This window comes from Petromyzon marinus, chromosome 49, assembly GCF_048934315.1.
Source record: "Petromyzon marinus isolate PM22_M1 ecotype Great Lakes invasive population chromosome 49, UKy_Petmar_22M1.pri1.0, whole genome shotgun sequence".
Lineage (NCBI taxonomy): Eukaryota > Metazoa > Chordata > Hyperoartia > Petromyzontiformes > Petromyzontidae > Petromyzon > Petromyzon marinus.
The window spans coordinates 2,027,936-2,316,293 of NC_133715.1; the positions used below are offsets into that span (position 1 = coordinate 2,027,936).

At 44.9% G+C, this 288,358-nt stretch overlaps 1 protein-coding gene, 2 long non-coding RNA genes and 54 other non-coding genes across 62 annotated transcripts; 4 read left to right on the forward strand and 53 right to left on the reverse strand.

Moving 5' to 3' along the window:
• Positions 1-19,288: 19,288 nt before the first annotated feature.
• TRNAD-AUC (transfer RNA aspartic acid (anticodon AUC)) lies at positions 19,289-19,360 on the reverse strand. The gene has a single exon. It is a non-coding gene; the product is annotated as a tRNA-Asp (tRNA).
• A 1,424-nt stretch (positions 19,361-20,784) lies between these two features.
• TRNAD-GUC (transfer RNA aspartic acid (anticodon GUC)) lies at positions 20,785-20,856 on the reverse strand. The gene has a single exon. It is a non-coding gene; the product is annotated as a tRNA-Asp (tRNA).
• A 1,587-nt stretch (positions 20,857-22,443) lies between these two features.
• TRNAD-GUC (transfer RNA aspartic acid (anticodon GUC)) lies at positions 22,444-22,515 on the reverse strand. The gene has a single exon. It is a non-coding gene; the product is annotated as a tRNA-Asp (tRNA).
• A 1,424-nt stretch (positions 22,516-23,939) lies between these two features.
• Positions 23,940-24,011, reverse strand: TRNAD-GUC (transfer RNA aspartic acid (anticodon GUC)). The gene has a single exon. It is a non-coding gene; the product is annotated as a tRNA-Asp (tRNA).
• Positions 24,012-27,067: 3,056 nt separating this feature from the next.
• On the reverse strand, positions 27,068-27,139 carry TRNAD-GUC (transfer RNA aspartic acid (anticodon GUC)). The gene has a single exon. It is a non-coding gene; the product is annotated as a tRNA-Asp (tRNA).
• A 1,421-nt stretch (positions 27,140-28,560) lies between these two features.
• TRNAD-GUC (transfer RNA aspartic acid (anticodon GUC)) lies at positions 28,561-28,632 on the reverse strand. The gene has a single exon. It is a non-coding gene; the product is annotated as a tRNA-Asp (tRNA).
• Positions 28,633-30,114: 1,482 nt separating this feature from the next.
• Positions 30,115-30,186, reverse strand: TRNAD-GUC (transfer RNA aspartic acid (anticodon GUC)). The gene has a single exon. It is a non-coding gene; the product is annotated as a tRNA-Asp (tRNA).
• Positions 30,187-31,678: 1,492 nt separating this feature from the next.
• TRNAD-GUC (transfer RNA aspartic acid (anticodon GUC)) lies at positions 31,679-31,750 on the reverse strand. The gene has a single exon. It is a non-coding gene; the product is annotated as a tRNA-Asp (tRNA).
• A 1,422-nt stretch (positions 31,751-33,172) lies between these two features.
• TRNAD-GUC (transfer RNA aspartic acid (anticodon GUC)) lies at positions 33,173-33,244 on the reverse strand. Its single transcript has one exon. It is a non-coding gene; the product is annotated as a tRNA-Asp (tRNA).
• Positions 33,245-34,726: 1,482 nt separating this feature from the next.
• TRNAD-GUC (transfer RNA aspartic acid (anticodon GUC)) lies at positions 34,727-34,798 on the reverse strand. The gene has a single exon. It is a non-coding gene; the product is annotated as a tRNA-Asp (tRNA).
• Positions 34,799-36,224: 1,426 nt separating this feature from the next.
• On the reverse strand, positions 36,225-36,296 carry TRNAD-GUC (transfer RNA aspartic acid (anticodon GUC)). Its single transcript has one exon. It is a non-coding gene; the product is annotated as a tRNA-Asp (tRNA).
• A 1,424-nt stretch (positions 36,297-37,720) lies between these two features.
• Positions 37,721-37,792, reverse strand: TRNAD-GUC (transfer RNA aspartic acid (anticodon GUC)). Its single transcript has one exon. It is a non-coding gene; the product is annotated as a tRNA-Asp (tRNA).
• A 1,492-nt stretch (positions 37,793-39,284) lies between these two features.
• Positions 39,285-39,356, reverse strand: TRNAD-GUC (transfer RNA aspartic acid (anticodon GUC)). Its single transcript has one exon. It is a non-coding gene; the product is annotated as a tRNA-Asp (tRNA).
• A 1,424-nt stretch (positions 39,357-40,780) lies between these two features.
• Positions 40,781-40,852, reverse strand: TRNAD-GUC (transfer RNA aspartic acid (anticodon GUC)). Its single transcript has one exon. It is a non-coding gene; the product is annotated as a tRNA-Asp (tRNA).
• A 1,496-nt stretch (positions 40,853-42,348) lies between these two features.
• TRNAD-GUC (transfer RNA aspartic acid (anticodon GUC)) lies at positions 42,349-42,420 on the reverse strand. The gene has a single exon. It is a non-coding gene; the product is annotated as a tRNA-Asp (tRNA).
• Positions 42,421-43,844: 1,424 nt separating this feature from the next.
• Positions 43,845-43,916, reverse strand: TRNAD-GUC (transfer RNA aspartic acid (anticodon GUC)). The gene has a single exon. It is a non-coding gene; the product is annotated as a tRNA-Asp (tRNA).
• Positions 43,917-45,408: 1,492 nt separating this feature from the next.
• On the reverse strand, positions 45,409-45,480 carry TRNAD-GUC (transfer RNA aspartic acid (anticodon GUC)). Its single transcript has one exon. It is a non-coding gene; the product is annotated as a tRNA-Asp (tRNA).
• A 1,493-nt stretch (positions 45,481-46,973) lies between these two features.
• Positions 46,974-47,045, reverse strand: TRNAD-GUC (transfer RNA aspartic acid (anticodon GUC)). The gene has a single exon. It is a non-coding gene; the product is annotated as a tRNA-Asp (tRNA).
• A 1,424-nt stretch (positions 47,046-48,469) lies between these two features.
• Positions 48,470-48,541, reverse strand: TRNAD-GUC (transfer RNA aspartic acid (anticodon GUC)). The gene has a single exon. It is a non-coding gene; the product is annotated as a tRNA-Asp (tRNA).
• Positions 48,542-49,965: 1,424 nt separating this feature from the next.
• TRNAD-GUC (transfer RNA aspartic acid (anticodon GUC)) lies at positions 49,966-50,037 on the reverse strand. The gene has a single exon. It is a non-coding gene; the product is annotated as a tRNA-Asp (tRNA).
• Positions 50,038-51,532: 1,495 nt separating this feature from the next.
• TRNAD-GUC (transfer RNA aspartic acid (anticodon GUC)) lies at positions 51,533-51,604 on the reverse strand. The gene has a single exon. It is a non-coding gene; the product is annotated as a tRNA-Asp (tRNA).
• Positions 51,605-54,524: 2,920 nt separating this feature from the next.
• On the reverse strand, positions 54,525-54,596 carry TRNAD-GUC (transfer RNA aspartic acid (anticodon GUC)). Its single transcript has one exon. It is a non-coding gene; the product is annotated as a tRNA-Asp (tRNA).
• A 1,496-nt stretch (positions 54,597-56,092) lies between these two features.
• Positions 56,093-56,164, reverse strand: TRNAD-GUC (transfer RNA aspartic acid (anticodon GUC)). Its single transcript has one exon. It is a non-coding gene; the product is annotated as a tRNA-Asp (tRNA).
• A 1,428-nt stretch (positions 56,165-57,592) lies between these two features.
• TRNAD-GUC (transfer RNA aspartic acid (anticodon GUC)) lies at positions 57,593-57,664 on the reverse strand. The gene has a single exon. It is a non-coding gene; the product is annotated as a tRNA-Asp (tRNA).
• A 1,422-nt stretch (positions 57,665-59,086) lies between these two features.
• Positions 59,087-59,158, reverse strand: TRNAD-GUC (transfer RNA aspartic acid (anticodon GUC)). The gene has a single exon. It is a non-coding gene; the product is annotated as a tRNA-Asp (tRNA).
• Positions 59,159-60,648: 1,490 nt separating this feature from the next.
• On the reverse strand, positions 60,649-60,720 carry TRNAD-GUC (transfer RNA aspartic acid (anticodon GUC)). The gene has a single exon. It is a non-coding gene; the product is annotated as a tRNA-Asp (tRNA).
• A 1,492-nt stretch (positions 60,721-62,212) lies between these two features.
• On the reverse strand, positions 62,213-62,284 carry TRNAD-GUC (transfer RNA aspartic acid (anticodon GUC)). The gene has a single exon. It is a non-coding gene; the product is annotated as a tRNA-Asp (tRNA).
• Positions 62,285-63,771: 1,487 nt separating this feature from the next.
• On the reverse strand, positions 63,772-63,843 carry TRNAD-GUC (transfer RNA aspartic acid (anticodon GUC)). Its single transcript has one exon. It is a non-coding gene; the product is annotated as a tRNA-Asp (tRNA).
• Positions 63,844-65,269: 1,426 nt separating this feature from the next.
• TRNAD-GUC (transfer RNA aspartic acid (anticodon GUC)) lies at positions 65,270-65,341 on the reverse strand. Its single transcript has one exon. It is a non-coding gene; the product is annotated as a tRNA-Asp (tRNA).
• Positions 65,342-66,763: 1,422 nt separating this feature from the next.
• On the reverse strand, positions 66,764-66,835 carry TRNAD-GUC (transfer RNA aspartic acid (anticodon GUC)). The gene has a single exon. It is a non-coding gene; the product is annotated as a tRNA-Asp (tRNA).
• Positions 66,836-68,327: 1,492 nt separating this feature from the next.
• TRNAD-GUC (transfer RNA aspartic acid (anticodon GUC)) lies at positions 68,328-68,399 on the reverse strand. Its single transcript has one exon. It is a non-coding gene; the product is annotated as a tRNA-Asp (tRNA).
• A 1,487-nt stretch (positions 68,400-69,886) lies between these two features.
• Positions 69,887-69,958, reverse strand: TRNAD-GUC (transfer RNA aspartic acid (anticodon GUC)). Its single transcript has one exon. It is a non-coding gene; the product is annotated as a tRNA-Asp (tRNA).
• A 1,426-nt stretch (positions 69,959-71,384) lies between these two features.
• On the reverse strand, positions 71,385-71,456 carry TRNAD-GUC (transfer RNA aspartic acid (anticodon GUC)). The gene has a single exon. It is a non-coding gene; the product is annotated as a tRNA-Asp (tRNA).
• A 1,424-nt stretch (positions 71,457-72,880) lies between these two features.
• On the reverse strand, positions 72,881-72,952 carry TRNAD-GUC (transfer RNA aspartic acid (anticodon GUC)). The gene has a single exon. It is a non-coding gene; the product is annotated as a tRNA-Asp (tRNA).
• Positions 72,953-74,444: 1,492 nt separating this feature from the next.
• TRNAD-GUC (transfer RNA aspartic acid (anticodon GUC)) lies at positions 74,445-74,516 on the reverse strand. Its single transcript has one exon. It is a non-coding gene; the product is annotated as a tRNA-Asp (tRNA).
• A 4,620-nt stretch (positions 74,517-79,136) lies between these two features.
• On the reverse strand, positions 79,137-79,208 carry TRNAD-GUC (transfer RNA aspartic acid (anticodon GUC)). The gene has a single exon. It is a non-coding gene; the product is annotated as a tRNA-Asp (tRNA).
• A 2,981-nt stretch (positions 79,209-82,189) lies between these two features.
• TRNAD-GUC (transfer RNA aspartic acid (anticodon GUC)) lies at positions 82,190-82,261 on the reverse strand. Its single transcript has one exon. It is a non-coding gene; the product is annotated as a tRNA-Asp (tRNA).
• A 1,491-nt stretch (positions 82,262-83,752) lies between these two features.
• Positions 83,753-83,824, reverse strand: TRNAD-GUC (transfer RNA aspartic acid (anticodon GUC)). Its single transcript has one exon. It is a non-coding gene; the product is annotated as a tRNA-Asp (tRNA).
• Positions 83,825-85,249: 1,425 nt separating this feature from the next.
• On the reverse strand, positions 85,250-85,321 carry TRNAD-GUC (transfer RNA aspartic acid (anticodon GUC)). The gene has a single exon. It is a non-coding gene; the product is annotated as a tRNA-Asp (tRNA).
• A 1,425-nt stretch (positions 85,322-86,746) lies between these two features.
• TRNAD-GUC (transfer RNA aspartic acid (anticodon GUC)) lies at positions 86,747-86,818 on the reverse strand. Its single transcript has one exon. It is a non-coding gene; the product is annotated as a tRNA-Asp (tRNA).
• Positions 86,819-88,311: 1,493 nt separating this feature from the next.
• Positions 88,312-88,383, reverse strand: TRNAD-GUC (transfer RNA aspartic acid (anticodon GUC)). The gene has a single exon. It is a non-coding gene; the product is annotated as a tRNA-Asp (tRNA).
• Positions 88,384-91,371: 2,988 nt separating this feature from the next.
• TRNAD-GUC (transfer RNA aspartic acid (anticodon GUC)) lies at positions 91,372-91,443 on the reverse strand. Its single transcript has one exon. It is a non-coding gene; the product is annotated as a tRNA-Asp (tRNA).
• A 1,492-nt stretch (positions 91,444-92,935) lies between these two features.
• Positions 92,936-93,007, reverse strand: TRNAD-GUC (transfer RNA aspartic acid (anticodon GUC)). The gene has a single exon. It is a non-coding gene; the product is annotated as a tRNA-Asp (tRNA).
• A 1,492-nt stretch (positions 93,008-94,499) lies between these two features.
• TRNAD-GUC (transfer RNA aspartic acid (anticodon GUC)) lies at positions 94,500-94,571 on the reverse strand. Its single transcript has one exon. It is a non-coding gene; the product is annotated as a tRNA-Asp (tRNA).
• A 1,413-nt stretch (positions 94,572-95,984) lies between these two features.
• TRNAD-GUC (transfer RNA aspartic acid (anticodon GUC)) lies at positions 95,985-96,056 on the reverse strand. Its single transcript has one exon. It is a non-coding gene; the product is annotated as a tRNA-Asp (tRNA).
• Positions 96,057-97,548: 1,492 nt separating this feature from the next.
• On the reverse strand, positions 97,549-97,620 carry TRNAD-GUC (transfer RNA aspartic acid (anticodon GUC)). The gene has a single exon. It is a non-coding gene; the product is annotated as a tRNA-Asp (tRNA).
• Positions 97,621-99,110: 1,490 nt separating this feature from the next.
• On the reverse strand, positions 99,111-99,182 carry TRNAD-GUC (transfer RNA aspartic acid (anticodon GUC)). Its single transcript has one exon. It is a non-coding gene; the product is annotated as a tRNA-Asp (tRNA).
• A 1,490-nt stretch (positions 99,183-100,672) lies between these two features.
• Positions 100,673-100,744, reverse strand: TRNAD-GUC (transfer RNA aspartic acid (anticodon GUC)). Its single transcript has one exon. It is a non-coding gene; the product is annotated as a tRNA-Asp (tRNA).
• A 1,523-nt stretch (positions 100,745-102,267) lies between these two features.
• On the reverse strand, positions 102,268-102,339 carry TRNAD-GUC (transfer RNA aspartic acid (anticodon GUC)). Its single transcript has one exon. It is a non-coding gene; the product is annotated as a tRNA-Asp (tRNA).
• A 1,523-nt stretch (positions 102,340-103,862) lies between these two features.
• TRNAD-GUC (transfer RNA aspartic acid (anticodon GUC)) lies at positions 103,863-103,934 on the reverse strand. Its single transcript has one exon. It is a non-coding gene; the product is annotated as a tRNA-Asp (tRNA).
• A 1,514-nt stretch (positions 103,935-105,448) lies between these two features.
• TRNAD-GUC (transfer RNA aspartic acid (anticodon GUC)) lies at positions 105,449-105,520 on the reverse strand. The gene has a single exon. It is a non-coding gene; the product is annotated as a tRNA-Asp (tRNA).
• Positions 105,521-105,859: 339 nt separating this feature from the next.
• Positions 105,860-105,931, reverse strand: TRNAD-GUC (transfer RNA aspartic acid (anticodon GUC)). The gene has a single exon. It is a non-coding gene; the product is annotated as a tRNA-Asp (tRNA).
• Positions 105,932-106,160: 229 nt separating this feature from the next.
• On the forward strand, positions 106,161-106,232 carry TRNAD-GUC (transfer RNA aspartic acid (anticodon GUC)). Its single transcript has one exon. It is a non-coding gene; the product is annotated as a tRNA-Asp (tRNA).
• A 20,583-nt stretch (positions 106,233-126,815) lies between these two features.
• On the forward strand, positions 126,816-126,887 carry TRNAD-GUC (transfer RNA aspartic acid (anticodon GUC)). The gene has a single exon. It is a non-coding gene; the product is annotated as a tRNA-Asp (tRNA).
• Positions 126,888-163,301: 36,414 nt separating this feature from the next.
• Positions 163,302-228,965, forward strand: LOC116952962 (uncharacterized). 6 transcript variants are annotated; one of them, XM_076074577.1, is made up of 21 exons: positions 163,302-165,426; positions 186,420-186,515; positions 187,704-187,856; positions 191,042-191,569; positions 194,261-194,371; positions 197,900-198,515; positions 200,435-200,518; positions 201,698-202,240; positions 203,808-204,030; positions 205,320-205,441; positions 206,320-206,414; positions 212,814-213,020; positions 213,473-213,677; positions 217,391-217,511; positions 218,590-218,678; positions 218,919-219,006; positions 219,532-219,663; positions 220,146-220,227; positions 222,105-223,254; positions 223,760-223,890; positions 226,569-228,965. In XM_076074577.1, the coding sequence occupies exons 1-21, from the start codon at positions 164,362-164,364 to the stop codon at positions 228,732-228,734; spliced, it is 8,007 nt and encodes a 2,668-aa protein (XP_075930692.1). In that variant the 5' UTR covers positions 163,302-164,361; the 3' UTR covers positions 228,735-228,965. The 6 variants fall into 6 exon arrangements, with proteins under 6 accessions (XP_075930692.1, XP_075930694.1, XP_075930691.1 ...); XM_076074576.1 differs by having other exon boundaries at positions 163,303-165,426; positions 203,805-204,030; XM_032972720.2 differs by having other exon boundaries at positions 163,303-165,426; positions 200,438-200,518; positions 203,805-204,030.
• A 22,297-nt stretch (positions 228,966-251,262) lies between these two features.
• On the reverse strand, positions 251,263-254,176 carry LOC142931113 (uncharacterized). Its single transcript, XR_012947125.1, has 3 exons — positions 253,999-254,176; positions 253,523-253,576; positions 251,263-251,532 (listed from the first exon to the last, which is right to left on the reverse strand). It is a non-coding gene; the product is annotated as an uncharacterized LOC142931113 (long non-coding RNA).
• Positions 254,177-275,952: 21,776 nt separating this feature from the next.
• On the forward strand, positions 275,953-284,022 carry LOC142931114 (uncharacterized). Its single transcript, XR_012947126.1, has 2 exons — positions 275,953-276,300; positions 278,236-284,022. It is a non-coding gene; the product is annotated as an uncharacterized LOC142931114 (long non-coding RNA).
• Positions 284,023-288,358: the final 4,336 nt, after the last annotated feature.

Consider the following 288,358-nt stretch of genomic DNA (forward strand, 5'->3'; position numbering starts at 1 on the left):
ACCCATTACTATAGAGACCCCATAGACTCACATAGTGACCCATTACCATAGAGACCCCATAGACTCACATAGTGACCCATTACTATAGAGATCCCATAGACTCACAAAGTGACCCATTACTATAGAGACCCCATATACTCACATAGTGACCCATTACCATAGAGACCCCATAGACTCACATAGTGACCCATTACCATAGAGATCCCATAGACTCACATAGTGACCCATTACCATAGAGACTCCATAGACTCATATAGTGACCCATTACCATAGAGTCCCCATAGACTCACATAGTGACCCATTACTATAGAGACTCCATAGACTCACATAGTGACCCATTACCATAGAGACCCCACAGACTCACATAGTGACCCATTACTATAGAGACTCCATAGACTCACCTAGTGACCCATTACTATAGAGACCCAATAGACTCACAAAGTGACCCATTACTATAGAGACCCTATAGACTCACATAGTGACCCATTACTATAGAGACCCCATAGACTCACAAAGCGACCCATTACTATAGAGACCCCATAGACTCACATAGTGACCCATTACTATAGAGACCCCATAGACTCACAAAGGGACCCATTACTATAGAGACCCCATAGACTCACAAAGTGACCCATTACTATAGAGACCCTATAGATTCACATAGTGACCCATTACTATAGAGACTCCATAGACTCACAAAGCGACCCATTACTATAGAGACCCCATAGACTCACATAGTAACCCATTACTATAGAGACCCCATAGACTCACAAAGGGACCCATTACTATAGAGACCCCATCGACTCACAAAGTGACCCATTACTATAGAGATCCCATAGACTCACATAGTGACCCATTACTATAGAGACCCGATAGACTCACATAGTGACCCATTACCATAGAGACCCCATAGACTCACATAGTGACCTATTACTAGAGAGATCCCATAGACTCACATAGTGACCCATTACTATAGAGACCCCATAGACTCACATAGTGACCCATTACTATAGAGATCCCATAGACTCACAAAGTGACCCATTACTATAGAGACCCCATATACTCACATAGTGACCCATTACCATAGAGACCCCATAGACTCACATAGTGACCCATTACTATAGAGATCCCATAGACTCACATAGTGACCCATTACTATAGAGATCCCATAGACTCACATCGTGACCCATTACTATAGAGACCCCATAGACTCACATAGTGACCCATTACCATAGAGACCCCATAGACTCACATAGTGACCCATTACTATAGAGACTCCATAGACTCACCTAGTGACCCATTACTATAGAGACCCCATAGACTCACAAAGTGACCCATTACTATAGAGACCCCATAGACTCACATAGTGACCCATTACTATAGAGACCCCATAGACTCACATAGTGACCCATTACTATAGAGACTCCATAGACTCACCTAGTGACCCATTACTATAGAGACCCCATAGACTCACAAAGTGACCCATTACTATAGAGACCCCATAGACTCACATAGTGACCCATTACTATAGAGACCCCATAGACTCACATAGTGACCTATTACTATAGAGACCCCAAAGACTCACACAGTGACCCATTACTATACAGACCCCATAGACTCAAATAGTGACCCATTACTATAGAGACCCCATAGACTCACAAAGCGACCCATTACTATAGAGACCCTATAGACTCACAAAGCGACCCATTACTATAGAGACCCCATAGACTCACATAGTGACCCATTACTATAGAGACCCTATAGACTCACATAGTGACCCATTACTATAGAGACCCCATAGACTCACATAGTGACCCATTACTATAGAGATCCCATAGACTCACATAGTGACCCATTACTATAGAGACCCCATAGACTCACAAAGCGACCCATTACTATAGAGACCCCATAGACTCACATAGTGACCCATTACTATAGAGACCCCATAGACTCACAAAGCGACCCATTACTATAGAGACCCATAGACTCACATAGTGACCCATTACTATAGAGATCCCATAGACTCACAAAGCGACCCATTACTATAGAGAACCCATGGAGTTTGCATGTCTCTCTCCCCATGGTCGCATGGATCTTTCTCAGAGTTCTCCAGTGTTTTCCCTCCACATTTAGAATCAACATCACGCGTTTAGAGTCTTTGGCTGCTATAAATGTCCACACGATGACAAGTCATTTCGTTGAGCTATGATTTGTGGCGAGGTTGCTTCTGAAAAGGAACTACACAGCTCAGTGGGCCTTGTTTACCTGGTAAAATGAAAATAAAAAGTCTAGTTTAGGGGTGGTGTGGAGGTGAGAGTCACGCTTGGGCACGTGCTCGCCTCGTGACAGCGTCGCCGCCCGTGGAATAGTTCGAGTCTCCTGCTATTATGGAAACAAAGACAAAAATCCCCCGCCCGTATAGCAGTAACAGACTGTTGGGGCAAGTGCTGTTAGCGAATAGCACCTATGAAGGCCGACACGGTACATTAGCAGGTGTAGCCAGCACCACGCACGACCGCCTAATTGCTGCACGACCACTCCCTGCAATTTTGGACACAGACAAAGGTCCTCCGTATAGCCTTAAACTAAACATCCCTCCACCGTGGTGCCTTAACAGGCTGTCGTTGTGGGCAAGTGCTGTTAGCAAGCACCTATGAAGGCCGGCACGGCACACAGATATGCATCACCTTAAAAAAAAATCATAACTTTTGTTCCAGTGACACAATTTTGAGAGAGGGGAGCAGCCCAGACGCCCACGCCGCAGGCTCCACCCGCAACGATCGCCCCACTCAGGAATGCCCCGCCTCGACCGCTCCTTGGCACCCCCCCCCCCCCCCCGGTCACCATCATGGCTGACTGACTCCAAGGCCGCGCAAGCCTCCGAGACAATTTCGCAATGGATCTGGCAAAACTCGAGGCTTGATTCACGAAGTGAATAATATCACCCAGCAGACCGTCACGACGCACCCCTGTCACTCTACGTTTTCAACAGAGTAAAAGTATTCCGCAAAACATGGCTGTTTCCCCCCCCCCCCTTTTTCTGGCAACAAAACTGACACCTTTTGACAAGGAATCATGTGGTCAGAATGCAAACAAAAAAACAGATAATGTATGCATTGTCCTTGAAATTGATTGGTCCACACCAGAGACAGCTTTCCTTAGAGCCTAGTCTCATATGGCGTTTAACCAGATGACGCCAAAAGGCACACAACTCAAAGACAACGCACTGTCAGAGTAAATGCTTACCCCGAGCCCTCATTACGGTAGGCGATGCACTTCGACTGACACCACGAGTACAGCTGTAGTGGGTTCTCACTTGAGAGACACACAAATTCAGTAGGCAACACGTTTATTCTACGACCACAATGGGGTAACTAAACAAGCCAGGTCGGTCGGCACACTGCCTGACCCACGATGCCGAGCACGAAGACCGGAGACCGAGGAGAAGACGTAGTACGGCGGGTTCCATTCCAGCAGACAGCCCCGATGGGACCCCGGGACCTGCCTTTTATGCCCCCCAGTGACCTGGCTCCACCCTAGGCCACGCCCCCTTCTGGAACATCCCAGAAGATTCTGGGCCCTACACCACATGTCCTTTCTGTCACCTTTGGCCCACATCCTTAACCTGTCCTATCTCGTGCCCTTGCCAGCCAATTGGGCTACTATGTCCTCAAATGCCCCCGACTCTGCCAGCCCCCAGAACCATGCTCCCCTAGAGACCTCTTCCATGACATGGTGTACTCTGCTGGCAGAGAGGGCTACGACACACGGTGCCATAGTGACCCATTATATGTCGCTACACAGGTGTCCCTCGCTCTATGCGGGTCCGTTGTGTGCCATGTCGCCCTATATACAGGGTACGTCAAGCAAATGTTAACACTTATGTGTAGTGTATGGAAGTACTGAGGCGCGCACACACTATTTGTGGAGGCAACGCACTTAATAAAACAACAGAACCAAGTGATCAGTGAGTTAAGTGTGGCTATACTGTTCTAGACTGTTCACTGTGTGTGTGTGAGTTAGCTATCAAACGGGTCGGTAGCACACTTGCTACAGACCCACGATTCCCAGCTAAATCTACACGACGACGACAAGCACAGCAAAGATCAGAGTCCTCTTAAGTTGATCCCCAAAACGAGCCAAGTCCCAAACTTGATTTGATCTCTCATTCCAAATCTCTCATTGACATGCTAATTTATCTACCCCCCCACTCCGTTTCTCTCTGCCCCCCCCCCTCTCACTATTTAAGGCCTCGACACAGAGGCGTTGTTTCTCTGTGTGCCTATGTGCGTGTCTCTCTCTGTGTGTCTGTTTTATCTCTGTGTTTCCGTGTTTTGTCTCTCTCTCTCAAATTTAGCAATCTTTGGAAGAACGTAATCAACCAGGTAGGGTGTTGACTGTTATGTTAGCCGACTCTCTGTGTTGCATTGCATTATATTTCGGAGTCTACTAGGTTTGTTTACTCTTTCATTTGTACCTGATGATGATTGCTTGTGTTGCAATCGAAACGTCGTATGCTATTATTTTATTTATTTTATTTCTACGTGGCTTTACCGAAAGAACCAAAGAGTGAGCCACGTGCCCTCGGCGCTCCCACTTTTATCCCCTGGCCACCGCCTCGCGCCGCCCTCGGCCACGCCCCCTCCTGTATCCAGACCGGAGCTTCCCGCTCCTGGTCACGTGACCGCCAGTCCTCCAATGGAGGCTCCCGGCGCTCAGCGTGGCTGGCGCAACAGCGTAGAGACCACTTTGTGTGTCTCCATATATATGGAGTGTTCACATTTTTTTGAAGCAACCTGTATATGCGGCTAACCTATTTGTACACAAAATTCGCGTTATTATGCGGTTTAACTTTACTCGACATGCGGTTATGCGGTCGGATGTGGGACAGTGTATTGTGTGTGTGTACTGTGTGTGTGTACTGTGTGTGTGTACTGTGTATACTCTGTGTACTGTGTGTGTGTGTACTGTGTATACTCAGTGTACTGTGTGTGTGTGTACTGTGTATACTCTGTGTACTGTGTTTGTACGGTGTATACTCTGTGTACTGCGTGTGTGTACTGTGTATACTCTGTGTACTGTGTGTACGGTGTATACTCTGTGTACTGTGTGTGTACTGTGTGTGTACTGTGTATACTCTGTGTACTGTGTGTGTACTGTGTGTGTGTGTACTGTGTATACTCTGTGTACTGTGTGTGTGTGTACGGTGTATACTCTGTGTACTGTGTGTGTGTACTGTGTATACTCTGTGTACTGTGTGTGTGTACTGTGTATACTCTGTGTACTGTTTGTGTGTGTACTGTGTATACTCTGTGTACTGTGTGTGTGTACGGTGTATACTCTGTGTACTGTGTGTGTGTACTGTGTGTGTGTACTGTGTTTACTCTGTGTACTGTGTGTACTGTGTATACTCTGTGTACTGTGTGTGTTTACTGTGTATACTCTGTGTACTGTGTGTGTGTGTACGGTGTATACTCTGTGTACTGTGTGTGTACGGTGTATACTCTGTGTACTGTGTGTGTGTACTGTGTATACTCTGTGTACTGTGTGTGTGTGTACGGTGTATACTCTGTGTACTGTGTGTGTGTACGGTGTATACTCTGTGTACTGTGTGTGTGTACTGTGTATACTCTGTGTACTGTGTGTGTGTACTGTGTGTGTGTAGTACTGTGTGTGTACTGTGTCTACTCTGTGTACTGTGTGTGTGTACGGTGTATACTCTGTGTACTGTGTGTGTGTGCGGTGTATACTCTGTGTACTGTGTGTGTGTACTGTGTGTGTGTGCGGTGTATACTCTGTGTACTGTGTGTGTGTGTACGGTGTATACTCTTTGTACAGTGTGTGTGTATTGTGTGTGTTTGTGCGTACGGTGTATACTCTGTGTACTGTGTGTGTACTGTGTATACTCTGTGTACTGTGTGTGTGTACTGTGTATACTCTTTGTACTGTGTGTGTGTACGGTGTATACTCTGTGTACTGTGTGTGTGTACGGTGTATACTCTGTGTACTGTGTGTACTGTGTATACTCTGTGTACTGTGTGTGTATTGTATATACTCTGTGTACTGTGTGTGTGTACTGTGTGTGTGTACTGTGTATACTCTTTGTACTGTGTGTGTGTACTGTGTATACTCTGTGTACTGTGTGTGTGTACGGTGTATACTCTGTGTACTGTGTGTGTACGGTGTATACTCTGTGTACTGTGTGTGTGTATTGTATATACTCTGTGCACTGTGTGTGTGTACTGTGTGTGTGTACTGTGTATACTATGTGTACTGTGTGTGTGTACGGTGTATACTCTGTGTACTGTGTGTGTATTGTGTATACTCTGTGTACTGTGTGTGTGTACTGTGTGTGTACGGTGTTTACTCTGTGTACTGTGTGTGTACGGTGTATACTCTGTGTACTGTGTGTGTGTACTGTGTATACTCTGTGTACTGTGTGTGTGTACTGTGTATACTCTGTGTACTGTTTGTGTGTGTACGGTGTATACTCTGTGTACTGTGTGTGTGTGTGCTGTGTGTGTGTGCGGTGTATACTCTGTGTACTGTGTGTGTGTGTACGGTGTATACTCTGTGTACTGTGTGTGTGTACGATGTATACTCTGTGTACTGTGTGTGTGTACGGTGTATACTCTGTGTACTGTGTGTGCGCGGTGTATACTCTGTGTACTGTGTGTGTGCGGTGTATACTCTGTGTACTGTGTGTGTGTGTACTGTGTGTGTGTGCGGTGTATACTCTGTGTACTGTGTGTGTGTACTCTGTGTGTGTGTGTACGGTGTATACTCTGTGTACTGTGTGTGTGTACTGTGTATACTCTGTGTACTGTGTGTGTGTACTGTGTATACTCTGTGTACTGTTTGTGTGTGTACTGTGTATACTCTGTGTACTGTGTGTGTGTGTACGGTGTATACTCTGTGTACTGTGTGTGTGTACTGTGTGTGTACGGTGTTTACTCTGTGTAATGTGTGTGTGTGTGTACTGTGTATACTCTGTGTACGGTGTGTGTTTACTGTGTATACTCTGTGTACTGTGTGTGTGTGTGTACGGTGTATACTCTGTGTACTGTGTGTGTACGGTGTATACTCTGTGTACTGTGTGTGTGTACTGTGTATACTCTGTGTACTGTGTATGTGTGTGTACGGTGTATACTCTGTGTACTGTGTGTGTGTACGGTGTATACTCTGTGTACTGTGTGTGTGTACTGTGTATACTCTGTGTACTGTGTGTGTGTACTGTGTGTGTGTAGTACTGTGTGTGTGTACTGTGTCTACTCTGTGTACTGTGTGTGTGTACGGTGTATACTCTGTGTACTGTGTGTGTGCGGTGTATACTCTGTGTACTGTGTGTGTGTGTGTGTACGGTGTATACTCTTTGTACAGTGTGTGTGTATTGTGTGTGTGCGGTGTATACTCTGTGTACTGTGTGTGTGTGTGTACGGTGTATACTCTGTGTACTGTGTGTGTGTACGGTGTATACTCTGTGTACTGTGTGTGTGTATTGTATATACTCTGTGTACTGTGTGTGTGTACGGTGTATACTCTGTGTACTGTTTGTGTGTGTACTGTGTATACTCTGTGTACTGTGTGTGTACTGTGTATACTCTGTGTACTGTGTGTGTGTACGGTGTATACTCTGTGTACTGTGTGTGTGTACTGTGTGTGTGTACGGTGTATACTCTGTGTACTGTGTGTGTGTACTGTGTATACTCTGTGTACTGTGTGTGTGTACTGTGTGTGTGTGTACTGTGTATACTCTGTGTAGTGTGTGTGTGTACGGTGTATACTCTGTGTACTGTGTGTGTGTACGGTGTATACTCTGTGTACTGTGTGTGTACTGTGTATACTCTGTGTACTGTGTGTGTGTACTGTGTGTGTGTACTGTGTCTACTTTGTGTACTGTGTGTGTACTGTGTGTGTGTACTGTGTATACTCTGTGTACTGTGTGTGTGTAAGGTGTATACTCTGTGTACTGTGTGTGTGTACGGTGTATACTCTGTGTACTGTGTGTGTGTACTGTGTATACTCTGTGTACTGTGTGTGTGTACTGTGTGTGTGTACTGTGTATACTCTGTGTACTGTGTGTGTGTACTGTGTGTGTGTGTGTACTGTGTGTGTACTGTGTATACTCTGTGTACTGTGTGTGTGTGTACGGTGTATACTCTGTGTACTGTGTGTGTACTGTGTATACTCTGTGTACTTTGTGTGTATTGTGTGTTTGTGCGTACGGTGTATTCTCTGTGTACTGTGTGTGTGTACTGTGTGTGTGTACTGTGTGTGTGTACTGTGTATACTGTGTACTGTGTGTGTGTACTGTGTGTGTGTGCGTACGGTGTATACTCTGTGTACTGTGTGTGTGCTCGGCAGACAGCTGCCCTCACACACAATAATACACAAATCCCCCATATAGCCTTTAACACAATGGGGTGGGTGGCTAGCACCACGCCCAGCCGCCTTTGTCTCCCCAGTGGCGACGACTTTTTATTTTATTTGACCAGGTAAGGCCCACTGAGCTATCTAGCTCTGTTTTTCAGAAGCGACCTGGCCACAAATGATCGCTCAACGAAGGTGCTTTTCACGTGGAAATGTATAGCAGGAGCCAAATACCCTGAAGGGATGTTTCTAAATGTGGAGAGCAAAGCCGAAGGACCCGGGGATAACATGCACAATCCAAATACACAGGAGTCTGGGTTGAGGATCGAACCCACGACCAGGTGAGGTCGTAACATATCGCCACTGCAGCGGCCTGCGATGTCTGTACACGCGTTTAGAAACATCGCACCAGGTACTCATTTGAGGCTGAGTCGATCTCGGGGAGGTCGAGAACCGGTTCAAGATAATCGTCACCGGTGTTGGGGGCCGTCCATTAATGACGTCACGCACCTGGGGGGGGGGGGGGTCAGACATTTGTGACGATGTGTGACGAGGGGGGGGGGTGAGAAATGTGACGTCACATCAAAATGCGCAACTTTAAATAAATATAGACAACACGTTCTACTTAATTAAATAGACTTTTAAATAAATGTTTTCTCCTACAACATCAGAGTGCAGCGCCACATTAAATTCGCACTACAATGACAATAGTTTAAAGCGATTTGAAGTTTTTTTGGGTTGGGGGGGGGGGCAGAGCTTTGTGACGTCATATTTGAGGGGGGTCTAACTTTTTGTGACGCCGTGTGACGATGGGGCGGGGGTGGGGTCAAAAATCGTCCAAAATCGCGTGACGTCATTTATGGACGGCCCCTTGGTGGCCGTGAGCGGGAATCGAACTCGGGTCGCCGGGTTCGCAGCGTAGCGCAGCGCTAATCATTGCACCACCGCTCTACATACACAGGGATACCCAAAGACCCCCCGGTACAGCCTTCACTGACTATTTGGGCAAGTGCTGCTAGCGAGTAGCACCTATGAAGGCCGGTACGGCACACGAGGGGGTGGGTGGCCAGCACCACGCCCGGCCGCCTTTGTCTCCCCAGTGGCGATGCCTGCGCGCCGCACCAGGTACTCATTTGATAGGTACACAGAGACACACTAAGATAAACACGCACACACGTATATATATACAGCACAGAGAATACACAGCGTGGCGTGTGTTGTATTGTGTGCGCTGCTCGGCAGGCAGCTGTCTCGTGTGTGCACCCTTTTGTCGGAACGTACCTGCAGCACGCAGTGAGGGAAAGTTGTAACGCGAGACAACAGCTCCATCCGCCTCGCTGTGGCTGAATTCGGAGCCGAATGTCATCAGCACCGGGGAGAGAGGCTGCTGCTGCTGCCGCCCCTTTGCTCTGCAATGGAAAACCCAGAGACAGCTGTCACGGTCATCACGATCCTTACTCTACTCGGAGCGCCAAGAGCGCATCTGGTTTTCATGTATGTAATTAAATAATACCAAGATAATCTGTATCGTGAGGTATGAAACAAATATATCGTCTAGGAAATATAAAATATGAAAGACAGAGCGATGTTAAATGAGCCGGGGTCAGTCTTCTGTACTTGTTACACCTTTTCAGTGTAGCTATTAACTACCTCGCCTGATGTACAGGAGGTCCTGGGTTCGATCACGACCCCGACCCTGACACCTACTGCTGTATATTTGGAGTTTGCGTGTCCCTCTCTCTCCCCCCGTGGTCGCGTCGATTTTTCTCCGGATCCTTCGGTTTTCCACTCCACATTTAGAGTATTTGGCTGCTATACGATTCCACATGGTGACAAGCAACTCCATTGAGCTATCACGTGACTAGGTGGCTTCTGAAAAAGAGCTACATAGCTCAATGGGCTTTACTTGGGGGGCCGTCCATAAATGACGTCACGCACCTAGGGGGGGTGTCAGACATTTGTGATGATGTGTGACGAGGGGGGAGGGGGGTTGAGAATGTGACGTCACATCAAAATAAGCAACTTTAAATAAATATAGACGACACGTTCTACTTAATTAAATATACTTTTCAATAAATGTTTTCTCCTACAACATCAGAGTGCAGCGCCACATTAAATACGCACTACAATGACAATAGTTTAAAGCAATTTGAAGCATGTTTTATTTGGGGGGGGGGCAGAGCTTTGTGACGTCATATTTGAGGGGGAGGGGTCTGACTTTTTGTGACGTCGTGTGACGAAGGGGGGGGGGGTCAAAAATCGTCAAAAATCGCGGAGGTGAGCGGTGAGTCCGTGCGTGGCCCACCCATTATTTTATTATTCAACATTTCCGTCCGCGCCTCTTTCCTGCACTGCGCACTTGTCTCAGTCACAGTGTTGGTAAGCCCACAAGCTCTAACCCCTAGTGGCCACAATGAGTAAGCCCACAAGCTAACCCCTAGTAGCCACAATGAGTAAGCCCACAAGCTAACCCCTAGTAGCCACAATGAGTAAGCCCACAAGCTCTAACCCCTAGTGGCCACAATGAGTAAGCCCACAAGCTAACCCCTAGTAGCCACAATGAGTAAGCCCACAAGCTAACCCCTAGTAGCCACAATGAGTAAGCCCACAAGCTCTAACCCCTAGTAGCCACAATGAGTAAGCCCACAAGCTCTAACCCCCTAGTAGCCACAATGAGTAAACCCACAAGCTCTAACCCCTAGTGGCCACAATGAGTAAGCCCACAAGCTAACCCCTAGTAGCCACAATGAGTAAGCCCACAAGCTAACCCCTAGTAGCCACAATGAGTAAGCCCACAAGCTAACCCCTAGTAGCCACAATGAGTAAGCCCACAAGCTAACCCCTAGCCAGAATGGGTAACAAACAAACGTCGCTGGAGAGCTTCTTTGATAAGGGGGAAAGACCCAATGATGAACCCCCCCCCCCCATCCGTGAAAAAAATTGTCTTCCATGAAACCGGTCCCTGGTGCCAAAAAGGTTGGGGACCGCTGCTTTAGAGGGTTTCGGTCTACACCCGAAGCTAGCATCGCTGTGGTTTAGATTATGGTGGGGCCCCTGTTTCACGCGACGCCCCAAATGACCGTGTGCGGAATATAACAAAGACTGCGGGGGCCGACGTCCCCCCCACCACCCTTGCTGGGCAGGTGGGGCGAAGCGTTTGCCCCCTCCACTCCCTCCTCCACTCCTCCCTCCGCCGCGCCGTACGGTCCCCGCCGGGCCCCCGCCGACCGGGTGACCGCCCCCGCCCGCGTTAGCGCCCCTTCTAAGGGAGATAGCTGATTGGCTGGCTTACCGCCACACGGGGTTACTCCACACACGCTAATGCTACAACGAGCACGCGCGCGCCCCTGCCGGCGATCAATTTAACACAGGCGCGAGCGTCGGCGAACGGTTTAACTCACCCCGCCCCCCGCGGCTGCACGGGCGCATGAGCGTCGGTAGCCGTTTATGTTTTTAATACAGGCGCACCTCACACACACACACTCAAATTACCAACACCACGCCGAGGTTTCACCCAAACACACAGAATTCACACTGCACCGATACTCTGTACTAAAGTTTATTAACAGCGCAAATACACCCTACCTGGGGGGAATATTTCGTGAGGAGAGATTAGCCTAACTCTACCTATGAACCCAGTCACTCAAACGTCCTACCACGTACCTCCTAGCTGTGCTCACGGCGTCGCACGGACGCTGTGAGAGTCGGAGGGAGAAGGACGAGAGAAAACTTCACCCATCATTGCCTCGTAGCAGCACTCGCTGGCATCACACGGTTGCTGCGAGCGGCTCGAGGAGGCAGGACGGCAGGGAGTGGGTCTTGACGGCCCGGAGGTTGAAGACAAGAGACCAAAATCGTTCCGGGCTACTCTTTTTATTCCCTTAATTTCAAAGGCCCAGGGTGCCATTGTACCGCGCGGCCAATCGTGTGCTTACCTGTGGTTACCGCCCCCCCTGTTACCGTGTCCTCCCTCGAGTGCTGCACGGCGGCGGCGGCCACCCATTGTCCCTCGTTGCCCATTGTCTGGAAGGACTCTTGCGCTTTTGCTTGCTTAATATTCTGCCCTCTGTCCTCCCCCCAATGTTGTGAGTAACTCACTGCGGTTGGCCCAGGGAACCTTTTCTGTCTGCACCCATGCAATTGTAATAAAAGACTTCCACGACGATGCTTGTCAGAGTGCTTCTTTAATTAACGGTAGTACGGCACAGCTCCGCTCCCTCCCCCTCCGGGTGATTCCCTATTCTCAACACCGTAGACGAGGCGTCCCTCTCCAAGCACCCCCACAGCTCACTCCACTCTCCCGGCCTCGCCACTGACTGACGGCGTGCCGGAAGGAGAGGTGAGCTCCGTTGGAGGATCCGCCACGTGGCCCGTGGCGAGGAGGGCATGAGCAGCGATGCCGTCCGGAACCCAGGCTTCCCCACTGACCTCGAGCCCTGCCCTGATCTTCCTTATATCCCTCCCGGCGAAGCTAAGCTCCGCCTCTAGCCACGCCCCCTTGTGGAACCCTCCCGATGATTACAGAACCTCTCTGTGCGACTCAGCCCGTCCTCTCTGGCCCAGATATTATCCCCCCTTCGGATTGGATGCTGATTACGTAATGGTGCCTGTACCCATTACCCTCTGGCATGCCCCGGATGGCGCTCTCTCATTACACAATTTTAAACCAATTTTAGGGGTATCGCAATGCAACCTGCCCTGCGAGGGTCGGCCAATCTCCTGGCACCGGAAAACCGTGGGACTTTCCCTCTAGAGGCCCCAGATTAAAACCCGATGTGTCAGGCAATCCCCCGCCAGGACACTCCGTGGGTGCAAGTGCTGCGTGTGTGCGTGTGCTCAGGGTGGGGGGTAGTGGACAATCGCGGCGCTTGCGGAGTTGCTCCGCAGTCGTGGCACCACATAGCCCCCCGAGGTGCCCGTCCCCGTCCCGGACTGACTGGAGCACCTCGCCTGGGTCGCTCCAACCAGGTAACGCCACGGAGTCCGTGGGACTCGCCCCGGCCCTTGTTGCCAGTTTCGTGGGGGGTGGTGGCTGGGTTCTCCCATCCACGCCGCCATCTGGGACCACTGGTGAAAGTTCTCGTGGGCCTGTAGACATCTGGCGGCCCATCAGGACGTCTGTTCGTCTTCGTCAATCAACGGCAAGATAACCCCCATCTCCCGTGCCAGCCCCAGCATCCTTTCCATTACCAGAGAGTCGAGGGCCTTCGGGTCCACCCCATCATGAGCTCTTCTGTGGGCATTTCTAGTCTCACACTTTAAGCACAACACTGGGCGATACATTTATGTAATGTTCTACGTAGCTACACATAACCAACCCTTCTACACAACCCCATCGTTGGCGTCCAACTACATAGCTGTCTGAGTAGCGAAGCGACGGCGACGATGAGGGCCTTGCAGAAGATCGGCCACGTGGCCAGACGACGAAGATAAATAACGGTGAGCAACGACGCACCCAGGACCCAGGACCCGCAACAGCACCGAACCTGTTTCGGTCCCAGTTATATCCACCCCGGCGCGGTCAAGCCCCGCCTCCGGCCACGCCCCCTTCCAGAACCTTCGAGCAGGTTCCTGGAGCTTTCCGACTGACTCCACCTTTCATCTTTACCCCAGATACGCCCCCCTCATAATTAGACATTATGTAACATGTCCATAACCGCGATTACCCCTTCAGGCCGACAGGTGACACCCTGTCATTAAACTAGTAAAGTGTGTTGGAGATTAAACCCACAACATTTATACCACTTGTGAGCCAATCAGGTGTGGAGGCCAGGAGGGAGCGGGGTGGAATTAATACATGTAAATTACAATGGATAGCCATTACCGGTTGAGTTATTAATAGGGTAATCAACATACATTATGTATGCGCATTATGAATGCACATCATGTTTGTACATCCTGCTGTTTTTGGGTGCAAGATATCACAATACCTGTTGTCTGCTCACAGTTAATGACCATCGACGTATGGTAGCATTAACCCTAATAATGGTAATGTCACCTGAGGCTCTGAATTGATGCTGAAAATTAAAGATGAAACATTCCGCTACATTACCAGCACTCCTCGGGTTACGAAACGAATTCGTTCCTGAGACCCGTTCGTAAGTTCAACCACAGTAATGCACTATATTAAAATGCCTATACGGTCATTGTTATAAAATGGGTTTCGGTTCAACAAAAAAGGGAAGCATTGAGTCCTGACGCTAGTTCGTCGTCGGAAGAGGGGCATTGAGTCACCACAATTGCACAAAGGCAAAGATCCCCCACATAGCCTTAACGGACTGTTGGGGTAAGTGCTGTTAGTTACCAGCTCATATTAAGGCTGGCACGGCACACGAGGGTGTGAGTGGCCAGCGCCACGTCCGGCTGCCTTTGTCTCCCCACTGGCATTGTTTACACACCGCACCGGCAACAAGGGCCGGGTGAGTCTCGCGGACTCCGCGGCGCTACCTCGTGGGGGCGGCCCAAGCGAGGTGCTCCAGTCAACCCGGGACAGGGACGGACACCTCGGGGGGCTATGTCGTGCCACTGCGGCGGAGCAACTCGGCCGGTACTACCCTCTCCTCGCACCCCCCCCCCCCCACGAACGCACGCACGCCCCACTAAACACTCGCATGCACCCCCGTAGGGTCTCGAGGAGGGATCACCTGGTACGATGGGGTTTCACCCGAGGACCCCACTAGCAGGGACAGTCTATGGTTTCCCCGAACGAGGAAATTGGCTGAGCCCCCCAGACCGGATTGCATGGCGGCCCCCCCAAAAAGGGGGCATAGAGCTTTACAGGCCGGCCGCGATGAAGCATACACAACACGGGGGGATGGCACCTTCAGCCAGCACCCAGCGGCAGGGTAAACAGTGGGGTGGGAGGCTAAAGCCCCTAGGCAGATAAAAGTTGATTTAATTTGGAGGGAGCGAGGGGATTATCGGTGAGTCAACGGCGAGGAACGCAGGTACATAGACAATGGGAAGGGGGGGGGGGTTACGCGACCCCCCCCCCCGCCCCCCCCCCCCAACGGCCAGAGCGCTCAAAACGGCCGCAAAGAGGATTCAATTGGATGCGCAGGATGACGTCATATGACCCGGGGGTTAAGGGGCTTTGGGGACATAAGGGGGCCGGGAGGGGCGGATTGGATCAGAGTTCTCCTGGAGCAGTGGGAGAGAATACCAGCCGCCCTCAGCGTCCGTGGGACGCCTGCAGGATGTAGCTGAAAACGATTGCAGAGGCAAAGTCTCCGAGGCGGGCATCTTCCCCAACCCCCATCGTGCAGCTGAATAGGTACGGGGGAGGGGGGCAATTCAGCCCAGCTCGCAGTCAGCTTGGAGGATAGACGCACTCTGCGACGGCGAGGTGATAGGAGGTCAGCGCTGTCTGAAGGGTGCTGGCTGAAGGGGGCCATAAACAGGGGTCCCCTATTCGCTCCGGGAAATACATCTTAGCACAGACTGACGTTTGCCGCGTGGTGCATGTGTGCGTGTGAAGAGCGGTGGGACAGCAATCGGCGTACGACGGTGTGTGGGTGACTATAAATCAGTGTGGGTGTGACGCGCGCGCATATTAAAATATCAACGACTGCCCGCGCCGGCGCGTGTCTGTGCTCGCACCGCAGTGTTAACGGGGAGACGCGCGCGAGTGTCACGTGTGTCTGTGCGTGCACCGCAGTGTTAACGGGGAGACGCGCGCGAGTGTCACGTGTGTCTGTGCGTGCACCGCAGTGTTAACGGGGAGACGCGCGCGAGTGTCACGTGTGTCTGTGCGTGCACCGCAGTGTTAACGGGGAGACGCGCGCGAGTGTCACGTGTGTCTGTGCGTGCACCGCAGTGTTAACGGGGAGACGCGCGCGAGTGTCACGTGTGTCTGTGCGTGCACCGCAGTGTTAACGGGGAGACGCGCGCGAGTGTCACGTGTGTCTGTGCGTGCACCGCAGTGTTAACGGGGAGACGCGCGCGAGTGTCACGTGTGTCTGTGCGTGCACCGCAGTGTTAACGGGGAGACGCGCGCGAGTGTCACGTGTGTCTGTGCGTGCACCGCAGTGTTAACGGGGAGACGCGCGCGAGTGTCACGTGGAGAAAACGCGTGGGTAGGGGGGGGGCCGCGCGAGCGACGATTAATTTATTAATATCCGGACCGCGAGGGAGCGGTCGCCTTGTTGACACAACGGCTTAGTGCAAATTATTAACGAAACCCCACGCAGCGGCGAGTCAAACAAATACGTAGTCCACGCGGTTAGGACGCCCGAGGAGGGGGTGGAGGTGATTGACCCCCCCCCCAATGGCGGGTGGGGGGGAGGGCATCGGCCCCCCACCTAATGGGGAGTGAAGGGGGGGGCATGAGCCCCCACCAAGTAGACGTGCCCCCCCCCCCGCTCATGGTGAGGGAGGGGGAGATTAGCCCCCACCTAATGGGGAGTGGGGAGGGGGGCATTAGCCCCCACATACTCATTTGAGGCCGAGTCGACCTAGTGGAGGTCCAGGTCCCATTCAAGCAAGACATTATAGTAATCCAACCAGTAAGGAACAGCACTAGATTTGGGTAATATTAGGTACGGGAGCTTCAAATGTCAAACTGGGGTGTAGGATAACAAACACGTTTCTGACCTCACACTCCCGTACATGGCCATAATAAAACCAGAAAAAAGTGAATGCACTTGATGGGGAGAGCTCAAAAACATAATCTCTGTCTTACCACAATTTAATTTAAGAAAGTTTATATGCATCCACGACTTGACCTCAGCAAGACAACGTGATAGAGTACGGAAACTACAACTTTGGTGTCAGTCATAGACTTAAGATAAATCTGTAAGTCGTGAGTATAAAAGTGTAAATTTAAGCCATGAAAGCGAAAAATTGTGACCAAGCGGTAGCAAATACAGGCTGAACAACAAAGGGCCCAAACTAGAGCCCCGCGCAACCCCTGAGGACACTAAGCCGTGATCAGGTGAGCAGTCGCCCAATGAGACAGACTGCTCTTTGTTGTATGGCATGAGCCAACAGATAGCAGCAGTCCCTGAGATGTCCACAGAAGTCTCAAGACGATTTAACAACGTAAACGTATCAACAGTATCAGAAGCAGCACTAAGATCCAGCACTACCACGATGGCCGATGCACCAGAATCGGCAATAAGTAAATCATTTATAACGTAAACAAATCAACAATAGTATACCCATCACATAATCACATGTAATAAAGTGAGATTACATGATTATGTGGTGGGTATAAAACTGACAGGTAGTTTGAGATCCACTGCTTATTTAATGATTGGTGGAAATCATGTGACAGAAGTGAACAGCAAGCCTTCATTAATAATATTAACGTGAGTGGAAGAAATATAATTAAAAAAGATTGTAAAAAAACAAGCTCTCCCAGACGGAGAATTGAACCCCGGTCTCCCGCGTGACAGGCGGGGATACTAACCACTATACTATCGAGGAATGGCTGCGAGCTTTGTCAAAATGTAAGGCACTTCTGCAGCTATCTGGAACGCTCTCCCATGAGATATTGAACCCTAATAATGCTAATGTCACTTGGGTCTCTAAATAAATGTTGAAAATTAAAGATAAAACATTCCGTTACATTACCGGCACTCCTCTGATACGAAACTAATTCGTTCCTGAGACCCGTTCGTAATTTGGACCACAGTAAAGCACTATATTAAAATGCCCGTACGGTCATTGTTATAAAATGTGTTTCCGTTCAACAAAAAAGGGAAGCATTGTAAAAAATTGTACATTTGCATGTTACACTGTATAGAAAACACTTTTCTTTTCACTTACATTGAGTCCTGATGCAAGTTCGTCGTCGGAAGAGGGGCATTGAGTCACCACAATTGCACAAAGGCAAAGATCCCCCGCATAGCCTTAACGGACTGTTGGGGCAAGTGCTGTAAGTTACCAGCTCATATTAAGGCCGGCACGGCACGCGAGGGTGTGAGTGGCCAGCGCCACGCCCGGCTGCCTTTGTCTCCCCACTAGCATTGTTTGCACACCGCGCCAAGTCCTCATTTGAGGCCGAGTCGACCTAGTGGAGGTCCAGGTCCCATTCAAGCAAGGCATTATAGTAATCCAACTGGTAAGGAACAGCACTAGATTTGGGTAATATTAGGTACGGGAGCTTCAAATGTCAAACTGGGGTGTAGGATAACACCCACGTTTCTGACCTCACACTCCCGTACATGGCCATAATAAAACAAGAAAAAAAGTGAATGCACTTGATGGGGAGAGCTCAAAAACATAATCTCTGTCTTACCACAACTTAATTTAAGAAAGTTTAGATGCATCCACGACTTGACCTCAGCAAGACAACGTGATATAGTACGGAAACTACAACTTTGGTGTCAGTCATAGTCTTAAGATAAATCGGTGAATCGTGAGTATAAAAGTGCAGATTTAAGCCATGAAGACGAATAATTGTGGCCAAGCGGTGGAAATAGAGGGTGAACAACAGAGGGCCCAATCTAGAGCCCCGAGGAACCCCTGAGGACACTAAGCCGCGATCAGGTGAGCAGTCGCCCATTGAGTAAGACTGCTCTTTGTTGTATGGCATGAGCCAACAGATAGCAGCCGTCCCTGAGATGTCCACAGAAGTCTCAAGACGATTTAACAACGTAAACGTATCAACAGTATCAGAAGCAGCACTAAGATCCAGAACTACCAAGATGGCCAATGCACCAGAATCGGCAATAAGTATATCATTTATAACGTAATCAAATCAAAAATAGTATACCCATCATATAATCACATGCAATAAAGTGAGATTACGTGATTATGTGCTGGGTATAAAACTGACAGGTATTTTGAGATACACTGCTTATTTAATGATTGGTGGAAATCATGTGACAGAAGTGAACAACAAGCCTTCATAAATAATATTAACGTAAGTGGAAAAAAATATAATTTACAAAACGAATGTTGAAAAAAACCTGCTCTCCCCGACGGGGAATTGAACCCCGGTCTCCCGCGTGACAGGCGGGGATACTAACCACTATACTATCGAGGAATGGCTGTAATAAAGCTAATGTCACTTGGGGCTCTAAATAAATGTTGAAAATTAAAGATAAAACATTCCGTTACATTACCGGCACTCCTCTGATTACGAAACTGATTCGTTCCTGAGACCCGTTCGTAATTTGGACCACAGAAAAGCACTATATTAAAATGCCCGTACGGTCATTGTTATAAAATGTGTTTCCGTTCAACAAAAAAGGGAAGCATTGTAAAAAATTGTACATTTGCATGTTACACTGTATAGAAAACACTTTTCTTTTCACTTACATTGAGTCCTGATGCTAGTTCGTCGTCGGAAGAGGGGCATTGAGTCACCACAATTGCACAAAGGCAAAGATCCCCCGCATAGCCTTAACGGACTGTTGGGGCAAGTGCTGTTAGTTAGCAGCTCATATTAAGGCCGGCACGGCACACGAGGTTGTGAGTGGCCAGCGCCACGCCCGGCTGCCTTTGTCTCCCCACTGGCATTGTTTGCACACCGCGCCAGGTCCTCATTTGAGGCCGAGTCGACCTAGTGGAGGTCCAGGTCCCATTCAAGCAAGACATTATAGTAATCCAACCAGTAAGGAACAGCACTAGATTTGGGTAATATTAGGTACGGGAGTTTCAAATGTCAAACTGGGGTGTAGGATAACAAACACGTTTCTGACCTCACACTCCCGTACATGGCCATAATAAAACCAGAAAAAAGTGAATGCACTTGATGGGGAGAGCTCAAAAACATAATCTCTGTCTTACCACAACTTAATTTAAGAAAGTTTAGATGCATCCACGACTTGACCTCAGCAAGACAACGTGATAGAGTACGGAAACTACAACTTTGGTATCAGTCATAGTCTTAAGATACATCTGTAAGTGGTGAGTATAAAAGTGTAAATTTAAGCCATGAAGGCGAAAAATTGTGACCAAGCGGTAGCAAATACATGCTGAACAACAGAGGGCCCAAACTAGAGCCCCGCGCAACCCCAGAGGACACTAAGCCACGATCAGGTGAGAAGTCGCCCATTGAGACAGACTGTTCTTTGTTGTATGGCATGAGCCAACAGATAGCAGCAGTCCTTGAGATGACCACAGAAATCTCAAGACGATTTAACAACGTAAACGTATCAACAGTATCAGAAGCAGCACTAAGATCCAGAACTACCAAGATGGCCAATGCACCAGAATCGGCAATAAGTAAATTATGTATAACGTAATCAAATCAACAATAGTATACCCATCATATAATCACATGTAATAAAGTGAGATTACGTGATTATGTGCTGGGTATAACACTGACAGGTATTTTGAGATCCACTGCATATTTAATGATGGGTGGAAATCATGTGACAGAAGTGAACAACAAGCCTTCATAAATAATATTAACGTAAGTGGAAAAAAATATGATTTACAAAACGAATGTTGAAAAAACCTGCTCTCCCCGACGGGGAATTGAACCCCGGTCTCCCGCGTGACAGGCGGGGATACTAACCACTATACTATCGAGGAATGGCTGCGACCTTTGGCAAAAAGTAAGGCACTTCTGCAGCTATCTGGAACGCTCTCCCTTAAGATATTGAACCCTAATAATGCTAATGTCACTTGGGGCTCTAAGTAAATGTTGAAAATTAAAGATAAAACATTCCGTTACATTACCGGCACTCCTCTGATTACGAAACTAATTCGTTCCTGAGATCCGTTCGTAATTTGGACCACAGAAAAGCACTATATTAAAATGCCCGTACGGTCATTGTTATAAAATGTGTTTCCGTTCAACAAAAAAGGGAAGCATTGTAAAAAATTGTACATTTGCATGTTACACTGTATAGAAAACACTTTTCTCTTCACTTACATTGAGTCCTGATGCTAGTTCGTCGTCGGAAGAGGGGCATTGAGTCACCATAATTGCACAAAGGCAAAGATCCCCCGCATAGCCTTAACGGACTGTTGGGGCAAGTGCTGTAAGTTACCAGCTCATATTAAGGCCGGCACGGCACACGAGGGGGTGAGTGGCCAGCGCCACGCCCGGCTGCCTTTGTCTCCCCACTAGCATTGTTTGCACACCGCGCCAGGTCCTCATTTGAGGCCGAGTCGACCTAGTGGAGGTCCAGGTCCCATTCAAGCAAGGCATTATAGCAATCCAACCAGTAAGTAATAGCACTAGATTTGGGTAATAGTACGTACGTCAGCTTAAAATGTCAAACTGGGGTGTAGGATAACACCCACGTTTCTAACCTCACACTCCCGTACATGGCCATAATAAAACCAGAAAAAAGTGAATGCACTTGATGGGGAGAGCTCAAAAACATAATCTCTGTCTTACCACAACTTAATTTACGAAAGTTTAGATGCATCCACGACTTGACCTCAGCAAGACAACGTGATATAGTACGGAAACTACAACTTTGGTGTCAGTCATAGTCTTAAGATAAATCTGTGAATCGTGAGTATAAAAGTGTAGATTCAAGCCATGAAGACGAATAATTGTGGCCAAGCGGTAGGAAATAGAGGCTGAACAACAGAGGGCCCAAACTAGAGCCCCGAGCAACCCCTGAGGACACTAAGCCGTGATCAGGTGAGCAGTCGCCCATTGAGTCAGACTGCTCTTTGTTGTATGGCATGAGCCAACAGATAGCAGCAGTCCCTGAGATGTCCACAGAAGTCTCAAGACGATTTAACAACGTAAACGTATAAACAGTATCAGAAGCAGCACTAAGATCCAGAACTACCAAGATGGCCAATGCATCAGAATCGGCAATAAGTAAATTATGATGACCGTTTGAGTTATGGTCGAAACGTCGTGAGAATTTTTTTATTGTTTTATATATATTTTGTTATTTTGTTGTTTCTCTTCAACGTGACTTTACCGAAAAAACTAAGAATATAATAGTATACCCATCATATAATCACATGTAATAAAGTGAGATTACGTGATTACGTGCTGGGTATAAAACTGACAGGTGTTTTGAGATCCACTGCTTATTTAATGATTGGTGGAAATCATGTGACAGAAGTGAACAACAAGCCTTCATAAATAATATTAACGTAAGTGGAAAAAAATATAATTTACAAAACGAATGTTGAAAAAAACCTGCTCTCCCCGACGGGGAATTGAACCCCGGTCTCCCGCGTGACAGGCGGGGATACTAACCACTATACTATCGAGGAATGGCTGTAATAAAGCTAATGTCACTTGGGGCTCTAAATAAATGTTGAAAATTAAAGATAAAACATTCCGTTACATTACCGGCACTCCTCTGATTACGAAACTGATTCGTTCCTGAGACCCGTTCGTAATTTGGACCACAGAAAAGCACTATATTAAAATGCCCGTACGGTCATTGTTATAAAATGTGTTTCCGTTCAACAAAAAAGGGAAGCATTGTAAAAAATTGTACATTTGCATGTTACACTGTATAGAAAACACTTTTCTTTTCACTTACATTGAGTCCTGATGCTAGTTCGTCGTCGGAAGAGGGGCATTGAGTCACCACAATTGCACAAAGGCAAAGATCCCCCTCATAGCCTTAACGGACTGTTGGGGCAAGTGCTGTTAGTTAGCAGCTCATATTAAGGCCGGCACGGCACACGAGGTTGTGAGTGGCCAGCGCCACGCCCGGCTGCCTTTGTCTCCCCACTGGCATTGTTTGCACACCGCGCCAGGTCCTCATTTGAGGCCGAGTCGACCTAGTGGAGGTCCAGGTCCCATTCAAGCAAGACATTATAGTAATCCAACCAGTAAGGAACAGCACTAGATTTGGGTAATATTAGGTACGGGAGTTTCAAATGTCAAACTGGGGTGTAGGATAACAAACACGTTTCTGACCTCACACTCCCGTACATGGCCATAATAAAACCAGAAAAAAGTGAATGCACTTGATGGGGAGAGCTCAAAAACATAATCTCTGTCTTACCACAACTTAATTTAAGAAAGTTTAGATGCATCCACGACTTGACCTCAGCAAGACAACGTGATAGAGTACGGAAACTACAACTTTGGTATCAGTCATAGTCTTAAGATACATCTGTAAGTGGTGAGTATAAAAGTGTAAATTTAAGCCATGAAGGCGAAAAATTGTGACCAAGCTGTAGCAAATACATGCTGAACAACAGAGGGCCCAAACTAGAGCCCCGCGCAACCCCAGAGGACACTAAGCCACGATCAGGTGAGAAGTCGCCCATTGAGACAGACTGTTCTTTGTTGTATGGCATGAGCCAACAGATAGCAGCAGTCCTTGAGATGACCACAGAAATCTCAAGACGATTTAACAACGTAAACGTATCAACAGTATCAGAAGCAGCACTAAGATCCAGAACTACCAAGATGGCCAATGCACCAGAATCGGCAATAAGTAAATTATGTATAACGTAATCAAATCAACAATAGTATACCCATCATATAATCACATGTAATAAAGTGAGATTACGTGATTATGTGCTGGGTATAACACTGACAGGTATTTTGAGATCCACTGCATATTTAATGATGGGTGGAAATCATGTGACAGAAGTGAACAACAAGCCTTCATAAATAATATTAACGTAAGTGGAAAAAAATATGATTTACAAAACGAATGTTGAAAAAACCTGCTCTCCCCGACGGGGAATTGAACCCCGGTCTCCCGCGTGACAGGCGGGGATACTAACCACTATACTATCGAGGAATGGCTGCGACCTTTGGCAAAAAGTAAGGCACTTCTGCAGCTATCTGGAACGCTCTCCCTTAAGATATTGAACCCTAATAATGCTAATGTCACTTGGGGCTCTAAGTAAATGTTGAAAATTAAAGATAAAACATTCCGTTACATTACCGGCACTCCTCTGATTACGAAACTAATTCGTTCCTGAGATCCGTTCGTAATTTGGACCACAGAAAAGCACTATATTAAAATGCCCGTACGGTCATTGTTATAAAATGTGTTTCCGTTCAACAAAAAAGGGAAGCATTGTAAAAAATTGTACATTTGCATGTTACACTGTATAGAAAACACTTTTCTCTTCACTTACATTGAGTCCTGATGCTAGTTCGTCGTCGGAAGAGGGGCATTGAGTCACCATAATTGCACAAAGGCAAAGATCCCCCGCATAGCCTTAACGGACTGTTGGGGCAAGTGCTGTAAGTTACCAGCTCATATTAAGGCCGGCACGGCACACGAGGGGGTGAGTGGCCAGCGCCACGCCCGGCTGCCTTTGTCTCCCCACTAGCATTGTTTGCACACCGCGCCAGGTCCTCATTTGAGGCCGAGTCGACCTAGTGGAGGTCCAGGTCCCATTCAAGCAAGGCATTATAGCAATCCAACCAGTAAGGAATAGCACTAGATTTGGGTAATAGTACGTACGTCAGCTTAAAATGTCAACCTGGGGTGTAGGATAACACCCACGTTTCTAACCTCACACTCCCGTACATGGCCATAATAAAACCAGAAAAAAGTGAATGCACTTGATGGGGAGAGCTCAAAAACATAATCTCTGTCTTACCACAACTTAATTTACGAAAGTTTAGATGCATCCACGACTTGACCTCAGCAAGACAACGTGATATAGTACGGAAACTACAACTTTGGTGTCAGTCATAGTCTTAAGATAAATCTGTGAATCGTGAGTATAAAAGTGTAGATTCAAGCCATGAAGACGAATAATTGTGGCCAAGCGGTAGGAAATAGAGGCTGAACAACAGAGGGCCCAAACTAGAGCCCCGAGCAACCCCAGAGGACACTAAGCCGTGATCAGGTGAGCAGTCGCCCATTGAGTCAGACTGCTCTTTGTTGTATGGCATGAGCCAACAGATAGCAGCAGTCCCTGAGATGTCCACAGAAGTCTCAAGACGATTTAACAACGTAAACGTATAAACAGTAACAGAAGCAGCACTAAGATCCAGAACTACCAAGATGGCCAATGCACCAGAATCGGCAATAAGTAAATTATGTATAACGTAATCAAATCAACAATAGTATACCCATCATATAATCACATGTAATAAAGTGAGATTATGTGATTATGTGCTGGGTATAAAACTGACAGGTGTTTTGAGATCCACTGCTTATTTAATGATTGGTGGAAATCATGTGACAGAAGTGAACAACAAGCCTTCATAAATAATATTAACGTAAGTGGAAAAAAATAGAATTTACAAAACGAATGTTGAAAAAACCTGCTCTCCCCGACGGGGAATTGAACCCCGGTCTCCCGCGTGACAGGCGGGGATACTAACCACTATACTATCGAGTAATGGCTGCGACCTTTGGCAAAAAGTAAGGCACTTATGCAGCTATCTGGAACGCTCTCCCTTAAGATATTGAACCCTAATAATGCTAATGTCACTTGGGGCTCTAAGTAAATGTTGAAAATTAAAGATAAAACATTCCGTTACATTACCGGCACTCCTCTGATTACGAAACTAATTCGTTCCTGAGATCCGTTCGTAATTTGGACCACAGAAAAGCACTATATTAAAATGCCCGTACGGTCATTGTTATAAAATGTGTTTCCGTTCAACAAAAAAGGGAAGCATTGTAAAAAATTGTACATTTGCATGTTACACTGTATAGAAAACACTTTTCTCTTCACTTACATTGAGTCCTGATGCTAGTTCGTCGTCGGAAGAGGGGCATTGAGTCACCATAATTGCACAAAGGCAAAGATCCCCCGCATAGCCTTAACGGACTGTTGGGGCAAGTGCTGTAAGTTACCAGCTCATATTAAGGCCGGCACGGCACACGAGGGGGTGAGTTGCCAGCGCCACGCCCGGCTGCCTTTGTCTCCCCACTAGCATTGTTTGCACACCGCGCCAGGTCCTCATTTGAGGCCGAGTCGACCTAGTGGAGGTCCAGGTCCCATTCAAGCAAGGCATTATAGCAATCCAACCAGTAAGGAATAGCACTAGATTTGGGTAATAGTACGTACGTCAGCTTAAAATGTCAAACTGGGGTGTAGGATAACACCCACGTTTCTAACCTCACACTCCCGTACATGGCCATAATAAAACCAGAAAAAAGTGAATGCACTTGATGGGGAGAGCTCAAAAACATAATCTCTGTCTTACCACAACTTAATTTACGAAAGTTTAGATGCATCCACGACTTGACCTCAGCAAGACAACGTGATATAGTAGGGAAACTACAACTTTGGTGTCAGTCATAGTCTTAAGATAAATCTGTGAATCGTGAGTATAAAAGTGTTGATTCAAGCCATGAAGACGAATAATTGTGGCCAAGCGGTAGGAAATAGATGCTGAACAACAGAGGGCCCAAACTAGAGCCCCGAGCAACCCCTGAGGACACTAAGCCGTGATCAGGTGAGCAGTCGCCCATTGAGTCAGACTGCTCTTTGTTGTATGGCATGAGCCAACAGATAGCAGCAGTCCCTGAGATGTCCACAGAAGTCTCAAGACGATTTAACAACGTAAACGTATAAACAGTATCAGAAGCAGCACTAAGATCCAGAACTACCAAGATAGCCAATGCATCAGAATGGGCAATAAGTAAATTATGTATAACGTAATCAAATCAACAATAGTATACCCATCATATAATCACATGTAATAAAGTGAGATTACGTGATTATGTGCTGGGTATAAAACTGACAGGTGTTTTGAGATCCACTGCTTATTTAATGATTGGTGGAAATCATGTGACAGAAGTGAACAACAAGCCTTCATAAATAATATTAACGTAAGTGGAAAAAAATATAATTTACAAATCGAATGTTGAAAAAACCTGCTCTCCCCGACGGGGAATTGAACCCCGGTCTCCCGCGTGACAGGCGGGGATACTAACCACTATACTATCGAGGAATGGCTGTAACAAAGCTAATGTCACTTGGGGCTCTAAATAAATGTTGAAAATTAAAGATAAAACATTCCGTTACATTACCAGCACTCCTCTGATTACGAAACTGATTCGTTCCTGAGACCCGTTCGTAATTTGGACCACAGAAAAGCACTATATTAAAATGCCCGTACGGTCATTGTTATAAAATGTGTTTCCGTTCAACAAAAAAGGGAAGCATTGTAAAAAATTGTACATTTGCATGTTACACTGTATAGAAAACACTTTTCTTTTCACGTACATTGAGTCCTGATGCTAGTTCGTCGTCGGAAGAGGGGCATTGAGTCACCACAATTGCACAAAGGCAAAGATCCCCGCATAGCCTTAACGGACTGTTGGGGCAAGTGCTGTTAGTTAGCAGCTCATATTAAGGCCGGCACGGCACACGAGGTTGTGAGTGGCCAGCGCCACGCCCGGCTGCCTTTGTCTCCCCACTGGCATTGTTTGCACACCGCACCAGGTCCTCATTTGAGGCCGAGTCGACCTAGTGGAGGTCCAGGTCCCATTCAAGCAAGACATTATAGTAATCCAACCAGTAAGGAACAGCACTAGATTTGGGTAATATTAGGTACGGGAGTTGCAAATGTCAAACTGGGGTGTAGGATAACAAACACGTTTCTGACCTCACACTCCCGTACATGGCCATAATAAAACCAGAAAAAAGTGAATGCACTTGATGGGGAGAGCTCAAAAACATAATCTCTGTCTTACCACAACTTAATTTAAGAAAGTTTAGATGCATCCACGACTTGACCTCAGCAAGACAACGTGATAGAGTACGGAAACTACAACTTTGATATCAGTCATAGTCTTAAGATACATCTGTAAGTGGTGAGTATAAAAGTGTAAATTTAAGCCATGAAGGCGAAAAATTGTGACCAAGCGGTAGCAAATACATGCTGAACAACAGAGGGCCCAAACTAGAGCCCCGCGCAACCCCAGAGGACACTAAGCCACGATCAGGTGAACAGTCGCCCATTGAGACAGACTGCTCTTTGTTGTATGGCATGTGCCAACAGATAGCAGCAGTCCTTGAGATGACCACAGAAATCTCAAGACGATTTAACAACGTAAACGTATCAACAGTATCAGAAGCAGCACTAAGATCCAGAAGTACCAAGATGGCCAATGCACCAGATTCGACAATAAGTAAATAATGTATAACGTAATCAAATCAACAATAGTATACCCATCATATAATCACATGTAATAAAGTGAGATTACGTGATTATGTGCTGGGTATAAAACTCAAAGATATTGAGATCCACTGCTTATTTAATGATTGGTGGAAATCATGTGACAGAAGTGAACAGCAAGCCTTCATAATATTAACGTACGTGGAAAAAAGAAAATATAATTTACAAAACGAATGTTGAAAAAACCTGCTCTCCCCGACGGGGAATTGAACCCCGGTCTCCCGCGTGACAGGCGGGGATACTAACCACTATACTATCGAGGAATAGCTGCGAGCTTTGTCAAAAAGTAAGGCACTTCTGCAGCTATCTGGACCGCTCTCCCTTAAGAAATTGAACCCTAATAATGCTAATGTCACTTGGGGCTCTAAATAAATGTTGAAAATTGAAGATAAAACATTCCGTTACATTACCGGCACTCCTCTGATTACGAAACTAATTCGTTCCTGAGACCCGTTCGTAATTTGGACCACAGTAATGCACTATATTAAAATGCCCGTACGGTCATTGTTATAAAATGTGTTTCCGTTCAACAAAAAAGGGAAGCATTGTAAAAAATTTGTACATTTGCATGTTACACTGTATAGAAACCACTTTTCTTTTCATTTACATTGAGTCCTGATGCTAGTTCGTCGTCGGAAGAGGGGCATTGAGTCACCACAATTGCACAAAGGCAAAGATCCCCCGCATAGCCTTAACGGACTGTTGGGGCAAGTGAAGCTCATATTAAGGCCGGCACGGCACACGAGGGTGTGAGTGGCCAGCGCCACGCCCGGCTGCCTTTGTCTCCCCACTGGCATTGTTTGCACACCGCGCCAGGTCCTCAATTGAGGCCGAGTCGACCTAGTGGAGGTCCAGGTCCCATTCAAGCAAGGCATTATAGTAATCCAACCAGTAAGGAACAGCACTAGATTTGGGTAATATTAGGTGCGGGAGCTTCAAATGTCAAACTGGGGTGTAGGACAACACCCACGTTTCTGACCTCACACTCCCGTACATGGCCATAATAAAACCAGAAAAAAGTTAATGCACTTGATGGGGAGAGCTCAAAAACATAATCTCTGTCTTACCACAACTTAATTTACGAAAGTTTAGATGCATCCACGACTTGACCTCAGCAAGACAACGTGATATAGTAGGGAAACTACAACTTTGGTGTCAGTCATAGTCTTAAGATAAATCTGTGAATCGTGAGTATAAAAGTGTTGATTCAAGCCATGAAGACGAATAATTGTGGCCAAGCGGTAGGAAATAGATGCTGAACAACAGAGGGCCCAAACTAGAGCCCCGAGCAACCCCTGAGGACACTAAGCCGTGATCAGGTGAGCAGTCGCCCATTGAGACAGACTGCTCTTTGTTGTATGGCATGAGCCAACAGATAGCAGCAGTCCCTGAGATGTCCACAGAAGTCTCAAGACGATTTAACAACGTAAACGTATCAACAGTATCAGAAGCAGCACTAAGATCCAGAACTACCAAGATAGCCAATGCACCAGAATCGGCAATAAGTGAATTATGTATAACGTAATCAAATCAACAATAGTATACCCATCATATAATCACATGTAATAAAGTGAGATTACGTGATTATGTGCTGGGTATAAAACTGACAGGTATTTTGAGATCCACTGCTTATTTAATGATTGGTGGAAATCATGTTACAGAAGTGAACAACAAGCCTTCATAAATAATATGAACGTAAGTGGAAAAAAATATAATTTACAAAACGAATGTTGAAAAAACCTGCTCTCCCCGACGGGGAATTGAACCCCGGTCTCCCGCGTGACAGGCGGGGATACTAACCACTATACTATCGAGGAATGGCTGCGACCTTTGGCAAAAAGTAAGGCACTTCTGCAGCTATCTGGAACGCTCTCCCTTAAGATATTGAACCCTAATAATGCTAATGTCACTTGGGGCTCTAAGTAAATGTTGAAAATTAAAGATAAAACATTCCGTTACATTACCGGCACTCCTCTGATTACGAAACTAATTCGTTCCTGAGATCCGTTCGTAATTTGGACCACAGAAAAGCACTATATTAAAATGCCCGTACGGTCATTGTTATAAAATGTGTTTCCGTTCAACAAAAAAGGGAAGCATTGTAAAAAATTGTACATTTGCATGTTACACTGTATAGAAAACACTTTTCTCTTCACTTACATTGAGTCCTGATGCTAGTTCGTCGTCGGAAGAGGGGCATTGAGTCACCATAATTGCACAAAGGCAAAGATCCCCCGCATAGCCTTAACGGACTGTTGGGGCAAGTGCTGTAAGTTACCAGCTCATATTAAGGCCGGCACGGCACACGAGGGGGTGAGTTGCCAGCGCCACGCCCGGCTGCCTTTGTCTCCCCACTAGCATTGTTTGCACACCGCGCCAGGTCCTCATTTGAGGCCGAGTCGACCTAGTGGAGGTCCAGGTCCCATTCAAGCAAGGCATTATAGCAATCCAACCAGTAAGGAATAGCACTAGATTTGGGTAATAGTACGTACGTCAGCTTAAAATGTCAAACTGGGGTGTAGGATAACACCCACGTTTCTAACCTCACACTCCCGTACATGGCCATAATAAAACCAGAAAAAAGTGAATGCACTTGATGGGGAGAGCTCAAAAACATAATCTCTGTCTTACCACAACTTAATTTACGAAAGTTTAGATGCATCCACGACTTGACCTCAGCAAGACAACGTGATATAGTAGGGAAACTACAACTTTGGTGTCAGTCATAGTCTTAAGATAAATCTGTGAATCGTGAGTATAAAAGTGTTGATTCAAGCCATGAAGACGAATAATTGTGGCCAAGCGGTAGGAAATAGATGCTGAACAACAGAGGGCCCAAACTAGAGCCCCGAGCAACCCCTGAGGACACTAAGCCGCGATCAGGTGAGCAGTCGCCCATTGAGTCAGACAGCTCTTTGTTGTATGGCATGAGCCAACAGATAGCAGCAGTCCCTGAGATGTCCACAGAAGTCTCAAGACGATTTAACAACGTAAACGTATAAACAGTATCAGAAGCAGCACTAAGATCCAGAACTACCAAGATAGCCAATGCATCAGAATCGGCAATAAGTAAATTATGTATAACGTAATCAAATCAACAATAGTATACCCATCATATAATCACATGTAATAAAGTGAGATTACGTGATTATGTGCTGGGTATAAAACTGACAGGTGTTTTGAGATCCACTGCTTATTTAATGATTGGTGGAAATCATGTGACAGAAGTGAACAACAAGCCTTCATAAATAATATTAACGTAAGTGGAAAAAAATATAATTTACAAATCGAATGTTGAAAAAACCTGCTCTCCCCGACGGGGAATTGAACCCCGGTCTCCCGCGTGACAGGCGGGGATACTAACCACTATACTATCGAGGAATGGCTGTAACAAAGCTAATGTCACTTGGGGCTCTAAATAAATGTTGAAAATTAAAGATAAAACATTCCGTTACATTACCGGCACTCCTCTGATTACGAAACTGATTCGTTCCTGAGACCCGTTCGTAATTTGGACCACAGAAAAGCACTATATTAAAATGCCCGTACGGTCATTGTTATAAAATGTGTTTCCGTTCAACAAAAAAGGGAAGCATTGTAAAAAATTGTACATTTGCATGTTACACTGTATAGAAAACACTTTTCTTTTCACGTACATTGAGTCCTGATGCTAGTTCGTCGTCGGAAGAGGGGCATTGAGTCACCACAATTGCACAAAGGCAAAGATCCCCCGCATAGCCTTAACGGACTGTTGGGGCAAGTGCTGTTAGTTAGCAGCTCATATTAAGGCCGGCACGGCACACGAGGTTGTGAGTGGCCAGCGCCACGCCCGGCTGCCTTTGTCTCCCCACTGGCATTGTTTGCACACCGCACCAGGTCCTCATTTGAGGCCGAGTCGACCTAGTGGAGGTCCAGGTCCCATTCAAGCAAGACATTATAGTAATCCAACCAGTAAGGAACAGCACTAGATTTGGGTAATATTAGGTACGGGAGTTGCAAATGTCAAACTGGGGTGTAGGATAACAAACACGTTTCTGACCTCACACTCCCGTACATGGCCATAATAAAACCAGAAAAAAGTGAATGCACTTGATGGGGAGAGCTCAAAAACATAATCTCTGTCTTACCACAACTTAATTTAAGAAAGTTTAGATGCATCCACGACTTGACCTCAGCAAGACAACGTGATAGAGTACGGAAACTACAACTTTGATATCAGTCATAGTCTTAAGATACATCTGTAAGTGGTGAGTATAAAAGTGTAAATTTAAGCCATGAAGGCGAAAAATTGTGACCAAGCGGTAGCAAATACATGCTGAACAACAGAGGGCCCAAACTAGAGCCCCGCGCAACCCCAGAGGACACTAAGCCACGATCAGGTGAACAGTCGCCCATTGAGACAGACTGCTCTTTGTTGTATGGCATGTGCCAACAGATAGCAGCAGTCCTTGAGATGACCACAGAAATCTCAAGACGATTTAACAACGTAAACGTATCAACAGTATCAGAAGCAGCACTAAGATCCAGAAGTACCAAGATGGCCAATGCACCAGATTCGACAATAAGTAAATAATGTATAACGTAATCAAATCAACAATAGTATACCCATCATATAATCACATGTAATAAAGTGAGATTACGTGATTATGTGCTGGGTATAAAACTCAAAGATATTGAGATCCACTGCTTATTTAATGATTGGTGGAAATCATGTGACAGAAGTGAACAGCAAGCCTTCATAATATTAACGTACGTGGAAAAAAGAAAATATAATTTACAAAACGAATGTTGAAAAAACCTGCTCTCCCCGACGGGGAATTGAACCCCGGTCTCCCGCGTGACAGGCGGGGATACTAACCACTATACTATCGAGGAATAGCTGCGAGCTTTGTCAAAAAGTAAGGCACTTCTGCAGCTATCTGGACCGCTCTCCCTTAAGAAATTGAACCCTAATAATGCTAATGTCACTTGGGGCTCTAAATAAATGTTGAAAATTGAAGATAAAACATTCCGTTACATTACCGGCACTCCTCTGATTACGAAACTAATTCGTTCCTGAGACCCGTTCGTAATTTGGACCACAGTAATGCACTATATTAAAATGCCCGTACGGTCATTGTTATAAAATGTGTTTCCGTTCAACAAAAAAGGGAAGCATTGTAAAAAATTTGTACATTTGCATGTTACACTGTATAGAAACCACTTTTCTTTTCATTTACATTGAGTCCTGATGCTAGTTCGTCGTCGGAAGAGGGGCATTGAGTCACCACAATTGCACAAAGGCAAAGATCCCCCGCATAGCCTTAACGGACTGTTGGGGCAAGTGAAGCTCATATTAAGGCCGGCACGGCACACGAGGGTGTGAGTGGCCAGCGCCACGCCCGGCTGCCTTTGTCTCCCCACTGGCATTGTTTGCACACCGCGCCAGGTCCTCAATTGAGGCCGAGTCGACCTAGTGGAGGTCCAGGTCCCATTCAAGCAAGGCATTATAGTAATCCAACCAGTAAGGAACAGCACTAGATTTGGGTAATATTAGGTGCGGGAGCTTCAAATGTCAAACTGGGGTGTAGGACAACACCCACGTTTCTGACCTCACACTCCCGTACATGGCCATAATAAAACCAGAAAAAAGTTAATGCACTTGATGGGGAGAGCTCAAAAACATAATCTCTGTCTTACCACAACTTAATTTACGAAAGTTTAGATGCATCCACGACTTGACCTCAGCAAGACAACGTGATATAGTAGGGAAACTACAACTTTGGTGTCAGTCATAGTCTTAAGATAAATCTGTGAATCGTGAGTATAAAAGTGTTGATTCAAGCCATGAAGACGAATAATTGTGGCCAAGCGGTAGGAAATAGATGCTGAACAACAGAGGGCCCAAACTAGAGCCCCGAGCAACCCCTGAGGACACTAAGCCGTGATCAGGTGAGCAGTCGCCCATTGAGACAGACTGCTCTTTGTTGTATGGCATGAGCCAACAGATAGCAGCAGTCCCTGAGATGTCCACAGAAGTCTCAAGACGATTTAACAACGTAAACGTATCAACAGTATCAGAAGCAGCACTAAGATCCAGAACTACCAAGATAGCCAATGCACCAGAATCGGCAATAAGTGAATTATGTATAACGTAATCAAATCAACAATAGTATACCCATCATATAATCACATGTAATAAAGTGAGATTACGTGATTATGTGCTGGGTATAAAACTGACAGGTATTTTGAGATCCACTGCTTATTTAATGATTGGTGGAAATCATGTTACAGAAGTGAACAACAAGCCTTCATAAATAATATGAACGTAAGTGGAAAAAAATATAATTTACAAAACGAATGTTGAAAAAACCTGCTCTCCCCGACGGGGAATTGAACCCCGGTCTCCCGCGTGACAGGCGGGGATACTAACCACTATACTATCGAGGAATGGCTGTAATAATGCTAACGTCACTTGGGGCTCTAAATAAATGTTGAAAATTAAAGATAAAACATTCCGTTACATTACCGGCACTCCTCTGATTACGAAACTAATTCGTTCCTGAGACCCGTTCGTAATTTGGACCACAGTAAAGCACTATATTAAAATGCCCGTACGGTCATTGTTATAAAATGTGTTTCCGTTCAACAAAAAAGGGAAGCATTGTAAAAAAAATTGTACATTTGCATGTTACACTGAATAGAAAACACTTTTCTTTTCACTGACATTGAGTCCTAATGCTAGTTCGTCGTCGGAAGAGGGGCATTGAGTCACCACAATTGCACAAAGGCAAAGATCCCCAGCATAGCCTTAACGGACTGTTGGGGCAAGTGCTGTAAGTTACCAGCTCATATTAAGGCCGGCACGGCACACACGGGGGTGAGTGGCCAGCGCCACGCCCGGCTGCCTTTGTCTCCCCACTAGCATTGTTTGCACACTGCGCCAGGTCCTCATTTGAGGCCGAGTCGACCTAGTGGAGGTCCAGGTCCCATTCAAGCAAGACATTATAGTAATCCAACCGGTAAGGAACAGCACTAGATTTGGGTAATATTAGGTACGGGAGCTTCAAATGTCAAACTGGGGTGTAGGAAAACACCCACGTTTCTAACTTCACACTCCCGTACATGGCCATAGTAAAACCAGAAAAAAGTGAATGCACTTGATGGGGAGAGCTCAAAAACATAATCTCTGTCTTACCACAACTTAATTTACGAAAGTTTAGATGCATCCACGACTTGACCTCAGCAAGACAACGTGATATAGTACGGAAACTACAACTTTGGTGTCAGTCATAGTCTTAAGATAAATCTGTGAATCGTGAGTATAAAAGTGTAGATTCAAGCCATGAAGACGAATAATTGTGGCCAAGCGGTAGGAAATAGAGGCTGAACAACAGAGGGCCCAAACTAGAGCCCCGAGCAACCCCTGAGGACACTAAGCCGTGATCAGGTGAGCAGTCGCCCATTGAGTCAGACTGCTCTTTGTTGTATGGCATGAGCCAACAGATAGCAGCAGTCCCTGAGATGTCCACAGAAGTCTCAAGACGATTTAACAACGTAAACGTATAAACAGTATCAGAAGCAGCACTAAGATCCAGAACTACCAAGATGGCCAATGCATCAGAATCGGCAATAAGTAAATTATGTATAACGTAATCATATCAACAATAGTATACCCATCATATAATCACATGTAATAAAGTGAGATTATGTGATTATGTGCTGGGTATAAAACTGACAGGTGTTTTGAGATCCGCTGCTTATTTAATGATTGGTGGAAATCATGTGACAGAAGTGAACAACAAGCCTTCATAAATAATATTAACGTAAGTGGAAAAAAATATATTTTACAAAACGAATGTTGAAAAAATCTGTTCTCCCCGACGGGGAATTGAACCCCGGTCTCCCGCGTGACAGGCGGGGATACTAACCACTATACTATCGAGGAATGGCTGTAATAAAGCTAATGTCACTTGGGGCTCTAAATAAATGTTGAAAATTAAAGATAAAACATTCCGTTACATTACCGGCACTCCTCTGATTACGAAACTGATTCGTTCCTGAGACCCGTTCGTAATTTGGACCACAGAAAAGCACTATATTAAAATGCCCGTACGGTCATTGTTATAAAATGTGTTTCCGTTCAACAAAAAAGGGAAGCATTGTAAAAAATTGTACATTTGCATGTTACACTGTATAGAAAACACTTTTCTTTTCACTTACATTGAGTCCTGATGCTAGTTCGTCGTCGGAAGAGGGGCATTGAGTCACCACAATTGCACAAAGGCAAAGATCCCCCGCATAGCCTTAACGGACTGTTGGGGCAAGTGCTGTTAGTTAGCAGCTCATATTAAGGCCGGCACGGCACACGAGGTTGTGAGTGGCCAGCGCCACGCCCGGCTGCCTTTGTCTCCCCACTGGCATTGTTTGCACACCGCACCAGGTCCTCATTTGAGGCCGAGTCGACCTAGTGGAGGTCCAGGTCCCATTCAAGCAAGACATTATAGTAATCCAACCAGTAAGGAACAGCACTAGATTTGGGTAGTATTAGGTACGGGAGTTTCAAATGTCAAACTGGGGTGTAGGATAACAAACACGTTTCTGACCTCACACTCCCGTACATGGCCATAATAAAACCAGAAAAAAGTGAATGCACTTGATGGGGAGAGCTCAAAAACATAATCTCTGTCTTACCACAACTTAATTTAAGAAAGTTTAGATGCATCCACGACTTGACCTCAGCAAGACAACGTGATAGAGTACGGAAACTACAACTTTGGTATCAGTCATAGTCTTAAGATACATCTGTAAGTGGTGAGTATAAAAGTGTAAATTTAAGCCATGAAGGCGAAAAATTGTGACCAAGCGGTAGCAAATACATGCTGAACAACAGAGGGCCCAAACTAGAGCCCCGCGCAACCCCAGAGGACACTAAGCCACGATCAGGTGAGAAGTCGCCCATTGAGACAGACTGTTCTTTGTTGTATGGCATGAGCCAACAGATAGCAGCAGTCCTTGAGATGACCACAGAAATCTCAAGACGATTTAACAACGTAAACGTATCAACAGTATCAGAAGCAGCACTAAGATCCAGAACTACCAAGATGGCCAATGCACCAGAATCGGCAATAAGTAAATTATGTATAACGTAATCAAATCAACAATAGTATACCCATCATATAATCACATGTAATAAAGTGAGATTACGTGATTATGTGCTGGGTATAACACTGACAGGTATTTTGAGATCCACTGCATATTTAATGATTGGTGGAAATCATGTGACAGAAGTGAACAACAAGCCTTCATAAATAATATTAACGTAAGTGGAAAACAATATAATTTACAAAACGAATGTTGAAAAAACCTGCTCTCCCCGACGGGGAATTGAACCCCGGTCTCCCGCGTGACAGGCGGGGATACTAACCACTATACTATCGAGGAATGGCTGCGACCTTTGGCAAAAAGTAAGGCACTTCTGCAGCTATCTGGAACGCTCTCCCTTAAGATATTGAACCCTAATAATGCTAATGTCACTTGGGGCTCTAAGTAAATGTTGAAAATTAAAGATAAAACATTCCGTTACATTACCGGCACTCCTCTGATTACGAAACTAATTCGTTCCTGAGATCCGTTCGTAATTTGGACCACAGAAAAGCACTATATTAAAATGCCCGTACGGTCATTGTTATAAAATGTGTTTCCGTTCAACAAAAAAGGGAAGCATTGTAAAAAATTGTACATTTGCATGTTACACTGTATAGAAAACACTTTTCTCTTCACTTACATTGAGTCCTGATGCTAGTTCGTCGTCGGAAGAGGGGCATTGAGTCACCATAATTGCACAAAGGCAAAGATCCCCCGCATAGCCATAACGGACTGTTGGGGCAAGTGCTGTAAGTTACCAGCTCATATTAAGGCCGGCACGGCACACGAGGGGGTGAGTGGCCAGCGCCACGCCCGGCTGCCTTTGTCTCCCCACTAGCATTGTTTGCACACCGCGCCAGGTCCTCATTTGAGGCCGAGTCGACCTAGTGGAGGTCCAGGTCCCATTCAAGCAAGGCATTATAGCAATCCAACCAGTAAGGAATAGCACTAGATTTGGGTAATAGTACGTACGTCAGCTTCAAATGTCAAACTGGGGTGTAGGATAACACCAACGTTTCTAACCTCACACTCCCGTACATGGCCATAATAAAACCAGAAAAAAGTGAATGCACTTGATGGGGAGAGCTCAAAAACATAATCTCTGTCTTACCACAACTTAATTTACGAAAGTTTAGATGCATCCACGACTTGACCTCAGCAAGACAACGTGATATAGTACGGAAACTACAACTTTGGTGTCAGTCATAGTCTTAAGATAAATCTGTGAATCGTGAGTATAAAAGTGTAGATTCAAGCCATGAAGACGAATAATTGTGGCCAAGCGGTAGAAAATACAGGCTGAACAACAGAGGGCCCAAACTAGAGCCCCGAGCAACCCCTGAGAAAATTAAGCCGTGATCAGGTGAGCAGTCGCCCATTGAGTCAGACTACTCTTTGTTGTATGGCATGAGCCAACAGATAGCAGCAGTCCCTGAGATGTCCACAGAAGTCTCAAGACGATTTAACAACGTAAACGTATAAACAGTATCAGAAGCAGCACTAAGATCCAGAACTACCAAGATGGCCAATGCATCAGAATCGGCAATAAGTAAATTATGTATAACGTAATCAAATCAACAATAGTATACCCATCATATAATCACATGTAATAAAGTGAGATTACGTGATTATGTGCTGGGTATAAAACTGACAGGTGTTTTGAGATCCACTGCTTATTTAATGATTGGTGGAAATCATGTGACAGAAGTGAACAACAAGCCTTCATAAATAATATTAACGTAAGTGGAAAAAAATATATTTTACAAAACGAATGTTGAAAAAACCTGTTCTCCCCGACGGGGAATTGAACCCCGGTCTCCCGCGTGACAGGCGGGGATACTAACCACTATACTATCGCGGAATGGCTGTAATAAAGCTAATGTCACTTGGGGCTCTAAATAAATGTTGAAAATTAAAGATAAAACATTCCGTTACATTACCGGCACTCCTCTGATTACGAAACTGATTCGTTCCTGAGACCCGTTCGTAATTTGGACCACAGAAGAGCACTATATTAAAATGCCCGTACGGTCATTGTTATAAAATGTGTTTCCGTTCAACAAAAAAGGGAAGCATTGTAAAAAATTGTACATTTGCATGTTACACTGTATAGAAAACACTTTTCTTTTCACTTACATTGAGTCCTGATGCTAGTTCGTCGTCGGAAGAGGGGCATTGAGTCACCACAATTGCACAAAGGCAAAGATCCCCCGCATAGCCTTAACGGACTGTTGGGGCAAGTGCTGTTAGTTAGCAGCTCATATTAAGGCCGGCACGGCACACGAGGTTGTGAGTGGCCAGCGCCACGCCCGGCTGCCTTTGTCTCCCCACTGGCATTGTTTGCACACCGCACCAGGTCCTCATTTGAGGCCGAGTCGACCTAGTGGAGGTCCAGGTCCCATTCAAGCAAGACATTATAGTAATCCAACCAGTAAGGAACAGCACTAGATTTGGGTAATATTAGGTACGGGAGTTTCAAATGTCAAACTGGGGTGTAGGATAACAAACACGTTTCTGACCTCACACTCCCGTACATGGCCATAATAAAACCAGAAAAAAGTGAATGCACTTGATGGGGAGAGCTCAAAAACATAATCTCTGTCTTACCACAACTTAATTTAAGAAAGTTTAGATGCATCCACGACTTGACCTCAGCAAGACAACGTGATAGAGTACGGAAACTACAACTTTGGTATCAGTCATAGTCTTAAGATACATCTGTAAGTGGTGAGTATAAAAGTGTAAATTTAAGCCATGAAGGCGAAAAATTGTGACCAAGCGGTAGCAAATACATGCTGAACAACAGAGGGCCCAAACTAGAGCCCCGCGCAACCCCAGAGGACACTAAGCCACGATCAGGTGAGAAGTCGCCCATTGAGACAGACTGTTCTTTGTTGTATGGCATGAGCCAACAGATAGCAGCAGTCATTGAGATGACCACAGAAATCTCAAGACGATTTAACAACGTAAACGTATCAACAGTATCAGAAGCAGCACTAAGATCCAGAACTACCAAGATGGCCAATGCACCAGAATCGGCAATAAGTAAATTATGTATAACGTAATCAAATCAACAATAGTATACCCATCATATAATCACATGTAATAAAGTGAGATTACGTGATTATGTGCTGGGTATAACACTGACAGGTATTTTGAGATCCACTGCTTATTTAATGATTGGTGGAAATCATGTGACAGAAGTGAACAACAAGCCTTCATAAATAATATTAACGTAAGTGGAAAAAAATATAATTCACAAAACGAATGTTGAAAAAACCTGCTCTCCCCGACGGGGAATTGAACCCCGGTCTCCCGCGTGACAGGCGGGGATACTAACCACTATACTATCGAGGAATGGCTGCGACCGTTGGCAAAAAGTTAGGCACTTCTGCAGCTATCTGGAACGCCCTCCCTTGAGATATTGAACCCTAATAATGCTAATGTCACTTGGGGCTCTAAGTAAATGTTGAAAATTAAAGATAAAATATTCCGTTACATTACCGGCACTCCTCTGATTACGAAACTAATTCGTTCCTGAGATCCGTTCGTAATTTGGACCACAGAAAAGCACTATATTAAAATGCCCGTACGGTCATTGTTATAAAATGTGTTTCCGTTCAACAAAAAAGGGAAGCATTGTAAAAAATTGTACATTTGCATGTAACACTGTATAGAAAACACTTTTCTCTTCACTTACATTGAGTCCCGATGCTAGTTCGTCGTCGGAAGAGGGGCATAGAGTCACCATAATTGCACAAAGGCAAAGATCCCCCGCATAGCCTTAACGGACTGTTGGGGCAAGTGCTGTTAGTTAGCAGCTCATATTAAGGCCGGCACGGCACACGAGGGTGTGAGTGGCCAGCGCCACGCCCGGCTGCCTTTGTCTCCCCACTGGCATTGTTTGCACACCGCGCCAGGTCCTCATTTGAGGCCGAGTCGACCTAGTGGAGGTCCAGGTCCCATTCAAGCAAGACATTATAGTAATCCAACCAGTAAGGAACAGCACTAGATTTGGGTAATATTAGGTACGGGAGCTTCAAATGTCAAACTGGGGTGTAGAATAACACCCACGTTTCTGACCTCACACTCCCGTACATGGCCATAATAAAACCAGAAAAAAGTGAATGCACTTGATGGGGAGTGCTCAAAAACATAATCTCTGTCTTACCACAACTTAATTTAAGAAAGTTTAGATGGATCCACGACTTGACCTCAGCAAGACAACGTGATAGAGTACGGAAACTGCAACTTTGGTGTCAGTCATAGTCTTAAGATAAATCTGTAAGTCGTGAGTATAAAAGTGTAAATTTAAGCCATGAAGGCGAAAAATTGTGACCAAGCGGTAGCAAATACATGCTGAACAGCAGAGGGCCCAAACTAGAGCCCCGCGCAACCCCAGAGGACACTAAGCCACGATCAGGTGAGCAGTCGCCCATTGAGACAGACTGTTCTTTGTTGTATGGCATGAGCCAACAGATAGCAGCAGTCCCTGAGATGTCCACAGAAGTTTCAAGACCATTTAACAACGTAAACGTATCAACAGAATCAGAAGCAGCACTAAGATCCAGAACTACCAAGATGGCCAATGCACCAGAATCGGCAATAAGTAAATTATGTATATAACGTAATCAAATCAACAATAGTATACCCATCATATAATCACATGTAATAAAGTGAGATCACGTGATTATGTGCTGGGTATAAAACTGACAGGTGTTTTGAGATCCACTGCTTATTTAATGATTGGTGGAAATCATGTTACAGAAGTGAACAACAAGCCTTCATAAATAATATGAACGTAAGTGGAAAAAAATATATAATTTTAAAAACGAATGTTGAAAAAACCTGCTCTCCCCGACGGGGAATTGAACCCCGGTCTCCCGCGTGACAGGCGGGGATACTAACCACTATACTATCGAGGAATGGCTGTAATAATGCTAATGTCACTTGGGGCTCTAAATAAATGTTGAAAATTAAAGATAAAACATTCCGTTACATTACCGGCACTCCTCTGATTACGAAACTGATTCGTTCCTGAGACCCGTTCGTAATTTGGACCACAGAAAAGCACTATATTAAAATGCCCGTACGGTCATTGTTATAAAATGTGTTTCCGTTCAACAAAAAAGGGAAGCATTGTAAAAAATTGTACATTTGCATGTTACACTGTATAGAAAACACTTTTCTCTTCACTTACATTGAGTCCTGATGCTAGTTCGTCGTCGGAAGAGGGGCATTGAGTCACCACAATTGCACAAAGGCAAAGATCCCCTGCATAGCCTTAACGGACTGTTGGGGCAAGTGCTGTTAGTTAGCAGCTCATATTAAGGCCGGGACGGCACACGAGGGTGTGAGTGGCCAGCGCCACGCCCGGCTGCCTTTGTCTCCCCACTGGCATTGTTTGCACACCGCGCCAGGTCCTCATTTGAGGCCGAGTCGACCTAGTGGAGGTCCAGGTCCCATTCAAGCAAGGCATTATAGTAATCCAACCAGTAAGGAACAGCACTAGATTTGGGTAATATTAGGTACGGGAGCTTCAAATGTCAAACTGGGGTGTAGAATAACACCCACGTTTCTGACCTCACACTCCCGTACATGGCCATAATAAAACCAGAAAAAAGTGAATGCACTTGATGGGGAGAGCTCAAAAACATAATCTCTGTCTTACCACAACTTAATTTAAGAAAGTTTAGATGGATCCACGACTTGACCTCAGCAAGACAACGTGATAGAGTACGGAAACTGCAACTTTGGTGTCAGTCATAGTCTTAAGATAAATCTGTAAGTCGTGAGTATAAAAGTGTAAATTTAAGCCATGAAGGCGAAAAATTGTGACCAAGCGGTAGCAAATACAGGCTGAACAACAGAGGGCCCAAACTAGAGCCCCGAGCAACCCCAGAGGACACTAAGCCACGATCAGGTGAGCAGTCGCCCATTGAGACAGACTGCTCTTTGTTGTATGGCATGAGCCAACAGATAGCAGCAGTCCCTGAGATGTCCACAGAAGTCTCAAGACGATTTAACAACGTAAACGTATCAACAGTATCAGAAGCAGCACTAAGATCCAGAACTACCAAGATGGCCAATGCACCATAATCGGCAATAAGTGAATTATGTATAACGTAATCAAATCAACAATAGTATACCCATCATATAATCACATGTAATAAAGTGAGATTACGTGATTATGTGCTGGGTATAACACTGACAGGTATTTTGAGATCCACTGCTTATTTAATGATTGGTGGAAATCATGTGACAGAAGTGAACAACAAGCCTTCATAAATAATATTAACGTAAGTGGAAAAAAATATAATTCACAAAACGAATGTTGAAAAAACCTGCTCTCCCCGACGGGGAATTGAACCCCGGTCTCCCGCGTGACAGGCGGGGATACTAACCACTATACTATCGAGGAATGGCTGCGACCGTTGGCAAAAAGTTAGGCACTTCTGCAGCTATCTGGAACGCCCTCCCTTGAGATATTGAACCCTAATAATGCTAATGTCACTTGGGGCTCTAAATAAATGTTGAAAATTAAAGATAAAACATTCCGTTACATTACCGGCACTCCTCTGATTACGAAACTGATTCGTTCCTGAGACCCGTTCGTAATTTGGACCACAGAAAAGCACTATATTAAAATGCCCGTACGGTCATTGTTATAAAATGTGTTTCCGTTCAACAAAAAAGGGAAGCATTGTAAAAAATTGTACATTTGCATGTTACACTGTATAGAAAACACTTTTCTTTTCACTTACATTGAGTCCTGATGCTAGTTCGTCGTCGGAAGAGGGGCATTGAGTCACCACAATTGCACAAAGGCAAAGATCCCCTGCATAGCCTTAACGGACTGTTGGGGCAAGTGCTGTTAGTTAGCAGCTCATATTAAGGCCGGGACGGCACACGAGGGTGTGAGTGGCCAGCGCCACGCCCGGCTGCCTTTGTCTCCCCACTGGCATTGTTTGCACACCGCGCCAGGTCCTCATTTGAGGCCGAGTCGACCTAGTGGAGGTCCAGGTCCCATTCAAGCAAGGCATTATAGTAATCCAACCAGTAAGGAACAGCACTAGATTTGGGTAATATTAGGTACGGGAGCTTCAAATGTCAAACTGGGGTGTAGAATAACACCCACGTTTCTGACCTCACACTCCCGTACATGGCCATAATAAAACCAGAAAAAAGTGAATGCACTTGATGGGGAGAGCTCAAAAACATAATCTCTGTCTTACCACAACTTAATTTAAGAAAGTTTAGATGGATCCACGACTTGACCTCAGCAAGACAACGTGATAGAGTACGGAAACTGCAACTTTGGTGTCAGTCATAGTCTTAAGATAAATCTGTAAGTCGTGAGTATAAAAGTGTAAATTTAAGCCATGAAGGCGAAAAATTGTGACCAAGCGGTAGCAAATACAGGCTGAACAACAGAGGGCCCAAACTAGAGCCCCGAGCAACCCCAGAGGACACTAAGCCACGATCAGGTGAGCAGTCGCCCATTGAGACAGACTGCTCTTTGTTGTATGGCATGAGCCAACAGATAGCAGCAGTCCCTGAGATGTCCACAGAAGTCTCAAGACGATTTAACAACGTAAACGTATCAACAGTATCAGAAGCAGCACTAAGATCCAGAACTACCAAGATGGCCAATGCACCATAATCGGCAATAAGTGAATTATGTATAACGTAATCAAATCAACAATAGTATACCCATCATATAATCACATGTAATAAAGTGAGATTACGTGATTATGTGCTGGGTATAACACTGACAGGTATTTTGAGATCCACTGCTTATTTAATGATTGGTGGAAATCATGTGACAGAAGTGAACAACAAGCCTTCATAAATAATATTAACGTAAGTGGAAAAAAATATAATTCACAAAACGAATGTTGAAAAAACCTGCTCTCCCCGACGGGGAATTGAACCCCGGTCTCCCGCGTGACAGGCGGGGATACTAACCACTATACTATCGAGGAATGGCTGCGACCGTTGGCAAAAAGTTAGGCACTTCTGCAGCTATCTGGAACGCCCTCCCTTGAGATATTGAACCCTAATAATGCTAATGTCACTTGGGGCTCTAAATAAATGTTGAAAATTAAAGATAAAACATTCCGTTACATTACCGGCACTCCTCTGATTACGAAACTGATTCGTTCCTGAGACCCGTTCGTAATTTGGACCACAGAAAAGCACTATATTAAAATGCCCGTACGGTCATTGTTATAAAATGTGTTTCCGTTCAACAAAAAAGGGAAGCATTGTAAAAAATTGTACATTTGCATGTTACACTGTATAGAAAACACTTTTCTTTTCACTTACATTGAGTCCTGATGCTAGTTCGTCGTCGGAAGAGGGGCATTGAGTCACCACAATTGCACAAAGGCAAAGATCCCCTGCATAGCCTTAACGGACTGTTGGGGCAAGTGCTGTTAGTTAGCAGCTCATATTAAGGCCGGCACGGCACACGAGGGTGTGAGTGGCCAGCGCCACACCCGGCTGCCTTTGTCTCCCCACTGGCATTGTTTGCACACCGCGCCAGGTCCTCATTTGAGGCCGAGTCGACCTAGTGGAGGTCCAGGTCCCATTCAAGCAAGGCATTATAGTAATCCAACCAGTAAGGAACAGCACTAGATTTGGGTAATATTAGGTACGGGAGCTTCAAATGTCAAACTGGGGTGTAGAATAACACCCACGTTTCTGACCTCACACTCCCGTACATGGCCATAATAAAACCAGAAAAAAGTGAATGCACTTGATGGGGAGAGCTCAAAAACATAATCTCTGTCTTACCACAACTTAATTTAAGAAAGTTTAGATGGATCCACGACTTGACCTCAGCAAGACAACGTGATAGAGTACGGAAACTGCAACTTTGGTGTCAGTCATAGTCTTAAGATAAATCTGTAAGTCGTGAGTATAAAAGTGTAAATTTAAGCCATGAAGGCGAAAAATTGTGACCAAGCGGTAGCAAATACAGGCTGAACAACAGAGGGCCCAAACTAGAGCCCCGAGCAACCCCAGAGGACACTAAGCCACGATCAGGTGAGCAGTCGCCCATTGAGACAGACTGCTCTTTGTTGTATGGCATGAGCCAACAGATAGCAGCAGTCCCTGAGATGTCCACAGAAGTCTCAAGACGATTTAACAACGTAAACGTATCAACAGTATCAGAAGCAGCACTAAGATCCAGAACTACCAAGATGGCCAATGCACCATAATCGGCAATAAGTGAATTATGTATAACGTAATCAAATCAACAATAGTATACCCATCATATAATCACATGTAATAAAGTGAGATTACGTGATTATGTGCTGGGTATAACACTGACAGGTATTTTGAGATCCACTGCTTATTTAATGATTGGTGGAAATCATGTGACAGAAGTGAACAACAAGCCTTCATAAATAATATGAACGTAAGTGGAAAAAAATATATAATTTTAAAACGAATGCTGAAAAATCCTGCTCTCCCCGACGGGGAATTGAACCCCGGTCTCCCGCGTGACAGGCGGGGATTCTATCCACTATACTATCGAGGAATGGCTGTAATAATGCTAATGTCACTTGGGGCTCTAAATAAATGTTGAAAATTAAAGATAAAACATTCCGTTACATTACCGGCACTCCTCTGATTACGAAACTGATTCGTTCCTGAGACCCGTTCGTAATTTGGACCACAGAAAAGCACTATATTAAAATGCCCGTACGGTCATTGTTATAAAATGTGTTTCCGTTCAACAAAAAAGGGAAGCATTTTAAAAAATTGTACATTTGCATGTTACACTGTATAGAAAACACTTTTCTCTTCACTTACATTGAGTCCTGATGCTAGTTCGTCGTCGGAAGAGGGGCATTGAGTCACCACAATTGCACAAAGGCAAAGATCCCCTGCATAGCCTTAACGGACTGTTGGGGCAAGTGCTGTTAGTTAGCAGCTCATATTAAGGCCGGCACGGCACACGAGGGTGTGAGTGGCCAGCGCCACGCCCGGCTGCCTTTGTCTCCCCACTGGCATTGTTTGCACACCGCGCCAGGTCCTCATTTGAGGCCGAGTCGACCTAGTGGAGGTCCAGGTCCCATTCAAGCAAGGCATTATAGTAATCCAACCAGTAAGGAACAGCACTAGATTTGGGTAATATTAGGTACGGGAGCTTCAAATGTCAAACTGGGGTGTAGAATAACACCCACGTTTCTGACCTCACACTCCCGTACATGGACATAATAAAACCAGAAAAAAGTGAATGCACTTGATGGGGAGAGCTCAAAAACATAATCTCTGTCTTACCACAACTTAATTTAAGAAAGTTTAGATGGATCCACGACTTGACCTCAGCAAGACAACGTGATAGAGTACGGAAACTGCAACTTTGGTGTCAGTCATAGTCTTAAGATAAATCTGTAAGTCGTGAGTATAAAAGTGTAAATTTAAGCCATGAAGGCGAAAAATTGTGACCAAGCGGTAGCAAATACAGGCTGAACAACAGAGGGCCCAAACTAGAGCCCCGAGCAACCCCAGAGGACACTAAGCCACGATCAGGTGAGCAGTCGCCCATTGAGACAGACTGCTCTTTGTTGTATGGCATGAGCCAACAGATAGCAGCAGTCCCTGAGATGTCCACAGAAGTCTCAAGACGATTTAACAACGTAAACGTATCAACAGTATCAGAAGCAGCACTAAGATCCAGAACTACCAAGATGGCCAATGCACCATAATCGGCAATAAGTGAATTATGTATAACGTAATCAAATCAACAATAGTATACCCATCATATAATCACATGTAATAAAGTGAGATTACGTGATTATGTGCTGGGTATAACACTGACAGGTATTTTGAGATCCACTGCTTATTTAATGATTGGTGGAAATCATGTGACAGAAGTGAACAACAAGCCTTCATAAATAATATTAACGTAAGTGGAAAAAAATATAATTCACAAAACGAATGTTGAAAAAACCTGCTCTCCCCGACGGGGAATTGAACCACGGTCTCCCGCGTGACAGGCGGGGATACTAACCACTATACTATCGAGGAATGGCTGTAATAATGCTAATGTCACTTGGGGCTCTAAATAAATGTTGAAAATTAAAGATAAAACATTCCGTTACATTACCGGCACTCCTCTGATTACGAAACTGATTCGTTCCTGAGACCCGTTCGTAATTTGGACCACAGAAAAGCACTATATTAAAATGCCCGTACGGTCATTGTTATAAAATGTGTTTCCGTTCAACAAAAAAGGGAAGCATTGTAAAAAATTGTACATTTGCATGTTACACTGTATAGAAAACACTTTTCTCTTCACTTACATTGAGTCCTGATGCTAGTTCGTCGTCGGAAGAGGGGCATTGAGTCACCACAATTGCACAAAGGCAAAGATCCCCTGCATAGCCTTAACGGACTGTTGGGGCAAGTGCTGTTAGTTAGCAGCTCATATTAAGGCCGGGACGGCACACGAGGGTGTGAGTGGCCAGCGCCACGCCCGGCTGCCTTTGTCTCCCCACTGGCATTGTTTGCACACCGCGCCAGGTCCTCATTTGAGGCCGAGTCGACCTAGTGGAGGTCCAGGTCCCATTCAAGCAAGGCATTATAGTAATCCAACCAGTAAGGAACAGCACTAGATTTGGGTAATATTAGGTACGGGAGCTTCAAATGTCAAACTGGGGTGTAGAATAACACCCACGTTTCTGACCTCACACTCCCGTACATGGCCATAATAAAACCAGAAAAAAGTGAATGCACTTGATGGGGAGAGCTCAAAAACATAATCTCTGTCTTACCACAACTTAATTTAAGAAAGTTTAGATGGATCCACGACTTGACCTCAGCAAGACAACGTGATAGAGTACGGAAACTGCAACTTTGGTGTCAGTCATAGTCTTAAGATAAATCTGTAAGTCGTGAGTATAAAAGTGTAAATTTAAGCCATGAAGGCGAAAAATTGTGACCAAGCGGTAGCAAATACAGGCTGAACAACAGAGGGCCCAAACTAGAGCCCCGAGCAACCCCAGAGGACACTAAGCCACGATCAGGTGAGCAGTCGCCCATTGAGACAGACTGCTCTTTGTTGTATGGCATGAGCCAACAGATAGCAGCAGTCCCTGAGATGTCCACAGAAGTCTCAAGACGATTTAACAACGTAAACGTATCAACAGTATCAGAAGCAGCACTAAGATCCAGAACTACCAAGATGGCCAATGCACCATAATCGGCAATAAGTGAATTATGTATAACGTAATCAAATCAACAATAGTATACCCATCATATAATCACATGTAATAAAGTGAGATTACGTGATTATGTGCTGGGTATAACACTGACAGGTATTTTGAGATCCACTGCTTATTTAATGATTGCTGGAAATCATGTGACAGAAGTGAACAACAAGCCTTCATAAATAATATTAACGTAAGTGGAAAAAAATATAATTCACAAAACGAATGTTGAAAAAACCTGCTCTCCCCGACGGGGAATTGAACCCCGGTCTCCCGCGTGACAGGCGGGGATACTAACCACTATACTATCGAGGAATGGCTGCGACCGTTGGCAAAAAGTTAGGCACTTCTGCAGCTATCTGGAACGCCCCCCCTTGAGATATTGAACCCTAATAATGCTAATGTCACTTGGGGCTCTAAGTAAATGTTGAAAATTAAAGATAAAATATTCCGTTACATTACCGGCACTCCTCTGATTACGAAACTAATTCGTTCCTGAGATCCGTTCGTAATTTGGACCACAGAAAAGCACTATATTAAAATGCCCGTACGGTCATTGTTATAAAATGTGTTTCCGTTCAACAAAAAAGGGAAGCATTGTAAAAAATTGTACATTTGCATGTAACACTGTATAGAAAACACTTTTCTCTTCACTTACATTGAGTCCCGATGCTAGTTCGTCGTCGGAAGAGGGGCATTGAGTCACCATAATTGCACAAAGGCAAAGATCCCCCGCATAGCCTTAACGGACTGTTGGGGCAAGTGCTGTTAGTTAGCAGCTCATATTAAGGCCGGCACGGCACACGAGGGTGTGAGTGGCCAGCGCCACGCCCGGCTGCCTTTGTCTCCCCACTGGCATTGTTTGCACACCGCGCCAGGTCCTCATTTGAGGCCGAGTCGACCTAGTGGAGGTCCAGGTCTCATTCAAGCAAGACATTATAGTAATCCAACCAGTAAGGAACAGCACTAGATTTGGGTAATATTAGGTACGGGAGCTTCAAATGTCAAACTGGGGTGTAGAATAACACCCACGTTTCTGACCTCACACTCCCGTACATGGCCATAATAAAACCAGAAAAAAGTGAATGCACTTGATGGGGAGTGCTCAAAAACATAATCTCTGTCTTACCACAACTTAATTTAAGAAAGTTTAGATGGATCCACGACTTGACCTCAGCAAGACAACGTGATAGAGTACGGAAACTGCAACTTTGGTGTCAGTCATAGTCTTAAGATAAATCTGTAAGTCGTGAGTATAAAAGTGTAAATTTAAGCCATGAAGGCGAAAAATTGTGACCAAGCGGTAGCAAATACATGCTGAACAGCAGAGGGCCCAAACTAGAGCCCCGCGCAACCCCAGAGGACACTAAGCCACGATCAGGTGAGCAGTCGCCCATTGAGACAGACTGTTCTTTGTTGTATGGCATGAGCCAACAGATAGCAGCAGTCCCTGAGATGTCCACAGAAGTCTCAAGACGATTTAACAACGTAAACGTATCAACAGAATCAGAAGCAGCACTAAGATCCAGAACTACCAAGATGGCCAATGCACCAGAATCGGCAATAAGTAAATTATGTATATAACGTAATCAAATCAACAATAGTATACCCATCATATAATCACATGTAATAAAGTGAGATTACGTGATTATGTGCTGGGTATAACACTGACAGGTATTTTGAGATCCACTGCTTATTTAATGATTGGTGGAAATCATGTGACAGAAGTGAACAACAAGCCTTCATAAATAATATGAACGTAAGTGGAAAAAAATATATAATTTTAAAACGAATGTTGAAAAAACCTGCTCTCCCCGACGGGGAATTGAACCCCGGTCTCCCGCGTGACAGGCGGGGATTCTATCCACTATACTATCGAGGAATGGCTGTAATAATGCTAATGTCACTTGGGGCTCTAAATAAATGTTGAAAATTAAAGATAAAACATTCCGTTACATTACCGGCACTCCTCTGATTACGAAACTGATTCGTTCCTGAGACCCGTTCGTAATTTGGACCACAGAAAAGCACTATATTAAAATGCCCGTACGGTCATTGTTATAAAATGTGTTTCCGTTCAACAAAAAAGGGAAGCATTGTAAAAAATTGTACATTTGCATGTTACACTGTATAGAAAACACTTTTCTCTTCACTTACATTGAGTCCTGATGCTAGTTCGTCGTCGGAAGAGGGGCATTGAGTCACCACAATTGCACAAAGGCAAAGATCCCCTGCATAGCCTTAACGGACTGTTGGGGCAAGTGCTGTTAGTTAGCAGCTCATATTAAGGCCGGCACGGCACACGAGGGTGTGAGTGGCCAGCGCCACGCCCGGCTGCCTTTGTCTCCCCACTGGCATTGTTTGCACACCGCGCCAGGTCCTCATTTGAGGCCGAGTCGACCTAGTGGAGGTCCAGGTCCCATTCAAGCAAGGCATTATAGTAATCCAACCAGTAAGGAACAGCACTAGATTTGGGTAATATTAGGTACGGGAGCTTCAAATGTCAAACTGGGGTGTAGAATAACACCCACGTTTCTGACCTCACACTCCCGTACATGGACATAATAAAACCAGAAAAAAGTGAATGCACTTGATGGGGAGAGCTCAAAAACATAATCTCTGTCTTACCACAACTTAATTTAAGAAAGTTTAGATGGATCCACGACTTGACCTCAGCAAGACAACGTGATAGAGTACGGAAACTGCAACTTTGGTGTCAGTCATAGTCTTAAGATAAATCTGTAAGTCGTGAGTATAAAAGTGTAAATTTAAGCCATGAAGGCGAAAAATTGTGACCAAGCGGTAGCAAATACAGGCTGAACAACAGAGGGCCCAAACTAGAGCCCCGAGCAACCCCAGAGGACACTAAGCCACGATCAGGTGAGCAGTCGCCCATTGAGACAGACTGCTCTTTGTTGTATGGCATGAGCCAACAGATAGCAGCAGTCCCTGAGATGTCCACAGAAGTCTCAAGACGATTTAACAACGTAAACGTATCAACAGTATCAGAAGCAGCACTAAGATCCAGAACTACCAAGATGGCCAATGCACCATAATCGGCAATAAGTGAATTATGTATAACGTAATCAAATCAACAATAGTATACCCATCATATAATCACATGTAATAAAGTGAGATTACGTGATTATGTGCTGGGTATAACACTGACAGGTATTTTGAGATCCACTGCTTATTTAATGATTGGTGGAAATCATGTGACAGAAGTGAACAACAAGCCTTCATAAATAATATTAACGTAAGTGGAAAAAAATATAATTCACAAAACGAATGTTGAAAAAACCTGCTCTCCCCGACGGGGAATTGAACCACGGTCTCCCGCATGACAGGCGGGGATACTAACCACTATACTATCGAGGAATTGCTGTAATAATGCTAATGTCACTTGGGGCTCTAAATAAATGTTGAAAATTAAAGATAAAACATTCCGTTACATTACCGGCACTCCTCTGATTACGAAACTGATTCGTTCCTGAGACCCGTTCGTAATTTGGACCACAGAAAAGCACTATATTAAAATGCCCGTACGGTCATTGTTATAAAATGTGTTTCCGTTCAACAAAAAAGGGAAGCATTGTAAAAAATTGTACATTTGCATGTTACACTGTATAGAAAACACTTTTCTCTTCACTTACATTGAGTCCTGATGCTAGTTCGTCGTCGGAAGAGGGGCATTGAGTCACCACAATTGCACAAAGGCAAAGATCCCCTGCATAGCCTTAACGGACTGTTGGGGCAAGTGCTGTTAGTTAGCAGCTCATATTAAGGCCGGGACGGCACACGAGGGTGTGAGTGGCCAGCGCCACGCCCGGCTGCCTTTGTCTCCCCACTGGCATTGTTTGCACACCGCGCCAGGTCCTCATTTGAGGCCGAGTCGACCTAGTGGAGGTCCAGGTCCCATTCAAGCAAGGCATTATAGTAATCCAACCAGTAAGAAACAGCACTAGATTTGGGTAATATTAGGTACGGGAGCTTCAAATGTCAAACTGGGGTGTAGAATAACACCCACGTTTCTGACCTCACACTCCCGTACATGGCCATAATAAAACCAGAAAAAAGTGAATGCACTTGATGGGGAGAGCTCAAAAACATAATCTCTGTCTTACCACAACTTAATTTAAGAAAGTTTAGATGGATCCACGACTTGACCTCAGCAAGACAACGTGATAGAGTACGGAAACTGCAACTTTGGTGTCAGTCATAGTCTTAAGATAAATCTGTAAGTCGTGAGTATAAAAGTGTAAATTTAAGCCATGAAGGCGAAAAATTGTGACCAAGCGGTAGCAAATACAGGCTGAACAACAGAGGGCCCAAACTAGAGCCCCGAGCAACCCCAGAGGACACTAAGCCACGATCAGGTGAGCAGTCGCCCATTGAGACAGACTGCTCTTTGTTGTATGGCATGAGCCAACAGATAGCAGCAGTCCCTGAGATGTCCACAGAAGTCTCAAGACGATTTAACAACGTAAACGTATCAACAGTATCAGAAGCAGCACTAAGATCCAGAACTACCAAGATGGCCAATGCACCATAATCGGCAATAAGTGAATTATGTATAACGTAATCAAATCAACAATAGTATACCCATCATATAATCACATGTAATAAAGTGAGATTACGTGATTATGTGCTGGGTATAACACTGACAGGTATTTTGAGATCCACTGCTTATTTAATGATTGCTGGAAATCATGTGACAGAAGTGAACAACAAGCCTTCATAAATAATATTAACGTAAGTGGAAAAAAATATAATTCACAAAACGAATGTTGAAAAAACCTGCTCTCCCCGACGGGGAATTGAACCCCGGTCTCCCGCGTGACAGGCGGGGATACTAACCACTATACTATCGAGGAATGGCTGCGACCGTTGGCAAAAAGTTAGGCACTTCTGCAGCTATCTGGAACGCCCCCCCTTGAGATATTGAACCCTAATAATGCTAATGTCACTTGGGGCTCTAAGTAAATGTTGAAAATTAAAGATAAAATATTCCGTTACATTACCGGCACTCCTCTGATTACGAAACTAATTCGTTCCTGAGATCCGTTCGTAATTTGGACCACAGAAAAGCACTATATTAAAATGCCCGTACGGTCATTGTTATAAAATGTGTTTCCGTTCAACAAAAAAGGGAAGCATTGTAAAAAATTGTACATTTGCATGTAACACTGTATAGAAAACACTTTTCTCTTCACTTACATTGAGTCCCGATGCTAGTTCGTCGTCGGAAGAGGGGCATTGAGTCACCATAATTGCACAAAGGCAAAGATCCCCCGCATAGCCTTAACGGACTGTTGGGGCAAGTGCTGTTAGTTAGCAGCTCATATTAAGGCCGGCACGGCACACGAGGGTGTGAGTGGCCAGCGCCACGCCCGGCTGCCTTTGTCTCCCCACTGGCATTGTTTGCACACCGCGCCAGGTCCTCATTTGAGGCCGAGTCGACCTAGTGGAGGTCCAGGTCTCATTCAAGCAAGACATTATAGTAATCCAACCAGTAAGGAACAGCACTAGATTTGGGTAATATTAGGTACGGGAGCTTCAAATGTCAAACTGGGGTGTAGAATAACACCCACGTTTCTGACCTCACACTCCCGTACATGGCCATAATAAAACCAGAAAAAAGTGAATGCACTTGATGGGGAGTGCTCAAAAACATAATCTCTGTCTTACCACAACTTAATTTAAGAAAGTTTAGATGGATCCACGACTTGACCTCAGCAAGACAACGTGATAGAGTACGGAAACTGCAACTTTGGTGTCAGTCATAGTCTTAAGATAAATCTGTAAGTCGTGAGTATAAAAGTGTAAATTTAAGCCATGAAGGCGAAAAATTGTGACCAAGCGGTAGCAAATACATGCTGAACAGCAGAGGGCCCAAACTAGAGCCCCGCGCAACCCCAGAGGACACTAAGCCACGATCAGGTGAGCAGTCGCCCATTGAGACAGACTGTTCTTTGTTGTATGGCATGAGCCAACAGATAGCAGCAGTCCCTGAGATGTCCACAGAAGTCTCAAGACGATTTAACAACGTAAACGTATCAACAGAATCAGAAGCAGCACTAAGATCCAGAACTACCAAGATGGCCAATGCACCAGAATCGGCAATAAGTAAATTATGTATATAACGTAATCAAATCAACAATAGTATACCCATCATATAATCACATGTAATAAAGTGAGATCACGTGATTATGTGCTGGGTATAAAACTGACAGGTGTTTTGAGATCCACTGCTTATTTAATGATTGGTGGAAATCATGTTACAGAAGTGAACAACAAGCCTTCATAAATAATATGAACGTAAGTGGAAAAAAATATATAATTTTAAAAACGAATGTTGAAAAAACCTGCTCTCCCCGACGGGGAATTGAACCCCGGTCTCCCGCGTGACAGGCGGGGATACTAACCACTATACTATCGAGGAATGGCTGTAATAATGCTAATGTCACTTGGGGCTCTAAATAAATGTTGAAAATTAAAGATAAAACATTCCGTTACATTACCGGCACTCCTCTGATTACGAAACTGATTCGTTCCTGAGACCCGTTCGTAATTTGGACCACAGAAAAGCACTATATTAAAATGCCCGTACGGTCATTGTTATAAAATGTGTTTCCGTTCAACAAAAAAGGGAAGCATTGTAAAAAATTGTACATTTGCATGTAACACTGTATAGAAAACACTTTTCTCTTCACTTACATTGAGTCCCGATGCGAGTTCGTCGTCGGAAGAGGGGCATTGAGTCACCATAATTGCACAAAGGCAAAGATCCCCCGCATAGCCTTAACGGACTGTTGGGGCAAGTGCTGTTAGTTAGCAGCTCATATTAAGGCCGGCACGGCACACGAGGGTGTGAGTGGCCAGCGCCACGCCCGGTTGCCTTTGTCTCCCCACTGGCATTGTTTGCACACCGCGCCAGGTCCTCATTTGAGGCCGAGTCGACCTAGTGGAGGTCCAGGTCCCATTCAAGCAAGACATTATAGTAATCCAACCAGTAAGGAACAGCACTAGATTTGGGTAATATTAGGTACGGGAGCTTCAAATGTCAAACTGGGGTGTAGAATAACACCCACGTTTCTGACCTCACACTCCCGTACATGGCCATAATAAAACCAGAAAAAAGTGAATGCACTTGATGGGGAGTGCTCAAAAACATAATCTCTGTCTTACCACAACTTAATTTAAGAAAGTTTAGATGGATCCACGACTTGACCTCAGCAAGACAACGTGATAGAGTACGGAAACTGCAACTTTGGTGTCAGTCATAGTCTTAAGATAAATCTGTAAGTCGTGAGTATAAAAGTGTAAATTTAAGCCATGAAGGCGAAAAATTGTGACCAAGCGGTAGCAAATACATGCTGAACAGCAGAGGGCCCAAACTAGAGCCCCGCGCAACCCCAGAGGACACTAAGCCACGATCAGGTGAGAAGTCGCCCATTGAGTCAGACTGCTCTTTGTTGTATGGCATGAGCCAACAGATAGCAGCAGTCCCTGAGATGTCCACAGAAGTCTCAAGACGATTTAACAACGTAAACGTATCAACAGAATTAGAAGCAGCACTAAGATCCAGAACTACCAAGATGGCCAATGCACCAGAATCGGCAATAAGTAAATTATGTATATAACGTAATCAAATCAACAATAGTATACCCATCATATAATCACATGTAATAAAGTGAGATCACGTGATTATGTGCTGGGTATAAAACTGACAGGTGTTTTGAGATCCACTGCTTATTTAATGATTGGTGGAAATCATGTTACAGAAGTGAACAACAAGCCTTCATAAATAATATGAACGTAAGTGGAAAAAAATATATAATTTTAAAAACGAATGTTGAAAAAACCTGCTCTCCCCGACGGGGAATTGAACCCCGGTCTCCCGCGTGACAGGCGGGGATACTAACCACTATACTATCGAGGAATGGCTGTAATAATGCTAATGTCACTTGGGGCTCTAAATAAATGTTGAAAATTAAAGATAAAACATTCCGTTACATTACCGGCACTCCTCTGATTACGAAACTGATTCGTTCCTGAGACCCGTTCGTAATTTGGACCACAGAAAAGCTCTATATTAAAATGCCCGTACGGTCATTGTTATAAAATGTGTTTCCGTTCAACAAAAAAGGGAAGCATTGTAAAAAATTGTACATTTGCATGTTACACTGTATAGAAACCACTTTTCTTTTCATTTACATTGAGTCCTGATGCTAGTTCGTCGTCGGAAGAGGGGCATTGAGTCACCACAATTGCACAAAGGCAAAGATCCCCTGCATAGCCTTAACGGACTGTTGGGGCAAGTGCTGTTAGTTAGCAGCTCATATTAAGGCCGGCACGGCACACGAGGGTGTGAGTGGCCAGCGCCACGCCCGGCTGCCTTTGTCTCCCCACTGGCATTGTTTGCACACCGCGCCAGGTCCTCATTTGAGGCCGAGTCGACCTAGTGGAGGTCCAGGTCCCATTCAAGCAAGACTTCATAGTAATCCAACCAGAAAGGAACAGCACTAGATTTGGGTAATATTAGGTACGGGAGCTTCAAATGTCAAACTGGGGTGTAGGATAACACCCACGTTTCTGACCTCACACTCCCGTACATGGCCATAATAAAACCAGAAAAAAGTGAATGCACTTGATGGGGAGAGCTCAAAAACATAATCTCTGTCTTACCACAACTTAATTTACGAAAGTTTAGATGCATCCACGTCTTGACCTCAGCAAGACAACGTGATATAGTACGGAAACTACAACTTTGGTGTCAGTCATAGTCTTAAGATAAATCTGTGAATCGTGAGTATAAAAGTGTAGATTCAAGCCATGAAGACGAATAATTTTGGCCAAGCGGTAGGAAATAGATGCTGAACAACAGAGGGCCCAAACTAGAGCCCCGAGCAACCCCTGAGGACACTAAGCCGTGATCAGGTGAGCAGTCGCCCATTGAGTCAGACTGCTCTTTGTTGTATGGCATGAGCCAACAGATAGCAGCAGTCCTTGAGATGACCACAGAAGTCTCAAGACGATTTAACAACGTAAACGTATAAAAAGTATCAGAAGCAGCACTAAGATCCAGAACTACCAAGATGGCCAATGCACCAGAATTGGCAATAAGTAAATTATGTATAACGTAATCAAATCAACAATAGTATACCCATCATATAATCACATGTAATAAAGTGAGATTACGTGATTATGTGCTGGGTATAAAACTGAAAGATATTGAGATCCACTGCTTATTTAATGATTGGTGGAAATCATGTGACAGAAGTGAACAGCAAGCCTTCATAATATTAACGTACGTGGAAAAAAGAAAATATAATTTTAAAAACGAATGTTGAAAAAACCTGCTCTCCCCGACGGGGAATTGAACCCCGGTCTCCCGCGTGACAGGCGGGGATACTAACCACTATACTATCGAGGAATGGCTGCGAGCGTTGGCAAAATGTAAGGCACTTCTGCAGCTATCTGGAACGCTCTCCCTTGAGATATTGAACCCTAATAATACTAATGTCACTTGGGGCTCTAAATAAATGTTGAAAATTAAAGATAAAACATTCCGTTACATTACCGGCACTCCTCTGATTACGAAACTGATTCGTTCCTGAGACCCGTTCGTAATTTGGACCACAGAAAAGCTCTATATTAAAATGCCCGTACGGTCATTGTTATAAAATGTGTTTCCGTTCAACAAAAAAGGGAAGCATTGTAAAAAATTGTACATTTGCATGTTACACTGTATAGAAACCACTTTTCTTTTCATTTACATTGAGTCCTGATGCTAGTTCGTCGTCGGAAGAGGGGCATTGAGTCACCACAATTGCACAAAGGCAAAGATCCCCTGCATAGCCTTAACGGACTGTTGGGGCAAGTGCTGTTAGTTAGCAGCTCATATTAAGGCCGGCACGGCACACGAGGGTGTGAGTGGCCAGCGCCACGCCCGGCTGCCTTTGTCTCCCCACTGGCATTGTTTGCACACCGCGCCAGGTCCTCATTTGAGGCCGAGTCGACCTAGTGGAGGTCCAGGTCCCATTCAAGCAAGACTTTATAGTAATCCAACCAGAAAGGAACAGCACTAGATTTGGGTAATATTAGGTACGGGAGCTTCAAATGTCAAACTGGGGTGTAGGATAACACCCACGTTTCTGACCTCACACTCCCGTACATGGCCATAATAAAACCAGAAAAAAGTGAATGCACTTGATGGGGAGAGCTCAAAAACATAATCTCTGTCTTACCACAACTTAATTTAAGAAAGTTTAGATGCATCCACGACTTGACCTCAGCAAGACAACGTGATAGAGTACGGAAACTACAACTTTGGTATCAGTCAGAGTCTTAAGATAAATCTGTAAGTCGTGAGTATAATAGTGTAAATTTAAGCCATGAAGGCGAAAAATTGTGACCAAGCGGTAGCAAATACATGCTGAACAACAGAGGGCCCAAACTAGAGCCCCGCGCAACCCCAGAGGACACTAAGCCACGATCAAGTGAACAGTCGCCCATTGAGACAGACTGCTCTTTGTTGTATGGCATGTGCCAACAGATAGCAGCAGTCCTTGAGATGACCACAGAAATCTCAAGACGATTTAACAACGTAAACGTATCAACAGTATCAGAAGCAGCACTAAGATCCAGAAGTACCAAGATGGCCAATGCACCAGATTCGACAATAAGTAAATAATGTATAACGTAATCAAATCAACAATAGTATACCCATCATATAATCACATGTAATAAAGTGAGATTACGTGATTATGTGCTGGGTATAACACTGACAGGTATTTGAGATCCACTGCTTATCTAATGATTGGTGGAAATCATGTGACAGAAGTGAACAACAAGCCTTCATAAATAATATTAACGTAAGTGGAAAAAATATAATTTACAAAACGAATGTTGAAAAAACCTGCTCTCCCCGACGGGGAATTGAACCCCGGTCTCCCGCGTGACAGGCGGGGATACTAACCACTATACTATCGAGGAATGGCTGCGACCGTTGGCAAAAAGTAAGGCACTTCTGCAGCTATCTGGAACGCTCTCCCTTAAGATCTTGAACCCTAATAATGCTAATGTCACTTGGGGCTCTAAATAAATGTTGAAAATTGAAGATAAAACATTCCGTTACATTACCGGCACTCCTCTGATTACGAAACTAATTCGTTCCTGAGACCCGTTCGTAATTTGGACCACAGTAAAGCACTATATTAAAATGCCCATACGGGCATTGTTATAAAATGTGTTTCCGTTCAACAAAAAATGGAAGCATTGTAAAAAATTGTACATTTGCATGTTACACTGTATAGAAAACACTTTTCTTTTCATTTACATTGAGTCCTGATGCTAGTTCGTCGTCGGAAGAGGGGCATTGAGTCACCACAATTGCACAAAGGCAAAGATCCCCCGCATAGCCTTAACGGACTGTTGGGGCAAGTGCTCTTAGTTACCAGCTCATATTAAGGCCGGCACGGCACACGAGGGTGTGAGTGGCCAGCGCCACGCCCGGCTGCCTTTGTCTCCCCACTGGCATTGTTTGCACACCGCGCCAGGTCCTCATTTGAGGCCGAGTCGACCTAGTGGAGGTCCAGGTCCCATTCAAGCAAGGCATTATAGTAATCCAACCAGGAAGGAACAGCACTAGATTTGGGAAATATTAGGTACGGGAGCTTCAAATGTCAAACTGGGGTGTAGGATAACAAACACGTTTCTGACCTCACACTCCCGTACATGGCCATAATAAAACCAGAAAAAAGTGAATGCACTTGATGGGGAGAGCTCAAAAACATAATCTCTGTCTTACCACAACTTAATTTAAGAAAGTTTAGATGCATCCACGACTTGACCTCAGAAAGACAACGTGATATAGTACGGAAACTACAACTTTGATGTCAGTCATAGTCTTAAGATAAATCGGTGAATCGTGAGTATAAAAGTGCAGATTTAAGCCATGAAGACGAATAATTGTGGCCAAGCGGTGGAAATAGAGGGTGAACAACAGAGGGCCCAAACTAGAGCCCCGAGCAACCCCTGAGGACACTAAGCCGCGATCAGGTGAGCAGTCGCCCATTGAGACAGACTGCTCTTTGTTGTATGGCATGAGCCAACAGATAGCAGCAGTCCCTGAGATGTACACAGAAGTCTCAAGACGATTTAACAACGTAAACGTATCAACAGTATCAGAAGCAGCACTAAGATCCAGAACTACCAAGATGGCCAATGCACCAGAATCGGCAATAAGTAAATTATGTATAACGTAATCAAATCAACAATAGTATACCCATCATATAATCACATGTAATAAAGTGAGATTACGTGATTATGTGCTGGGTATAAAACTGACAGGTGTTTTGAGATCCACTACTTATTTAATGATTGGTGCAAATCATGTGACAGAAGTGAACAACAAGCCTTCATAAATAATATTAACGTACGTGGAAAAAAATATAATTTAAAAAACGAATGTTGAAAAAAACCTGCACTCCCCGACGGGGAATTGAACCCCGGTCTCCCGCGTGACAGGCGGGGATACTAACCACTATACTATCGAGGAATGGATGCGGGTTTTGGCAAAATGTAAGGCACTTCTGCAGCTACCTGGAAGGCTCTCCCTCAAGATATTGAACCCTAATAATACTAACGTCACTTGGGGCTCTAAATAAATGTTGAAAAGTAAACATAAAACATTCCGTTACATTACCGGCACTCCTCTGATTACGAATGTAATTCGTTCCTGATACCCGTTCGTAATTTGGACCACAGTAAAGCACTATATTAAAATGCCCATACGGTCATTGTTATAAAATGTGTTTCCGTTCAACAAAAAATGGAAGCATTGTAAAAAATTGTACATTTGCATGTTACACTGTATAGAAAACACTTTTCTTTTCACTTACATTGAGTCCTGATGCTAGTTCGTCGTCGGAAGAGGGGCATTGAGTCACCACAATTGCACAAAGGCAAAGATCCCCCGCATAGCCTTAACGGACTGTTGGGGCAAGTGCTGTTAGTTACCAGCTCATTTTAAGGAAGGCACGGCACACGAGGGTGTGAGTGGCCAGCGCCACGCCCGGCTGCCTTTGTCTCCCCACTGGCATTGTTTGCACACCGCGCCAGGTCCTCATTTGAGGCCGAGTCGACCTAGTGGAGGTCCAGGTCCCATTCAAGCAAGACATTATAGTAATCCAACCAGTAAGGAACAGCACTAGATTTGGGTAATATTAGGTACGGGAGCTTCAAATGTCAAACTGGGGTGTAGGATAACACCCACGTTTCTGACCTCACACTCCCGTACATGGCCATAATAAAACCAGAAAAAAGTGAATGCACTTGATGGGGAGAGCTCAAAAACATAATCTCTGTCTTACCACAACTTAATTTAAGAAAGTTTAGATGCATCCACGACTTGACCTCAGCAAGACAACGTGATAGAGTACCGAAACTACAAGTTTGGTATCAGTCATAGTCTTAAGATAAATCTGTGAGTCGTGAGTATAAAAGTGTCAATTTAAGCCATGAAGGCGAAAAATTGTGACCAAGCGGTAGCAAATACAGGCTGAACAACAGAGGGCCCAAACTAGAGCCCCGAGCAACCCCAGAGGACACTAAGCCGCGATCAGGTGAGCAGTCGCCCATTGAGACAGACTGCTCTTTGTTGTATGGCATGAGCCAACAGATAGCAGCAGTCCCTGAGATGTCCACAGACGTCTCAAGACGATTTAACAACGTAAACGTATCAACAGAATCAGAAGCAGCACTAAGATCCAGAACTACCAAGATGGCCAATGCACCAGAATCGGCAATAAGTATATCATTTATAACGTAATCAAATCAAAAATAGTATACCCATCATATAATCACATGCAATAAAGTGAGATTACGTGATTATGTGCTGGGTATAAAACTGACAAGTATTTTGAGATACACTGCTTATTTAATGATTGGTGGAAATCATGTGACAGAAGTGAACAACAAGCCTTCATAATATTAACGTACGTGGAAAAAATATAATTTAAAAAACGAATGTTGAAAGAACCTGCTCTCCCCGACGGGGAATTGAACCACGGTCTCCCGCGTGACAGGCGGGGATACTAACCACTATACTATCGAGGAATGGCTGTACTAATGCTAATGTTACTTGGGACTCTAAATAAATGTTGAAAATTAAAGATAAAACATTCCGTTACATTACCGGCACTCCTCTGATTACGAAACTAATTCGTTCCTGAGACCCGTTCGTAATTTGGACCACAGTAAAGCACTATATTAAAATGCCCGTACGGTCATTGTTATAAAATGTGTTTCCGTTCAACAAAAAAGGGAAGCATTGTAAAAAAATTTGTACATTTGCATGTTACACTGAATAGAAAACACTTTTCTTTTCACTGACATTGAGTCCTAATGCTAGTTCGTCGTCGGAAGAGGGGCATTGAGTCACCACAATTGCACAAAGGCAAAGATCCCCCGCATAGCCTTAACGGACTGTTGGGGCAAGTGCTGTAAGTTACCAGCTCATATTAAGGCCGGCACGGCACACACGGGGGTGAGTGGCCAGCGCCACGCCCGGCTGCCTTTGTCTCCCCACTAGCATTGTTTGCACACCGCACCAGGTCCTCATTTGAGGCCGAGTCGACCTAGTGGAGGTCCAGGTCCCATTCAAGCAAGACATTATAGTAATCCAACCGGTAAGGAACAGCACTAGATTTGGGTAATATTAGGTACGGGAGCTTCAAATGTCAAACTGGGGTGTAGGAAAACACCCACGTTTCTAACCTCACACTCCCGTACATGGCCATAGTAAAACCAGAAAAAAGTGAATGCACTTGATGGGGAGAGCTCAAAAACATAATCTCTGTCTTACCACAACTTAATTTACGAAAGTTTAGATGCATCCACGACTTGACCTCAGCAAGACAACGTGATATAGTACGGAAACTACAACTTTGGTGTCAGTCATAGTCTTAAGATAAATCTGTGAATCGTGAGTATAAAAGTGTAGATTCAAGCCATGAAGACGAATAATTGTGGCCAAGCGGTAGGAAATAGAGGCTGAACAACAGAGGGCCCAAACTAGAGCCCCGAGCAACCCCTGAGAAAATTAAGCCGTGATCAGGTGAGCAGTCGCCCATTGAGTCAGACTGCTCTTTGTTGTATGGCATGAGCCAACAGATAGCAGCAGTCCCTGAGATGTCCACAGAAGTCTCAAGACGATTTAACAACGTAAACGTATAAACAGTATCAGAAGCAGCACTAAGATCCAGAACTACCAAGATGGCCAATGCATCAGAATCGGCAATAAGTAAATTATGTATAACGTAATCAAATCAACAATAGTATACCCATCATATAATCACATGTAATAAAGTGAGATTACGTGATTATGTGCTGGGTATAAAACTGACAGGTGTTTTGAGATCCACTGCTTATTTAATGATTGGTGGAAATCATGTGACAGAAGTGAACAACAAGCCTTCATAAATAATATTAACGTAAGTGGAAGAAAATATAATTTACAAAACGAATGTTGAAATAACCTGCTCTCCCCGACGGGGAATTGAACCCCGGTCTCCCGCGTGACAGGCGGGGATACTAACCACTATACTATCGAGGAATGGCTATAATAAAGCTAATGTCACTTGGGGCTCTAAATAAATGTTGAAAATTAAAGATAAAACATTCCGTTACATTACCGGCACTCCTCTGATTACGAAACTGATTCGTTCCTGAGACCCGTTCGTAATTTGGACCACAGAAAAGCACTATATTAAAATGCCCGTACGGTCATTGTTATAAAATGTGTTTCCGTTCAACAAAAAAGGGAAGCATTGTAAAAAATTGTACATTTGCATGTTACACTGTATAGAAACCACTTTTCTTTTCATTTACATTGAGTCCTGATGCTAGTTCGTCGTCGGAAGAGGGGCATTGAGTCACCACAATTGCACAAAGGCAAAGATCCCCTGCATAGCCTTAACGGACTGTTGGGGCAAGTGCTGTTAGTTAGCAGCTCATATTAAGGCCGGCACGGCACACGAGGGTGTGAGTGGCCAGCGCCACGCCCGGCTGCCTTTGTCTCCCCACTGGCATTGTTTGCACACCGCGCCAGGTCCTCATTTGAGGCCGAGTCGACCTAGTGGAGGTCCAGGTCCCATTCAAGCAAGACTTCATAGTAATCCAACCAGAAAGGAACAGCACTAGATTTGGGTAATATTAGGTACGGGAGCTTCAAATGTCAAACTGGGGTGTAGGATAACACCCACGTTTCTGACCTCACACTCCCGTACATGGCCATAATAAAACCAGAAAAAAGTGAATGCACTTGATGGGGAGAGCTCAAAAACATAATCTCTGTCTTACCACAACTTAATTTAAGAAAGTTTAGATGCATCCACGACTTGACCTCAGCAAGACAACGTGATAGAGTACGGAAACTACAACTTTGGTATCAGTCAGAGTCTTAAGATACATCTGTAAGTCGTGAGTATAAAAGTGTAAATTTAAGCCATGAAGGCGAAAAATTGTGACCAAGCGGTAGCAAATACATGCTGAACAACAGAGGGCCCAAACTAGAGCCCCGCGCAACCCCAGAGGACACTAAGCCACGATCAAGTGAACAGTCGCCCATTGAGACAGACTGCTCTTTGTTGTATGGCATGTGCCAACAGATAGCAGCAGTCCTTGAGATGACCACAGAAATCTCAAGACGATTTAACAACGTAAACGTATCAACAGTATCAGAAGCAGCACTAAGATCCAGAAGTACCAAGATGGCCAATGCACCAGATTCGACAATAAGTAAATAATGTATAACGTAATCAAATCAACAATAGTATACCCATCATATAATCACATGTAATAAAGTGAGATTACGTGATTATGTGCTGGGTATAACACTGACAGGTATTTGAGATCCACTGCTTATCTAATGATTGGTGGAAATCATGTGACAGAAGTGAACAACAAGCCTTCATAAATAATATTAACGTAAGTGGAAAAAATATAATTTACAAAACGAATGTTGAAAAAACCTGCTCTCCCCGACGGGGAATTGAACCCCGGTCTCCCGCGTGACAGGCGGGGATACTAACCACTATACTATCGAGGAATGGCTGCGACCGTTGGCAAAAAGTAAGGCACTTCTGCAGCTATCTGGAACGCTCTCCCTTAAGATCTTGAACACTAATAATGCTAATGTCACTTGGGGCTCTAAATAAATGTTGAAAATTGAAGATAAAACATTCCGTTACATTACCGGCACTCCTCTGATTACGAAACTAATTCGTTCCTGAGACCCGTTCGTAATTTGGACCACAGTAAAGCACTATATTAAAATGCCCATACGGGCATTGTTATAAAATGTGTTTCCGTTCAACAAAAAATGGAAGCATTGTAAAAAATTGTACATTTGCATGTTACACTGTATAGAAAACACTTTTCTTTTCATTTACATTGAGTCCTGATGCTAGTTCGTCGTCGGAAGAGGGGCATTGAGTCACCACAATTGCACAAAGGCAAAGATCCCCCGCATAGCCTTAACGGACTGTTGGGGCAAGTGCTCTTAGTTACCAGCTCATATTAAGGCCGGCACGGCACACGAGGGTGTGAGTGGCCAGCGCCACGCCCGGCTGCCTTTGTCTCCCCACTGGCATTGTTTGCACACCGCGCCAGGTCCTCATTTGAGGCCGAGTCGACCTAGTGGAGGTCCAGGTCCCATTCAAGCAAGGCATTATAGTAATCCAACCAGGAAGGAACAGCACTAGATTTGGGAAATATTAGGTACGGGAGCTTCAAATGTCAAACTGGGGTGTAGGATAACAAACACGTTTCTGACCTCACACTCCCGTACATGGCCATAATAAAACCAGAAAAAAGTGAATGCACTTGATGGGGAGAGCTCAAAAACATAATCTCTGTCTTACCACAACTTAATTTAAGAAAGTTTAGATGCATCCACGACTTGACCTCAGAAAGACAACGTGATATAGTACGGAAACTACAACTTTGATGTCAGTCATAGTCTTAAGATAAATCGGTGAATCGTGAGTATAAAAGTGCAGATTTAAGCCATGAAGACGAATAATTGTGGCCAAGCGGTGGAAATAGAGGGTGAACAACAGAGGGCCCAAACTAGAGCCCCGAGCAACCCCTGAGGACACTAAGCCGCGATCAGGTGAGCAGTCGCCCATTGAGACAGACTGCTCTTTGTTGTATGGCATGAGCCAACAGATAGCAGCAGTCCTTGAGATGACCACAGAAGTCTCAAGACGATTTAACAACGTAAACGTATCAACAGTATCAGAAGCAGCACTAAGATCCAGAACTACCAAGATGGCCAATGCACCAGAATCGGCAATAAGTAAATTATGTATAACGTAATCAAATCAACAATAGTATACCCATCATATAATCACATGTAATAAAGTGAGATTACGTGATTATGTGCTGGGTATAAAACTGACAGGTGTTTTGAGATCCACTACTTATTTAATGATTGGTGCAAATCATGTGACAGAAGTGAACAACAAGCCTTCATAAATAATATTAACGTACGTGGAAAAAAATATAATTTAAAAAACGAATGTTGAAAAAAACCTGCACTCCCCGACGGGGAATTGAACCCCGGTCTCCCGCGTGACAGGCGGGGATACTAACCACTATACTATCGAGGAATGGATGCGGGTTTTGGCAAAATGTAAGGCACTTCTGCAGCTACCTGGAAGGCTCTCCCTCAAGATATTGAACCCTAATAATACTAACCTCACTTGGGGCTCTAAATAAATGTTGAAAAGTAAACATAAAACATTCCGTTACATTACCGGCACTCCTCTGATTACGAATGTAATTCGTTCCTGAGACCCGTTCGTAATTTGGACCACAGTAAAGCACTATATTAAAATGCCCATACGGTCATTGTTATAAAATGTGTTTCCGTTCAACAAAAAATGGAAGCATTGTAAAAAATTGTACATTTGCATGTTACACTGTATAGAAAACACTTTTCTTTTCACTTACATTGAGTCCTGATGCTAGTTCGTCGTCGGAAGAGGGGCATTGAGTCACCACAATTGCACAAAGGCAAAGATCCCCCGCATAGCCTTAACGGACTGTTGGGGCAAGTGCTGTTAGTTACCAGCTCATTTTAAGGAAGGCACGGCACACGAGGGTGTGAGTGGCCAGCGCCACGCCCGGCTGCCTTTGTCTCCCCACTGGCATTGTTTGCACACCGCGCCAGGTCCTCATTTGAGGCCGAGTCGACCTAGTGGAGGTCCAGGTCCCATTCAAGCAAGACATTATAGTAATCCAACCAGTAAGGAACAGCACTAGATTTGGGTAATATTAGGTACGGGAGCTTCAAATGTCAAACTGGGGTGTAGGATAACACCCACGTTTCTGACCTCACACTCCCGTACATGGCCATAATAAAACCAGAAAAAAGTGAATGCACTTGATGGGGAGAGCTCAAAAACATAATCTCTGTCTTACCACAACTTAATTTAAGAAAGTTTAGATGCATCCACGACTTGACCTCAGCAAGACAACGTGATAGAGTACCGAAACTACAAGTTTGGTATCAGTCATAGTCTTAAGATAAATCTGTGAGTCGTGAGTATAAAAGTGTCAATTTAAGCCATGAAGGCGAAAAATTGTGACCAAGCGGTAGCAAATACAGGCTGAACAACAGAGGGCCCAAACTAGAGCCCCGAGCAACCCCAGAGGACACTAAGCCGCGATCAGGTGAGCAGTCGCCCATTGAGACAGACTGCTCTTTGTTGTATGGCATGAGCCAACAGATAGCAGCAGTCCCTGAGATGTCCACAGACGTCTCAAGACGATTTAACAACGTAAACGTATAAACAGAATCAGAAGCAGCACTAAGATCCAGAACTACCAAGATGGCCAATGCACCAGAATCGGCAATAAGTATATCATTTATAACGTAATCAAATCAAAAATAGTATACCCATCATATAATCACATGCAATAAAGTGAGATTACGTGATTATGTGCTGGGTATAAAACTGACAAGTATTTTGAGATACACTGCTTATTTAATGATTGGTGGAAATCATGTGACAGAAGTGAACAACAAGCCTTCATAATATTAACGTACGTGGAAAAAATATAATTTAAAAAACGAATGTTGAAAGAACCTGCTCTCCCCGACGGGGAATTGAACCACGGTCTCCCGCGTGACAGGCGGGGATACTAACCACTATACTATCGAGGAATGGCTGTACTAATGCTAATGTTACTTGGGACTCTAAATAAATGTTGAAAATTAAAGATAAAACATTCCGTTACATTACCGGCACTCCTCTGATTACGAAACTAATTCGTTCCTGAGACCCGTTCGTAATTTGGACCACAGTAAAGCACTATATTAAAATGCCCGTACGGTCATTGTTATAAAATGTGTTTCCGTTCAACAAAAAAGGGAAGCATTGTAAAAAAATTTGTACATTTGCATGTTACACTGAATAGAAAACACTTTTCTTTTCACTGACATTGAGTCCTAATGCTAGTTCGTCGTCGGAAGAGGGGCATTGAGTCACCACAATTGCACAAAGGCAAAGATCCCCCGCATAGCCTTAACGGACTGTTGGGGCAAGTGCTGTAAGTTACCAGCTCATATTAAGGCCGGCACGGCACACACGGGGGTGAGTGGCCAGCGCCACGCCCGGCTGCCTTTGTCTCCCCACTAGCATTGTTTGCACACCGCACCAGGTCCTCATTTGAGGCCGAGTCGACCTAGTGGAGGTCCAGGTCCCATTCAAGCAAGACATTATAGTAATCCAACCGGTAAGGAACAGCACTAGATTTGGGTAATATTAGGTACGGGAGCTTCAAATGTCAAACTGGGGTGTAGGAAAACACCCACGTTTCTAACCTCACACTCCCGTACATGGCCATAGTAAAACCAGAAAAAAGTGAATGCACTTGATGGGGAGAGCTCAAAAACATAATCTCTGTCTTACCACAACTTAATTTACGAAAGTTTAGATGCATCCACGACTTGACCTCAGCAAGACAACGTGATATAGTACGGAAACTACAACTTTGGTGTCAGTCATAGTCTTAAGATAAATCTGTGAATCGTGAGTATAAAAGTGTAGATTCAAGCCATGAAGACGAATAATTGTGGCCAAGCGGTAGGAAATAGAGGCTGAACAACAGAGGGCCCAAACTAGAGCCCCGAGCAACCCCTGAGAAAATTAAGCCGTGATCAGGTGAGCAGTCGCCCATTGAGTCAGACTGCTCTTTGTTGTATGGCATGAGCCAACAGATAGCAGCAGTCCCTGAGATGTCCACAGAAGTCTCAAGACGATTTAACAACGTAAACGTATAAACAGTATCAGAAGCAGCACTAAGATCCAGAACTACCAAGATGGCCAATGCATCAGAATCGGCAATAAGTAAATTATGTATAACGTAATCAAATCAACAATAGTATACCCATCATATAATCACATGTAATAAAGTGAGATTACGTGATTATGTGCTGGGTATAAAACTGACAGGTGTTTTGAGATCCACTGCTTATTTAATGATTGGTGGAAATCATGTGACAGAAGTGAACAACAAGCCTTCATAAATAATATTAACGTAAGTGGAAGAAAATATAATTTACAAAACGAATGTTGAAATAACCTGCTCTCCCCGACGGGGAATTGAACCCCGGTCTCCCGCGTGACAGGCGGGGATACTAACCACTATACTATCGAGGAATGGCTATAATAAAGCTAATGTCACTTGGGGCTCTAAATAAATGTTGAAAATTAAAGATAAAACATTCCGTTACATTACCGGCACTCCTCTGATTACGAAACTGATTCGTTCCTGAGACCCGTTCGTAATTTGGACCACAGTAAAGCACTATATTAAAATGCCCGTACAGTCATTGTTATAAAATGTGTTTCCGTTCAACAAAAAAGGGAAGCATTGTAAAAAAATTGTACATTTGCATGTTACACTGTATAGAAACCACTTTTCTTTTCACTTACATTGAGTCCTGATGCTAGTTCGTCGTCGGAAGAGGGGCATTGAGTCACCACAATTGCACAAAGGCAAAAATCCCCCACATAGCCTTAACGGACTGTTGGGGCAAGTGCTTTTAGTTACCAGCTCATTTTAAGGCCGGCACGGCACACGAGGGTGTGAGTGGCCAGCGCCACGCCCGGCTGCCTTTGTCTCCCCACTGGCATTGTTTGCACACCGCGCCAGGTCCTCATTTGAGGCCGAGTCGACCTAGTGGAGGTCCAGGTCCCATTCAAGCAAGGCATTATAGTAATCCAACCAGTAAGGAATAGCACTAGATTTGGGTAATAGTACGTACGTCAGCTTAAAATGTCAAACTGGGGTGTAGGATAAAACCCACGTTTCTGACCTCACACTCGCGTACATGGCCATAATAAAACCAGAAAAAGTGAATGCACTTGATGGGGAGAGCTCAAAAACATAATCTCTGTCTTACCACAACTTAATTTACGAAAGTTTAGATGGATCCACGACTTGACCTCAGCAAGACAACGTGATATAGTACGGAAACTACAACTTTGGTGTCAGTCATAGTCTTAAGATAAATCTGTGAATCGTGAGTATAAAAGTGCAGATTTAAGCCATGAAGACGAATAATTGTGGCCAAGCGGTAGGAAATAGAGGCTGAACAACAGAGGGCCCAAACTAGAGCCCCGAGCAACCCCTGAGGACACTAAGCCGCGATCAGGTGAGCAGTCGACCATTGAGACAGACTGCTCTTTGTTGTATGGCATGAGCCAACAGATAGCAGCAGTCCCTGAGATGTCCACAGAAGTCTCAAGACGATTTAACAACGTAAACGTATCAACAGTATCAGAAGCAGCACTAAGATCCAGAACTACCAAGATGGCCAATGCACCAGAATCGGCAATAAGCAAATTATGTATAACGTAATCAAATCAACAAGAGTATACCCATCATATAATCGCATGCAATAAAGTGAGATGACGTAATTATGTGCTGGGTATAAAACTGACAGGTATTTTGAGATCCACTGCCTATTTAATGATTGGTGGAAATCATGTGACAGAAGTGAACAGCAAGCCTTCATAAATAATATTAACGTACGTGGAAAAAAATGTAATTTAAAAAACGAATGTTGAAAAAACCTGCTCTCCCCGACGGGGAATTGAACCCCGGTCTCCCGCGTGACAGGCGGGGATACTAACCACTATACTATCGAGGAATGGTTGCGAGCTTTGGCAAAATGTAAGGCACTTCTGCAGCTATCTGGAACGTTCTCCCTTAAGATATTGAACCCTAATAATGCTAATGTCACTTGGGGCTCTAAATAAATGTTGAAAATTAAAGATAAAACATTCCGTTACATTACCGGCACTCCTCTGATTACGAAACGAATTCGTTCCTGAGACCCGTTCGTAATTTGGACCACAGTAAAGCACTATATTAAAATGCCCGTACGGTCATTGTTATAAAATGTGTTTAAGTTCAACAAAAAAGGGAAGCATTGTAAAAAATTGTACATTTGCATGTTACACTGTATAGAAACCACTTTTCTTTTCACTTACATTGAGTCCTGATGCTAGTTCGTCGTCGGAAGAGGGGCATTGAGTCACCACAATTGCACAAAGGCAAAAATCCCCCGCATAGCCTTAACGGACTGTTGGGGCAAGTGCTGTTAGTTACCAGCTCATTTTAAGGCCGGCACGGCACACGAGGGTGTGAGTGGCCAGCGCCACGCCCGGCTGCCTTTGTCTCCCCACTAGCATTGTTTGCACACCGCGCCAGCTCCTCATTTGAGGCCGAGTCGACCTAGTGGAGGTCCAGGTCCCATTCAAGCAAGGCATTATAGTAATCCAACCAGTAAGGAATAGCACTAGATTTGGGTAATAGTACGTACGTCAGCTTAAAATGTCAAACTGGGGTGTAGGATAACACCCACGTTTCTGACCTCACACTCGCGTACATGGCCATAATAAAACCAGAAAAAAGTGAATGCACTTGATGGGGAGAGCTCAAAAACATAATCTCTGTCTTACCACAACTTAATTTAAGAAAGTTTAGATGCATCCACGACTTGACCTCAGCAAGACAACGTGATATAGTACGGAAACTACAACTTTGGTGTCAGTCATAGTCTTAAGATAAATCTGTGAATCGTGAGTATAAAAGTGTAGATTTAAGCCATGAAGACGAATAATTGTGGCCAAGCGGTAGGAAATAGAGGCTGAACAACAGAGGGCCCAAACTAGAGCCCCGAGCAACCCCTGAGGACACTAAGCCGCGATCAGGTGAGCAGTCGACCATTGAGACAGACTGCTCTTTGTTGTATGGCATGAGCCAACAGATAGCAGCAGTCCCTGAGATGTCCACAGAAGTCTCAAGACGATTTAACAACGTAAACGTATCAACAGTATCAGAAGCAGCACTAAGATCCAGAACTACCAAGATGGCCAATGCACCAGAATCGGCAATAAGCAAATTATGTATAACGTAATCAAATCAACAAGAGTATACCCATCATATAATCGCATGCAATAAAGTGAGATGACGTAATTATGTGCTGGGTATAAAACTGACAGGTATTTTGAGATCCACTGCCTATTTAATGATTGGTGGAAATCATGTGACAGAAGTGAACAGCAAGCCTTCATAAATAATATTAACGTACGTGGAAAAAAATGTAATTTAAAAAACGAATGTTGAAAAAACCTGCTCTCCCCGACGGGGAATTGAACCCCGGTCTCCCGCGTGACAGGCGGGGATACTAACCACTATACTATCGAGGAATGGTTGCGAGCTTTGGCAAAATGTAAGGCACTTCTGCAGCTATCTGGAACGTTCTCCCTTAAGATATTGAACCCTAATAATGCTAATGTCACTTGGGGCTCTAAATAAATGTTGAAAATTAAAGATAAAACATTCCGTTATATTACCGGCACTCCTCTGATTACGAAACGAATTCGTTCCTGAGACCCGTTCGTAATTTGGACCACAGTAAAGCACTATATTAAAATGCCCGTACGGTCATTGTTATAAAATGTGTTTCCGTTCAACAAAAAAGGGAAGCATTGTAAAAAATTGTACATTTGCATGTTACACTGTATAGAAACCACTTTTCTTTTCACTTACATTGAGTCCTGATGCTAGTTCGTCGTCGGATGAGGGGCATTGAGTCACCACAATTGCACAAAGGCAAAAATCCCCCGCATAGCCTTAACGGACTGTTGGGGCAATTGCTTTTAGTTACCAGCTCATTTTAAAGCCGGCACGGCACACGAGGGTGTGAGTGGCCAGCGCCACGCCCGGCTGCCTTTGTCTCCCCACTGGCATTGTTTGCACACCGCGCCAGGTCCTCATTTGAGGCCGAGTCGACCTAGTGGAGGTCCAGGTCCCATTCAAGCAAGGCATTATAGTAATCCAACCAGTAAGGAATAGCACTAGATTTGGGTAATAGTACGTACGTCAGCTTAAAATGTCAAACTGGGGTGTAGGATAACACCCACGTTTCTGACCTCACACTCGCGTACATGGCCATAATAAAACCAGAAAAAAGTGAATGCACTTGATGGGGAGAGCTCAAAAACATAATCTCTGTCTTACCACAACTTAATTTAAGAAAGTTTAGATGCATCCACGACTTGACCTCAGCAAGACAACGTGATATAGTACGGAAACTACAACTTTGGTGTCAGTCATAGTCTTAAGATAAATCTGTGAATCGTGAGTATAAAAGTGTAGATTTAAGCCACGAAGACGAATAATTGTGACCAAGCGGTAGGAAATAGAGGCTGACCAACAGAGGGCCCAAACTAGAGCCCCGCGCAACCCCAGAGGACACTAAGCCACGATCAGGTGAGCAGTCGCCCATTGAGACAGACTGCTCTTTGTTGTATGGCATGAGCCAACAGATAGCAGCAGTCCCTGAGATGTCCACAGAAGTCTCATGACGATTTAACAACGTAAACGTATCAACAGTATCAGAAGCAGCACTAAGATCCAGAACTACCAAGATGGCCAATGCACCAGAATCGGCAATAAGTAAATCATTTATAACGTAATCAAATCAACAATAGTATACCCATCATATAATCACATGTAATAAAGTGAGATTACATGATCATGTGCTGTGTATAAAACTGACAGGTATTTTGAGATCCACTGCCTATTTAATGATTGGTGGAAATCATGTGACAGAAGTGAACAGCAAGCCTTCATAAATAATATTAACGTACGTGGAAAAAAATGTAATTTAAAAAAGGAATGTTGAAAAAACCTTCTCTCCCCGACGGCGAATTGAACCCCGGTCTCCCGCGTGACAGGCGGGGATACTAACCACTATACTATCGAGGAATGGCTGCTAGCTTTGGCAAAATGTAAGGCACTTCTGCAGCTATCTGGAACGCTCTCCCTTAAGATATTGAACCCTAATAATGCGAATGTCACTTGGGGCTCTAAATAAATGTTGAAAATTAAAGATAAAACATTCTGTTACATTACCGGCACTTCTCTGATTACGAAACGAATTCGTTCCTGAGACCCGTTCGTAATTTGGACCACAGTAAAGCACTATATTAAAATGCCCGTACGGTCATTGTTATAAAATGTGTTTAAGTTCAACAAAAAAGGGAAGCATTGTAAAAAAAATTACATTTGCATGTTACACTGTATAGAAACCACTTTTCTTTTCACTTACATTGAGTCCTGATGCTAGTTCGTCGTCGGAAGAGGGGCATTGAGTCACCACAATTGCACAAAGGCAAAAATCCCCCGCATAGCCTTAACGGACTGTTGGGGCAAGTGCTGTTAGTTACCAGCTCATTTTAAGGCCGGCACGGCACACGAGGGTGTGAGTGGCCAGCGCCACGCCCGGCTGCCTTTGTCTCCCCACTAGCATTGTTTGCACACCGCGCCAGCTCCTCATTTGAGGCCGAGTCGACCTAGTGGAGGTCCAGGTCCCATTCAAGCAAGGCATTATAGTAATCCAACCAGTAAGGAATAGCACTAGATTTGGGTAATAGTACGTACGTCAGCTTAAAATGTCAAACTGGGGTGTAGGATAACACCCACGTTTCTGACCTCACACTCGCGTACATGGCCATAATAAAACCAGAAAAAAGTGAATGCACTTGATGGGGAGAGCTCAAAAACATAATCTCTGTCTTACCACAACTTAATTTAAGAAAGTTTAGATGCATCCACGACTTGACCTCAGCAAGACAACGTGATATAGTACGGAAACTACAACTTTGGTGTCAGTCATAGTCTTAAGATAAATCTGTGAATCGTGAGTATAAAAGTGTAGATTTAAGCCACGAAGACGAATAATTGTGACCAAGCGGTAGGAAATAGAGGCTGAACAACAGAGGGCCCAAACTAGAGCCCCGCGCAACCCCAGAGGACACTAAGCCACGATCAGGTGAGCAGTCGCCCATTGAGACAGACTGCTCTTTGTTGTATGGCATGAGCCAACAGATAGCAGCAGTCCCTGAGATGTCCACAGAAGTCTCATGACGATTTAACAACGTAAACGTATCAACAGTATCAGAAGCAGCACTAAGATCCAGAACTACCAAGATGGCCAATGCACCAGAATCGGCAATAAGTAAATCATTTATAACGTAATCAAATCAACAATAGTATACCCATCATATAATCACATGTAATAAAGTGAGATTACATGATCATGTGCTGTGTATAAAACTGACAGGTATTTTGAGATCCACTGCCTATTTAATGATTGGTGGAAATCATGTGACAGAAGTGAACAGCAAGCCTTCATAAATAATATTAACGTACGTGGAAAAAAATGTAATTTAAAAAAGGAATGTTGAAAAAACCTTCTCTCCCCGACGGCGAATTGAACCCCGGTCTCCCGCGTGACAGGCGGGGATACTAACCACTATACTATCGAGGAATGGCTGCTAGCTTTGGCAAAATGTAAGGCACTTCTGCAGCTATCTGGAACGCTCTCCCTTAAGATATTGAACCCTAATAATGCGAATGTCACTTGGGGCTCTAAATAAATGTTGAAAATTAAAGATAAAACATTCTGTTACATTACCGGCACTTCTCTGATTACGAAACGAATTCGTTCCTGAGACCCGTTCGTAATTTGGACCACAGTAAAGCACTATATTAAAATGCCCGTACGGTCATTGTTATAAAATGTGTTTAAGTTCAACAAAAAAGGGAAGCATTGTAAAAAAAATTACATTTGCATGTTACACTGTATAGAAACCACTTTTCTTTTCACTTACATTGAGTCCTGATGCTAGTTCGTCGTCGGAAGAGGGGCATTGAGTCACCACAATTGCACAAAGGCAAAAATCCCCCGCATAGCCTTAACGGACTGTTGGGGCAAGTGCTGTTAGTTACCAGCTCATTTTAAGGCCGGCACGGCACACGAGGGTGTGAGTGGCCAGCGCCACGCCCGGCTGCCTTTGTCTCCCCACTAGCATTGTTTGCACACCGCGCCAGCTCCTCATTTGAGGCCGAGTCGACCTAGTGGAGGTCCAGGTCCCATTCAAGCAAGGCATTATAGTAATCCAACCAGTAAGGAATAGCACTAGATTTGGGTAATAGTACGTACGTCAGCTTAAAATGTCAAACTGGGGTGTAGGATAACACCCACGTTTCTGACCTCACACTCGCGTACATGGCCATAATAAAACCAGAAAAAAGTGAATGCACTTGATGGGGAGAGCTCAAAAACATAATCTCTGTCTTACCACAACTTAATTTAAGAAAGTTTAGATGCATCCACGACTTGACCTCAGCAAGACAACGTGATATAGTACGGAAACTACAACTTTGGTGTCAGTCATAGTCTTAAGATAAATCTGTGAATCGTGAGTATAAAAGTGTAGATTTAAGCCATGAAGACGAATAATTGTGACCAAGCGGTAGGAAATAGAGGCTGAACAACAGAGGGCCCAAACTAGAGCCCCGAGCAACCCCTGAGGACACTAAGCCGTGATCAGGTGAGCAGTCGCCCATTGAGTCAGACTGCTCTTTGTTGTATGGCATGAGCCAACAGATAGCAGCAGTCCCTGAGATGTCCACAGAAGTCTCATGACGATTTAACAACGTAAACGTATCAACAGTATCAGAAGCAGCACTAAGATCCAGAACTACCAAGATGGCCAATGCACCAGAATCGGCAATAAGTAAATCATTTATAACGTAATCAAATCAACAATAGTATACCCATCATATAATCACATGTAATAAAGTGAGATTACATGATCATGTGCTGTGTATAAAACTGACAGGTATTTTGAGATCCACTGCCTATTTAATGATTGGTGGAAATCATGTGACAGAAGTGAACAGCAAGCCTTCATAAATAATATTAACGTACGTGGAAAAAAATGTAATTTAAAAAAGGAATGTTGAAAAAACCTTCTCTCCCCGACGGGGAATTGAACCCCGGTCTCCCGCGTGACAGGCGGGGATACTAACCACTATACTATCGAGGAATGGCTGCTAGCTTTGGCAAAATGTAAGGCACTTCTGCAGCTATCTGGAACGCTCTCCCTTAAGATATTGAACCCTAATAATGCGAATGTCACTTGGGGCTCTAAATAAATGTTGAAAATTAAAGATAAAACATTCTGTTACATTACCGGCACTTCTCTGATTACGAAACGAATTCGTTCCTGAGACCCGTTCGTAATTTGGACCACAGTAAAGCACTATATTAAAATGCCCGTACGGTCATTGTTATAAAATGTGTTTAAGTTCAACAAAAAAGGGAAGCATTGTAAAAAAAATTACATTTGCATGTTACACTGTATAGAAACCACTTTTCTTTTCACTTACATTGAGTCCTGATGCTAGTTCGTCGTCGGAAGAGGGGCATTGAGTCACCACAATTGCACAAAGGCAAAAATCCCCCGCATAGCCTTAACGGACTGTTGGGGCAAGTGCTGTTAGTTACCAGCTCATTTTAAGGCCGGCACGGCACACGAGGGTGTGAGTGGCCAGCGCCACGCCCGGCTGCCTTTGTCTCCCCACTAGCATTGTTTGCACACCGCGCCAGCTCCTCATTTGAGGCCGAGTCGACCTAGTGGAGGTCCAGGTCCCATTCAAGCAAGGCATTATAGTAATCCAACCAGTAAGGAATAGCACTAGATTTGGGTAATAGTACGTACGTCAGCTTAAAATGTCAAACTGGGGTGTAGGATAACACCCACGTTTCTGACCTCACACTCGCGTACATGGCCATAATAAAACCAGAAAAAAGTGAATGCACTTGATGGGGAGAGCTCAAAAACATAATCTCTGTCTTACCACAACTTAATTTAAGAAAGTTTAGATGCATCCACGACTTGACCTCAGCAAGACAACGTGATATAGTACGGAAACTACAACTTTGGTGTCAGTCATAGTCTTAAGATAAATCTGTGAATCGTGAGTATAAAAGTGTAGATTTAAGCCATGAAGACGAATAATTGTGACCAAGCGGTAGGAAATAGAGGCTGAACAACAGAGGGCCCAAACTAGAGCCCCGAGCAACCCCTGAGGACACTAAGCCGTGATCAGGTGAGCAGTCGCCCATTGAGTCAGACTGCTCTTTGTTGTATGGCATGAGCCAACAGATAGCAGCAGTCCCTGAGATGTCCACAGAAGTCTCATGACGATTTAACAACGTAAACGTATCAACAGTATCAGAAGCAGCACTAAGATCCAGAACTACCAAGATGGCCAATGCACCAGAATCGGCAATAAGTAAATCATTTATAACGTAATCAAATCAACAATAGTATACCCATCATATAATCACATGTAATAAAGTGAGATTACATGATCATGTGCTGTGTATAAAACTGACAGGTATTTTGAGATCCACTGCCTATTTAATGATTGGTGGAAATCATGTGACAGAAGTGAACAGCAAGCCTTCATAAATAATATTAACGTACGTGGAAAAAAAGGCGGGGATACTAACCACTATACTATCGAGGAATGGCTGCTAGCTTTGGCAAAATGTAAGGCACTTCTGCAGCTATCTGGAACGCTCTCCCTTAAGATATTGAACCCTAATAATGCTAATGTCACTTGGGGCTCTAAATAAATGTTGAAAATTAAAGATAAAACATTCCGTTACATTACCGGCACTCCTCTGATTACGAAACTAATTCGTTCCTGAGACCCGTTCGTAATTTGGACCACAGTAAAGCACTATATTAAAATGCCCGTACGGTCATTGTTATAAAATGTGTTTCCGTTCAACAAACAAGGGAAGCATTGTAAAAAATTGTGCATTTGCATGTTACACTGTATAGAAACCACTTTTCTTTTCACTTACATTGAGTCCTGATGCTAGTTCGTCGTCGGAAGAGGGGCATTGAGTCACCACAATTGCACAAAGGCAAAAATCCCCCGCATAGCCTTAACGGACTGTTGGGGCAAGTGCTGTTAGTTACCAGCTCATTTTAAGGCCGGCACGGCACACGAGGGTGTGAGTGGCCAGCGCCACGCCCGGCTGCCTTTGTCTCCCCACTAGCATTGTTTGCACACCGCGCCAGGTCCTCATTTGAGGCCGAGTCGACCTAGTGGAGGTCCAGGTCCCATTCAAGCAAGGCATTATAGTAATCCAACCAGTAAGGAATAGCACTAGATTTGGGTAATAGTACGTACGTCAGCTTAAAATGTCAAACTGGGGTGTAGGATAACACCCACGTTTCTGACCTCACACTCGCGTACATGGCCATAATAAAACCAGAAAAAAGTGAATGCACTTGATGGGGAGAGCTCAAAAACATAATCTCTGTCTTACCACAACTTAATTTAAGAAAGTTTAGATGCATCCACGACTTGACCTCAGCAAGACAACGTGATATAGTACGGAAACTACAACTTTGGTGTCAGTCATAGTCTTAAGATAAATCTGTGAATCGTGAGTATAAAAGTGTAGATTTAAGCCATGAAGACGAATAATTGTGACCAAGCGGTAGGAAATAGAGGCTGACCAACAGAGGGTCCAAACTAGAGCCCCGAGCAACCCCTGAGGACACTAAGCCGTGATCAGGTGAGCAGTCGCCCATTGAGTCAGACTGCTCTTTGTTGTATGGCATGAGCCAACAGATAGCAGCAGTCCCTGAGATGTCCACAGAAGTCTCAAGACGATTTAACAACGTAAACGTATAAACAGTATCAGAAGCAGCACTAAGATCCAGAACTACCAAGATGGCCAATGCATCAGAATCGGCAATAAGTAAATTATGTATAACGTAATCAAATCAACAATAGTATACCCATCATATAATCACATGTAATAAAGTGAGATTATGTGATTATGTGCTGGGTATAAAACTGACAGGTGTTTTGAGATCCGCTGCTTATTTAATGATTGGTGGAAATCATGTGACAGAAGTGAACAACAAGCCTTCATAAATAATATTAACGTAAGTGGAAAAAAATATAATTTACAAAACGAATGTTGAAAAAACCTGCTCTCCCCGACGGGGAATTGAACCCCGGTCTCCCGCGTGACAGGCGGGGATACTAACCACTATACTATCGAGGAATGGCTGCGACCTTTGGCAAAAAGTAAGGCACTTCTGCAGCTATCTGGAACGCTCTCCCTTAAGATATTGAACCCTAATAATGCTAATGTCACTTGGGGCTCTAAGTAAATGTTGAAAATTAAAGATAAAACATTCCGTTACATTACCGGCACTCCTCTGATTACGAAACTAATTCGTTCCTGAGATCCGTTCGTAATTTCGACCACAGAAAAGCACTATATTAAAATGCCCGTACGGTCATTGTTATAAAATGTGTTTCCGTTCAACAAAAAAGGGAAGCATTGTAAAAAATTGTACATTTGCATGTTACACTGTATAGAAAACACTTTTCTCTTCACTTACATTGAGTCCTGATGCTAGTTCGTCGTCGGAAGAGGGGCATTGAGTCACCATAATTGCACAAAGGCAAAGATCCCCCGCATAGCCTTAACGGACTGTTGGGGCAAGTGCTGTAAGTTACCAGCTCATATTAAGGCCGGCACGGCACACGAGGGGGTGAGTGGCCAGCGCCACGCCCGGCTGCCTTTGTCTCCCCACTAGCATTGTTTGCACACCGCGCCAGGTCCTCATTTGAGGCCGAGTCGACCTAGTGGAGGTCCAGGTCCAATTCAAGCAAGGCATTTTAGCAATCCAACCAGTAAGGAATAGCACTAGATTTGGGTAATAGTACATACGTCAGCTTAAAATGTCAAACTGGGGTGTAGGATAACACCCACGTTTCTAACCTCACACTCCCGTACATGGCCATAATAAAACCAGAAAAAAGTGAATGCACTTGATGGGGAGAGCTCAAAAACATAATCTCTGTCTTACCACAACTTAATTTACGAAAGTTTAGATGCATCCACGACTTGACCTCAGCAAGACAACGTGATATAGTACGGAAACTACAACTTTGGTGTCAGTCATAGTCTTAAGATAAATCTGTGAATCGTGAGTATAAAAGTGTAGATTCAAGCCATGAAGACGAATAATTGTGGCCAAGCGGTAGGAAATAGAGGCTGAACAACAGAGGGCCCAAACTAGAGCCCCGAGCAACCCCTGAGGACACTAAGCCGTGATCAGGTGAGCAGTCGCCCATTGAGTCAGACTGCTCTTTGTTGTATGGCATGAGCCAACAGATAGCAGCAGTCCCTGAGATGTCCACAGAAGTCTCAAGACGATTTAACAACGTAAACGTATCAACAGTATCAGAAGCAGCACTAAGATCCAGAACTACGAAGATGGCCAATGCACCACAATCGGCAATAAGTAAATTATGTATAACGTAATCAAATAAAAATAGTATACCCATCATATAATCACATGCAATAAAGTGAGGTGACGTAATTATGTGCTGGGTATAAAACTGACAGGTGTTTTGAGATCCACTGCTTATTTAATGATTGGTGGAAATCATCTGACAGAAGTGAACAACAAGCCTTCATAAATAATATTAACGTAAGTGGAAAAAAATATAATTTACAAAACGAATGTTGAAAAAACCTGCTCTCCTCGACGGGGAATTGAACCCCGGTCTCCCACGTGACAGGCGGGGATACTAACCACTATACTATCGAGGAATGGCTGTAATAATGCTAATGTCACTTGGGGCTCTAAATAAATGTTGAAAATTAAAGATAAAACATTCCGTTACATTACCGGCACTCCTCTGATTACGAAACTGATTCGTTCCTTAGACCCGTTCGTAATTTGGACCACAGAAAAGCACTATATTAAAATGCCCGTACGGTCATTGTTATAAAATGTGTTTCCGTTCAACAAAAAAGGGAAGCATTGTAAAAAAATTGTACATTTGCATGTTACACTGTATAGAAAACACTTTTCTTTTCACTTACATTGAGTCCTGATGCCAGTTCGTCGTCGGAAGAGGGGCATTGAGTCACCACAATAGCACAAAGGCAAAGATCCCCCGCATAGCCTTAACGGACTGTTGGGGCAAGTGCTGTTAGTTAGCAGCTCATATTAAGGCCGGCACGGCACACGAGGTTGTGAGTGGCCAGCGCCACGCCCGGCTGCCTTTGTCTCCCCACTGGCATTGTTTGCACACCGCACCAGGTCCTCATTTGAGGCCGAGTCGACCTAGTGGAGGTCCAGGTCCCATTCAAGCAAGACATTATAGTAATCCAACCAGTAAGGAACAGCACTAGATTTGGGTAATATTAGGTACGGGAGCTTCAAATGTCAAACTGGGGTGTAGGATAACAAACACGTTTCTGACCTCACACTCCCGTACATGGCCATAATAAAACCAGAAAAAAGTGAATGCACTTGATGGGGAGAGCTCAAAAACATAATCTCTGTCTTACCACAACTTAATTTAAGAAAGTTTAGATGGATCCACGACTTGACCTCAGCAAGACAACGTGATAGAGTACGGAAACTACAACTTTGGTGTCAGTCATAGTCTTAAGATAAATCTGTGAGTCGTGAGTATAAAAGTGTAAATTTAAGCCATGAAGGCGAAAAATTGTGACCAAGCGGTAGCAAATACATGCTGAACAACAGAGGGCCCAAACTAGAGCCCCGCGCAACCCCAGAGGACACTAAGCCACGATCAGGTGAGCAGTCGCCCATTGTTACAGACTGTTCTTTGTTGTATGGCATGAGCCAACAGATAGCAGCAGTCCTTGAGATGACCACAGAAATCTCAAGACGATTTAACAACGTAAACGTATAAACAGTATCAGAAGCAGCACTAAGATCCAGAACTACCAAGATGGCCAATGCATCAGAATCGGCAATAAGTAAATTATGTATAACGTAATCAAATCAACAATAGTATACCCATCATATAATCACATGTAATAAAGTGAGATTACGTGATTATGTGCTGGGTATAAAACTGACAGGTGTTTTGAGATCCACTGCTTATTTAATGATTGGTGGAAATCATGTGACAGAAGTGAACAACAAGCCTTCATAAATAATATTAACGTAAGTGGAAAAAAATATCATTTACAAAACGAATGTTGAAAAAACCAGCTCTCCCCGACGGGGAATTGAACCCCGGTCTCCCGCGTGACAGGCGGGGATACTAACCACTATACTATCGAGGAATGGCTGTAATAATGCTAATGTCACTTGGGGCTCTAAATAAATGTTGAAAATTAAAGATAAAACATTCCGTTACATTACCGGCACTCCTCTGATTACGAAACTGATTCGTTCCTTAGACCCGTTCGTAATTTGGACCACAGAAAAGCACTATATTAAAATGCCCGTACGGTCATTGTTATAAAATGTGTTTCCGTTCAACAAAAAAGGGAAGCATTGTAAAAAAATTGTACATTTGCATGTTACACTGTATAGAAAACACTTTTCTTTTCACTTACATTGAGTCCTGATGCCAGTTCGTCGTCGGAAGAGGGGCATTGAGTCACAACAATAGCACAAAGGCAAAGATCCCCCGCATAGCCTTAACGGACTGTTGGGGCAAGTGCTGTTAGTTAGCAGCTCATATTAAGGCCGGCACGGCACACGAGGTTGTGAGTGGCCAGCGCCACGCCCGGCTGCCTTTGTCTCCCCACTGGCATTGTTTGCACACCGCACCAGGTCCTCATTTGAGGCCGAGTCGACCTAGTGGAGGTCCAGGTCCCATTCAAGCAAGACATTATAGTAATCCAACCAGTAAGGAACAGCACTAGATTTGGGTAATATTAGGTACGGGAGCTTCAAATGTCAAACTGGGGTGTAGGATAACAAACACGTTTCTGACCTCACACTCCCGTACATGGCCATAATAAAACCAGAAAAAAGTGAATGCACTTGATGGGGAGAGCTCAAAAACATAATCTCTGTCTTACCACAACTTAATTTAAGAAAGTTTAGATGGATCCACGACTTGACCTCAGCAAGACAACGTGATAGAGTACGGAAACTACAACTTTGGTGTCAGTCATAGTCTTAAGATAAATCTGTGAGTCGTGAGTATAAAAGTGTAAATTTAAGCCATGAAGGCGAAAAATTGTGACCAAGCGGTAGCAAATACATGCTGAACAACAGAGGGCCCAAACTAGAGCCCCGCGCAACCCCAGAGGACACTAAGCCACGATCAGGTGAGCAGTCGCCCATTGTTACAGACTGTTCTTTGTTGTATGGCATGAGCCAACAGATAGCAGCAGTCCTTGAGATGACCACAGAAATCTCAAGACGATTTAACAACGTAAACGTATAAACAGTATCAGAAGCAGCACTAAGATCCAGAACTACCAAGATGGCCAATGCATCAGAATCGGCAATAAGTAAATTATGTATAACGTAATCAAATCAACAATAGTATACCCATCATATAATCACATGTAATAAAGTGAGATTACGTGATTATGTGCTGGGTATAAAACTGACAGGTGTTTTGAGATCCACTGCTTATTTAATGATTGGTGGAAATCATGTGACAGAAGTGAACAACAAGCCTTCATAAATAATATTAACGTAAGTGGAAAAAAATATCATTTACAAAACGAATGTTGAAAAAACCAGCTCTCCCCGACGGGGAATTGAACCCCGGTCTCCCGCGTGACAGGCGGGGATACTAACCACTATACTATCGAGGAATGGCTGCGACCTTTGGCAAAAAGTAAGGCACTTCTGCAGCTATCTGGAACGCTCTCCCTTAAGATATTGAACCCTAATAATACTAATGTCACTTGGGGCTCTAAGTAAATGTTGAAAATTAAAGATAAAACATTCCGTTACATTACCGGCACTCCTCTGATTACGAAACTAATTCGTTCCTGAGATCCGTTCGTAATTTGGACCACAGAAAAGCACTATATTAAAATGCCCGTATGGTCATTGTTATAAAATGTGTTTCCGTTCAACAAAAAAGGGAAGCATTGTAAAAAATTGTACATTTGCATGTTACACTGTATAGAAAACACTTTTCTCTTCACTTACATTGAGTCCTGATGCTAGTTCGTCGTCGGAAGAGGGGCATTGAGTCACCATAATTGCACAAAGGCAAAGATCCCCCCGCATAGCCTTAACGGACTGTTGGGGCAAGTGCTGCAAGTTACCAGCTCATATTAAGGCCGGCACAGCACACGAGGGGGTGAGTGGCCAGCGCCACGCCCGGCTGCCTTTGTCTCCCCACTAGCATTGTTTGCACACCGCGCCAGGTCCTCATTTGAGGCCGAGTCGACCTAGTGGAGGTCCAGGTCCCATTCAAGCAAGGCATTATAGTAATCCAACCAGTAAGGAACAGCACTAGATTTGGGTAATATTAGGTACGGGAGCTTCAAATGTCAAACTGGGGTGTAGGATAACACCCACGTTTCTGACCTCACACTCCCGTACATGGCCATAATAAAACCAGAAAAAAGTGAATGCACTTGATGGGGAGAGCTCAAAAACATAATCTCTGTCTTACCACAACTTAATTTACGAAAGTTTAGATGCATCCACGACTTGACCTCAGCAAGACAACGTGATATAGTACGGAAACTACAACTTTGGTGTCAGTCATAGTCTTAAGATAAATCTGTGAATCGTGAGTATAAAAGTGTAGATTCAAGCCATGAAGACGAATAATTGTGGCCAAGCGGTAGGAAATAGAGGCTGAACAACAGAGGGCCCAAACTAGAGCCCCGCGCAACCCCAGAGGACACTAAGCCACAATCAGGTGAGCAGTCGCCCACTGTTACATACTGTTCTTTGTTGTATGGCATGAGCCAACAGATAGCAGCAGTCATTGAGATGACTACAGAAATCTCAAGACGATTTAACAACGTAAACGTATCAACAGTATCAGAAGCAGCACTAAGATCCAGAACTACCAAGATGGCCAATGCACCAGAATCGGCAATAAGTAAATTATGTATAACGTAATCAAATCAACAATAGTATACCCGTCATGTAATCACATGTAATAAAGTGAGATTACGTGATTATGTGCTGGGTATAAAACTGACAGGTGTTTTGAGATCCACTGCTTATTTAATGATTGGTGGAAATCATGTGACAGAAGTGAACAACAAGCCTTCATAAATAATATTAACGTAAGTGGAAAAAAATATAATTTACAAAACGAATGTTGAAAAAACCTGCTCTCCCCGACGGGGAATTGAACCCCGGTCTCCCGCGTGACAGGCGGGGATACTAACCACTATACTATCGAGGAATGGCTGTAATAATGCTAATGTCACTTGGGGCTCTAAATAAATGTTGAAAATTAAAGATAAAACATTCCGTTACATTACCGGCACTCCTCTGATTACGAAACTGATTCGTTCCTGAGACCCGTTCGTAATTTGGACCACAGAAAAGCACTATATTAAAATGCCCGTACGGTCATTGTTATAAAATGTGTTTCCGTTCAACAAAAAAGGGAAGCATTGTAAAAAAATTGTACATTTGCATGTTACACTGTATAGAAAACACTTTTCTTTTCACTTACATTGAGTCCTGATGCCAGTTCGTCGTCGGAAGAGGGGCATTGAGTCACCACAATAGCACAAAGGCAAAGATCCCCCGCATAGCCTTAACGGACTGTTGGGGCAAGTGCTGTTAGTTAGCAGCTCATATTAAGGCCGGCACGGCACACGAGGTTGTGAGTGGCCAGCGCCACGCCCGGCTGCCTTTGTCTCCCCACTGGCATTGTTTGCACACCGCACCAGGTCCTCATTTGTGGCCGAGTCGACCTAGTGGAGGTCCAGGTCCCATTCAAGCAAGACATTATAGTAATCCAACCAGTAAGGAACAGCACTAGATTTGGGTAATATTAGGTACGGGAGCTTCAAATGTCAAACTGGGGTGTAGGATAACAAACACGTTTCTGACCTCACACTCCCGTACATGGCCATAATAAAACCAGAAAAAAGTGAATGCACTTGATGGGGAGAGCTCAAAAACATAATCTCTGTCTTACCACAACTTAATTTAAGAAAGTTTAGATGCATCCACGACTTGACCTCAGCAAGACAGCGTGATAGAGTACGGAAACTACAACTTTGGTATCAGTCAGAGTCTTAAGATAAATCTGTAAGTCGTGAGAATAAAAGTGTAAATTTAAGCCATGAAGGCGAAAAATTGTGACCAAGCGGTAGCAAATACATGCTGAACAACAGAGGGCCCAAACTAGAGCCCCGCGCAACCCCAGAGGACACTAAGCCACGATCAGGTGAACAGTCGCCCATTGAGACAGACTGCTCTTTGTTGTATGGCATGAGCCAACAGATAGCAGCAGTCCTTGAGATGACCACAGAAATCTCAAGACGATTTAACAACGTAAACGTATCAACAGTATCAGAAGCAGCACTAAGATCCAGAAGTACCAAGATGGCCAATGCACCAGATTCGACAATAATTAAATAATGTATAACGTAATCAAATCAACAATAGTATACCCATCATATAATCACATGTAATAAAGTGAGATTACGTGATTATGTGCTGGGTATAACACTGACAGGTATTTTGAGATCCACTGCTTATCTAATGATTGGTGGAAATCATGTGACAGAAGTGAACAACAAGCCTTCATAAATAATATTAACGTAAGTGGAAAAAAATATAATTCACAAAACGAATGTTGAAAAAACCTGCTCTCCCGGACGGGGAATTGAACCCAGGTCTCCCGCGTGACAGGCGGGGATACTAACCACTATACTATCGAGGAATGGCTGCGACCGTTGGCAAAAAGTAAGGCACTTCTGCAGCTATCTGGAACGCTCTCCCTTAAGATATTGAACCCTAATAATGCTAATGTCACTTGGGGCTCTAAGTAAATGTTGAAAATTAAAGATAAAACATTCCGTTACATTACCGGCACTCCTCTGATTACGAAACTGATTCGTTCCTGAGACCCGTTCGTAATTTGGACCACAGAAAAGCACTATATTAAAATTCCCGTACGGTCATTGTTATAAAATGTGTTTCCGTTCAACAAAAAAGGGAAGCATTGTAAAAAATTGTACATTTGCATGTTACACTGTATAGAAAACACTTTTCTTTTCACTTACATTGAGTCCTGATGCTAGTTCGTCGTCGGAAGAGGGGCATTGAGTCACCACAATTGCACAAAGGCAAAGATCCCCCGCATAGCCTTAACGGACTGTTGGGGCAAGTGCTGTTAGTTACCAGCTCATTTTTAGGAAGGCACGGCACACGAGGGTGTGAGTGGCCAGCGCCACGCCCGGCTGCCTTTGTCTCCCCACTGGCATTGTTTGCACACCGCGCCAGGTCCTCATTTGTGTCCGAGTCGACCTAGTGGAGATCCAGGTCCCATTCAAGCAAGACTTTATAGTAATCCAACCAGAAAGGAACAGCACTAGATTTGGGTAATATTAGGTACGGGAGCTTCAAATGTCAAACTGGGGTGTAGGATAACACCCACGTTTCTGACCTCACACTCCCGTACATGGCCATAATAAAACCAGAAAAAAGTGAATGCACTTGATGGGGAGAGCTCAAAAACATAATCTCTGTCTTACCACAACTTAATTTAAGAAAGTTTAGATGCATCCACGACTTGACCTCAGCAAGACAGCGTGATAGAGTACGGAAACTACAACTTTGGTATTAGTCAGAGTCTTAAGATAAATCTGTAAGTCGTGAGTATAAAAGTGTAAATTTAAGCCATGAAGGCGAAAAATTGTGACCAAGCGGTAGCAAATACATGCTGAACAACAGAGGGCCCAAACTAGAGCCCCGCGCAACCCCAGAGGACACTAAGCCACGATCAGGTGAACAGTCGCCCATTGAGACAGACTGTTCTTTGTTGTATGGCATGAGCCAACAGATAGCAGCAGTCCTTGAGATGACCACAGAAATCTCAAGACGATTTAACAACGTAAACGTATCAACAGTATCAGAAGCAGCACTAAGATCCAGAAGTACCAAGATGGCCAATGCACCAGATTCGACAATAAGTAAATAATGTATAACGTAATCAAATCAACAATAGTATACCCATCATATAATCACATGTAATAAAGTGAGATTACGTGATTATGTGCTGGGTATAACACTGACAGGTATTTTGAGATCCACTGCTTATCTAATGATTGGTGGAAATCATGTGACAGAAGTGAACAACAAGCCTTCATAAATAATATTAACGTAAGTGGAAAAAATATAATTTACAAAACGAATGTTGCAAAAACCTGCTCTCCCCGACGGGGAATTGAACCCCGGTCTCCCGCGTGACAGGCGGGGATACTAACCACTATACTATCGAGGAATGGCTGCGACCTTTGGCAAAAAGTAAGGCACTTCTGCAGCTATCTGGAACGCTCTCCCTTGAGATATTGAACCCTAATAATGCTAATGTCACTTGGGGCTGTAAGTAAATGTTGAAAATTAAAGATAAAACATTCCGTTACATTACCGGCACTCCTCTGATTACGAAACTAATTCGTTCCTGAGATCCGTTCGTAATTTGGACCACAGAAAAGCACTATATTAAAATGCCCGTACGGTCATTGTTATAAAATGTGTTTCCGTTCAACAAAAAAGGGAAGCATTGTAAAAAATTGTACATTTGCATGTTACACTGTATAGAAAACACTTTTCTCTTCACTTACATTGAGTCCTGATGCTAGTTCGTCGTCGGAAGAGGGGCATTGAGTCACCACAATTGCACAAAGGCAAAGATCCCCCGCATAGCCTTAACGGACTGTTGGGGCAAGTGCTGTTAGTTAGCAGCTCATATTAAGGCCGGCACGGCACACGAGGTTGTGAGTGGCCAGCGCCACGCCCGGCTGCCTTTGTCTCCCCACTGGCATTGTTTGCACACCGCGCCAGGTCCTCATTTGAGGCCGAGTCGACCTAGTGGAGGTCCAGGTCCCATTCAAGCAAGACTTTATAGTAATCCAACCAGTAAGGAACAGCACTAGATTTGGGTAATATTAGGTACGGGAGCTTCAAATGTCAAACTGGGGTGTAGGATAACACCCACGTTTCTGACCTCACACTCCCGTACATGGCCATAATAAAACCAGAAAAAAGTGAATGCACTTGATGGGGAGAGCTCAAAAACATAATCTCTGTCTTACCACAACTTAATTTACGAAAGTTTAGATGCATCCACGACTTGACCTCAGTAAGACAACGTGATATAGTACGGAAACTACAACTTTGGTGTCAGTCATAGTCTTAAGATAAATCTGTGAATCGTGAGTATAAAAATGTAGATTCAAGCCATGAAGACGAATAATTGTGGCCAAGCGGTAGGAAATAGAGGCTGAACAACAGAGGGCCCAAACTAGAGCCCCGAGCAACCCCTGAGGACACTAAGCCGTGATCAGGTGAGCAGTCGCCCATTGAGTCAGACTGCTCTTTGTTGTATGGCATGAGCCAACAGATAGCAGCAGTCCCTGAGATGTCCACAGAAGTCTCAAGACGATTTAACAACGTAAACGTATAAACAGTATCAGAAGCAGCACTAAGATCCAGAACTACAAAGATGGCCAATGCATCAGAATCGGCAATAAGTAAATTATGTATAACGTAATCAAATCAACAATAGTATGCCCATCATATAATCACATGTAATAAAGTGAGATTACGTGATTATGTGCTGGCTATAAAACTGACAGGTGTTTTGAGATCCACTGCTTATTTAATGATTGGTGGAAATCATGTGACAGAAGTGAACAACAAGCCTTCATAAATAATATTAACGTAAGTGGAAAAAAATATAATTCACAAAACGAATGTTGAAAAAACCTGCTCTCCCCGACGGGGAATTGAACCCCGGTCTCCCGCGTGACAGGCGGGGATACTAACCACTATACTATCGAGGAATGGCTGCGACCTTTGGCAAAAAGTAAGGCACTTCTGCAGCTATCTGGAACGCTCTCCCTTGAGATATTGAACCCTAATAATGCTAATGTCACTTGGGGCTGTAAGTAAATGTTGAAAATTAAAGATAAAACATTCCGTTACATTACCGGCACTCCTCTGATTACGAAACTAATTCGTTCCTGAGATCCGTTCGTAATTTGGACCACAGAAAAGCACTATATTAAAATGCCCGTACGGTCATTGTTATAAAATGTGTTTCCGTTCAACAAAAAAGGGAAGCATTGTAAAAAATTGTACATTTGCATGTTACACTGTATAGAAAACACTTTTCTCTTCACTTACATTGAGTCCTGATGCTAGTTCGTCGTCGGAAGAGGGGCATTGAGTCACCACAATTGCACAAAGGCAAAGATCCCCCGCATAGCCTTAACGGACTGTTGGGGCAAGTGCTGTTAGTTAGCAGCTCATATTAAGGCCGGCACGGCACACGAGGTTGTGAGTGGCCAGCGCCACGCCCGGCTGCCTTTGTCTCCCCACTGGCATTGTTTGCACACCGCGCCAGGTCCTCATTTGAGGCCGAGTCGACCTAGTGGAGGTCCAGGTCCCATTCAAGCAAGACTTTATAGTAATCCAACCAGTAAGGAACAGCACTAGATTTGGGTAATATTAGGTACGGGAGCTTCAAATGTCAAACTGGGGTGTAGGATAACACCCACGTTTCTGACCTCACACTCCCGTACATGGCCATAATAAAACCAGAAAAAAGTGAATGCACTTGATGGGGAGAGCTCAAAAACATAATCTCTGTCTTACCACAACTTAATTTACGAAAGTTTAGATGCATCCACGACTTGACCTCAGTAAGACAACGTGATATAGTACGGAAACTACAACTTTGGTGTCAGTCATAGTCTTAAGATAAATCTGTGAATCGTGAGTATAAAAGTGTAGATTCAAGCCATGAAGACGAATAATTGTGGCCAAGCGGTAGGAAATAGAGGCTGAACAACAGAGGGCCCAAACTAGAGCCCCGAGCAACCCCTGAGGACACTAAGCCGTGATCAGGTGAGCAGTCGCCCATTGAGTCAGACTGCTCTTTGTTGTATGGCATGAGCCAACAGATAGCAGCAGTCCCTGAGATGTCCACAGAAGTCTCAAGACGATTTAACAACGTAAACGTATAAACAGTATCAGAAGCAGCACTAAGATCCAGAACTACAAAGATGGCCAATGCATCAGAATCGGCAATAAGTAAATTATGTATAACGTAATCAAATCAACAATAGTATGCCCATCATATAATCACATGTAATAAAGTGAGATTACGTGATTATGTGCTGGCTATAAAACTGACAGGTGTTTTGAGATCCACTGCTTATTTAATGATTGGTGGAAATCATGTGACAGAAGTGAACAACAAGCCTTCATAAATAATATTAACGTAAGTGGAAAAAAATATAATTCACAAAACGAATGTTGAAAAAACCTGCTCTCCCCGACGGGGAATTGAACCCCGGTCTCCCGCGTGACAGGCGGGGATACTAACCACTATACTATCGAGGAATGGCTGTAATATAGCTAATGTCACTTGGGGCTCTAAATAAATGTTGAAAATTAAAGATAAAACATTCCGTTACATTACCGGCACTCCTCTGATTACGAAACTGATTCGTTCCTGAGACCCGTTCGTAATTTGGACCACAGAAAAGCACTATATTAAAATGCCCGTACGGTCATTGTTATAAAATGTGTTTCCGTTCAACAAAAAAGGGAAGCATTGTAAAAAATTGTACATTTGCATGTTACACTGTATAGAAAACACTTTTCTTTTCACTTACATTGAGTCCTGATGCTAGTTCGTCGTCGGAAGAGGGGCATTGAGTCACCACAATTGCACAAAGGCAAAGATCCCCCGCATAGCCTTAACGGACTGTTGGGGCAAGTGCAGCTCATATTAAGGCCGGCACGGCACACGAGGTTGTGAGTGGCCAGCGCCACGCCCGGCTGCCTTTGTCTCCCCACTGGCATTGTTTGCACACCGCACCAGGTCCTCATTTGAGGCCGAGTCGACCTAGTGGAGGTCCAGGTCCCATTCAAGCAAGGCATTATAGTAATACAACCAGTAAGGAACAGCACTAGATTTGGGTAATATTAGGTACGGGAGCTTCAAATGTCAAACTGGGGTGTAGGACAACACCCACGTTTCTGACCTCACACTCCCGTACATGGCCATAATAAAACCAGAAAAAAGTGAATGCACTTGATGGGGAGAGCTCAAAAACATAATCTCTGTCTTACCACAACTTAATTTACGAAAGTTTAGATGCATCCACGACTTGACCTCAGCAAGACAACGTGATATAGTAGGGAAACTACAACTTTGGTGTCAGTCATAGTCTTAAGATAAATCTGTGAATCGTGAGTATAAAAGTGTTGATTCAAGCCATGAAGACGAATAATTGTGGCCAAGCGGTAGGAAATAGATGCTGAACAACAGAGGGCCCAAACTAGAGCCCCGAGCAACCCCTGAGGACACTAAGCCGTGATCAGGTGAGCAGTCGCCCATTGAGTCAGACTGTTGTTTGTTGTATGGCATGAGCCAACAGATAGCAGCAGTCCCTGAGATGTCCACAGAAGTCTCAAGACGATTTAACAACGTAAACGTATCAACAGTATCAGAAGCAGCACTAAGATCCAGAACTACCAAGATGGCCAATGCACCAGAATCGGCAATAAGTGAATTATGTATAACGTAATCAAATCAACAATAGTATACCCATCATATAATCACATGTAATAAAGTGAGATTACGTGATTATGTGCTGGGTATAAAACTGACAGGTATTTTGAGATCCACTGCTTATTTAATGATTGGTGGAAATCATGTGACAGAAGTGAACAACAAGCCTTCATAAATAATATTAACGTAAGTGGAAAAAAATATAATTTTAAAAACGAATGTTGAAAAAACCTGCTCTCCCCGACGGGGAATTGAACCCCGGTCTCCCGCGTGACAGGCGGGGATACTAACCACTATACTATCGAGGAATGGCTGCGAGATTTGGCAAAATGTAAGGCACTTCTGCAGCTATCCCGAACGCTCTCCCTTAAGATATTGAACCCTAATAATGCTAATGTCACTTGGGACTCTAAGTAAATGTTGAAAATTAAAGATAAAACATTGCGTTACATTACCGGCACTCCTCTGATTACGAAACTAATTCGTTCCTGAGATCCGTTCGTAATTTGGACCACAGAAAAGCACTATATTAAAATGCCCGTACGGTCATTGTTATAAAATGTGTTTCCGTTCAACAAAAAAGGGAAGCATTGTAAAAAATTGTACATTTGCCTGTTACACTGTATAGAAAACACTTTTCTCTTCACTTACATTGAGTCCTGATGCTAGTTCGTCGTCGGAAGAGGGGCATTGACTCACCACAATTGCACAAAGGCAAAGATCCCCCGCATAGCCTTAACGGACTGTTGGGGCAAGTGCTGTTAGTTAGCAGCTCATATTAAGGCCGGCACGGCACACGAGGGTGTGAGTGGCCAGCGCCACGCCCGGCTGCCTTTGTCTCCCCACTGGCATTGTTTGCACACCGCGCCAGGTCCTCATTTGAGGCCGAGTCGACCTAGTGGAGGTCCAGGTCCCATTCAAGCAAGACATTATAGTAATCCAACCAGTAAGGAACAGCACTAGATTTGGGTAATATTAGGTACGGGAGCTTCAAATGTCAAACTGGGGTGTAGGATAACACCCACTTTTCTGACCTCACACTCCCGTACATGGCCATAATAAAACCAGAAAAAAGTGAATGCACTTGATGGGGAGAGCTCAAAAACATAATCTCTGTTTTACCACAACTTAATTTAAGAAAGTTTAGATGCATCCACGACTTGACCTCAGGAAGACAACGTGATAGAGTACGGAAACTACAACTTTGGTATCAGTCATAGTCTTAAGATAAATCTGTAAGTCGTGAGTATAAAAGTGTAAATTTAAGCCATGAAGGCGAAAAATTGTGACCAAGCGGTAGCAAATACATGCTGAACAACAGAGGGCCCAAACTAGAGCCCCGAGCAACCCCTGAGGACACAAAGCCGTGATCAGGTGAGCAGTCGCCCATTGAGTCAGACTGCTCTTTGTTGTATGGCATGAGCCAACAGATAGCAGCAGTCCCTGAGATGTCCACAGAAGTCTCAAGACGATTTAACAACGTAAACGTATCAACAGTATCAGAAGCAGCACTAAGATCCAGAACTACCAAGATGGCCAATGCACCAGAATCGGCAATAAGTGAATTATGTATAACGTAATCAAATCAACAATAGTATACCCATCATATAATCACATGTAATAAAGTGAGATTACGTGATTATGTGCTGGGTATAAAACTGACAGGTATTTTGAGATCCACTGCTTATTTAATGATTGGTGGAAATCATGTGACAGAAGTGAACAACAAGCCTTCATAAATAATATTAACGTAAGTGGAAAAAAATATAATTTACAAAACAAATGTTGAAAAAACCTGCTCTCCCCGACGGGGAATTGAACCCCGGTCTCCCGCGTGACAGGCGGGGATACTAACCACTATACTATCGAGGAATGGCTGCGAGATTTGGCAAAATGTAAGGCACTTCTGCAGCTATCCCGAACGCTCTCCCTTAAGATATTGAACCCTAATAATGCTAATGTCACTTGGGACTCTAAGTAAATGTTGAAAATTAAAGATAAAACATTGCGTTACATTACCGGCACTCCTCTGATTACGAAACTAATTCGTTCCTGAGATCCGTTCGTAATTTGGACCACAGAAAAGCACTATATTAAAATGCCCGTACGGTCATTGTTATAAAATGTGTTTCCGTTCAACAAAAAAGGGAAGCATTGTAAAAAATTGTACATTTGCCTGTTACACTGTATAGAAAACACTTTTCTCTTCACTTACATTGAGTCCTGATGCTAGTTCGTCGTCGGAAGAGGGGCATTGACTCACCACAATTGCACAAAGGCAAAGATCCCCCGCATAGCCTTAACGGACTGTTGGGGCAAGTGCTGTTAGTTAGCAGCTCATATTAAGGCCGGCACGGCACACGAGGGTGTGAGTGGCCAGCGCCACGCCCGGCTGCCTTTGTCTCCCCACTGGCATTGTTTGCACACCGCGCCAGGTCCTCATTTGAGGCCGAGTCGACCTAGTGGAGGTCCAGGTCCCATTCAAGCAAGACATTATAGTAATCCAACCAGTAAGGAACAGCACTAGATTTGGGTAATATTAGGTACGGGAGCTTCAAATGTCAAACTGGGGTGTAGGATAACACCCACTTTTCTGACCTCACACTCCCGTACATGGCCATAATAAAACCAGAAAAAAGTGAATGCACTTGATGGAGAGCTCAAAAACATAATCTCTGTCTTACCACAACTTAATTTAAGAAAGTTTAGATGCATCCACGACTTGACCTCAGCAAGACAACGTGATATAGTAGGGAAACTACAACTTTGGTGTCAGTCATAGTCTTAAGATAAATCTGTGAATCGTGAGTATAAAAGTGTTGATTCAAGCCATGAAGACGAATAATTGTGGCCAAGCGGTAGGAAATAGATGCTGAACAACAGAGGGCCCAAACTAGAGCCCCGAGCAACCCCTGAGGACACAAAGCCGTGATCAGGTGAGCAGTCGCCCATTGAGTCAGACTGCTCTTTGTTGTATGGCATGAGCCAACAGATAGCAGCAGTCCCTGAGATGTCCACAGAAGTCTCAAGACGATTTAACAACGTAAACGTATCAACAGTATCAGAAGCAGCACTAAGATCCAGAACTACCAAGATGGCCAATGCACCAGAATCGGCAATAAGTGAATTATGTATAACGTAATCAAATCAACAATAGTATACCCATCATATAATCACATGTAATAAAGTGAGATTACGTGATTATGTGCTGGGTATAAAACTGACAGGTATTTTGAGATCCACTGCTTATTTAATGATTGGTGGAAATCATGTGACAGAAGTGAACAACAAGCCTTCATAAATAATATTAACGTAAGTGGAAAAAAATATAATTTACAAAACAAATGTTGAAAAAACCTGCTCTCCCCGACGGGGAATTGAACCCCGGTCTCCCGCGTGACAGGCGGGGATACTAACCACTATACTATCGAGGAATGGCTGCGAGATTTGGCAAAATGTAAGGCACTTCTGCAGCTATCCCGAACGCTCTCCCTTAAGATATTGAACCCTAATAATGCTAATGTCACTTGGGACTCTAAGTAAATGTTGAAAATTAAAGATAAAACATTGCGTTACATTACCGGCACTCCTCTGATTACGAAACTAATTCGTTCCTGAGATCCGTTCGTAATTTGGACCACAGAAAAGCACTATATTAAAATGCCCGTACGGTCATTGTTATAAAATGTGTTTCCGTTCAACAAAAAAGGGAAGCATTGTAAAAAATTGTACATTTGCCTGTTACACTGTATAGAAAACACTTTTCTCTTCACTTACATTGAGTCCTGATGCTAGTTCGTCGTCGGAAGAGGGGCATTGACTCACCACAATTGCACAAAGGCAAAGATCCCCCGCATAGCCTTAACGGACTGTTGGGGCAAGTGCTGTTAGTTAGCAGCTCATATTAAGGCCGGCACGGCACACGAGGGTGTGAGTGGCCAGCGCCACGCCCGGCTGCCTTTGTCTCCCCACTGGCATTGTTTGCACACCGCGCCAGGTCCTCATTTGAGGCCGAGTCGACCTAGTGGAGGTCCAGGTCCCATTCAAGCAAGACATTATAGTAATCCAACCAGTAAGGAACAGCACTAGATTTGGGTAATATTAGGTACGGGAGCTTCAAATGTCAAACTGGGTTGTAGGATAACACCCACTTTTCTGACCTCACACTCCCGTACATGGCCATAATAAAACCAGAAAAAAGTGAATGCACTTGATGGAGAGCTCAAAAACATAATCTCTGTCTTACCACAACTTAATTTAAGAAAGTTTAGATGCATCCACGACTTGACCTCAGCAAGACAACGTGATATAGTAGGGAAACTACAACTTTGGTGTCAGTCATAGTCTTAAGATAAATCTGTGAATCGTGAGTATAAAAGTGTTGATTCAAGCCATGAAGACGAATAATTGTGGCCAAGCGGTAGGAAATAGATGCTGAACAACAGAGGGCCCAAACTAGAGCCCCGAGCAACCCCTGAGGACACTAAGCCGTGATCAGGTGAGCAGTCGCCCATTGAGTCAGACAGCTCTTTGTTGTATGGCATGAGCCAACAGATAGCAGCAGTCCCTGAGATGTCCACAGAAGTCTCAAGACGATTTAACAACGTAAACGTATCAACAGTATCAGAAGCAGCACTAAGATCCAGAACTACCAAGATGGCCAATGCACCAGAATCGGCAATAAGTGAATTATGTATAACGTAATCAAATCAACAATAGTATACCCATCATATAATCACATGTAATAAAGTGAGATTACGTGATTATGTGCTGGGTATAAAACTGACAGGTATTTTGAGATCCACTGCTTATTTAATGATTGGTGGAAATCATGTGACAGAAGTGAACAACAAGCCTTCATAAATAATATTAACGTAAGTGGAAAAAAATATAATTTACAAAACGAATGTTGAAAAAACCTGCTCTCCCCGACGGGGAATTGAACCCCGGTCTCCCGCGTGACAGGCGGGGATACTAACCACTATACTATCGAGGAATGGCTGCGAGATTTCGCAAAATGTAAGGCACTTCTGCAGCTATCCGGAACGCTCTCCCTTAAGATATTGAACCCTAATAATGCTAATGTCACTTGGGGCTCTAAGTAAATGTTGAAAATTAAAGATAAAACATTCCGTTACATTACCGGCACTCCTCTGATTACGAAACTAATTCGTTCCTGAGATCCGTTCGTAATTTGGACCACAGAAAAGAACTATATTAAAATGCCCGTACGGTCATTGTTATAAAATGTGTTTCCGTTCAACAAAAAAGGGAAGCATTGTAAAAAATTGTACATTTGCCTGTTACACTGTATAGAAAACACTTTTCTCTTCACTTACATTGAGTCCTGATGCTAGTTCGTCGTCGGAAGAGGGGCATTGACTCACCACAAATGCACAAAGGCAAAGATCCCCCGCATAGCCTTAACGGACTGTTGGGGCAAGTGCTGTTAGTTAGCAGCTCATATTAAGGCCGGCACGGCACACGAGGGTGTGAGTGGCCAGCGCCACGCCCGGCTGCCTTTGTCTCCCCACTGGCATTGTTTGCACACCGCGCCAGGTCCTCATTTGAGGCCGAGTCGACCTAGTGGAGGTCCAGGTCCCATTCAAGTAAGACATTATAGTAATCCAACCAGTAAGGAACAGCACTAGATTTGGGTAATATTAGGTACGGGAGCTTCAAATGTCAAACTGGGGTGTAGGATAACACCCACTTTTCTGACCTCACACTCCCGTACATGGCCATAATAAAACCAGAAAAAAGTGAATGCACTTGATGGGGAGAGCTCAAAAACATAATCTCTGTCTTACCACAACTTAATTTAAGAAAGTTTAGATGCATCCACGACTTGACCTCAGGAAGACAACGTGATAGAGTACGGAAACTACAACTTTGGTATCAGTCATAGTCTTAAGATAAATCTGTAAGTCGTGAGTATAAAAGTGTAAATTTAAGCCATGAAGGCGAAAAATTGTGACCAAGCGGTAGCAAATACATGCTGAACAACAGAGGGCCCAAACTAGAGCTCCGCGCAACCCCAGAGGACACTAAGCCACGATCAGGTGAGCAGTCGCCCATTGAGACAGACTGCTCTTTGTTGTATGGCATGAGCCAACAGATAGCAGCAGCCCCTGAGATGTCCACAGAAGTCTCAAGACGATTTAACAACGTAAACGTATCAACAGTATCAGAAGCAGCACTAAGATCCAGAACTACCAAGATGGCCAATGCACCAGAATCGGCAATAAGTAAATTATGTATAACGTAATCAAATCAACAATAGTATACCCATCATATAATCACATGTAATAAAGTATACCCATCATATAATCACATGTAATAAAGTGAGATTACATGATCATGTGCTGCGTATAAAACTGACAGGTATTTTGAGATCAACTGCCTATTTAATGATTGGTGGAAATCATGTGACAGAAGTGAACAGCAAGCCTTCATAAATAATATTAACGTACGTGGAAAAAAATGTAATTTAAAAAACGAATGTTGAAAAAACCTTCTCTCCCCGACGGGGAATTGAACCCCGGTCTCCCGCGTGACAGGCGGGGATACTAACCACTATACTATCGAGGAATGGCTGCGAGCTGTGGCAAAATGTAAGGCACTTCTGCAGCTATCTGGAACGCTCTCCCTTAAGATATGGAACCCTAATAATGCTAATGTCACTTGGGGCTCTAAATAAATGTTGAAAATTAAAGATAAAACATTCCGTTACATTACCGGCACTCCTCTGATTACGAAACGAATTCGTTCCTGAGACCCGTTCGTAATTTGGACCACAGTAAAGCACTATATTAAAATGCCCGTACGGTCATTGTTATAAAATGTGTTTCCGTTCAACAAAAAAGGGAAGCATTGTAAAAAATTGTACATTTGCATGTTACACTGTATAGAAAACACTTTTCTTTTCACTTACATTGAGTCCTGATGCTAGTTCGTCGTCGGAAGAGGGGCATTGAGTCACCACAATTGCACAAAGGCAAAGATCCCCCGCATAGCCTTAACGGACTGCTGGGGCAAGTGCTGTTAGTTACCAGCTCATTTTAAGGCCGGCACGGCACACGAGGGTGTGAGTGGCCAGCGCCACGCCCGGCTGCCTTTGTCTCCCCACTGGCATTGTTTGCACACCGCGCCAGGTCCTCATTTGAGGCCGAGTCGACCTAGTGGAGGTCCAGGTCCCATTCAAGCAAGGCATTATAGTAATCCAACCAGTAAGGAATAGCACTAGATTTGGGTAATAGTACGTACGTCAGCTTAAAATGTCAAACTGGGGTGTAGTATAAAACGCACGTTTCTGACCTCACACTCGCGTACATGGCCATAATAAAACCAGAAAAAAGTGAATGCACTTGATGGGGAGAGCTCAAAAACATAATCTCTGTCTTACCACAACTTAATTTACGAAAGTTTAGATGCATCCACGTCTTGACCTCAGCAAGACAACGTGATATAGTACGGAAACTACAACTTTGGTGTCAGTCATAGTCTTAAGATAAATCTGTGAATCGTGAGTATAAAAGTGTAGATTCAAGCCATGAAGACGAATAATTTTGGCCAAGCGGTAGGAAATAGATGCTGAACAACAGAGGGCCCAAACTAGAGCCCCGAGCAACCCCTGAGGACACTAAGCCGCGATCAGGTGAGCAGTCGCCCATTGAGTCAGACTGCTCTTTGTTGTATGGCATGAGCCAACAGATAGCAGCAGTCCCTGAGATGTCCACAGAAGTCTCAAGACGATTTAACAACGTAAACGTATCAACAGTATCAGAAGCAGCACTAAGATCCAGAACTACCAAGATGGCCAATGCACCAGAATCGGCAATAAGTAAATTATGTATAACGTAATCAAATCAACAATAGTATACCCATCATATAATCACATGTAATAAAGTATACCCATCATATAATCACATGTAATAAAGTGAGATTACATGATCATGTGCTGCGTATAAAACTGACAGGTATTTTGAGATCAACTGCCTATTTAATGATTGGTGGAAATCATGTGACAGAAGTGAACAGCAAGCCTTCATAAATAATATTAACGTACGTGGAAAAAAATGTAATTTAAAAAACGAATGTTGAAAAAACCTTCTCTCCCCGACGGGGAATTGAACCCCGGTCTCCCGCGTGACAGGCGGGGATACTAACCACTATACTATCGAGGAATGGCTGCGAGCTGTGGCAAAATGTAAGGCACTTCTGCAGCTATCTGGAACGCTCTCCCTTAAGATATGGAACCCTAATAATGCTAATGTCACTTGGGGCTCTAAATAAATGTTGAAAATTAAAGATAAAACATTCCGTTACATTACCGGCACTCCTCTGATTACGAAACGAATTCGTTCCTGAGACCCGTTCGTAATTTGGACCACAGTAAAGCACTACATTAAAATGCCCGTACGGTCATTGTTATAAAATGTGTTTCCGTTCAACAAAAAAGGGAAGCATTGTAAAAAATTGTACATTTGCCTGTTACACTGTATAGAAAACACTTTTCTTTTCACTTACATTGAGTCCTGATGCTAGTTCGTCGTCGGAAGAGGGGCATTGAGTCACCACAATTGCACAAAGGCAAAGATCCCCCGCATAGCCTTAACGGACTGCTGGGGCAAGTGCTGTTAGTTACCAGCTCATTTTAAGGCCGGCACGGCACACGAGGGTGTGAGTGGCCAGCGCCACGCCCGGCTGCCTTTGTCTCCCCACTGGCATTGTTTGCACACCGCGCCAGGTCCTCATTTGAGGCCGAGTCGACCTAGTGGAGGTCCAGGTCCCATTCAAGCAAGGCATTATAGTAATCCAACCAGTAAGGAATAGCACTAGATTTGGGTAATAGTACGTACGTCAGCTTAAAATGTCAAACTGGGGTGTAGTATAAAACGCACGTTTCTGACCTCACACTCGCGTACATGGCCATAATAAAAACAGAAAAAAGTGAATGCACTTGATGGGGAGAGCTCAAAAACATAATCTCTGTCTTACCACAACTTAATTTACGAAAGTTTAGATGCATCCACGTCTTGACCTCAGCAAGACAACGTGATATAGTACGGAAACTACAACTTTGGTATCAGTCATAGTCTTAAGATAAATCTGTGAATCGTGAGTATAAAAGTGTAGATTCAAGCCATGAAGACGAATAATTTTGGCCAAGCGGTAGGAAATAGAGGCTGAACAACAGAGGGCCCAAACTAGAGCCCCGAGCAACCCCAGAGGACACTAAGCCGCGATCAGGTGAGCAGTCGCCCATTGAGACAGACTGCTCTTTGTTGTATGGCATGAGCCAACAGATAGCAGCAGTCCCTGAGATGTCCACAGAAGTCTCAAGACGATTTAACAACGTAAACGTATCAACAGTATCAGAAGCAGCACTAAGATCCAGAACTACCAAGATGGCCAATGCACCAGAATCGGCAATAAGTAAATTATGTATAACGTAATCAAATCAACAATAGTATACCCATCATATAATCACATGTAATAAAGTATACCCATCATATAATCACATGTAATAAAGTGAGATTACATGATCATGTGCTGCGTATAAAACTGACAGGTATTTTGAGATCCACTGCCTATTTAATGATTGGTGGAAATCATGTGACAGAAGTGAACAGCAAGCCTTCATAATATTGGAAAAAAGAAAATATAATTTTAAAAACGAATGTTGAAAAAACCTTCTCTCCCCGACGGGGAATTGAACCCCGGTCTCCCGCGTGACAGGCGGGGATACTAACCACTATACTATCGAGGAATGGCTGCGAGCGTTGGCAAAATGTAAGGCACTTCTGCAGCTATCTGGAACGCTCTCCCTTGAGATATTGAACCCTAATAATACTAATGTCACTTGGGGCTCTAAATAAATGTTGAAAATTAAAGATAAAACATTCCGTTACATTACCGGCACTCCTCTGATTACGAAACTAATTCGTTCCTGAGACCCGTTCGTAATTTGGACCACAGTAATGCACTATATTAAAATGCCCGTACGGTCATTGTTATAAAATGTGTTTCCGTTCAACAAAAAAGGGAAGCATTGTAAAAAAAAGTGTACATTTGCATGTTACACAGTATAGAACAAAAAGGTCCAGCTCTCCCCGACGGGGAATTGAACCCCGGTCTCCCGCGTGACAGGCGGGGATACTAACCACTATACTATCGAGGAGTGGCTGTGAGCGGAGGCGAATCGTAAGGCACTTCTGCAGACATCTGGAACGCTCTCCCTTCGCATATTTTGGAGGCCACTGGAGATTTGCAATTTTAAGTGACCTCGATTGAAAGCTCAATTCTTTAAAACTGCGTCTTGTGTTTAGCTTACTGTTCTTTCTTCACACACCACCGCTCTGAACAATGCAGACATCATTAGATTATTTTTTGAAGGTGCTGCCAGCTGGTCCTCGATAGTATAGTGGTTAGTATCCCCGCCTGTCACGCGGGAGACCGGGGTTCAATTCCCCGTCGGGGAGAGCTGCAATTTTTCTATTTTAGTTGAAGTCTATCACAACCACTAATGATTGCTCGAGAAGCTCTCTAAAATATATATTTTTCTTGGATTTTTAAATTGTTTAATCGTAGATTCTGCATCAGTGCTTTCGCATCGGCACAAATAACTCATTCGTTAATCCATTGTGCGGTCTTCCAGAGCGTGATGTATTCATGCTGCCACTACCCCCCCTACTGGCTAACATGGGAAGTGCATACTAACACATAGGTTGGAGTGAAAATATATGTTTAGCCTCGGCCTCGGCAAGGTAAAATAAAAGATAAAAACAGCGAGCCTACCTTTACCCTACCTTTTACCTTACCACAATACAATCACTCTACCCTTACCTTTTACCCTTTAGCAAGGTAAGGTAAAACGTCAAAAGCAACGAGCCTACCTTTACCCTCCCTTTAACCCTTACCCCATACAAATTACCCGATTACAGAGTAATTACTGGGGTACTACTACACATGAACAAGGTTTATAACAGGTCAATGCTAGGTAGAGTGCTTTATTCATATAGAATACTCTTGATGATTCCAATTTTAAATGTAGGCCACGGACAGCGCCACAGAGCTTTTAGCGAGCGGTAAATAAGGTGTTTATGGTAAAGGTGTTTATGGTAAACAAGGTGTTTATGGTAAAGGTGTTTATGGTAAACAAGGTGTTTACGGTAAACAAGGTGTTTACGGTAAACAAGGTGTTTACGGTAAACAAGGTGTGTACGGTAAACAAGGTGTGTACGGTAAACAAGGTGTGTACGGTAAACAAGGTGTTTACGGTAAACAAGGTGTTTATGGTAAACAAGGTGTTTATGGTAAACAAGGTGTTTACGGTAAACAGGTGTTTATGGTAAACAAGGTGTTTATGGTAAACAGGTGTTTACGGTAAACAAGGTGTTTATGGTAAACAAGGTGTTTATGGTAAACAGGTGTTTACGGTAAACAAGGTGTGTACGGTAAACAAGGTGTTTATGGTAAACAAGGTGTGTACGGTAAACAAGGTGTTTATGGTACACAAGGTGTTTATGGTAAACAAGGTGTTTATGGTACACAAGATGTGTACGGTAAACAAGGTGTTTACGGTAAACAAGGTGTTTATGGTAAACATGGTGTTTACGGTAAACAAGGTGTGTACGGTAAACAAGGTGTTTATGGTAAACAAGGTGTTTATGGTAAACAAGGTGTGTACGGTAAACAAGGTGTTTATGGTAAACAGGTGTTTATGGTAAACAAGGTGTTTACGGTAAACAAGGTGTTTATGGTAAACAAGGTGTTTATGGTAAACAAGGTGTGTACGGTAAACAAGGTGTGTACGGTAAACAAGGTGTTTATGGTAAACAAGGTGTTTATGGTAAACAAGGTGTGTACGGTAAACAAGGTGTTTATGGTAAACAAGGTGTTTACGGTAAACAGGTGTTTATGGTACACAAGGTGTGTACGGTAAACAAGGTGTTTACGGTAAACAAGGTGTTTATGGTAAACAAGGTGTTTATGGTAAACAAGGTGTTTATGGTACACAAGGTGTTTACGGTAATCAAGGTGTTTACGGTAAACAAGGTGTGTACGGTAAACAAGGTGTGTACGGTAAACAAGGTGTGTACGGTAAACAAGGTGTTTATGGTAAACAAGGTGTTTACGGTAAACAAGGTGTTTACGGTAAACAAGGTGTTTACGGTAAACAAGGTGTTTACGGTAAACAAGGTGTTTACGGTAAACAAGGTGTTTATGGTAAACAAGGTGTTTATGGTACACAAGGTGTGTACGGTAAACAAGGTGTTTACGGTAAACAAGGTGTGTACGGTAAACAAGGTGTTAATGGTAAACAAGGTGTTTATTAAACAAGGTGTTTACGGTAATCAAGGTGTTTATGGTAAACAAGGTGTGTACGGTAAACAAGGTATTTACGGTAAACAAGGTGTGTACGGTAAACAAGGTGTGTATGGTAAACAAGGTGTGTACGGTAAACAAGGTGTGTACGGTAAACAAGGTGTTTATGGTAAACAAGGTGTTTATGGTAAACAAGGTGTTTACGGTAAACAAGGTGTGTACGGTACACAAGGTGTTTATGGTAAACAAGGTGTGTACGGTAAACAAGGTGTTTATGGTAAACAAGGGGTTTATGGTAAACAAGGTGTTTACGGTACACAAGGTGTTTATGGTAAAGGTGTTTAAGGTAAAGGTGTTTATGGTAAACAAGGTGTTTATGGTAAACAAGGTGTGTACGGTAAACAAGGTGTTTACGGTACACAAGGTGTTTATGGTAAACAAGGTGTTTATGGTACACAAGGTGTTTACGGTAAACAAGGTGTTTACGGTAAACAAGGTGTTTACGGTAAACAAGGTGTTTATGGTAAACAAGGTGTTTATGGTAAACAAGGTGTTTATGGTACACAAGGTGTGTACGGTAAACAAGGTGTTTATGGTAAACAAGGTGTTTATGGTACACAAGGTGTGTACGGTAAACAAGGTGTTTACGGTAAACAAGGTGTGTATGGTAAACAAGGTGTTTATGGTAAACAAGGTGTTTACGGTAAACAAGGTGTGTACGGTAAACAAGGTGTTTATGGTAAACAAGGTGTTAATGGTAAACAAGGTGTGTACGGTAAACAAGGTGTTAATGGTAAACAAGGTGTTTACGGTAAACAAGGTGTGTACGGTAAACAAGGTGTTTATGGTAAACAAGGTGTTTATGGTACACAAGGTGTTCATGGTAAACAAGGTGTTTACAGTAAACAAGGTGTTTACGGTAAACAAGGTGTTAATGGTAAACAAGGTGTGTACGGTACACAAGGTGTTCATGGTAAACAAGGTGTTTACGGTAAACAAGGTGTTTATGGTACACAAGGTGTGTACGGTAAACAAGGTGTTTATGGTAAACAAGGTGTTTATGGTAAACAAGGTGTGTACGGTACACAAGGTGTTTATGGTAAACAAGGTGTTTACGGTAAACAAGGTGTTTACGGTACACAAGGTGTTTACGGTAAACAAGGTGTTTATGGTACACAAGGTGTGTACGGTAAACAAGGTGTTTATGGTAAACAAGGTGTTTATGGTACACAAGGTGTGTACGGTAAACAAGGTGTTTACGGTAAACAAGGTGTTTATGGTAAACAAGGTGTTTACGGTAAACAAGGTGTTTACGGTACACAAGGTGTTTCCGGTAAACAAGGTGTTTATGGTAAACAAGGTGTGTACGGTAAACAAGGTGTTTATTAAACAAGGTGTTTACGGTAATCAAGGTGTTTATGGTAAACAAGGTGTGTACGGTAAACAAGGTATTTACGGTAAACAAGGTGTGTACGGTAAACAAGGTGTGTATGGTAAACAAGGTGTGTACGGTAAACAAGGTGTGTACGGTAAACAAGGTGTTTATGGTAAACAAGGTGTTTATGGTAAACAAGGTGTTTACGGTAAACAAGGTGTGTACGGTACACAAGGTGTTTATGGTAAACAAGGTGTGTACGGTAAACAAGGTGTTTATGGTAAACAAGGTGTTTATGGTAAACAAGGTGTTTACGGTACACAAGGTGTTTATGGTAAAGGTGTTTAAGGTAAAGGTGTTTATGGTAAACAAGGTGTTTATGGTAAACAAGGTGTGTACGGTAAACAAGGTGTTTACGGTACACAAGGTGTTTATGGTAAACAAGGTGTTTATGGTACACAAGGTGTTTACGGTAAACAAGGTGTTTACGGTAAACAAGGTGTTTACGGTAAACAAGGTGTTTATGGTAAACAAGGTGTTTATGGTAAACAAGGTGTTTATGGTACACAAGGTGTGTACGGTAAACAAGGTGTTTATGGTAAACAAGGTGTTTATGGTACACAAGGTGTGTACGGTAAACAAGGTGTTTACGGTAAACAAGGTGTGTATGGTAAACAAGGTGTTTATGGTAAACAAGGTGTTTACGGTAAACAAGGTGTGTACGGTAAACAAGGTGTTTATGGTAAACAAGGTGTTAATGGTAAACAAGGTGTGTACGGTAAACAAGGTGTTAATGGTAAACAAGGTGTTTACGGTAAACAAGGTGTGTACGGTAAACAAGGTGTTTATGGTAAACAAGGTGTTTATGGTACACAAGGTGTTCATGGTAAACAAGGTGTTTACAGTAAACAAGGTGTTTACGGTAAACAAGGTGTTAATGGTAAACAAGGTGTGTACGGTACACAAGGTGTTCATGGTAAACAAGGTGTTTACGGTAAACAAGGTGTTTATGGTACACAAGGTGTGTACGGTAAACAAGGTGTTTATGGTAAACAAGGTGTTTATGGTAAACAAGGTGTGTACGGTACACAAGGTGTTTATGGTAAACAAGGTGTTTACGGTAAACAAGGTGTTTACGGTACACAAGGTGTTTACGGTAAACAAGGTGTTTATGGTACACAAGGTGTGTACGGTAAACAAGGTGTTTATGGTAAACAAGGTGTTTATGGTACACAAGGTGTGTACGGTAAACAAGGTGTTTACGGTAAACAAGGTGTTTATGGTAAACAAGGTGTTTACGGTAAACAAGGTGTTTACGGTACACAAGGTGTTTCCGGTAAACAAGGTGTTTATGGTAAACAAGGTGTGTACGGTAAACAAGGTGTTTATGGTAAACAAGGTGTTTATGGTACACAAGGTGTGTACGGTAAACAAGGTGTGTACGGTAAACAAGGTGTTTATGGTAAACAAGGTGTTTATGGTAAACAAGGTGTGTACGGTAAACAAGGTGTTTATGGTAAACAAGGTGTGTATGGTAAACAAGGTGTGTACGGTAAACAAGGTGTTTATGGTAAACAAGGTGTGTACGGTAAACAAGGTGTTTAGGGTAAACAAGGTGTTTATGGTAAACAAGGTGTTTATGGTAAACAAGGTGTTTATGGTACACAAGGTGTTTATGGTACACAAGGTGTGTACGGTAAACAAGGTGTTTACGGTAAACAAGGTGTTTATGGTAAACAAGGTGTGTATGGTAAACAAGGTGTTTATGGTAAACAAGGTGTTTACGGTAAACAAGGTGTGTACGGTAAACAAGGTGTTTATGGTAAACAAGGTGTTAATGGTAAACAAGGTGTGTACGGTAAACAAGGTGTTTATGGTAAACAAGGTGTTTACGGTATCAAGGTGTGTACGGTAAACAAGGTGTTTACGGTAAACAAGGTGTGTACGGTAAACAAGGTGTTTATGGTAAACAAGGTGTTTATGGTACACAAGGTGTTCATGGTAAACAAGGTGTTTACAGTAAACAAGGTGTTTACGGTAAACAAGGTGTTAATGGTAAACAAGGTGTGTACGGTACACAAGGTGTTCATGGTAAACAAGGTGTTTACGGTAAACAAGGTGTTTATGGTAAACAAGGTGTTTATGGTAAACAAGGTGTTTACGGTAAACAAGGTGTTTACGGTACACAAGGTGTTTACGGTAAACAAGGTGTTTATGGTACACAAGGTGTGTACGGTAAACAAGGTGTTTATGGTAAACAAGGTGTTTATGGTACACAAGGTCTGTACGGTAAACAAGGTGTTTACGGTAAACAAGGTGTTTATGGTAAACAAGGTGTGTACGGTAAACAAGGTGTTTATGGTACACAAGGTGTGTACGGTAAACAAGGTGTTTACGGTAAACAAGGTGTTTACGGTAAACAAGGTGTGTACGGTAAACAAGGTGTGTACGGTAAAAAAGGTGTTTATGGTACACAAGGTGTTTACGGTAAACAAGGTGTTTATGGTAAGCAAGGTGTTTATGGTAAACAAGGTGTTTATGGTACACAAGGTGTGTACGTTAAACAAGGTGTGTACGGTAAACAAGGTGTTTACGGTAAACATTGTGTTTATGGTAAACAAGGTGTGTACGGTAAACAAGGTGTGTACGGTAAACAAGGTGTTTATGGTAAACAAGGTGTTTATGGTAAACAAGGTGTTTATGGTAAACAAGGTGTGTACGGTAAACAAGGTGTTTATGGTAAACAAGGTGTTTATGGTAAACACGGTGTGTACGGTAAACAAGGTGTTTATGGTAAACAAGGTGTTTACGGTAAACAAGGTGTTTATGGTAAACAAGGTGTTTATGGTAAACAAGGTGTGTACGGTAAACAAGGTGTTTACGGTAAACAAGGTGTTTACGGTAAACAAGGTGTTTACGGTACACAAGGTGTTTATGGTAAACAAGGTGTTTATGGTAAACAAGGTGTTTATGGTACACAAGGTGTTTATGGTACACAAGGTGTTTATGGTAAACAAGGTGTGTACGGTAAACAAGGTGTTTACGGTAAACAAGGTGTTTACGGTAAACAAGGTGTTTATGGTAAACAAGGTGTTTATGGTAAACAAGGTGTGTACAGTAAACAAGGTGTTTATGGTACACAAGGTGTTTACTGTAAACAAGGTATGTACGGTAAACAAGGTGTTTACGGTAAACAAGGTGTGTACAGTAAACAAGGTGTTTATGGTAAACAAGGTGTGTACGGTAAACAAGGTGTGTACGGTAAACAAGGTGTTTATGGTAAACAAGGTGTTTATGGTAAACAAGGTGTTTATGGTAAACAAGGTGTGTACGGTAAACAAGGTGTTTATGGTAAACAAGGTGTGTACGGTAAACAAGGTGTGCACGGTAAACAAGGTGTTTATGGTAAACAAGGTGTTTACGGTAAACAAGGTGTTTACGGTAAACAAGGTGTGTACGGTAAACAAGGTGTTTATGGTAAACAAGGTGTTAATGGTAAACAAGGTGTGTACGGTAAACAAGGTGTTTATGGTAAACAAGGTGTTTACGGTATCAAGGTGTGTACGGTAAACAAGGTGTTTACGGTAAACAAGGTGTGTACGGTAAACAAGGTGTTTATGGTAAACAAGGTGTTTATGGTACACAAGGTGTTCATGGTAAACAAGGTGTTTACAGTAAACAAGGTGTTTACGGTAAACAAGGTGTTAATGGTAAACAAGGTGTGTACGGTACACAAGGTGTTCATGGTAAACAAGGTGTTTACGGTAAACAAGGTGTTTATGGTAAACAAGGTGTTTATGGTAAACAAGGTGTTTACGGTAAACAAGGTGTTTACGGTACACAAGGTGTTTACGGTAAACAAGGTGTTTATGGTACACAAGGTGTGTACGGTAAACAAGGTGTTTATGGTAAACAAGGTGTTTATGGTACACAAGGTCTGTACGGTAAACAAGGTGTTTACGGTAAACAAGGTGTTTATGGTAAACAAGGTGTGTACGGTAAACAAGGTGTTTATGGTACACAAGGTGTGTACGGTAAACAAGGTGTTTACGGTAAACAAGGTGTTTACGGTAAACAAGGTGTGTACGGTAAACAAGGTGTGTACGGTAAAAAAGGTGTTTATGGTACACAAGGTGTTTACGGTAAACAAGGTGTTTATGGTAAGCAAGGTGTTTATGGTAAACAAGGTGTTTATGGTACACAAGGTGTGTACGTTAAACAAGGTGTGTACGGTAAACAAGGTGTTTACGGTAAACATTGTGTTTATGGTAAACAAGGTGTGTACGGTAAACAAGGTGTGTACGGTAAACAAGGTGTTTATGGTAAACAAGGTGTTTATGGTAAACAAGGTGTTTATGGTAAACAAGGTGTGTACGGTAAACAAGGTGTTTATGGTAAACAAGGTGTTTATGGTAAACACGGTGTGTACGGTAAACAAGGTGTTTATGGTAAACAAGGTGTTTACGGTAAACAAGGTGTTTATGGTAAACAAGGTGTTTATGGTAAACAAGGTGTGTACGGTAAACAAGGTGTTTACGGTAAACAAGGTGTTTACGGTAAACAAGGTGTTTACGGTACACAAGGTGTTTATGGTAAACAAGGTGTTTATGGTAAACAAGGTGTTTATGGTACACAAGGTGTTTATGGTACACAAGGTGTTTATGGTAAACAAGGTGTGTACGGTAAACAAGGTGTTTACGGTAAACAAGGTGTTTACGGTAAACAAGGTGTTTATGGTAAACAAGGTGTTTATGGTAAACAAGGTGTGTACAGTAAACAAGGTGTTTATGGTACACAAGGTGTTTACTGTAAACAAGGTATGTACGGTAAACAAGGTGTTTACGGTAAACAAGGTGTGTACAGTAAACAAGGTGTTTATGGTAAACAAGGTGTGTACGGTAAACAAGGTGTGTACGGTAAACAAGGTGTTTATGGTAAACAAGGTGTTTATGGTAAACAAGGTGTTTATGGTAAACAAGGTGTGTACGGTAAACAAGGTGTTTATGGTAAACAAGGTGTGTACGGTAAACAAGGTGTGCACGGTAAACAAGGTGTTTATGGTAAACAAGGTGTTTACGGTAAACAAGGTGTTTACGGTAAACAAGGTGTTTACGGTAAACAAGGTGTGTACGGTAAACAAGGTGTGTACGGTAAACAAGGTGTTTATGGTAAACAAGGTGTTTATGGTAAACAAGGTGTGTACGGTAAACAAGGTGTGTACGGTAAACAAGGTGTTAATGGTAAACAAGGTGTGTACGGTAAACAAGGTGTTTATGGTAAACAAGGTGTGTACGGTAAACAAGGTGTTTACGGTAAACAAGGTGTTTATGGTAAACAAGGTGTGTACGGTAAACAAGGTGTTTATGGTAAACAAGGTGTTTATGGTAAACAAGGTGTTTACGGTACACAAGGTGTTTATGGTAAACAAGGTGTTTATGGTTAACAAGGTGTTTATGGTAAACAAGGTGTGTACGGTAAACAAGGTGTGTACGGTAAACAAGGTGTGTACGGTAAACAAGGTGTTTATGGTAAACAAGGTGTTTATGGTAAACAAGGTGTTTACGGTAAACAAGGTGTTTATGGTAAACAAGGTGTTTATGGTAAACAAGGTGTGTACGGTAAACAAGGTGTTAATGGTAAACAAGGTTTGTACGGTAAACAAGGTGTTTATGGTAAACAAGGTGTTTACGGTAAACAAGGTATGTACGGTAAACAAGGTGTTTACGGTAAACAAGGTGTGTACAGTAAACAAGGTGTTTATGGTAAACAAGGTGTGTACGGTAAACAAGGTGTGTACGGTAAACAAGGTGTTTATGGTAAACAAGGTGTTTATGGTAAACAAGGTGTTTATGGTAAACAAGGTGTGTACGGTAAACAAGGTGTTTATGGTAAACAAGGTGTGTACGGTAAACAAGGTGTGCACGGTAAACAAGGTGTTTATGGTAAACAAGGTGTTTACGGTAAACAAGGTGTTTACGGTAAACAAGGTGTGTACGGTAAACAAGGTGTGTACGGTAAACAAGGTGTTTATGGTAAACAAGGTGTTTATGGTAAACAAGGTGTGTACGGTAAACAAGGTGTGTACGGTAAACAAGGTGTTAATGGTAAACAAGGTGTGTACGGTAAACAAGGTGTTTATGGTAAACAAGGTGTGTACGGTAAACAAGGTGTTTACGGTAAACAAGGTGTTTATGGTAAACAAGGTGTGTACGGTAAACAAGGTGTTTATGGTAAACAAGTTGTTTATGGTAAATAAGGTGTTTACGGTACACAAGCTGTTTATGGTAAACAAGGTGTTTATGGTTAACAAGGTGTTTATGGTAAACAAGGTGTGTACGGTAAACAAGGTGTGTACGGTAAACAAGGTGTGTACGGTAAACAAGGTGTTTATGGTAAACAAGGTGTGTACGGTAAACAAGGTGTTTACGGTAAACAAGGTGTGTACGGTAAACAAGGTGTTTATGGTAAACAAGGTGTTTATGGTAAACAAGGTGTTTACGGTAAACAAGGTGTGTACGGTAAACAAGGTGTTTATGGTAAACAAGGTGTTTATGGTAAACAAGGTGTTTATGGTAAACAAGGTGTGTACGGTAAACAAGGTGTGTACGGTAAACAAGGTGTTTATGGTAAACAAGGTGTGTACGGTAAACAAGGTGTTTATGGTAAACAAGGTGTTTATGGTACACAAGGTGTGTACGGTAAACAAGGTGTTTATGGTAAACAAGGTGTTTATGGTACACAAGGTGTGTACGGTAAACAAGGTGTTTACGGTAAACAAGGTGTTTATGGTAAACAAGGTGTTTACGGTAAACAAGGTGTTTACGGTACACAAGGTGTTTCCGGTAAACAAGGTGTTTATGGTAAACAAGGTGTGTACGGTAAACAAGGTGTTTATTAAACAAGGTGTTTACGGTAATCAAGGTGTTTATGGTAAACAAGGTGTGTACGGTAAACAAGGTATTTACGGTAAACAAGGTGTGTACGGTAAACAAGGTGTGTATGGTAAACAAGGTGTGTACGGTAAACAAGGTGTGTACGGTAAACAAGGTGTTTATGGTAAACAAGGTGTTTATGGTAAACAAGGTGTTTACGGTAAACAAGGTGTGTACGGTACACAAGGTGTTTATGGTAAACAAGGTGTGTACGGTAAACAAGGTGTTTATGGTAAACAAGGTGTTTATGGTAAACAAGGTGTTTACGGTACACAAGGTGTTTATGGTAAAGGTGTTTAAGGTAAAGGTGTTTATGGTAAACAAGGTGTTTATGGTAAACAAGGTGTGTACGGTAAACAAGGTGTTTACGGTACACAAGGTGTTTATGGTAAACAAGGTGTTTATGGTACACAAGGTGTTTACGGTAAACAAGGTGTTTACGGTAAACAAGGTGTTTACGGTAAACAAGGTGTTTATGGTAAACAAGGTGTTTATGGTAAACAAGGTGTTTATGGTACACAAGGTGTGTACGGTAAACAAGGTGTTTATGGTAAACAAGGTGTTTATGGTACACAAGGTGTGTACGGTAAACAAGGTGTTTACGGTAAACAAGGTGTGTATGGTAAACAAGGTGTTTATGGTAAACAAGGTGTTTACGGTAAACAAGGTGTGTACGGTAAACAAGGTGTTTATGGTAAACAAGGTGTTAATGGTAAACAAGGTGTGTACGGTAAACAAGGTGTTAATGGTAAACAAGGTGTTTACGGTAAACAAGGTGTGTACGGTAAACAAGGTGTTTATGGTAAACAAGGTGTTTATGGTACACAAGGTGTTCATGGTAAACAAGGTGTTTACAGTAAACAAGGTGTTTACGGTAAACAAGGTGTTAATGGTAAACAAGGTGTGTACGGTACACAAGGTGTTCATGGTAAACAAGGTGTTTACGGTAAACAAGGTGTTTATGGTACACAAGGTGTGTACGGTAAACAAGGTGTTTATGGTAAACAAGGTGTTTATGGTAAACAAGGTGTGTACGGTACACAAGGTGTTTATGGTAAACAAGGTGTTTACGGTAAACAAGGTGTTTACGGTACACAAGGTGTTTACGGTAAACAAGGTGTTTATGGTACACAAGGTGTGTACGGTAAACAAGGTGTTTATGGTAAACAAGGTGTTTATGGTACACAAGGTGTGTACGGTAAACAAGGTGTTTACGGTAAACAAGGTGTTTATGGTAAACAAGGTGTTTACGGTAAACAAGGTGTTTACGGTACACAAGGTGTTTCCGGTAAACAAGGTGTTTATGGTAAACAAGGTGTGTACGGTAAACAAGGTGTTTATGGTAAACAAGGTGTTTATGGTACACAAGGTGTGTATGGTAAACAAGGTGTGTACGGTAAACAAGGTGTTTATGGTAAACAAGGTGTTTATGGTAAACAAGGTGTGTACGGTAAACAAGGTGTTTATGGTAAACAAGGTGTGTATGGTAAACAAGGTGTGTACGGTAAACAAGGTGTTTATGGTAAACAAGGTGTGTACGGTAAACAAGGTGTTTAGGGTAAACAAGGTGTTTATGGTAAACAAGGTGTTTATGGTACACAAGGTGTGTACGGTAAACAAGGTGTTTATGGTAAACAAGGTGTTTATGGTAAACAAGGTGTTTATGGTACACAAGGTGTTTACGGTACACAAGGTGTTTACGGTAAACAAGGTGTTTATGGTAAACAAGGTGTTTACGGTAAACAAGGTGTTTACGGTAAACAAGGTGTTTACGGTAAACAAGGTGTTTATGGTACACAAGGTGTTTATGGTACACAAGGTGTGTACGGTAAACAAGGTGTTTACGGTAAACAAGGTGTTTATGGTAAACAAGGTGTGTATGGTAAACAAGGTGTTTATGGTAAACAAGGTGTTTACGGTAAACAAGGTGTGTACGGTAAACAAGGTGTTTATGGTAAACAAGGTGTTAATGGTAAACAAGGTGTGTACGGTAAACAAGGTGTTTATGGTAAACAAGGTGTTTACGGTATCAAGGTGTGTACGGTAAACAAGGTGTTTACGGTAAACAAGGTGTGTACGGTAAACAAGGTGTTTATGGTAAACAAGGTGTTTATGGTACACAAGGTGTTCATGGTAAACAAGGTGTTTACAGTAAACAAGGTGTTTACGGTAAACAAGGTGTTAATGGTAAACAAGGTGTGTACGGTACACAAGGTGTTCATGGTAAACAAGGTGTTTACGGTAAACAAGGTGTTTATGGTAAACAAGGTGTTTATGGTAAACAAGGTGTTTACGGTAAACAAGGTGTTTACGGTACACAAGGTGTTTACGGTAAACAAGGTGTTTATGGTACACAAGGTGTGTACGGTAAACAAGGTGTTTATGGTAAACAAGGTGTTTATGGTACACAAGGTCTGTACGGTAAACAAGGTGTTTACGGTAAACAAGGTGTTTATGGTAAACAAGGTGTGTACGGTAAACAAGGTGTTTATGGTACACAAGGTGTGTACGGTAAACAAGGTGTTTACGGTAAACAAGGTGTTTACGGTAAACAAGGTGTGTACGGTAAACAAGGTGTGTACGGTAAAAAAGGTGTTTATGGTACACAAGGTGTTTACGGTAAACAAGGTGTTTATGGTAAGCAAGGTGTTTATGGTAAACAAGGTGTTTATGGTACACAAGGTGTGTACGTTAAACAAGGTGTGTACGGTAAACAAGGTGTTTACGGTAAACATTGTGTTTATGGTAAACAAGGTGTGTACGGTAAACAAGGTGTGTACGGTAAACAAGGTGTTTATGGTAAACAAGGTGTTTATGGTAAACAAGGTGTTTATGGTAAACAAGGTGTGTACGGTAAACAAGGTGTTTATGGTAAACAAGGTGTTTATGGTAAACACGGTGTGTACGGTAAACAAGGTGTTTATGGTAAACAAGGTGTTTACGGTAAACAAGGTGTTTATGGTAAACAAGGTGTTTATGGTAAACAAGGTGTTTATGGTAAACAAGGTGTGTACGGTAAACAAGGTGTTTACGGTAAACAAGGTGTTTACGGTAAACAAGGTGTTTACGGTACACAAGGTGTTTATGGTAAACAAGGTGTTTATGGTAAACAAGGTGTTTATGGTACACAAGGTGTTTATGGTACACAAGGTGTTTATGGTAAACAAGGTGTGTACGGTAAACAAGGTGTTTACGGTAAACAAGGTGTTTACGGTAAACAAGGTGTTTATGGTAAACAAGGTGTTTATGGTAAACAAGGTGTGTACAGTAAACAAGGTGTTTATGGTACACAAGGTGTTTACTGTAAACAAGGTATGTACGGTAAACAAGGTGTTTACGGTAAACAAGGTGTGTACAGTAAACAAGGTGTTTATGGTAAACAAGGTGTGTACGGTAAACAAGGTGTGTACGGTAAACAAGGTGTTTATGGTAAACAAGGTGTTTATGGTAAACAAGGTGTTTATGGTAAACAAGGTGTGTACGGTAAACAAGGTGTTTATGGTAAACAAGGTGTGTACGGTAAACAAGGTGTGCACTGTAAACAAGGTGTTTATGGTAAACAAGGTGTTTACGGTAAACAAGGTGTTTACGGTAAACAAGGTGTTTACGGTAAACAAGGTGTGTACGGTAAACAAGGTGTGTACGGTAAACAAGGTGTTTATGGTAAACAAGGTGTTTATGGTAAACAAGGTGTGTACGGTAAACAAGGTGTGTACGGTAAACAAGGTGTTAATGGTAAACAAGGTGTGTACGGTAAACAAGGTGTTTATGGTAAACAAGGTGTGTACGGTAAACAAGGTGTTTACGGTAAACAAGGTGTTTATGGTAAACAAGGTGTGTACGGTAAACAAGGTGTTTATGGTAAACAAGGTGTTTATGGTAAACAAGGTGTTTACGGTACACAAGGTGTTTATGGTAAACAAGGTGTTTATGGTTAACAAGGTGTTTATGGTAAACAAGGTGTGTACGGTAAACAAGGTGTGTACGGTAAACAAGGTGTGTACGGTAAACAAGGTGTTTATGGTAAACAAGGTGTTTATGGTAAACAAGGTGTTTACGGTAAACAAGGTGTTTATGGTAAACAAGGTGTTTATGGTAAACAAGGTGTGTACGGTAAACAAGGTGTTAATGGTAAACAAGGTTTGTACGGTAAACAAGGTGTTTATGGTAAACAAGGTGTTTACGGTAAACAAGGTATGTACGGTAAACAAGGTGTTTACGGTAAACAAGGTGTGTACAGTAAACAAGGTGTTTATGGTAAACAAGGTGTGTACGGTAAACAAGGTGTGTACGGTAAACAAGGTGTTTATGGTAAACAAGGTGTTTATGGTAAACAAGGTGTTTATGGTAAACAAGGTGTGTACGGTAAACAAGGTGTTTATGGTAAACAAGGTGTGTACGGTAAACAAGGTGTGCACGGTAAACAAGGTGTTTATGGTAAACAAGGTGTTTACGGTAAACAAGGTGTTTACGGTAAACAAGGTGTGTACGGTAAACAAGGTGTGTACGGTAAACAAGGTGTTTATGGTAAACAAGGTGTTTATGGTAAACAAGGTGTGTACGGTAAACAAGGTGTGTACGGTAAACAAGGTGTTAATGGTAAACAAGGTGTGTACGGTAAACAAGGTGTTTATGGTAAACAAGGTGTGTACGGTAAACAAGGTGTTTACGGTAAACAAGGTGTTTATGGTAAACAAGGTGTGTACGGTAAACAAGGTGTTTATGGTAAACAAGTTGTTTATGGTAAATAAGGTGTTTACGGTACACAAGCTGTTTATGGTAAACAAGGTGTTTATGGTTAACAAGGTGTTTATGGTAAACAAGGTGTGTACGGTAAACAAGGTGTGTACGGTAAACAAGGTGTGTACGGTAAACAAGGTGTTTATGGTAAACAAGGTGTGTACGGTAAACAAGGTGTTTACGGTAAACAAGGTGTGTACGGTAAACAAGGTGTTTATGGTAAACAAGGTGTTTATGGTAAACAAGGTGTTTACGGTAAACAAGGTGTGTACGGTAAACAAGGTGTTTATGGTAAACAAGGTGTTTATGGTAAACAAGGTGTTTATGGTAAACAAGGTGTGTACGGTAAACAAGGTGTGTACGGTAAACAAGGTGTTTATGGTAAACAAGGTGTTTATGGTAAACAAGGTGTTTATGGTAAACAAGGTGTTTATGGTAAACAAGGTGTTTATGGTAAACAAGGTGTTTACGGTACACAAGGTGTTTATGGTAAACAAGGTGTTTATGGTACACAAGGTGTTAATGGTAAACAAGGTGTTAATGGTAAACAAGGTGTTTATGGTAAACAAGGTGTTTATGGTAAACAAGGTGTTTATGGTAAACAAGGTGTGTACGGTACACAAGGTGTTTATGGTAAACAAGGTGTTTATGGTAAACAAGGTGTTTATGGTAAACAAGGTGTGTACGGTAAACAAGGTGTTTATGGTAAACAAGGTGTTTATGGTAAACAAGGTGTTTATGGTAAACAAGGTGTTTACGGTAAACAAGGTGTTTACGGTAAACAAGGTGTTTATGGTAAACAAGGTGTTTACGGTAAACAAGGTGTTTATGGTAAACAAGGTGTTTACGGTAAACAAGGTGTTAATGGTAAACAAGGTGTGTACGGTAAACAAGGTGTTTATGGTAAACAAGGTGTTTACGGTAAACAAGGTGTTTACGGTACACAAGGTGTTTACGGTAAACAAGGTGTTTATGGTAAACAAGGTGTTTACCAGGTAATACTTGGCGCTACCTTTACCCTACCATTTACCTAACCCCTTGGCATGTCGACACCTTTACCTTTACCCTTTTATCCGGCACAAAGGGTAAATTACCTTACCTTGCCGAGGCCTAATTTAACCCAAGTCATTAGGGGCCATCCATTTAGTACGTAGACAAAAATCCGTCCTAAACTTGACCCCTCTCCCGCCCCTCCCTGGAGGCACGCGGACTGTTTAGGCCGATTTAATATCGGCCTTGCTTTACACACAGCTTTGTACAAACAGTTATACTTGACCGTGTTATCCATCCTGACTGGTTATTCAAAAACACCTCTATGATGATCTTAAACACACAATAAAAACTCGGTGATCCAGTCTCTATATGGAGTGCGTCGACTGATCATCTGCTGTAACAGTAGCCCGATGTACAGAGCAGTATTAGTACTCAAGTCCGGGGGGCATCTAAACACACAATTAAAGATCTGCTGTAACAGTAGCCCGATGTACAGAGCAGTGATAGTACTCAAGTCCGACGGGGCAGCTAAACACACAATTAAAACTCTGCTGTAATAGTAGCCCGATGTACAGAGCAGTGTTAGTACTCAAGTCCGACGGGGCAGCTAAACACACAATTAAAACTTTGCTGTAACAGTAGCCCGATGTACAGAGCATGGGTACGTACTAAATGGATGGACCTCATTTAATCATTGCCAGGGATGATTAACTTAATCGTCAACTCCTTATCAGTGCCCTACCTTATTACAGACCAATTCAGACCTTATTGGTTACCCCGTGCCCTTATAATGTTCATCCTACAAAGTCCCATCACAAGGGAGAAACACAAACAGACGCAAAAAAATGTGCCCGTATTGACACAACTCTAACGCCGTATGGACCTGAAAACTCCCTGTACAAGAATACGGGTAAGCTGTACGGGTTGACAGGTATGGATTGACCGAAGGTATCGTGGCCTTGAGTTTGTGAGAGGGCTCAGATCAGTACTAATTTGCACCGAGTCAAATGCCTTTTTCATAGTCTACAAAGGCTGACATTTGATACATGTTTTCACAACCTGAACGCCTTATCGTAACACAACCATAACATATGGATCGAGGGAAAAAAAATGGAAAATTTTTGACAAAGAAATTTGAAAAGTAAAAATTAACTTAGCAAATAAAAATGGGTAGGTTCCATCCTGAAATAATGTACTACTGTATATTTACCCAAGAATGTCAGTGAGTAACGGGCGTGACGTCACTCCACGTCGACCAGCCCTCCTCATTAATAATCATGAGCATGTGACGTCACTCCACATGGAGCCGCCGCCCCTCATTCATAATCATGAGACGTCACTCCACATGGGGCCACCGCCCCTCATTCATAATCATGGCAATGTGACGTCACTCCACATCGAACAGCCCCCCTCATTAATAATCATCATCAGGTGACGTCCTCCAAATGGACGCCCCCGCCATTAATATTAATTAGCGGGTGACGTCACTCCACATGGGGGAGGGGCGAGGCGCCTCCCCCCCCCCCTCCTCAGCGTCAACTTACAACCCTCACTACAGAACCCTCACGTCACGTGATCTCCGTAACGCTGTTGTTGAGACATAGGTTATAATCCCTTGCTCATCACGGCTAATACACTGTAACATGATAGCAAATGTAATGTTAATAGCTTTAAAAAGTAAAAGTCTCCACTTGTTCGCCATCGTTGTCAACGCATTGGCTGGCATCTTCTCCAGGTGATCTCCAGAGCCCGGAGGCAGCAGCACACTTATTGTGGTGTTGTTGCAAATTCTCCGAAGTGTCAACATTTTTTTGGAGCACCCTGTATATTCTCTAACTAGCCTTTTGCCCGTCCAAGGACGGGTGTATTGCAGTAAATCTGAAACTGTCAAGTGAAAAAAAGCAGACCGCCACGTGATATTCATCGCATCCATTCGTGTGCGACTTGTATGGCCGCGGTGACAGACTTATTTCATTTAAAGGTTATAATCCCTTGTTCATCATGACGTCCTTTGTACTTGTGTCATGAGCGACTTCCGGTGATACGTCGTGTAAAGGGTACTTCTTTTATTACTCACACTGGGCACAACACAGGCCAACACTTATTTTTCCTCACACTGAGTACAACACTTAGATATTAACGTCTCTACCGGCTACACAGAGCCGATCACTCGGCGTGGTCCCACCGCCCTCACTCGGCCACGCCGCTGCCTGGCGCTGGCTGGCGGCGTGGCGATGACGGCGATGGAAGCCACGCAGGAGATCTTCCACGTGGCCGGACGACGGAGAGAGATGTCGGCGAACAGCGACGCAGCCTGGACCCAAGACCCCACACACGAGCCCCGAGCCCCGGGTCCGCTCCCCCTTATATCACCCCAGGCGTGGCTAGGCCCCGCCTCCGGCCACGCCCTCTCGTGGAACCTTCGAGCAGGTTCCCGGAGTATCTCCGCTAGCCGCACCTGTCACCTTTACCCCAGACACACCTCCTTCTCTGATTGGTTGTTACTTTAACCGTGCCCGTACCCGTGATTCCCTCTCCCGGCCAGCAGGCGTCACCCTGTCGTTACACGTGTATGTCTCGCGTGCCGTGAGGGTTCTGTAGTGAGGGTTGTGAGTTGACGCTGAGGAGGGGGGAGGAGGCGCCTCGGCCCCGCATGTGGAGTGACGTCACCCGCTAATTGTTTCAGTTTTCATTTATTTGGTATAGCCCTGTGAGCCATTCGGCTCTTGAATCGGGTGCAACCGCAACAAACAAAAAAACATGAACAAGAAAAACATCTTAAAGTGACTATGTGTTGACTGTGCAAACAGAAAATCCAGGGAAAAAACGTCAAAATATTCCTGAAAAAGCACCGTACACCAACGCTGTGTGCAAAAATCCCAGTGGGATGCAAGTCAAACAACAATTACTAATGGAGAGGGGGTGTCCTATGTGGAGTGACGTCACCTATTCATGATTATTAATGAGGGGGGCTGTTTGATGTGGAGTGACGTTACCTGATCATGATTATTAATGAGGGGGGCTGTTCGATGTGGAGTGACGTCACCTGTTCATGATTATTAATGTGGGGGGGCTGTTCGATGTGGAGTGACGTCACCTGCTCATGATTATTAATGTGGGGGGGCTGTTCGATGTGGAGTGACGTCACCTGATCATGATTATTAATGTGGGGGGCTGTTTGATGTGGAGTGACGTCACCTGCTCATGATTATTAATGAGGGGGGCTGTTCGATGTGGAGTGACGTCACCTGTTCATGATTATTAATGTGGGGGCTGTCCTATGTGGAGTGACGTCACCTACTCATGATTATTAATGTGGGGGGCTGTTTGATGTGGAGTGACGTCACCTGCTCATGATTATTAATGAGGGGGGCTGTTCGATGTGGAGTGACGTCACCTGTTCATGATTATTAATATGGGGGGCTGTTCGATGTGGAGTGACGTCACCTGCTCATGATTATTAATGTCGGGGGGCTGTTCGATGTGGAGTGACGTCACCTGCTCATGATTATTAATGAGGGGGGCTGGTCGACGTGGAGTGACGTCACGTGCGGGACACACAGACATTCTTGGCTCATTACAGTAGTTCATAAACAAAATTCACATCATATTTTCACTTCTCACAGGCACACAAGACTCTCATTCAATTCTAAAGTCAGCATATCTGCCAACTCTTCTGACATTATTATTGTTGTTGTGGGGTATCCTCGCTGGTGAATGCTCAATGTGCCGGTGGCTATGAGATGTTAACTACCCCGCCTGGTATACAGGAGGTCGTGGGTTCCATCTCGACCCTGACGATGCCTGCTGCTGCTGCTGTATATTTGGAGTTTGCAATGTCTCTCTATCATCATCACAGTGGCTATGAGATGTTAACTACCTCGCCTGGTATACAGGAGGTCGTGAGTTCCATCTCGACCCTGACGATGCCTGCTGCTGTATATTTGGAGTTTGCGATGTCTCTCTCTCATCATCATCACGGTGGCTAGGAGATGTTAACTACCTCGCCTGGTCTAAGGAGGTCGTGGGTTCCATCTCGACCCTGACGATGCCTGCTGCTGCTGTATATTTGGAGTTTTCGGTGTCTCTCTGTTTCCCCGTGGTCGAGTGGATGTTTCTCTGGGTCCTCCGGATAGTCCCCCCACATTTAGAATCAACGTCACGAGTTTAAAGTATTTTCTTGGTCTACATTTCCACTTGATGATAAGCCACTTGAGCTGTCATTTGTGATAGACAAGTCGCTTCTGAAAGAGAGCACTAATAACGAGATAATGTTATATTAGGGAACGCACGGCTCACCCGGTACAATCAAACATAGTTTAGTTTCATAGCTTTTAAATAGTTTACATGTCAATCCACTACTGGATGAGGGCCTCAAACACGCAGTGGGGATCGTAGGGAGTGGGGGTGGGGGTATTTATCCACACCTCATGACACGTGCGCGTAAGTGAAGGCGGGGAGCATAGACGTGGGAAGCAGAGTACAGTACAACGTGGGCCCCTGTTGCGGACTCGGCAAGGCCACGTTTATATTCTTTAATCAACGTGGCCTTAGTAATAGGGACACCTTATCGCTACCCTTCTGTTATTGATGTGTATATACCACCACTGCCAACATCGTCTAAACATTAAAACGTTCTTCGTAAATTCGAGGTGTCTATGTTTAAAAGTCTACATCTGAGCTATGGTTGCAGCTGGTCCTCGATAGTATAGTGGTTAGTATCCCCGCCTGTCACGCGGGAGACCGGGGTTCAATTCCCCGTCGGGGAGAGCTGGAATTTTTTTTTTATTCGCGTGCTTGTTGCTGATTTATATGCCTCCGAACTTAACGGCAGGCAGCCATACAGTACAACAATTTTATAACATTTAACAGATATGGCTTTTGAATAACGTGTTACTGTAGTCAATTCTGGTTGGGGATGAGCAACTTAAAACAAGAGCACCCCGCGTAAGCCTATGACCCTGTGTGCGTTCGCTCTCTGCTGGAGACGGCGTGAAGTGCATCTGCGTAAATAACCGTGGCCCCAGGGGTTCGGTTTCAAGCCCCGTAACCATTCCGTGATTAAACTCGATTATTTTATCGCACAATAAAATGCGGGGATTTGTTTTACAGCACATGTACGGCCCCTTTGCCAATCCACTGCTGGATGAAGACCTCATTCTCCCCTACGCGGTGTGGGTCCTGGGGGTTATTTTACAGGACCGGAGGTGTGGAAACAATTTATGAAACAACCTCGTCCTTTTCACACATAGTAGGAGGTTTTCGCGACCAATATTATCCATAATAGAGGTTTGTGGGGTTAGATCGCGTAAATGTATAAATGTGTCGTTAAAACCCGCCACCACCACACACAGACAATTAGTAAGGTGTGTCGCCTAAACGAAACGTGCCACCTTCGTTACTGCTACAGCACACCGGTGTGTTCGAGAGTAAACCCACAATAATTACTATTAGTGACCTCGTCCTGGCGGAAGACTGCTTATTCACGTCCAATTTGCTGTGTTCCACTAACTCGTCTGATTGACCTGATGGCCAGCAAATACGATATGTTCAAAATTCAGACGATAAAACTAACAAGAAGATAAAACTTACAAGAAGCCAGAATCCATAATACAGGTTTTTGTGGGGTTAGATCGCGTAAATGTATAAATGTGCCACAAATATGGCTTCCGCCTGATGATGCGAGTTGTAATTACTTGCGAAACGTCGTACTCAGGTTGTAAATGTTGTGAATTTGCTCTCCAACGCACCGGTTAGTGCTGTCCTAGTAACGAATTGACATGTTCTGTTTACGTGACAAACCTTACAAATTGGCAGTCGGGTGGTGGCGGGTTGGAAGTCACATTTATATTTATGCGATCTAACCCAAAACACCTGTATTATGGATGATATTGGTTGCGAAAGCCTACGTGTTCAAAATAAGCCAGAAGTTCAACCAAGGTCGTTCTGAGCTCATTCCCAAACAAGGGCTATGTTCATAATACAGTTTTTTTTTGGGTTAGAACGCATAAATATATAAATGTGTCTTTAAACCCGCCTCCACCCGACACAGCCAATTAGTAAGGTTTGTCACGTAAACAGAACATGCCAATTCGTTTCTAGTACAGCACACCGGTGTGTTGGAGAGCAAAGCCACAACACAATCTGAGTACGACTAGTAATTACAACCACACACCGGTGTGCTGTACTGCGTTCTGAGGAGGTCGATGGGCATGAGAGAGGAATATGAAGCACTTAAGAGGGCATTACGTCCAGAGGGCATCTTCAAACACAATGGCAAGCAGCCTAAGCCAGGCATTAGCTGGACCCCAGAGGGTTTCCCTTAAATGCGGATGTCTCTGCTAGTCTTGGGTCTTGATTGTGGATCCCAAGTGGCAATACTGAACAGAAATGGGGTATATTCTGGCTCAGGATGTCGGCAAAACCTGCGGCTTCGGAGCCGCATGCGGCTCTTTAAAGGACTGCTTCATGACGTTATTTATTAAGGACCCACCGTCTCCTATACACCAAACTGTGGATTGCGACTCTTGAAATATATGTTCTACAGAATAAAAAATGACTCTTGTTATGGTGTTTGCCTACTCCTATACTAAGCTGGATATGCCAGGAAGGTATTGCATGCATGAATCATGCATCAGACCTGGCCGATCCACTGCTGGATGAAGGCCTGCCCGTGCCGCTGCCACCTCACGATTATGCGATGCAACAACAACCATGCACGTGAAACTGGATTTGTATGCATGTAGTTTAAAACCGCGAATTATTTTTGTCCTTGCAATTTAACATTTTTTTTGTGTGATACGTCAGTTGTCATTCAACATGCGCAGTATGAGATTTGGCTGAAGCTGTCTCTTGAGGATCACTTGGTTAACGATTGTGGGGAGCGGTGGCCAAGAAAGATGGCAAGTGAGTTATTGGACAGGTGAGTTTCCGAAAACGCTCTCAGTATCCAACGCGCCCTGTAGCTTTAATACTAGCATCCTCAGTCGCTCGCTCCACCCCCCCCCCCCCGTGCAGAGACACAAAAGCCTCCCTCGTAAATAGCCTTGAAGCCTCACTCGACTCTCCCGCATGCATGTACGTTTGCTTATTTGTCCCGTAGGAACAGCCCGGATAAATGATGGCTTGCTCTCCTGCACACGGTTCGTTTTGCCGCTTACGTGCCGACGTGCTCGCCCATCGGCACGGGCACCCCAAAGTGCTCACCCGCTCACCCGTATCCACGCGCACCCTCTCGCTCACCGTCTCCCTCGTTCACCCGTATCCACGCTCAGCCCCATCCACGCTCACTCACTGGCTCCCCCCCCCACTCCTTCGCTCGCCCGTTCACCCACTCACCCACGCCCATCGATACACGCGTTCCCGTATTGACGCTTACGTACGTGCTCTCCTGCATGCTCGATAAATTATCTTGCAACAATAACAATCATAATCGTAATCACACATTTTTGCGCTTCTATGCCCCAGAAACTCGAAGCGCCTAAAATCTCATCTCAAACAAGTCGAAGGTCAACCTCTCCCAACTTCACCAGTGGCAGCTGTCCCTGTGCGGCAACAAGGTCACATCAGCACCGGACCTACGGCGTGCGCGTTGGTGTCCTACTAAATAGGGAACGTTGCTGGAGCAACGTTGGTCCAACAACCATTCCAACCGCATGCCAATTTTGGCCCTACATTGCATGTTTACTGAGCTGTCAGTAGGGGGCGATGATTGCTTAGTAAAGTAATCCCAACTGATGAATCATAATCAGAATATGTATTTATACTGGAGGAATCCGATGAGCTATAAAGCTCTTTTTCACAGGTGTCCAGAAGATAGAATGTTTAAACATGCTCACTAATTTTGCCACGTTCACGCTTGCGTTCATTCCTTGCTGTCGCACGCACACACACAAAGATCAACGATCCCCCGTGTAGCCTTAACAGACTGTAGGGGCAAGTGCTGTTAGCGAGCACCTATGAAGGCCGGAACGGTACACGAGGGGGTGGGTAGCCAGCACCACGCACGACCGCCTTTGTCTCCCCAGTTGCGATGTTTGGGGCCGTCCATAAATGACGTCACGCACCTGGGGGGGGGGGGGGGTCAGACATTTGTGACGATGTGTGACGAGGGGGGGGGGGGATTGAGAAATGTGACGTCACATCAAAATGCGCAACTTTAAATAAATATATAATTGTTCTAAGAACACAATTTTTTTAATTCATTTTCATTATTAACTATTTGATTATTTAAAATTACTAAGGTCACCTTTGATTTAGTCCATGAATGAGCATTTTGCTTCTCCATGGGAGAATGGAGCAGCATACATTTTGAACATTTTTTTAATGATTGTTATTAAACATTTTGATTGTCATGATTCTACCAGGGCTTTTCATTCTGTGGAATTAATATGTGATTGTTATAATTGTACTCTTTGGTTCTATTCGGTAAAGTCACGTAGGTAAAAAATAAAACAACAAAAATCACGACGTTTCGGCCACAGCTCAAGCGGCCTTCATCAGGTGAAGGGATCAGGCTGTCTCGAGGACAGCACTGGAGTGAAATACAGCCACGCTCAGACCGCGACCTTTAAGCTACCGAATAGAACCAAAGAGTATGGATCCTTGCAGTCACGAAAGTTTTAAATCTAGAATATAATTGTACTCTCCATTTTGCTTCGTTCTACTGCAAAGTTTCAAGTATTTTTTTATAGTTATAATTACTTTCAATATTTTAAAATTATAAGATAATTTAAATCTAATATTCTGAACATCTGCAGTTTTAGTTAGACGTTGAATATTTTCAAGTTAATTTTATGCTAAATTTAAGCTATCCAACGCCTCCTTTTTAATACGTGTTTTCTCCTACAACATCAGAGTGCAGCGCCACATTAAATAAGCACTACAATGACAATAGTTTAAAGCCATATGAAGCATGTTTTATTTTCAAAATGGAAATATGGTTTGGTGGGGGTGCAGAGCTTTGTGACGTAATATTTGAGGGGGGGGTCTGACTTTTTGTGACGCTGTGTGACGGGGTGGGGGGTCAAAAATCGTCCAAAATCGCGTGACGTCATTTATGGATGGCCCCTTTACACACCGCACCAGGTACTCATTTGAGGCTGAGTCGACCTAGTGGAGGCGCAGGACCGGTTCAGATAATTGTCACTGGTGTTGGCCCTGAGCGGGAATCACGTCGGGTTCATAGCGCAGTGCGCTAACCGCTACACTACCGCTCCCATACACACATACACAACAACAACAACAACCGCCATTCGCCACTAAGTGGCGGTGACGTCACCACGACGCTTGTGCCAGGCTATGTGCACCCTGAGGCCACGTGAAGTGTCGAACGCCCGCTGGCAGGAGGTCACGGGGCAGACCCAGGTGCCACGGGTCGACTGACTGAGATGACTGGCTGATGCACCACCTGTGCCCCCTACTGTGCCAACCTGCTGTGCTTTAGCCACCCGGCGCGCCGCTCGCTGTTGTGAGCGTCGCTCCTCCGCCCTCCGTTGTTGTTGGAGGGCGACTGCCTCCAACTGCCCAGTAGCATCCTTCACGAGCCTCCTCCACAGAGGCCGATCTTGACACCGCTGGTACCAGTCATCGGCAAGTCCACTCAGCTCCACGTCCTCCTGTACCACATCACTCCATCTCTTCTCTAGCCCATGCCGCGCCCGCTTAGCCCCCTCAATCCGGCCAAACAAAAGCTGTTTCGGCATGCGGTGGCTGGGCATGCGGGCTACTTGACCCAGCCATCGCAGCCTTGCCCGCCGGAGGAGCTCACCGATGGGACCTTGCCCAGATCTTTAAAGGATTTGTGAGCTCCTCACACAATTCAGTCTGGTTAAATCCAGGATGGATCGTAGGCAGGCCAGCCTAAATGTTTCTAACCGGCGAAGATGTTCCATTAGGGGGGTCCACGTTTCGCAAGCGTAGAGAAGGGAGGGAATGACCGTGGCCGAGAAGACCTGAAGCTTAGTGCGGAGCGACATACCAGGTAGCTTCCACACAGCGTTACGCAACCGATGAAAAGATATTGCCGCTCGACTGATTCGGAGTGAGACCTCTGCTGTTAAACTGGAGCCGGTCATAAGCACACTTCCCAGGTATGGGAAACTCTCCACTCTCTCCACAACTGCCCCATCACCGATTGGGAGTTGGGGGGGTGGAGTGTCCGATGGTACAAAATACCCAGGCAGGTGCTTAGTTTTGGTGGGGCTGATGGTAAGGCCCCACCTCTTAGTGGCACGCTCCAGTCTCAGCAGCAGCGTCTCCAACTCCTCCTCTGAATGAGCAGCTATTACCAAATCATCAGCATACATAACGTGGTTGAGCAATAGGGAGCCATCCCTTGACCGCACCCGGGCATCGATCAGCCTCCCATTATATGTGTACCATATTGAGATTCCCCCGGTACAGCTATTGAAGGCTTCACGAACTACGTAGTCGAAATAGATGTTAAATAATGTGGGAGCCAGAGGACATCCCTGTCGCACCCCAAGGTGTACAGGGAAAGGCTCTGACTCCCGGCCACGTAGTTTTACCTGGGCCCGCTCACCATCATGAAGGTCCATAATGACCGTGAGCAGAGGGTCAGGTACTCCAAAAGCACGAAGAACAACCCAGAGCCCAGGCCTATTGATGGTATCACAGGCCTTGGCCAGGTCAATAAAGCAGAGATGTAGGTCTTGCTGGAATTCCCTACACCTCTGCTGTAGCAGACGGACAGAAAATATGGCATCTGTGCAGGACCGCCCTTTCCTGAAACCGCATTGGGGCTCCGCAAGCCTCTCCTCAGCGTGCCTGGCAAGGCGATGTTGAATAATCCTTGCCAGGACCTTTCCCGGCACACTGAGGAGTGAGATGCCCCTGTAGTTGTTACAGTCTGTGCGGTCCCCCTTCTTAAAGAGGGGGACCACCAGCGCATCCTTCCAATCCTGCGGAACCCGTCCAGTGGTCCAGACTGTTGTTATGATGTCATATAGGGCAGTCTGTGCACAAACTCCACCCTCCCTCAGCATTTCGCTTGGGAGATCATCTCTGCCCGCTGCCTTTCTTGGTCTGAGACTCCGGATCGCCCTCAGTACTTCCTCAACAGATGGCACTTCAGCCAGCCACTCACAGGGGGTGACTTCTTCCAATATTTGAGGCACCGCAGCCTCAGCAGGGTCATCCCTACTTTGTGCCACGATGACTGAGGGATTTCCCCTCCCCCAGGACCTCATAGAAATGCTCAGCAAATCTGCAAACCTGTTCCTGGGGGTCGGAGATTGGATCACCGTTTTTTCCCCTAATGATGGTAATAGGTGTGGCGCTGCAGGTTACTATTTTGATGGAGTTAAATAGAGATTTGTGATCAGCAACCCGCGACCACCACCCATCCTTGCAGCGCCTCACGGCTCTCCGAACCTCCGAGCGAAGGCTGCGGTAAGCCTCCTCATTCTCTGACGTGGAATTCTGTAGCCGATTACAGTGGGCCTGTCGCTTTTTATCAACTGTCCTGAACACCTCCTCTGTCAGCCAGGGTCTCTGGGGAGGTCTGGACCGCGTACTCAAAGCAGCCATTGCAGCTGCATGAGTCACAGTCCTAAATCTCGCCCATTTACAGACACACATACACACACATACACAACAACAACAACCGCCATTCGCCACTAAGTGGCGGTGACGTCACCACGACACTTGTGCCAGGCTATGTGCACCTTGAGGCCACGTGAAGTGTCGAACGCCCACGGGCAGGAGGTCACGGGGCAGACCCAAGTGCCACGGGTCGACTGACTAAGATGACTGAGATGACTGGCTGATGCACCACCTGTGCCCCCTACTGTGCCAACCTGCTGTGCTTTAGCCACCCGGCGCTCCGCTCGTTGTTGTGAGCGTCGCTCCTCCGCCCTCCGTTGTTGTTGGAGGGCGACTGCCTCCAACTGCCCAGTAGCGTCCTTCACGAGCCTCCTCCACAGAGGCCGATCTTGACACCGCTGGTACCAGTCATCGGCAAGTGCACTCAGCTCCACGTCCTCCTGTACCACATCACTCCATCTCGTCTCTAGCCCGTGCCGCGCCCGTTTAGCCCCCTCGATCCGGCCGAACAAAAGTTGTTTCGGCATGCGGTGGCTGGGCATGCGGGCTACTTGACCCAGCCATCGCAGCCTTGCCCGCCGGAGGAGCTCACCGATGGGACCTTGCCCAGATCTTTCAAGGATGTGTGGAGCTCCTCACACAATCCAGCCTGGTTAAACCCAGGATGGATCGTAGGCAGGCTAGCCTAAATGTTTCTAACTGGCGAAGATGTTCCATTAGAGCGGTCCACGTTTCGCAAGGGAGGGAATGACCGTGGCCGAGAAGACCTGAGCTTAGTGCGGAGCGACAGACCAGGTAGCTTCCACACACATACAAAGATAAAGATCCCCCATATAGCCTTAGCAGACTGTAGGGGCAAGTGCTGTTAGCGAGCACCTATGAAGGCCGGAACGGTACACGAGGGGGTGGGTGGGCAGCACCACGCCCGACCGCCTTTGTCTCCCTAGTGGCACCAGGTACTTATTTGAGGCTGAGTCGACCTAGGGGAGGCCCGGGACCGGTTCAGATATTCGTCACTGGTGTTAGCCGTGAGCAGGAATCGAACCCGGGTCGTCAGGTTCATAGCGCAGCGCGCTAACCGCTACACTTTCGCTCCCCATCACATACACACACATACACACACATACACACACACAGTCACTTGCCCACGCACTCTCCAGCAGACACGCTCACGTTATTGCATTCCCGCACTCTCATCCTCCATCGCTCTCCCACAAGTGTGCAACACTTGCACTCCCATATGTGTGCACGCAAAGCCGCTGGCTATTCCACACTCACTCCCACACTCACGAATCTTGCAATCTCCCGCATACCCACCGGCAACGTGTTTTTGCTTGATATTATATGTGTCCATGCGTTTTTGACCGTCTTGCAATTCACGCTGAATGGAAATGAATATATTGTTTGACCCGCCCGCTCTTCTGTGTGAATGTGGAGCGTTTTAAAGGTAACATGGTACTCTAATTATTGAGACACTCCGTGGTGAATGGGGGTAATAATTTCAACTTATATCGCGCACAGGATTTGCTCGCTCTCGTAGGCAGAAAACGATATCCAGAGATGCGGGTCACGCGGTGAGTTGGTGTCAACAATTGCCCGAGGTCTGCGTTCCTCTATATATCACGGTGTTATATTGTTTCTAATCAGCGTTAATACATGTGGGAAGGAACACCCGGAGAGAACTCACGCAGCACCGTTATGTACAGGCGGAACAGATGAGCTCCACATTGGCTGCTCAGTATCCAATGCCGGGTTATCCTAGTAGCAAAAGTAGCTGCATGTGTAGTAGCTACTATATATGTAGTAGCTACTATATATGTAGTAGCTACTATATATGTAGCTACTACACATTAAGCTACTTTTGCTACTAGGATAATATATGTAGTAGCTACTATATATGTAGTAGCGACTATATATGTAGTAGCTAAATGCTTTCAAGCTATCAATTCCGGTTCGGTGATTCTGCACTTGCTCTATTACTATAGTACTATACTGCCTTCAAGTATTATGAACGACTGGGTGTTTAAGGTTAGATTTGTCGTATTATCTGGCTGTATAACAAATAAAAACACACAATTACTTTACTATGCAAGTTAAACATTTATGTTTTAATATATATTTTTAATTTAGGGCCTCTTTATAACATATTTTACAGGCCCCACACAGCACTGTCAATATCTCCGTCCGTCTCCTGGCGAGCGAGGGTTTGACGCCTCAACGCCCAAGGGGAGTTTCACAACTCGTGATCCACCGACCCTCGCTGCCTCCACACTGCTGGATCACGGCAGTGCGCGACAGCCAATGATATGGAGTGAAAGGTGTTAATTAAAATACGTTTTTATTCGTTCAGCCGGATTTGTCCGGATCACCGACCCGGATAATATATCCTACGTCATTAGTTATCGCATTTGCTGAGGCTACTCGTCAAGTGCTTGCTGCAGTCTACCAGGCGACATGGGGAGTAAAACGGTATTGAAAACGCCTAATAGAAACAGCGGCAGTGTTCTGTGACAGTTGCGGTGATCAGGCAGAGTGAATATGGGCGTGCTGTGACACCAATAAGTGACTCTGAGAACATTTGTTCGGGAATATTATTTGCGTAATTTAATATACGAACCCGGGGCAAAAAGAAAAAAAAGCTCATTGTGGATGCTCGCTCGCTGTCCCGTCGACAGAACAGTGACAGTGCGGATGAAACAGAACGAACGAGACGAAACTCAAGACAAGTCATGGCCCCAGATTGTGGACGCGTCGAATCGCGTGAGGGTACCTGGAGGCTGCCGGCAGGGTGCATGGTGGTGGTGGGGGTGGGTCAATTGGTTTCATTCAGTTTATGTAGAGCTGAAGAGGGGAAAGGCGCCAGTGTTGATTTAGTGATCATTGTGGTGTTTTTGTTTAGTCCGTGACCACCTTTGTAATTTTAGTCACACCTTCGTCTACGGGTTACATTTCCACGGTGTAGTCGACTGAATCGGTCATTTAGTCGACTCTTAGTCATTAAATGTTGGTGTTATGGACGTGTAATTGTTTTCAAGTTAGCCAATTCGTGAAAGTTGTTTAAGGTGTGTGTGTATATATAGTATATAGTATAACCAATGAGCATGTTTGATCTTCTTCGGTGCCCTGCAGTCTCTTCGCGCATGACTAAATGTTGTTATTTTTCATCCTCATTTAGACGAGTTAATAGTCACACTCGTGTCTGTGGTCAAAAGCAGTCGAATTAAACCCTCATGCTTGGTGATTTTCATCCACTCGTATTGATTGTAAAATGAAATAAATACTCTGTGGACAATAGTTGCCGTCAATAAGTGAGTCAGCATTATCACCGAAATTTCTAGGCTAATCAAGACTCTGGTTGGTACCAACCACCGGAGCAGCCAGAACCAGCAGAGACGTGTTTTCGCGTGAGTGAATAAAAACTTTGCTCGATTTTCCAGTGTGGAGTACAGTCTCCTCTCGACACGGGTCACGATCATCTCTCTGCCAGTTTTCCTAATCTATTCAATCTCACTGACTCAGTGGAAAATATGAATGGAATGGTTTGTTTTTTAAACGTACGCAGGAAGTCGAATTTCGATGTCCTATCTTAAATCTCTAGTTTAATGTGAATTTCCAGAAACCGAATGCATGGATGGATACAGAATGAATTTCCAATTTATTTATTTGGATTTGTTATATTATGTTTTCTAACTATTTGAATTAGGTTTTTTTTTAAAAATAGATTTTCCCAAGTATACTGTCAGAGAGCAGTGCATCACCCCCATGTTAAGGGACAACCCACTGAAGGAGGTGTCATAGAACTGCTTCTGAAATCCCTTCAAGTAACCTCTTATCCAGACAAGGGGGCAGCATTTTCCCATGCACCTACAATGGCAAGCAAGGTTTGTCACGTGACAGTAAAACCACATTATTTGTGAAAACAAATGAAATTTAATATAATATGATGGAGTTGTGTGCAGCCATTATTAACGCACTAGACTTGGTCATCTGATTGAATCACAGGCCCAGATCCAAACCTGGTATCTCAGCAGTACCAGCTCGTGGCAATTATGTGTGTGTATGTATGTAGAGCTTCTTTCGCACCGTACGTAGCCAACCGTGCTAATCGGAGGTGCGGGGGAAGGACAACAAATCGTGCAGTCACCTCGAATACATTTGATTTTTACAGAAACCAATTATAGTGCATATTAACTCCATTTAATTATGAAACGGCATATAACGCTGTTGTTTTGATACATTCAGAATTTTGGGACTTAACCTCATGAAACACATCTTCGAATCTACACTGTGTACAGATATAATGCAGATATCCAGCATTCTTCAGGTTTTATTCTGAAGAGCACAACTACATACCTAGTTCCCCACCTCTGAATTCCAGGTGTGGTGGTGAGACAATAAATGTTGGTTTGTCACACAGCGAAGCAAGGTTCTTGAAGCTGGCAGTACAAAAAGTAGGCTTTTGATCTGTGAGTAGCTTGAGCGGTTGTCTCTTATGCGATTACATTATCTGGACATTCCGGTTTTCTCCCACGGACAAACATACCCAAAGATTGAATTGGTTAAATGTCCCAAATACATGACCCTCCTGAAAATAAACCTTGAGACTCGCTGATCATTTTCAATGTAAACAAATTCAACAGTTTAGTTAATGTCTTTGTTTACTGATAGTGTCATCTGAAGGGAGAGTTGCTGTTATTTGCTCTGAAGTAACAAAAAAAACTCACTAATTTACATAATTAGTTGTAGTCTCGTTGAACATGGTATTTTTACGATGGTGTTTATATACTGTACATAGAATAGGTCTGTCATGGCAAGTACCTATATCATCCGGAATATACCCGATCCCGTCAGACCTCGGAAGCGAAGCTGGTTTTAGTCTGGAATCGTCCTGGCACAGGCGTTCTCGACAGCAGAGGGCAGTACGGAAAACATCCATTGGCGTTGTGAACTCCACCCAACTTCACCAACCCGCAACTGACCAGTTTTGTGAGGTATGGTCAGCGAACTCTCCTCTCTCTGCCTGCACGAGGAAGCCCTCAACTAGTAGTGAATCGACAACGGAGATGAACATGTACCATGGTGACATGTAACTGAATGAAACCGTAATGGGCTAAACCAAAGCGTGGACTTTACCTTCTTCCCCACTTGCATGGGGACTCTTCCCCTAGGCATGGGGCATATTTAAACTCTTCACACGTACAAAGGCGGCCATCAAACACGGGATTGATCTCTACTACTTATGCCCCCCCCACCTCCCCCTTCAAAGGACCATTGTGCCACTGAGACAGGGTGGAGGCACGTTAAAACAACCCACACGCGCACCCTGCAGCCAGGGGGAACGGAGCCAAAGTCAAATGGCGTGGTAATATCCTGTACCAAAACCAGTTCATCAGGTACCACAGCTTATCACAGTGCCTGCCTCTCCTCACAGCGGAGTGTTTACTGTGGGTCGTTTTATTGGCAGGAGAATTCATGATAATGAAACTGGTAGAACTGCCACGGGCAAGCACTCGGTGGTAGGGGTTGTCTTTGTATCTGGGTGGGGGAGCCGTGAGGTTGAGGGGGCCATGTACCTGCCACATAAGTTTAGGGTGACCGAGGCCAAATGTGCTTCTATGTCGGTTTTCGGTTTGGGCTTCACATTGCATTGTGTTTCCGACGTTTCGCTCGATGAGACGAACTCCGAACGCCGAGCGGATCGTCGGACACGGTAAATTGTCGTTCGACACGAGCTGCAAGCGGAGAGATGCATGGGAGAGGTGTGGGGCTGGTCGCTAACACGACCGCCGTCCCCTCCACACGCGCGCATACCGAGTGTGAGAGATGGTGCTATGCGAGTCGGCGAAACGTGAACAGTGTCAGGGCAGAGCCGGTGGTAATAACGTTTCCGTGTGTGTATATATACACTTACTGTACATGATAGAGTACTCTATAGACTGTAAGTGTATAATACAAATTGACGATCGTTTCCAATTTATCATTACATTGCTGGATGAAGGCCTCCCCATCTCATGGTTGTCACGGGGGTATTTTTTTGTCATCATATTGGTCAGTACAGGTCTGTGGTTCCTGAAGTTGTCCTTGACAGGGAGTCGAACTCAAGTGACCGAGTTCGTAGTGCAAGAGCATCGGCCACTGCCCCACTGCTCCTCAAGCGAATCGTGAAGTCCGCCTAATTCCACCCTGTTTATGTGATCGATGCTTATGCATAACTGGTGTCCCAGGTTCCCCTTGAGGGGTGAATGTCATTAGGTCCTCGCTTGGTTGATGGACTTCAAGCAGAGATTATGTCTAAAAGTAACGACCAAACCTTGCTACTACAGTGCAGTTGAAACTCCTTATGCCCACCATCAAGGGGGATTTTTTAAATATATATACGGATGTGCATGATTCAAGCTGCAATGGTTTAACCGCGATTTCACAAACAGCAAAGTGAATTTCGCACGCAGCTCATCTTAGCCTTTGAAGAAAAAAAAACCTCACATCACGACTGTAATTGCGGTCAGTTATGCGACCTTTAATGTACAACATTATAAAGGTGTGCTTCGTGAAACGGATCGCCATTCCCCGCTGTAGGTGCAGGCAATATGAAGTGACCACCAGCTGTCAGCCTTTATACACCACGGGGAAAGCGCGCACTGTCAATAATAGCCTCTGTCCACGTGATTATCACGTAAAGCATATTACTACAGCACTCAGCCCTGGAATTACAGAGTTACACAGCACACAGTAGTTTATTTTGTAAGCGTAAAACGTGAGCATGCGTAAAATATAAGAATACGACTTTAAAGCAAGGCATTTGATGGCACAAGCCAGCTTAGGGCGGTCTACTCAAGTGCACGCTGCTTCTTACACGGAGCGTTGCAACATCCGGGAAATATGCCCTCTAGACTAATTGTATAACGCCTCTAAATGTGTGAGAAAATCCTCCGTATTATTGAAAGATTAACTTTTTGTAAGCATAAAAAGGCAATTACAAAACAAATCTCTCTCTGCACCTCGTTCGTACGGCTTTTGAAGAGCAACTGACAAAATATAATTGTGGTGGGTTTGGTAATCCAGGAGTTGCTTGATGTTATAGCATTCATACATCCTGAATAACGTACACCACATTCACAATAGAGCGACTATCTTTTTCCACAAAAACAAACAACTACAAGCCATAATTGACTACAAAAGGGATGCTCACGTGTGTCCATGTAATTATGTTGATATGATACTCTTTGGTTCTTTCGGTAAAGTCATGTAGGTATAAAATAAAATAATGATGTTGATATGATACTGAATAATTGTAACTGATGGGTGGAAACCACTTGACTCACAACCAAGTCTTGTTGTATTCATTCATCTGGTAAATTCCAACCCTGTCATTCCTCTGGGATGGATACATTCCTCTGGGATACAACGGCAATGGCCCAGTGACTCACATCTCGGAGCACTGAGCCGGCACCAATGAGATGCTGAGTTGAAATCCAGGCTTCAGCCCACCCGTGATTACATTGAGTTTGCGTCTACAATAAGTTGATGGTCTCAACTCAGTCAACAATTACTATGCACAGAACTTTCACAATATTTTTTTTTATTTTCATTGAATTCAGATAAATTCCACTGCTGTGATTTAACTGTTATGTGATAATCTCAGAGCCGAGTGTATGGGAAAGCGAGACCTCTCCTATGTAAGAGAGATTTTTTTTAAGGCCACTTGAATGATTGTTCGGGAGAGGTCCTGCGAATATTTTCTGCCTCCATGTTTTGACACACGGGACAGACTGCTCTGCAATATTTTCAAATGAATTCTTCATCTCATGGCATGACACTGACAGCACAATTTGAATAATTTTGGGAAAAACATACATAATTACATTATACTATTTATATATTGTATATGTAAAACAAAAATCAGATACCATTGTGCGGGAAGTTAACAGTGTAAATACTGGCCCCGACCATAGGATTGTTGAATTCTCACCACTGGCTCAGAGCATTATTGAGAGGTGATCAGTGCTTCACACTCAATTAAGTTGGGAGGCACTTTAACTTTTTACTTTATTTAGCAATGGATGAACAAAGGACTGAAGAATATTTTTTTATTGTTTTTTTACCTGAAAAAAAAGTTTTGTTAACGCCCTAAAAAGTTGCTGACGTTAAAAACAAATCATATATGTGAATTAAAAAAAGTATATCCCTTTATCAATCCACTACCTGCTGAATCCCTCTCCATGGTGTGTTAGTCATAGAGGTCTTTTGGCCAAGGTGGAGAGGAGGCAGTTCCAGAACCACTTCAGATATCACTGGCCCCTGATGTTAGCCATGTTTGGGAATTGAACTCCGGCTGCTGGATTCATAGAGCAATGCACTAACCACTGCCCATGGAACTACTTTTATCTGGAGGTAAAAAAACGTTCTTTTCTGCTAACAATGATACTGCTTGATGACGACCGCTTGTGTTGCGATCAAAACGTGAACCTATCTACGTGACTTTACCGAAAGACCCAAATAATATGTCACTAGGGTTGTTACTGGGGTTGGTGTCACTGGGGTTGGTCTCACTGGGGCTGATGTCACTGGGGTTTATGTCACTAGGGTTGTTACTGAGGTTGGTGTCACTGGGGTTGTGTTGCCATAACTAGGAGGGGTGGTTGGTGGGAGTTGGGGTTTTGCACGACAACACCAGTGAACTATGATGTACTTCGCCCTGACTTTCAAGCCATGTGAAATCAGATTTCAGAAACCTACCCTCGTTATGTGTAGAGTAGTAGGCTGCTACTCTCCCGTACCTCCAATTAGTATGGTTGGCTACGGGCGAAAGAAGTTCAACATCCATGCATACATTGTGCACTTTGGAGGTTGCTTCAAGGTTACCAGGAGAGAGTAGTACAGCAAATGTGCTCGTAAAGCCATTTTTGGCGTACCTTTAAGTGTTATCTTCTCATATGCATGAGCTTTCTCAATGCAAATCACCCGTAAATAAAGTTGGCCTCTTGACACAAAAAGTCGTGAGACTCAGTGAGGCTTTCCTGCATAAGGAAATGGACGATTACATATGACTTTCTGTATTACATCCTATACGCATTACCGTATTACCCTGCTGGTTTAAGTTGAATGCACGTGGAGGGTCCACTTCATCATTGTCCACCAACAATGCCACCCGTTCATTAGATTACAGGCATCTTCCACGGCATCCGGAGTCATATTCACAGTATACTATAAATGCTATAGATGGTAGGATGATAGACTCTTTAAAATATAATAATAGCCAGTTATTGTGCAATGATAGACTGCGCGGTCCAAGAAATCTGGGACTTGCGCGGTCCTAATGGTAATAAAGGAAGCGTGTCGATTTTAAAATAAGCTGAGCGGACGCAATGAATATAAGCAGCCAAGCGGAGGAGAGAGGTTAAGTGGATTTTGTGATGAAATGCTTCGACTAATGCACACCCCCTCACCTGTTACAGATGTGTATGGCTAAACGTGTGCAGGTGCTGGGCACTAATTGGGAAAACCCATATTTGGAAGGAAGAGAGATGAGTGGGGGTGATGTCTTGACTTAAAGCTTTCGTGACTGCAGGAATTCATATTCTTCGGGTCTTTCGATAAAGTCACGTAGATAGGTTCAAATTAATACAAATAAAATAAACAAACACCACGAGGTTTCGATCACAACACAAGCGATCGTCATCAGGAGGAATAAAGAGGGGGAAAGCTGCTGAGGCAGGCAGTTTTAAAGGTTTAAAATGGGCGTAGCCCAAGGGTCACAAAAGAAGTGGGCGGAGCTAGTGATGTTCATGTGAGAGATTAGCATGTTAATGTGAGACAGCATGTTAATGTGAGAGATGAGCATGTTAATGTGAGGGATTAGCATGATGTTAATGTGAGAGATGAGCATGATGTTAATGTGAGAGATGAGCATGTTAATGTGAGAGATGAGCATGGTAATGTGAGAGATTATCATGTTAATGTGAGAGATTAGCGTGTTAATGTGAGAGATTAGCGTGCTAATGTGAGAGATTAGCGTGTTAATGTGAGAGATGAGCATGGTAATGTGAGAGATTAGCATGATGTTAATGTGAGAGATGAGCTTGTTAATGTGAGAGATGAGCATGGTAATGTGAGAGATGAGCATGTTAATGTGAGAGATGAGCATGTTAATGTGAGAGATTATCGTGTTAATGTGAGAGAGTATCGTGTTAATGTGAGAGATGAGCGTGTTAATGTGAGATATTAGCATGTTAATGTGAGAGATTAGCGTGTTAATGTGCGAGATTAGCGTGTTAATGTGAGAGATGAGCATGGTAATGTGAGAGATTAGCATGATGTTAATGTGAGAGATGAGCATATTAATGTGAGAGATGAGCATGGTAATGTGAGAGATGAGCATGTTAATGTGAGAGATGAGCATGTTAATGTGAGAGATGAGCATGTTAATGTGAGAGATGAGCATGGTAATGTGAGAGATTAGCATGTTCATGTGAGAGATGAGCATGGTAATGTGAGAGATTAGCATGTTAATGTGAGAGATTAGCACGTTAATGTGAGAGATTAGCATGTTAATGTGAGAGATTATCGTGTTAATGTGAGAGATTAGCGTGTTAATGTGAGAGATGAGCGTGTTAATGTGAGAGATTAGCATGTTAATGTGAGAGATTAGCATGTTAATGTGAGAGATGAGCATGTTAATGTGAGAGATTATCGTGTTAATGTGAGAGATTAGCGTGTTAATGTGAGAGATGAGCGTGTTAATGTGAGAGATTAGCATGTTAATGTGAGAGACTAGCATGTTAATGTGAGAGATTAGCGTGTTAATGTGAGAGATGAGCATGGTAATGTGAGAGATTAGCATGATGTTAATATGAGAGATGAGCATGTTAATGTCAGAGATGAGCATGGTAATGTGAAAGATGAGCATGTTAATGTGAGAGATCAGCATGTTAATGTGAGAGATGAGCATGTTAATGTGAGAGATGAGCATGGTAATGTGAGAGATTAGCATGTTAATGTGAGAGATTAGCGTGTTAATGTGAGAGATTAGCGTGCTAATGTGAGAGATTAGCGTGTTAATGTGAGAGATGAGCATGGTAATGTGAGAGATTAGCATGTTAATGTGAGAGATGAGCATGTTAATGTGAGAGATCAGCATGTTAATGTGAGAGATGAGCATGGTAATGTGAGAGATTAGCATGTTAATGTGAGAGATTAGCATGTTAATGTGAGAGATGAGCATGGTAATGTGAGAGATGAGCATGTTCATGTGAGAGATGAGCATGGTAATGTGAGAGATTAGCATGTTAATGTGAGAGATTAGCACGTTAATGTGAGAGATTAGCATGTTAATGTGAGAGATTATCGTGTTAATGTGAGAGATTAGCGTGTTAATGTGAGAGATGAGCGTGTTAATGTGAGACATTAGCATGTTAATGTGAGAGATTAGCATGTTAATGTAAGAGATTAGCGTGTTAATGTGAGAGATGAGCATGGTAATGTGAGAGATTAGCATGATGTTAATGTGCGAGATGAGCATGTTAATGTGAGAGATGAGCATGGTAATGTGAGAGATGAGCATGTATATGTGAGAGATGAGCATGTTAATGTGAGAGATGAGCATGTTAATGTGAGAGATGAGCATGTTAATGTGAGAGATGAGCATGTTAATGTGAGAGATGAGCATGTTAATGTGAGAGATGAGCATGGTAATGTGACAGATTAGCATGTTAATGTGAGAGATTAGCGTGTTAATGTGAGAGATGAGCATGGCAATGTGAGAGATGAGCATGTTCATGTGAGAGATTAGCGTGTTAATGTGAGAGATGAGCATGTTAATGTGAGAGATTAGCGTGTTAATGAGAGAGATGAGCATGGTAATGTGAGAGATGAGCATGTTCATGTGAGAGATTATCATGATGTTAATGTGAGAGATTAGCATGATGTTAATGTGAGAGATGAGCATGGTAATGTGAGAGATGAGCATGTTCATGTGAGAGATTATCATGATGTTAATGTGAGATCGCAGAGCCGCCGCCACGTCGAGGTCGGCACGCAGAGGTGGCTGTATTGGTGTGGTTACAAACTCAGCAATCATTGGAAGGACGTCATCAACCAGTTTAAGTCATTACTGGCTGTGATGTTTCCATCCTGCCACCTTCCGATGTTAGTTGTTATTTTCCCCGTGGCTTCGGCTCTCGGATTTTACATTAACAGGTTAACATTTGTTCACACCAACACAGCCACCTCCATGTCCTCGACGTGGCGGCGGCTCTGCGATCTCACATTAACATGCCCATCTCTCACATTAACATGATAATCTCTCACATTAACATGATAATCTCTCACATTAACATGATAATCTCTCACACTAGCATGCTCATCTCTCACATTAACATGATAATCTTCCACATTACCATGCTCATCTCTCATATTAACATGCTCATCTCTCACATTAACATGCTCATCTCTCACATTAACATGATAATCTCTCACATTAACATGATAATCTCTCACATTAACACGCTAATCTGTCACATTAACATGCCCATCTCTCACATTAACATCATGCTAATCTCTCACATTACCATGCTCATCTCTCACATTAACATGCCCATCTCTCACATTAACATGCTAATCTCTCACATTAACATGCTAATCTCTCACATTAACACGCTAATCTCTCACATTAACATGCTAATCTGTCACATTAACACGCTCATCTCTCACATTAACATGCTAATCCCTCACATTAACATGCTCATCTCTCACATTAGCATGCTAATCTCTCACATTAACATGCTAATCTCTCACATTGCCATGCTCATCTCTCACATTAACATGCTCATCTCTCACATTAACATGCTAATCTCTCACATTAACATCCTCATCTCTCACATTAACATGCTCATCTCTCACATTTACATGCTAATCTCTCACATTAACATGCTCATCTCTCACATTAACATGCTCATCTCTCACATTAACATGATAATCTCTCACATTAACATGCTCATCTCTCACATTAACATGATAATCTCTCACATTAACACGCTAATCTGTCACATTAACATGCCCATCTCTCACATTAACATGCTAATCTCTCACATTGCCATGCTCATCTCTCACATTAACATGCTCATCTCTCACATTAACATGCTCATCTCTCACATTAACATGCCCATCTCTCACATTAACATGCTAATCTCTCACATTAACATAGCCACCTCCGCGTCCTCAACGTGGCGGCGGCTCTGCGATCTCACATTAACATGCTGTCTCACATTAACATGCTAATCTCTCACATTGACATGCTGTCTCACATTAACATGCTAATCTCTCACATGAACATCACTAGCCCCGCCCACTTCTTTTGTGACCCTTGGGCTACGCCCATTTTAAACCTTTAAAACAGCCTGCCTCAGCAGCTTTCCCCCTCCTTTTTCCTCCTGATGACGATCGCTTGTGTTGTGATCGTAACGTCGTGGTGTTTGTTTATTTTATTTGCATTAATTTGAACCTATCTACGTGACTTTATCGAAAGACCCGAAGAATATGGGGGTGATGTCGCTACAGCTGAAGAAACCACGCAATCCAACGAAGGGTGGCAGCCTCGAGTTAATGGCGACACCTCTGTTGTGCACATCATAGCGGGCATCTATGACGCATTGTGTGTAGGTGTGATGCATTAATTGGACTCTGCTCTCTCATTGGGTTTGTGTGAGGATCTGTATTTGTGAATGGAAACTTGACAAAACGGAACGTGACCTATACATATGGACTTATACATGTACAAGATGTACATTGGGTACGATACTTGCAAGATCTGGTGACTTCAACGTGCAAATAATGCCCCTAGTCAATAGCATGATGCCATAGGAGCAATCTGAATGTGGTAATTAGCCACTGTCTCTACACCGGTGTATCCATTCCTATCAGGCCTAATGTGAACTGTACTGATCCTAACTGGATGTTAGTTCACATTACCTAACAAAAAACCCCATCCAAGCCCATTTTGCCCGGTTGATTTCCTATTCATCTCCACTTGAGTTATGAGCGTGAGTTTTTATTTGAGCATTAGCTGCTCCTCCGTTGTGGTCTCAACAAGGTGGACATCTGTTCAGAATAAGCCTCTTAGAGTAAAATAAAGGCCATATATTGTTAAAATCAGCTCGAATTTGAGAGTATGGACCTATTTACATCATTGCCAGCCTGGGTTTGAGTCTATACCTTTGTTTGCTGTATTAAGTAACTCTCTTCCCATTGTGGCTTGCATGCACCTCCGATTAGCACGGTTGACTACGTACGGTGCGAAAGAAGTTCCACATACACAGCTGCCTGTGATCAAACTGGATTCTCGAGTGTGGGTAGTTGATGATCTCAGTCTGGATACAAAAATGACAATCATGTTCATTTGGGTTTGCAATAGTGCATGGGAGAGCGTGCAACCTTCTGTGTAATAGCTAAAAAGATAGAAAGGGCAATTGGTTAGATTATTCTGGGAGAAGTCTTGTGAAAAATAGCATCTTCTAACGGCCGTTCTTTGACACATGGTGGATGCTGCTCTACAAGATTTTGGAATAGCCATCTCATGACACGATGCCAAAGGCACAATTGTGATGAACGTTGGGAAAAGGCCAAAAAGAAAAAAAAGTTTGGTAGAAAGAACATTTCTATTACATGGATCAGTATTGGTGTTAATACTAGAGCTAGGTTAGGGTTAAGGGCCACGTTTAATGTCAGTTACATTGTAAGGGCTGGTATTAAGGCAAAATAAGATTAAATTAGGTCACATCTTTAACTTTCCAATGCAAACATTTATTGGCAAGTGGCCATATATTAAGGGACATTTGTGAGAAAAAACTCTGGAGAAATACTAATTGCCTATTAATCTTATAGTGGAATAATCTATTGAAATACTCAATAAACTATTAGCCTACTAATTGTCTTGTCTGTTGATGGACTTCGGTTAGCAACACAATCCCAGAGCTCTCTCTGCAGCCACTGAAGTATTCCACCAGAGGGCGCCTAGTAGCGATTCGATCAGAACCAAAGGGGCCTCTTGCACAATCAATCAACCCCTCTGTGTTAAGGCGAGGTGGGAAACTCGTGAAAGAGCATCATAATACCGTGCATTGCCGCAATTTATTTTGGCAGGGGCAATGCGTATGACTAAGCGTGCCATCGTCAGTAGTGATGCAATCACAAGTGTGTAAAATATATTTTTAACGCATTGATTACTTTCGTTTTTATGTCTTTGCCTCGGCAATGTCGAGACAACCAAAATTCGTGACGCACAGTTCATATCATCGGTAACGGAATTACAGCGCAAGGCAACGGGCCTGACGATTGTAAACAAAACACTTTCTTACACAGCAGGTCGGCGAGATATATATAAAATAGCCGATTTTAAAAACCCTATAATGTTTTTGTTATTCCGTTACTGTGAGATCTACTCACGTAAAATACTGCAATTATTTACAATATACGGGTTATCTTAAGTTGTGACGCTGATATAAAATATATTTAGATCACAAAGCATTATGGAAAAAACCCAGAGTGTGTTGCATTCTCTCCATTAATGTATACATACACATAAGAAATATTTTCTATTTACGTTCATACTTTGCCTTCAATTACAATTTGGCCCTTTTCTCTCGTTCATTGTCAACATTTTTAGTTGGTGGAGTTCGTTTATTCCTTTTCAAGTTGCTGCCTTATTAGATAGGGCCGCACTATTGTTGCAGGGCAAAGTGTACTAAACCCTCATTTAGGAAGCCTCTCTATTGAGACCAATTTTACAGCAGCGGAGACAGATTTAGGAGGTGCGATGTTGTATTTACCATATCCTTTCCTCAAGGCCCCCCCCCTCCCACTGCCTCATCCAGGCCTGTCCCCAATGGGATTATTCCCCTGTAAAATGCAGGAATTTTAAAGAGGCCACAATTGAATTTGAAATTTTTCCTCGGATCACAGGACAGTGCATTACTACGTACCCACACCGTCAGCATCTCAGCGCTGCTTTAAATGCTTTTGCGTCTGCCAGTGCCGAACGTACTCCCGAAATGTACACATTAATGAATCCATGCGTCATATCTGCATAACCGTGCTTTCCCTTTATATATACCAATTTGAGTCACGTGCTGCATACATGTTATGTCAAGTTAAAGTCAAAGTGCCTAGCCTTCTCACACCAGGAACGAGGCGCTGCTCGTCGTCATGAGTGGAGGAAATTCCAAATGTTCCTGGCTGGAGTGAGTCTAATCCGTCTATTTCTCGTGCAATGCGTGGTGCGCTTGAAATCAACCACCTTGGTTTTATTGCTGAGAGGGAGATTCGAGTACAGTAGATATACTTACAAAATGACAGTTGCGTTTCTTCATGTTGTAATTTAGTTAAGTATTATAATAATTCACATGCCTTTGTCAGTCGACTGCTGGATGAAAGCCACCTCATGCCTTGTTTTACCATATTTCACCCGACATTGTTGGTGAAGACCCAAGACCTTTGCAGATATCTCTTGCTACTAATGTTGGCAATGACTGTGAATCTGAGGTCACTGTTTTCCTGGCACAGTGCATTAACCACTGTGCCACTGCTCCACCACACAGTTTTAGAAAAATGTGTGATTTGTGCTGAATACGCGTATAACGTTTTCGCATTATTTAATAATGTGTACGATATTGCACATTATTATAGTTACATATGAACAGAATATGCTTACACGTAGGCTGCAACAAAATCTGGACATGGTGAGGTTCTGTGACGACAACCCTCAATGATCGAGTCATTGCTGGATCTGACAGAAGGAAGGAAGCGATGGCAAGGTGTCATGGCATCAACGGCATTGGCCATGATGACCTCTCTTGTAGGTTGTAAAATGCATCAACATACATGTGTGGATAATTGTAAAGTTGGATGGGGCTGAGTAGCAATGGGGATCCATGTCCAGAAGCCGAGGGGCCATTGAAGGCCATTTAGAGGGAAGCACATTAGGCTTGGCTTCCCCATACACGTGAGGAGCGCCTTCCCTCTCTATGTCCTCAATGTCCATATGCCCGGGTGCTCGGCATATGCATTGTCAGTGGTGAGCATTAGCTAATGATACACGTGCTTACACATTGTAAACATGAGTGTTTTGAGACTTTGCTGTACAAGCCAATGCAGTATTCCCAGCAGAGTATGCGTCATTGCAAAGATGCAAGTTTCCAATTATTTTTGTTGTTGTAAAATTTACCAGCAAAGAGTCAATTTGGATAAGCCAGAGATTATAGTGCATAGTGTATCAATGTAAAATACAATATTAGCTAAGTCCGTGTTCTTTGTCAGAGTCTTATTTCCACAGACACTATTACGTGTTCACGGTGTGCGTAAGTAGACCGTTTGTATGAGGGATGAGTTGTCGGATAAAAATATATATACATACAGGTACCTCTCCATTTAAGAACATTCAATTTACGAAGTTTCGCGTTAACGCAATTGACAAATTATGGACACGTCAATCAACACAATCGAATTTCCGCGTTAACGAAATTTCATGACGGCACGCGCAATGAGATCAAACAAGAAGCGGCTGCATCATCCATCTGTGACAGTGTCATGGTACCCCTACAGTGCAAAGGTAACGCATCCCTATCATCTTTCCAGTAATTCCAACATGCAGATCTTTATCTGAGTTCCCTGAAAAGGTAACACATTTTGTTTTTTACTATTTAATCGTTTTCATATTTGTATGTGTATGTTGAACTTCTTTTGCACCGTACGTAGCTCATCAAAAGTGATATAGGTGTATAATTTCAGGTGAGGAATAGACTTAGAATGACTGTCCAAAACATATCCTTACATTTCATATGAAATATCGGGAAAAGTCATTGCGATTTACGAAATTTCGTCTTAAGAGTGTTTTATTGAAGAACTCATCACTTTCGTAAAATCTAGGAATACTTGTACTGCATATAAGATTTTCAAGGACAATTTTAGATTTTTTGCTCGGATTTTCAGAATTTCAAATGATTTGTGAAATGTAGAAAAATTAAGTGATGTCTTTTCGTCATATAACAAAAGTGATATCACTCGTTGGCACGTGCCACCACTTTCGGTGGGAAAAGCAGGGAAGTGACCTAATAAACAATATTGCGCTATTTCCAGTGATGTCTTTCTTATAGATGAATCTGAAATAACCAAAATCGGATTACCCAGTATCCTAGTTGGTCCAACGTTGATCCAAAATTTCCAATCACTTGCCAATGTTGGCCCAACGTTGCATGTGTATTGGGGCTTCGCGTCCAAAATCTGGAACATTCTGAGCATGCAAGGAACGATACATCAGCCCCCACCAGCACCACAACCCTAACCCGAACCCTGCCTCCTCCTGCGATTTCATCGTCACGAATCGATTCATTAAATTATTATTTTTGTATATTATTTGGTCCCTGTCTCACATGTTCTCTCCTGTTTTTGGCGGTGCGTTCTGTATTGTTTGCTCCATCTAGTGCAACCTAAATCGCTAACGTTTGGGTGCTTAGATGCAGGAATAAAACCGCGCATCATGAACACAATAATTTATTCGAATCGCAATGGGTGCATTAATCGTTACGTGGTTCATTCATACGGAACATTACGGCACAATACACCTCCTACGCCAGAAGAGCCTTCAGCATAATGCCACCCCAGACCGATGCCCCCCATTTTTTGCCTCCCACCCATTCACTCGCTACTTCATACCTACCACAGCACATTACTGCGTTTTAAAGGTTGTACTGGGGTGTATGTATTCATGCAACCCAGCGTGGTGACATTGCTCCACAGGCGTAAACTGAAAATTAAGAACACTGTGTGCTTGGAGGGTGGATTTTCGCAGGCGTGGTGAGAGAGAGAGACGAAAAAAAAATCACGCACTGAGAAAACGTGTTAGTGAATGCAACACGTGCTTCGTAACGTGGTTAGACGATTTACTGCTGCCTGGTGTCAGTGCTTCAGATAGTGGGCAAGACTTTAAATATCGCGGCACATTTCATAACAAAAGCGGGCCTAAATATAGGGGAGCCGGCGTGCATGAGCCGCTGCGATGGGAGTGAATCAATGAGGGTTTGTGGGGGGGGGGGGGAAGTGTGCGAGGTCCCTTTTAACATTTCTGGTATTTAGTCAGGAAGTGGGAACTTGTGACAGGCAGGCACAGCGTGAACTCCCCCACTGAGCTGCGCATGACATTGTGGTGGCTGTTGGTTCTGTGTGGGTGTGTGTGTGCCTGTGTGCGGTGAAAGTGCGTGTTTTGGGTGTGTGTGTGTTTCGTGACATTGTGCACTGCTGTATGTATGTACACAAATGTTTTTTTTTACAACAATGCTTGTAAATTGGGAGGCAGCGTTTGTATTCATCCTTAAAGGAGAACTCTGATTTGGGGGAGCCACTATACGGATCCTATTTTGTCTGCAGGGTTATCCATGAAATGTATGCCACTTATCCCCCGGATAATTGTCATTTGACACTAAAGCCTAGATTTAAAACTTATTTCTTTATAACTGATTTTTGTGTTTAGTTTGTTATCTTTCCCCTGCACCTCCGATTAGCACGGTTGGATGCATACGATGCAAAGAAGTTCAAAATGTAAAGCCAAATTAATTATCAGTGAAACATGCGTGAATAATTGGAGTCGCAGATAAAATGGTAACAGATCAGAGGAGTTGTGTACTTTTCAGTGACATTATTTGTTTCGATTTAAAGCTTTCGTGACTGCAGTAATTCATATTCTTAGTTCTTTCGGTAAAGTCACGTTGAAGGGAAACAACAAAATAATAAAATATATATAAAACAATAAAAATTCTCACGACGTTTCGACCATAACACAAACGGTCGTCTTCAGGTGTGTTGGTTTGCATAATTTTTTTATTGTTTTATATATTTTATTATATATTCTATTAGTATTTTATTATTTTATTATTTTGTTGTTTCCCTTCAACGTGACTTTACCGAAAGAACTAAGAATATTATTTGTTTCGTCATTTGTAATGATATATCTGTGTGCATATATTATTAAACTTTATACAGTAGTATTCAATGGGACTGAAAACAATGTGTACATCATCCTATTGTGCGCTGTAGTATATATGCTGGTTATGTTATAATAATTATACTGTGTATAATAATTATCATCATCAGTCATGGTCAGGGGTCGGCAACCTGTGGTTCCGGAGTCACGTGTGGCTCTCATAAGGACTTGCTTCGTGACGTTATTTATTGTGGACCACCGTCTCGTATTCACCACCGCAGTGCATTGTGGCTCTTGAAATATTGAGGGGTTTTTTTTCCGAATTCGAAAAAAAATGTCTCTCCTTGTTATTTTGGTTGGAAGATCCCTGGTGATTGCCAATCCACTGCTGGATGAAGGCCCTCCCCCAAGCTTCCACCATTTCTCGCCATCCTGCGATGTAATCATTCAACAAGCTCTCGCACACGAGCTGATAATACAATACGGTATTAAAAATACTTATTGTTGCTACATTGCAGAATTACAATGTTGCAGTCGTTGTATTATTTCCAGGTCATTGCATTTGTGTTTTATTCTCGCAAGATTAAAGGCTATCGTAGTTCTTGGCTCGGGACCACCAATAGAGATGAGCCGCTGCCACCAACAATTATTTGTGCAGGGAGACACTTGACCTGACTTTGACTGTGACTGCATTATTTTTTATATTTGAACCGCGTGTGTCTCTCCCACATATGCAGCGCACATATTGCTAGATTACACAAGTGGCTTATGATGGCAGCTGTGTTGACACAGAATAGATTGGGAGACACCACAAGGCGGTCTCTGCAGATACAATGAAATGAGTGCTTGTTGGAAAATGTTTGTTAACACTTGTGAACACAATGCGTGCCTGAACACTGCACACATCATATTACTGCAATATACATTGGAAATTCAGGAACCAATAAACGTTGATCTGAATGTACTATTTAAAGCTTACTTTACATGATCGTGTGGCCATACCCTAAAACCTGGGTGGTGTGCTGAGTCAAACGAAATTCGGTGAAGCTGTGCCTCTGATACTAATTTGCATAAAGTTGGATTTTCATCTAAGAACATGTTGCTTTGCACATACATACCCAAGTGAGGATATGCAGTAGATTGGGTGTTTTCCCCCCATTATGTCTTGTGGCCTAAATATGTCATATTTGTGTACATTTTTAGTTGATATTTTGTTTTGGTCCGCAAACTTTTATTTTGGGTTAAGAAATGTCCACCCCATCCCCTCCCCCCATTTATATTCCAAAATATGTCATGAAATTAAGAACTGTCCACTGTGGAACCGTGGCTTGCAAGTTCATCAACCTGGGATAGAGGACAACCCGAGAAGATCATAGGACAACTTCTAGAGTAATTGCAAAAAAGGCCTTTCTATCCACACGTCAATAAATCCAAGTATGTATTTGGACACATTTAGCTTGAATAAGTGATATGACAGAAAGTGAAAAAAATTAAGTTTATTTAATTTTTGGCCAATAATTTGTGACTGGCTGAAACCATCAAACTCGTGACGCTTGAGAACCAGGTTTAATCACGGGTGGCTGACTGGATTCAAATGCTACATATCAGAGCTCTCAGCGAGCGCTCTGACCTCTGAGCCACCCACGCGGACCTCGCTTCTTGTGGATTGTTATTGATTGAAAAAAGGCTTGAATCAGAAACCCCGAAGGTGTCACTATCGCCATGGATTGTGTACGAATACGCGATCATTGCAACAGCAATCTTGAGTTGACATAGGTTTAACCTTTAATACAGGTACTGTAACAAATGGGTCTAAACCGACTCATTATAAACTCACGACAATCAAACGACAGCGTGTGGAAACCAGGCTTAATGCATATTCAAGGATGAGGCTGTGTGTGTGAGGCCGTTGATATTCCTGGCATTGATGTCCATTGATCTATGGGTGCCAGGCACTTACCACGTGCCTGTATTAATGCCAACAAATGCTGCCAGCTTTCCCAAATACTGGGATAGCATTTGGGAATACATGCTTTGTTGAAAAGCGAAAGCTGGCTCAGTTAAATTTCCCCATACACAGTGACGTATTTCATACTACGCGCTCAAACTGAAACCACCGCTGAAGCTTTGCTGCAGAAGTGTAGTCACAATAGTTATTGTGGTTCAGAATGTGCGAAATAAGTTGACATATACTGCAGTAAAGGTGGGAATATCAGCAGATATCTGGATTAAAATTCTAATTAGGCTATCGTGAAAATATTTAGTTTTACAGAGATGAATGCATAAGTGTGTTGTGTTCACAACGTATCGCACTGTATATTCATGCGCTACTGTATTAAAACAGCCGCATGCATGTTTATGTAACACCAACTTAAAAGTCAACCAGAGTAAAACCCCATCAAAGGTAGAATTTATAGCTTGGAAATGCAACGCCCGTGAAAAATGTGCGTGTGAATGTAAAATGTTGTGTAATTGAGTTGCACAGTGCCACTTTATTGATAAATAAAATCCAGGAAATACGAGTCCTTATTCCGATAGGATTGTATTGCTCAGTGGAACTGTGCGCACATGTCCCTGTGTGTCAGATTCTTGAAATTCAATGAAAGTGCCCGGCTGAGGCAGCGTGCCACACTCAGGCTAATGAGACAGAACAGCAGTGCGAGGCGTTACGAGCAAGATGTCTGGCCACAACAATTGATGACACTGAAGTGACATTTTTAAAAAAGAAGAGGTTAAGTTTGCATTACAGTGTAGACAAGAATTTAAAATGAGGACCACGCATAGTTCGGTCAACAACAGCAATAGAAATAGAAAGGCAACCAGAGTTTCGGCCACACCACTCCGTCATACATGTGCATGGAATAGAATTTATATGTACTCAGTACAGAACTTAATTGTCCCAACAGTCTGTTGGAGACATCTGTGTATGTTCAATGTGATCGTACATTCACTCACAGTATGGATACATCAAATACGAATCAAGTATGATTCACCCTGTAACCAAAATGCTGTCATGGCTATATGTATACACACACACAAGTGACCAACTCAGCAGGCTTTAGCCACTGTCTATTGGTGTTAGTATCATAATTCACAGAAGGTAAATTACTGTGTCCACTGATAACGGCCATATAGAGTAATCTAAAACTGTAGTACATGACTTAAACCTCGAACTCTGGGCTGACCCTGGCCGATAAGGGAAAGCAATCAACCATGCTAAAAAAAATTGGGCCCCAATTGTAAGTATTTGTTACGATTTTTCTAGTACTGAATAAAGCACAAACTTGACCACATTTGTCCCCTGATTTTAGCTTTTCATCACTTACTGGAACATCACTAGACTCGTTAAAGAATTCTTAGAATGTACATGAATCGCTCCCATAATAATCACTCTGTACATACAAACGTGTGTATTTATTTGTATGTATATCTGAATCCGCGAGATTATGCATACATGGAAATTGCCCGTGAGCTTCTGTTTATGCGTTGATTGACCAAGTATGAACACAACATGCTACACGAGTGTCCCTGCTTTTCTTGCCACTCTTGGTAACAATATACATGTCTGTAACACACACACACACATCATATTTACGTGTCCACTTCATGCGAACAGCGATGAGCAGTGTTGTATTTATATGCGAGGGTGTCTGCTGTGTGTACACCACAATTGCCGTAACCTTTATAGGAGCATTATTACAGTCGCTTTTAAACGTCTTACATTTCATGGGGGAGACCTGGGGGGAAAGCTAGGATTTATTCTACACGTTTGCAGCAGCAGAACGATGATGTACTCCATAACACAAGTTTTTTGGTGGGGGGGGAAGGGGGGTTAGATCGTGTAAATATATGTGTCGTTAAACCCGCCACCACCCAACACAGCCAATTCGTAAGGTTTGTCACGTAAGCTGAACGTGCCACATTCGCAACTAGGACAGCACTAACCGGCGATGATGATGATGTACTACTAATGTGTGGCCCTTGCCTTTGGTGGTGGGCTTGCCAGTGGGTGTGCTGATGTCAATTCGGGCGGTGTTTTCCAATCTCTCTGTGTGTGTGTGGTGTGTGGGGAGCGGTGGTGTTGTGGTTAGAGCGCTGCGGCTAACCAACAGCAGCGACGATTATCTGAACCTGTCCTGGACCCCCCCCCTCCCTCCCCTAGGTCGACTCAGCCTCGAATAAGTACCCGGTGCGGTGTGTAGTAAACATCGCCACTGGGGGAGACAAAGGCGGCCGGGCGTGGTTGCTGTCCACCCCCCCTCCTCGTGTGGGAGAGGTGCTCGCTCAAGGCGCCTGCCCCCCCCCCCCCCCCCAGTCTTTCCAGGCTAAACGGGGAATCGTTGTCTCTGTGTGTGTGCACCTCTCACGTTGTCTTTGAAATCATTTATGTTAAGCCGACAGGGGGTAATCGGTTTAACTACGTCAATTTTTGAAAGGGATATCTGAAGAAACAACAGGATACGTATTTTTTATATATATACCTCACGCTTATGCATTTTAGCTTAGGCGCCGTTCACAAACCCACTGTTGGCAGGACTATGAACTGTTCTCCACAATCGGAGTCATTGTTGTAAATCCACTGCTGGATGAGGGCCTGTGCGGGTTATTTGACCATACTAACAATGGCTCTGGCTGCACTGCCCTCTACTGGGACAGTAAATTGATGGCAGGAACAACAAAGACAATTGCCCACAATTGGGAACGTCTCATCTATTTTTTTTAGATATAATTTCCAAATGCCTCCCATGACTTAACCAGAGCCCCCCAACACCAACCGTAACTTTAACCCTAGCACCCTAACCCAACTTTAATCCTGACCATATAATTTAACTCTAGTCAGAATATCGATGAAAACGCTGTTCTCAAATAGAAAAGCAATTACAGACAAACGTGGCAGTCTAAATTCTAAGACACAACGGGGGAATGAATGTTCATGATCAGGACAAGTGTAGAGGCTATACTGTACTACAGCAATGGAGAAGTGTGCGCGTGGTGGGACTGAAATGCCGGACATGGCAGGAGGGCTGTAGTGGTGGAACGAGGGGCGAGGAGGGCTGGTTTGTAGCAGAGAGGGAGGAGAGGCAGAGAGAGGGGATGGGGATACAGTGAGATGGGTTAGGTTGGTTGTAGCAGAGGGGGAGGAGAGGCAGAGAGAGGGGATGGGAGCACAGTGAGATGGGTTAGGTTGGTTGTAGCAGAGGGGGAGGAGAGGCAGAGAGAGGGGATGGGAGCACAGTGAGATGGGTTAGGTTGGTTGTAGCAGAGGGGGAGGAGAGGCAGAGAGAGGGGATGGGAGCACAGTGAGATGGGTTAGGTTGGTTGTAGCAGAGGGGGAGAGACAGAGAGAGGGGATGGGAGCACAGTGAGATGGGTTAGGTTGGTTTGTAACAGAGGGGGAAGAGAGGCAGAGAGAGGGGATGGGAGCACAGTGAGATGGGTTAGGTTGGTTGTAGCAGAGGGGGAGGAGAGGCAGAGAGAGGGGATGGGAGCACAGTGAGATGGGTTAGTATGGTTGTAGCAGAGGGGGAGGAGAGACAGAGAGAGGGGATGGGAGCACAGTGAGATGGGTTAGGTTGGTTTGTAGCAGAGGGGGAGGAGAGGCAGAGAGAGAGGGGATGGGAGCACAGTGAGATGGGTAAGTATGGTTGTAGCAGAGGGGGAGGAGAGGCAGAGAGAGGGGATGGGAAGATGGTGAGATGGGTTAGGGTGGTTTGTAGCAGAGGGGGAGGAGAGGCAGAGAGAGGGGATGGGAAGATGGTGAGATGGGTTAGGTTGGTTTGTAGCAGAGGGGGAGGAGAGGCAGAGAGAGGGGATGGGGATACAGTGAGATGGGTTAGGTTGGTTTGTAGCAGAGGGGGAGGAGAGGCAGAGAGAGGGGATGGGAGCACAGTGAGATGGGTTAGTATGGTTGTAGCAGAGGGGGAGGAGAGGCAGAGAGAGGGGATGGGAGCACAGTGAGATGGGTTAGTATGGTTGTAGCAGAGGGGGAGGAGAGGCAGAGAGAGGGGATGGGAGCACAGTGAGATGGGTTAGTATGGTTGTAGCAGAGGGGGAGAGACAGAGAGAGGGGATGGGAGCACAGTGAGATGGGTTAGTATGGTTGTAGCAGAGGGGGAGGAGAGGCAGAGAGAGGGGATGGGGATACAGTGAGATGGGTTAGTATGGTTGTAGCAGAGGGGGAGAGGCAGAGAGAGGGGATGGGAGCACAGTGAGATGGGTTAGGTTGGTTGTAGCAGAGGGGGAGGAGAGGCAGAGAGAGGGGATGGGAGCACAGTGAGATGGGTTAGGTTGGTTGTAGCAGAGGGGGAGGAGAGGCAGAGAGAGGGGATGGGGATACAGTGAGATGGGTTAGTATGGTTGTAGCAGAGGGGGAGAGGCAGAGAGAGGGGATGGGAGCACAGTGAGATGGGTTAGGTTGGTTGTAGCAGAGGGGGAGGAGAGGCAGAGAGAGGGGATGGGAGCACAGTGAGATGGGTTAGTATGGTTGTAGCAGAGAGGGAGGAGAGGCAGAGAGAGAGGGGATGGGAGCACAGTGAGATGGGTTAGGTTGGTTGTAGCAGAGAGGGAGGAGAGGCAGAGAGAGGGGATGGGAGCACAGTGAGATGGGTTAGTATGGTTGTAGCAGAGAGGGAGGAGAGGCAGAGAGAGGGGATTGAGAGAGGAGGCGATGGGAAGATGGGCTCTGGTGTGCCAGGTTTGAGGGAGACAAGAGAGAAGTGGTGGTGGTGTGTGGCGAGGGAAGCCAGTGAACTCGGGTTAAGCTCGTGTGGCGGGGGAGGAGAGAGAGGAGGGCTCGGAAGCCAGTACAGTACGTAGTGAACTGAGGTTAGGCTGGTGTGGTGGCGGGGGAGTCGAGAAGGAGATGGAAAGCCAGTGAATCTGGGTTGAGGCTGGCTGTGGCGAAGGAGGAGGAGAGAGAGAGACAAGAGGGAATCTTTGCGTGGCGGAGAAGCCAGTGAGATGGGATTAGGCCGGTGTGGCAAGGGGAGAGAGGAGAGTGGACTGGCAATGTAGCGCACGATGAGCTGGGAGTTAGGTTGGTTTGGTGTGGAAGGGGGAGGAGAAAGGCTGGTAAACAAACAGGCTTTCCGCTCCAGCAGACGCGCTTTCACAGCGAAATACGAGCGCCCTCCACATCATCACAGCCAGCGCTGTGTGCAGCTCCCCGCCCAGCACTGTACTCACTCTATTTAATCACATCCCCCTCCACCACAGGCCCGCAGTAAATATTAACTGAGTGTGCCGTGTGCTTAGGCGTATGATGTATGGTGATACCAGTTGTGCGTGGTGTTGATTTGTGTGAATGTGTATCGTGAGAGCAAGGGGATGCTGGTGGTGGAATGGAGTTTAATGACACCCCCCTCCACCCCAGCTCTTGAGAGTTCCAGCCGGCTCGAGTTTTGACTCTCGGTTGTTAGGGATTGGTGGCAAATGATGTGGTGTTACGGTTGGCATTAGTCTCCCCCATAAGGCGTGCCCAGCCTAAACAGGAGAAGCTGGTGGTTGTGGTTGTTGCCGCCCGTCGAGTAAGGGAGACAAAGGCAGTCAGCTGGGTGTGTGTGTGTGAGGCCACACTCCACACACACACTCCACACGTGTGTTTTCACTGTTGTTATCGCCCATAATAGGCTCACTAAAATACGGTGACGTTTGTGTTAAAGTGGGCCGTTTTGGTCTTATTGGTTGATAAAGTGGTGAGTTTACCGAAAAATGTTTATAAAAAATAATATTAATGTTACGTTATTACAGTATGTTCCACATTTCATGTGACAGGATGGGGAGGAGGAGCAGTGACAGTGATTCGTGCACGACACTGAAACCAGTGTTGCCTGAGCTCGAGTCACAACCATGGCCTCTAACAGAAGCAAGCTCTTAATCTGAATTGATGGGACCATCTGCACCAACCAGCACTGACCAGCGTGGTGAAGTATGGCCAAACAATACGCAGCAGGCCTTCGTCCAATAGTGGATCGATGAAGGGCAAAAAGTATGACAATTATATGGCAGATGACTTTTGTGGCATGAAACCTATGGCTCTTAAAATTGGTGTCCAAACCTCAAATATTTTGTTTGATGCACACAGCGGAGTCAACCAATGAACTGCACGAAAACCCATTAGACTAAATCGGTAATCGCACTCAGCAGTGAGGAGCCGCCAAACACGCATGTCAACATCTTGATAGCGCCATCTAATGGGCGGATAAATTGACCAATTGAAACAAATTGATGCAGGCCTGCAATAGTTTCTTTCCAAGGCTGTACCCTCATGGAGATAAATGACCCTGCTGTCTTGTAAGGCAGTGCTGCAAATTGAATGACGCACCACTCTAAATTTGAGTGAGCACTGAATGAAAAATGTAAAACTCCTTCAGTACAGTTTTTGGGTCATGCTGTATGCTGTGTTTTTTCATGCTGTCACATATATATGTGTGTGTGTGTTCTCCTACGCGTATGAAAAGTTGGCAAGCCAGGTTGTCAAGAACTAGATTTCACGGAAACTCACTTCTCTCTACTGACCTGATGTGCCTGTTTGAATCCCCAAAATGTGTCCATCTGCCATAAACTGTGGACTCTAAAAGACCCTCTGACATAATTTGCAAGAGTATGTATGATGTCACGGTGTAAATTAGCGTCCACTAATTAAAACATATATGCTGTATTAATAACAATTACCAATTCATACTTTAAATATTATCGCTCTTGCAAGAGTTGATGAATCTTAATTAGAGCTCAATTAAGGGACAAGTTCGTGAAGCTGGTGGTTTATGGCAACAACGCATGTTGTGCTGGTGTTGATTGAATGTACCATATGTGGGTGCATGCTATTGTGGATAAATTACCGCGTGTACAAAATGTTTTTCATTCAAATATTTCGCACCATTACATTATTTTACCACCTTACATTTTGTTTTAAACCTCAATACTGTAACGTTTTTAATTGCATCTGGCTCGATAAAGGAACATTATATTTTTTATCCACATATTTACGTGGCAGATGTATTTTATTTTGTGGCATTCGTCCCAATGGTGTGAATGTATTTTAGAAATCCACATTTTAATTACACACAAGGGTTAACAGTACAGTACGCCCTAACCAGCCACATGTAAAGTGCACGCATGTTGACATTCGTGGACTGTCCATGTAGATGTTACAGCAGCGCTTAAGTTAAGCTCGCGCTGAAATGAAAGGGCAATGCGAGTGCTCGAACAACATTCACGCAAATAATAACGTAAAAACACAAGGCCCAAAAAGGCTACACAAAAGCACCCACACACAACAACACACCCAAACGGACCTCTGGTCCGAGTGCGCCATTGCAGCCTATTAAAATAAAGCACGGCTAAAATGGACGCAGCAGCAGCAGCAGCAGTAGTAGCAGCAGGCAAACACGAACCACTCGTGGCTAAGGTTTCCCGTGGCTTTATTCGCTTCATTCCGAGGGAATGCTCGTCGTGTAAAATGCACGAGCGAGTTTGTTGGTGCGAGGAGAAGGGGAGTGCGCTGTAAGCCCGTTTGAGTTTAGTGCGGAATTGAGGCCACGCTAATGAGCGAACGACCGCCGCGCTACCCTGGAATGCGTGATCCGCCCCGCGCAGCCACCCCGCCGCAAATAGTGCGGCCCCTGTTTGCCTTTGTGCGGGGGGGGGGGGGAGACGTCCCGCCCTCGCAGCGCTTTTTTTTATTTTGTTTTAAACCGCAAAGACGTTTTGTGTCTGTGTGTTCCTTGCGCGCGACGAGCGAATGTCCTCGCCCGAGCGACATTCGGCGGTCAGGGACAGCGACGGAGTTGGTGGGGAAGGGGTTAGGCTGAGCGGGGGACTTTGTCGCGCATGGATCGGGGTTTTTTTTCCTCCCCCCCTAGCTCCGCGCGCGCGGAAGGATACCCACCCAACCTCCCTTCCCCCACCCCCACCAACGGAGCCGAGAGCCGCATCACCGCCTGCGATAACACACGAAGCGGCCCCCGGTGCGACGCGAATCCCGGAGCGCGGATTCGTGCCCAAAATGGGGCACTCGGAGCCGCCAAGCACACAATCGTCAAAAACAACTATCCCAAAAACAGATTTGTGCGGCGAAATCGTCGTGGTCTTCGCCGGCTGTTAGTCGCGAATCAAAGGACGGCGAGTAGATTCATTTTCCCAGTGGCGGCGGCGGCGAAGAAGAAGGGCGGTGCTAAAGCGAACCCGAATCCTCGCCGCCCCGAGGGAGCGGTAATCCGGTCCGGCTCTTGCGCGCCGCTCTTTTTAATAATAGAAGTACAGTAATGGATAGGAGTAGTTGTGCTCTAAGTCCTCATGCCAGGCTGCGGGCCAACAACTCTGTGCATGGACTCCTCTTGGGGTCGCCTCGTTGAATCGGGCACACGCGGGAGGGACTTAGCGACGAGGGGACAGGAGAGACGCCACGCAGCACAGGCTTAGTCCCCCGTCCGTCAACGAAGGCGGTGATATGTAAAGTTTAAAGGAGGGGAGAGAGAGAGGGGGAACAAGAAGGCGGGCTCGCAGAGAAGGCGGACAAAAGCGGCGGACGCCCCTTTCTCTTTCACGCGCCTCGTCCCTCCGTCCCGTGCGACCCCCGTCCGGCTCCTCTTTTTTTTGTTAGACGCGAGGAGATAGAAACGACGAGGAGAAGGAAGAGGACGAGAGGGCGACGAGCAAGGGGGGAGGAGGAGAGGAGGAGCGGGAGGAGAGACGGTGGAGGACGAGGAGGCATGGCCGCCCAAGTGAAGCTGGTGGGCGGCCTCGGGCGCGACTCGGAGCGCAGCCCGCTGCTCGGCAGGGCGAGCGCCGAGCACCCGGGCAGCGCGGGCGAGCAGCAGCAGCAGCAGCCGACGTCGCTGTCGGACGAGGCCACGGGCAGGAAAGTGCGGGCGGGCGCCGAGCAGAGCGGCGACAACAGCGGCAGCAACAATAGCAACAGCAACAGTAATGGAGACCAACAACATGGAGTGCGGGCCAAGGACGGCGGAGGCAGCAACGGCAGAGGAGGAGGAGGCGGCGGCGGTGGCGGCGGCGGCGGTGATGCCGGTGGAGTTCCCGACACGTCTTCGTCGTCATCGTCGTCGTCGTCTTCGTCGTCTGAAAGGGAGGCTGGGGTCTCTGCCACGGAGGCAACGGGGCCTAGTGGGCCGCATCATGGCGGAGAGACCCCGGGCTCGGCTGGGAGCTCCGCCGAGCCCGGGGCGAGGGGGCCCGGCGGACTGAACTCTCACGGTGACGGGGTTTACGGGGTCGGTGGTGGCGGGGGTTACGGCTACGACGGAACTCGCTCGGGCTATGGGCCCGGCTTCTCGGGGGCTCACTCGCCCCGAGGAGCGGGAGGAGCCGGAGCGGTGGGGCTCAACCAGCAGCAGGACGTAATGATGATGATGGCGGGTGGCGGAGGAAGGGCAGTTGCTAACAGCAGCGTGGCCGGCTATCCGCACCACCACCATCAGCACCATCACCACCAGCAGCATCAGCAGCACCATCAGCACCACCACCACCATCAGCAGCAGCAACAGGGCAGGCTGATGGGCGGACAGTCGTCTCATTCGGCGCAGTCTTCGTCGCAGTCGGCCGAGACGCCAACACTGAACCAGCTGCTCACATCGTCCAACCCCGCCCGGGTATACAGCGCCATGGCCGCTGGGCAAGGTCCGGGGCCGGCTTCTTCTTCTTCATCATCAACAGCAGCAGCAGCGGCAGCAGCGTCAGCAGCGGGAGCTTCGTCAGCAGCAGGAGGAGGAGGAGGGCGACCAGCGGCCACGGCGAGTCCTCAGCCACCCAACAAACAGGTGAGAGAGTTTTAGGTAAACAGAAAAACAACGACCCAAGTTGTATTTCGTGTGGTTGAAGCCCCTCGTGGTCGTAGTGATTACTGTGATGTAATTCTCGCGTTCAGGAACAGCTCGCAGAGCCTTGGGACCCATTTTTAAGAGTGTCCTTCGTTGATGTTAGTCGAGTTTATTAGTGTTATCGTTAAAATGCGTTGATTTGCATGTGGGGGGGGGGGGGCAAATTTACCCGGAGGAAACCCAACCAACCTGCTGTCTACATGGCAGGTTTTACATCCTCATAAGTCTGCACAGATGAGTTCACGAACCCTCACTTTTATGTCTACGAGCTGACCACCCAAGTGTGTATGGCTAGACTCGCACGTCTCTGCGTGATCCACCAACCCTTGCCTCCAAAAGCGCCGGCTCGGACACGTTATCTGTGCGAACTGCGGTGGCAGTGGGTGCACGCGCGCCAATAAACTCACAACGCTCGTCGCTAACGCTAACGAAATAAAGAGAAAATCCCCCGATATCATTAGGCGACGTTCCGGGCTGTGGCCCTTCGTAGCACACAGATGGGGAGTTCGTCTCACAGACGTGCGCCACAACCGTGGTGTGGTGGTGGTGGAGGCAGCAGCAAGCAAGCAACGTGCTTTGCTCCAAGAACAAAGGGGACCCCTCTGACTTTTTACTGTCTCTTGCTTTCGTCGTCTGCTCGTTCGGGCGGCCTTCGAGGCTCTTTTAGGCGATTTGCGGTGGCCCTCGGTGGGATTTCTGTGCGTCGGTGGTGGAGTTCGCGTCGTGGTTTTTGTGTGCGCTGGAAGAGCCCGTGGAGGTTATGAAAGCGGCGTGAGAGTTTGTCCTCCCCCCACCGCCACTAGCTCCCTCTGGCCGCGCTAATGGTGATGGTGGCTTGCCTACTGCTGTATTCATTGGGCCCTCCATGTGCGTGGCTGGTGTGTGTTTGTTTTTTGGGGGGGGGGGGGCGGGATTAAATTTGCTCATTTTGTGGCTGCTTTTTTCACCGAGTTGTCACTGGGGTCAGTTTTTTTCATGTTTTTTATTTACACGGTGACTGAGGTCGAGTTCATCCGTCCAGATATGAGAAATGTTTTGAAAATGTTGCATCGATAAATGTGTTCGGGAAAGTCGCAACAGGAAAACAAATAATATTCGAATCTGTGTGTACACTTTCAGTGGCTACGATGAAACACATGAAGGCCATTTGGGCCTTAAGTGTGTGCACGTTAATAAAGCAGATGTACACAAGGTTGCACTGTTTTCGTTATCCATCGGAAGCAGTACGGTAATACAATACAAAAAATCGGCATGTTGACTAATTGAGTGCTGAATTATAGAATCAAGAAGTGCACGCGAATAAGACCTTAGAAGCAGACGAAATGAAAATTTACGTAATTGCTAAAATTGTAAGTGTGTATCCCAAGCGAGTTTCAGACATCAATGACGTATAAAAAAAAACAATTGCCCTGTTCTTAATTGGCATTAGTTTTTTTTTTTCAAAAGGCAGGTTCTGTATCCATTAATGCATTCGTATTACCGATTTCCGCACTTTTTTACATCGAAATAAACGTCTTTTAATCCAACAACAAAAAAGAACTAAGCCAAAATTTGAAACCTTGTGATACATTGGACTCGTCGTGATGTGCAAGCCGTGCGGGAGATCCCTCGCGTGTGAGTGAGCGAGCAAGGGGGATTGTTTGTAAACACAGGCGAATATCTGAACTTGATTGAACTAATGCACAATGGGGCACACGTGGCGCTGACGACTGCAACGCCCCTAATGGGATGAGATGCTTCAATTGCCGCTGCAATTTTGAGATTGCCACCAAGGGTGCTTTAGGAATATTTTGACTGCACATGGGGGCTGTGCACAATGTTTCCATTAAAAAGGAAGGGTTTTTTAAATTGCGGGTATTACGACAAAACAAATTTCTTACTTTTCCACACAATCAGAACCAATTTGTTAATGCTATGTATTTTCTCAAATTTTAAGGGTACGAATTTGTTTTGATATTCGGTCATGTAAATAAAATTAATGCCGTATTGGTTATGCACGGTTTAGCTAGATTGGTTGCTGTTCTCATTCCAATGGCCTGTTAAAATGTTTTGCCCTTCTTGCAAGTGAAAGTCTCCCTGGGTCAGTGTAGCATGAAATGAACATCCAGTAACTACTCCGTGGACTCAGGGAAAAATTTGGGTTCTTGTCCCTGGAAATAAATGTGCACGAGCAACACTGGCTCACTTTGCATTACATAAGTGCTCTCTTTGCCTTTGGCCTTTTACCCTATTTCCCCACTGTAGTCACAGCCCAGAGAGGATCACGGTTTGATTCCCAGGCAGAACAGTTGTTACATTTTGGGCGAGCTGCCTTATGCACCATTGCCCCTGCCTACTCAGCTGTAATGTGGATTAAGCTGGAAAGAAGTGTATGGGCATATCGCTTCACGTAAGGCGTGTAGCGTAAGCAGCATGCAGTCCTATTTCAAACTCAGTGTGTGCAAGAGTTTGTTAAATGTGCCCTGTGGAGGTCTTCTATGGTGTGTCTCGCACACATTTTTCTTTTGGCCTAATGGACTGGCTTACAGTACTGTAATTGTAATACACTAGTAGATGTGAAACGTCAACCACGTGTCTTATAGCATCTTAACATCAATGCTGAGGTCCACCATCCAGGAACCAAGCATGCGGTGCTGCCATTTTCTCGTGTGCCTGGTAAGTCGCCGGTTGCTTGTTTGGCTAGACAACGTTCAGGGAGGGGAAAGGACGCGTTTCGAATATCCCTTTTCCACTGGTACATTCGAGCCAGGTGATATTCCACTGGCTGTTAGCCTTGCTGAGCCGTAACTAAACTGCTTTGCTGGCCTCACAAGACATCTGAATATGGCTCTTGGCCGAACAGGGTCAGGGGTGGGCATAATGACATGAATTACCTGGGAAATGTAAACACAAATTAAATTGCATCGTTGCATCATGTACATGCATCCAAACACATTATATGAAGTTGGCGGTACGGCTAGCCTTCTACAGTTGAAACACATCCTATTACCCCCTGAACTACACTCAGCTGGCTTGGCGAGGCTCTGGCACGGCTTGGTTATACAGTGGAAATGAGGTATACGTTGCCCTGTAGAACGAGTTAAAGTGTACTGTAGTTCGTCCATCAATGGCATTACCATTGCCCCCTCTAAATCGGCGCCTCTTCTGAGACTGGCTGAATGAGCCAGGTTAATCTCAGAGGTGCATGGTGATAAGTGTCCTGCATCATTCGCGTTGTCATCGTTAAAAGGTCACCAACTTTGCTGATTTCATACGTCCTGAACAATTGACAATTTTGCACACCTACCCCTAAAAGTCCAATGCGCCTGTCAACTCAACGAGACAAAAAACACCTTTTGCTCATGTAATGCTTGTTATACGTTGGTTGAGTGTACATCACATTGTGGAAGGAAGTTTTTGGCACAAATGATCTGAAACGTGCTCAACAATGTACTTTCACGTCTGGACCGACAGAAAGCTGATGTCTTGCCGGTGTTTATCACGCGCAAGCGATTTGTTGAAAGCCTTTTCAGATGTCCAGCACCCATGGGTAGCACTGCAGGTAAGAATGCACGTTAAAATCCCATGTAACAACATTCGAGGCTAAATTTGCAAGTACAGTACCGTAAGTGATTTCCATAAACAAAATCCATTGTTACAGAAAACTATTGAAGTGTATTATTAGCTCCAAGCCTATTTTGATTGGTCCGAAAAGTTATTAGATTGACAGAGCTACCCATGATTGGCTGCTCTGCCACACATACAACTTTTTAGTCGCAAGTGAAAACATTACATGCTTTTCCTTGTTGATATTTCACTTTTTTTAACTCTCTTACGTGCTTCCTGATTCTAATGCAGTGGCTAGTAAGGCCTTTGGAAGTATCTATCTTGCATTCAAATGTTGACAAGTAGATTCGTAAGTTCAGGGTTTTTTTACTAGACATTTGGTGTCAGTATATACAGTGAGGGAAAAAAGTATTTGATCCCCGGCTGATTTTGTACGTTTAACCACTGACAGTCTATAATTATAATGGGAGGTTTATTTGAACAGTGAGAGACAGAATAACGACAACAAAATCCAGAAAAACGCATGTCAAATATGTTATAAATTGATTTGCATTTTAATGAGGGAAATAAGTATTTGACCCCTCTGCAAAACATGACTTAGTACTTGGTGACAAAACCCTTGTTGGCAATCACAGGTCAGACGTTTCTTGTAGTTGGCTACCAGGTTTGCACACATCTCAGGAGGGATTTTGTCCCACTCCTCTTTGCAGATTTTCTCCAAGTCATTAAGGTTTCGAGGCTGACGTTTGGCAACTCGAACCTTCAGCTCCCTCAACAGATTTTCTATGGGATTAAGGTCTGGAGATTGGCTAGGCCACTCCAGAACCTTAATGTGCTTCTTCTTGAGCCACCCCTTGGTTGCCTTGACCGTGTGTTTTGGGTCATTGTCTTGCTGGAATACCCATCCACGACCCATTTTCAATGCCCTGGCTGAGGGAAGGAGGTTCTCACCCAAGATTTGACGGTACATGGCCCCGTCCATCGTCCCTTTGATGCGGAGAAGTTGCCTTGTCCCCTTATCAGAAAAACACCCCCAAAGCATAATGTTTCCACCTCCATGTTTGACGGTGGGGATGGTGTTCTTGGGGTCATAGGCAGCATTCCTCCTCCTCCAAACACGGCGAGTTGAGTTGATGCCAAAGAGCTCCATTTTGGTCTCATCTGACCACAACACTTTCACCCAGTTGTCCTCTGAATCATTCAGATGTTCATTGGCAAACTTCAGACGGGCATGTATATGTGCTTTCTTGAGCAGGGGGACCTTGCGGGCGCTGCAGGATTTCAGTCCTTCACGGTGTAGTGTGTTACCAATTGTTTTCTTGGTGACTATGGTCCCAGCTGCCTTGAGATCATTGACAAGATCCTCCCGTTTAGTTCTGGTCTGATTCCTCACCGTTCTCATGATCATTGCAACTCCACGAGGTGAGATCTTGCATGGAGCCCCAGGCCGAGGGAGATTGACAGTTCTTTTGTGTTTCTTCCATTTACGAATAATCGCACCGACTGTTCTCACCAAGCTGCTTGGTAATGGTCTTGTAGCCCATTCCAGCCTTTTGTAGGTCTACAATCTTGTCCCTGACATCCTTGGAGAGCTGTTTGGTCTTGGCCATGGTGGAGAGTTTGGAATCTTATTGATCGATTGCTTCTGTGGACAGGTGCCTTTTATACAGGTAACAAGCTAAGATTCGGAGCACTCCCTTTAAGAGTGTGCTCCTAATCTCAGCTCGTTACCTGTATAAAAGATACCTGGGAGCCAGGAATCTTTCTGATTGAGAGGGGGTCAAATACTTATTTCCCTCATTAAAATGCAAATCAATTTATAATATTTTTGACATGCGTTTTTCTGGATTTTGTTGTTATTCTCTCACTGTTCAAATAAACCTACCATTAAAATTATAGACTGATAATTTCTTTGTCAGTGGGCAAACGTACAAAATCAGCATGGGATCAAATACTGTTTTCCCTCACTGTATGTGCCTAATATGCTCAGCTACTTTTGAGGCGAGGCTGGCGTGTTGAATCTCACTTAAGCCTTAAAGCAGTGTATCCAGATTCAGAGATAAAACTATGAGTTTTGTTAAGTCCAGGTTCATATTCTTGTTTGATTAGGCATGCATCCTTAATGAAAATAGTTTGTAGTTGAGATTGGTTTTAAAGTTTACATTGTGAAAGCTCTTAATTTGATGTTTTTTTTTCATTTTTCAGTGTTTAGTTTTAGAAATTTTCAGTTTTTTATTAACAGCATGAATTTATCAGCAACTTGTGCTTTAAAACAATTAGCAAAGGCTGCACTACTTGATGCGCTTATTACATTATTCATGATGTCATTTGTATACTATAAAAAATAAATGTTCAAACGACTTAACAATCTTGGCCAATCAAATGGTGTAAGGAAACACCGGTGTGACTCCACCGAGGTGTTTATAATAGGGATGTGTGGGTGGGTGCAAGCTTGTGCAAATAACCTAACAAAATGAAAGGATTGAACTTGGCTTCTAATGCGGTTTCAGACCAACTAAATACGTTGAGTTGGTTCAATTTGCCCACTAATAAACAGTGCCCTGCCCCGTAATGCATTTACAAAAGCAGTTGGTATTGAACATTTGTTGCACGTTTTATGATTTGAATTGCATTACTGAACGTAGCGAACTGTCATTTACATTTACCAAGGGCAATGTGTTTGATGTAATAATATTTTCTATAGGTTGATTACTCGATGGTGGAGGATTGTGCATAATTCAGTATTTCATACCTGGACGTATTACACAAATAATGTGCAATAACAAATCCTGCTTGTTACGATTTCTACCCTGTGGCCATTCAAGCTCACCAGAAGTATGGTGAGGTGGGGGAAAAAATGTTATCGCCCAACTGAATGGATGATGCAGGTGCAGTCATGGGATAATCATTACTCGCTGCACTTAAGCACTTTAGAAAATTTGGAATTAATTGTTTTGTCTATTCTGGCCAATAACATAAAAGGTATATATTAATACAAAATCCACAAAATGTCACATGCATGATTAAAAAAAGGAAGAATTTAGTGTTGATAATGGACACATTTGCTGGATACACAATGCATATTTAAAATGCACTTAATTTTGCATACATTAATTATACTCGACAAAATAAACTAGGATGAGCGGGTGGTGCCTATTTTAGGTGTAGTTCTGGACAGGCTCTTCATGCGCACGCCATTTGTCAACGTGAAGGAAGCCGATGTCTCACCTGAGGGGAGTACTCCTGGGGCTTTGTGCCGACTCTGGGGAAGGGGAAGGTGTTGCGTTAATTGTTAGTGGCGAAGCAAGCTTGTGCGAACCGACAATTTAGGCTCGCATGCTGTTAACTCTCACCGGGGTGGTTCCGGAGCAAATAACTTGCCTCCTGAAGGCGAGAATGCTTGACTGCCGCTAATTCACAAGCACATTTTTTGTTTGTTAATTCACATGCAGTTCACGGCCTAATTAGCTATTATATCAGGAATGCAAAACCCTCCTTTTTGAAATCCAGGAATAACTCGTCATAATTTTGATGTAGGCGAGAGAACACGGTGGGTGGTCATGGGCAGGTCAGGCAGTCCGCTGTGGAGAGTTCAATACAGCTTTCAGCATTTCACACGGCTTCATTGTTTAATAATACTCGACGAGCCTTTTCCAATTTGCCTGGATATTTTGGATGTCACTTGTGCATACAGTTAGGCTTGGATGCCAGCCATGGAGCGGTGTACTCTAGTGGGTGCAAATTGCTTCAAAAAAAGGAAACATGTTTACATACCTCACTTGTTAGGACTACCCAATTTAATATTTTGAGCTGCGGTAATTCGTTTTTCTGAACACCACGTAGAAGTTTGTAGTTTCATCTGCTTGCATGAAAGGAAATGTATCCAAAGTTGTTTATCTAAAATACGTTGAACGCATGTTTTGCGCTCTTTTGGTGATCAGGCTTTTGTTAGCGTGGGACCCAAGCTATGGAACGCCTTGCCACTTGTAATCAGGAAATCGGAGTCGGTAGATTTTTTAAAGTCTTTTTTGAAAACCCATGTCTTTAAAGTGGCCTTCCCTCTTCAGGTTGGTCGGTTGCCCAGGCTCTGTTTTTGCTTCTTGCTTTTCATGCATTTGCGCATTGGGATCCTTGGATAGAATGCGCATTATACATTTGAATTATGTTGATTTACAAAAACGTGCGCTTTACAATGCACGGGTAGGAAGTGACTGCCGGTGAATGATGGACAGCTTGAGGCTTCCTTTGTAGTCTTTTGATTGTTGACAATTACTGGTGAGCAGTGACCCCTACGTTGTTAAGAGTCAATAAGGCAACTGGGCCCCAGCATTATTTGGTGTTTATTTACAATGTGGCTTATGACGGCCCTGCTTGAATGTGAAATGTTAACAGGCCAGCTGACCTCTATAAATATTAGACCGGTGTCAGCCTTGGCAGTAACATAATATGAAAACAACCTAGTGCCCTCCATGTATTTTCACGACTCGTGCCCTTAAATAGATTTGGCATGTGGGGGTTTACCGGCACAACAAATACAACAAAAAGTAAAATGGGAATATAGTTGAGTATTTCGATTTGAACCATTTCGCTCGGACGATATATATGTTCACATCGTAGATATTCACGCATTTTTATGACGGATAACAGCCAGATTTGCACATTCAGACATCTTTAGCTCACCCCCCCCCCCTTGCAAGGAGCCTCGAGCCAGCTTGGACCTTAAACTGATTTCAAATGCATGTCTGGCGCGTCTTTGCTTCGTAGTCTGTTGCAGGGTGGTTTTCGTGCCAGGCTACTATGACGTCACTCCATCCTTGCTCATCACAGCCGTAAATGGCTTAATATGTGGACTTGAAGCAGGTTAAAAAAATATATATATAAATAGTGGAGTTTTACACAATGTATGTGTTATGTAAATCGAAAGTGTTGTTGACATTAAGTTTTGAGGATGAGACTGGCTTTGTGTGCCAGTTAGGTGTATGCAAAGTACTCCTTTTTGAATGTAACAAATACTCGGGATCGGAAAAGCATTTTCGCATCCCCACATTGTGCGCAGTTGGGGGGGGGGGGCGGGGAGACCGCTGTGGGGTTCATTGCATTGCCATCTTTTGGTCGTGCTCTGCACTCTAGCGGGCTCCCCCTGCTGGCTCGCAGTATTTATTTCCCTGACTCTGCAACTGTCACCCATTTTGTGCTCACAGATGGGGCATGACCGAATCAAGGGCAACCGCACACATTTTAGGGCAGGATAGTGGCGTTCGAAGTTTTTAAATGACCGTTTCACGTGGATTTGTTAAGTTACTGCCCAATGCTATCGGAGTATCTTTAAACAAATTAATGATCGTGTGCATTTTTTTTTTTACGAATGGGGGAAAAAATGATATTAAATATAACGAAACGAAAATAAACGTGAAATTGTAAATTTAGAACAATGTATCGTGGATTGCTAAGCAATGTATGTGCGGGTGCTTTCAAAACCTCTAATGTATAAACAAATGCCTAAGTACTCGTACTTGTCAAGAAGAGCTGTTGGTGTTTCTGTACAGATCAGGAGAGTTCTTCCTGCTAATGGCAGGTTTAGCTCGAAACGGACGCTTGGTTTCTGTTGGTCTATCTTGGGGCATAGCCACGTTCGTCTTGAATTGTCACAACATCTATTTTCCATTTCGTTTTTTTACAGTGATGTTGGCAGGTCAGTTTAAAAGCATGATGCTTATTGGTCATTGTTTTAAATGCCAAACAAGAACGGGAAATGTGCTGAAAATGTAGACTTGTAAAAAACAATCTGTCTCAGCCATAGTCTCTTCATTATTTATCGGCCACGAAGTGAAGCTGGTCCATCAGCCGAAAACCCAGAATCCAAAACATGATTTCGCATTCACAGATGGATGTACGTTAATACGGAGTGGTATGCGTTAGGAATACACATGGGTTACATGTGCTAATATCTGGTCAACACCAGCTAATTTTTAAACTTTTTTCCCTTCCATACCACTCAGGTATACTGCACAGAACCGGCGTAGTTGTTTGTTTGTTTTGATTTTTGTACTGGCAGAGGCAGCAGGAAAAGCCAGGTTTTTTGCATATCGAGCCATCCCTTCCCTATTCCTCCCCTCCATAAACAGCTCCTTAGGAATTACAAAATATTTATGACTGCAACAGGAGAACCGAATTCAATCGTAGGAGGAGGCCGGGCCTGGGGTGGGTCGCAGCATTCTAGCAATTTCGGTAGCTTAAAATAGAAATCTTGATAAGCAAATGAATGGGCTCCTTAAGTTGGACATATATTTCCTTATGTTTGTTGTAACTGGTAAGATACTCCGGATTAAAGGGGGCACGTGCATGAGCCTACTCTCTCACCCCTGCGCAGGTGTATCTCCACACCTTATTGCCCGACAGGTGCCGGTACAACTTATTCAGTGCCACTCGCCAAACAAAACACGTAAACATTCTTTCCCGATAATGCACTCCCTTGCCAGCGCCGGTGCATCCCAGCACCGGTGGAAGAATGTGCCTGCGACGGCACGTGCCCGTGGATAGTGTTTAAAAAGAGAACATCCATTTGGCCGTGGCTAAACTGTTTTTTGTGACCGCAGAAACTTGGAAACACCGTAATTGATGATTGCTTGCTCTAGTAGACGATTGGCTGTGTAAATGAAGTAAGAATACGTTATTGATTTTTCAAAGTGGCCGCCCATTCATTTGGCCCTTAAGACAACGGGCGAGGCTGCCGAAATTCAATAATGAGCCAAGTTGGGCATCGCACTGTACACACAGCTATGCCGTGTAATTGGGAAACGTCAAACTGGCTGTGCTCCCAGCGTGACATAAACTTTCCACTCCTCCCTTCCACGTCTTCTTGCAGTCATGAAGAAAATGTTGGGAGTTTGATGTTCGGTGCCTTCATACATTTTGAAGAAGAAAAAAACCGAGCATAATGAAAATATGAGTGTATTACCCTAATCGTGCACTTGTTCAGTCTGGCTATGGCAGAGTTTATTCCTCCCGAGACGTAATGATCCCCCGCTGAGATTTGTTACTGCAGTTTGTGTTAATTTTGTTGGAACCTTGTGACTTTTCAGAGGCTATTGCTGCTCGACATATGTGCCGCCTTTTTATACATGGTTAACCCATTATAATTGTAATGTAATCGGGATCGAATGTTTATTTCCCCGAGTTAAGCCCGTTGAGCTTGAGACACGTAATTGACAGACGTGTCAGTCCAATGCTGGATGAAGAAAGCCTTAGCATTTTTTTGGTCGGTGGTGGTAATTACCATACTTGACCACGCTGGTCAGTGTGGGGTGGAGGGGGGGGGCTTGGACTAAGGTGCTATAGAAATCCATAAGAATCAGAATATTTATACTGGAGGAATGCTATGAGCTATAAAGCTCTTATTTACAGATGTCCAGTCGGGGCGGGTAAGAACGTTACAACAACAAACAATACAACAACATGATAGTAGTGCAAAGCACAAGAAAGGTCAACAAATCACCCCAACACATACAAGTACAACTAAACCATCCTCATACTATCAGGCAAAGCCCACTGAGGTGTATTACCTTTTTCATAAGCGACCTGGCCACAAATGATAGCTTATATATAAGAAGATAAGGACTTGTTCAGAAACCACTCAACTGAGGTTAGCCTTGGCTGGGAACCTAAGTTGGGTTGCAAGGTTCGTAGTTCTTGGCGCTAACCACTGCGCACCGCCACGTCACAGTTCACCCATTGCAGAGAGGATATTCTGTGGTTCCCCCCCCCCCCACAGAAATCAGATTTACATCATTTTGTTTTTTACATCATCTGAGAGCCACTAGGCGGCACCCTTCGCAAGATGTTGTTCACTGTTGTACGTCTATGAAACACGGTGGGACTCCCCCGCCAAAAATGTCAATTGTCTTTTTGGATCCGGATTGAGCAATTATAGAGGGTTTAATAGGGAAATGAATAGGGAACATATGGCATTTAATGTTTAATGTATACAAGCATATGGTGTGTGCCAGTGGCCCATGCGTGATTTGAAGTGAGCGGTGATTCATTATATACCATGTCTTAAAACACTATACGAGTGGCTTAAAATAAATGTTGAATTGGTGGAGATTTGCAAAACGTTTCCATTTAATTAGCCTCCCTTTGCAAGACAGATCTGCATGGGTTGTCACCTGGTTTTAAATAAAATTTTTAGCGAAACTTGCGCAAGTTATTTATTTGTTCTTGCCCACGTCCCGCATGTAGCCCACGATGCCTGTGCGTTACCCAGAATACAATTGTGCAAATGTGCGTGGTTTACGCATGTATGTCTGTTTTTATGACTTTGATGACGACTTGAAATGCAAAGCTTTTTGGTTTACTCAAGCTAAACATAATGTAGATTTGGGGTAGAGCGGTGGTCGCAATGGTTAGGGGACTGAATTATGAACTCGACGAAGCGGAGTTCGATTCCCAGGGACACCCTAACATTGTTGGTAATTGATATCTGAACTGGTCCTGGGCACCCCCATTCATTCCCCCTTGACTGGCATGGTGAATCATGGTCGTAACAACCTTGGACGATGGCGTGGGGATGCCTTTTTATCCAGTAGTGGTTATCAAAAGGGCTGGAAATGAAAATCCATGTTGTAGTCAAACATTCTTCGATATATATGCTCCAATGCATGCCGCCATGAACTAGAGATTTTTTTCCCGTTTCGGACTCGGAGGTCAGAGGTCAATGGCATATTCTCGGGCATATGCCATGGGTATCTGGGTTCGATGATAGCCGAGCTGCGTTGGTATGTACGTTCAAAGGGTCCTCATTATTTTCTGAAGTTTGTAGTGGGCATTGGCGACATCTCCCAAAGGGAGTGTGGTGAGTGTCGCATCCCTTAAGCACACAGCCATGCTCGGCTCGCATCTATCTCCGATTAATTACATCAACTATATAACCCCACAATTGCGATATTGTCTTCTCAGTAATAATGTCAGTTTTGCTTTGACCCTCTCTCCCACTATAGTACACCGTGTGCGCCCAGTATGCTGTTTACATCATGTCATGAGGTGAAAACGATTGTTTGGAACTTTTATTTTGAGCACGGTGCGTCACCTGTGTCAAGAGCACAGCCTCGGGAGATTACATCACGTAACTATTTCTGAATCCCTTCAATAGACCCTAATCCGGTCCTGTGTGGTACATCTTGTTTGTATAGCCCTTTTAAAGAAAGTCACATGCCAAAACTGAAATGTGTAATCCTTAAGAGCTGGAGTATGTAAAATTGAGTGACAGACCAATTGAACTAGATGTTTTGTGTAGTCATCTGGACCACGAACTCGTTACACGTAAGATAACCAGTTAGAGCACTGGGGTGACTAAAATTTGGACTTGTACATTGTGAAGCGGATGTGTCTGCTCCATAATCGGACTTGTTATTAGCCCCCTGAGCAGCCTGTCTTTCCTCCTTTTTGAGTTAATTTACTAAGATAAAACAACCCCAATGTAAACAAACCATAAATTGAGAAATTGCACCCTGTAAAAAAATTGCAATCGGAGCAGCAGCAGCAATAACACCGCTCGTTTTTTCCCTGTGCGCCCTAACGTCGGGTGTGGCCAAGAGACTTAATTGAATGATTGGTGGCTTTCCCACGCAAATCCCATTAAATATATTGGCCAAGATGGCCTTTGGCAGGCATGAAAACCTGGACTGGCTCATTTGGCTAATTAAAGTGGAATTATTTCATTTGCTGAAAGTGCTCCTTGTGCTACAAACAGATTTGCCTAATTGTGAATTAATTAGCTCAATACATTAATTTGTCAGGAATTATAATGTTCGTATCCCTTCAGTATTTGTGTGCGTGTGGTACACTGCATAATGAATTTGGCTGAAAGTCCCCGTTGCAAGACATAAAACGAGTAAGTTGTTTATCGTAAGGATCTCTCTAATAAAACGACTGATTAAAAAGTACACCATATCGAAAAAAAAACATTTCACACTGTCTCGCCAACATTAATTGAAAATTAAGTGATGTGAAATACGTTGGATGAATAATTGTCAACCTTAAATTGGTGCTATTTCCTCTTGAGTCAACGTTTCTTAATTCCTCAAGTCGGTAATTTAATATCAATTGGTTGAGATGGTCAATACACACGGCAGCAATGGTTATTTTTTAATTAATAATACGGTGTTGCCTGGCGTCGTGTAGTCTTTGTTTGCACTTTATGCCAAGAAGGAGAAAGTAACAAACTGCGAATGTGCCCCCGTGTTTCTGTTTTCCGGAACTAATTTTACCTCCTTTGGCAGCGCCTCTGCTTCTTGCACGGTCCTGTTAGGGCATTTCCTCCTGCGGATGGGGCCCCCTGCTGGGCCCGATAAGTGTTCATCTTCACCTCGACCTGCTCCTTTGGTCTTTGGAGCCCGGGTTTAGTAGAGCAGTGTGGTGTTTTTTGTTGGCTTTGTGTGAATTTTTCTGGCTTTGTTTTGGTAACTAAATCAGCCCCTGCCTTCAGCCCATAATCGGTACCCTGACACTTTTGTAGGGAAACATTTGTTGAAGGAAAATATGAATGTACCCCCATTTCCCATGTGGCTACGTTATCAGTTCTTCAGAAATCTTAAAAATATGGTTGTGCATCACTGCAGTACTTATAAACTAATAGATGATTGTGATTGCCATATACTAAGATTTTGGAGTTGGTCATTAATGTTTTATACTAATATATTATTACCGTTTTTTATGATATACAAAGGAAATTAACAACTTCATTTCACGACATAGGTATGTCGTGATTCGTACATTAAAGTTTACTGTTGAGCTCAGTGTATGCATTTCATTGAATTGGTACATGTAGACAAATGATAAGTTAATTTTAGGATACTGAAACGAATTACAATATACTGGATGAATAATGAGTTTGCAGAAACAAATTTTTTTAAAAGAAAAATAGAATCCATATTAAACCCGAATCATGGAAATTAATTACATCTCTAGTTAACAAAAACATCAGTTTAATTCCGTGCATTTTTAAAGGCGTTGTTACCTGTTGTCGTAAGACTTTGCTAGCAGCATTCCAAACTAAATGGCATTGTAACAGAGCAGAGCAACATTATTGCGTCTGGAATTGTAATAGCTTTGTTAGCAAAAACTCCATTGCGATTTAAACATCCTCCTGCTTCAGGCAAGAAACAATATAGTTGTGGTTTTTATCCCAAGTGTGTGGGAAAGTGAAGATGTGATCAAGAAACCTATGGAGTTAAACATTAAAAAAAGATTCATATATTTTTGGATGTGCTGAATTTATAATTGTATCTGCTTCTTTGAAATGAATAACGTTGGCTTGTTGATTTAATCGCCACAGTGTTTTCAGTATATCACGCTTCTACAAAAGGGTTGAAATGCTAAATATTTGAATGTTATATTTTGTCATGTAAATTGAATTCTTTGTGCTTTTGGAAATTGTCATTTCCTGTCGTTGCGGTGTGTGCCCTGCTTGCAATAAGCAGAGTATTACATTTTGTCATAAAAATAATAATTTAAGGCTCTGCATGAAAAAAATCTTAAATCAACTTCAATATATAAATCTCAAATGTTAATTTAAAATAAATCACCTTTTTAATTGCATACTTTGAATATATTGCTTCCACTTTCGCCATCCAAGTTAGTAAGACTAACTGTAATCCTTAATCACACTGCTCTCTTTGGTTCACACGTTTAGAGCACAATTTTACGTTTCTGGGTCACTTTATTTTGCATGGTCATCCTTGCTGGGTGGCGGTGTTCTTAATATTACAAATATTACAATTATTGAAATACATCGAATACTCAATCCACTGTGAGTGGAATGTGTCTAATAATAGTTTAACACGTAGGCTTTCACGACCAATATCCATAATACATGTTTTTTGGGTTAGATCGCTTGAATATAAATGTGTCGTTAAACCCACAACCACTCGACACAGCCAATTAATTAGTAAGGTTTGGCACGCTAACAGAACATGCCAATTCGTTACTAGTACAGCACACCGGTGTGTTGGAGATCAAATCCACAACATTTACAATCTGAGTACGACGATTGGCCAGATTTGTGGAGAAATTTTCCTGGAAATCTTGATTTGAAGCTTTCGTGACTGCAAATGTTGTGGATTTGCTCTCCAACACCGGTGTGCTGTACGTGACAAACCTTACTTATTGGCTGTTTCGGGTAGTGGCAGGTTTAACGACATCTATATTTAAGCGATCTAACTCCAAAAAACGATTATGGATGTCTGATAATAGTTTACAAGGATGAATAAATAGAATGTGCCCGGGTAGATGTTATTTTCGGGGTTAGATCTCGTAAATATGTAAGGTGAACATGTGAGCAAACCTTACTTAATTGGCTGTCGGGTGGTAGTGGTTAAATGACGCATTGTACATTCATGCGATGTAACCCATGAATAATATTGGTCGCGAAAAATCCCTGCGTGTTTAATACCGGTAGATGTTAGCTGTGTAAAATTAGTATCAGTTGCTCCGCATATGGGCTATTGACTTTTAAGTGGGCTCCGTCCGCACGTGGCGGCTGATGTTGACACGCATCTTGACAGCGTAAATAACCCCACTGTGCATTTGGAAACATAAACTTTTGTCGGAGGTGGGGGGAGGGTTGGTGATTATTGTGCCGGTGAAGGCGGCGAGAGAGAGAGAGAGATGAGCGTGCGTGGTTTCTCTTTTTTTTGTTGGTTTCGCCGTCTGTGTCACCTTGCTCAAGCCAAGGAAAGCAGACTTCACAGACAACGGCGTGAACATTAATGTTTACACAAAAAAATGAATGAACACAGGGTTTTTTTGGTTATAGAAAATAAATGATAGAAATACAATGGGGGGGGGTGGGGTGGACCTTTCTTGACCCCCCCCCTCCTCCACTTCCCCTACGGATATAATCCCACAACCTGGATTCTGAGCACGCCAGGCTGGCTTTTCCACGATGCGTTTTCGTTGCTAGAATCTCAACCATCGTCGGTTGTCAGTCGGGTAGTGTTGGTGGAAGGGGTTGAGGGGGGGTTGCAAGGGGGGGGGGGGGTAGCCATGCTCACATACTGCTAGATGAATAGGATTTGCAATGCTGATGCGGTTGCTCGTGCGTTGAGGAGGCATGCCATCCCTCGCACGGTCGCCACAATGTCGCCGCTCCCATCTACGGGCTCGGCTCGCTCCTTCCCCTTCCACACACCCCGTGCGTTGCTCTGAATCGGGTGCCTGGGAGCTCCTAAAATGGCGGTTGTGTTCACGGTGTGACTTGCTGCTGCTGCTGCTGCTGCCGCTGGGTGGGAAGAGGCGGCTATGGGGCTGCCCCCGATGAATGAGAGTGAGAGAGGCGGGGGGCAGTGTGTGTGCCTCCCGTTAAAACGTCGAGAGCACCCGGCCATCGGGGGCGGGGGGGGGGTACTGGGGCGCCCGGGGTTTTAAGGACTGGTGATGGTGGGCTTGGCTGCTGTTTGTGTTGTGCGCATTTGTGGGGAGCGGTGATGTGGTGGTTCGCGCGCTGCGCTACGAACCCTGGGCGACCCGAGTTTGATTCCCGCTCACGGCCAACACCGGTGATGATTATCTGAACCGGTCCTGGTGCCGAGTGCGGTGGTGTAAACATCCACCACTGGGGAGACAAAGGCGGACGGGCGTGGTGCTGTCCACCCACCTCCCCTCGCGTGCCGTGCCGCCCTTCATCGGTGCTACTCACGAACAGCACTTTCCCCAACCCAACAATCTGTTAAGGTTATAGGGGGGATCTTTGTCTTCGTTTTGTGTGCGCGCTCGTGTGACTGCTTACACACCACACACCACACACACGCTGCCATTTTCACATTCTTTGCTCTCTGTTCCGGCTGGGGGGGGGGGGCAAAGCGTCGTCACACAACCGCGAGCTCTGAACTTCCCCCCCCCCGCCCCCCCCCACGGCTGGCTGTTCTATAGGACTTAACAATTCAATTATTTTTGTTGACCAGCTCGGTAATGTCACGGCATCGACATTGTTGTATTGATACTACTGTAGGTGATTTAATTGTTGCAAAAATACGAAGGGTTTTTGCTTGCTGGTTGTTGGTTGATATCGTCAAAGCTTGGCTATTGGGGTTGAACATCTCTTAGAGCCAGACCTCCGTGTGGGTTAATATTTGAAATATTTAATTTATATTCAGGAATTAGACTAGTTATTGAGATAATCACGGCGCTGTACGTCTTGTGGGAAGCAGTGTGCGCGCGTGTATAGGTTTGAAACGTTGGGTAGTGTTGCTGGTGTGCGTTGGTGCGTGTCGCGAGTGGCTTGTGACATGCCTTGTTCAATTGAGCGCCCGGTTTTTTTTTGCACAGACGTTCACCCTTCATAAATATGCAGCCAAACTTGTTTTCTGTCTTCTTCTCTACCAAATCACTACCCCCCCCCTCCACCATACTCACAGCATCCTCACCTCTCCCACCCCAACCCCCTCATTGGCCAGACTTGAGGAATTTCCCATCCGTGTCCAAACAGTCTTTTCAAGCGCACGCGGCAGAACAATGAAAATGAAAGGGTTAAGCCGCCACGCCGATGGGCTATTGTGTTTCAAGCTCGGTGCAATGTCCAGCGGTGTCTGAGATTCCCCGGGGCTGTCAAGTTTCGGGCAGTGGGGTTGGGGGAAGGGCGGCAGAACACTCGACCTTGGAGTTATGCAGATTAGCCACGCGGCGACCGCCGGCTTATTATTTTGCTGGAGTAGTGGATGGCTCCAGAGGTGCTGCATTCTTGGCACGGGGTTAGACGGATGGAGAGGTGGGAGGGGAGCCAAAGGGGGGGGGGAAGGAGGGAGAGAGAGAGGCTGGAGCAATCGGCCTTTCAGAGATGGTGATCGAGCAGGAAGGAGGGGGGAGAGAGAGAGCACAAGCGGGAAGGAGGGGAGGGCAAGTCAGATGAATTACAGACAAGCATTTTGAAATCCAATATCCATTGCCGTGGTTACTATACACATTGAGGCACTCGTAAATTCTCGGCAAAAACTACCGCTCAAACTCGCGCGGCGGTTTTTATTGTGTGGTTCCTTAATCGGGCATTCGGTGGGGTTAATTTTGTTGTTGATCACGCGATTGCACTCAACTCTGGCTTTGCTGGCCTAAGATTTTGAGACGCACACATACATTGGCCATTGAGCAAGAGACGTGGAAAGGAACCACGAGATGCGGACACAAATGCATTAGTGTGCAAATGTTGAGTGATGGACACACGTGGATGCACAATGACCCAGGCGGGGGAGTTGCTTTGGGGCCCCACTTGAGATGGGGAGAGAAGCATAAAGAGACTTGGGAGATATAGAGTAATGGCCACACAGAGGTGGACAAACAGATAGGGAGAGCTCCAAGAGAGAAGGGCATAACAAGACACTGATGCAAAGAGAAAGTTGCTCTCCTATTGACCAATATTGTGTGGGGAAAATGTGCATAATTTGAAGTGGATAATTTTGGTGTGAGCGAAGGGATGATTCTGGAGCCCGGTTAAAGCGTGGTTGTGTTTTTGCAATTATTTTTTCTTATTGAACACAAGTGGCAACACGCTGTATGCTACACTTGTTGTGATGCCCATTGTGCCTGGAATAATTTTTAAACGTTTAATTTCTTTAATATTTTGCAATTTTACTGGAAAAGAAAACAGAAGGAAATCTGAATAGTGCACAGAAATATGGAGAAAAGAATGCTTGAAAATGACAGAGATAAAATAGAGGAACACATTAACTAAATGCAAATTAGACATAATTGGTGCTGTATAAAAGTAACAGGGCTTAGGCAAGACATGTCTCTTCCATCGGCCATCAAGAGATGATTGCCGTTGAAAGAAACAGTCGAAGGAGAATATGGAATGGTTGCCGAAGGAGCAGATGACCATATGGAAATGCAGTGATGAGATCAACTCAGCTTCAGGAGTGAGATGGCTTTTGGTTATTGAGGAACTGTGTGAAATGCTGACTAACTTTGTGTGGCCTTCACCCAGCAGTTGATTGACCATGGACTGTGAGTGCTTGGGAGCAGTATTTGAAGTTACTGCACTGCTTCCCTTGTTACTTAGGTTTGGTTCATAATGGTGATGCAGAAAACCATCGGCAATTAATGTCTGAATTTGATCCGAGCCTCATACAATGACATTACAAACCAGCAATATTTAACAAAGCTCACTGCTGATGAAACCCAAAGGATTGAAACCGATTTATAGTTTTCCTTATCTAAACAAAAGCTGCTGGTTAACATTTCTTGAAGGGCAGTATGCCAGCAGACAAAGATAATTTTTTTTATTGTAAAACATAATGCAGGTTTATACCAAGAATGTGCAACAAAGAAATAATTCATTTTTACAGTGTTACTACCCTTGATGATATCATCTGCCTAACCCGGCAATATTTACACAGCCAGACCTCGGATGGGACCAAAAAGTTGAAACTGGTCGACAGTTGGTTTGTTTTGAACAATTCTGCTGACCTATGTTGATCTGCAGAGCCCCTACGTAGCACAAGAGGCTAAACAACATTTAAATCTGTAGAGCAGAAATGATGGTCCTCTTGTAGGTCACCTCAAACTAGAATGGGCGGTATGTCAACCTTAGTGCTTGGGGAGACGAAGGCAAGATGAGAGCACTACGTCTTTGCTGTCCTCGTAATAGGTGGTCATGTAAAGTACTTGTGTGTGCAACGATCTCTCTGCGTACTACCATGGTGTTTTTATTAAACGTGAATGTTGAGTGACGGTCGTGCAAACCACTGGCCTTCAACACCGTTGACCCAGGCAAGATGCCCCTTGCGGCTCTGAACATAACCACCACACCACATTACCGTTTAAGATGAGTGCCTTCTAGAAGATTTTAAGTAAATTCTCATTCATTAATCTTGGGTGGCTTATTGTGGAGTGATGTTGGGCGCTTGGCACAGCATCGTCTCATCCGCACAAAGGGGTGGTCGGCAAGCGCTTGTTAAACGTGCCTCGCTCTGCCCATCCCAGTAGTGCTGCCAGAGATGTCAGCCTCATTGCAGGATAGTGGTGCTGTCAGGCGCTGTTTAATGAAGCCCATCGCATCACTACGGTTAAAATTGTGATTTCACGTTGTAAGCATTCGTGCTTCCGCAAGACCGTTTTGGACCCTGCTGGGGAGACAAAAAAAAAATGTGTGCACGCATGCAGAAACGTAAACATAAATGAGATGCATCCCAGTTGTGCCCTTGAAGGCTGTTCAACAAACATCTCACCACAGGTGTACCGATACCGTGTGCTTTAATAATCACGCGCAAGTTAAATATTTTTGTATGACGCTTCTCTATTGCAGGTTCTCTTGGCTGCACATGTGAAGATGTCGTCCCAAGCTGGCGGGGTTGGCCTTTGTTACAGCGTGTTTTCTGTGCTGTCTCCATGTGTGTGCGCAGATGGGAGTGATGGACTCCATGGTTGCCAAGAGAGCTCCTCCATACCCAGGTGGAAATGGGCAGCAGCCGCCCGGCACCTTCCCTGACCACGCGCAGGTACGCCGGAATTGCTTAACGCACACAGGTTCATTCACATGAACGCAGTGTTCATATTGATAATGATCATGGCGTGTTGGGAACGCTGCTTGATTTTGGATACAGGGAAGTTGCTCTCATGAGAATTTATACTTTTGACCGAAATTTAATGTGGACTTCAGTAGGTGCTGGATTTAGCTTGCATCATTACAAATAAATGTATTAATTTGGGTAGTGCAGTGGTTAAAGAGGAAGTTCATTCTGGTTGGTGTTGACTCAAGCTTTCACACCACAATGTACAGCCTTTTATCGGTCCACTGCTGGATGAAGGTCTCCCCATGCCTTGTGGTCATCGGAATTTGACCATACTTCACCATGCTGGTCAATGTAGATTGAAGAAGGTGGGGTGGTGCCCAGGAACGCTTCGGATATTACACGCTACCAAGGTTAGCCGTGGCAAGGGAATCAAACTGTATCCTTGGTTCTTTCGGTAAAGTCACGTAGATAGTAGTAGCAACACAAGCAGTCATCTCTCCGCCTGATGAAGACCGCTTTTGTTGCGATTGAAACGTCGTGGTTTTTTTGCTTTGATTTCTATTTATTTATTTTATTTTTCTATCTACGTGACTTTACCGAAAGAACCAAGAATATGAATTCCTGCAGTCACGAAAGTTTTAAGTCGGAATCAAACTGGTTCGCTGAATTCATAGAGCAGTGCGCTAACCTGAGCGCCATTGCTCCACCGCTTTTTGATGGGTGGCTACTTGATACGAGAAAAACATATTTTTGAATTTGTGGTAATTCCACAGTAGTTGTTTTATGGTTAGACTTATCACCACAGCAGGAATGTGGTGGTTTCACCACTGGCTCAGGCCTGTAACCAGGTGGTACACACTACTTGCCATTTGTTGGGCCTTGCTTGGAATGGACTGACTGGCTGATTTAAGCAAGAAATACTTTTGACTTGTTACTATTTGATTACACGTCATGGGCAATTCAAACACATTTCTTGCGTATCAAATTATTATCTTTCCAGGTAGCCTTGGGGTTCGCTCCGTCAACTGTGAAAAACAAACCTATCTTTCAAGCACTTGCCAACCCCCCCCCCCCACCCCGAGTTGCAGAGCCCACCCCGAGGTTAGATAAAATTGGCAGGACATTGAGCGGGGGCCGGTGGTAAAGCTGCGTGTGGCGCGCGCGCGTGTGTAGGGTCAGGCGTACGGTGGCCCAAGCCCTGGCTACACGGGGCAGGGCCAGTACGGGCCTCCGGGTGGGGGTCCACACCGCTACGGCTCGACGACCCAGGGCATGCCGTCTCGGCCGCCTGGGCCTGGCAACCCCATGAGCTACCCTCACCAGCAGGTAAGGGAGCAGTAGGAAATGGTAGAGTTTTGAATGCAATAATGCTCTTTACCCAGGACAATCCTTGCAGAGTCTTTCTTTTGAGCGGTGGCCTGCATTGGTTTGTAGGCTTGGATAATTATATGAATGAACGTCAGTAAAACCACAGTTTCTGAGTACAGTTCTGTCCTGCCATCTCTTGACCACCTCACATGTCCAAGACTACAACATTTAGTATTGCCAGAGACAGTCTCCCATCCGAATACTAACCAGGATCAATAATCTTTAGCGTCTGAGATCTTGACAAGATTGGGCTCATTCAGAGTGATTTGGCCACATTGGTGGAGGTCTAGCCAATACCTCTGCTAGTTGTTACGGAATGCCGCCGAGTTCCAGCAGAATTCTGAGTGCAAGGCCTGGCGCACGGGCAGACAAAGGCTATGAAAGAAATGGTTGGAAAATGAGGGGAAATTGCCTCCCATGCATTCAGATGAAATTGCTTGCACAGGCTTGAGGATCGCTTCCATACGGAAAAGTCAAAATAAGCATTGTATCACGTTTGTTCTTTATTTATTTACATCTTGTCTCTTGTATGAGCAGGCTTTTTCATTTCAGGGGGCCCTTTGAGGTCACGTAAATCGAGTACTTTTCGGTGGGTGGCTTGGCTTTAAATGTTTTGACATTTTTGTGGAATTGGCTCTTTTTTGCAAATGCTTTTTGGGAAGACGCTGAAATGGGCCACCGTGCGGTGTAACCTTTTTGTGAACGATTGTGTGGCTGCTCGAGTATTTCCCGTGAGTCCTGGCTCACCGGGATTTTTTTTCCGCGAAAATAGTCGGCCAATCGCGTCCGATTATCAGCGGCAGCGCCGCATTTTTTTTAAAGCAAAAAAAGCCAAGCGCAAAGGAATGGCAGGGCTCTTAAGTGGTATCCCTTTCCATACTTAATCCGTTTCTTGCATATTTATGTGTTTGTCGACGTATGTTGGTGTGCATTGGCTGCATGTAATTTTGGGCTTTATCAGTTTTGCGTGACCAATTAGGGAGTACTGCTTTATAAAAAAAAAAGTCTAGATTTTTTTTTTACCAGGATTCTTCAGGGGGAGGTGGAGGAGGACCATTAAATTAACCTTAGTTTTTTCGTGGCAAGCAGGCGTTCGAAGTGATCGGCTTGTGCTCGCCTTGCGGTTCAAGGTTCACCACTTAACGTACATCGTGAACATTTGGCTAAACCCGTTGCCCGTGGAGCACCGTTGTTAAAGAGCTAAACCCCTCCGCTAATTTTGTGTGGACCTGCATGACCTCCTGACACTCAAGTAGACCATTGTGTGAAGAATTAACAACTATTTGAGAAATTGCCAAAAATCGTTCCTTCCTGAACACTTGCAAGGTCCAAAGGGCTCCTCACCGAGACAGAAACAAGTCGTCTGAATAAAGCCACTCTTGAGACAATATCCGGCAGACGTGCACTGAAAACATTCAGTGTATCCGCCATCGCAAACTTTCAGATTGCTCTTTGCTTTGATAATGCCAGGTCACCGGTATAATTGTATTAATGCGTGAAAATGAGGGGGGGGGGGGAAGGAAGAACTTAACTACAGAGTCTACATAATAATAGGTGATGATTGTGTGCGCGCGCGTCTCCGACAAAATGTGAAGATTGTTGTTAATGTCCTGAAAAAATTAGCCTATTTTGCAATTGACCTGTGCCTAATTGGATCTCCCTCGCCTCGGAGCAATGCTGGCTTCATTTACACATTCCCGACACATCTCGACCACATTAGCATTTATTTATCATGCTTTGTTGCTGTGGCGCTACGTTTTATTTTCCTGAAGTATCTCGTCCCTGCTCGTTTTTGTGGGCCGCCTATGACCGTCGTCTGGGAAATGATGCCATGTCACAGCTAATTCGATTTCACGAGATAATGGTTGAAATTTAAAAGGTGATTTTGAGGCGGGGGGAGCCTCTCTTGCCATGCAATTCGCTGCTCACCACTGCGGTTGAGGGGGCGTCTAGATTTTGACAGGAATTCTGACTTGTCCTCGTTTACATTGAGTGCTATTTTACCTCAAGCACAGCTGCTGCAATAATTATTTATTTAAACTCTAATGAACGCATGACAAAATATTTTTTTGTAGACCGTCATCCTCGTGTATTTTTTTAGTCACCGCTTCTTTAATCTACTACTCGCTTTCAGCGGCTATTCGGTGTTCATAAATGAACAAATGACGATGTTAAAGCAGTGAACACCAATGGAGATGAAATGTTGATAATCGTTCGCATCCCCATCGATTAGTTGAATCGTCACGATTTAGAATTGCGATTCAATTTTAGAATTTTAGCAATTTTTTTGTTTGTTTTTTGTGGCAATTCCAGTAGCTGCGGGGGGACATGAGCTAAATACATTAAATTAATATGAATTGAATGATTGATTAGGAATCGATTTTAGTCTGAATCAATGCATCGTAATATCACTAAGAGATGATGCCAATGATGGTATGCAGTAAAACCTTGGATTGCGAGCAACTTGGTCTGCGAGTGTTTTGCAAGACGAGCAAAAATTTTAAATACATTTTAACTTGATAAACGAGCGAGGTCTTGCAATACGAGTAGTACGTATACGCTTTGTCTGCCAAACGTCACGTGATCACAAATGAGCCGATGGTTCTTCTCTCTCTCGCTGCGGGATTGTGGGTAATTGTCTCCCATGCTCGGTCTCAGTCGGCGTGCCTCACTCGTATAGTCAACATCCGTGTGAGCATATACTGTTTACTATATCATTGGATAGGTTCCTTGTTAAAATCGCACAAACAGAAAAAGATTCCAGTGATCCAACAGATAGCAGTGATTCCGTGAGTGACAGTGAAAGTCGTCCTACACAATAACCCTCCTCTCCTCTCTCTCGTCTCCCTCACACCAGCCACGATTAAATGTAATTACTTTATATTAAATTTAAATTATAAAAATATAAAAAGGTATTTTGTATTAATCATTTTTATATGAATACAGTATTTTTGGGTTGTGGAACGCATCATCTGAGTTTCCATTATTTCTTATGGGGAAATTCGCTTTGATATACGAGTGCTTTGGATTGCAAACACGTTTCCGGAACGAATTATGCTCGCAATCTTGTTGGTGTGGCCTGTGTCGTTCTAACGGTGGCTGGTCAATTACATGTGGACATCCCTTTGTGTCTTCCCTTGCAGGAGATGGTGTCCCAGTACAACCAGCAGGGCATGGGAGGCAACCCACAGCACCGGCAGCAGGGCTACTACAACCAGCCGCCAAGCCACTACAATCAGCAGCAGCACCAGCCATACCCGCAGAGCCACTACAGCCAGCAGACACCCACCCAATACAACCAGCAGCCCCACATGCCTCCAGCCCACTACAGTCAGCAGCCTCCAGGGCAGTACGCCACGCAGCAGCAGCAACAGCAGCAGCAGACGGGGCACTACAACACGCAGCAGCAGCAGCAGCAGCACCAAGGGCAGTACAACCAGCAGCCGCCGGCGCCGTACAACCAGCACGCCCAGCAGCCGCCAGGACACTATGGCCAACAACCCCAGGGGCACTACAATGCGCAGCATCCAGCGGCGGCGTACGGGCAGCAGGGCTCGGTGCAGTACGGCCCACAAGGCTACAACGCCCCCGGTGCCTACAGCCAGCAGCCGCCGGGGCACTACAACCAGCAGCCGTCGGTGGGCTTCCCCCAGAGATATCAGCTGCAGCCGGTGAGTGTGTGCCCGCGCTGGCCCCTTCTCGCTCGGTGTGCGCATGTCGGCTCCTTTCCCCCGTTGCGGTCGTTTGTCTGAATGGCTTTTCGCACTTTCGTTTGGCTTCACTGTCATTTGGCGTTTTTAGAAAGACTTTCTACCTTGGGAGGTTGCATAATAATATAGGGTAATATATGCGATATGCTTTTAAGTTAACTTATATGTAATGTTTTCAATATATTCGCTTGATTCTGTTAGAAATTATTCCGTTAATGTGTAAAGGGAACTTCATATTTTGGATTGATTACATTTTTCTATATTTCTCAGTACTTTCAGAATCACAACATTGTCATTTTCTGTTCAACTATAAGTCATGATCCTATTTACCTGTCTTTGTCTGCTCTGAAGGCAATGCCATCACCTGAAACCTCAACTTGTCATGTATTTTAAGTTGTGAAGAAGTACTTATTCATGAATATTGGCAGCCCAAGTTAGAGATGTGTGGCTGGGTGACTGAAAAACAAAGCATCTGGCAGATAAATTAACCTCTGTACACATTTTGTAACTGGCTGTCAAATTTACATCTTGTAAAAAATTTCGTTGATAAAAAAATACGTCCTTCCAAAATAGCATCCTCTCAAACAACATTAACATGTGTAAGCCCTCTATAATGTATGCGATTCATTGCTTTCGGTGCCGCGGTGGCGAGATGTTCATTATTTCTCGTGGCATGTCGGAGATGGTGGGTTCGATCAGGACCCTGACGCCTGCTCTATATTTGGAGTTTGTCCTCCCCGTGGTCGCGTGGATTTTTCTCCGGGTCCTCTGGTTTTTCCCCTCCACATTTTAGAAACATGCATTTAGAGTATTTGGCCACGATGCAATTCCACGTGATAAGCCACTTCGTTGAGCTATTGATTTGTGGCCATGTTGCTTCTGACAAACCTTAATAGCCGTAATAATAAGCAAGTGGCAACATCCCTATTAAAGATATTTCTTGGCAACAAAAAAAATACTGTAACATTACATAAATTGCTGTGAACCAACCACCTATGAAAAATGACTAATTCCAACTTTTTAAATGGTAAGTTACTGAAAATAAACAAACGGGACCATTCTGACTCGAAATAATCACTCGGTGAGTACTTCTGAATGAAGCAGTTGTGCTTAATGCATTGTGTACACATACGCACACACCACAAACTTCACTTTCTTCGTGTGAAGAAGGGGGTGGGGATTATACTGACGGCAGTGTGTTTGTGTATGTTACTTTTAAGACTCTTCTCTCTGAACCTTGTTGGCAAGCGTTTACACTTGCGTTGTCTTGGTTCTGGTCATTATTAACCGTGAAAAAATGCCATTCACAAAAATATTGTTTGGCACTGCTGCTGTGGACGTGGCTGGGACACGAGTGGGCTCGCACACGTGCCGCGTTTGCTTGTGCATTTGCAGATGATATTATTACAAACCCATCCCCAAGGGTAAATTATCTTTATACTGCACCACTAGTTTTCTCTACACGCTTGCATGTGGACGTCCTCCAAAACTGACAAGCTGCAACGCCCATTGGGTTTTCTTTCGAGGAATGTCTCTGAAAACTCACTTTTATTGTTATGGGCTGTGAAGGAGAGCCATTGCCTGAAACGTTGCCTGTTGTATACATTTCCTTTTAAGGCAGTGTTATTGACGAATATTGTTTTTTTGGTCATTTGTGCTTGTGCACCACTGTCAGCGCAGCATTGCCTAATTTTGTTTAATTCCACGCTTAACGATAGCTGTTGGGGGGTGGCCTGTGTGGCTCAGTGGACACCAAGGTCCGCATCGCTGGGAAACCTGGGTTTGACTTAAGGTGTGCTTCATTCAGCCTTAAACCCAATTCTTATTTGTCGTGCTCAAAGTCCAGTTTGGGTGACTGTCAATCTTTAATTGTTATTTTTCCAGTAAAACCCTCTCAATCAAACTAATTGGGGGAGAGCCTTTCTGGTCACAGGGGATAATGACTATCTAAATATTTGCAATGTAATATTTCCAATATAATAACAAATGACTACTGTACAGTTTAATTTGACGCCTTTGACCATGGCCATGAAGCAGAGGCTGATTTTCATGGGTTTGCAGAGTAAAATTTTTTGTTAAATGTCAAAAATTAGAGCGCGCGTGAGAGCTGTAAGCAATTCGCGTGGATGAGCGTGACGTTTAAGAGCCCCCAACGGGTTCACTGAATTCCATATAATAATTACACCCCTGCACACGTGTGGTTTTAGAATTGCTCGTGCACATGTGCACGCCGTTTCCACCTGCGCGCAAAGTAATTTAGCGTGCGCGCGCCGTGTTCCGCTTAGATTTCTCTTTTTGGGGTGGTGGGTGGGGGCAGTGCGTTGCCCTCCCCTGTGTTTGGCGCTTGCCGATTAAAACCATTGTTTATAATTCTCGTAGAACTGGAATTTAGCGCAGAAGAAACAAATAAAATCTGATGGTTTTTTTGTGCAGCTGTTGGTAACCAGGCTGAGGCCAACAGCTTTGCTCACTCCAGAACCCGGTTTTAAGCAAAGGTGGCTGCCTGGATTTTAAACCCCAGGATCTTTGCCGCACCTAGTTTGAGTCCTTTGACCTTCTTAGCCGCCCGGCCACCACAAATTCGGAGCTCTGTGTGGGTGTTATTCCGGGGTGTGTAACCGGCCTGTATGTGCGTGCCTGATTGTGCCGCAGGAGACCGGCGTGCCAGACAATTACGCACGTGCCGTGGCGGCTGGAAACGCAGGCCCCGGAAAGCCGGGCCCTGACGACCCTGCCCAGCACAGCCGGCCGCCCAGCCTGCCGGTACGGGTGTGTGGTGGGAAGCAGGGGGCATGACAGTTAACGAGACTACTGCAGTCAGTCCCCAGCCACCCAGTTGTTACAGGGTGATCCATGCATAGATACCTCGCTAAAATAATAATGGGGATACGCGATAGAGAAAACAAAATTAGAAAGCCTCGATACGTCTTCCACCAATCTGAATGCGCTTAGTACATCTTTTAAAATAATTTTCCATATACTTAGTTCAATATAGCCGGTCTGTTTTGCTTGCCTGTTTGAGAAGAACGTAAGTGAGGGTTATCAGAATCGAGCGGGGATTCTACAGATGGATCGCCCTGTATTATTTCACTGAATCGGATTTAATTCCCTGTGGTGTTGGAACCAACCTTGGGTCTGTCCTCGTTGAAAGAGTCGATCGGCCACTGATGAGACAAAGGTGGTGAGGTGTGTATGTTTCGCAGCCGCACCACATTTGTGTTTGCCCTGACATTAATAGGTTTTAACTGGGAATAACGACACTTGCCTTGAAAATCTTTAAAGCTGAACTCTGGTCTTTGCATTTTGACAATTACAATGTAGTCAGTTCAAGAAAGTGTTGGTGGCCTCAGCTGCAATCAAATGTAAATCTTTTATTTTCACGTATACCTGCAGACACGCGCACTAGTTCACGACCTGTAAAACCACACACACAAGAAATTGAAGCAAGTCCTGAAATTGCAAAAAAATGGTATCTCTCTGGTTGCCACTGGGAAAAGCCCTTGTCGGCCGATGTTCACCCGTGCGTGTCCTGTGGCGATAATCATTGGGTCCTTGTGAGAAAAGCAAAAGTGATGGATGTCCTTTTTATTTTTTTCTCGTATTTTTTTGCCGTTTGGGCCGTGGCGAGGCCCCCCCTTCCCCCCACGTGTGTCTATCATGCGGCAGACAGACAGGCGGCCCCATCACATGCAGGAGAATTCCCCTACTGCTTGATTGCGCTGGTGGCAGCGAGTGCAGTAATGGTGGGAGCGAGGGGAGGGGCCCTGTTGACACAAGAGTGGGCACCCGCATAGTTGCAGGAGCTCGTACTGTCCAGAAGAGCAAAATTTTAGTGAACAAAAGTTAGGCTTGGCGTGTGAACAGTCCACGGCGGGCTCGTTTCCCTGCCGCCTTCGCTCAAGCTAAATATCATGGCCCTTAAAACCGGGCGGCAGCCGAAATCATCCCGGCCGCATGACTGCAGCAGCTGGTAACAACGTGTTAGCCTTCGTGACAAGAATCGGACTTAAAATATGGCTGAGAAAAAAAAGAACCGTTTCTTAAGACTTAAAATGATGCATTTGGACAAGACTAAAGTGCGATTCGACGTGGTGCTTTCAGCTCCCAAAGTTGATAAAATAACGCCGACGCAAAGTTCAAAAGACGTCGCCGAGAACTCCTACCTTTAATGCGGCCGTCATGTGACAGTGATTGGCCTAATGCCTCGTTTTGGCTGGGATCCCAGTTCCACTCGTGTGAGCTTTGTGCCATGGAAGAAAGGTGTGGCGTCGGTTTGAAAGCCCACTTGCAGCCTGCTTTTATATCGGAGTCCTTTGATTATTCAGAGGCAAGGTCTTTTTATTATTTCACGATTGCATTTTAAAGAGGAATCGGTTTAGGTAAGACAAGCTCTTCAGTTTACAGTATTCCCAATCGTGAGACGATAAGTTTTCTTCCCAGCTGGGGTTGACTCAGCCCATCATTATCTCGTCAGGGTCATTAAGATGGGAGCACCACTTGCTGGGAAGTCGGCGGTAGTTGTCCCGTGAAAAGGCTGATCCACTTAATGGGAATATTTTTTTTATATTCTAGCTTGGTGCATTTTTGAACACTTGAAAGCGGCTGTTGAATACGTTGGTGGGGATCGGTGGCGAAGTGATTTGCACACTGCGCTGTGAATTTGGCAAACCTGAGTTTGATTCATGGCGATGGCTAACAATTCGCACTTCCAACCCTTTATCAACCCCACACTAAGTATGGTTAAACACCTCTCATAACTGACACGGTCTGGGGAGGCCTACAACTGGCAGTGGATTGACGAAGAGACCACTGTAAATTATCATTAGTTATGTCAAATTCATCCTCACGAGGATATTGCAATATGTTTGTGTAAGTACGTAAGTCTACTCTAAGCATTTTTTGTACCCAAAACATTTGCATACTCAACGTATATCATACTAGTGCTTGTGGCAGTGTCAAAAAACTTGACCAGTTGGTACCCAAATAAGCATATTATTGTGGTTCCCTTGAAGAAGCCAAAAATGGCATGAGTCACAATGGTAAAGTATAAAAACTGAAGTATAAAAAGTAGCTATTGCTGCAGTCTTTGTTGCTGTGTTGGCTCACAGCCGTTTGATTGGACACACGGCCGAAGTCGACTCCAACTTATGTTTCATGTACTCTGCCGACAGGGAGAAAGTGTTGTTCATTTTCACTGCCTCACTTTGAATGAAATGCAGTGCCTTCAAGGCCATGGTTTTTCTGCTTTACGCGTAATGGTGTCGGCTTGTAAAAAAAAATGCGCAAAATAACCGTCTAAGAATTAAAATAATCGGGAAAAAACACGCGAAGCAGCGAGTGGAAAGAACATTAATTTTAACCCAGCGTTGGAGAATAGGGGTCTCGATTCTTCCTGTATAAATAATCTATGACTGCCGACTTCAAGGAACAAAAGCTTCCTGGTTCTGATGCTTTGCCAGATACTAAATGGCACAAGGTGGCGTTGGCAGGAAAAATGTTGCACTTGTGAGCGTGCAGCCGTATTTAAATAAAGGGAGACGTTTAAAAGTTGTTCTTTTAAGGTTTAAAAAAAATATATCTTATTTCCCTCCAACTAACTCGGTCAAATATCTCTTTTGGAAAAAGTACTTTGGAGAGTTTAAAATGAAAGCAAATGCTCTTGGCTCTTCTCATCCTTCGTATTGCTTTATTCGGCTCGTGAGACTTAATTTCTTACTTGGAATTCTTGGAACGAGGTGTATACCACTTGCTTATCACAGACGGCCTTAGGAGTTGAAATATGCAAGTCGCTTAAGCAGACCTCTTTATTTAAACTTGGAAACACCTTATATGAAAAAACCCATGATTTTTTTCTGAGACTTGGATTCAGCTGAATATTGCGAACAACACAATATGCTTGATTATGGTATTTACCAAGGAAATGGACTGAAACCATACATTAACTATATTTTTGGAGTATTTAATTCGTGAGTGACTGAATTCTGGATTCTAACCCACAATATCTTTGTGTGCTCGCTCCCCTGTGCGCCCTTCGCATGGCATCATTACGCCCGAATTCTTCTAACAACATGACACATCATATGTGTCATCCCATATATATCATCCCATTGTACAGGTTGGGAGTTAACATCACGAGTTTGAATACTTCAGAGGAAAAAAAAAATGCTTGTTATGTACGTTGAACGTCTTTCGTACCGTACATAGCCAACTAACTGTGCTAATTGTCGGTGCGGGAAAACATTGCAGAAGCCGCGCACGTGCCTGATTTTTCTTCCGTGCGTGTAATTTCAGGACCTCTCCGGGAAGATAGACGACCTGACGATGTGCGGAGACGACGTGGCGGCATCGCAGGGCGACTCTGGCTCGAGCCGCTCCGCCCCGTCTCCATTCTCCCCGCGCTTGCCCGGCTCGGCGGGCACCGGAGCCGGACCCGTGTCCGCAGGGGCATCTGCGGCTGCGGCGGTGGCGGCGGCGGCCCAGTCGCCACACACGCACACCACCCAATCGTCGCCGCACCCGCACGCCGGCCCACGCCCGTCCTCCCAGTCGCCACGCCCGCTGTCGGCCGTGCCGCACTCGCCGCACGTCACGGCGGCATCGTCGCGTTCCCACTCGCCGCACGTCGCCGTGCCGCCCTCCCCGCACGCCCAGCAGCAGCAGCAGCAGCAGAACGCGGCGGCGGCCGCGGCGGCGGCGGCGGCGGCGGCGGCGGCGGCCGCCATGGGCCCAGCAGGCCCCGCGGCGTCGCCGTCCATGTCCCCGTCTCCGCACCACGCGCCCTCGCAGTCGCCCCGACCGCCCGCCGTGGGGGCCTCTCCTTCGCCGCACCCGTCCGTGGGCGGTCCGTCGCCTGTGTGCTCGCCCGCCGGCTCGCGAAGCGGCCCGCTGTCACCCGCAGGGCACGTGGGTACGTAACGGATGTTGCGTCCCACGGATATACGCGATGCACCCGCCCGCGTGCTGGGTTGGGGGCTGCTGTAGAGCTTGGTGGTCTGTGTGTGGCGTTACCCCCACTAGCAGGGCAAAAGACATGGTGTTTGCACGCAGGTGGAGGTCAAGCAAGTGGATCTTGATTATCCGTGCATTGTTAGTAGCATTGGTGTTTTTTTTTTTCTCAAGGCACCCTGGTTTTTCACACATTTGAAAATACAGGGTGATCTGATTATGGATACCCCACTGAAAAATTGAAAATTTTTAGCGAAAGCAACATTATTTTATACATGTCTCCCACCAATCTCAATACACTTTGTAAAATATTTTAATACGTAATATTGTTTTCTTGCCAGTGTAAGCATTGTCCAGGTTTCAAACATTATTAGACTCAACTTCACCTCCACACCGCCCCCCCCACCCTCCTCCTCTACTTTGAAAACACAAAATATTCCCCATTTATAAATAATTATATCCAGGCAGAATAGTTATTCAGTAATAAATTAGGAATTAATGTAAAGTGATTATACTGCCACATGCTGTGCTGGCTGTCATCATCCACAGTCACTTTAAATAGCACTGTTAATAATCATAATCATGGCTGTGTAGATTTTTTCACAAGTAGCCTAATTGTTTTCATGTTAACGCTCTAAAAAGGCTGTTAATAATTCTATGCTTGCATTGCCTTTTTCTCGTTCCTGCTTAATTAAGGCAGCATTTCAACAACGAGCATGTCGTCGTTTTCCCACCTTATAACAAAGGCTAATTTCCTGCACGATGACAATCCACAGGATTTTTCGACGTGTTTACATCGATGTAACTCATGTTGACATCGTCATCTGTGATTTTATGGATCCTAATTAGCCAACATTAACCATTCTGGTGTTTCACTGATTATATTATTGCATCTACATCCTTTATAAACATTGCATGATGCCTACTAGGAGCAATAAATAAACATCCCACATTGAAATGTATGTTAGCTCTAGGAAGCTACAAAATAATTAACTAACTTTTTATCAAGTTACCGTGCAGAATTTAGAACTTAAAAACAACAATTGTTTCTGCTAATTGAACAGCTTTGCTTGTGGGTACATTTCCCATTTAAATGGTTTGTGTGAAGGCATTGTTGTGCACATTCGGGCCTAACCGTGCGATTTTCAGAGCTCACTTTGAAACGTGAAACTCCACAATCTGGAGCCAACTCTTCCGCTCTGGTGTTTCCGTGACTGTTAATTGGATGTGTTGAATTTCCTTTGAACTGTCATTTGAATGCATTAGTTTTGCACGTTTTTATTCCGATGCCAAATTTGAGGGCTCTCCGTAAAAACCCCACCCCCGTCCCATCAGCTTGTCGGCATTCGCATTGCGATGGGATTCTTTGTAACCCCGAGTACATTGTTTTTTTTTTTCCTGAAAAGCCAGCGCTGCCATCTGGGCGATGTACACTGCGACAGCTTTCTTCGTTATTGTTGCAGTAAATCCCCGAGTTTGACGTCACCATCTGTTCGAAAATAAATTGGGGGGAGGGGCATTTTGCGAAATGTGTGTCCGCAGCACTTAAGAGCAACCATTCCACGTAAATCATTACGCAATGCCCACCTACCGCTCGAGCGATCAATTTGGGTACGGCGTGGAATTCGCGTCGAGAGCGTTCCGATGCGAATACACAAAATGGTGCCGGAAACGGCCATGCCCCAAAAATGGCCGTCTTGGCATCACCGTAACACCGTCGATGGTAGCACGCGTTTTGCTGCTTTGTGGTTCAGTCCTTGACTTGGCGCCAATGCACTAACACCTCGCTGTCTTCTTGCTTTCTGCGCCTTTGCTGCTCCTACCTCCTTTCGTCATGTGCTTGTGCCCCCCCCCTCTCCCGTGCCACTGCCCGTCGCTAAGCAGGCAATCAGATGACCCCTCAGTCCACCGGTAACCTGTCAGATTCGGGCTCGGTCAGCCAGTCCCCACGGCCCCAGGAGCGAGGTTTGTATTCCTCGGAACTGTCTTTGGGTCGGATTGACAAGTTCCCCCCTACTGCTGCCCTTATCTGTACTCCCCCAGCCCTTTATCCGCCCCTGATTTGGCCGATTTTGATTAACCATTTAATTAATTATCAAGCCTGCCCCCCCCCCCCATGTGCTGCACTGTGCATTTAGCTGAACGCATTGTGCACATTCAGGCCTAACCATTTGAAAGTTAAAGTGAGATGGGCTCTGATGGCAATTGAATAATTCTGCTGCACATTGTGGAGTTTATTTTATAACCCATTCTCAAATACTGCACACAAGAAACCAGAAAATGATGCATGATTCTTAATCTCTTTTTCGGTCTTGTCCAATGCCTCACCATTGCTCTCAGCCCTGCAATAAAAATGCGCATGTGGCATGTACTCTTAATGTAGAAATGTAGGTTCTTAAGTTCATAATACGTATATGCCGTCATCTTGTATTAACTGCAAGTATCATATAGAAGAGCCAGTGCCCCCCCAATCAGGAGTGCACATCCATCTTGTTAATTTTAATTTTGTGCAATTACCATAATGGAGATGATTGTGTGCATGTTACTTGTTAAGAAGTAGGCTAATGCATTGTATATAAAAATTAGTGTGCTATTGTGTATTGGGTTGGGAATAATGTCATTGGTGGTATACTGCATGACCATGCCAGCAACCATCTTTCACAACACAATTTGGTGAATGAACCTAGCTTGGCCTTCCAAGAGGTCAACTAAGTCTCAAATGAGTCATGTTTTTTCGGGGGTCAGCATCTGCAAAGGTCATACAAAAGGTGGGCAGATGTTCGTCATGCTGAATTTAACAACTTTAAAAGGTGTGCGACTGCCTAGATTGGTGCTTGCTAATGTGACGTAAATACAATTTGAGTTCATAAAGCTTCCAAATGAAATGCTATCTCTAGCTGCTTTACAGTTGCACAATGCAATCTGGATAACAGTGAAGAAACTATGAATGGGACATTCAAGTGATGAATTTGAAAATATCAATTTAGAAATGAATGAAAAGTTACTACGGTATTATTAATAATGAAACACAAATATGGCAGGCAGTTCATCATAGGCGGTAAACAGATGAGGTATCGCGCTTGTTGCACCTGGGATCTGAAGGCTGAGCAGGAGGGGTGCTCCGTGTCTGTGTCGGTCATGCAGGATACCCAAAGGGCTCGGGGACGCCCCAGGGAGCTGCCGGGATGACTCCGCTTTCCCCACGACCGTCCCAAGCTGGCCCGGGCTACCCGGCTGCCCCAGCCGCCCCCTTTCCGCACACGCAGCACCAGGGGGGGCCGTACCCCCGCACGGCGCCGGGCCAGTACTACGGGGGGCAGCAGTATCCCCAACAGCAACAGCAGCAGCCACCACAGCAGCAGCAACAGCAGCCTCCGCAGCAACAGCAGCAGCAACCGCCACAGCCGCAGTACCCCGGTTATGGACAGCAATATGGGCCGCAGGGAGGGCAGCCCACGGGGCAGTACGGGCCGCCATCGGCGCCCGGTCAGTTCGCCAGCGGACAGCAGCCCCCTCCTGCCCCCCAGGGAGCGCAGTACCCACCGCAGTACGCGGGGCAACAGGGAGTTGGCGGCGGCGGAGGAGGAGGAGGGCCGTACCAGTCGCAGCAGGGAGGGCAGTATGCGGTGCAGTACGGGCAACAGGCGGGGCAGTATGGCGGCCACGCAGGACAGTTTGGGCCTCAAGGTAAGAAACTGTTTTGCAGCTGTCTCTTCGTTTTTTGCTTTAAAGTACTTTAGCTCTGTCTTAATTTTAATGACCAATAAGTGTAACTTGCCAAACTCTTCTCCCTCATTTCGATTTTTGAATGAATAAAATGTAGTCTTCTTGGGACTAATGGGGTTTTGTTGGGGAAAAAACTATTATACCGGAGCACTCCACTCCTGAATTGACCTGGTATTATTTCTAGAGCATAGTTTAGGTTTGGAATCTGGATCATGATGAGATGCGCACAATTTATCTGCTTTGCCCACATTGCTGGGTTGGCCATGACCATGGTACCCAGTAGGAGGGAGAGTGTTCAGGCTTTAAGTAGTAGTGCTGGGTGATTACTGCAGGAATCGTTAAAAATTCTACAATTCCACCATTGGCGAGAGCTAAAGAATGAAAACTATTCCATTATTAATTTCTCCGTACACAAATGGGATGCCACCAGGGTCAGTGTGCCATCTCGTGGTGATTCTTGGGATTGCAAATAGAATTTCGCTCATTTTAATAGACCCATGAACCTAAATTAGAATAATGGATTATGTCAACCATTCCCAAGTTGTCAGAATCCCCATTCTTTTCGATGACGATTCATATGCTGCCATTACAAGTAATGCTATTCCATTTAACAATACTTAGGCTTTAAATCTAGAATAAATACTTAGGCTGTCAAATAATCCCATTCATTAGAATGGAGATGCACGAGTCTCCATTGAAAGAAGTTGGCTTTCTCCGACAGCACAGTAATAACCCTTAGACTCCTCGTATAGTTGTCTAAGGTACTGTTAAAATCACCGGAATTCTAGCGGTGATTCCAGGAATCTCCACCAGCTGGCTTACTTTGGCCTTCTAAAATAAAAATACCAATCGTTCCACAATTCCATAAATTCCACGACCCCTGTTCAGAATCGTGTTCAATTCCAGGGATCTCATCACGATCGCTGTCTTGGGATTGTGAGACTCCCCCAGCACTAAATCCGCATTGGCTACACCTGACAATTGATAACAGTGCAAACCTTGCTCTGTTGTGTGGAGCCTGAGCACTGGAGGGGAAGCGTGTCTGGTACCGTGTGAGAATACATTACTAAGGTGTGGGGTACACTGTTGTGAGCCGTTGTACTGCGTGTGTGTATTTTGTGAACAGTGTTCCCTTGTTATTCGCGAGGGATATGCTCCGGAGATGCTTGTGAAGAGCAAATTTTGTGGATAATGATATTGAAGTACCTTAAATAAATATATGAATAAACTATTAAAAATATTCAAATTACCATAACACACAAAATGGTGATAACGGTGAATAAATATGAAAGTTTAAATGAACTTACCTTAACTTATGATGCCGTGCATCATCACTTCATCTCATCCCTTCATCTCATCCCTTTCTTGCATCACATTCTCTCGTCACTTTCTTTCTCTCTCGATGCAATTCGTGTATAGTCCCAGATGCGATTTCGCACGTAGGCATGATAACCGCACACAGCAAGGGGATCCCGTAAACGCCTGTGCTCATATGCCCGTCGCTGCCGTGCTTCTGCTCCCGCAGCAGTCAACGCGAGTAACTGTATGCCGCCGGGCTACGGCGGTTTCCCGGACGGGAGCTCGAGCAGTGATGGTTTGAGCCCTGGTGGTGAGGGCATGGGTCAGGCTCCGCCAGCGGGAGGCTACGGTGGCCCCGTGAGCCGCGCGCTGTCCCGTCCCTATGGCGGAAGCAACACCCCCGACGCGCAGATGGGCCTCAACGGCATGCCGCCCGGGCCGCCCAACAGCAGGTGGCCGCCGTACATCCGTCGTGTTCGCTCTTCCTCGGTCTTTGAGATCGGCCGTCAGAATGAATTAGCTCTGGTTCCCTCTGACGAAGCGGAGTGAGGGGGAATAATGGAGTGGTGGGGGTGACTCCTGGATTTTGTTACGTGTTTAAAACATTGGCATAATTTTTCACGTGATGTAATTGCGTGGAATGTTGGTATTTTACACGAGGTTCTCAATCGTCCACACCAACGGAGGGCATAATTCCTGTGCAGATAAGCAGAGTTTACAATGAATGAAGGCAACTGCATCAGACTGATGGCCACCGAGGGAATAAGACATTTCTACTACCGAGTCAGGGTGGAAAATAGAGATGAGCATCCCCCACCTTTGCTCGTTTGGGCATTTTGAGGATTAGGCGTGAATTTAGCTGCTTGAATGTTGAACCTCTTTTGCACCGTATGTAGCCAATCACGCTAATCTGAGGTGTGGGAAATGGATAGAGGAATGGGATTAAGGGGGAATAATAGTGTGGGGTGACTGCTGAATTTTGTTTTACATAATGCATTGACATTAAAAAGTAATCCTTTTACTGTACACGTGCGCTGGTAGAACAAAGGGTGGTAGCATAAAATATCTATACGGCTTCTGGGTGCCTCTACGGTGTTTGTAAAATGATTTTGTGCGAAGAGCGCCAGGAAACCCAGCGGCATTTGTTTTTACAGGCAACACCATGTAGGTTTTTATTGCCTGCTTCAATGAAATACTTAAAAATTGTTGCATTCGTGTATTTTGGCTTATGGATCTGAATGTAGTTTTATCTAGTTTTAAGTTTTGTCAAACTGCAGTGTATTCACCCCCATTCATGGTGTGCAGCCTTCCAGGAAGCGGGGGGCATGCTTTCCAATTGATATGCCTCCACTGCATATTGCATGCATGTCCATGGCTGGTAATTGGAAAAAGCATATCATGGCGGTTGCAAGGACTGCAGTTTGGTAAACACTTATATAGTACACTGAGTGGTTTGTTTATTTTATTTGAACAAAAATGACTTGTGTTCTATGTGGTCTGGTGGGCTGTGTATCAATTCCATTGTTGTATTATACTCTAATAATTTCACACCTGTGCTCCCTGCCTTCAATCTGTACTGACCAGCGTGGTGAATTACGGTTAAATAATTCCCTCCCACTCCCCGGCCCCCCCCCCCCCCACGATCGTCACGGTGAGGGGGAGGTGCTCATCCATCACCGGATTGACAAAAGTCTGCACGTTTTTTCTATATATATAGTTTTTTATGCGTTGTGCATCGCAGGGCCAGCGTGTACGAGGGCGGTGCAATGGGCCCCGGGGTGCCGCCCTACGGCCACGGCGGCTATCCCCAGCAGCAAGCCATGATGAGCCCATCCGGCCCTGTCATGCCCAACAGCCTGCCAGGTACGACACCACAAATGAAACACAAGACCTCGCTGATCTCGTAAAGGAGCAATAAACCACGTCGCAAACTCCAGTTTCTCCCCGGAGCAGATTTTTGGCTACTCGTCGAACAAAGACGGGTGCCGCATCGTGCGCGCTTTCAGATGCACTTCTGTGGCCGTCTAGAACACTTCTGCCTTCCGATATTAGGAATACACCGGGAGCTATCAAGATTAAAAACCCATTTCTTTCGAACTGCTTTATATGTGTTTAGTTGTCCTTCCCCTGCACCTCCGATTAGCACGGTTGGCTACGTACGTTGCAAAAGAAGTTCAATGTATATTCACAAATCGACGGGGAAAATCCGTTGGACGGTGGAAGCTTTTGTAAGCTGTGCACAAGTTGGCCATTTGCACAGGTTATGAGGTTTACCGATGTGTGTGTTTATTGTCAGGTTTAGAGATGTTTATGGATAGTGTGATATATTTCATTAGTTTTTTATTGTGTTAAGATTATTAGCGTTCATTTATGAATGAGTTACGATTCATATTGCCTCTGATGACATTGTTTTATTGCGCACTTCGTTATTTTGTTTTTAACGGTTTAACTACTGAGCTGACATTGTTGGTAAAAGCAAGCACGCGTAACCTTCACTTTTCATGACATTTGTTTCCAATGCATTGCTTTGTCAAATTGCAGTTCATAGGTTTAATGCATTTCTAAAGATGAGTATCATACAGTGGCATAGAGAGCAGTAGCTAAAGGGATCTTGTGTTAAAATAATAACAGCAATGCACATATACGGTCCAGGTGACCAAGTTGTGTCTGGATGTTGTCTCCCCGCCCCCCCCATCTGCTGCTGACTGCCACATAAATCCGCGATTGCTCTGACCAATCAGGAGGCTACGTGGCGCCCCCCTCTGGGCTGGTACCCGAGGCAAAGCTTCCAGCGAAAGGAAAGGGAGACAAACCGGCCAGCGACGTCAAGTCCAAGGTATGGTGCACAACCCTCCCCCGACTTGACATCTGTGAAAAAGAGCGTTGTAGCTCATCGGATTTTCCCATTATCAATTTGCTGGTTCTGGTTCTGAACCGCCCTTTGGCTCTAACTGCAGCCCTCCCACCCCACCACCACCACCACAACGCTTCTCGATCACAGTATTAACGAAATGAATTTCTTCCAGGGAATTCACGTGGGCCTATAAGCCGTAGACGTATAGTTAGCACTTGGAGCCCTGGAGGGCACTTCATTTTACCTGGTTTATAATAATTAAGTATGCAGCATGCGGCCAAGTTGCTTGACAGATTTTGAAATTCTCTTGTTATACGATGTGGAAAAGATTATTCTTTATCCGGTAAATCGGATCCCATTTGTTAAATGGTATGGTGTTTTTTTAACCAATTTTTTTGACACATTTAGGTAATTTGGAGGTTGAACAAATGAGAATATTACTTGTTGAGCAACGGCTCATGCTCTCAACTTGGCCATCTGCTGGTTACAAAAGCCTTGAGCAAGCGATATGATTTTGGCTTGTATACAGCACGGCATCAGAAGCCAAATATGTGCAAAGTTTTTCAAAAGTTACTTGCTGTTACCTTCAACCGAGGGTTCTTGCGATTTAAACATCGCAGCATTTCCAGGGTTACTGACAAATGAAAGTAAAGCCTAAGACACCAGGTGCATATTCAGACTTAAAACTGATTTGTGTAATAAAGCTTAGTGCATGTCTGTTAAATGTGTAGTTTCAGAGTGTTTACAAGTTGCTGTCCCCAGCATATTACATGGTCTGTTTTTTCTTCATAATATAATTTTTTGGGTTGGATCGTGTAAATATAAATGTGTCGTTAAACCCGCCACCACCCGATACAGACAATTAGTAAGGTTTGTCACGTGAACAAAATGTGTCAATTAGAGAATAGTTCAGCACACCGGTGTGGAGAGCAAATCCACACCATTTACAATTGGCAATTACGGATTGGCATGTTCTGTTTACGTGACGAACCTTAATAATTGTCTGTTTCGGGTGATGGTGTGTTTAATGACACATCTATATTTACGCAATTTAACCCAAAAATCTATTATGGGATGATTTTGGTCGCGACAGCCTACGTGTTTTTTTGCTAGACCTTTACCGGGTTCCCTTCGGGATTGCTGGTGTGAACGCCGATATACAAAATTCTGTATGACTAGGGCCAGTATTGAATCAGGGTGGAGAGGGGGAGAGAGGTATTTACTCTCTGTTCACAGTATTTTTGTTTGAGGTTTTGACCATTTTACTCGGTGGACATTTGAAATGTACTTTGGAAGCTTTTTGGCCAAATTTTTTTGAGCAGTTGATACCACATCGTCGTAACTGCTCTTGACACTTGGGCGGTGTCGGAAAATTGATCCGCCACGTGGGCTGCTTTACCTGCGTTTGTGACAAACAACAGGTGTGTGTGGAGGAAGAGTCTTACAATTTGTGATGTCATCATGTCGGCTCGTAAAATGATCTTTTGACTTTGTAAATGGAACAGCAGAGAATTCTGATGAAACGCTTTTTGCCCGGAGGCGTGGTTTGGACGTTTTTTCGGCTGTGCCTCATTCTGCCACCTGTAAATGACTTGACTCTCTCCTCTCCACCCTCCTCTTGTTCTTGTGCCCTCTTTCTTCCCTGTAATGTGGCTCGCCACTTTGTTGACCCTTCCGCCCAAGACCTTGTCGCTGTGTCGGGTGGGGGGGGGGGTCTTTGGAACTGGCTCGCTAATGCCACGCGCGACTTTTGTGATCTTGCTCTTAGCGCGGCGTTCTGCAGGCCGAGATGGTCGTGCGCGTTGGGAAGGCCGTGGGTCGTGGCACTCGTAAAAATAACTTATCAAGTAAAATAAAAATAAGGGTGTTTTCAGCCACTGAAATGTAATTTATGCTCGCGTTGAATTAAAACTCGAGATAGATTATTGGCTCGCGTATGTTCAATATTACATTTTTGAACTTTAAAAAATAAATGTGTCATGTTTTAGTTTAATCATTCCATCATTTTTTTAATTTACGCTGAGATGGTGACTTTTCATTTTCATTTCATACTTTTTGCCCTTTGCAGTGTGTTGCGTCATTGAGTTGAAGTTTAAGGCATTCATTTCTGCCAAATACCTTTAAACCATTAACTGCATATATTAACACGTTAAGTTATTACAAGGAGTAACATTATTAATGTTTGATTCGTTAATGACCTCCGCTAGGTTGACTTGACCTTAAAATGAGCTTCCAGCGCGGATCTCCCCTGGGTCAGCATGACCTGAAATGAGCGCTTGCCAGAGCTCTACAGTTGTGAGCTGTCGAGTCAGCTGTGCGTAGACCACAGGCCACACTCCTATCCTAACCTCTGCTCTTGAGCGAGGGAGAAGCAGTTGGGCTGTGCGTTATCCACGTGGCTCATGATACTTGCATGACTCACCACTTGTTGTTCGATAGTCATCTGTTCTCCAAGCATTTCTGTGTTCGGTCGTCAATTTTTATTTACAGCTCCTCGGGCATTGCTCAAGCTGTGCATTAGGTTTCACACGGCCTCCAGTCTTCCATATGCAAAATTAAACCCTCCGTAAGAATATAACGTTTTATTTTGGGGTGCTCACTTTGTGCTGGGTGGTTAGCTTGAATCGATTTGCCTTCATTAAAAAAAAAGTGGATTCAAGCAGTTTTTTTTTACAATACTGAGAATTTAGAATTGTTCAAATTTTTTGGGGAATAATGAAAATTGCATATCCTATAAACCTCCCCTCCCCCCTCTGCTCTCCGCACCTGACTGATGACGTCATCTTGCTATATTTAAGACCAGAAGCAGGTGGATTGCGTCACTATTCTGGCAAATTGCCCGATGATGCTGAATGTAATTACCAGCGAAACATCGTACTAGAATTATAAATGTTGTGGATTTACTCTGCAACACACCATTGGGCTGAAGTTGTAACTAATTGGCACTTTGTTTACGCGACAAACCTTACCGGCCGTGTCGGGTGGCGGAGGGTTACGACACATTCAAACTTAGGCGATCTAACCCAAAAACCTTTATTATGAATTGCAAATCCTTGTTTAGACAAATTTTAGGTGCTTGTTAAAAATGTAATTGCAGTCTCATTCAGGTGTGGCCTTTCCATGACTATCGTCACCCTCTTGATCACCACTGTTTGTCATCACCTTGGCTATCATTTTCATTTAAAGCGCTGCTTTTACTGCCTTCCTCATACGCAAGCTTTTAACAACCTACACATGCGTCAAATTACCCCCTGCCATTGACACAAAGTAAAGTGATAAAATACAAAGTCTTAACATCAACATAAGTCGTGTAGCTTGTTACGATTCGCAATACCAACGCATGTTGCTTAGCATTAGACACCGCTCAACCTTTTCAAACTATCGCTCGAGCAAAAACATTCTGCGGCTCTACATTTGGCCCAAGCGCCACTTAGGTGCGGGACTGCGCGCAAAGGCGCTCACCGCTCCCCCTCGTGAAACCCAGCGAGGTTCCAGGGCTTTGTTTTTCCACCCCCATCCAACGTTTGGGTGCCGTTTTACCCGCCACTACTGCAGCCCCCGACATGCGCCGCTGTCTCGGCTCGCGTTGCCGCCCTGCGTGCACACTTTGGTTTACCGTTGTGTTGTCGTGTTGCGTGACCGCAGGCTAGCGGCAGCTCCCAGCCCTACCCCTTGGCACACCCGCCCGCCCCCTCCCTTAAGTCCCCCGGCACCTGTAGCCTTTCCTGCCGCTCAGCCGACGATAGCGCTGTAAGTGTGCCCACTCGCCCAACCAACAGTGATAACCCGCACTCCTGTGTGTGTGCGCGTGCGTGCATCTCGTTTGCGGCCGGTGATCCGCGGCATCGTGGTTTTCCTTGTTTTCTCTACGTGGTTTCGCTTTGCTGCGACTGTGTTTGTCCCAAGCACACGACAACGCATGCGCTTTTTTGAAATACTCGTTTAGCATTTTTCAGTTTTCACATTCTTTTTGGCGCGCGGGCGTCTGTGATGGTGTGCGTTGACGTTGTGCTTGCGTGCGTATGCGAACGAGCGAGGTGTGTGTGCGTGCACACAACCTTCTGCAGCTGGCTTTGTTGCTAAGTCACGGGTAACAATGAGATGCGGGGTTGGGTATAAGGTGGTTCTCATTTCGTAATGGAAAATAATTTCACTCTTCAGCAGATAAAGCGTTCACCTTCTCGTTAACTTAAAATACAGTCGTCCTGTAACTTGATTTTAAAATACAGCTAAACGGTTCATCGGCTGGGTGAAAGCTCAGAAAAAATATCCCTTGTGGTGTTGAACACTCATAGTTGCACTTTTTGTTTGGTGGGATAACTTCTTTGATGGCGTTTAAAACTAGCTGAGCTTTGAGGAAACCACACAAGGTCCTCCTTGCTCGGTAAACTGTAAATGACCCCAGACTTGCGCCCGCGGTCTATCGTCTGCAGGATTTCACGCACTTTGAAGTGGGATATTTTTTTGTATGGTTGGTGGGGGGAGGCTGGCTGGCTGTGGGCAAGGGGTAGATTACCGTGATTGCTGCCACCGTGCTCTGGTCATCTCCCTCCCTTCCTCTCTCGCACTCCCTCCGCCCTCGCATCTTGTCAAGACGATGGCGAAGAGTACTTCAATTAAATTAACAAAACAAGGCAATTCCGTTAATGGAGTGTGACCCACATTGCGTTGTACAGCTCTTATTAAATCTGAGTATAAAATTTGTACGAGGAAGAAATTCAAGCCGCCTGCTTTTACCAATGAGGAGTGGTTGTGTGTCCCCCAGTGTTTAAATGGCCGCTGGTGTCTCCTTCACTATTGTGCTTCAAGCATCCTCGGCTTCACGGTGCTTCTGCTGTTGCTAAATTATTTGTATTAATTTCTTTTACCTTTTACCGTCACTTACCAAGATTCATTTTTCCCGTTCTTGAAAGACATGGCCAGGGGAAGGGATGAATGGTGGTATGCTTATCGGGCAACTTGAGCAGCTCATTTTTTTTAATCCCAGCAAATAAAGTGCAACTGTGATGGCCGTTAAATCGCAAAAATATTCTCCCATTTAACAAATAAAATAGTTGAATTATTAGTTACGGCAACAACAAGCAATTCAATTTTTGCTAGGTTTAGCCTTTCAAGTATTTATCGATTCCAAGCCTACGCCCCATTTCATGAATGGTTGTGAGTGCGATCAGGCATGTGACATGTGTGCCTGTGTTAAGAAGGAAATCGCATTCCGTCAGTTTCATGTCTTCGAAGCTGAACGGTAATTTCTCTTCCTCGTCTGCTCAAGCTCGGGACTTGTAAACACTATCTCCCATGTGGAGACTGCTTAACAGTGAAGATGAGACTTGATCTTAAAAGCTGCTGCATGCTCTGTTGACACACTAAAGAATTTCAAACCATATCTTGCCATTCCTATTTTGTCCCAAAAATTGGTTACATTTTTGTCCTGGGTGTGCTGTTTTTGTAGCATTTTCGCCCGTATGCTTGAGTAATTATGTTTGTTGCCGACAAGACAGAATGCACATGATAGCGGAATCAAGTTTGTACTCGCAGATAAAATCCTGTCATTTTTAATACAATGAGTCAACGCTTGCACGCTCATTGATTTGACCGTAAAGAAGGAAATTTTTAAATCGTACAAACGTTGTAGGTCAGACCAAATCTTTTATCTTACTTGGTCCTATACATATTTTTGCTCTAACTTGGCAATATCATTAAAATCTAACCTGGTCTGATGTAAGTCTATGGACTTCTATCTTGACTTGTGTTCACATGTTCACATGCAGAGATAAAGAAACCCAACACACGTAGATTTTTTTGCACAATGAGATCTGCTCATGGTTTCTTCGGGGGAGTAAATTATTTGGGTGTCATCGGTACGGTCAGTACGTCGCTCTTCATTTGAACACTTTCACTTCATCGCATCTGTTTTGTGGCGCAGCTCTTTTGGGACGTCATTTCCCTGGCCATTTGTTTTGTCCTAGTTTTTATAGTCTCGTATTCATTTCCCTATCGTGCATTCACTTCGTCGCACTTAGACCCTGGTGCTAACCAAAATCCCCCGTGATGCAATTTAAACTTGTCCCCCAACAAACTGAAGCCTAGCACCAAAGGCAGTGTGTCTCGTCTTGAAACGACGTGGGCACCAAGCGGTGAACCCCGCCAAACAGCCGCGCGGTAAAACGTTTGCGACGAAATGAATGTGGTGAGATGAGTCCTGGACATACTGATCGGATGGATGTACCGGTGCACAGCAGGGGGTTGAAGCTGTAGGTTTTTGTTGGGCAAGATGGCATGGGTTGGGGGGGGCGGTGTGGAAGTTAAGAGGCCACGTGCGGGTTGTGGGCGGGGACGATTGACCCACAGCGCGTGCGTGCGTCTGCCCCTGTTGTCGCGCAGTCGGGATCGTCCACCACGACGGGTGAGAGCATCATGCGCCTCTACGAGCTGGGGCCTGAGCCCGAGCGACGCCTCTGGGTTGACCGCTACCTTGGCTTCATGGAGCAACGTGGCTCGCCCGTCGCGCTCCTGCCCGCCGTTGGCAAGAACCCGCTTGACCTCTACCGTCTATATGCCTCGGCCAAGGCGTACGGTGGCTTCGTGCAGGTAAGCCGGACCAGCAGAGGGATAGGGGCATCTTGCCGTTCAGCCACGCATCTCAAGCAAGTAATTCGTCGTCGATCGCTTTAGAAACCGTGTTTATAACGGTGCGCGGAATGCGCACAGTTTTAACACGAGCACCATCTACGCAGCACAAGCAATCGTCTTCAGGTGAAAAAACACAGCAAGCGAACTGCTGAGGCAGGAGAAATCTATTATTTCTCCTGCCTCAGCAGTTCACCTGAAGACGATTGCTGTGTTGCAATCAAAACGTCGGGATTTTTTATTATTTTTCTATCTACGTGACTTTACCGAAAGACCCAAAGAATATGAGTAGTATATGGTACATACAATAAGGGATTCTCCCGTTTGTCTTTTATGTGGAGCTGCCCCCCCTGGCTGTGTAACACTAACCCCCCCCCTCACCCCCACTGCACTTTTCCCCCCGTCGACCGCAGGTAAACAAGAAGAAGAAATGGCGTGAGCTGTCGACGCAGCTGGCTGTGGGCACGTCCAGCAGCTCGGCCAGCTCGCTCAAGAAGCAGTACATTCAGTTCCTGTTTGCCTTTGAGTGCAAGACGGAGCGCGGTGAGGAGCCGCCACCTGAGATTCTCAACCCCTCCGACAACAAGAAGACACCCAAGATCCAGCCGCCCTCTCCGGGTACCTTTACAGCCATATCACACCACCACTGTCACCAGTGGTTGGATTCATACGTTCCGCTGAATATTTGTTTCTCCTAGAGGTTGAATATTAATTTCCCCCAAGGGAACCAGTGTTTGGGAGTTACCATTTAACTTGGGAATATTTGTATGCTATTATTTGTTTATAACAAAGTAATATTTTTTTTGCATACGAGTCTCACCGTCTTTTCAAATGAGGCTAACTTTTAAGACTACTTTCCAAAAATGGTTGCTTACAGCGTTAGTGTGAACTTTTTTGTACCATCTGTTTTGTTTGCACTTTTTCCCCAAGAAACCTTGCTGTTTTGTTCTACCCTATGTAACTTGACCTTACCCTAAATAGGGAGGATTTTTCTTTGCTGGAGGAAAATAATTTTCATTTCCCCAGTGGGGAGAGGGGGCAGTAGAAATATTTACGGGCAACAATATTATTTTACATTGGCCCTGGGTCCTCCTCCCTCCCCCCAACCATCTCGACTATGACCCAATGCACACCGTTGCTGGCCATCCTCAGCCCAATTATAGTGGGGGTGCAAAAAGATTGTGTTAATTTATTTGTACAGGAAACCCCTACTGAGTCCTTTAGACTTTTTTTTTCCCTAGGAGAGCCGCTGCATTGGGATGTTCTAGCCAGGTCCATTTTAATGAGTTTGGTTTGTGTGTGTGTGTGGTGGTCACTCTGTAAACACACACGCTACACAGTACCTACCAGAGCGGGATCATTGACAACTCTGACCAAGACCCCGCCTGAGGGGTAGAGGCTGTGGAGTGTGTGTGTGTGTGATCCCCCAGAACCCTGCCCCTAGGCAGAAAGCAGGATAAACAAACACAGATCGGTTGGGCTTCCTGTGGCCAGAACCCCTCCTGAGGAGAGGGGGCTGTGGGGGATCTGTGATCCCTCAGAACCCCGCCCCTCGGTGGGGAATCGTATAAAAGGCGGGCTCCTGAGAGCAGAGTTCAGTTCGCCTCAAGCCGAAGTCGAAGAGCCACCTGGAGAAGAGACCCTGGACCCCAAACCCCGACGTCCTTCTAAGGGCCGGGGCTCAGTGCGGTGTCAGAGGTCGAGAGGCTAGGACGCTGAGGTTTCCTCAGCCCGACGTCCTTCTGAGGGCCAGGTCTTTATGGGCCAGTGGTCAGAGACCCACCGGTGCCAGCGGTGGATCAGCCTCCTTAGCTCCAGCCAGCCAGAGGACTATAGGAGTAGGTCAGTGGCTAGGATAGATAGCCCGGAGGCTGGTACCTCCACAGGTTGTGGGTAGAAGAGGCCATTACCCCTTCGTGCTTAGTCCTAGTGAGTTGTTAAAGATATAAATAAAACGTGTTGCTTCCTACTACGACTCTGTCTCCATACACGACTCCAACATGTGTGAAAACTGGAGTACCCAGAGAAAAAACGCAGACAGAGCAGATATAACAATTGTCCGCACAGATGGGTTTACTGGAACCCCGTCCCAGCGAGTTTGTGGTTTTTGACAGGCGTGATCCACCAACCCTTTCCTCCGAAGCCATGAATCATGAGCATGCTCCGCCTTGCCCAATTCAGGTGCATTATAGAGCACTTAGACAGGCATGTCTGAAGACTGTGGGTTCATAACGGTAAATGGTTGTGCGTCGTGGCGTCAAGGTGAGGTGACCCAAATATGGCTTTTGCAGTGTTTTTACTTGGGTAAGTTAGACCGGTATAGAATATACAGTTTGTGGTGACAGATGGGGGGGATTACCCCCCCCCCCCCATTGTAACACAACATGGCAATGAAAACAGAACATATCTTGTTTTTTAACGTGAGGATAATCATTCATCGCTTTAACTGGCATTTTATGTTTGCTTGGGTCTTGTCGAGTAACAGTCTAAGTGAACCGGTGGTTTAGCAGTTCTGTCCTGTAGGTGATGGGCAACTGAATGTATCTTTAAGATAATTTAGCTCTGTGTATTCAGGTCTAACTCTAGTGGTATCACTTGTACCTAAGTCTCCCTTGCAAAAGTGACCGAATTGTCCAAATTGGTTCTCACCTTGTGAAATGAACATAATTTAATTAGCTTTGGTCCATGGGCTAGATTAGAGGTAAGTACTGCCTCAGGTGGCAAAACGTTATTGGTATCAGTTTCTTTGTATGGTCATGCAATGGTGTAGTGACATTTCCTAACTTTCCATGGTTATTCCATCCAAATGTAATTTTTAGTCATTCACCTTTACAAAAGAGCTACATTTTTACCACTTCAGGCAGTACGAGCAAGTGACATTTCTTATTCGGGGCCCGTGGATTATATTGGGGCTCACTCAGAGTGAAGGGGAAGATGCCACAGAAAATACAAACTGCTCTCATCTTGAATTACGTGAACCATTGCTGTGTTCCGGGCTGTCTGACATGAGTTTGAAGCTTCTCTAATGAGGGTGAAAAATAATTTAAAATCGAAGTGAGAGGAGTGTTCTAGTGATGTCACTTGGGGTGTTCGGGGGTTCGCACGCGCATTTCTTTCACGACCACCTCTGGCTGTCATCTTATTAAAGCTTGTCCCTTTTCAGTAACGAGGCTTCAAACACGTGTCTTGGACAGCGTGGGCTGCGCAGGCTGGATGCGGCCACACAAACAGTTCTTGTTCTTTCCGGGGGCACCTCTTCCTGTGGAGAGAGTCATGCAAATATCCACATGAAGCTGCACACCATCCTGTGACGGCAATAAGAGAGTGGTGCCTGCTCCACCATTAATCTTGCAGCCACACAAACGCTTTGTCTGCCCCCTACCGCCCGTGCAAAACATGACGCTGTTTTGTCAGCCCGGTCGGGTGCTCTTATTTTTATTATTATTATTCGAGAGAGAGAATTTGCCGCTTCCCACGGGCTGGGGTTAAAATTGTGTCAGTGTATCATTAGGCGCATCACGGTTTGCCTTTCCTTATTTTCAGCAGCTGTGGCGCACAGAGTTGGCGTTTCGTCGCCAAGTCTAAAGTTGGCAACGGCGTCTTCTAAAAATATATCTCTCCGCACTTGACCTAAAATAAGCAGCCCGCTTACCCCCCCCCCTCCAATCATATCCCACCACCTACCCAACCCTCGCCTCACCCCTCCCTCGATCAATTCCCACTACACCCACACACACTCTCCCCCCCCCCCACCGTCCAAGATATACATCTGGCTAGAGACTCTGCTCTTGAAATGCTGTTTTCTTTTGTGCTTCCTGTATTATTTCACTTGCCGAGTTGGGTCTGCCCCATTGCAAGGATTGTTTCATTGAAATAAGCGACTGCCGGGTTTAAAAAGTGCTCGGCTATTCCTTGCGAGATGATTTTAAAAAAAAAAAATCTCTACTTGGCTTCTGTATAGTTGTTAATTTTAAGCACATTTTTAAAAATATGTTGCCGCGCCACAGAATAAATGGCCTCTGCGCGCAGTAGCTTAACTCGGAATATTTTCGGATATCTTCAAGGCAATAAATTTCCTTCAAAGATTGCACTTCAGTAGGCTTCATGTGATGTCGCTTGGCCAGACTGCATAACATATAAGGTGCACGCACGCGTAGGCAAGGCACTGGAGATTTAAAAACGAGCAAGACACTTGAGTTAAAACGAACAGAACGCAATTACCGTTGCACTACCATCACCGCATGCGCAGCAAAGCCGCCGCGCGGTACCTGGACGGATTGCGGTTTTATATAAAAAAAAAACGGATCTGTGTTTTCTTGCCCCACTTGCAGCCGGCTCCAGCTCTACACAGGGCCCCCTGACCCCGCAGCCGCTGGAGGGACTGAGTGACATGAAGCCGCCCACCCCGGTGTCGACGCCGCGGCCCCACGTGCCCCCTGCCCACCAGAACCGGTGAGGCTCTTGTGAGCCGGCGTTGCAACGACAACGACAGCAAATGAAATCCACCTCATGCGGATTTTGTTTTTTTGCTGTCGCGGGGGAATCATCCTGCTGATTTAGGGTTTCGTGTGGAGAGACTGCCACGGGTGGTTTTTAAAATGGCGAAGCGATTCGACAAAGTGTCACGATGAGAAAGTCGTGATTCCATTCGAGTATCACTTTGCCTCTTCTGTGTTTGTTTTAATGCTTTATCTCTCCCTTGTGAGTTGTGGTGGCCATATCACCACCTCGTGCATTGTACTGGCCTCATCAGGTGTTTGCCAACAGCACTTCCTTTGAACACTGTTAGGCCGGCTGTCCTATTTTACATCTTATCAATGAGCTATTGCTATTCCTTTGGTCTCACGAAGCACAACAGTGGTATTGCTACCAGGACCACTAAAGCAACCAACGCCATCATTGGCACACATTGGATTAATAATCTTATTTTTATTTGAAGAGCGCCTTGACCAACAGAAGTAGCATTACAGTAGAACCCTCTCTTAACGACCACCCCTGTTAACGACAAATCACTTAATGGCAGGCCTCCATAGAGCCCAGTGCGTTCGCTTACCGATCATTCCCCTGTTAATGACGGGATGTTATAGGTATAGTAAATAATGCATTGATTAACCATTTTTTTAATATTACGTGTTTTATAATGTTATATCTTTATGTATTAATATCCATTTAAATATTTTAAAGTTAGTTTTTTGGGTTAAAAAGGTTAACTTTCGATGCTATCGGAACGAAAAAAGATGGCTTTAACATGTATTTACTATACTCGCTTCACGACCAAACCACTTAACGACCGATTTCATGGAACAATTAACGACGTTAGGAGGGTTTCGACTGTATTGCCACCATCAGAAATCATTTACATAATCTTATTTTAACAGTTTCTCTTAAAGCCTATTTGTGATCTTGCAGCTGATCCCCACAACCAGAATATCGGCTGTGTTGGTGTCATCGGCAGAGGTGGCAGTTTTTTTATGCACGTGTCCATATTATTGATTCCTGTTAAATCCTGTGCTGCCCCCTGTATCTCCAGGTACGGTGGCATGCCCAGCGGGGAGCCATACCCTGGGGGAGCCGATCCAGCGTATCAGAGACCCTACGACGGATATCCACCCCGGAGAGGTGAGGGCCGCAGGGCAGAGTTGGTGGCATTCGATGTAATTATTTTTTAGCGTAATGGTCCGGTGCCTCTTGTCAAGAGCCATTGGGAGCCTCCATCTTGCTCGAATGGCTTTCAGTCGTTTGTGTCCTCTGAACATAGGGCCACTCACCATTTGCATTTGGGGAAATGAGGCTTCCCTGTGGGGTACACGAGCCTGCAATGACGGACGGGTGGGGGGTGTGGTGTGCATGTGTGCGCAGGTGCGGAGGGCTATGGAGGCGGTCCCGGAGACCCCTACAGTCAGGGACCAAGACCACACCTTCAGTATCCTCCAAGCTACGAACGACGGTAACAGGAGTTTGTGTTTTCATTCATATTGAGTTGGTGATTGTTAATGGATTTCAAGAAACGCGAGTGAATTAACATTGTAACGACATGCAACCCAACTAGCTTAATGCAGTTGGTTATGGAATCTTCACCATAGCTCAGGCGTACACTAGACTGATGGAACCCTTGCCTGTTTATAAAACACATTTCAAACGAAGCTGCAATTCGCATCATTCAAGTCGATCTATACATATGAATTAGAAAAGCAAAATATCTTGATCGATAGAAATTATTCAAGTATCGAAAATACATCTATTGAGCAGTGAGCAGTATAATTATCTTATTTAAAATATAGATATCCCAAAAGTGTGTAATCACTTGTTACGACCGGATTTGAATAAACGTCGTTCTATAAACCCAAAGGCAAGAGATTGAACTTGAGGCTGCTCAGGAGTCCTGGTTTCAAGGAATAGGTTTTTGTGGTGGTCTTCGTGACATATTCAAATTGTGCTCGACATTTGTCGTCTTGGTGTTACCGTGGTGCAGGCCAGAGCAGATGATGGGTTCAGAGGGTGGAGGTGGAGGGGGTGGCACAGGAGGAGGTGGCATGGCCTCGCAAAACTCAACATCCGACCCTGGCCTCTACTCCCCCAAGTTTCCTCCCGGAAGCCAACAATGGTAGAGCTAACCAGTGTCAGAAGCACCATTAGAAACCACCACAACCTATATGCACTGCAGCTCTCATCACCTTCGTCATGATCAACACTTATTGCCGCAAGCCCTACCAAATAACACCATAACCACTAGCTGTCATGATCGGCATGTACACACGCCACTATCATCATTGTCATCGGCACCCATTACTACTAAAATTATTAAAATGCCACCATTGTCGGCACAATCGTATCATTGTGGCAATCGTCTTGAATTTTTGTTAGTGCTTTCCTTCACATAGTCATGGACTTGTGGACTCTAAATAGAAAATGTATTTCTTTAGAACTGCTTTTTGTGTTTAGTTTGTCCTTCCCCCGCACCTCCGATTATCATGTATGGCTACGTACGGTAAAGAAAAATGTTCTACATACGTACATACTGTGAATTATGGAATCTGCGCATGCTCATGTTGCATCGGTGACAGTTGTTGCTGTTCTCTGTGGCAGGTCGGACCAGTGCGGCACTGGATACATGACGCAGGGGCCACCACCGTACCCACCCAATCAGCCCGGCGTGTTTTCGCAACAGGCGAGTGACCCACACCACCAGCATTGCACTACCGTAAACCATCACCGCAGCTCGGAGAGTCGCTCATTTCGGCGGGGCCCACGCGCTGCTCTAGAAGACTCCCATCAGAAGTTGTGATGACAATGTTCTCAAGCGGTGAAGAGATTGAATACATGGCATATCACACGGATGCATTGCAAAAGTGACGTCGGTATTCGTGTGTGTTTTGAAGAGTTTTATCAATTCCTCGTCAGGTGCACTAGTTTCCTTTGTTGGGACATTAGCTGGATTACGTCGATGCCACTGTTCACAGGTCGTCTGTGGATGTCACTGCCATCCACAGGAAATCAGACTACCAGAGTAAACCCTAGCATATGGGAAAATAGCATAACAGGAGTCCCTCAGTTAATAATGGTTTTAATCCTTTCTACGAAAACTACTGTTAACCAAAATAATTGTAAATCGGAATATAGGTTAAACTATCTACAGACTCTCCTCACATTTCCTTCTCCCGAATCCATATCATTAGTAGTCTTTCCATTTCTACAATAATTTCCGTACCTTTGAATATCCTAGTTGAGGAATCCTTGACATTGGTAGCTTTAATTTTGTCCTTATGTTGGAGAATTGTAAAAATGGTGGATTGGGTCAACCCAAACTCACTCATAAGTGCACTGTTTTTACCCTGTTTTTCATGCTTATCAATAATTTCCTGCTTGGTTTTGAGGCTAATTATTTTCCTACACTTTTCCTTTTGCGAATTCACTTTAGGGGCCATTGCTATCACTATTAATTCACTTACAAATTGAAAAATAAGTAAAAATAACTGAGTCTGCAAGAGAGCTGTTTCCACTACCAAACCAGAAATCATAATGTAAATAAAGGCAGTCAAGGTCTAAACGCTCACAAATGGGCTATCGCTGATTGGCTGAGGGCATGGCTCGGCCCACTTACGAGTGCTCAAATTGGCCGAAATTGGCGCCCGCATATATGACGTAAACATACCGCTAATCAAAATGTTAACGTTAGTCGAAACCATAGGGTCCTATGGGAGGCGAAAAGTTAACCGATGTCACTTTTAACCGACGAACTACTTTACAAAAAATATTCATGGCTAGATGATTAATATACTTTGCTTTGGTATCTCACCTAGCACTGCCATCTACCGGCTGCCCAGCAGCCCTGCAGGTTACGACTGGCATGATCCACTGACTGCTGCCTCCAAAGCAAATGGGGTGGCACTACTGCACATAAAACCATTGTGACGCTGGGCTGATATGTGATGCGAGCCCATTGTGAGGCCAATTGTGGTCTCTAACATTGCAGAGTTTGGTCTATATAAAGTAATGTCATTGATTATCCAGAAACCTGTGGTGGCGTGTTGGGCCAGATTATTTTAAGGACTGTTTTGCATGTGGGAGAACTAAATAATTTGAGAAATCGTACTGAGGGGATAACAGATCGGTGGGTCCCCACAGATCTGTTTCCTGTACTGACATGTAGGCTTACGCAACCCATGTTTATAATAAAGGTTTTTTGGGTTAGGTCTCGTAAATACAAATGTGTCGTTAACCCACGAACTAATTAGCAAGGTTTCACAAGTAATTACATCCAGCATCATCGGGCCATTGTTTTTTTTAGCCAATTCTGGAAAACCTTACTAATTGGGTGGTGGTGGTGGGTGAAAGACACATTCATACTTATGCGATCTAACCCAAAAAACGTTTAATATGAATTTTGCTATACTGTCATTTCCTGGCGTTCATTGAAGACCAGCTAGGCCTTGAGTGTCTCAAATCTGTCACCCACCCAAGCCAGGTGTGTGCCGCTAGGCACACCTACAGCCCCATGTACACACAAGGTCCTCAACGCTTTGCTGTATGTAACTTGTGCCGCAGGCCTACAAGCGCCCTGCGGAGGGAGGCTACGAAGGCCCCCCGGCCAAGAGGCAGGAAACCGATGCTGTTTACAACTCCCACTACAGCAACAACCAACAGCTGTCGCAGCAGGCTCCCCCTCCTCCACAGCAGCAGCAACAGCAACAGCAGCAGGGCCAGTACGGCTCGTACGAGCCGGGCTTTCCTGGTCCAGATCACAGGGCGGCATCGGGTCCGTACTCTCAGGTGTACGGCCGTCCGGTGGCCCCAACGGCCACAGCTCAGGCGGCGGGCACGGCTGGTGGACCTCTCCCTCCAGGCGGTGTGGCTGTCCCACAGGGCCCAGGGGGCCCGGTCTCTCAGGAGGTCACCCAGGGCCCTGTCGTAGCCGGGCCCAGTCAGGATCTGGGAGCGTTGAGCCGTGAGCACGGAGCGCCGGGGCAGCCAGTTCCGGCGAACCAAGCGGCCGGGCTGGCGCCCTCTGCCAATGCCGCACCTGCCGGACAGTGCCCTAGCCCCATGATGAGCCAGGCGCCCGGCGGTGTCGCCGGAGCCATGGGCCAGCCCGCCATGGGGGTGTCTCGCCCCTCTGGTGACCCCACCATGCAGCCAGGTGTGTGGGCCAGCCGGGGCGAACCCCCCTACCCATATCAGGCACGGCAGCAAGGGATGCCGGGCCCGCATGGACCTCCTTATGCCGTTCCTCCGCGCTCCGAGGAAATGATGGATCAAGCGCGTGGCCCCTGGCAGCAGGGGCAGGGGCAGCAGCAGCCGCAGACGCCGGTGCAGCAGCAGCAGCCGCCGCAGCAACAGCAGCAGCAGCGCCTGCCGCAAAGCTCGATGTCCGGATCGCCGTACCCGCGCCCAACCCTGCATCACGGCTACCACCAGCAGCCGCCGTACCCGGGCCACGGAACTCCCGCGTCGGGCGCGTACCACCGCTCGCTGTCGCCAGGCCGCTCTCCGTATGTGAGCGGCATGGTCGCCCCCACGCCGCCCGGCGCCCGCATGATTCACCGCGCTGGGCATCCGGTGCCGGCCACACAGCTGGGTCCGTCGGGCTGCTTGGCCATGCCGACTGTGCGGCGCGAGCTCTGCTTCCCGGCGCGATCCGTCGAGGCCACGCAACCCACGTACAAGCCGCGCCGAAAACTGACGTCCAAGGAAGTCGGTGAGCCTTGCGGTGGTCGCGTTGTTTGCTTGTCGTTATATTGAAATCACGTGAGAGCCCATTGAGACCAACGGTCTCTCTGTCAGGGAAAACTTGGGTCAAATGAGTACATCATAAAAAAAAATCCTACGTGCTGCAGTGGATTTTCTTGACAATGCCAGTGCTTCTGTGTTATGTAATGATTTATCCCTTCCCTCCCATGCTCTTTGATGAATTGCCACGATCTGTGGCCACGAATTAACTCAAGAATCGATGGAAGCTTTATTACTCCTCTCCCTTTTGCACTTGGATTGCATCCCAGTGTTTTTACTACAGTAAAACCGTGCAATGAAGATAGAGAAACGGTGTCGCAGATTAAAGGATTAGTAGCGGATAAGAGGTTAATAGTTTGTAACGGGGGGGGGGGCAGCAGGGGGGTTTAGTGGTGGTGACAGTGCTGGGGCATTGAAGCGACACTGGTTTCTGATGGATGGGCATCATTGTGTGGCCGCATCTTCCTCCCCAGGTTCCCCGGAGGCGTGGCGCGTGCTCATGTCTCTCAAGTCGGGGCTGCTCGCCGAGAGCGCCTGGGCCGTCGACACCGTCAACGTGCTCCTCTACGACGACACCAGCGTCTCCAGCTTCAACCTCAGCCAGGTGCGCGCACCGCCGCGGCCGCGCACAGTCGTCGTCGCCCCTCCGCAGGGGTCGCGTGCGACGCCGCGCAGCTCTTGAATGGCGTGGCCGTAGGTTTGTGCGCGCGTGGTGTCTTGTGGTGATGTGCGCGTCGCGTTGGCGTTTGTGAAATGTATTGCCTGGCGCTGTTGGATATCCGTCGGCACTTGGGAGAGACGAAGGATGCTGGGCTTGGTGCTCGTCAAACTACTCCCCGTGTGCCCGTGCCAGCCTTAATAACACTCTGGCTAACAGAATTTTCCCCAGCAGTATGTATGAATGAGCGTGTGCAGTGTGTGTGTTGTGTGGAGTCGTGCATGTCTTTTTTTGCAGTAATTTTTGTGCTTTGTGGTGTGTGATGTTTGTGTTGATGTATTTTGTGCATGTTTGTGGTGTGTGCTGCATAAAATGTCTGCTACAGTGGAGCTGTATAGAAGTTCACCAGGGACCTACAACTAGTCGAGACATTCAATGCTGTCAAGGGGCCAGAGCTTTGGATTGTTATTTATTCTCTTGAGGTGTTCCTGATCTCGTCATCCTTCAGGACCTTCATGATGGGAGGGCTGGCCTGGGTAAAGCCATGTGGCTAGGAGTCGGGAGCCATTTTCTGTTCACCTTGTGGTGCATCAGGAATGCCCTTTAATCCCCTTACACTATTCATCATCTCTCTTCGAGAATCATTTACTTCGAGAATCCTTCCATGGCTATACCAGTGGATTTTTCTTTTGGGGAAAAATACATTGGAAGGCTGATGCCCAGGTGCAGTCAAGGGATGGTACCTTATAAAAATAAGAATAGGTTTTTACTCTTTGTGGCAATAAAACAGGCGTTAAGATGTTCAAACACCAAATCGATACCTTTTGCAAGGAATCAAGTTTCTGCATTAACCACACGTACTTGTGGCAAAACATGCAAACACATGCTCTGATAATATGCATTGACTTTGAAACTGATTAGCTTACACCAGGGATAGACTTTTTATTTCCTTGTCTCACCACCAGTGTCAGACCAGAGAACGCCAAAAGGCGACCAGCACAAAGACAATGCACCTATCAGAGCATTTGTAGCTCGGTTTTGAGGATAAATATCGCGTGGTTAATGCAGACTTGATTCATTGCAAAAGGTATATATTTGGTATTTGAACATCTTAACACCTGTTAAGGGTAACACCTATTCTATTCTTATTTTTCATACTTTTGTACTGGGAAAAAAATATCCCGGGATGGGACCTTACTCGTCCAACCGTGTTATGTCTGCTCATGATGACTTGGTATGATGACTTGGTATAATTGCTGCCCGTTCGGAGGAGGAGTTGGGAGATTCTTCTGCTCAAAGTGCAGTGCTTTCTACACCAAACTAAGTCCCCTGCCTGTTTACTTTGAACACTCAACCCTCTCCACTGTCCCATGAATAATACTGTGGTGGAGGAGTTTACATTCCTGGTTGGTGTGCTCATGGCCAGCTCAGGTTTGCGAGCAGAGGTCTCCGAATCAGTCTCGTGACATCTTTTAATACGATGTGTATCAAGCTGTGTGGATTATACGTGGCTTTTCACTCCATACGGCCACTCTTGGTCTCCTCTGCCACAATCTCATACTTTCTCTGCTTGCGAAATTTGGCCTCTTTTTAAACTAAAAAACTGGACTGGCTTGATACATTTCTGTTGGCCTGGATTTATCTGGATTGGATTGCATGCGAGGAGCTCGCAGATCCTTGAACGATCTCAACATTGTTGGTATTACGGTTGTTTACCCAAGGAATCTTTACTGAGTCTCAATACCCTTTCGGAGGAAGGTCCCGACAAGTTTTGCAGGAGAGCAATTTCCCCAGGATTGGGATGTTTGTCCAATACCAGTTATTACATCATGACCAGATCTTAGTCCGCTATGTCTTGCCACCGCATGTCTTAAGTAGATTTTGTTTGGCCAGATAGAGAGGACTAAATTGTAATGGCGTGGGCTACGGAAGAGATGTGCAGATTTGGTTCCGTGGAGGATTTGGAGCTGAGTGGACTTGCCCCATGACTGGTACTGGCAGTGTCGTTTTGGCCTCTTTGGATGGGGGATGTGAAAGACTGTACTGGTTAGTTGAATGCAGCAACAGTGGGAACAGAGAAGCCAAATCTAAGAGAAAAGTCACTGTGAAAGGTGTCACAGTGGGAGGAGCACAGTTGGTGCATCTGCCAGCCATTGAATTCCCTTAACCCATAACACCTGGGCCTGTCGCCATGACCTGTCCGTGCGCCTTCGACACTTTAATGTGATATCAGAGTGCACGTTTGCATTCTGGTCAATGGGTGGTGGTTTTTGTTTTGTGTGTTATTGCTTGTGCAAGTTGTTTGACTGCTTCAATCGGTTGCCGTATACCCTGTACCGTTCCTGTTCCGTTGCAATGTGCACCGATGCCTACTTTATTGAGGGCGATATTGGCACGTAAAATAATGATTGAACGTATGTGTCATCTCATACATGTCGTCTTTATAATTATTGCCTTGCATGTCACGATGCTTGTATATTGTGTCGTGGTGTGCGCATTGTATACAACTTTTATTGTGCTGTCCACGCCATGTTGCGCAACACTTGTGTGCCTCGCGATGTACCGTGCGTGGTGTTGTTCTTCTGACACCACCCCCCCCCCCCCTTTGCTCCGATCTCGCACAGCTGCCCGGGCTGCTCGAGCTGCTGGTCGAGCATTTCCGTCGCTGCCTCATCGACATCTTCGGTATCCTGGAGGAGTACGAGCTCGGCAACTCTGAGAAGAAGTCCCTTCTCGACGGGAAGCTCTTTGCCAAGGCGCAGGTCTCTGTGCGGCTCGGCCTCAACGGCGATGCTGACAAGTCGGATGACGAGGAGGAGGGTGGCGGCGGTGGCGCAGGTGACGAGAACACAAACGACGACTCCGGCACGGACCGCAACAGCTCGGCCGTGGATCTGGAGGACGCGCCGGCGCAGCCCGACTCGGAGGAGACCACGGAGACGACAACGACACCCGCGGCGTCGTCGTCGTCGTCGTCGTCTTTGCTGCCGCCGCTCGCATTGGCGGCGGCGGCGGCGTCGTCGTCGTCGTCGTCGGAAAAGGCCGAGGGTGTCAAGGGTGCCACCCCGGCGCCTGCAAATGTGGAGGACGCCGTGTCGGCACGCTCGCTCGCGGCGAGCACGTTCGACCGCCTGCCCATCAAGGTGGTGGAGAAGGCGGAGGAGTTCGTGGTGGAGCGGCCGGACTGCGCCGGCACCCGACTCCCGGATGGCGAGTGCGGGCGGCTGCACTGGCAGCTGGGCGGCGGCGACACGACGGAGCACATCCAGACGCTGTTCGAGAGTCGGACGGGCAGGACGGCCCTGCTGCACCGTAGCCTCAAGCGGAGGCAACGGGGAGCGGAGCCGCCCAAGGCCCCGCGACCCCCCGGCGCGGTGGAAAACGGCGACAGCACGGACGCGCGGAGGGCGTCTGCGGAGGCGGTGCCGTCGGCTGGCGCCGACGGATTTTGCGACCTCGGTTTGCCCAACGGGCTGCATTCCCCGCTCGATGAGAAGCTGAAGGGCGCAGGCAGGCTGCTGGAGGATGAGCCGGAGTGCAAGGACGACCCCCCGCTGTGCACGTTCGAGGACTGGCAGGAGGCGCTGTCGCGGCGCTGCGTTTGCATCTCCAACACGCTGCGCAGCCTCTCGTTCGTGCCGGGCAACGACGCGGAGATGTCGCGGAACCCGGCGCTGCTCGCGATTCTCGGCCGCCTGATCCTCCTGCACCACCGTCACCCGGAGCGGCGGCGTGGGCGCATGCACCCGCACGACGGGCCGCTCACCGGCTGCCACGCCGCTGCCGGTACCACCGAGGGAGAGCGTGATGCCCGGAAGGAGGTGGATGCGGACAGGATGAATCGAAACGAGGATGACGAGGATGCGAAGGACGACGACGAAGAGGAGGAGGAAAAGGAGGAGGGCAGGAAGAGCTCGCTGTTGAATGGCGATGGAAAGGAAGCGGATGCCGAGACGGGAGAGGCTCAGGAGTCGGGGCGCGGTGGCGGCGAAGCAAAGCCAAGTGTGCACGGTTTTGGTGGCCCGGTTGCCAGTGGCGATCCTAACGATCACGAGTCGAGCGAGCGCCGCTGGTGGTGGGACTGCCTGCAGAGCCTGCGGGAGAACGCCTTTGTGACGCTGGCCAACATCGCGGGCCAGCTGGACCTATCCACGTACCACGAGAGCCTCGTGTTCCCGCTGCTCGACGGGCTCCTGCACTGGGCTGTGTGCCCGTCGGCGGAGGCACGCGACCCCTTCCCCAGCGCGGGCCCCACCTCGACGCTGTCCCCGCAGCGCCTCGTGCTCGAGTGCCTCTCCAAGCTGAGCACGCAGGACGGTAACGTGGACCTCATGCTGGCGACGCCGCCGTTCGGCAGGCTGCGCCGGCTCTGCGGCACGCTGGTGACGCTGGTGAGCGAGCGGCGCGAGCAGGTGTGCCGCGAGATGGCGCTGGCCCTGCTCGCCAACCTGGCGCAAGCGGACGGGTTGGCGGCGCGCGCCATCGCGCTGCAGCGCGGTTCGGTGCCCACGGTGTTGGGCTTCCTCGAGGACTGCCTGGTAGCGCTGATCCACCAGCAGAGCCCCGCCGCCATGCTGCAGCACGCCCCGCCCCCCGCCGTGCAACATCCCAGCCACGACATGATGCGGCGCGCCGCCACCGCGCTGCTCGCCATGGCCCGCGCGCCCGAGAACCGGCCGCACTTCCTCCTGCAGCAGGGCCGGCTTCTGGACGTGTCCATGTCCAGCATGCTGCACCCCAGCATCGCCGCCATCCTGGGCGATGTGCTCTACAGGGTGGCACAGGCCTGAGCGGCATTCTTTGGCGAAGCGGGTGCGGGGGGGAGGCGGTGGTGGTGGTGGTGGTGGTGGGCGGGAGAGGCGGTTGGGTGGGTGCAACGCCACTCCTCAACTCGATCCCCGCTCCGCTCGTGTGCCCGGGGGGCGGGGGCGGGGGCGGGGGGGGCACGCTTCGTCAAGAAAAATAAAAGCAGGAGAAATGTAATTTTATTTAGGTAATTATAATAAAATGCTGCTTTGCTGCTATGCGTGAGGCTTGTGCCTGCCGCTGTGCGCTGCACGAAGCGTTGAACGGCACCAGGGAGCCGTCCCGGCTCTGCCCTCGGTTGGTTGCGGGGGGGGGCTCATCTTGACTCGCTTGTGCCCGAGCCGTGAGTCGCAGCGAAACGAATGGAGCAGCTACATCCGTGGTTCCTTTTCGCACGGCGCTTATCTCCCCGGACTAAACAGCGCCGTTTCCATTGAACTTTTCCTCAAGGGGATTTGCCATCTCCTGGATAATCCGTCGCTTGGTGTAGCTTGGATCGGGGGGGGGGGGGGTCACGGCCGAGAAGTGGAGGAAAATTTTGGGAGCTCGGAGCAGTTGCAAGAGAGGGGGGGGGTGTGGGGTTGTCGGGACTGTCACGTGGTCGACACCACTCCCATACTGGAACAGTTTCCCCTTGTACGTATCCTTACGGTAGCAGCCGAATCTATTATTTTTAAAATTGTCACCGCAAGGAGCACCCGGGGTGCGGGGGAGGGGACTGATGGTTTGAACGCTGTTCATGTTTAGTTTCCAAACGTGGCCCATAAGCGTGTGGTGGCGGAAGTTTTTGGCACAGGGACACCCCCACCGGAATGCCCGTATCGGTTTACCGCTCTTGGCTGCACGAGTTAAAACCGCGATGGTAAAGAGAGACCCCACCCCACCTCCTCCCCCCCCCCCACCCTCTACGGCGGGCTACGATTTTGTGCCGAGGTTATGCGAGTGCGTGAGTGAGTGGAATACACGCAACCGCAAAAAATCCCTTCGCTGCCTCCACAGCTCCCCCCCCCCCCGCTTTCTCAAGACCTCACTTGGCAGCCAACTTCCAAAAGAAAATCGTGCGTTGCTCTTTTGTTTTGGAGCCACAGTTCCTGGGAGGTTACACATTTTTTTTTCCCTCTTTTTTTTCGCATTAGGAAAACTTTTTTTAACTCGGCATGTGTGTTGAATGTCAAAATTTAAGGCCTCATCCTCGACATACCAAGTTTAGTGCGTAATAAGTGCCGAATCATTTCACGCGTTTTTTTTATCGCGGTGTCGGCTTGCGGGGTGGGTGGGTTGGGTGGGTGGGTGGGGGGGGGACAGGCAGAGATCTTTGCGCGTTGCTCGTCCGGCCCAACGAAACCGCGTGTGCGCGTATCACGTTTTACCAGCCCCCGCTTTGCCACCTCCGCTCCAGCTCTTCTTGATTTCAACATCCGCCTCCTGCATTTGATGGTGACCGCTTGATTTAACGCCTTTTTAAGGGTTCATGTTTTTTTGTTTTGTGTTCCTGTCCTGTAAATTTAGTAGCAGAGCGTTGCTTTATTTTTTTATTCCTCCACTTGCGACGTTGGAGGTGTTTTTTTGCCTTCTCATCGAGCAGTGTTCTGCTGCCCCATTTCCCTCTACCGGTAGCCAAGCTTTCCTCACTCCCCTTTGTGACCAGACATAGGATGAAACATTAGATGTCATCATATGGGTGTTCTGTGTGTGCTTTTTTTACACTGTAGTTTATTTTGTTCATGTTCTTTAAAAAAAAACGATGAAAAAAGACTATTCCTTGGTTTTTATTTGTGCCTCTGATAGAAGATGTAATATTCTACGCTCGTAAATTAAAACACGCGGAAGAGCGGAGCATTGTAACGACAAAATGTTCTGTTTTGTGGTTATTGATATTAAATTTGATGGCGTGTGTCTACTAAAAAAAGCGCATAAATTAACAGCAAAAGTAGATGAAAGTAACGGTGGTGAATTTAAAATAAACACGTGGATACGGAGAAGCGAAGGGCTCGCTCTATCGTGACTCAAAAACCTCTGGCTTCCTCTTGTCTCGTGATGAACTTTTGGAGATTTATTATTTTTTAAAACAAGAACTTTTTTAAAGAAAAAAGGGGGAGAGAAGGGGGTTGGGGGGGGGGCTTTTGCCATCGTGGGGTGGGTGGGGGCTCAGAGTTGAGGAGCCTGGCGGCGGAGTCGAGAAGGCCGGTGATTTTGGTCACCGCCGCGTCGATCCGGAGGGCAGACTTTTGAAAGTCGTGCGGAGCGTCGTCGAATGCGTCCACCTACTTTAAAGTAAAACAAAATTAAGTCTTTTAACAAAAACGTGTCTTTTAAATTAGTCGAAAAGGCAAAGCCCTCCGATGTTGTCGAGTGTCCGTGGCATCTCGGTGAAATGCGGGTTGATGGCACACACGCGCGTGAGATCTTAAGCTCCTTGTGTAAGTAATAAAAGAAAGTAGTCGATTAAAAACGCGCACACACAAAAAAAATAAAGGCAAAAAAAAACCGAGAAAAACGGGAAAAAAATACACTTTTTTTAAAAAACAAAACTATATACACACTTAGCAATGTAGAGTTTGAAAACACGAGTTAAAAAAAGAAGTTGAAATAATATTAATGGAATAAAAGTAAAATAAACCAAAAAATGTGTGGAATGTTTGCCAGCCAATGAATGAATGTGAATGAGGGGGCAAGGGGTGGGGGTATGTTGGGACTCTGGGCGGGGTGGGGGGTGTTGTAAGCTTGGGTGATGGGGGGTGGCGGGGTTAAAGCTAAATGCTGGGTGAGCACGGAGAGCTTCATTGTAGAGGAATACTCCTATAGGTCGTACCCGGATTCAAGATTTGAACTGCTTGAGCAAGTTCACAAAGCTATGCTGGTCGATGAGGGGGGGGGGGGGAGGGCGGGGGAGTTTGGCCTTCGTTTCATTTACGTTTTGTGTACTTTTTTTTCTACAGCCTTGTGAAAAGTTTGGGTTGGGCACCGTTCCGTGTGTGTGTGCGCGCGCGTGTGTACATATTAAGATAAAAACGAAATAAAAAATTAGAAAAGTAAAACCACAAAAAAATTGAAACAAAAACCAACCCTTGTATACTATATAAAACTTTACTCATTACGTTTTCTGTAGAACAATAGATCAACTGTCGTAAATCAGCTATTAGCATTAGCCGTATATCCATCTCAATTATTAATATTTTATTTTTATTATTTCTTTTGGAAGTTTTACCTTTCTGTATTTAGAGGGGATTTGTAAACCTGAGTATTTTATTTTATTTCTAAGGCGTTGCGCTCTGTTAATAGAGCACATTTAACTGAATATGTTGATCATGGTGTTTGTTATTAAATGGAGTATAAAGCTGCAAAAAGATGATCCACGTTGCTCAGTGATTAATATGACCGGCTTATTTGTATGAGCTACGTAGGGGAAAAAAAAGTCGATGTAAATCAATCATTTGTTTTCCTACAGGCTTATGAGTGTCAATTCCTCGGTGCGAAAAAATCTTTTTACTGTATGTCTCACGGTGAAAATAAATGTACATGAAATCTTGGTAACATTGGCCCACTTGCCTTGTGTCTCGTGTTGGCACAGGGTAACAAAAAGGCTTTGGGCTTCATTGTTTGAAGCCCGTCAGCCACGGTGTGGTTGTGTTGCACACCTATAATCCAGCGACTTGGAGGCACAAGGTTGGTGGATCGTGCAGATGTTGCAACCTTGGCGTACATGACACCTTCCCCCACCTGCAGGACGTCAAGTGGGAAGGGCTGTAAGTTTGACGTACATGCAGGAGAACCAAGTCGTTTTCAGACGGACTGACTGTGTAATGGAGTGGGAGCTTTCCCTTGGCTTTCTCGAGGTTCTTTGATTTTTGCCTTCCATAAGCAAAACAACAATCGAAAGTTTAAATACCCAGTCACAAATTGTCAGGTTTTCCATGGTAAAATAATCCTACTTGGGTTGCAGTTACAGAGGGCCGCATACTCTGCTTTTGGTTTTCTCCTCTCAAGTGGTACGTGCAGGTTACTGGATATTTAAAACGCCAAAACAACACGAGGCACCAAGGGTTGGGCTCTCACCAGAAGAGCTTTCCTGGGAGTCTACAGCCTGCATACACCGATTAGCACGGTTGGCTTCGTACGGTTGTGAAAGAAGTTCGACGTACATACAGAGCACGAAGCATTCCAGTTGCTCAACGCTTCCGCGTTCGGGGGGCTTCCCAGTTGTGCTGTATAGCTCTCCTGACGTGTGCACCTTTCGTGAAATCGAGCAAACCTCGCAAAATTCAAAGCAGCATTCGCTTACGGCCTGAAAACATTTCGTAGATCAACGCCATTCCACCTGTGCTTGTCACCTGAAACTCAGGAAAAATCCAGTCAGTCACTTGCTGCCCAACGCACAGCACTCGAGACATTTCCATCATACTGAGTTAAGGGCCCATTCTGAATGTAAGGAACCAGGGACATCGCGGGGTCTTGAGGAATGACCAATGCATGACATGGGCTTTTTATTTTCGAGTAAATTGCACGAGATTTGTAGAAGGCAGTAAACATTTTCCCGTTCATCTTATTTTTGAGTTGAGACATTGGAAATGGTGACGAGCAGGGAAAATCCTGGTTATGTGTTACAGGCAATTTGGAGTCTTTGGGGTGGGGGGGTGCACTCAAACTGACATTTAAAGGGCATTTTACATTCCAATGCATATTGAACACGGGCAAGTCAAGAAGTTAGTTCAACATACACAGGAAATATGCACTTTTTTTCATCCAGCCGTGTCTGCACAAGGGACATTCATTTTTTTTGCAGACACCAGCGGGGGTTGGGGGGGCGGTCACGGATGCGTAATTATTGCTCGCACGCGTGTCCCAGAAGCCCACGAGTATTTTGTTGGGCGAAAGCAATAAAAGCTCTCGCCGTTGGGTTCAACCAAAGGAGGAAAGTGTGCCGCCAATACCCACGCCGCAAAACGACAATTCCCGTTGTCCGCATCTGTCCGTTCAACAAGGACGGACAGCAGTCGTCTGTGGCATATGGGGATGGGCGGGTCACCCGATGGAGAGAGGTCTCGCCTGCTTATCAACTGCATGCCAAGTGTCTTGGTGGCAATGGTGCTGAGCACAAAGCTTGCCAAATTCGCGTGGGAAAAGACGTGACCGTTACGCCCAAGTTTGTCATGACACGGATACTCAAATCAATGGGATGCCGATGCATATTTGTCGTTTTAAGCACGTGATTATTAAAGTTAGGATGGTCGGTCAAATTATTGTGGTTAATTTACTACACATTTAATCAACTGCTCCATTGTGGTGAAATTTTTTTAAAAAAATTACGGTCAGTTGGGTCACGGAAATGGTGGGCTGACCTCCAGCCTCCAAATGTTAGGGGAAGAAAGTCCCCGTATGAAGCAACGACCAAGGATGATGTCACCAAGGCCCCCACATTCCCTCCCGTGCGGAGGGAACAGGTGAGGAATTGATCCCTGGATGTTTTGTTATTTGCCAAGTAATCGGTACTCGTCACGAAAAACCCTCCGCCAAGCAGCCAGAAGCAAACGGCTGCAAGTGCAGATCGGAGTTTGTAATAGTTTCTGGAATTAAGCAACATTTGAAGAACTTGGGGGGAGGGAAGCGAGGATGGGGGGGGGGGCAATTTGCGCGGAAAAAGTGGTGTGACCTGCAGTGTGATGGTTGAACGTGGCAATGAATTAGATGCAACCGCCTTGCAGAGAAGAGTCCTCAACCATGGCTCATCAAGATTCGCCGAGTGAAGTTTATAGCAACGGTGGCAATGGTGGTAGCGATACGAGAGTGATAGGGGCCATCCATAAATTACGTCACACACCTAGAGTGGGTGGTCTCAATTATTTTGGCAACCTCGTGTCTAGTCATCTCTGCCTCATGTGGAAGGAGTCTTACTGCTGATTCTACCTCAGCAATTATCTCATCCACTGGAATTGTGCCGTGGGGTAACGGCAAAGTTAAGGACTTTAGAAAGGACAGAGATCATGTCACTGGTTAAAACAGTATTAGTCAAGTTCATTACGGTTTTGTTTTTTAATTGTTCGTTTTTAGTAAGGATTTGTTTATTATGAAGTCTAGAAAATATATTCATTTGGTTAGTTTTTGTTAGAGTAAACACAGCCGATTGAGAATAGCAAAGTTCCAAAAGTAAATATTAGCTATAACGAAGCAAAAGCCTTAAGAGAGCTCCGTGTAAATAAGTATATCCAAATCCTGGCAGCTGATAAAGGCCGCACTACTGCAGTGATGTCACGAGCCGATTATGATAATAAAATGAGAAATTTACTAGAGGAAAGTAGCTACATTAAAATTAAACGAGATCCAACTAATACTTTAGAACGCAAGACTACTGCAATAATTGAAAATTCATTAATCCCTAAGAATGAGCAATACCAAATTAAGCTAAGGGCCTCTCAACCACCTAGACTGTATGGGCTACCAAAGATTCATAAAATCGGCATCCCATTACGATCCATAGTACAATTGGCTCTGCCACATAAATTAGCAAAATATATAACTTAACAAATACAGCCCTTCATCGGTAGGACATCTTCATTCATAATAAATTCAGAACATCTTGTGAATGTGATTAAAGATATTAAACTTAATCCTAATGATATTCTGGTAAGTTTTGATGTGATTTCTCTATTTACTAAGGTTCCAGTAAACGAATCGCTTAAATTACTTGATACACTAGTTAAGAATACAGGTTTATCAAAAGATATTCCGAAACTTGCTGACCATTGTTTAAATAACACTTCTTATGGAGAGGGGATTTCTTTAAACAAAAGGAAGGAGAGCAGCAATGGGCTGTCCTTTATCTCCTGCTATAGCAAATCTGTACATGGAAAACTTTAAAATAAGAGCACTTGCCTCGAGCACATTAAAACCATCTTTTTGGTTTAGATATGTGGATGACACTTTGGTTGTCTGGCCACATGGTAAAGATACTCTTAATGATTTTCTAAATCATCTCAATGCACAAGACCCGGCCATCCAGTTCACCATGGAAATAGAGGTGAATAACACACTCCCGTTCCTAGATATTTTGCTTGGACATGGCCTAAACAGTAAAATATCTGATTGCAGATTCGCATCATCGTCCAGCTCAGAAATCCTCTTATCAAGACGCTCATACATCGGGCTAAAACAGTGTCAGATGGTGAAAGTCTAGTGAGAGAGATCAAACACGTTAAAGAAGCATTACGACAGAATGGCTACAATAATACTCAAATTAACAGAGCACTGAATGCCAAATCACGTTCGCAAAGTAACACTGCTGAAAGCGATCAGATTGTTAAAACAAAATTCCATATCTCAGGATTAACTGACAAATTAGCTCGTGTTTTGCAAAAGCAAAACATTACAGTAATATTTGGTACAGTATACAAAATTCAAAACCTAGTATCTTGCACTAAAGACGAATTACCTAAATTATCAACAGAAGGTGTATATCGGATTAATTGTTTGTGGCAGATGCTATATTGGACAGACGGGACGTAACATCAGCATAAGACTAAAATAACACCAAAGAAATATTAAATTATCTGAGACACAACTGTTGGCAGTGGCAGAACATGCTTGTCAACAAGGACACTCAATTGTTTTTGATAACGTTGAAGTGTTGTGTAAAACTAATTATTACTGGCAAAGACTAATTAGAGAATCCATTGAAATTGAGAGAAATAGAAATCACTTTAATCGCTCTGACAGCTACAGGCTTAGTGCGGCTTGGAAGCGTATTATTGAATAATACATATTACAATTCCTTATAGGGGAAACACATACTAATTAACGGATTACTAGCATAGCATATAATCACAATAACACACATTACAACTAATTACTAATTTACAATTCATTACTAATCATAACCGTTGACTGATTATCAATCGATTATATAATTACAATAACCCCCCTCCGCCTCAAATCACTGCACCTGAATGAGTTAAATCATGACGTCACCCTGCTGCTCTATTTAAGACCGGGAGCAAGTGAGGGCTTTACCATTCTGGCGAATTGCCTGATGATGCTGTATGTAATTACCAGCGAAACGTCGTAGTCAAACTGTAAATGTTGTGGATTCACTCTTCAACACACCGGTGGGCTAAAGTAGTGAACTATTTGTCTTTTGTCATCGTGACTCTTTTGCTGATTGGCCGTGTCGGGTGGTGGAGGGTTACGACACATTTATATTTAACGCGATCTAACCCAAAAACCTTTATTATCAATAATATTGGTCGTGAAAGCCGACGTGTTAAACCAAATATAGACAACACGTTCTACTTATGAGACCTCCTTTGCCAGTAACAAGATATAGGAATAGGTTTTACCCTTTTAACTGGCACAAAAAAACCTGACATCTTTATTCAAGGCATCATGTTTGCAATAACCACAACACAAGCAGTCAAAATGCAAACAAAAAAGACAACTCTGATAATAATATGCACTGTCCTTGAATTTGATTGGTCCACCCCCGAGACGGCTTTTCTTAGAGCCTAGTCTCCATTGGTGTTGGACCAGAAGACGCCAAACGGCGTACAACTCAAAAAGCAGCGCACTATCAGAGTATTGAGGGCTCGGAGTGAGCATTTACATTATGAGACCTCCTTTGTTGTATGCCTTTTGGCGTCTTCTGGTCCAACACCAATGGAGACTAGGCTCTAAGAAAAGTCGTCTCGGGTGTGGACCAATCAAATTCAAGGACTGCATATTATTATCAGAGTTGTCTTTTTTGTTTGCATTCTGACTGCTTGTGTTGTGGTTATTGCAAACATCGCGTGACGTCATCATTTATGGACAGCCCCTAACGTGCCCGAAGTTTGTCAATTTCTGTTTCACAAATAGGGCCTCATGTGGAACGACTGGGACTGATCTCTCTCAGGACGGACGTGTTTGATATTTTGGCTGTCCATGCTATCAGTATCATTCTCCTCCAGCGCCACATCTGAAATGCGCCGGTCCTCTCGCTCGCTCGATCTCGGCGTCCACGACTCGCGTCCATGTCGGGAAATGGAGAACACCAGAGCTTTGACGAGCCTCTTCTTGGTGTTTATGATAACGCTCTTGTCTCTCCACATCTTATTGAGCTGTGACGTGACTGTTCTACCGAGAACCAGCCGCCTTCTGATCTCGTGGCCACAGACTAAATGAGTTTAGTTCTATTGCCATCACCTTCGTCTTTTTGGATATTGAGACAGAGTCCAGCCTTCTCACTCGCTTCTTTAACATTTACCAACAGGGTCATAGTTTCAGCTTGGCTATTTGCTTGTAGGTCAGTATCATCAGCACATCTTAAGTTGTATATTCTTCTGCCTCCAATCTTCACGCCTGCTTCGATGGAAATCCAGGCCTGCCTCTTGCATAACACGCTCACTGTACACATTGAACAGGTAAGGAGACGGTACACAGCCCTGTGTCTTAACTTCTTTCCCAATGTCAAATTATTGTCTCCCCATACTCTGTTCTCAACGTTGCTTTTTGGTTGGCATATTGATTACGTAACAGGCACACGAGGTGAGTTGGGGTTCGCCATCTCCTTCATTGTGATCCACATCCGTTCGTGGTCCACACAATCAAAAGCTTTGCCGTAGTCAATGGAGCAGAGGTACAGCCGTTGCCGGTATTCATTTGATCTTCCCATTTATCCGTCCGATGTTCGCAATTTGGTCTCTTGCTCTTCTTTTTCTGAAGCCTGCATGGACGACATCCTGTAGTTCTCTTTCTGCACAGCTCTCCATTCTATGATGATTAATCTTCAGCAAAGCCTTGCTGGTCCGGGCTTTGAGAACTCTTCAGTACGGTTGTTGGAGCATTGTCTGGGGGTCGCCTTTCTTATGTAACGGTATATATAATGAACGCTTCCAGTCTCTGGGCAACTCGCCACTAGACCAAATCTGTTCAACACGTAGGCTTTCGCGACCAATATCCACAGGTTTTTTGGGTTAGATCGCGTAAATATAAATGTGTCGTTAAACCTGTCACCACCCGACACAGCCAATTAGTAAGGTGTGGCACGTAAACAGAACATGCCGCTTGTGTTGTGGCCGAAACGTCGTGAGAATATTATTGTGTTATTTTATTTGATCAATTTATTATTTTATTCTCATTCTACGTGACTTTACCGAAAGAACCAAAGAAGAAGAACATGCCAATTCGTTACTAGTACAGCACTAACCGAAAAGCAAATCCACAACATTTACAATCTGAGTACGACGTTTGGCCAGTAATTATAGCTAGCATCTTCAGGTGGACAGCCAGATTTGCAGATACATCTTCCTGTAAATGTTGTAGATTTGCTCTCCAACACCGGTGTGGTGTAAGTGACAACCCTTGCTAGTTGGCTGTTTCGGGTAGTGGCGGGTTTAACATCCTATATTTAAGCGATCTAACCCAAAAAAAACTGTATTAAGGACCAAATCTGTTGGCACAAAACGTTTCTTAATCGCCCCATCTCCTGCTCCCTTGATGGGCTCACGAGGTGTGCCATCTCCTCCCTGGGCGTTCTTGTTTGCGAGGTCCTTCAGGGGCTTTGTGTACTTCGCACTCAATCACAGCAGGTTCTCGTTCGTACTTCCCTACATCACATCTTTTGTTAATGAAGACTGGGCCCTGGCGTAAGAACGTGGAATTCTGCGGTGTCTCTGTATTCTCTCCCTATGCTCTCTACTACTTCTTCCGGAAGATTATTTCCGATGGCGTTCTTCGGGCCACGTATTCTTTGGGTGAATCTGCCAGTGATCTCTCTGCTTTTCTCAACGAGATCTCACGTCCTTACTACGCCACTGGATGGTATCGTTCTTAGTTAAAGAACCAAGCTCATGCACTCTTATGATTACGCTTTGAACAAGTGTTGCTACTCCGGAGACGTATCACTGATGGAAAGTGTCCATAAGGGGGCAGTGTAAGGCAGCTGGACGCAGAACGGTCAAGATCCGGGTGGTTTGACATCGAAGCAGATGAATTATCAACGACACGCGTCTGTGCATACGATGGCGCTGTTTGACGCGCATTGAGGCGCCCATTGACGTTCCCGTGTCGACGAGAGGGGGTTTGTTGAACACGTCGTAGGCTTTCGCGACCAATATCCATAATACAAGTTTTTTTTTGGTTTAGATCGGGTAAATATAAATGTGTCGCCACTACCGACGCAGCCAATTAGTAAGGTTTGGCACGTAAACAGACCAATGGCAATACATTCGTCACTAGTACAGCACTAACCGGTGTGTTGGAGAGCAAATCCACAACATTTACAATCTGAGTACGACGTTTCGCCGGTAATTACAACTCGCATCATCAGGCGGACAGCCAGATTTGTGGAGAGGGTTTGCGGGCAAAAGTGGTTTTCGGTGCCAGTGAAGATCTCTCTCTCTCTTTTTTCCCCCGTGAACAAAGCAGTCTTGCATGCGCAGAATCCGAGCAAGCCCCGATACGTTACATGTACAATGCTCGGTGACGTAAATAGTGGAAGATTTTTTAGTAATTTAAATAATATAATTACTCATCTGTACAGGCTTCTTTCACATGGACTATGATAACATTCGCCTAATCACTATAAGAGTCAATGCACCCTTTACTCAAATTAGCATTGAGCAACGCGTATTCCCATTGTGGTTCTATTCACTCGTGTGTATATTTCTTTCACGTGGAGATACAGATATAATGAAGGAGATGCTGATTATGTCAATTATCTTCTTCGCGACGTCGGAAATTGTTATTTTAAGTTAGGTAATATATAATTTTGCATTAACCTAGGACCCATGTCTTCAAGAGAGGGTACTCAAGAGGAATGGATATTCGGACTACACAATCTGTAAAGCTATCAACCCAACCGTGGGGAGAGAACCATCTGATGACCCAAACAACACTATCACCTTGCCATACATAGCAGGGGTCACCAAAATATTTCCAAAATCATGAGCAAACACAAGATCCAGGTACGATTCAACACAGTACATCAAATTCGTGATTTGATTTTTTCTGTGAAGGATGCGATCCCCGACATGCAATACCCCGGTGTCTACAAACTAAGCTGTGTCTGCGGCAGCAGTTACATTGGGGAAACTAAGCGACATGTCTCAGACCGGGTCCGTGAACATAAGGCAGATCTGAAACACGGTCGGACCAATACCTCAGCCGTGGCTGATCATTATTTTAACGCAGTGGGCACACACGAAATTGATTTTGTCAAGGCGAAGGTACTCTGCAAGCCCACTGGCTATCAACAAAGATTCGTTCCGATTTAAAGCTTTGGTGACTGCAGGGATTCATATTCTTGGTTCTTTCGGTAAAGTCACGTAGCAGGGAAATAATAAAATAATACAAATAAAACAATAAAATTCTCACGACGTTTCGATTGCAACACAAGCAATCATCATCAGATGTGAAAACCACAGCAAGAAAATTTGCTGATTTTCAAATTTTCATGCTGTGGTTTTCACATTGACATGCTAATCTCTCACAATACAATGGCCACCCCCCAAAGCTCCATAATACCTCTCGCACATTGGCATTAGCTGCCCCGCCCATCTCTAAACCATTTGTAAACAACTCTTTGATTGGTGTAGACCAGTGACGTGCGGTGAGGTCAATGGCTGGGGAGGCACTGGCTCGTGTCGGAGCTAAATTCACACAGAGGGGCGTGGCCTCACTGAGCAGGGCGTGTTAGACACGTCCCCCTCAGTGAGGCAGATGTGATAGCTGCCTCCCCTGGTGCTTTTTCATTGCAGTTTCATGACGAAACCAGCGAGCCTAAATATCTTTATACACAAACGTGAAATAAGTTACCTGGAGTATGGAAGGCGAGGACCTGAAATGAAGGGGTCTACAAACATTACATTGGTGACATACTGAGATAGTAACAGGCACGCGCTTATTGCCCCCGCTCCATCCAGTTACTGAAGGGTTGCGCAATCAGAGGGGAGGCTGAGCTCGTCGCTGCCTCACCTCTCGTCTCTTCCTGTATTTGCAGCGGAGCTCTGCAAATTTGGCGATTTTGACTATAAAAATGATTGGAATCGTACAGAAACGACATTCATGACACAGATCAGTGTAAAATCTGAATATTTATTTTATTTTATTATTCTTTTTTTTACTTTTCGTAACAGCTATTTTAATTGGAGTATGACAGGTGAGGCTCTGCCTCCCCTGCCTCCCCTGACCCCACGTCCCTGGTGTAGACCTACTGTAGGTTATGGAGACCTCTCCCACATTAACATTAGCTGCCCCGCCCATCTCTAAACCTTTATAAACAGCCTGCCTAGGCAGATTTCCTCCTCTTTTTTCACCTGAAGACGATTGCTTGTGTTGCGATCGAAACGTCGTGATATTGTTATTATTTTGATTATTTTTTCTCTCGACGTGGCTTTACCGAAGACCCAAAGAATATGGTACTCATCGTTAACATTTGACAAGTTTACCAACATTGATGCGAGGAAGCCTGGCTTTGCTGATGTGTCAAAACGGGTCCAGGGTTTGCGCATAGCGAATACATGCTACTTGAATTATTCACTCCCGTGTGGCCGATTGGTTATGTAAAATATACTTTGATTTGTTTTTCCCTATTCTTGGTTCTTTCGGTAAAGTCACGTAGAAGGGAAACAATAAAATAATAAAAACATAAAACAATAAAATTCTCTCGACGTTTTGACTGCAACACAAGCAATCATCATCAGGTGTGAAAACCACAGCAAGACTTACATGAAGGGGGCATTGTCTGCTTATCTATTTTCTCATTGGTAGTATTGAAGGATTGGTGTAAATTCCGCGTTCTTATGCCACGGCCCAGTCTTTAACGTGCATTAACCACTGTTCATACCCGACAAGGTGGTACCTATTTTATCGACCCTTTAAGAATAATGGGGCCGAGTCAACCCCGAACTAGGATTTTTACTTTGCGAGCGAGTCGAGCACTTGAATCACGTAGCCACGTGATGGTGTTTGTCCAACACACAACTCACGAAATAATTGTTTAATTTCACAAGACTTGCTGTCAGGGGACGTTCATAAATGACGTCACGCACTTAAGGGGGGTCAGACATTTGTGACGATGTGTGACGAGGGGGGAGGGGGAGTGAGAAATTTGACGTCACATCAAAATGCACAACTTTAAATATAAACAACACGTTCTACTTAATTACATTGAATTGTTATAACAACACTAATTTTGATGAATTTTCATTATTAACTATTTTATTATTTAAATTTACCAAGGTCATCTTTTATTTATTCCATGAAGGAGCATTTTGCTTCTCCATGGGAGAATGGAGAAGCATACATTTAGTAATTTTTTTAATGATTGTTATTAAACATTTTGATTTTAATTATTCTATCAGGGCTTTTCATTCTGTGGAATGAATATGTGATTGTTATAATTGTACTCTCCATTTAGCTTTTTATAGTTAGAATTAGTTGTAATATTTTATAATTATAAGATAATTGCAATATAATCTGAACATTTGCTGTTTTAGTTAGACGTTGAATATTTTCAAGTGAATTTTATGCTAAATTTCAGAGTTCCAACGCCTCCTTTTTAATACGTGTTTTCTCCTACAACATCAGAGTGCAACGCCACATTAAATACGCGCTACAATGACAATAGTTTAAAGTGATTTGAAGCATGTTTTATTTTCAAAATGGAAATATGGTTGGGGGGGGGGGCAGTAATTTGTGACCTCATATTTGAGGGGGGGTCTGACTTTTTGTGACGCCGTGTGATGAGGGGAGGAGGGGGGGGGGTGTCAAAATAGGCCAAAATCGCATAACGTCATTTATGGACGGCCCCTAATCCAAAGTCAGCAAATGTGTTATAGTGTTTCAACGCTTCGTTTTAGGTCGAGTCGTTGTTCATGCAAATTGCATCTCACAATCACCGAGGAAACGCGGGTCAGCTGGAGGAAGGGAGCAGTCAGTCACCCCTTCTCTGCATATATGAATCTGCTTTCGGCCAATTAATGAGAGTGTGTACAAGTGGGAGGAAACCGGAGTGGAATTACGTCGCATATCCCACTGTCACACTACCTGACACATTAACCGCCAGCGCCCAACACGCGGTGTTTTGTACGCGGTCTGTAACACAATGTCCTGCCGACCGTTTCACACATCCGCCCATACCGCAGTTTCCCCCATTGAGCCAGTGGGATACGAGACGTAGCATTTGGGAGTTGATGAACACGTGCCAAGACCGCATCCGTGAACACAAAGCAGACCTAAACCACGGTAGGACCAACACCTCGGCCGTGACAGATCACTGTTATAATTCAGTAGGCTCACATGACATTGACTTCTCCAAGACGGAGGTTCTCTGCAAGCCATCTGGCTACCATGAGAGATTCGTTCATGAGGCTATCCACATATACAAACACAGAGACAATTTCAACCGCGAAGATGGATTCTGGCTTAGCAATCATTGGAAGGATTTGATAAACCATTTCGGGTCTTAATTTATTGTTCACGCTTATGGTGGCTTTCAGACCGCATCCATTATTTTCGTCTCCTCCCCTCCTCTTTTCCGAACATAGATGGACTCGTCCATCTGAATAACTGTGGTGCTAACGTAAAAAAAAACGTCACTTTTTTCAAATATTCTTGCTGTGGTTTTCATACCTGATGATGATTGCTTGTGTTGCAGTCGAAACGTCGTGAGAATTTTATTGTTTTATGTTTGTATTATTTTATTGTTTCCCTTCTACGTGACTTTACCGAAAGAACCAAGAATACGTGCCAAGAGTTCAAAAGTCGTCAGTTGTCTCCATCTCAAATGAGCACGGCATGGACACGCACCCCGTTTATATCTCAGCCGGGTGTGGAAATAGCGAGCTCCCTGGAGACTTCAGAAAGTAAAGAATTGTTTCCCCAAACTCGTGCCCGCTGTCAATGTCACGCAAATTTTTATATCTCACACGCACGCACCTAACGGATATTAAGACGCATCTCCATAATTGTTTTAAAGTACAATTTCACAATTGAAAACTTACAATTTTTAATGTTGTGGGTTCACTCTCCAACACACCGGTGTGCTGAACTAGTAACTAATTGGAAGTTTTGTTTACGTGACAAACCTTACTAATTGGTTCTCTTGGGTGGTGGTCGGCTTAACGATACATTTACATGATCTAACCCCAAGAAGACATCGTATTGATAATATTGGTCGCGAAAGCCTACTACGTGTTAAGCTGATTTTAGACAATTGCAAAGTGTCCTCAATAAGTTGAACAATTAAGTACGGCACTCGTTAGTCCGTGCAAAAATGGATGCTAGGAGACTTGTCCACCAAATACAAACTTCATTGTCCACCCGTACCAGTCAACATACCGCGGGTATGGGGAGGGTGTTATGAAATTGCCCTGCGGTAAAATATTTTGCCTACATCAAGTGATTCCTGCCAAATGTGACGACACCACGGTACCTTTCGTTTTGTTATGAAAGTTGCACAGTCTGCTGTGATGAGGCCACGTGGTTATAAAAGCAAATTCAGAGAAGGATGGGGAGGTTGGGAAGGACGTAAAAAGACAAGGCCACGAACAAAGGGTGATCTTTCGTTATCTTATCAAGGAGTGTTATCCTGCATGCGTCACAGCCACACGTTTCTCGGGAAGTTACAATTCATCGCCCCAGGTCAGTCTTGTAAATGTAACCGTATTTGAAGAAACGTTGGCTTGACATGATATATTGATACCGGGGGCGGGGGAGTGGCCGTATGGGTGTCGATAATCATTAACTGGAAATCGGTTCAGACCAGAGCACGCTGCTACAATATTTTATTCTGTTCAAAATAATATTATAATCTTAGCTCTTTCGGTAAAGTCACGTTGAAGGGAAATAATAAAATAATAAAATATATATAAAACAACATTTTTTTATTTTTGATGTGGTCGAAGAATGTTTCTTGCCGTTGGTTTTCACACCTGCTGATGACTGTTTGTGTTACAGTCGAAACGTCGTGAGAATTTTATTGTTTTATATATTTTTTATTATTTTATTGTTTCCCTTCAACGTGACTTTACCGAAAGAGCTAAGCATATGAATTACTGCAGTCACGAAAGCTTGAAATCAAAATAATATTGTTTTGCGTGGGTTTTTGTTGCGTGTAAATCTCGTGGCACACGTGAGCAATAGCGTCAACCCATTGCTTAAAAAAGGGACCCAACTTTTTGTCCATGCCTCATTTCCTCGTGCCGAGCGGTCGCGCGCACACACAAAGACAAAGATCCCTCGTATGGCCCTGAGCAGACTGTTGGGGCAAGTGCTGTTAGCGAGCACCAATGAAGGCGGGAACGGCACACGAGAGGGGGTGTGTGGCAAACCCCACGCCCGGCCGCCTTTGTCTCCCGAGTGGCGATGCTTACACACCGCATCATTTGAGGCCCAGGACCGGGTCAGAAAAAGTCACTGGCGTCGGCCGTGAGCAGGAAATCAAACCTCGTAGCGTAGCGCGCTAACCACTACACAACCGCGCACACATACACGCACACACGCACCATGGATACGACTTTTATTGCACGCAAACACGACTCGCTGTGCGATTGCACCTGACGAGGTGCCCTTTGTCTGAGAGTGCCGTTGGCCATAACATCCAGCCCACCCCCCACACCCCACAACAGTCGCGCAGAGGAAGTTGTCCCCCCGAGACAACCCCGAGCACAACACCGCGTGCCAGACAGCGCCGTGTCAAGTACCCAGCGAGTGGTGACGAATGTGACCTCACGTGTGCGCCGGTGCAAGGAGGTTTAAAGACGGGTTAAGCAAACGTTGGATATGCACACGCACGCACGCAGGGGCATTGGCAGTAATATTGGGAAGCTGTTGGGCCCGTGTTGGCTGGCCAGAGAAAGGGCTTCTCTTTGTCTTTTCCCCTGGTCAAATATTTTTGTTGTTGTTGTACATGGGGCCCTTTTTGCTAGGATCTAATGTTCGTTAATTAAGCCTGTCTTCGCCAGGCAAAAGTTTTCAATGAATATAACAATGAACCTGATATGATTTTTTTACAATTTGGATCTACGGTAAGACACTTGATTCAACTTCTTATACTTAAAGACGTGCCCAATTTAAAGATTCCGTTTTTTATTAGAACAAAAACATTATTAGCTTAATTCTAAGAGGGGAAGCTCCTATTTTTTTACGTTTTTTTATTATTCAGATTTAAACATCATAAAATGCGTATTTTTTCGTTCAAAACTGATTGAATACGAAATATCTCAAACAATAAAAGATAGAACAATGGTTCTCGCTTAATTTTTTTGCTGCTTAATGCTCTATCAAAGGAAAAACACGCAACTTGATTAAGGTCTTTATTTACATTGATGATGGAAAAATAGAATAGGTTTTACCCTTTCTGGCAATAAAACAGGTGTTAAAAATTCAAACACCAAATAGAAACCTTTTTAGGCATCAAGTTTGCATTAACCACACGTACTTGTGGTTAAACATGCAAACATGGTCTAATAAGTCCTAATGGCCTACATGAACAAAATTTTTAAGCTCCACTGCCTGTTGAAGCTCAAAGCAGCTTTGGACCGAAACGTCGTCTTACATTGACGTTGAATTCGGTTTTTGTGAAAAGTCTTAATCCACAGACGAGCAGCGTTTATTGGCCATAATTTATTAACACATTGATTGGCACGTGTGTAGTGTCAGTGATTCGGAGACGAGGTTTGTAGGAGGCACCTTCTTTATTATCAACGTTCACGGTCTTGTCCACACACGCTCCACAGTCGCTTAGCCTGGCCTGTACACAATACTAGCCGTCTAACACTGACGGCACTGAGACAGCCAACTACCATCTTGCAGCACAATATCTAGCAAAGACGGCAGTGACCACGGCGACGACAGTGACGAGACGACAGCGACGATGAGACGAGTTCACTCCCAGAACCGGCAGCCTCGAGCTCCCGCTCTCGGCTCCATTTATCCTACCAGCGCGGCCTGGCTCCATCCTGACCGCACATCCCTTCTGGAATCCGCTAGCAGGTTCCAGGGGCCTCCAGATGGGATCTTCCATGACCCTTACCCTAGTTCCTCCACTCTGCCAACACGCCCAATGGCGTGTGTCCTGTCTGTCCACCACAGTTGCCGCTGCTGTCCACCAGCCGGCGCTATTACACTACACGTGTAAATGGTACTTTTTGTGAACATGGCAATCGTTTTGGGTGTTGTAGGGGTTAACGACAAGAACGTTTAGCATAAAACTACCACGTGGACGAACCCAAAACAATAATGGATCAAAACAGCGTAATTTTTGTCACATTGCTAAAAAAAGGTACCGCGGCCACGAATATAATCATCCAATACTTTCCTTCTTCCATCCTGGGGCCGTACCATCGCCGGGGCCGCACCATCGCCGGGGCCGCTCCGTCGCCGGGGCCGTACCGTTGCCGGCGCCGTGCGACTCCCTCGCCATCCCGCATGACCGGTGGGCCGCTCCGTCGCCCGCGTCGGGCAGCTCCTTTTCCGGGCCACGTTGCCGCTGAGGTATCGGCAGCCCCAGGACATCGTCGGGGCTTTGTGCGGTCCCCTGGATGGGAGGTCGAGTTCCTGACCCTCGGGGGAGTCTTCACCGTGTCAGCATGCCGGGCGTGGAAGGAAACTTTGCGTCCGCGGCAAGTGTGCCGGGCCGAGGCTGCGCGTCCTTCTGGGTCGCCGGTCTGGCCGGGACTCCGCTGCTGCACTACGCTGAAATTTCGGACGTCGGAGCTGCTCTGGACTCGATCGCGGTAACCTCCCCTCCTTTTCCCTCCTGGCTCCAGCCCATCGCCACCCCCCTTTGTCTTCCCAATACAACGATGTATCATTACTTTTTAGTCCCCCAGATTTCTGTCGCCGCCCCAGTTACGACCAGGCCTACCCCAACCCCTCCTTATCAATCCATCTTGTTTCACTACATCAAAATTACACCATTTACAATAACCCAATTCCTCACGTCAAATGATTATCATGCGGTGTACAATTTTATAATTGCTGTCAAGCGCCTTGATAAGGGCGCTATATACATCTCAATAAGATAACATAATGCTGAGCTGACACTACCCGAGATTCTTGGCTTCCGATCGGAGGAGCCATCCACGGTTAAATCGTGTTATCAGGTGTTGATGGCCTCGGCTTATTTCAGATTTGAGAATCCGGACATGCCCTTGTGTAATTGAGGTGCAGACAAGTATTTTTCTACTAAGATGGCACTGCCCAACCTCTAACTTCCTCAAACTCCTGAATCTACCTCTTACCACTCACTCTACGTTGTTCACGTTCTATTTTCTCCGACTCTCATTCTACTCGCCTTTGATTCTGCAGAGCATTACTTTTGGGATGATGTTGCACTTATCATTCAGAGGTCATACGAATTTGGAGGCTCTATGAAAAGAAAGTGCTGATGATGTACCAATATGGCTTTTGAACGAGTTAAAATTAAGGTTTACCATGCATGTGTAGTGTTGTAAAGACAAGTAAACTTCTTAGGAGGCACACTCTGTTTATTGTAATTCCCTTTTCATACAGTCCTTAACACACATAGTGTTATTCGGTCCCTTCACCCGATACCCTAAGGAGGTACAGCCTCCGGACTCAGCATAACCTACACACAGGTCTCCTTGATACCTAAGGAGGTACAGCCTCCTAGCTTGGCGGGACTTGCACGTCTACTGCTACCCTATCCCAGAGTCCTCCGGGCTGGGACCGAGGGGAGGCTATCTGACCCACCGCTGGTCCGGTGGGTCCTGACCACTGGATACGCCGAGCCTTAACCCTCAGAAGGGCTGAAAGGCTGGTCCAGGGTCCTAGCTAGTCTTCAGCTCGGGCTTCGGTCTTCGTGTAGGGAGAGAACTTCCCGAGCTCTCCACGGTCACCCTTCTTATACTCGTTTGTGGCGAGGTATAACCAATCCCACATTCCCACGTGGAACTAGCTGATTGGTTCTCCCCAAACTGTGGCTACGATCCACTTCACCTCGTCTGACCCCAACAATTATGTACACCGAGGTAATGCTGCACTGCCCTCTTGATACTTGGTGGCAATGCAGGTTACTGAACAGTGCGTGGAATGACACCTCTACACATGCTTGATGACGTGATTTCTCCGGTCTAAAAGGTAGATGTATGGCACATTAGGAATGGACCACTCTTTTAATTATTTCCTTGGGCAGCAAAGGAGTATAGTGTGGTTCTGTGAAAGTTATGAGGTGCTGTGCAGTACATTGATGCATGTGTGTACACCAGCATGAGATAACGGAGTTGGGCCTGTAGGTAGCTGGCAGGGTTATTGAATAACCACATTTGTACACCAGCCACATGGTTAATGGCGACTCGCTTCAAGTATTGCTGTGTGTGACACACGTGCTGTTGCATCTTACAGCTAAAGGACCCAAAGATTGTTTTTGATCGTTATAAAAATGTTCTAGACTTGTTCTCGACTTCAAGCTTGACTTTGAATTGTTAGTTTGTGATATATTCAATAGGAGGGGTTTTAGCACTGTTCATTGTAAAGGATGACGCACTGTAATTACATACTGTAATTGTAATTCTCTAACCCTAATACTGTTTAGTCTATAACCATGCCAATGCACCCAGAGGATGACTACTTGCAATGCCATTGAGAATAGAACACATGCATAGTCGTAAGTGGTACAATGGTGACACGTACAGTACGTATATTGTACACATACAGTACAGGTAATGGGTGTAAGATGCCGATATAAGTCGATGATATAAATAGACATACAGCTTAGGCTTAAAGTAACATGTTAATAGCGAAGTGCAAAGGTTATTGTCAAAGACAAAGATGGCTTATCAGTAGTAGAATTGGGTTCAAGAAAACTGTTATTGATTAACGGCACTTGTACACTGGTCAAATTGTTAATGGCGACTCGGTTGAAGAATTGCTGTGTGTGACACACCAGCTGTTGCATTTTACAGATTGCCCTTGATTTGGAGCACCTGCCCACGTCCTTCATTTTGAGTGTGCAACAGATCTGTAGTGCCTTGGATTCACTCGGACGACAATCGCTTTTCTTCCACCGTCACGTTGATTTCCATCGTTCCGCACACACACACACACTATATATAATTTCACACACACACTATATAATTTCACACACTATATAATTTCTCCTCTCCGCGCTCCGCCAACTCGAACACTCGAATTCCCCTCAGCACCGTCCGCTCATACTCCTTGTCTCCCCACACAGTCTCTTCTCTCACCGCACACACAGTGGTTCTCTCTCTATCTCCTCACACACAGTGACTCGTCTATCTCTTCACACACAGTGGTTCTCTCTCTATCTCCCTCACACACAGTGACTCGTCTATCTCTTCACACGCAGTGACTCGTCTATCTCTTCACACACAGTGACTTTGTCTATCTCTTCACACGCAGTGACTTGTCTATCTCTTCACACACAGCGACTCGTCTATCTCTTCACACACAGTGACTCGTCTATCTCTTCACACACAGTGACTCGTCTATCTCTTCACACACAGTGACTCGTCTATCTCTTCACACACAGTGACTTGTCTATCTCCTCACACACAGTGACTTGTCTATCTCCTCACACACAGTGACTCTGTCTATCTCTTCACACACAGTGACTCTGTCTATCTCTTCACACACAGTGACTTGTCTATCTCCTCACACACAGTGACCTGTCTATCTCTTCACACACAGTGACTCGTCTATCTCCTCACACGCAGTGACTCGTCTATCTCTTCACACGCAGTGACTCTGTCTATCTCTTCACACGCAGTGACTCTGTCTATCTCTTCACACGCAGTGACTCTGTCTATCTCTTCACACACAGTGACTCTGTCTATCTCCTCACACACAGTGACTTGTCTATCTCTTCACACACAGTGACTCTGTCTATCTCTTCACACACAGTGACTCTGTCTATCTCCTCACACACAGTGACTTGTCTATCTCTTCACACACAGTGACTCTGTCTATCTCTTCACACACAGTGACTCTGTCTATCTCTTCACACACAGTGACTTGTCAATCTTCTCACACACAGTGACTCGTCTATCTCTTCACACACAGTGACTTGTCTATCTCTTCCACACACAGTGACCTGTCTATCTCCTCACACACGGTGACTATCTCCTCACACACAGTGACTCTGTCTATCTCTTCACACACAGTGACTCGTCTATCTCCTCACACACAGTGACTCGTCTATCTCTTCACACACAGTGACTCGTCTATCTCTTCACACACAGTGACTCTGTCTATCTCTTCACACACAGTGACTTGTCTATCTCTTCACACACAGTGACCTGTCTATCTCCTCACACACAGTGACTTTGTCTATCTCTTCACACACAGTGACCTGTCTATCTCTTCACACACAGTGACTTGTCTATCTCTTCACACACAGTGACTCTGTCTATCTCTTCACACACAGTGACTTGTCTATCTCTTCACACACAGTGACTTGTCTATCTCTTCACACACAGTGACTCTGTCTATCTCTTCACACACAGTGACCTGTCTATCTCTTCACACACAGTGACTCTGTCTATCTCTTCACACACAGTGACTCTGTCTATCTCTTCACACACAGTGACTCTGTCTATCTCTTCACACACAGTGACTCTGTCTATCTCTTCACACACAGTGACCTGTCTATCTCCTCACACACAGTGACCTGTCTATCTCCTCACACACAGTGACTTTGTCTATCTCTTCACACACAGTGACTCTGTCTATCTCCTCACACACAGTGACCTGTCTATCTCTTCACACACAGTGACTTGTCTATCTCTTCACACACAGTGACTCTGTCTATCTCCTCACACACAGTGACTCGTCTATCTCTTCACACACAGTGACTTGTCTATCTCCTCACACACAGTGACTTGTCTATCTCTTCACACACAGTGACTTGTCTATCTCTTCACACACAGTGACTCTGTCTATCTCTTCACACACAGTGACTCTGTCTATCTCTTCACACACAGTGACCTGTCTATCTCCTCACACACAGTGACCTGTCTATCTCCTCACACACAGTGACTTTGTCTATCTCTTCACACACAGTGACTTGTCTATCTCTTCACACAGTGACTTGTCCATCTCTTCACACACAGTGACTTGTCTATCTCTTCACACACAGTGACTCGTCTATCTCTTCACACACAGTGACTTGTCCATCTCTTCACACACAGTGACTTGTCTATCTCTTCACACACAGTGACTCCGTCTATCTCTTCATACAAAGTGGCTCTGTCTATCTCTTCACACACAGTGACCTGTCTATCTCTTCACACACAGTGACTCTGTCTATCTCTTCACACACAGTGACTCTGTCTATCTCTTCACACACAGTGACCTGTCTATCTCCTCACACACAGTGACCTGTCTATCTCCTCACACACAGTGACTTTGTCTATCTCTTCACACACAGTGACCTGTCTATCTCTTCACACACAGTGACTCTGTCTATCTCTTCACACACAGTGACTTGTCTATCTCTTCACACACAGTGACCTGTCTATCTCCTCACACACAGTGACCTGTCTATCTCCTCACACACAGTGACTTGTCTATCTCTTCACACACAGTGACTTGTCTATCTCTTCACACAGTGACTTGTCCATCTCTTCACACACAGTGACTTGTCCATCTCTTCACACACAGTGACTTGTCTATCTCTTCACACACAGTGACTTGTCTATCTCTTCACACAGTGACTTGTCTATCTCTTCACACACAGTGACCTGTCTATCTCCCTCACACACAGTGACTTGTCTATCTCTTCACACAGTGACTTGTCTATCTCTTCACACACAGTGACCTGTCTATCTCTTCACACGCAGTGACTCTGTCTATCTCTTCACACGCAGTGACTCTGTCTATCTCCTCACACACAGTGACTTGTCTATCTCTTCACACACAGTGACTCTGTCTATCTCTTCACACACAGTGACTCGTCTATCTCTTCACACACAGTGACCCGTCTATCTCTTCACACGCAGTGACTCGTCTATCTCCTCACACACGGTGACTCTGTCTATCTCTTCACACACAGTGACTCTGTCTATCTCCTCACACACAGTGACTCGTCTATCTCTTCACACACAGTGACTTGTCTATCTCTTCACACACAGTGACTCCGTCTATCTCTTCATACAAAGTGGCTCTGTCTATCTCTTCACACACAGTGACTTGTCTATCTCTTCACACACAGTGACTCTGTCTATCTCTTCACACACAGTGACCTGTCTATCTCTTCACACACAGTGACTCGTCTATCTCCTCACACACAGTGACCTGTCTATCTCTTCACACACAGTGACTCTGTCTATCTCTTCACACACAGTGACTCGTCTATCTCCTCACACACAGTGACTCGTCTATCTCCTCACACACAGTGACTCTGTCTATCTCTTCACACACAGTGACTTGTCTATCTCTTCACACACAGTGACTCGTCTATCTCCTCACACACAGTGACTCGTCTATCTCTTCACACACAGTGACTCCGTCTATCTCTTCACACACAGTGACTTGTCTATCTCTTCACACACAGTGACTCGTCTATCTCTTCACACAGTTACTTGTCTATCTCTTCACACACAGTGACTTGTCTATCGCTAACTCTCCCTGTACCTACCTATACCGTAATCTCCACTCTGCTAACGCTAACTCTCGCTATCGCTATTTATTGTCTTCTGGGTTCGGCTCCCAATCTATTTCCCACTAACACTTGCCGGCTTCCACTCTTCGCATCTCTCTCTACCCGCTGCTGTCTCCACTTCTCGCCAACTCCCCCGCTGTCCAAATCACCTAGCGTTTTTATCCCCTTTCCAATCAGCCGTAATTAATTGCCACGTGCCTCGCTGGCATTTTCCCGCCAGCTCCGCACCTGTCCAACGGCCCAGTCTCCGTGACGCTGCCACTTAACGCTAACAGTCTCTCGACCAATCACAGCCTTCGTCCCTTGACTACCTTAATTACTTTGGCTTGTTTACGCCACCCGTGACTTCATCACCTGCCCGACCTTACATGACCCACACTGTATGTACTGTATATGGCCAATTTACCCATGTGTATTTTCTACTCCACTACAGATGCATACATTACCAGGACTAAGACGACATCCTAGAAACAACATTATGGGAGCCAGAGCCTAAGGAAACTGGCCTCCCAGACAACGGGTGTCCTTTGGTACTTCGATTAGCGCAGTTGGCGTACACACGGTGCGAAAGAAGCTCAATATATGTACGTACAACACACTTCAAATGTGTGCATACAAAATCCCCAAAGCGTGCCTTGGGGGACATTCATGCTACGACGAACACTACAGCCCAAACAATGGCACATCAGGGTTTTCAAGTAGACACAGTCTAAGGCTGTCATCTCTCTACCCCCGTAAAGCCTCCAGTTCTGTGTACCAGTGTAATTTTAAATAATTTACACTAGTCCCTCGGTTAACAGTGACATCGGTTAACGTTTTTTCGGTAAACATTTTGCCTCTCAGAGGGCACCATGGTTTGGACTAACGTTAACATTTTTATTTGCGGTATGTGTTTACATTTTGCACGCGGAGTTAGATTGCGTAAATATAAATGTCATTAAATCCGCCATCACCCGACAGCCAATTAGTAAGGTTTGTCACATAAACAAAACATGTAAATTAGTTATTAGTTCAGCACATCGGTGTGTTGGAGAGTGAACACATACCCGATTGGGACCGAAACGGGGTGCGAGGTCATGCCGTGCTCATTTAAGATGGAGACGACTGAAGACTTTTGAATTCTTGGCACGTGTTCATCAACTCCAAAGTGCTACGTCTCGTATCCAACTGGCTCAATGCGGGAAACTACGGTATGGGCGGATGTGTGAAATGGTCGGCAGGACATTGTGTTACAGACCGCGTACAAAACACTGCGTGTTGGGCGCGGGCGGTTAATTGGTCGGGTAGTGTGACGGTCGGATATGCGACGTAATTTCACTCCGGTTTCCTCCCACGTGTACACACGCTCATTATTTGGTCGAAAGCAGATTAAACACTAAAACACATTTTCTGACTCTTTGGTTCACAGCAAGTCTTTTGAAATGAACCAATTCGTTTTTGTGAGATATGTGTTGGATGAACACAAACACCTATGTGATTCAAGTGCTCGACTCGCTCGCAAAGTAAAAATTCTAGTTCGGGGTTGACTCAGCCCCATCATTTTATAGGGTCGATAAAATAGGTACCACCTTGTAGGATTTGAACAGTGGTTAATGTACATGAAAGACTGGGCCCTGGTGTAAGAACGTGGAATGTCCACCACTCCTTCAACACTACCAATGAGAAAATAGATAAGCAAACAATGCCTCCTTCATGTATGTCTTAACAGGATAAACAAATGAAAGTATATTTTATATAACCCATCGGCCACACGGCCTTATGGGAGTGAATAATTCAAGTACCATTTATTTACTACGCGCAAACCCTGGACCTGTTTCGACACATCAGCAAAGTAAGGTTTGCTCGCATTAATGCTGGTAAACTTGCCAAATGTTAACGATAAGGACCTTCTCTTTAAGACATGGGTCCTAGGTTAACGCAAAGTTATATAATACGTAACTTAAAATAATAATTTCTGACGTTGTGGAGAATATAATTAACAACATAATCAGCGTCTCCTTCATTATATCTATAGCTCCATGTGAAAAAAATATATTCACAAGTGTTGATTAAATCACAAAGGGAATGAGCGTTACTCAATGCTAATTTCGGAAGTCGGGCTGAGGCATGCCCTCAGCCAAGCAGCGACGCCCCTTTGTGAGCCGTTTAGACCACGGCTAGCTTTGTTTAATGATACTTTTTCTGTTATGGGCAGTGGGAAAACAGCTCTCTTCTTGCAGACTCGGTGATTTTTTTAACTGATTTTTTAACTTATAAGTGAATTCAATTCAGTTATTTCGGTTGACAATTTTCTTACAACGGATTAAAAACGTTAACCGAGGGACTGCCGGAATATATTCGTTTTTCTGACGGTTCTGGGATTCTGTGGCTGGGCAATGTTTACTTTTTTTCATTAAAACTAAAAAAAATTCACAGACGTAAGGCCCACTTAGCTATGTAGTTATTTTTCAGAAGCGACCTGGCCACAAATAACACTGGTCTACAATTGAACCTTATGGCGGTACCCCGGGACCTCGAATATACGGAAGTCAAAAGTGTAATTAAAATTTTTTTGGCGACTCTGTCCCACCATGCACATAAACACCACGACCCACCTGACGCGGATCATTCTATTGTCATATCGTCCAAGTGCAGCGAAGACGAATTCGCAGAAGAAACAAAACTTTTAAACTTTGATTAGCACATCGCGTAGAGCTCGTCGAGAGGAATATATTTCCGTATCGTTCGCCTTCAACAGACATAACATGTATAAATAAGAAATAATAAAATAACATAATAGTGTACGACGTTTCGTTTGCAATACAAGCAGCCATCATCAGGTACAGAAGAGCAACCGAAACGTCGTATGCTATTATGTTATTTTATTATTTCTTATTTATACGTGACTTTACCGAAAAAAACAAAGAGTAATTCCTGCAGTCACGAAAGCTTCGAATCAAGTCTGAACCACCTCTACGGGGAGGTATGAGGTCTGTGTCTTTGTGTTGTTTCTGCTTGTGTATCTGCCTTTGTGTCTTGGCTTGGATTTGTGTCTCTGTGCTGTCTCTGCCTGTGTGTGGGCCTTGGTGTTTCCGAGTGTGTGCTGCCGCGCCCCCTTTCCTCCATGCATACCTCATGCTAATTTGTCCCATTGTCTCTCAGCCTTACCTTCTCTGCCTATTTAAGGCGACTTCACTGTGTGCGCGTCTGTGCTGGTTCGCTCTACTTGGATGTCTAGGTGTGTGTGCATGGTCTGTATTTTAAATTTAATACTTAACTTGCAATTTAGCAATTTTTTTAAATAGCGTAATCAACCAGACTATGCGTTAATTGTGTTTTGACCGACCGTCTGTGTTGCTTTATATGGTTTCCAAATTTTGCTAAACCCTGTTTGTTTGGTATGCTTCTCTCTCTGTGTCCCCTGTTGTATCTGTGTTAGTTCCCCCCTACTTGGGTGTCTGTATATACATCTGGGGTTATGTGTTTCCTCTCTCTCATAAATTTAGCCCGTCTGTACCTGATGATGGGTGCTTGTGTTGCAACCGAAACGTCGTACGCTATTATGTTATTCTATTATTTCTTATTTATACATGACAGTCACGAAAGCTTCGAATCAAGTCAGACATAACATGATGTTGCAACACAGTTCATGCGAGAGCCGGGGACTTGTGGGACCCCGGGATCCCGCCATAAGGTTAATTCCTGTTTCTGTGCTTGGTTTATCCTTCATCCTCATAACCTCACCAAGCACCGCCCATTTCCTCCCACCCAGCGACACAAGGAACAGACAGAGGTTACACTTTTCCAAACAGTTTGTTGTGTATTATCCGATTTATGCCAAGTGAATCGCACCGATAACGGGTACAGTAATTGATTACATATTTAAATAATTGGATAGCCGTGCTATGATAGGGTGTCAGTTTTGGCTTACGACAAAGAATTATGGGTACCAAAAATACATGTCTCGCTGGTGTCTCTCTCCATGCTGGTCAAAACATCTGCAATTCACCTGCACATTGATTAAGGCGAGTGTTGTTTCAATGTAAATTGGCGAATGTGGGAAGATTAGTTTGTTTAGGTCCTTGACGTCAAACGTTATTGTGCTGCCTTCTAAGACTGCATTATCTCCCTTAAAAACACTGCACACTATAGCGGCTGTCAACGCAGTGCTGTAACATGAAAGTCATGGTAACTCGCCCAAACACAGTGTGTCAATTCTCACAGGCTCTTTCCTGTGTATATCGGATGGGTTTCGTTACCGCAGTAGTGTTAATGGCAGCAATGGAGTTTTGGAATGACTGGACTGGCCTAGCAGGTCATGAATGTACTTGTGGTGGTGGCATCAGGTACACCTGATGCAACTCCGAAACACCAACAACGGGTTTCATGGGATCGTTGTGGCCAACTTGCTGGGAACTAGGTCCTTCAAAGTGGGGTCTTTCGTGCACCTCAGTGGCCAGATGTTAACTCCCTCGCCTGGTATACAGGAGGTCGCGGATTTGATCCCGACCCTGACGCCTGCTGTATATTCGGAGTTTGCGTGTTCTTCCCGTGGTCGCATGTATTTTTCTCGGGTACGTCCGGTTTTTCCCTCCACATTTAGAATCAACATGGGGTTTAGAGTATTTGGCTACTGTAAATGTTCACATGATGAGCCACCTTGTTCAGCGATCATTCGTGGTGACCAGGTCGCTGCTGAAAAAGAGCTACAAAGTTCTGTGGTACCTTTACCTTGTAAAATTAAATTGTGTGCAGATCCCTGAAAACCCGTGAGAGACGAGTGGGGATGGACACCAGAGTGGATGAAACAGTGGCCGGGGAGACGACTTGGGATGGACACCAGAGTGGATGAAGCGGTGGCCAGAGAGACGACTGGGGATGGACATCAGAGTGGATTAAACAGTGGCCGTGGAGACAACTGGGAATGGACACCAGAGTGGATGAAGCGATGGCCGGGGAGACGACTGGGGATAGACACCAAAGTGGATGAAGCGGTGGCCAGGGAGACAACTGGGGATGGACACCAGAGTGGATTAAACAGTGGCCGGGGAGACAACAGGGGATGGACACCAGAGTGGATGAAGCGGTGGCCGGGGAGACGACTGGGGATAGACACCAAAGTGGATGAAGTGGTGGCATTCGCCAGACAGTGCCTGTAATGTGAAGCGAGGTCCGTGTTTTATCTGCGTGGTCTGGTTGATTTTTCTGATTTTACTGTTTTCCAACAAATTGTATTCTCTTGCAGACGTGTTTCAGTTTTTGGAACCATTTTGTTTTTGGGTCGTTCATTTCCATTAATATTCCCATCATTTGCTGTTGTCATGTATGACAGAACAAGCCCTCTCTCATCTCTGTGAACGAGGCCAGAATGTATCTCTTTTGTCAGAATAATCGAGCTGTGGATACATTACTACCTGCTCAGGATGCCCTACTTCAAAGATGCTGCATACCAGGGTGCATTGTGGGTTAGAAGCGCCGCATCGCAGCAGCTGGCTCCTGCCAGTAGGCTTTGGTACCTTACCGCGGTTGTGTGTGTGAAATGGCCGAGATAACAGACCGCTTACCTGACATAAGTGTACGATCAGACAAACAATCAGAAAGCAGACGAAGGCCTGCCATTGGTGCAGAGAGGCCTCCACAGTGATTGGTCGGGAGGCGAAGATCCAAAGGGATTGGAGGAAAAATTTGAAAGGTAAAAAAGGCGGGAAAGCGAGTGGTGGACTGTAGACAGAACCGTTGTTCTGCCTCACGGCAGGTGTGGGGGTGTGTGTACACAGGAATTTCCTGTTTTGATGTTGGGTTTGGTCACGTGACCAGGAAGTTACGATTGGACATCCTTTCAGCCACGCATAAGGGTGTCAGCCATTACACAGAGTACAAAATGGTGGTACAAATAGCATCCCAGTGAGGACAGGTACAACTGTTCATTGTGGGACTTTAAGAAGCATTGTCTCTAAGTTTGTTAATGTTCTTATAATACTGGGAATGCTGCTATAATGTTAGAATGACCGTTATAATGCTATAAATGTCTTTATAATGGTGTTAAATTGTTATGATAAATATGAGGCCTAGTTATAAGCGAAGCCTACCACTTGCTTTATTGTGAATGTTACTTGTAATTGAATAAGTAGAGTCAGACTTGTACCCATGTCACCTTATTGCGATATTGCGAGCAAGGATGACGAAATTTCTCATTCACAGTTCAGTGTTATGTGTAGTGCTGTACATTTAGGCTGCAGTATGGTGATTACATGATATGCCCTTAACACAGTAGCTTATTCTCTTTATAGCTATTCAGTACTAATGTAGGTGCCTGGTCCATCCAGGATCTATTGTTGAATTTCATGTTATCTAAGACGATGTTATGATGCTGCAGTGTTCATTCATTGTATTGATATTTCCAAGTATTAACAGATGCTGCATTTGTTCTGTTTTTCCATCAGTTTTACCTCGTTCAATTCATTAAATACGTTTGGAGTCGGATGTTCACCCTGGCTCTGAAGGTTTATTTAATGCGAGGTTATCTACTCGGATAGTGGTGCAATGCAGCTCACAGCAAAGCCGAGACAACCGTTTCTGGGGAAGGGTCAGGATTGGCCAGAGGGAGTAGGGTGATGGAAGCTTCCAGAGAGGGGGGCTTGGGAGATATAAAAGGTAACAGCACGAGGAGAGAGGGGAAGTTCGAGAGAAGACGGAGCTCAAGCCTCAAGAACCAGCCCTGGGCATCGTTAGCGCTGTGCCTGAATAAAGGCGACGTGTATTGCACGCCTTGTCCCCGTTACAGTTCTCATTGGCAACACGTTATTTGTTGACCTGTTGGCGTTTTCATGGCGAGGCAAAGTCTTGCTCAACTCAACGCCCCCCCCACCTCGGTGATGATGTGCACACTGGGGCCCTTTAAGCCAGTGGTGGAAATTGCATGTTCTGTCCACAGTATGACCTCAGCTCCCCCCCCCCCCCACACGTCGTACTGATTTTATCAACTCCAATCCCCACCCCCTCCCCGAGAGAGATTATCAGCTGAAGTAAACGACTTGAATGCACATGACCCTAACTGACGTAAGAGTTTGATTCGGTGTACACATTTGTAAATCTAGTGCTAGGCAGAAATTGCGCAAAAAGCATAATAATATTAATACATTGTAAATGTTGGGGATTTACTCTGCAACACACCGGTGGGCTGACGTTAGCAACTGATTAGCACGTTTTGTTTACGTGACAAACTTTACTGGCTGTGTCGTGTAATGGAGGGTTTTTTTTAAATGTGCCCGATTTGTTGTGCGGAATGAGTAGGAGGCCCCCAACATGCCTGTGAAAATGTTTCCCCAACAGACAATCAGTAGCCAGGAGGGGTGACGCCACGGAGGCTAGGAGATGTTAAGTCCCTCGCTTGCTATGCAGGATGTCGTGGATTCAATGCCGATCCTGACACCTGGATATTTGGAGTTTGCATGTCACGTGTATTTTTTTCCGAGCCCTCCGGTTTTCCCTCTCCATATTTAGAATCAATATCATGCATTTAGAGTATTTGGCTGCTGTAAATGTCCACGTGATGACAAGCCACTTCGTTGAACTATCATTTGTCATAGCCAGGTCGATTCTAAAAAATAATATCTATATAGCTCAGTGGGCCTTACCTGGTAAACAAATAAAAAATAGTTGAAATAGTTTATTTTAGTCCGCATGCTTGCCCCCGCCGACAGAGTGAGCCGGCCTTTCTTGCTCGGTGTGAGACCGACCATCGAACCGAGAGGTTCTGCTATTATAGAGCTCACCCCAAATATGGCTTAGCACCACTTATAAACGATGATGAAGATGATTGTTCTGCCCCACGGCAGATATGGGGGTGTGTTTACACAGGAACTTAATGATATGATGGTGTTGAGTTTGGTCACGTCTCGGTGAAAACGGGGGCATCTGTTCATTGCGGGATTTTGTCTGTAAGTTCGTTTATGTTCTTATAATACTGGGAATGCTGTTATAATGTTAGGATTGCCGTTATAATGCTGTAAATACTTTTATAATGCTGTTAAATTGTTATGATGAATATGGGGCCTAGTTAACAACGAAAACTGCCACTTGCATTATTATGAAAGTTATTTGTAGTTGGACAAGTCGAGCCAGACTTGTGCCCATGTAACTTTGATGCATTCTTGAGAGCAAGGATGAAGAAGTATCTCATCCACAGTTCAGTGTTGTATGCAGCATTGTACATTTAGGCTGCAGTATGGTGATTACATAAAGTGACCTTATTTAACACAGTCGCTTATTCTCTTGTATAGCTATTCAGTGCTAATGTAGTTGCCTGGTCCATCCAGGACCTATTGTTGAGATTCATATTATCTAAGACAATGTTATGATGCTAAAGTGTTCATTAATTGTATTGATATTGCAAGTATTAAAAGATGCCAGTATTAACACTACAAGCCCCGGGCTGAGCCAGCACTATTGCGATTTCGCATCCGGCACCTTTAAAGTAGTTGAATTAGCGATTTAGTGCTGTTTCCCATTTATTTATTTATTGATTACATAGCACCCCCCTCGACCATACCAACTCACATGCGTTCGCTGGGGGGTGGGAGGGTCCGTACCAAGTCACACGTGTTCGGTGGGGGTGAGGGGGAAATTTTCTTTCGCGTTAAAAATGCAATAAAAAATATACAAAACGATGAGGTAAATTCTTCGCAGTGTGATATCCTCTCCCTCCCCCCCACCCCAATGTGTGCAGTTACTACTATAGAGTCGGTAGATGCTACTACTGTAGGCCGTAGATATGACTGCAGAGCGGGTGGGGGGAGGGGATCGTGGGTGGGGGGGTAGCAGCCCACCCCTAGCCTGCCATGGTGCCACCTTGGCCCGCTGGGAATCTAGGCGAGGCCGGGGACTCTGCACGGGACTAGGCCTCACCACGGCAATGTTAAGTACTATTTTCCTGCTTCTTTCGCTAATTTTTTAAACAAGATGTTTCATTACAGCAGATATCCACTATGTAACACGGTTTCTTCCCCTGCATACTAACTGCTCTATCCCATTTTGGCTAGGCCAACAAAGTACAGACATTGTGTCTTTTGCCTCACAAACTTTCCTCTTGCAAGCAGGACTTTGTCACTATTATCAGTTTGTTTACATTTTTCACTTTCGCTCGCCGCTATCTTTTTAAACAACATGTTTGATTACAGCAGATATACACTATGTAACACGCTTGTTTCCCCTGCATACTAACTGCTCTATTTCAATTACTTAAGACAACAAAGTACAGCTATTGTGTCTGTTACCTCAACAAACTTTCCTCTTGTGTGCAGGACTTTATGTCACGAACCATTATGAGTTTGTTCTTATGGTGGGTGAGGAACATGGTAAGAGAGACATTAGTGCTTCGATACCAAGACAACACCATCAAACGAATTCCTGAGACAAACAGAGCATATGATGCCCTACAATACCCCATTATACTGTGGCAAGGCCAAGATGGGTACCACTTCCAGATTCCTCAAATTACCAAAGCTACAGGACAAAGACATCCTCACAAAACTTTCTCCTGTAAAGGCTTTTATTCCTTCATGATCATGGACAGAGAAGGAGGAAACCACATATTACGGTGCGCCAACCTCTTTCACCAGTATGTTGTCGACGAGTCTGCCAAATAAATTGAGAGTGAGTGCGTTCTTTACATTCAACTGATTAAAAAAAACGCCTGCTTGTAGAACAGTATGCTCATCCTAGGGGCGATATCAATGCTGATGGAGCTGCAGACGCTCAGAATGTGGGGAGATGAGTTATATTGCCTTCATCCTTCACAGGTGGGCCAAGATACATGTGTAACAAACGACTTCCACGACAGGTTGAGACTTGCGCCCTTTATTTAGTGATGACTGCTCGGCTCCGCACTCCCTTCTGAATGGTCACCGTCTCTCTCTCTCTCTCTCGCCGCATGCACGCGCTCACTGCTCCTCCGTTCCCGCGCGGCTTCCCTCGCTCTCGCTTCCCCGCGCACCTCTCTGGTCGACGGCGCGCCGGGAGTCGGGAGAGCTTCGGCCCTCGACGCTGCCACGTGGCCCGTGGGGTGACGAGATGGCGGAGGTGCAATCCCGGACCCAGGCTTCCACACCTAACCCCTATGAGAAAACGTGTGCATTTGTGTCATTCCTTCATGTAAAGTTCTGGTCACAAAAGCAAAGATTGTGTGGAATAATAGCCATTTTTATATACCTTTGAGGAATAATCAATTAGAAAATAAGACTACCCAGGAACAAACATCGTCTTACATCGTGTTATTGTTTTAATGATAAATTAATACAATGGTGATGATTTATTGACGATAATGGTAAATTATTATGTTGTTGATAAACTGATGCTTGTGCATGATGAATATGATAGTGGTAATGGTGATAAAAGATGATGATGACTATTTTGTTGATAATTGTGCTGATCATGATAATACATGGATGCTGCTGCTCAACGAGACGGTTCTGGTTTTTATGACAATCTTTTCGAGTCTTCTGTTATTGTCCATCAACCTCCCCCCCCCCGGTCTGCGCACAAAGCACATCAATTGTTCGAAATAAGCTACGGAGATGGAGTTTAATTTACCAAGCATTTGATTTTTATTACGTTTGTACCTACCTAGTGAAGCCTCACCGAGTCTCATGGCTCTCTCTCAGGAGGATCTTGGCAATATTTAGCAATTAAGGGGGGTGGGGGTGATGATAGCAGTGTGTAATCCCAAATTGAGTAATTTGTGATGCAATTTCATTTTCGAATTTGGCAGGTTAACGAATGACGTCATGGGAACTTTAACGTCCGCTGTGAAGCAAATGGACGTTAAATAATGCCGCTTCTGCTGCCGCTGATGATATTGACGACGATGATGATGCAGTAGAGATTGTGTTCCCGAGAAAGCCACGCTGTTTCTAAATCTCGTTTTAATTGAAGCCTGTTTGACATGTGGGGAAACACGTCAGTGTCCGTGGGAACCCCTGGAAGGGATGACACACGTCCACACGATACGAGTTCAGTATCTCAACTGATTCTGACCTCCCGCCTCCTGCCCGAGCAACCTATACTCGCCAGCGTGGTAACGTATGGTCAAACAAGCCCTGTGACTGACGTGGCTTGGGGCGGCCTTCATCCAGTTGTGGCTTGGTAAACGACATTGTCTAATTTATATTCTGAGAGCGCCTTTACTCAAGGCGCTTGACATAGCTTACAAAAACGGTGACAATGCAATGATTTTGATGGCACGGGGCGTACGAGGGTTGAGGAATGAGTGGCAGCGATAGAGGGGTACTCAGGGATCACAAAAGAGTACAGGCAAGGGACAGGAAGGAGTGGAGGGACAAGCGGAGGAAAAGGAAGAGAATGGGCGATAGAGAAGAGGTGAGGCTTTAAAAGAGGAACATAATGAGGTTAAGAAGCGGAACTCTTTAACGTACAGGGGCAATGTTGTGTCTATGGGCAGTGTTGAGTCTATGGGCAGTGTTGAGTCTATGGGCAGTGTTGAGTCTATGGGCAGTGTTGAGCCGGGAGATGTTGATTCTATGGGCAGTACTGAGTCTATGGGCATAGTTGAGTCGATGGGCAGTGTTGAGTCTATGGCAGTATTGAGTTTATGGGCAGTGCTGAGTATGGGCATTATTGAGTCTATGGGCAGTGTTGAGTCTGGGCAATGTTGAGTCTATGGGCAGTGTTGACTATATGGCAGTGTAGTGTGGGTTTTATGAGTGGAGACGATCGGATAGAGGCAACACTTTTATTAACAATGGCCACGATACAGCACGTAGCGAACCCTAACACTTGAAGGGGTAACGGCCTCTTCACCCGCTGCCTAAGGAGGTACCACCTCCGAACTGACGAGCCCTACTACTGGGCTACGGTCTCTGGGTCCTCTGGCTAAGGGTGACCTAGGGGAGGCTGTTCTGACCTGACCCAGGCAACCACTGTGCCGCTCAGACTGGGCCCTTACAAGGACGGCGGGTCAGGGGAGTCCCAGGGTCCTGGCTAGCTGGGCTTCAGTCTTCAACTAGCTAGTTGGTCTGCAGTCTTCAACTGGCCCCTGAGCCGTCCAGATGTCTGGCGTTTAATACAGCTCTGGAGCCGTGCCCACCCTCGGCCACGCCTCCCTTCCAGAGAGTTCCAAGGGGGCCCCGGGGGATCCCAGCACACCCCGTAGCCCCCCTTTGCCTCGGAGCTGGGGAATCTCGCGGCCCCTTTGCCGGTCCGAGGTATTGTCCCTGGTGGATCTCGTTCGCAACTGCAGGTAAGTAGCGCGACCCGTTAAGTACATGTATAGCCCTATTGACAGCGCTACATCAGTATTGAGTCTATGGGCTATGTCGAGTCTGGGTGGCGTTGAGTCTATGGTTTGGCGTTGAGTCTATGGGCAGTGTTCAGTCTGGGCAATGTTGAGTCTATGGGCAGTACTGAGTCTATGGGCAGTGTTAAGTTTATGACAGTGTTGAGTCTCTGGGCAGGAGGAGAAACTCCTTCTGTATTACAATCAGAATCCGAATATTGATTTATACTGGAGGAATCTGATGAGCTATAAAGCTATTTTTAACAGATGTACATTACAGTAGGGGCTCATCACTCAAAATTCACTTAATGTTCCCTAGCTCACCGCACGACCCCTTGAGCTCCCCCTCATAACCACCACCACCGTTACTGTTCCCTCTTCATATTCTCATTACATGGCGATCACTCATTAACCCCGATCATTCAATATTTTCATCATCACTTACTGTCATCAATTTAGCTTTCACTGAATTAACGCATCATCACAGATTCGCCTCCCCCCACTCCCCATTGCTTCTTCTCGTCTATTTTATTCACCTGATCACCATTACATTCACACGTTGTACCGTTCTTAATTCTCTGTAAAAGCGCCCAGGTTAAGGCGCTATGTAAATTACGTTAAGATAAGAAAATATTGGGTGTCTTCGGCTAAAGAAAATGAGTAAAGCAGAAAGAGTAGATCATAGATTTCAGAGGGGGCCCAGAACCGAACCTTGTGGAACACCAGCACTGAGAGTGGCACGAGGGGACGTAGAGCGATTGAAGGAGACGGAGGATGTGCTAGAGGCAAAGTGAGAGAGGGGTGAGGGGGTACCAGAGATGCTTTCCGGTATTTTTCGGATTGATTCATTGAGAGTTATGCATTTGTAATGACTTCGGACACGAACTGGAGAGGGTTATTTTGTTGAACTTTAACTTGACTTTAGGACCGCCACGTCGCGACATAGCACCGACGCAGAGACCGTGAAGAAAGTGAAGACGAGAAGACGGTGATAACAGGAAGTCAGCGACAACCATGAGAAGACAGCGATGACGGCCCCGAGTCCCCACCAAACAGCCCCGAACCTTGCTCCTTTGCCCCTCTTTTATTTCCGGCATGACCATCACCCCGCCCTTGGCCCCGCCTTTGTTCTTGAACTCTCTAGCAAAGTTCCCGAACCTTTCTGGAGCTCGCTCTCCCTATCCTGTTGTCCCCACTTGTCTCTCCTAGGCGACGCACTGTCATTACACATGTATGCGATTGTATGGAACCTTTTTTGCCGGTATGAAAATATAACAATATAATTTACCCATTCTGGCAATAAAACAGGTGTGAAGATGTTAAAACACCAAACAGAATACTTATTTCAAGGATTCCTGTCTGCATTAACCACACGTACTTGTGGTGAACATGCAAAAAAAAACATGCTCTGATAATAACTCATTGGTTTTTTCGGTAAAGTCACGTATGTAGAAATACCATAAAATTATATTAAAATAAATCAATCACGACGTTTCGACCGCAACACAAGTGATCTTCATCAGGTGTAAAAAAACAAATAGCGAGGGAGCATATAGGGCGAAACCTACGCACCACATAGAGAGCGTTAGACTGCACGGAGGTAAATACAACAAGAAGATGAGAGACGAGAATTCAACAAACCTAAGAAAAAATTACGTGATGCAAAAATTACGTGATACACCTGATGAAGATCTCTTGTGTTGCGGTCGAAACGTCGTGATTGATTTATTTTAATATAATTTTATGGTATTTCTACATACGTGACTTTAGTGAAAAAAACAATGAGTAATTTATGCAGTCACGAAAGCTTTAATACTTTATGCTCTGATAATATATGCATTGTCTTTGAAACTGATTGGTCTACACCAATCAGTGTTTGGATGTGAACGATGTTAATGATTCATCATGATCAGCCATGATCCATCCACTGCTGGATGGATGTCTTGCCAAGCTGTCGCCATCCCTCGTCGTCCTCAAATCCAACAATCTATCACGCACCTGCAAGCTGATTTCGTTTTAGCGAACTTGTTGTATGCGACCTTTGTTTATCCCAAATTTATCTTGATCCCAACGTTGTGGCCTTTTCATCTGTATGAGTTAATTCCATTTGGTCATCATAATGACCATGCCATTGGGAGAAATTAGATGGATAATACAGTATATTCTGTCTATATTCATCCCTTAATTTCACCGATCGAATGTTATAAAAAAGCAAATGCCTTCGAATTGTCGTTGTGAATAATTTAGTTGAGAGCGTATCTCCGTGTCTGATTCCCCCTTTGAAAAGTTCACTTCGGAGTTTCCTCATGCAAACTGAGCGGAGCCATTGAAAGTTGAGACCGCAATATATTCTACAGTGCGAATCAATGCGCATCAACAGAGGAAATGTTAAGTTCATAGCATGCATGACTTTCTGGAAAGTTACGCAATTACAATCGGTGTAATCAACAGTGGAAAAGTCAATACATTTGTTTCCCACACCTCCGATTAGCACGGTTGGCCTACGTACAGTATGGTACGAAATAAGTCAACATATATGCATACATGATTACACCTGGAATATACGTTAATTAAATATTGTCTGGAAGATTATAAAATATTGTTTTCACTTTCGCAAAACAAACTTGCAGAAGATATATGGATGCTCTTAAAATAACCTGCATAAGTATTTGTATCCCATATGTCACGAAATGGTTAATTTCTGGTGGTGAGTGGTGAGCTGTGAGTGTGGACCGTAGGGCAGCGAATGCATTCAAGAGTGAGACAATAGGGCTTACTGTGAAGATTCACCCCATTGATAGGACGGGCTGACCTCGATTCATAAAATAAGAATTTCCAACTCTTCGTTTATTCACCTTTGGATTAACGCCTTCTCATGCCACGTCGATCATGGGGGGGGGGGGGGGGGGGTTGTTTGACCATAGTTCACCCGTGCTGGTCAATGCGGATTGGCGTGGGACCACATCACTCGCCATTCACGTTGGCCACGGTCGGGAATCGAATTAAAGTTCATAAATAGGTAAATACAATTGCCCTCTCAATGTTTGGTGGGCAGTGATGCGTCTTGCTATTGCTTCTCGCTGCCAAATGTGTGTACAGGCACCTTCTCGTGGTCCCGGCTGTTCATCGCCGAGTCTGAACATGCGACCGAATGTCCGGCGATATAACCGGTCAGGGAGCAGATGCTGACCCCTTAGCTGCAGTGTGCTGGGCCCACCGCCGTGTGGACATCTCCCGATGCTCAGCAACAGCTCCCTCTGCTCTGAGGTTAAAGGAGCAGCTGGGTAGCCGGCTCAAGGGAACCCAACATCAAGTCTCCCAGCTACCTACCCTGGCCTCCCTAAAGAGACCAGGGGAACATATCTGCCAAAAATTCGCCATGAGTGGCACTATCAAATACGTCTTTATACTGCATCGCTCGGGTTAACAAGGAGCACCCAGCCTGGTTTTTCACCGGCCAGTTGTGACAAGTGTGCTACGGTGGACATGACCGAAATCCTCAACCTACGCAAACCATCTCGCATTGGAACCTGGAACATCGGACCCCTCTGCCAACCAGGTGCAATTCACACACTCGTTAAAGAACTTGATAGAGCAAGGATCAGTATCATGGGCTACCAGGAGGTACGTTGGCGTGGTGCTGGTGAAACCACTGCAGGAAACTACAGCATCCCGTGGTCAGGGCCTCCTGATGGCTCTCAATGGCAAGCCGGGGTGGCTATTGCCATTGATCGGACAACCAAGTCAGCCCGATTAGAATGGCACCTTGTGAATGACGGGCTACTGATGGCTAGATTCAGGCAAACCTTAGGCGATTGACCCATTGCCGTGGCATACTCACCAACGAACGAAGCACCGGACAACATCAAATACCGCTTCTACCAGTCTCTGGAACAGTCACTAAACCTCACAAAACGACGGGACTTCATTATGTGACTCGGAGATTTCAATGCAGTCTCTGGCACTTCCAGAGAAGGTCTCCAAACTGTGATCTGCCCACATGTCAGCGGCACCCCCAACGACAACTCTAAAAGCTACTCAATTTCTGCGCAGTTAATGGGCTTACGATTGGTGGCTCCTGGTTCCAGCGCCATGATATTCACAGACTTACCTGGTTTTCAAATGACGGTCACACAGAGAAAGAAATTGACCATATACTCATTAACTCAAGAAATATTGCAGAGTTTACCAGAGCTTGGAGTTTGACACAGATCATCGCCCAGTTATCGCAACCATCGGTATCAGACTCAAACAATTCCCTAGCAAAAAATTACGACCCCGATATAACATTAAAAAAGTCTCAGACCCGGTATTCGAACAGCAATTCACGGTTGATATTACCAACTGATTTCCCATCTAACGAAGAGCTGACACATTGAAACCATTTTTTGAGAGTCTGTAAACAACGCGGCCAAGAACCGCCGTGGAACTCGTACAAATATCAAAAAGAGTGGATCAGTGACGAGACATGGAGCCTAATTGACAAGAAACGCAAAGCACGATTAGCAGGCTCTGACCAAGACTACAAGGACCTGAGAAGGCGATGCAAGGACCAGATTCAGGGTAACGATCTGCGGTGGGCATTGAAGAAAGCTGCAGCAGCAGAGCAATAACTTGCTAATGGTCAAGTCTTTGCAAACTTCAGGCAGTTTTGGGGAGCTCATTTCGCAGTTTCCAGCCCGATCGTGGACTGCAGTGGTGGCCTGGGCAGTTATAGGAGGCGGAAACTAGCACGCTGGAAATAATTCTACTCTCAGCAACAGCAACCGAAGATCCCAGTATCTCTTGCTCTAAGCCATTTGAGGAAGAAGTGATGGCTGCTGTCAGAAAAATGATAAATGGCAGGGCACCTGGAATTTGCAATATCTCGGCAGAAACGCTGAAATCCAGAGGCCCAGCCGTTATCGAGTGGCTAACAAGGATATTCCAGCACACGTGGAGGACAGGCTCGATACCAGCAGACTGGAAGAAATGCATCATCCTGCCTTTTATCAAGGGTAAGGGGGTAGACATGAGTGCAAAAACTATAATTGCATCACTCTACTCTCCTGCCCTTGCAAGTTATTTGCCTCAATTTTGCTGGCAAGAATCAAAAATAAACTTTTCGAAGTGCGCCACATGGAATGGAGCAGCTTCAGACCCGGATGTTCCACCATAGACCGCATCACCTCATTGACCTCTCTCATACATACAAGGAGAGCGTTTCGGTGATGACGATATTTTAATGTTTTCACTCGAAACTAAACGATGTAAATTTTACCAGGTAAGGCCCACTGAGCTATACAGCTCTTTTTCAGAAGCGACCTGGCCACGAATAGTGATAGTTCAACGAAGTGGCTTATCACGTGGAAATGTATGGCAGCCAAATACTCTAAACACGTGATGTTGATTCTTAATGTGGAGGGAAAAACCGGAGGGCTCTGAGAAAAATACTCGCGACCACGGGGAGAACACGCAAACTCCAAATATAGAGGTGTCGGGGTCGAGGTCGAACCGACGACCTCGTGTATACCTGGTGAGGGAGTTAACATCTCGCCACTGCAGCACCCTTTAGTGGTTATCTTTGCAGTCTTCAGATTTTCTGGCGAAATACAAAATTTGTTTAAGCTATATCTACTGTTACAGAAAATAATTTTCATATATGACTGTAAATCGACGTTAACATTCACAGAGAAAATTATTACAGCCCTGAATGAACAACTCGCACAAACCCATGAAAATATAATTAATCTTGAACAAGCCATTTGGATCCAACATGATTAACAACAATATTATAACCCCCCCCCCCCCCCTAATTTTGGTAAATTACTACAATTAAATAGCTACAAATGCTAAAATTCCGTTGGTGTGCGCTGCATATTTTATCTTAAACTACATTACATAACATGTGCAAAGGTAAGAACGATTCAAAACAGAGGTTTTTGGGTTAGATCGCGTAAATATATAGATGTGTCGTTAAAACCCGCCACCACCCGACACAGCCAACTAGTAAGGGTTGTCACGTAAACAGAACGTGGCCAATTCGTCACTAGTACAGCACACCGGTGTGTTGGAGAGCCAAGCCACAACATTTACAAACTGAGTACGACGTTTCGCCAGTAATTACAACTAGCTTCATCAGGCGACAGCCAGATTTGTGGAGAAGTCTTACTGTTTCATTACTTGTACAGAGGCGTAGATGTGTTGACCACCCATCTGCGCTCTTGCACAATGTGGGGGGAGGGGGGGGATGACTGAGGCAACGTACATTATGCATGTTAATTACGCAAGCCCTTTAAACTTGTCCTTCCTGTCTATTGTGTTTAATACAATAGCCCTACCAACGGTAATCCCTATTGAAGTACGCTGCCCTTTGTAGGCATGCATTTAAATAATGTATTATTTGATTATTCGCTTCCATGCCGCACTAAGGTGGTAGCTATCTGAACGGTCAAGTTATTTTTTTCTTCAAATTTCTATAGATTCTCTAATTAGTCTTGGCCAGAATTAGCTAGTTTTGCACAAAACTTCAACATAATCAAAAGCAATTGAGTGTCCTTGTTGGCACGCGTGTTCTGCTACTGCTGACAGTTGCATTTGGGAGAATTTAATATTTCTCTGATGTTCTTTTAGTCTCGTGCTGATCATTTGTCTTGTTTGCCCAACATAACATTTACCACACGTGCAGTTAATCCTGTACACACCTTCTGTTGATAGCTTCGGTAATACATCTTTTTGTACCAGATATTAATTTCTGTATTTTATGTACCTGAGCCAAATCTGACTCGGATGTTGTGTTTTTCCAAACATCTGGCTAGTTTATCAGTTATTCCCGTTATATACGGTATTTTGATCGTTTTAATTACTTGGGCAGTTTCAATGCTCTTGCTATTTGATTTGGTTTTGGTATTCAATGCCCTGTGGATTTGTGCATCATTGTAACCGTTCATTTGCAGCGCTTCTTTAACATGTTGAATTTCACTTCTCACACTGTCACCATCTGACACTTTCTTAGCTCGATGAATGAGCGTCTTGATAACAGCAGATTTCTGTGTGGGGTGATGGTGTGACTCTGCATTCAGATTGGCGTCAGTATGCGTTTTCTTTCGGTAAACACTGTGTGTTATTTTACCATTTCTACCCCGTCCGGGCAGAATATACAGAAATAGTAGAGTTCTGTCAGCTTCCGCTTCCATGGTGAACTGGATGGATGGGTTTGGCGGGTTGAGATGATTTAGAAATGCGTTCAGTGTATATTTGCCGTGTGGCCAGACCACCAATGTGTCATCCACATATCTAAACCAAGCAGATGGTTTTAGTGTGCTTGAAGCTATTTCTTTTATTTCAAAATCTTCCACGTACAAATTCGCTATCACAGGAGACAAAGGAGAGCCCATTGCTGCTCCTTCCTTTTGTTTATATGTTGCACACTCGAAATTAAGGATGTGGGCAGGTGCTCCAAATCGAGGGAAAACACATTTATAGTGGTTAATTTGTAAGATGCAACAGCACGTGTGTCACACAGCAATTCTTGAACCGAGTCGCCATTAACCACGTGACTGGTGTACAAGTGCGGTTATTCAATAACTCTGCCAGCCACCTACAGGCCCAACTCAGTCGTCACATGCTGCTGTACATACATGTGTTGTGGTCACTCTGTACACATGCACACACTACACAGTACTTACCAGAACGGGGTCATTGGTATCCCTGATCAAGACCCTGCCTGAGGGGTGGAGGCTGTGAAGTGTGTGTGTGGGATCCCCCAGAACCCTGGTCCTAGACAGAAAGTGGGATCGAACAAACACAGATTGTTGGGCTTCCTGTGGCCAGCACCTCTCCTGAGGGGAGGGGGCTGCGAGGGATCTGTGATCCCTCGGGACCCCCGCCCCTCGGCGGGGGAATCGTATAAAAGGCGGGCTCCTGAGAGCAGTTGGGAGTTGGTCTCAAGCCGAAGCCGGGGAGCCGCCTGAAGAAGTAGAGACCCTGCACCCCAAGCCCCGACATCCTTCTGAGGGCCGGGGCTCAGTGTGGTGCCAGTGGTCTGTAGGCTAGGACCCTGAGGTTCCATCAGCCCGACGTCCTTCTCAGGGCCGGGTCTGGACGGGCCAATGGTCAGAGACCCACCGGTACTAGCCGTGGGTCTGCCTCGGCTGGCACCGGTCCAGTTAGCCGGAGGGCTATAGCAGTAGTCGGGCCAACGGCTAGGGTACGATAGCCCGGAGGCTGTTCCTCCTCAGGTTGTGGGTAGAAGGGGCCATTACCCCTTCGTGTTAGGAACCTAGTGAGTTGTGATAAGATATAAATAAAAGTATTTGCTTACTACCACGACTCCGTCTCCATCTACGACTACTACACATGCATTGATGCACTGCACAGCAATAAGGATTTTCACAGAACCACACTTTACTCTCTCGCTGCACAAGGATATAATTAAAAGAGTGATCCATTCCTAATGTGCCACATATAGAAGTCACCTTGCCACAAAACATAAGTGTTCCTTAGACAGTGTTCAGCTAGTCTTGGGATTTCTTTGGCTAAACCTTTGTTCGTTACCAGAGTGTCGAGTAATTTAATTGACTCGTTGACTGGAACCCTCTTGAACAGAGAGGTCACATCAACAGTTACGAGAATATCATTAGGGTTAAGCTTAATATATTTAATTATATTTAAATGTTCAGAGTTTTGATGAACAAAGAAGTCCTACCGATGTAGGGCTGTATTGGTTTCGTTACGTATTGTGCTCATTTGTACCTGGCAGAGCCTATTGTACTAACTAAGGGTCCTAATGGAACATCAGGTTTGTAAATTTTTGGTAGCCCATAAAGTCTTGGTGGTTTTTATGCCCTTGGTTTGATCAGGTATTGCTCTTCTTTGGGAATTGATGACTTGGCAATGATTGCCGTTGTTTTACGTTCCAAGGTGCTGGTTGGGTCTCGTTTAATTTATCGAGTGAATCTTTGATTTTATTATCATAGTCCCCAAGGGGCATCACAACAGTTGATCGGCCCTTATCAGCAGCAAGCATTTGGATATATATATTTGCTCTCAATTCTCTTAAGGCTTTTGCTTCACTGAAGTAAATATTTGATTTTGGCAATTTGCTGTTCTCAATAATTTTGGCAACCTCGTGCCTAGTCATTACAACGTAGTGCCTAGTCATCACATTTATATATTTACGCGATCTAACCCAAAAACCTCTATTATGGATGATATTGGTCGCAAAAGCCTCCTACGTGTTTAATTGTAAGAACGATTATTGTGCAGAAGTAAAGGATGAGCAATGTTTATCATCAGGAATATATCACGCGTTGTCGTCAAACCTTTTATTGCAATGCCACATTGGCAAACATTTGCAGAAGTAAATGGCATGACTGTGTTGGGAGGCGTGTTTCTAAATAGCCAGGTTTTACGACAGAAAAGATAAGAAACCGAAAGCTATTTAAACAGCAGTCAGAATACAAGGATCTCAATCCTTTTTTTTTAAAGCGACATAGCCTGAGATCACAGCTTAAAACTCCAGCTCAGACACAGTCGGAGTGAAGACGCACGTGAACATAATTTAACGTAACTGCTTTTTCTAAAGTCACTGTTGCTGCTCATTTTCAAAGCAGACATGAAGACCTCCACAATCCTGCTGCTGCTAATCGTTTTTCCAGCGTTCATCCAAGTGATTTCGGCTTCTGTAAGCATACACGTCTTTTTTATTATCTTCACCTCCGTGAGTTCTTAGAAGTGTTGCTCTAAAATGTTATGTTAAACGACTGCACTGACTTTTGAGGGCCGATGATGTGTTTTTAATTTTACAAAGGAATATACGTTTGCCTGAATCCATCATCATCACCAGCATGCCTGTAACGTTGTGGGTTCTTCGGGCCATCCAGTCAATGTGGTTAAATGATCTGCAGATATGTGAAATGAATCGACTCTACCCTCTCTTCGTCTATCTTTATTGAAAATGTATATTTGCAAGCGGCGAAAATAAATTGTTGTATAAATTGGGGTAACCCAAGAATGTGATTTCATTCAGCATAGAGTCGTACAAAATAGTACATTTAATCTCCGACAAAGTATTTCTGGTGAGCCGTCCCCTTGACGATTGTGTGACGATGTACTTGAAATATAATTGCAACAGTTATGATTAGGCAAATGTTGTTTGACTCTCTCTGATCTTTGTTGATTGTATGGGGGAAGGGTGGGGGGGGTTCGTAACCGATTCAGAGGCAGCTTACTCGGAGCGGCTGGGGAGGTCTTCGATTTAAAATGAAGAGGTCATCGTGGCCAGCGCTGTTAATGCCATCACCAGACCTTGTTGCCATTGCTTCCTTCTTTCTTTCCTTTGTTGCCAGATCCCGAAGCAGTTGCAGTTAACAGTTGACCTTCAAGGTCTACTCTTAGAGTTAAATTCCACTTCGGCAATGATGGGATCTTAGACTGAGGGTGTGGATGTGGGTGCCCGCACCACAACTCCATATTGGTGGTTACCCCCGAATGGTGCTGTTGGTTTTCTGCGAGTGTCTTAGAATCGCCGCCACTGTCTCTGATGTACGATTCCTTTCCTTGAAGTAGAAGAAGAAAATAATAAGTAACCTTTTTCAACGGACTCGTCTTTAAGAATTGTAAAGACGAGTCAGTTGAAAAAGGTTTATTTTTATTTTTTAAGCGAATATACATTTGTCCCACGTTAGAGTTGGGAGGGTGGTGGCGCATACTTGTCGTTCAGCCATTTGGAAGCTGGCCTGGCAGATAACGCAGAGATGGAGGCGACTTGCGACGAGATCGAGACGAGATTTCGGCCATTTCTGACGATGCCATCACACCTCACCATCACCTCATTCTGCTCGATCTCTGAGATTTTGCTAAACCTCCAAGATCCTCTCGGATAGCTTCGTCATCATCATCAGCAGCAGCAGCAGCACGCGAATGTAGGTCTTTCCCTTGGCCATGACCTCTGGGTGCCACTGCAATGGCCATCTCGGTCACCTGCCCTCTTCTAGGCTGCACAAGTATCCCACCCATCACAAACCGACGTTCGTGAATGCATCTACACCACTTTCTTTCCACGCTCTATTCCGAACTTCCAAGTTGCTTACAGATCCTTCAAATATAATTCATGACATTCTCTTTCAAAATGCATTCATAGCCAAATGTCAGAAGCTTTATTTTCTAGTTGTTTGTCTCGTGAAGTAATTGCAGTCGTATTATTTGCATGGTGTTCGATCTGCTGGGGCAAATGTTTATTCTTAGTTTGCAGTAACTAAAGTTAAACGTTTATTAGCTCCATAATAGAGGTTTTTCGGTTAGATCGCGTAAATATAAATGCGTCGTTAAACCCGCCACCACCCGATACAGCCAATTAGTAAGGTTTGTTACGCAAACAAAACATGCAAATTGGTTGTATCGGGTGGTGGCGGGTTTAACGACAAATGTATATTCACGCGATCTGACCCAAAGGCCTTTATTGTGGATAACACTGGTCGTGAAAGCCCCGCTACTACTACCACTACGTGTTAAACGTTCACGATCTATTTACTTTTGTCACGGAAAAATCACCGCCGTGGTCCAGTCCACGGTGGCAGTTTGCCAACATCACGAACGCGAGGCGTTCAATTGTCCACAGCAGAGCAACCTCACGACCGGTGGCACAACCACGGTGAGCACCAGCATCAAGCCCAGCACGCTCGCAACGACGACCACCAAGGTGCCAGCGCCGAAAACGACCCCCTCCTCTGCGTCGACGCCCATCCCGGCGCTGGGGTTGCTGCTGCTCACCCTCCTGGTCCCCCAGGCGTTCATGCGTGGACTCTGAGTCGCTTGCCCACCTCCAGCGCAGCCTCCAATGAGCGCGGTTGGCTACGCATGGGTGCAGGCGGAGTGCCACCACGCAACCGTCGTGTTCGGCGTGGACACCTCCACCACCACCATCTCTCCACCACCACCACCACCATCTCTCCACTATCACCACCACCATCTCTCCACCATCACCACCATCTCTCCACCACCACCACCATCTCTCCACCACCATCTCTCCACCGCCGCCACCATCTCCACCACCACACCACCTCTCCACCACCACCATCTCTCCACCACAACCATCAAATTCCACTCGCCCCATTCCCCCATCTAGCCATGCCAACTAACCACTTATTCACACACGCGTTCGAAGGCTGCTTTAAATTGATAATCTTCAAAGCAGCTTGGTGTGATTAAGTCATTCAAATGAAATGGCAAATAAAATTCATTTAAAATAGTAAGGTTGTGCAATTGACGTTGGGAATATAAATCTTAAGGTTAAATTTGAATTCAAATTGTTAAGAGGGTGTTCATCTCAATTCCTATGATACAATCCTAACTTACATTTTTTACACGAATTATATAATTGTAATAATTTAGAAACCATTCTCAGACATATACGACACGGGGCCATCGTTACTCGCGGCAACTTCGATTCGCTTTGGCTCTGGACACCACCCCCCTGCTGTGTGTACGAGGAAAGGCTGCGACACTCATCACCTAATCGCACGCATGTTTGTACCAACACTTTCTTTGGGCTTGACTATAATAAGTATTTAGCAGGGCTGGGGCTCTTAGTCTTCAGTTGATGTTGGCCTTGTATGGAACGCTCCTCCACCTCCCCCCAAAGCTATGGGGTTATATACTAAAAAGACAAAGATCCCCCGTGTAGCCTTAACAAGCTGTTGGGGCAAGTGCTGTTAGCGAGTAGCATCTATGAAGGCCAGCTCGATACTCGAGAGGGCCAGCACCACGCCGGACCGCCTTTGTCTCCCCAGTGGCGATGTTTGCTACACTGCACCAGGTTCAGATAACCGCCACCGGTGTTGGTGGCCGTGAACGGGAATCGAACTCGTATCGCCGGGTTCGTAGCGCAGCGTAGCGCTAACCACTACACCACCGCTCCCCATACACGAGACACACACGCGCGCTATCTGTACAAAGGGCAGAGGGGGTGCGGTGGATCTGTTTTTTTGTATTTTTCTCACAGTTACACGGCACATTTTGGATATCATTATTGACAAAGCGTGTGCAATGTAGACCTGCAAACACCGATTATCGAAGGGAAAGGAAATGAGTGAATTCGGACCAACGATCGGTTAACAGCGGTGAACATCTGTCCGCTTTAATCAAGACTCCTTCCGCGACTTTCCATCACGTGGCCGCTGTGCAAACAAAGTTGCGAAATTGATCGGATTCGGCTCCAGGTGAACGGTTTACAACAGCAGGGGATGTCGCCGTGGCAATGGGTAAAATGTACTGCGCTGTGCTGATGAGCCCACACAAGGGAGAAACCTGTGCAACAGCTGCAGAATTTGCATCATTGCCTCAAATGTATGACCATGATCCTGGCTGTAAGACTTTTACAAGGTGCTTTATATCGATTGCCTTTTCAATGTCACCATCCCTTGAGGGCTCATTCTCGTTTGCCACGGTGGCTAGATGTTAACTACCTCGCCTGCGTACAGGAGGTCGTGAGTTCGATTCCGACCCTGACGCCTGTTGGATATTTGGAGTTTGCATGTTCCCTCCGTGATTGCGTGTATTTTCTTCCGGCTTTTTTCCCCTCCACATTTATAATCACGTATTTTGGGTATTTGGCTGCTGTAAATTTTCACGTGATGCTAATAAGCCACTTCGTTGAGCTATCATTTGTGATATCCAGGTCGCTTCTGAAAAAGAGCTTTATAGCCCAGTTGGGCTTTACCTAGTAAAATAAACAAAGTTTAGTTTTGTCGCTTAGCTAAAACATCGAATATAGATGTCCCTTAGTTAATGGTGTAATTGAGTCCATCCCACACCCGGTGTTATCCACGTTTGTGTTTTATTGCATGGACAATCAAATAAACAAAGTTCAATTAATTAAATAAAACTCGTTTTGATTTAAAGCTTTCGTGACTGCAGTGATTCATATTCTTGGTTCTTTCGGTAAAGTCACGTTGAAGGGAAACAATTAAATAATAACATATATAAAACAATACAATTCTCACGACGTATAGACTGCAACACAAGCAGTCATCATCAGGTGTGAAAAACAATGTTCTTGCCGTTGGTTTTCACACCTGATGATGACTGCTTGTGTTGCAGTCGAAACGTCGTGAGAATTTTATTGTTATATATTTTATTATTTTGTTTCCCTTCAACATGACTTTACCGAAAGAACCAAGAATACATAATTTCGTTGTTGCGTACAACGTGACGTGGCTTAATGTCTTGTCCACTTTGCGTGCAGGTTTTTTTATGAATAAAGAAAACCTGCTTAATGCATGTCGGTGAAATGTACTGCCAGACGCGTGTGTGCATGTAATTTGCCTTGCTTTCTCTGCTTAAGAATTTTTTTTTTTATTGTATCGCAGATTTGTAAACAATTCTATTAAAGCTCTTTCGGTAAAGTCACGTTGAAAGGAAACAACAAAATAATAAAATATATAAAAAATAAAATTCTCACGACGTTTCGACCATAACACAAACGATCATCATCAGGTGTGAAAATTTTTTTCTTGCCGTTGGTTTTCACACCTGATGATGACCGTTTGTGTTATGGTCGAAACGTCGTGAGAATTTAATTGTTTTATATATATATTTTATTATTTTATTGTTTCCCTTCAACGTGACTTTACCGAAAGAGCTAAGAATATGAATTACTGCAGTCACGAAAGCTTTAAACTAAAATTCTATTAAAATATCAAACGACTTAAAAATACACACACCAAACAGCGAGAGAGATTTGCATGATGTGGGAGAACATTTTTTATTCAAGTACGTGAATGGGCCATATGCCACGTGTCCGATACAAGACCAACCTTTTACTACACAATCATTGTGGGATTTGAGAAATCAATACTTCAAATAAATGTGTACTTTAAAATGCTAAATTGTTTACAAGGAATGCCTTTTTTCCCCCTCCACATTATAAACGTACATTTAGAGTATTTGACTGCTTTACATTTCCACGTGATAATCCACTTAATTGAGCTATCATTTGTGGCCAGGTCGCTTATGATAAAGAGCAGTATAGCTCAGTGGGCCTTATCCGGTAAAATAAATAAATAATTGCACCTGTTTCGTTTACCTGTTGTTTTTTGCTCGTGTGGAAATATTGACTATGTTGGGCATACTCTTTGGTTCTTTAGGTAAAGCCAGGTAGATAAAAATAAAAAAAATAATCAAATCACGGCTACAGTTATTTTGCTGTGCCTTTTTACACCTGATGAAGGAAGCTTGTGTTGCCTCCGAAACGTCTTGATTTGATTATTCTTATTTTATTTATTATTATTTTCTTTACATACGTGACTTTACCTAAAGAACCAAAGAGTATGGATAATTGCAGTCACGAAAACTTCAAATCTATGTTGGGCATATTACCTATAATTAGTTCACCAGTCCATGTGTGCATATGAATGTAGATGCTGTATAACTCTGTCCTTGTGAACTAAATTGAACCAAGCAGCCCTGAGCACTAACTGGCCCTAACGTTAACCACAACAGCCAATCACACTCCAGCCCTATCTCTAACAACAGTAGCCATGCTAAAAGAACAGTGAAGGACACGAATGGTTAATCATGTTAAACTCTTAGGGCGCGTAGTGCACAAGTGAATTAGATCCGAGCTCTCACGAGGCAGACCGCTAAGCACACTCGCAGCCCCTAACACGTGTCATGACACGAGCAACCCAGTACCTAACACTTAGCCCTATCTCTAGACACACTAACGAACCAGGCTCTAACACTATCCCTACCCAACGAGTTCTTAACACTAACCACAACACTGGTCTTAAGTAAACTGGCCGTCCAGCCCCAAACACTATATCTCCAATTCCAACCACACTAGCCATTCAGCACGAAACACGAACCCTAAACACACTAGCCAACCAGGCCCTAACATTATCCCTAGTCCTAAATGAACAAGTCAAACAGGTCCATTCTAGATTTAAGTCAAACAGGCTTTGACACTATCCCATCTTATAGCCGCACTAGCCAACTAGCTCCCAACACAAGCTTGACTGCTAGTCCTAAATAAACTAGTCAACCTGTGCTAAAGACTTGCCCTAATGCTAACAGCCAAATAGACGTTAAGCAGTCCCCACGATGGTAGCCGCTCACACCCTGGATCACCCAAGCGTTGCGTCTCGTAGTGCTACGTGATATGCTCATGGTAATAAACATTTATGCCACCACTGGTAAGGATTATTATCAGTCTAGTACCTGAGAGCACATTGACATTCTTTATCTCTGGAACAGGTGTCGTGTTCCATGACGGGATGCCATAAAATGAAGTTAAAGCTCCCCCCTGTTTTCTTTGTAACTTTTACTTAACCGATAGTCTCCCATCCTGTTCTACTACGCACTTGCACCAGCAACGAACTGAGCGCAGGCCGGCCATTATGATTAAATTATACATCGGTGTAAATGGGACTCCTACAGGCAGTGATGTATTTTTTTCAAAATGTTGCCAATGTAAGCAATTACAGTACTTCAAAGGGCTGAACAGATACAAATCTACGGATTCCGAATATGGGCTGTTCAGGTTGGTCCACATGTCTTGTGACCCACATTTGAGTCTCTAAAACTTAATATTTTTTAAAGTAATGTTTGTTTAAAACAGAAATAAAAATGTGAGGGGTCAATTAAATGGGGTCCACATGACATCTGGACCACCCAGATGTCTGGGACCACCCTGTACAATGGATTGGATGGGGGCGCCACGGTGGCGAGATGTTAACGACCTCGCCTGGTATCCATGAGGTCGTGGGTTCTATCCCGACCCTGACGCTTGTATATTTGGAGTTTGAATGTTCTCCCCGTGGTCGTGTGGATTTTTTCTCCACGTTTAGAAACATGCGCTTAAGAGTATTTGTCTGCTTTAAATGTGCACATAAGCCACTTCATTGGGCTGTCATTTGTGGCCAGGTCGCTTCTTAAAAATAACTATATAACTCAGTGGGCCTTACCTGATGAAATAAAAATAGTAGGATGGCACAGTCCACTCAAGATGGTCCTCATGGTCACGTGCAGTGCGGCATTATTGGGCTCTGACATTGTCACGATGGAGGACTTCTGTCATCTGACAAATATTGATGAAGCTCGTCACATGTGCGTGGATTAAACATTACAGATTAAAATAAATAGTTGCCATTAGTTTTGTGGTATGTCTGAAATATAAACACAATGTATGGAAATATTTGTATGCCATTTCTGCCATAAAAAATATTGAAAATGGTATTTGTATTTTGATGGTGGAACATTGTCCGATATTGTAATCGTTCATGTGAAGTACAATATTGTATAAATTTTGAACATAATCAAAGAGTATAATTAAAATATTCGTCAATTGACTATTAATTGGTTTATGTGTGGGACAATTGATCGTGGTGTTATTAAAACAATGCATTCATGTCTGGTGTCATTTTCATTAGAAATGCTAAATATAGAAATATATATTATACCACATACTAAGCGATTGTTTCAAGTATTATCATACTAAGTGCCATATAAATTGAAATTGATATTTGGGGCGGGCTGGGGAGGGCTAGCCATGGCACCTTACCCCAGGCACCAAGAAATGCCTGTGGCTTGTGGCTCTGGTTACCGGAGGGGTGAGGGGCACGCCGAGGTGAAGTGGGGGAACACGGCACCATAGGCAAGACGATGGGGGTGGGGGTGGGGTCACGCAAGGACGCGGGACCCCACCCAAAGGCAAATAACGAATGAAGAGACGGCGCTAGCGAAAGCGCGCAAAAATGGAGATAGGGAGTTTGGAGATAACACAAAGGTTCCAGCAGGTGTGGGCGGGAGGGTAGAATCGATAAGGGGTGTGTTCTGAACGTTTGAGGCTCAGGGAGGGTACCGCGTTGGCTAGGAGATGTTAACGACCTCGCCTGGTATACAGGAAGCCGTGGGTTCGAACCCGACCCTGACAACTGTATATCTGAAGTTGACATTTCTCTCCCCATGGTCGCATGGAGTTTTCTCCGGGTCCTCTGGTTTTCCTCTCCACATTTACAATCATCATGCGCTTAGGGTATTTGGCTGCTGCTATACATTTTCACGTGATAAGCCACTTCGTTGAGCTATCATTTGTGGTCAGGTCGCTTCTAAAAAAGAGCTATGTAGCTCAGTGGGCCTTACCTTGTAAAATAAAAATGGTTTAATTTTGTAGTTGTAAAAGTTGGTGAAGAACGAGGTTGCTACGAGTGTGGGTTACCGAATTCGTGTTACGAAGTGCGCGTTACTGGAAGAATCAAGTTCCCTCAGCAGGACGACTCGCTTGGACTCCCTTACAAGGATACACTTTGCTCAGCTGAAGTCAGCGTACCCTTTGGTAGCATTTGGAATAGTGGCACGATTTGCATGCACGCGATTTGTGAACTTTAAACTGGAGGTGCCGAATCAGTATCAATTTCATAGATAAAATAATAAACAAAGTTATTTTAATACTGACAAATGTAACATCTTGTTCAATCAGTCTGCGGGTTCTTCCAGAATCAAGTGTAAACCAATTAATGGCGTTATTTTGGCTGTCATTCTGCCACTTTTTGGCAAAGTGATTACTTTTTGACCCATTACTAAAATTGACCCCATTCCAGGTTTTGCAAATTCATTCAGGGTCGTCTCTGGAACCAGGGAAGAATTACATCTGTTCCGCCAAAATGTATTCAATGCAGCCACAGTTGCGAATAGTGAGGCAGCGTTAGGGTGGAGCCAACAATGGAAGAAAGTTTCCACATTGTTCTGTGCCAGGAGTCGGCAACCTGCGGATCCGGAGCCGCAGGTTGTACAGTAGTATCTACTGTAGTATCTACTGTAGTATCTACTGTACAACCTGCGGCTCAGGGCTCCAGAGCTGCAGGTTGTACAGTAGTATCTACATACTGACTGCGGTGGTACCTGCTTACAGCAGTGCATGTTGTAGTGATACCTGCTTTCACTACAGCAGTGCATACTGCTGTGGTGGTTCCTGCTATGATTACAGCAGTGCACACTGACTGTGGTGAGACCTGCTATGATTACAGCAGTGCATACTGACTGTGGTGGGACCTGCTATGATTACAGCAGTGAATATTGATTGTGGTGGTACCTGCTATGATAACAGCAGTGTATACTGACTGTGGTGGTACCTGCTATCACCCACAGTAGTATATGCTGACGCTATAGCAGTATATATCGACTCTATAGCACAAAGTACTCACCTGACAGAGTGGCGTGGTGAGGCCTAGTCCCGTGCAGAGCCCCCGGCCTCGCCTAGATTGCCGGCCGAGGTGGCACCTTGGCAGGCTGGGGGCTGGGCCTCTATCCCCCATCCCCTACCATCCCCCCACCGCGCTCCAATAATACTATGTAAGCGCTATGATATTAGTATCTACCGACCCTATAGTAGCAAGTGCACACTTTGGGGTGGGGGGAGGGAGAAAAGAGGACACGACAATTTGATAAATTTACCTCAGCATTGTGTGTATCGTTTTTAGTGGCGCGGGGAAATAATTAAATAAAATAACTTTATTGTTAATTTAATTACTTTAAAGTTTATGAATGGGAAAACGGAATAGTGATGGCTCACCACGGGCTTACGGCATGGTACCCGGCTACTTTTTTAAAACATAAACCCCACGGTTTATTTTTTTATTTAAAGCTTTCGTGACTGCAGTGATTCATATTCTTGGTTCTTTCGGTAAAGTCACGTTGAAGGGAAACAATAAAATAATAAAAAATATATAAAACAATAAAATTCTCACGACGTTTCGACTGTAACACAAACAGTCATCATCAGGTGTGAAAACCAACGGCAAGAAACATTTGAAAGAAGTGGCAGTTTGTATTTATTTATTTTTAAATGCTAGCACCACGGATAGCGATTTGACAGTTTGTTTAGAAGTACGAGTCCATCTATGTTCGGAAGAGAGGAGGGGGGAGACGAAAAATTAATGTATGCTGTCTGAAAGCCACCGTAAGCGTGAACAATCAATTAAGACCCGAAATGGTTTATCAAATCCTTCCAATGATTGCTAAGCCAGAATCCAACTTCTCGGTTGAAATTGTCTCTGTGTTTGTGTAGAGGAGTAGAATGGGGAAGTGGCATCACTTGTGCTGTCCAGGGCGATGACGTGACATCATGCGCTCGGGGCAGCAGAGTGACATCACGGCTCCTCAAGGAGAAAACGGGGACCCCGTGACGTAAGCGGGGTCGTAGCTGGAGAGTAGGATCTGAGAAGGGTGGAACGGGGAGCCAGGGGCAAGAGGGTAGGGATAGGGGAGAACACAAGGCCAGGCTATATGTGGCGGTGCTCCTCGGTTGGCCGTGTTGGTTGATCCCACGGCCGGGGCAGAGGAGACAGCACAGGGCAGCCGACTGTGTCGGGACCTAGCCCGGGACCCCTAACCCCTGGGGAGTTGTTCACCCCTGTGTATTGTTAAAGATTTGTAATAAAACCTTGGCGGAAGCCCTTACCTTACCTTAGCCTCCGAGTGAGTCGTCGGGAACTCCTTAAAACTGGTGTCAGGAGTAGTTACGTTGCCGTCGCTATGCCTAAATCGGGCGGGCGGCGTAAGAATCCACCGGCGGGACGCCGGGAGAGTGCTGACGACGTCGGGGAGGCTCCGGCTGCGACCCGGGGGCAGTCCGTCGCCAAGGAGATGGACTCGGCGGGGCAGGTGGTGTCGGCGGCTGGGGGTCCCAGCGCACCACCGCCGGTGGCGGGGGGCGATGCCGAGGAGCGGTCGCAGCTGCTCCTGCGGGCGATCGAGCAGCTCACCGCCGCCCTTACAGAGGTGGGAGCGCGGACGCACCCACCCGGCCCACGCTCCGCGTGGCACCGGCGGATTCCCGCCGCTTTGCCGCCCGCCAATTTGGAAGTTGGCGCCATTTTTCATGCGCCGCCGGAGGTGGCGGCCATGTTGGTGGGGGAGCCGCAAGCGGACGTAATTTCCGCTGTGACGCCGGAAGCGGCAGCCATTGTTGCGGCCGTGGCGGCCGCGGATGCGGCTGCGGATGCCGCCGCGAATTCGCACCTCGCTGTGGCTGCGAGCTTGGCCACGGAGGCTGCCGCAGATGTCGCTGCCGCGGCTCCGCACCTCGCCGTACCGGCGAGCCGGGCCGCGGATTCCGCCGCAATTGCGGGATAGGCCGCGGATCCATATGCCGCCGCATTTGCGAGGTGGCTCGCAGGCGCTACTGTGCCTCCTCACCTCGCCGCGTCTGCGGCGTGGCCCACAGAGGCCGCAGCGCCGCCGGCCCTCGTCGCATCTGTGGGAGGGGCCGCGGGGGCTGCCGCGGCTCAGCACGCGGGCGGGGCCGCGGGGCTGGCCGTTGGCGATGCCGCGGGCCCGCACCTCGTCACGCCTTCAAGGTGGGTCACGGGCGCTAGTGCGCCTCCGCATCCCACCACGCCGGCGGGGTTGGCGGCGGCCGCTGCTGCACTTCCGCACCTCGCCGCGTCTACGGCGTGGCCCGGGGGGGCCGCAACGTGGCCGCTGCTCGCCGCGTCTCCGGCGTGGCCCACGGGGGCCGCAACGCTGCCGCACCACGCCGCGGGAGGATGCCGCGGATGCAGAGGCCGCCGCAGGCACGCACGCCGGCACCGCGGCTCCGTACGGCGCCGCGGACAAGTGGGTTGCGGGTGCTGTGGCGCCTCTACACCTCGCCGCGTCTACGGCGTGGCCCGGGGAGGCCGCAACGCCGCCGCCCCTCGCCCGCATCGCGGGAGGTTGCTGTGGTTGCGGCTGCAGATCGATCC

What these genes read in the sequence shown, in the direction of transcription:
- LOC116952962 (XM_076074576.1), top strand. Translation starts at nt 164,362, where the DNA reads ATGGCCGCCCAAGTGAAGCTGGTGGGCGGCCTCGGGCGCGACTCGGAG. An exon ending in CCTTCCCTGACCACGCGCAG is followed by an intron (nt 186,516 to 187,703) that starts GTACGCCGGAAT and finishes GCGCGTGTGTAG; the next exon opens with GGTCAGGCGTACGGTGGCCC. An exon ending in CCTCCAAGCTACGAACGACG is followed by an intron (nt 219,007 to 219,531) that starts GTAACAGGAGTT and finishes ACCGTGGTGCAG; the next exon opens with GCCAGAGCAGATGATGGGTT.